Source organism: Crocodylus siamensis, chromosome 6 (genome assembly GCF_052110815.1).
Source record: "Crocodylus siamensis isolate JL-2025a chromosome 6, ASM5211081v1, whole genome shotgun sequence".
In the NCBI taxonomy this organism is placed as follows: Eukaryota; Metazoa; Chordata; order Crocodylia; family Crocodylidae; genus Crocodylus; species Crocodylus siamensis.
In genome coordinates, this window is record NC_143400.1 from 30,762,666 (window position 1) to 31,051,023 (window position 288,358).

The following is a 288,358-nucleotide window of genomic DNA, read 5'->3' on the forward strand; positions in this document are numbered from 1 at the left end:
TCCACATTCTTTCTGTAGTGAGGGGCCCAAAACTGGACGCAGTACTCCAGATATGACCTCACCAGTGCCAAATAGAGGGAAATAATGATTTCCCTCAATATTCTGGCAACGCTCCTACTAATGCAGCCCAGGATGCTGTTAGCCTTCTTTGCAACAAGGGCACACTGCTGGCTCATATTCAGCTTCTTGTCCATTGTAAGCCTCTGTGTAAGTGTCTCTGGGATCCAGTTACCTGAGAGATGAAAGTAGCTACCCTTTATATAGTACCTTGTATCTTGAAGGAAGCCAAAATGCTTCTCAACACAGTAACCAGTTTACCATGCAACAAAACACAGGACCTGTTTAAGAGAGGACAGCAACACAGTTATTAAAGACGTAAAATGAAAATGAGTGATACATCTTATTGGGGAATTTAAGCAGGTTGAACTCATGTGGATTATTCAGCAGAACGCTTGGACTAATCTCATCTGGGCAACTTTGCAAAAATACTGTAATAAAAATAGGTGATAGCCCAAACCCATGCTATTGTGGGAGCTTGGCTCATCATAGCCAGGAAGGCTATCCTGTGATGCCCTCCTAAAAGCAGAGCTCCACAGTGCTCCGGAGATGCAGAAGCCTCATGGAAAGGTCTCTCGCTCTCTCTTACACCCCCCCCCCATATTTCCAGGAGTGATATTATATTCAAATCATACTGGTTCCATTGCATCATGATCCCTTCACAGTGGTGGAAAAGGGGAGGGGGTAGATTTGACACTTAGCAGTAAATTAGGAGAACAAGTTAAATTAAAGGTGAGCTTTTTATAGCTATACTATCAGCGAGTGTTGTGCATATAAGGAAAGAGCATTCACAACACCCTTTTGTGGGACAGGATGGGAGCTACAAGGAAACTTTCTTTGCAACATGGATCCTTTCTCTTGTAAGAAGCTCGGGACAACAACAAAGAGCAAATTCTGTTAATGGCAGTTGTGTTTTCCACCAGTGGAATCTGCACAGACACACCCAATAGCAAAACAAACAAGTCAACTTTATTTTGTAAAAAGGAAACATTGACAAATATTTGAGGGTGCTGAGGCAGAGTGTGTAAGCCAGGAAGGGTCTGCCCAATGCAACACTTTTTTCCCATCTATCAACATGAAGTTACTGTCCAGTCCCCACTCAGTTCTTCCCTGATTCTGAGCACACAGCAACTCTTTTGTGAGGAGTGAGGCTATTTCCTCGTCCTAAGTCCATCATCTTCAAGTATTCTGTGCTCTGATCCACCCGTCTAAGACCAGCTTTGGCACCCAAGGGTTTCACACTTTACTTTGGCAGATAGTATCTCCATCATCCTCGTCATCCACAACATTGATGGGAACATAGCCACCTTCTCTGGGCAAGCACCAACACCAGCCAGCACCTGTCAGGTCCACTGCGTTGAAGCTGAAGTCTCTCACCTCAAGCCTCCTGAAGTCCACCGTGTCTTCCTTGGAGTAAATCTCATTAAGCTTTTGCCAATACAACCAAGCCATAACCAGGCCAATGACCTGCAAGACACATGTATTGAAAGTGATTAGGCTGAGTTATGCTAACTCCTTATACAGCCCCTTAAGCTTAAGGTACTTTCATGGCAACCGCTGACCCATCTTTTTGACCTGGCTGCAGGTTTCCTGGACACAGCAGTGCTCTAAACTAAATCAAGGTCTTAAGTTAGGCAGGCAAACCAGAACTTGGATAAGTGACCGTTAGAGAAAAGTCAAGGTGCTGCAGGAAGAGAGGTAACAGCACACTTCATTTTGGTGCTAGAGGTTTAGTCTTTGTTAGATGAGTCCTGAAACAGAAATTCAGGGCCCTTGGGGCCAGTAAAATCATCTCCCCAGCAATTTTCTGCTCAAGTTGTCGGTCTCAAGCACCAGGGTCGTTCCGTCTGGTCTCTCTAGACTTCCCATGGAGCTTCAGGTGAAAGAACTGATTTTAGAGCTCGGCCTGTGAAGTGGCTTGTGCTCAGTGGCTGCTGTGTGCGGTGCTATGTTCAACGTCCCCTCTCTTGTGGGTAGGTAGATCTATCCAAGCCTAATAACCCACCCATGAGGACAAAGGGTCAAGGCACACCACGTTCTATAGCCAGTGACACACAAGAGAGTGAGGTGTCCCATACCACATCCAGATGCTTTTGGCTCCTCATGCAGGTGCCCATTTACAGATAATTGGGGACAACCTTTGGCTGAAGCCTAAAGCAAGGCCTGAACTCCCACCTCTGGAGCCATAACAAGGTACATTGTCCTTTTACATGTATAGCATCTAAGGGCACCTATATATGTGCAGCGATGCACTCCAGCAGAAGCCAGTGTCATGTGCATCAGTGTTCCTACACTAAAAAATGGTGGTGGAGCTATTTAACTAAAGCTCATTCAACAAGCCTTAGTTAAAGTGCCCTCGCTGCCATTTTTCAGCGTGGGGGCACTGATAAACGTGACATTATGGGTGCTTTAATCAGAGTGGCTCTTGGAGCCACTCTAATAAAAGCATGCACAACCCGCCCCCCCCAATTCCCAGACCATGTGTATAAATGCCCGAAGAGCACTTTGGGGTCCTTCCGGAGAAAAAATTATGTCTGTGCCTGACGATGCACCCACAGGCAAGAATTTCACTTGAAGTGTGATAAATATCTTTTTTTGACCATTTCCAGTTTCTCCTTCAATTGGTCCAAGAGCAAATTCTCCTTATCTACTGCTTGGCTTATATGACATGCATGTGCTCTAAAGCCGAGAACTGCAGTAACTCCATGGCAAGGGAGGGAGTTATTTACAGAGGTCAGCCGTGTTTGCATAGGTCCAAGGGAGAAAATGTAACATGGCCAAGGTATCTGTGGCACTCTGAATATAAGACTCTAAGCTGGTTCCAGTGACCTGCAGCTTGTTCTGCTGTCGATAATGAGGTGCACTGGGTTTTTAGTTTTTAGGCACAATTTATCCATCTGAACAAAACCATCAGGGCAACAAAAACCTATGAAGCATTATTTGGGCAGATGTACTGCTATTGTCCACTTGATTGAATAAATTCATCCCGTGTGCTCAGGGTCTGAGCTCCTGCCTTCAGCAAAGGTCAAAACGGATGCTGCTTTGGAAAGGTGAAAGGCCAGCATTAGTGCATCTAGCCAGTCACCTAGCACAACGTACAGGAAAGCAAGTCTCTCCTGTACCCGAGGTGTATCGTCATATGATCTGAAGAATGAGGGGTGACTTATTGGGCTATCACCCATCTATGAATGTACATGGGAAAGAGAAACTCTCAAGTGTTGACATGATCCCACAGTATAACCTGGGCAAAGGCATTTCTCTGTTTTCTGCCTTAGTTTGCCCATCTGTACAGTGGGGGCTGACAGGAGTGTTGGCAAATATGTATGGTCACTGCTTGAACAGAGCTGTCAGATCCCTAGGTGAGCGCACACCTTTGAATCGGGAGCACTGAGGAGCGATGCTTTCCACTGACTGATTACACAGCACCAGTGGTAGAAGCAGACGCTTCCTTTGTTGCACCCCGTCACTTTTTATCAGGTCTGCCTCTAGAAGCCAGGTAGTTTTGGATGATCCAGGTAGTTTTTGGACGATTGGGTGATTTTGGTCTCCTGGCTGCAGATGCCAGCAGGGAAACTGGAACTTAACACACCGATATCACTCAAAGCAACAAGAATCGTCAGATAGGGCTGTGGCTCCTAGAATGAACATGCCTCATGGAGGATTTCAAGTCTTTGAATTTAGCCAGCACACCAGCTTTGCTCTGCAGCTCTTACAACTTCAGTGGGAACTCAGTACATCAGAGCAACCAACTTCTCCATTCTAGCCATTTCAAGCACTGGGTGTGCAACTGGTCTCTCAGCCTTGATACTGCATTGAGAGATGAGGCAATTCAGGTCCCTACCAGGCTCACACGACTGTATAACCTTTAATGCAGTTAGTTCTCCTCTTTACACTGCCACAAGGGAGGGAAGAGTTCTTATCCTCATTTGACAAATGAGAAACTGAATTGCTTCTCAGACTAAATCACTCACACAAAGTCATACGACGAGTCTGGGGTGGGTCAGGGGCTTGACCTCTGGTTTTCCAAGGCACAGGTTGTCTTAGGACAATCCTTCCCCTGTCAAGCTTCAGCTCGGCTTCTCTAATAACAGCATCCCACAATGAAGAACGAATGGAAAACCACACAAAAAAGCTCCCACTAAATCCTCAGCTAAAGTAATGACTTCTTGTCTATCAAACCCATACATGCTTAGCATTGCCTCACTCATTCCAGCTGATCATTCAGGCCATTCACACCACAGGGGAGGCCTGGCATCACCTCATATGAGAGCCGCAGAGCACATTATGATGAGAAGAGTAGCATGTTGCTGGGGCTTTTTGCTATAAATTTGATCATGCCCAAGGGTAAGAGGTGTTGTGCATGCTACTGGCATGCTGCCAGGCCAACTGGAAAAATAAAGATGCTGATCTAAAAAAAGTGTTTCCATAAGCATAGGTTTAAACAGTTTGATTTGCCCTGACATTTCTTGGAAACAACCATTGCCGTTACAGGCAAAAATTGTGTGAGGGGTAATTTCTGAGAGAAAGCAGTTGCAAGGCACTATTTGCAGAGCAGACACTGATGATGATAATAGGAATAATCACTGCCTTCCTGTACATGGTTGGAGCAGCAGGCATTCTCGCTGAATCGGGAAGTCGCTTGTTTGGTTTTAACCCCTCTGTCACTCTGATTTCGGAGTGCTGCAGGGTGCTTTGCATAGAGTTTGCCTCTGCACACGCTCCTTGGTTCCCTGGTGCAGCTGTGCCAGAGTGGGACCTGCTTATGTGAGAGCTACACATAGCTACCAACCCGGGTAGGGCCCTCAGTGTTTCTTCAGGAAGGGCAAACTCCAAGAAACAGGAATGATGGCAGATGGGCAAGACTCAAGCCCATGGGTATGGCTTGGATAAGCATTCTGAAGTTGATGCCCTGTCCTAAACACTCTCCTAACCCTTTGTTGTGAAACTGGAAATCCAACCACAGCAGATGCACCTATCTTTGGCTATGGAGCCTACTACTACTCTGAGATCATCCAGATCCGCACATCTGGTTAGAAGCACTTCTGCTTGAAATATCTGCCTGTGAAACAAGAGGGATGAGGAAACAAAGGTCCTTTACAGAAGGCTAGACAGGCTTCGCCTTTGGTGTATCATTTTCAGCCAGAAGGTGGGTTCGTTTTGTAAACCGGATTGTCACGAAGGTCTCAAGATCCATAGTTAGATGCACACAAAACCAACATAATTAAGCAACAAGTTGAGACTCCTAATTTGAACACCCTCTTGGGGCACTTCTGTCTAAAGCCTGGACTTGCAGGATACTTGATACCAGGCTTGGTGAGGGTCTGTAAAAATTAGCCCTTGTATTTCAGGCCATACGTCCAATGCCGCATTTCTAATGCTAGGAAGAACATCTCCCAATAGCCTGGTTATTCCATACTTGTCACAGGTCTTCTGCAACTCTCTGCACAGGATAATAGGTACTGGGAGAGGTCAGCTGCTGGACAGGAAGGCAAATGGCATGGCAATTTCTATATACCTTCCATAGCACAATGACCAGGTGGACTGAACTTTCCAGATCAACCATATCTTCCTAATTCCATATACCTCCAGTGCTGGCAGCCTAACTTGCAAAAGACTGAAGGCCAGTTCTTCAGGTCCTCTGGCTGCTAACACAGCGCTAGCATCCAAGAGCACGTTATCACTAATGACATATTACAGTGAAGCTATCAGAGTCATCGAATGGGGTGGAACATAAATTACGATGGGCTGGGGGATGGGACAGGAACGCTGAGTTTGGATTCACAACTGCATGTTTCTAAACTTTTTTCTGACTGGGTTACTGCCGCATGCTGTGCAGCAGTGACCTGCTTTCTAAATTCTGCCTAACCGATGACTGGAAAGCTGTAAGCTGTTACCAAGTTACATGGGACTGATTCTTTAAGCAATTAGCTTCAGACCACGGTGTTGCAGTTTGCCTTAAGATCAATGCTACACAATCCTACAGTTTAGGAGAACTTAATCTGAATTCCACAGGGCTTTCCCTCCTGTTTGGCAAATGCTGCTAAAAAATGGGTTTTCTACTTAGCACCGCTTAAAGGACACTGAAGTATAAGTAAGTAAGTAACTAACTGCATTGCATCCATAACATTTATTAACTCAAATCTAACCCATTACTGTGGCATACCGTTTTTTTCTGGAGTTGAAAAATGATGTGAGCGACTTATTTTGGTCCTAATCAGTCCATTAAATAAGGCTGTAAACTGAGACCATCATGAGAGAGACAAATGAGGATAAACACAAATGGCTCTAACGTACTTTAAATTAGATGCCGTTTTTGCCATTAAGCGGAAGGGAAAATGCGTTTCCCAACATGAGCCTGCTTATTTTGCAGACAACAGATTTAAAAGCAAATGCACTGTGGGGAAATAACTGATCAAGTAAATGGCCTCCAGTGAACCAAGGAACATTAGCACCACTGGGTTTATTAATTTGTCCTAGGACGCTGAAGAACCACTCTGCCATTCATGCACGTGGTTTGTGACTTTCATGGAGGTGACCTTGTTCCTGAGACTGACCAAGGCACTTCCTGCAGGGCACAAATACCAGCAGAGTCAGCTAGTTTTATATGACATGTCTGTTCACTGACTCTCAGAAATTAGAACAGGATAAGACCAGACAGTCACCTGGTGTATTCCTGCAATCCAACACTACCTTTGGTCCAGGTAGAGCCACAACCACTGCAGTTGTGTCCTACCCATGGAACTTGCATTGACAGTCAGCATGAGGGGGGCTGCTGTGTGGTAGATTTTGTTTTTGGCATGCCCTGCACAGATGAGAGTATTTTTTATCCACTATCTGTTACCTATTCTTCTTGTTAGCATCAGATGCGCATCTACCCTCTATAAGCTCCATGCTAGCCTTTGTGGTGGAAAGCCACCTTGTTTCTCCCCAAAATCTCTGCCCTGTGACACTGTGACTAAAATCTCTGAGCAGAAACCATTTGATTAGGGTGGGTCAGCACGGAGGGGACCACACCCTGGCCGGTCTCTTTAGGTGACTTGAACTGGCTGCATTCCTGAGGGAGGGGGGAACCTGCTCCCTCTGCCTACGTGACTTGCATCAATGACCTGGGTGGGGGGTTTCTACCTGGGGAGCTGGAATCTGCCTGGTAACAGGTGATGTATTTCAAATTGGTTGGCTGACAGCCAGCTGGGGCTGACCTCCACTGGCCCAGGTGAATGAGGTCACAGGGGCTATATAGGTTGGGAGGGGGAGGAGGCTCACTCTTCTCTCTTCGGCCATGAGGTGAAGCAGCAGCAAAGCAGGGGAGACAGAGGAGCCTTGCCATCGGGACCCAGCTCTCTCTCTCACCCCCAGACTCCAGAGGGGAAACGGAAGAACTCTGGAAGATGCTTGTGAGTAAGCTGGTCAATCTGATTAGATATCTAGCTGGCAGTAACATAGATGCGTGATCAAAAGGCTACCTCAGCCAGACTGTTTGCTCTTTAGGATTTCTAAGATATTACTCAACCCTGTACCCTAGTTTCCCCTACCCCCTGTAATCAATAAAGTTCTCCTTTTTGACCGGTGTGGGAGACTTATTGAGGGGTGGGTCTAAATTATGCCAGAGAGACCCCTTAGGTCTGCGGACTAAGGGAGACTTTACCTTTTGCCGCCCCCTTGACTTGGGGAAGTGCCCCAAGTGCCTGTACTGGGTCGAGTACCCGTCGGACATTTAGGCCTGTGTTTCCCCGAGGACACAGGGCCGAGGCAGTCCCTTCTCGGGGTGGTGGCGGCACGTTACCCCCAGACTAGCGAGTGTGCTCCGGGAGAGGGGTCGGCCAAGCATAAGGCGCCCCTAGGGAGGCATCCGGAGTCTGGAAGGTGGTCGGGCGCAGGGAGGCAGGCGGCTCAATGCAGGAGCGCCCCCTACTGGCCCGCCACATGTGGTGGTAGTGGTGGGATACGAGTACCCAGCTGTTTTACCTAGGTGGGATCCCTGGGCTCGCCACACGTGGTGTGAGTGGTGGGATACGAATACCTAGCTGTTTTACTACGGTGGGATCCCTGCACCCGCTACACGTGGTGATAGCGGTGGGATCTGAAAACCCTGCTGTTTTACAGGCATAATTTGGGAAGAGTAATAGAGACACTGAAATCCCTTGAGCAAACAATTTCTAATTTGGCATTGGGTCGACTGGATGGTGTAGATAGCCAGGATGGTGGAGCAGTACACTGAAAAGACCGTGCCTGAACTGAAAGAGCTGGCAAAAGAGAGAGACCTTCATGTGAAGAAAGGGCTAAAGCAAGAGGAACTGATTGAACTCCTGTGTGATAATGATTCAGCCATAGAGTAACCTCCACACATGCCAACTCCTGAGTCCTCCTCAGAATCACAGCGCCGCACGCCAAGTTCACAGTCCTCAGGGAAATCAACCCCTCCGGAGGAGCGAAAGGGCAAGCTCAGGTATGAGCTGGAGCTGAAAAAGATGGAGATGGAGGCCCAGTGTGAAAAGGCACAGCTGGAGAAGGCAAAGATGGAGATGGAGGCCCAGCGTGAGCACGTGAAGGCTCAGGTGGAGCTGAAAAGGATGGAGCAGGAGGAGAAAAGGATGGAGCAGAAAGTGAAAAGGATGGAGCGGAAGGCCCAGCATGAAGAGGCCCAGCAGAAGCACGCTTGTCTCCATACCCCTGTGAAGCTACGGATCCAAGCTTTTAAAGGGGGGGGGGGAAGTGTGGCAGAAAGCCACCTTGTTTCTCCCCAAAATCTCTGCCCTGTGACACTGTGACTAAAATCTCTGAGCAGAAACCATTTGATTAGGGTGGGTCAGCACGGAGGGGACCACACCCTGGCCGGTCTCTAGGTGACTTGAGCTGGCTGCATTCCTGAGGGAGGGGGGAACCTGCTCCCTCTGCCTACGTGACTTGCATCAATGACCTGGGTGGGGGGTTTCTACCTGGGGAGCTGGAATCTGCCCGGTAACAGGTGATGTATTTCAAATTGGTTGGCTGATTGCCAACTGGGGCTGACCTCCACTGGCCCAGGTGAATGAGGTCACAGGGGCTATATAGGTTGGGAGGGGGAGGAGGCTCACTCTTCTCTCTTCGGCCATGAGGTGAAGCAGCAGCAAAGCAGGGGAGATAGAGGAGCCTTGCCATCGGGACCTAGCTCTCTCTCTCTCTCACCCCAAGACTCCAGAGGGGAAAATGGAGAACTCTGGAAGATGCTTGTGAGTAAGCTGGTCAATCGGATTAGATATTTAGCTGGCAGTAACACAGATGTGTTATCAAAAGGCTACCTCAGCCACACTGTTTGATCTTTAGGATTTCTAAGATATTGCTCAACCCTGTACCCTAGTTTCCCCTACCCCTCGTAATCAATAAAGTTCTCCTTTTTGACTGGTGTGGGAGACTTATTGAGGGGTGGGTCTAAATTACGCCAGAGAGACCCCTTAGGTCTGCGGACTAAGGGAGACTTTACTTTTTGCCCCCTTGACTTGGGGAAGCACCCCAAGTGCCTGTACTGGGTCGAGTACCCGTCAGACTATTAGGCCTGTGTTTCCCTGAAGACACAGGGCCAAGGCAGTCCCTTCTCGGGGTGGTGGCGGCACGTTACCCCCAGACTAGCGAGTGTGCTCTGGGAGAGGGGTCGGCTAAGCATAAGGCGCCCCTAGGGAGGCATTCGGAGTCTGGGAGGTGGTCAGGCGCAGGGAGGTGGGCGGCTCAACGCAGGAGTGCCCCCTACTGGCCTGCCACAGCCTTCATCCTATGCAATGGCTCCATCAGACCCTGCCAGCACTGCCCTAACATCTGTAAGACTGGCCGTGGCATACCTCTTACCTTTGGCTGCACCAGCACTTGCAAATCAGTGCTGAAAAGATTCATAATTCCTATTTGGTGGGAAACACTGCAATTTACTTCAGAGTACATGACTTGACAAAGTACAAGATTTTATACATTGCCGTTATTGGCATATCACAAAATGATCCAATATAGAGACAAATATATAGGTTGACATTAAAATGTCATTTTAAACCAAAATCGTCATGTTCCCCAAACAATAGCCTCAGAACCATAACATTTCATTAAACTGGACATGATTTTAAACAAAAAGTGATCAGTTTTGTGATAAGGGCGTTTTTGACGGACATCAGTTTCAACGACATTTTTCCAACCAGCTGTTTCAAAAGCTTTGCACTGGGGCAGCATTTCCCTTTGGCTGCCTCCCAAGTCCAAATCCAAACAGGCAGAGATATTTATTGGGGACTGGGGAACCAGGGACTAAGCATCTGGTCTGGTTTCAAAGGCTGAAAGGCAGACACAATTCAACAGCAGAAACCAGCAAAGGGCTGATCAGCGGCCGGCTCAGAATGATTGACTGGAAAGCTGTAAGACTGCATCGCACCTAAGATTTAATTCTTCCCTGGTCCATAAACCTGCTCTGTACCCAAGACAGGTTTTCTTCAGGAGCATAAAAGATCTAGTGTATCCATAAATATTCAGTACGGGAAGCCACATCACTGTGCCAGAGACAATGAATTGCTCCTTTTCTATCCAGCCATATACCATCCTCAGCATGTCACCAGCACTGTCACGAAGGAGGGCCATGACAAACATAATAAACGCTAGAAAGAACAACGCTCCATATACTGAAAAAAAATAATGGCATTGAAATAACACGCAATTACTATTTGAATCTGACAAGGGCATGTTTTTGCCTCATAGAATATTTTATGCTTTTTAAGTAGCAGTAGGAAGTCCTATCCCAAGTATCAGAACCTGCTTTCACTAGTGATGGGTGCAGAATAAGATCTCACTTGCCCTCCTAATCTCTTACAGATGGTTTCTGTTACCTCTACACAGACTGAACAGGGCCTTGCTCCACCAAAGGTCCCTTTACCTTCAGTCAGGTGACAAGGGGTGCAAGGTACCTGAATCAGGGGTATAGGTTGTAGCCATGTGGTCTAAGGCCATGGGCAGACAAGATTCTTTGGGTAAATCTGATACCTTTTATTAGACCAACTCAAATATTTGGAAAAATTCTTCTTTGAAAGCTTTCAGGTATAAACACCCTTCATCAGGCTGAAGAAGCATCTGCAGTTGGTATATGCTCTTCCTGGATATCCAGGAAGAATTTTTCCAACTTTTTGAGTTGGTCGAATAAAAGATATCAGATTTACTCAAAGAACCTTGTCTGCCTAGGTACCTGAATCAGCACTCCAGTATATACAGGTTTCTCAGGAAAGCACTTTGGGACATCCTTATCCTTATGCAGGCATTTCAATACTTCGTTGACTCAAGACCCCATTGAAGTGGGGTGGGGGTATCATGATTAAACCCTTGGACTATGGTGTTGGACTTGAGAGCAGTTCCCTCCTTGCCATATTAGACCCATTCAGACAAATAGCCTCCCATCACAACTCAGGCTGGATGCACACTGAAAACTCCTGCTTTGGCTTTGAGTTTTAACCACAGATTCCTTTAGCAGGGTAAAGCTACCTGAACTTTAACAATAACAGTGTGTAGTCCACTGCCTTCCCTCACCTCTGAGTGATAGCCACCTTCTGAACATCTGGCCATAAATATGTTTTTTCACTTGAAGGAAAATATATCAAAAAAGCTCTCAGGAATATGATTGTATCCAGTGACATAGTCACGGAAGTGGTCATATGGGAAGTGAAAAGACTTCTAACTGAAGTGCTGCTTTTATTGCTTCTCCATATTGAGGAAAGTTTTATGACACAAAAGAACATTTCTTATGTGCTACAGAAGTGCAACAAATGTTCATGCCCCTCCACCCTCCCAAACCACTCTTCCTCTACCTTTGTCCCTTTGATTCCTGGGCGTTCTGCTGAGTGACTGGCAATCTAGTTGAGGGTTACTCCTTGCCAGGGACTGCAAATGCTCTGACAATGCTGCAGGCTTTTGGGATGACGCTCAGTCCCTGACAAAGGACTGGCACAGAACCTGAGACAGTCTACATGGGGTTTGAATGGTGGGTGTCTGCACAGGGATGAATGTCTACATAGGCTGTATAATCCTGCACTGACTATAAATAAAGGTCAATTCCCAATATAACACATCCATAGATATTTTTCTACCTGGGGAACCATTTGGTAATACAGGAGAATCCCACATCCACTCATCTTCCTACAATGAAAAGACCAAAAAGACCATATACTAACAAACATTGCCTTAAGTCCTGCTTCAGCTGCAAAAACCACCTTGCCATGTACAGGGTTGAGCATGGTGCTGGCACGTCATGAAAGCTAATGGCTTATTACGCAGAATAGTGATAATAAGGCTCGTGGGGCTGATAGGCTCATGGCATTTTACGTGAAATGCACCAATCCAGTGAAGCTCAGATGACTTAACAGACTTTAATATGCACTGGATCAGTTTTTGCTCAAAGGCTGTGAGGCTGCATAATGAAAGTGTGATGAAAGAATGTCAGCGTAGTGTGTTTATACACAGTTGGCAATTGCAGTGAAGGATGCAATTGATCCTGGCAATTAATTCTGGGCTGAAGAATTGATCTGCCATCACTAAAATTTTACTCAAGGCTCCCTTACACATTGCTGCCTGTTAAATGGAACAGATAACTGAAGCTGCTACTTTACACAACAGAAAGTGGAACACTGTGGGCTAGAGGCAGAAGGGTCAAAAATGTGTGGATAAAAGTCATAACCAAGGTACATCTATAGTTTGCATATAAAATGCAAGGGAGAAAATGGGCATTTATCCCCTACAGATCCTAACAGGCCATATTCTATGCTGGTACATGTGGGTACAGCTTCAACTAGTTGCACCCATTGGACATCGGCACAGATTTTGAACTAACATAACTGGCAGGTATGCAGTTATTTGGATTACAGTGTCATCTAGATGACTCAGTCACAGGCCCCCACTGAGCTAGACATTGAACCAAACACAGACTAAAAACAGAAGGTTCCTGCCCTAAATGGCCACATTCCTTTGCAAAACACTCTGGAAACCAATGGAGCTATCAGCTGTCTATAAGACTCAGCCCTTACACGCTGCTACTCCCAGTGCAATGCATCACTGCCTCTGTGCCCTGCAACCTCAGTTAAGTGTACAGAATGGGAAGTGAAGCAGTAAATTGTTTCCCACTGGAAGCACACTGGAAAATATGCAATTACTTGCAGAAGCCTTCATTTGCTTCCACTCTGCTCCTTTGCACACACTCTTTTGCATCTGTTTCCTTGCGGTCTGTTTTCCGTCATCACAAATGCCACCCAGCCACTGGGTCACCCCGGCCCCTGGGTTCACTGGGTCACTGCATGGCTGCCTGGCTCCTCACTGCCCAGGCAACTTCTCTTTCAGTGGAGTCACAGGCTAACAAATACAACACTATTTCCTCTCTTCTTCTGCTTGCTCGACCAGGATGTTGGACCAGATCTTGCTACTTGCTCTTTTAATGGTTCTCCAGGCTCTCTTTGCCAGGAAAAGCATTGAGGCTCATGGAAGCAGCTGCAAACAAGCAGTTACAGCTGGTTCTCCACAGCCCATGGGCTAAAGCCCATCAGTTCTATGCCTCATAACCATTAGCCTAGAAAGGTCACAGGGAGATTTACATGTTCCTATGATGAATTTGGCAAGATAGAAACCAAGATGCTCTGGTCTACCAGTGCCAGTGTGAACTCCATTAAAGCACTGTGAATAACTAGCTCCTTGGATCACCTACTATCTCCAAAATAACTGTTTCCAAGTGACCTAAGACAAAAGATTTTCACAATAATCAGAAAACCCAGAAATAAGAAGGGAAAAAAATGTTTCTGCACAATCGGAATGCTGCATGTGACCTGACTGGAAGCATGAATTTTGTTGTCAAGCTTTTGCAAATGACAACCAATTTCTAAAAGCAAAGTGGTGTGGAAATGAAACATCATTTCAAATCAGGAAGTAGAAATGCTTTCCTTAAACTGCTTCTGAGTTATTTTAATAGTTTTCACCTTGAGAAAATACAGCAAAATCACCATGGATTCGCAAACAATCTTGGTGAAGAAGATGTTTCAATGGAACGATTTTGCCTGCCTGTAGTCACAGCCTTCATTTTTGGCAAACTGACTCTGGGCTGCAAAGCTCTGGTATGTTCTGCGCAAGATAGAGAGACTCAGTTTCCACCTGTGAAATTGAGAAGACATCTCCCCGTCCCCCAGGAGTAGCTTAATTGGAAGGTTTGTGATGACTAGTGAATTATAGCACATGCAGTCTCCCGCCAGCAGAAAAAGAGGGCAATATGAACTGTATCAGGGCTCTGTAGTTGTATGAGAGACACAGTGACAGTATGTGCAAAAAAACTAGCAGTTTCCCCCCTATTATACTTCCATAGGCTGCAAAGCTATTATAGCCCCTTGGAGAGTCAAAACACCATAAGAAAATGAAGCAGACACCCCATTTGTCCTCAAGTTTCTTTGCTCATCGAACTATGAAACATCCCCACCACTGTCACACTCTCCTTTTAGAAATTTACTTTCCACTTGTAATAAAAATGGCTTGCTTCCCAAAGGAAAAGGCGGCTTTGCAGAAGGAGACCAAGGCTTGCTGTGCTCGCTCTGGCTTGCTGCACTTCATCAAATGGCCCATTCATATTTTCCCATTCACACCAAGAGCCTGGGAATGGGGTCTCCTGGCTGCTTTGAGGTCTAAAGTCACAGAAGCTGTAAAAGGAACTCAAGCAGCAGCAGGACAGAAGAGACCTCATGCATTTCACTGAGCACCAGGGAGGTCTGGAAGCAGGAGGGGGGAAACATAGGTTGTGAAAGGCTCAGTATAAAATAACAGGACAGGCCACGCGTGACAGGTGATGAGGCCAGCGAGACTCGGTTGTGCCTGACGGCACAATGACAATTCTGCAGGCCACTCTCACAGGGAGATTTGAGGCAGCAAAGCCAATGGTTAGTGGTGGAGACTGAACATAGGTGCTGTGACAATGCCATACGGTCACATTTGCAGAAGCACTGGAAATCAGCCCCAGAGGGACCCACATCTTCCCATGACTTGTGCTCCCTAATGGGCAGGAATCTATACCCACTAGAAAACAGGCTTCTGTTTAAATAAAGCCTCAGAAGTTTCCCTCTCCCCACTGCATTTTTCAAACAGGATGTATCGCGTTGGGAGTCTCAAATTCTTGGGTGTAGGGTTTGAGCTAGTAATGACCTGGGCTGAGGCTGAAGTCCGTAGGAGCTCAGCATCACCACTGAGATATCATGCTGGACATCCAGTAACAGGCACCCCAAAAATAAGAGGCCACTTTAGAGAAGTTGAAGAAGACCTTTGTCTTTATGCATGAGTGAAACATGGACATGGAGGAGGATGCTGTCATTCGTGAATCCATTGTTACTTATACAGAATTTGGGAGTTTCTTGTTAAAAAGATACTAAATAACTGAATGTGGCAAACAGAAGACAGTTCCAGCACTCTTTGGACATACGTGCGTGATGCTAAAACAGCGTGCAGGCTCCATCTAATCAGCATTTAGGGTTTGATTCTGTGATGCCCATAGGACTCAGGGCTGATCAAGGTCCATACTGAGGAATAAAAGCTTTGCTATAGTCACTGATCAGAGGCACTTTATTTCAACTGATTGAAAAGCCACAAATACATTTTAATTTCTCTGCCACACAGTGTCAATTGGTAGCCTCCTGGTTTTGGTGGAACCAGGGTACCAGCCTTTCCTTCCCCCACATCCCTGCTTATGTTCACAGATGGCCACCTGGTGGGAGAAGTTAAATAATTATTGCATCTGACATGATGAATTCAATTTAATCAAAGGAGGTACGGATTACAGGATGAGATAGATGCATGAGGAGTGCTATTGGGGAAAACCAGTATTTATTCCCTTAGAGTTTAAAAGGAAGCTGCAGTTACTATACAGTGTTTGATTTTGCATTTGCGAAAGGAGCCCTGGACAGGCACAAAATTGTTTCCTTCCTACCTGCTCTGCCCCATGGAAATACTCTCATCACATCAAAATATCTTTGCTACTGCCAAGTTTCCTGTAGGCATCAGATATTCACTCTCACCTGCAAACAAACTACCAAGACTGGTAGGATGCCTGTGCTGCATCCCTGTCTTACACACTCAATGGCATCAGCCATTTCCACGTACTATTTTTTTGTAAAAAAAAAGTATATTGCTGCTGTAGACAACTGACCGTTTTCCTTCCAGAACTAAGTAAGACTGGAAATGTACACTGAAGGCTGTCCTGTGTTTAATCAAGCTTCTTTATCTAATCCCCCCCTCCCCGCAACACACACATTTCCCTGTAATCAACCATCAAGTCTTGCTCCTAATTAAGTGATTTGTAAAGATCAAGAGGCTGCAGATTGGTTTCTGAAAGCTTTGGATGTTTATCTTAATGTAACTGAAGCTATTATTGTCTCTTCCTGTAATCAAGAAAACAACACATTAAAAAAATTCCAAGAAGGAGAGATCGGGTTTTCTTATCATGGCAGAACATGTGTCTGTGCACTGGATATGGAAAATGCATTCGCATGCTAGGCGGGCAGCACAAGATTTATGATGCCCTTGACTTCTCGTTTCCTTCCTGGTAAATTCCTGGATTGTGCAAATAATGTGTTTGGTAAATCCCTCTGCTGTCACTTAGCAACTCCGTTTAGTTGGTGAAACAATGTATTTTTACCTAGAAATGGGTTTCAAAATGTAAGAGGCTCATGGGGCTGTGATTCTACAGCAGTAAAGTGTCTTTTAAGATCCCACTGTAGGTGTCTATGTTCTTTGTCCTCTGAACATGAGTAAGAAACATGCTGCGTTTACAAGCAAAAAGTACCTTTCCCCACTGCCTATTCCGTCCTTAGCAGTAACCCAAGGTGCTGGGTTTTTTGACCCTGACCAGAAACAAAGCCTTCCAACACAAAGGAAGAATGAAAATTGAACTGTTTGGGAAATTTTCTTTGGGATAGGATTTTTTAATTGGAAAATGAGACATTGTCAAAATCAAATATTTTCTCAGGGATCTGCCAGCTGGGAGCCAAGTCCTGTCAGGAAAGGTTTCCCGGGTTCACATGAAAGCCAGAGTGAGGTAAGAAGAGAGGGGACTTGAACCCAATTTCCCATGTGGCCCCTAATCATTGGACCACCAACATTTTTTCTCTTGTTTAAAAGCTTTAGGAAGTCTTGGGTTCTTCGCAATATGGAATGGGAAAAACATGTTTCCCATTCAGCTCAAGCTGTCAATTAAGTTTCTTGCCCAGAGGGTACCGAGTCTGGAGGAAAATGGAAAAAGACTGCCAAGTTTCAGAGCAGATACATTAAAGAGACAAGAGACAACAGTGTTATCATCACATTTACAAAAGTGGGGAGAAAATGTCCAACTTCTAGGAAGAAAGTCCCTTTGCTAAAACATAGTATTGGTTGAAAATGGATGGTCTACACCTTGGGCAATCTGTTCCACTTGTTGCAGAAGCTGGATGGGAACGATTATTCCAGATTTGCAGACTTTTTGGAAGCAACGCAGGAATGAGACTAAATAATATGCTGGATATTATTAACTAACAATTACAAGATCTCAAAAACAGATGTTCCCCCCCCAGCAACTGCAGAGTGAAAATGCAGGACAGCATTGATGTGATTAACTGCTCTGTTAGGGGAGGAAAAGGTAGTGAAAGATTGGCCTCTGGGGTCCTCTGGCCCACTTGAAAGGTTCTCAGTGCTTCTCACTGACATGCACGGAAACCACCTGTGAGCCTCGAAGCCTGCACAGGTGGTACCGACCAGAGGCTGTGTTTAATACACTGTGACTGAAGTCAGCATTCATATGGAACATGCAGCTCCTTTCCAGCGAGGTCTTAAACCGAACAACCCTGCATACTATGAAATGCAGCAATCGAGAAAGCATTTTTGGGGCAATCTATTATGCAAGACTCAATTTGCCTCCTGTTCACCTTGGGCAAGCATGGGAGCTGGATAGTTAAGCCTAGCCCCAAAGGTCATTCCATTCCTGGTCATTTCATTTCACTGCTGTTTTGTACCTCATGCACATGTAACTGTGGGCTTCAGTGCAGTCCTTGGCAGATATTTAGGACCTATGTCAGACCTGGCTGGCAGCTCAGCTGAGAAGCAAAATATAGATTAACCTACTTAAACTACTTCAGCAGGACCTGATGAACAACACCCGAAAGTGCTAAAATAATTGGTTGAACTATGGCAAAGTTATTTGAAAACTTGTGCTCAGGAGAGATCCCAGAAGACTGGAAGAAGGCCAATGTGGTATCTATCTTTGAGAAAGGAGGACTCAGGGTATTATAGGCCAATCAGTCTGACCTCAATCCCTGATAAAATCCTGGAGAAAATTATCAAAGAATCAATTACCGATCGGCTAACAGAGGGTAGTATTATGAAGGAGAGCCAACATGGCTTTGTTATGGGCAGATCAGGCCTCACCAACCTCATTTCCTTCTGTGATCAGGTAACTCACCACCTGGATAGGGGAAACGAGGTTGATGTCATACACTTGGACTTCAAGCAGGCCTTCGACTTAGTCTCCCATGATGTCCTTGTGGTAAAATTGGAAAATCGTGGCCTTGGCTACTTTACAGTCTGGTGGCTAGGAACTGGCTCCATGGTAGGAACCATGGCTAAGGATGTCATCCCCCCACTCTACTTGGCCTTGATGAGACCACAGCTGGAGTACTATGTTCAGTTCTGCATTTAGCTTTTCAGGAAGGATGCAGAGAAGCTTGAGAGAGTCTAAAGAAGGGCCACGTGCAGAATTAAAGATCTGGAGAGCAGGCCATATGAGGAGAGGCTGAAAGACTTGGGACTGTTCAGCCCCGAGAAGAGAAGGTTCAGGGGGGACTTGGTGGCAGCCTATAGGTATATTAGGGACATACATCAGGGCCTGGGGGAGCATCTGTTCACCAAGGCCCCCCAGGAGAGGACAAGAAACAATGGGCACAAGCTGATTGAAGATTGCTTCAGGCTAGACATAAGGAAAAACTTATTTACAAGTCAAGTGCCAAGGGTTTGGAACAGGCTCTCCCTAGAGGTGGTACAGTCACTCACCCTGGTTTTCTTCAAAAAGCATCTTGATGCCTATCTTGTTGGGGTCATCTGACCCCAGCAGTCTTTCCTGCCCAAGTGCAGGGGGGCTGGACCCAATGATCGGTAAGTTCCCTTCCAGCCCCTAACATCTATGAAACTACTTTCACAGACTTCTAATAGCCAGGGTCTGGCTAGTCAGATTGCCAGACATAACCATCAGCTTCCATTTTGTGGACAGTATTTCTTCACTGGCAGGTATTAAACTCCCAGAACCGAAAGACAGTTATGGAGATAATCCATCAGCTAATGAAATGCTTTGTAACAGGTTTTAGAAATTCTAAAATGCAAGTCCTCTGGAAGGAAGCACAGGAACGGCGCAGACTGGCTTGTGGTACTGTACCTTCACCCTCTATGGAGGCCCCATACAAGGGAAGCCAGGCCAGAAGCAGGGCTCTAAGCTTCAACCCTGATTCACCTAAATAAACGGCATATCAGATACTTATAGCTTTGTTGCTAGGGCAGGAAGTTCACCTCCGGATGAGGCAGCAAGCAGATTGCATAGGGATACAGCCCAGATCTACCCAGGAAGTTCCTACAGCCAAATGCCTTGGCTAACAACCACATTCGTATGACTCTGTCATCAACCAAAGCATATGCTTTTCTCTCTTGCTGGCTATTGCTTGATTTTATGTCTATATTATGGGCAGGGCTTTTTCAAGGAAGTCACATAACGCTGCTTAAATAAGTTGGTCCCTTCCCACAAAGCTTCTCTGAGTATGTTAAGCATTGCTTTTGCTAATGGCTAGTTATAGAGACCCAAACGGCAGAATCTAGGGGTTATGATTAAGCTTGCGACATGCCTAAAGCTTGAATGCTGTGAAATCCAAGTGAGAAAGCTGGGCTACTTTGACCAAGCAAAGACGACATTTTAGTACCTGCTGAGTAGTAAGAGAGTGCAGCACAAAACCATCTCTACCATCTGTCACTAGTACATGCCTAATGATTTTTCACTGCATTGACCTTTGCTCTTTTCATGTAAGCATAGCCTCAGTGCCAAATGTTGTAGGTTCCTAACATTTGTTATTTCTGGAGAGGCAGTAATGCACTGAAAATCTCTGCTTCTTTGAGAAACAGCAACAGGCTCTGTTGCTCAAGAGCTTGCTTACTACTAATAGTGTCTGAGATGGATGAAAAACCAAAGCAAAATTCCGGTTTTCAATCAGTAGCAGCCTTTTGCCATGACTGGTAGAAAGTGAATAGATATTACCCCTCAGAGGTGGCCTACAAGAGATTTCCTCCTTATTTTTTTCATTGGACACTCACTCTCTTTTGATGCTTTGTGATGGATAAAGGTGACTTCTAAACTCATCCTTCCCCTTTGTTTTTAACTTATAAGTCAGGACTACCGCCTCTGCTGCTTTGTTTTGCTGAAAGACAGTTGGGCAGTGTCAGCCCCTGCACTTTAGCTGAAAGGGTGGTGCTGACACTTCAAGGGAAGGACAACTCTGCAGCAAATGCAATGGACTAGGGCAAGTCACTGAACTCCTCTGTGCCTCCATCTCTCCTTCTGTGAAAGGGGGGTAATTCCTACCTTCGCCTGTGCCTTTGAAAGGCTTTGTCTGCCAATGCCTGTAAAAGGCCTATGAATCAAAGCAGAAAATGTAAGGAGAAAGCACAGCCAAAGACTTAAGTGCAGTCTATATATGAAAGGAGACAACTCATCAGCCCTAGCACTTTGATCCTGTGTAGTTATTTCCACGGAGAAATCTCACTGCTGGGCAGCTCCCCAACCCCAGATGCTTCTGACATTAGAAACTTCTATGCATGCCCTCTCTCCCACAGATTAGCCCCAGAACACTGGTATCTGAGGCAGCAGAGCCATCATGCCCCTGGCATATAGCTTCCCAACAGAAAACCCCTCTGGCATTCAATTAAATTATTGCATATTATTGCATCAACTTGGGGCTGGAAGGCATAGGAGATGCCCAAGGGGGTCACAGCAGTGATCCATCAGTCCAGTGCCCTGCCTTGAACTTTGACAGCACTGGATGCTTTAGAAGAAAGTATAAGAAGCCACATAGCAGCTGGGTGTGAGATGGTCCGTCCCCTGTAAATACCTCACTGTGATCTCTGACGGACACAGACTGGCTTAAGCCTTGAAGCCTGGGGTTGTCTGCACGTTTCCTGTTGTCTTGTCACCCCAGTTATCCTTCCTCCATTAGAGGTGCAATATCCACGGTGTCTATGACACACGCTAAGTTCTTGGCTCCAGTGCCGTCCCATAGCAATCTATGAAGCTTTTTGGTATCCCAGATGCTGTGTGACCTGCTCTGGGCTCTTAACACTCACCTCCTACCTCCACAATCCTGATGACACCATGTTTCAGGCACTGTCCTTCAATGAGACAACAGCACTGGATTCCCTTTAGAGATGCTAAATTGTTGCTACTGACCACAAGCCCCTTCCCTGAAAAGGTTCAAAGGACTTGGTTGGCACGGGGGTATTGCTCAGGTTAAGGTCATTGGTGGCCTCACTAATGATGCCAAGGAGTGGTAAGGTACAAGGATACAATCTTTAGCTACACTCAGTTTTGTTCATCTGTGCTAGGGGTAAGCCCTGGGGCAAGTCCACACAGGTGCCTGGGCAAGAATGGCTGAAATTCCCAGCCTGAGAAGGATATCAATGGACAAGGGCTCAGAGCTGAAAACAAATACACCCCTACATGCTGAAAACAAACACACCCCTACAGTGAGCCAGCACTGGGTTGAATGTGAGCATCAGCAAAAGGCAGCAGGATGAACCTTCGCTGAACCCAGAGGAGCAAAGGACTCATACACAGTGTGGCAGGGACCTAGTGAGCACAAGGGTTGCGCTCACACTAGAGAAGCCTAGGTCTCTCCATCTTCCAACATCTTTCATTTTTTCTTTTGGTTGTGACCCCAAAGCCGTTCAGGCTGAATTCCAATATATTCGTCTCCTGCACAACATGGATGTTTTCTTAATTAAAACCAACAGACCAATGAGGATGTTGATTCCACCCTACCCTGGAAAACACAGAAAAAGCAAGGGGATCTGATAGCACTCCAGAAGAATAATCTGGGGTGGGGTGTAGGGGGGCGTGATAGTCCTTGCCCCATGGTATCTGGCTGTATTTCTCCTCCCACTGGAGTCAGTGTGAAAGCAGCTCTGAAGGTTGCGAGCACCAGTGGGTGATGTCCAAAGGGGAATAAGTGTGAGAATTCTTGGTTTAACTTTAATTTTAAAAAAACCAAACATTTTATGTGTGCTGCTAACTCCTGAGATAACCTTGCTCTGGGCAGGAGCTGCTACCTCATTGGGCCAAGATGGTAATATAGCAAAAGTATAAAACAAAGTGCATATGCTTCACTGCAACTCAGGAGAGATACGGGCTTACTCCATAATTAAAACACAACCAGTACAAGGCAACAATACAAGTTCTCCACTGACTGCCAGTGGCTAAATTAAAATGTCCTTTTGAGAGCGATGAGATGCGTCACTGTTTGGCCTCAGACTTAAGCTTGGCTAAGATTAATGGCAAAGAGACACAATCATTTCAAGAGAAGAGAGCCCAAGAAGAAAAAAACAACTTAAAAGATATCTTGCTAAGCTGGAAAAATAATTAGGTTGGTGCAGTTCTTCTTCTTTACTGAGAATGAAGAAAGCCTGAAATAAAAGTTCTCTCTTCTCATCATTCCCTTTTCAAGATTAATTTTAATAGGGAAGCATTATACTTTTAGTCTAACCCCCTGTAGAGATGTAGTCATTCTCTTCCTACACCATCCTAGATGCCTGCCCAGCCTCTGCTTGAAAGCGTCCTATGAAGGATATCCCAAAATTTCTCTCAGCAGTCTGTTCTACTCTCCTACTGTTCTCACAGTTTGTAATTTTTTCCCTGAGATTTACTATAAATCTTTACTACTACAGTGTAAGCCAACTGTCCTCTTGTCCTCTGCGGCAAGGAAGAACAACATTTTTTTCTTCTTCTTTATGGCAGCCTTCCAAATATTGGCAAAATGATATCATGTCATTCCCCCTCTTGAGCTCCTCTTCTTCAAACAAGCCTACTTCCTTCAATCTGCCTCATGCTGCTTGCTTTCCAACCTCTTTATCCTCTTTGTGGTTTATCTCTAGATGCTCTCCAGTTTTTCTAAAATGCAGAACACAGAATTGGACACAGGAATTCAGCTGAGGCCAAATTAATTTGAACTGAAACAGGTGTGTACTAAGATGAACAGGGGACCGGAGTGCCTATAGGCTTGCTCAGCCCACCAAAATGAAATCTGAGTAAGAAGGGCTGGGACTGCTGTCTATAAAGACATCATTAGGAGGTAAACCCCGGGGAGGGAGAAAAGCTATTTCAGCTAAATTACAAAGTTGGCTGAAGAACAAGTGGCTGTAAATTGCTATGAATAAACTTTAGTTGGAAATTAGGAGCTCTGCAACCATCCAAGAAGGGAGGTCCTGGAACGCAACCTCCAATCAGAGGCACAGGGAGAAAGAAATACAGACCCTTTGACGCTGAAGCTTGTTTAGTTTATGAAAGTGTTTATATGAGAGGTGCCTGTCTGATGTTCCTGAATACTTATTTTTTTCACCCCCCAACTTTCTGGCTGGACTCAGTGGACAGGAAGCTCATGGATGATATCCTGGATATTAAACAACCGAAGCCTGATTGCAGGCTCTCATGATGGCAGTCTGAATATCAGAATACTGTACTCGGAATAGCTCAGTGCTATAGTGTCTCGACTCGCTTCAAATAAAAAAGATCCTATGGTTGAAGGCGTAAGTGTAAAACACAAAAACATCAAAGAAGACAGTGCAAATAACAAAAAATGGCGGTGTGTTTGACAATGAAAGGGTCCAACTCACTGTCTTTACATGCCTGAGGCTGGTGATACTGGGGATTTCTATTCAAGGTGTTTCACCACTGCTCTTGCTAACAGATATGGAGCTGGCAGCATGCATAAAATCTGTTTTAAGTTACTAAAGCATGAATTCTCAACACCTCATTTGTTCCCCTGTGAATCTTCCAGGTGTTCTGGTCCTTTGCCTTCAGGTGCAGCCTCCAGAGCTGCCTTTGGGTGGACTCCAGAAGGACAGAAAACATACCCCGAGGGTGTGGGCAAACACTACCTATCACATTACAGGTCATGCCTTCTGCGATGCTCTACCTGCCTCCACTTCTGAACATCTGAAGGGGAAATAGACACTCACCAGAGCAATCTAAGATTCTTCGCTGGTCAGTTCCTTTAGGTAAAAAATACCTAGATGGTGCAGGAGGTACATTTATAAGAAAACAACATGGACTGCTGTGGGTTTACAACCAAAAAGATAAAACCAGGTTGAAGGCCACAGAGAGAGAGAGAGAGAGAGAAAGAGAGAGAGAGAGAGACTGATTGATTCACTAACCGATTGACTAATTTTTGGGCTCTGTTGGTCACTGAGGTTAAGTTGCCCTAGTTCTGCTTTTATTTACAGGTTGTCAGAGCAGGCACACAGGGCATTTGTAAATGCCATGTTTTTTGCCCTTTCTTGCACTGCAATAGCATGACTGTTTGCATGAGCAGGATTTCTGGATGCTTTAAAGGTCTTCCTGGTGCATTAAACTAAAACTCCATGGATGCAGTTTAGTTTGGCTCACTGGGAATTAAAGCATTGCATCCATGGATTAGTTGTGTGCAAACACAAATTTTAAACTTCACTGCAGAACAACAAGAAAGATTTTTTTACCTCCCTGCCTGCCATCTGACACCTCCAGGGAAGGAAATGTACCTGATCTACACATCAAAGAGCTACTCAGCACAGCTCAAAAAGACACTCTCATGGACCTGGAGGGACAGTCTTCCATCTTCAGCTTCTTCTGTGCAAAAATGAAGTTTATTTCCTACCTATGGGGACTTTTTACCATCTTGTACCATCTATACTTTTCTCAGAGCCTGACGAAGGGAATTTGATCCTGAAAGCTTGCAGAAAAGGACAAGTTTCTTGCGATTTTCCAGTTGGTCTAGTGAAAGGTATCATTTTGGAACCAAGAGTTCTAGTTTTTTGTATGTGCAAACACAATGGCACTCAAAGACATGTAATGAGCCTCTTTGTCCACCAGGTGGAGCTGCAACTTTTTTGTGTTCACCCCTTCAAATTGCTGTCACTTTCAAATTGCTGCTGGTTTTTTTCTTCTTTTTTTTCTTGTGCTGTGTACCGGCTCCCTGCTCCCACAGCTGTGTGGCTGGACACAGGGTGGGGGGCCCTGGGCCAGGGAGGCAGTGCAGGACTGTCTTTCTCTCCTGCAGCACTGGCTGGGGGCCAGGCTTAATTCATTTGAAAACCTAGTACGTGCAAACACTGATGCGATGCTCCAAAGCTTAATTAGTTAAAAAACCTAGTATGTGCAAACATTGATATGATGCTCCAAAATAAACAAGTTTAAATTTTATAAACCTTTTTAATTTAAGGATAAAACCCTATGATGTGTATAGGTGCCCACAAACACTCATTACAGAGCATCTGATTGCAGCAAGCCACTGTTTCCTTTCAACTTGTTCGTACACCCTCAGAGACTGACTGAAGCCAGCATATGGGCACTTTTTGCCTTACTCTGTGTATCAGTGATAGAAACAGACACTAGCATGTGCCCCAGTCTTTAAAGAGCTGCCGTGACATGCAGATCTTGTCAGTTTGCCTTCAGTGCTCTCCAGCAAAACACATGGATCCGGGGTAGGTAGGGGTTAGAGTTGTCAAAAAGCAAGAGCAAGAGGTTACAGACAAGGAGGAATGAAACTCTGAACCTTGGATGCCTGGCTACACTGCACTCTCTGACATAGGAGTGAGGAGAAAGAGAACAGAGAGAAGCCAAACTTACAGATGTATTCGGGTGAAAACAGCCATGCCTTATTAGGTGTTTTTAGTTTTTAAGCACTGTTTTGTCCTTCAATTATTTTTTTTGCCTGGCAACCCTAGAAAACACACTGAGCCTAACATTTATATGTGCCTGCATATATAGCAGACATCATGGGGCAACATAATTGGGAAATTTCATTCTGCAAAGGAAACAGTAATATATCAGCTTCTGTTACTATTATTTACTAGCAAGCTCCACTGGTAATAATTTTTTAATGAGCATCAAAGAAACAAATGACCTCTCTGAATGAGCTGCCATGCTGCTGATTTACTTCCAAGTGTCTAGGATGTGTAACCTGGGTGCACCCAGTAAGTGCTTCCCCACCTTCAATTGCAGGGGATAGCTGGTTGGGCAGAAGTGCTGCGAGAGGGGTCTGATGTGCAGGTCAGTCCCCCTCTAACCCTCTATAGAGTCAGGCCAGGACAGCTCAACTATTTACAGGTTTATTAATATGCAGGTAACAATATTTACAGGTTTATAGGAGAGCATTGATAAAGATATACAATATCCAGATCACCAAAAACCCATTATGCTCTATAATCAAAGGCCCAAGGGACCACCACCTCGAAAGGGCATGGGTCCCCATGCAGGTAAGCAGCTGTCTGCAACAGATCAGTACAACAAAGGCAGGTAAACAACAGGTATCAACAGGTAAGTTCAGATGAGAACAACAACAAGTACAGGTAACCCTCAGATAGATGACATAACCCAGGTCACATTAATGGATAAGAAAATATAAATACCTATTTACAAAATATGAGGTGCAAGTCCCTGCTTCTAGGTACCCATGTGGCTGAGACCACTGGGCATTCCCCTAGGGTGCCAAACCCTGGCACCGTTCCTAGGGGGAGTAAGGGGAGGGTCCTAGTACCTCCTCTGCCCCTGCTGGACACCACCCCCTGGTCCCTGATCCCTTGGGACCCCCCCCTCAGGGCTTCCTCCTCTGTGGGGACCCATTCCCCAGGTACTCATGGATCTGGGGGGCAGGCTGGGAGGGGCTCCCAGAGCCGAGGGTGCCTTGTTCTATCCTCTGTTGGGATTCGGGCCACCTTGTGCAGGTCCTGACACCCAGGCTTCGCCTTCTGCCCTCTGGTGGGGCTCGGGCTGCCTTGTGTGGGTCCCAAAACCCAGGTTCCACCGGACCTCTGCCGCACTGCGCTGGTGCTTCCCGGGTGCCTGGCCTCATGTCGGAGAGGGGTTGCAAACCCGAGGGGCCTGGCACTGCTCCCAGGGTTGGGCAGCCGCGCATTGCTGGATGCACCAAGTCCTTGGCCTCACACTGAGGGTAGCAGACCTGAGCTGCCACGTGTGGCTCCATGCACCCCTACGTGCACCGGGGTCCTCGGCCACATGCTGAAGGTAGCAGACCTGAGTCATTACATGCAGCTTCTAGGGTCTGGTGACCCTGTGCACCACTATGTGCACTGAGTGTCCAGAGACCCAAGCTGCCTTCTGCAGCTCCCAGGGTCTGCCCCATGCACCGGCTGGGGCTGACACCGCTTGCCGCTCACCGCTCTGCTCCTGCCAAAGGAGTCTTCTGGGGGTCTTCTGGATTACAGCTTCTGGGCAGCTCTTCTCAGCCCCTGTTGGCTTCTCTGTCCCTCAACGCGCCTGCTGCGTGCTGGGCATGCAGCTCCTTTTATTCACTCCACAAGCTCTGTCTCTAAAATCTTGCTGGACCTGCAGGATGCAGGCTTCAATCAGGTCCAGGAGGCTCTTTGCCTCCACCCTACTCCGTGCAAGGGGTGGGGCCAGCCACACCCCACCCTTACCTGATTGGTGGATAGGCTCCACCAATCAAAATGAAGATTTTTCCAAGCCCGTTTGAGCCAAGCTGAATTGGTAGGTCTGCCACAGCTGCTTACAATATCTAATCGAAAGCTCCCACCATCTTTGTGTTTTTCTCATTGCCAGAACTAGCACAGCATGCAGAAGCATGAAATGTAAAGGAGATCCTACCCTCCTCAGCCCCTGAAATTCAGTGGCAGGAAAGGCTTGACGTTCCACGAATCATTTGGCTTGATATGCTGCTCTTTATGACCCAACCACAGCATCAGCTCTTGTTTCTTACCTTTTTTGGCTGGATCAGTGTAGTATTAGTTTAACTCAGAAGCATCCTTTACTAGAGGAACTGGAGAATTAGCCTTATTTGCAGGACAGATTTTAATCGTTGGCTCTTTTCCACTGTCAACTACCATATACCTAAATATGGTGAAAGATTATGTATTTCCAAGCTCGCTGTATTGCTGGGTGGTTTGCTTAGAAATCCCAAGTCATTTCAGGCCTTGCTGCTAAAGTCTGAGGATCCTCTTCTTTAAACTGAGCTTAAGTTTAAGGAGTTGGCTAAAAAGGGAAGTGTATTGCTTCTGACACTGGATTCTCTCTCTTTCGCCCCTTATATACATGCACATTTAAACAACTAAATACATTAAATCTAATTCGCTGAGTACACACATACATGATCAAAAATATGACATTGTTTCATAGATTTCATAGACATCAGGGCTGGAAGGGACCTCGGGAGATCATCAAGCCCAGCCCCCTGCCCAAAGGGCAGGAAGTCAGCTGGGGTCATAGGATCCCAGCAAGATAAGCATCCAATCTACTCTTGAAGGTGTTCAATGTAGGTGCCTGAACCACCTCTGCTGGGAGACTGTTCCAGACCTTGGGGGCTCGGACAGTAAAGAAATTCTTCCTTATGTCCAGCCTGAAACGGTCTTGCAGGAGTTTGTGACCGTTCGACCTCGTCATCCCTTGGGGCGCTCTGGTGAACAAACGTTCCCCCAGATCCTGGTGGTCACCCTTGATAAACTTATAGGTGGCCATCAGATCACCCCTGAGCCTGTGCTTTTCCAGGCTAAAGAGTCCCATGGCTCTCAGCCTGTCATCGTAAGATCTGTTTTCCTGACACATGGCTTTATAAAAATGTCAACTACAAAACCAGAGAACAGGAAAAATTCAAACATCCCTTGTCTAAGATGAACTGTCTAAAGGAAGGCAACTAAAAAGAGACCTCCTATAAAATACCTGCCAATAAATGTCTGATAGCTACCAGGCAGGAATGATTTTCTCTGGTAATTGTGGGTGGGTGGATATTCACCCCTATGCTTAAGAAGTGTAGGCAGCACTTACACTGTGATTTGAACACAACAGTTTTGTACTGCATCTCCACAGAAGGGTGCATTTCACTTTCTGAATGACCACCACAAAACCTTGAGTAAGCAAGTGAGGCCAGTGTCCTGATTAGCTGTTCCAGGGCTACTAGCCATGACCAGTCTCAGAAGAAATAAAAGCTTGACCCAGGTTTGAGAAGGAGTCACAAGAAGACTTTTACGAGAGATGGTTTTGTAGCTAACTCACAACTTGGCCTCTGGAGATAGCTTCTGTTTCCAGCTTTGTCAAAGACAATGCATGATTTGGCTGGACCAGTTGACCTCTCCCTGTCTCACTTTGCTCAGAGCAGAGTAAAGATTATTGCATCTATTTGGGTACTTTTGACTGCAGGTGCCATTTACGGTATCCCCCATTTCGCAGATTAACAAACTCCAATGAGAGAAGTTGCGATTTGCTTGCAGTCACTAAGACTCTGTGAAGTTAAGAACTGAACCCAAGAGTCCTGGATCCCAGTCCCATAGTCTTAACAACTTGAGCACACTTTCACGAAGATTTCATGGTGCAACCGTACAATTCTTACACTAAATATGGGTATTTCTGTAAGGCTCTGCTAAATTATATGCAAAAGAAAAGGTGACTCAGGAATTTGTCTTAGAAAAAACTCAACTTCTAACATTTTATAATTATTAATAATTCTTTTTTTATTTGATAGTCTAAGTTTTCAGCCTTCAGGTGTCAACCTTGACACACCTTTGTGAGAGCTGGCTTTTAAGGGAAAGAAGGTGCTTGTCTTTCCAATATTTTTCTCTCAAAAAAGGCAGCTCAGTCATGTGTAATTTGGGCACATCAACCACAATTAGCAGGCAAGTTAAGAGATTTAATATTGCTTCAGGGCTATTAAAAAACTCCAGTAAAAGAAAATAAGAAGGGTGATGATAGAGGTTCCTTTTGTCATTTGTCTATATCAAGAGGGAACTCTCATAACATCGGTGATCCAGGGGGGTGTTTAAAACATGTTTAAAGGGGGCAGAAAAAGTCATAAATACAGGCAATCTGGCAGGCCTCATTTCTTCACCTGTCTAGTGGTAAATTCTCTGTAGACACCGACTTTTCAGAGATAAATTTGCAAGCAATTAAACTGTCGACCCTAAAAGGGATGGCAGAATTCTGTTAAGCAAAATGTGGGAGGCATCCGGGCTGTGGGAAACCAAGATCCCTTGAGATCATCTGAAGGTAAAAGATGTAAGAAATGGCATGGCATGAGGGCTCCTGACTAGCTGCAATGTGTTCGACAAGAGGAAATTCAACATTATCAAACTGAGAACACCTGGTACTTGGGATGCAATTATTTGCAGTGAGTGTGCAGCTAATGCACCAGAAAAGAACACTGCCTAGGTTCACGGTCCATAGGCAGGGCTTTGAGTGCACTGATTCACATAGAACAAAAGTCAACTTAAGCCTTCAGCTAAAATTCAAGCCAAACCTTTCAGCCAGTTTCTAATTTCACAGACATTAGGGCTGGAAGGGACCTCGGAAGATCATCGAGTCCAGCCCCCAATCTCTTCCCTTTGGCTTCTGAACTTCCACTTCCCATCAGGTCAGGAACCACCATATAGTATGAGAAAGCTTGTTCTAGCAGCATTTGCAAAAGTACAGCACCAGAAGTATGACTGGGGATTGACTTGCTCCAAGCTGTACAGTGTATCAAGGATAAAATATGAAGCCCTTCCAATCGTCAGCCAAGTAGGACCCAGGCAGCTTTGAGCCAAATAAAGGTGTGCTCTGACATGAAGAAACATCTGTCCTCTCTTTCATAAGACCTAGGTATTACCCTTCACATCTTAACAGCACCCTCTCTCCGCCCTCAGGTTTCTGCCTCAAGAACTTTGCTGCATCTTTCCGGGCTTCTGCCATAGCATCAGAGAGGCTGGGGATAAAGAAATTCCTAGCCTGACAGATCTTGGTGGTGCATGTGGCCTAGCTTAATTTAATTGAAAAACTGGTAGGCACCAAGTATGATTTATAGAGATCGAGAGCCCTGCAATTAAAAGTTGAAAATCCTCCACAAATGGGGAGAATTTTCCCTTTGGGTTAAGTGAATTGTCCGGTGCATCAGAAGATGCTACCCTGCTCCAGAGACTGTCAGGAAGCATTTGAATTTCATCAGGCTCTGCTCTACTTGCTGTCATCTTTGCTCATTTTTTCTTGTTCTCCTCAGTTAAGACCATCAAGGCAGAGAGTTAATGGCAACATGACAGGTGGCTTGTGTGGCATGCTCCCACTGGGCAGACCACCAGGAGTACCTTTATTAAGCTAAATTTGCATATTTGCTCAACTCCTCTTTATTTCCTCATGGTCATTATGCAGAAAAAATACTTTGTAGCACTAGTCATGCCAAGCAGGTGGGGAAACAGTTTTCCCATCTTGTGATCATTCCCGATTCAAAACCAAAAAGCCCTGTCCAAAGAGAAACCACATTTTCCCCTTCCATTTCAAAACTGTCAGATTTGGACATTTGACAATTTTGAATTTTTTCCAGAAATTTGATGCAAGAATTCACCAAGATTACCTTCTTCCTGTGAAAAGCTTCAATTTTGCTTCAGCAAGAAAGCCCTGCCTGGCACCCATCACAACACTACCAGCAGGCAAGTCAGAGCTAATGGATGGAGCTTCTACTCTTGGGTGAAACATGGAAGCTGTTTAACAATGCTCAGCAACACGCTGCAAAAGCAGAGGCCAAAAAAATGCATAAAAATTCCTTGTTATTTCGAATGTCTATAATGCAGAAGGTAATGAGCTAAGCTGGAATGTGGCCTAGACACTGAAGGATTTTTAATGGCAAGTGGTCTGCACATCAATTTTAGCAGTCACCCAAGAGACTGTTAATTTATGGATACCTTTTTGTGAGCTGTTCAATGATTATGTTCCCTTGGGAAAGTGATGCAGTAACCAATACAAAAGGGCTTTGCTGCAGTAATAAATACATGCAGCACTAAAAGCTTTGGCTTTATTTACTTTTCATGGGATCATAGGCAAGTCGGGCTGGAAGGGACCCCCTGAGGTCACACAGTCCAGCTGCCTGCTCAAGGCATAAGCGTCCCTGACTAAACTGTCCGACCATCTTTTAAAAAGTGATATTTCTGCAGCGCATTGAAATAATATGTATACAGGAACTCTAAGTAAACCAGACTTCTGCTGTGAATAGTTTTCCACAGCTGTTGTTTTGAGGAACAGCATACTAGACCCCTTTTCCTATATAAGCTGCATCCTTTTCTTGTATCACTGCTGAGGTGAGATAAACCCACAGTCACACATGCTGAAATCTGTCAGACCGCCCTGCATTCTAGCTTTGTAATATTTCTCTATTTTTACAATAGCTCTTCTGACCAACTTGTCATGTCAGAAGCCCGAGTCGATTAAAAATGCAGTGAGCAGAGGAAGCAAACACAAGGCAACCAACTGAGAAAGAAAGCCACAGACCATGGCCAAATTTGCTTCAGTTTCCTCAGGGTCGCTGGAATCCAGATTTCTTTCATCATGAAAGAGGCTGAACAGACCATAGTTTTGCACAATTCAAGAATGTCTTGTATCACATGTGAACAAGCACCCTTTTTTCTGTGGGAGTAAATAAATACAAATGCAAGCACCTACTCTGGATACCTTTAAGAAATCCTTGGGTGCTTATCTTGCTGGGGTGATCTGACCCCAGCTGACTTCCTGCCCCTGGGGCAGGGGGTTGGACCCAATGATCTTGCGAGGTCCCTTCCAGCCCTAATGTCTCTGAAATCTATAAAATAGAAAAGCATAATCATTTTGCAATCCTTTAAACTATCCCAGGCTACTCAGTGCCAGATGTGACTGGTGATAAAAGTCTTCCCCCTCAAAAGCATTACAGCAACAGGCTGATATGCTTAGAACATTTTATCTCATCGCACCTTAACTCTCCCTGGATAAGAGATTTCCCTTCCCTATCACTGTATAGACTGAGTATTTACTTTCAAACAGTGCAGGATAAACAAAATGAGAGTAGGATCAGAAACAGATTTGTGGCATTTTACAAGAGATAGAAACTGAATACAAATCACTTCTGGTATCACAAAACATGATGTCCGACTGATAGGGATTTGCAAAGCCAGAGCTACACCAGATCTTGTCCATTTTGGGGATTATTGGAACAATAAGTATGTGCCAGGAAAATACAGCCCGAGGTCACAGGTTTTCTCTAGAACAGTGGTCTCCAAAGTGGGGTGCGCAAGACGATCCATTGGGGTACAGGAAGAAAATAATAATTTTTTTTTAGTGAGAGCAAAAAGTTTTTTTGTACCGTTATATAATTTATAAACATTAAATATACATATATTGGGGTTAGTGCTCAAAATTTTTTTTTTACAGATAGGGGTGTGTGCTCAAAAATTTTTTACTGATAGGGGTGCACGATCAAAAAAGCTTGAAGACCACTACTCTAGAAGAAAGAACACCTTTGCTCTCTCTCAGCCTTTATTCCTGGAAACCCACAGATGCAGCAGCCTGCTTTCAAGTCAAGAGAATTGAATTTGCTTCCAACAGTTGGATTCAGCAGCATCCATTCCTGCTCAGGAGTGAATGCAATATAATCGCTCTGAAACACTCACTCATTCCCCCCAGTGTTGAATTTTTAACTGGGTTACAACAAGATATGTATTGCAATACTTTCTTGCAAAGTAAAGCAGGCTCAGTTTGCCCATGTCTTTTCATACATTGTATGGCACTCATCTGAAGAAGCTCCGAAAGCCAAACTGATTCTAAACCCATTTCCAAAGTAGGTGGCAACTGTCCTTACTCTTCTGCTTTATTCAGAGAAAGTGGGTGACAAAGCAGTGACAATATTTTGAAACGTAAGTAAAACAGGTTCCCTTTGCTTCACGTACCTCAGCAAACATGACTGGACGAGCCACCCACAGGTGGCAAGTCCTGAAGAACAATGACCGTGCCCAAGAGTTCTCACGTACCTGTGGAACCAGCAAGGAAAGTACTATCCCAAAAGTGGCTTCAAAGTTGTCCTTAAACCAGAGGCCAATTGCATGGATGCAGCCCCGCACATGGATGATATCCACCAACTCCAGTCGCTGCAAGCAGAACAAAATCAAACATAAGATACGGCAATCCCAACATACACCACCCAAACCCACAGACCATCTCCCAGAGTGTTTTTCTGCCTGTTGTACTGCCAAGAGTCAAGAGGAAGAAGAACTAGGAAAGCTGTGAATCAGACACTAATGGTCCAGTGTAAAATTACAGCTGGGAAACAGGACTCACAGGATACAGCAGCTTTAATTTGGCTTCTCAGGTCCAAGTTTCAGCCTGAAAGTCATTCTTGGATGCCAGTCTGGTTTGCCATGTAGGAGGAAGGGATACTAGCTCCTGAATATTCCTCCAGAAGGAATATAAAAGCAACAGATCACTTCAAAGCAAGAATTCACTCAGTCTCTCCCTGAGCTCTTTGCCCACCTTCGACAGGAAGGGATTTCTCTAGCTGCCATATTGGGCGCCGATGGTGAAACCTACTGGTCCAGGTCTAACGCGAACTACTGACAAGCATGCAGAGGAAACCTGTTTTTTTCCTCCTGGGCAGGCAGCTTTTAAAGGGAATAGTTAATCTGTGCTCTTTGTATTTCAAGCTGATGCAGATTTACAAGTAAAGGGAGGGGTGGGAAACAGAAGGGCCTATTTTGTGCAGAGAAATGCAAGCAATCCATAAGGAGAGCAGAGCTTGGGAGTCTGTTGGAGCTTCTCGTACGACTGCTGGGCTTCGAGTGCAGTTACTGAAGTATAAAGCTTCACAAACCACCCACAAAAACAACCACAACAAAGCAAACTCTGCTTACTGCTGTCAGGCTCTAATAAGCACAAGACTTGACACCCCCATTCATCCAGCTAGGAAAGAAATACCAAAAATACTGAGATCCACTCAGGCACTCTTGAGTCTGCCAGGTTGCACTGCAGTAACATGCAGCAGCCACAGCTGATGTTGGACCCAGAGCTGGCCCCAGGCACTTAAATTCCCAATTCACGCAGATTCACACCTTATAGACTAACTAAATCAGAGAGAGAGAGAGAGAGAAAGAGAGAGAGAGAAGCTTTCATGGACAGCCCAACATTAAATCTAACTTGGAAAGGAAAAGGAAATTTTAAAGTTTCTCATGGAAATTCTGAAATGTCTTTTAGGACAGACCCAAACCACATTTTAGCTTGTTTCTTTGGAAGCAGGGAGTCTGGATTTGCGAAGGACCAGGGATTCTGGCTAGACAGCAGTAGCACCAATGTTGCCAAATGGTCATTTTTGTCCCTGAAGACCTTAACTGGTCAATCCCGCTCCTTCGGAGACTAAGGTGGAATTTTTCTGGTGTGAAGGCAGCTTGCTGACAGTACTGCAGCACTCCCACTTCCTTGACAGAGAAACAAACCTGGGCCAGAACAGCTGAGGCAGGCTGGAGGGTGAAGAATCAGCTGGTGTTTGTTTCTGGTTCTTCATCCACCCATCCTTAATGCTCAAAACTCCTCAACAGAAACGTGGGCACTAACAGTACTGATTTCTTGGTGGGAGAAGAGGAAAATCAAGCTGATTCTGCTGCTGAAGGTCCATGCAATGGCACTATTTAATATTAAATGATAATGTATTGCCATTCTATAGCACCTTTCATTAGCTGACCAACCATCAAAGCCATTACCTCGTGGATCATTTCAGAATGCAAGAAGAGGCAGGAAGCCAGAAAGAGAGTTGACGTTCGTAAAAAGGGGGTAGGTAGCAGTATGTAGCTTATCACTGCCTACACCCAAAGTCTTTTACTCTCAGTTTTCCTCTAAATTCTCTAACCTCCCAGTCAAGTCCAAAGTCTCCTTGGGAGCTAGGACCCAGCCTGGGCCCAATTTTCTACAAACTTTGGGGTCTCTTTCCTTCCTGATACTCTTTAACATCTGCCCCTGCTCCTGTCTTTCCCTGGATCTGTTTCCCCTCTTAGCACTCCTTCAGCATCCCAGCTTTCCTCTCCCCTTCTCTCCTCCCGCTCCCAGCAGACTCTGAGAAGATTGTTTGAATGGAGCTAGAGACTTGGATCTGTGGGAGGTCGAAGTGTGACAGCTTACATTTTACCTATTCTGGGACTTTTTTATTGTCAGTCCAAGGGCCAGCAAGTCAACTGGCAAACACATCTGGCAACTCTTTCCTTTGCACCTACATTGCATAAAGTGCTAAAATGATGGCACATCCTGAAGTGCCACAGAGAAATCCTGCTCCCTTCTTTGGGAACCTAAAATATTACAGCATTAGAAGCATTAGTGTTATCGCTGGGGTTTTTTTTGGCTGTGGTTAACAGAAGGGTTTTCTGTGAGCTCTCTGTAAGTGTGTCACTGTGTACAGAACTCCTTCTCCCTTAAATGGGCTCATTCATCTAGTAAAACCTGGGAAGGAAATAAAGAGACAATGGACTTAATAAATGCTAAAATGGAATAGCTTGGCTGTAATTTAACTGGCCTTGATAGAATTTGTGTGGTGCTGTAGCAGCGGAATGCATCAAAGTAAATTATAGCTATTGACCTTTTATGAAGACAAGGGAGGCCTATTAAAATGACCTATGATAGCAAAGACGACTCTTGAGTCAGCAGCTGTATTTTACCTTGCCTACCTGCAATGGGCTTGTGGCGCTGCTGTTCCTTTTCTTTAGTCCCACTGAGAGAACACACAAGCTGTATTTTGATGTCTCTGGATTTTAAGACTGCACTACATGGAAAGCATCCAGGATGGGGGGATCCATAAAGAGTATGGGGATGAGCCTGGGATCTCTGGATCTAGAACCGGGAGCCAACCCAATCAGAGTTAACACACAGGTTTTGGAGCACAGAGCCTATACAGAACAAGCCGCTAGGGGAGGGGAGATAGTTATACCGTGCAAGAATGTAAAATCCCTTGCTGAAGTCAGAGAAAGAAACACCTTGAGCCCCTAAATTCTACTGCGCTCTAACTTAGTAGTGGGAATCATTCTAGCTGCTGTTACTTGGAGACAATGCTCACATACGTTGCTATACATTGATATACACTGCTATGCAAACACTACTATACGTTGCTATACAATGCTATTAACCTCTCTCCAGAAGAAGCAGGTGTGAGGATTGCTTGTCATACTGATACCCCATTCTAAGAAAACACCCGTTTCCAACAACAGGCCTATTTCACGCTCAGCAAGTTGTTTCCTTGAAATGCCTTCATATTTCATCACTCCACTACCTTCATACAGCAGGAAAACCCAGGGCAGCCGACAGCTTGATGCCAGACAGAGTGGAGGCCTTTTTTGTCACCTTCAGTTTGTCACGCTCTGGATTAGGAGTCCCAGGAACAGCCGTGCTTTTGGTCTACTTGTGAGAGCGGGTGACTAGGAAACAACTCATTGTTTTTCTTCCTAGTTCAAAAGTACACTGGGAGTGCCATGGTGCTGAACATTCCTGTTGTTCCCCATCAGATTTGGGGGTGCTTATTTCATATTAGACCTGTGCCTGCCTCTCATTACTTGTGAACTGGATAGAATAATGTTTACCTGCTTCACTGGGGAGCTGTAAGGCTTCCTGCTCCATAATAAGATACTGTGCTTCTGGTGCCTTTCATCAGACTCTCCAGCCATTTTGCCATTGGTAAGAGGGCCACAGATACCTGACCCCTGCGAGGTAGGGAAGTATTATCCTCATTCTCCAGATGCATATATCAGGCACAGAACAGGGAAGACACTTGCCCAGGGGTCACACAGCCTTGGCTCTGCTGTTCAGTGCTGGGATCTGACCATAAGGGATCTCTCTTTCGCTTCCAGCTCTGTGATACTTACAGGAGAGGTGCTAGTGGACTGCCAAGGCATGTTTTTGATTAGCATCTTCCTAAAAGATGTCCCTCTGATGCATTTAAGCATGTCTGATACCCAGGCCGCAAATGCTTTGGAGTTGGGCTTGTCTAATCTTTGGGACAATGGAGCCCTGACTGGGGCAACTCCATGCTACTTCAGTAAAATAAGTAAAGTAAAATAAAGTAAACATACAATAAACACACTAGAAGTGGGCACGACTACTGTTGTTTCCCCAACAGCGTCAGCAACAGGAGAAGATTCCTGTGGGCAGAACAATTTAGATCTGAACTGGTGGGAGCCATCTGAGATGCTCTCAGCTACAAAGTACAATATTCGTAGACTTATTACCAAGGTTAAAAGCAGCCTCTCATCACCATATTGCAGGCCAGCTGCAAAGGGAAAAGCTATTTCCCTCACTTTATGAGGGTTCTGTGTGTGTGAATTCACTCTTACGCAATGACCCCTTTTATACCAAAAAATCATTATATGCAAGGTAAATTCACTCTTGTGTGATTGGTGTGGTGGAAGCCACTTTGTGCGGCGCATTGTGGGAGTGACACGCACAAAATATGGTCCCCTGTGTGGATCTGTGCTCCTCGCTCGTCTGCGACACGTGTTTCTGTGGTTGCCATCCCCACGATGGTAACATTCACCACCACGCTGTGCTCGTGTGTACTGTCTGCCGTGGGCGAGTACCAAAACTGCCCTGTGAAAGTGGCAGACACGGGTCTGGGGGTCAGCACAGTCGCAGTCCTGGAACGTATCACTATTTGTGACATTGTAAAGTGAGTTCCCTTTATGTGAATTTGAGTTATGTGTCATTTTCCCGGAACGCACGCGCAGCATAAAGTGAGGGAAACCTGTACTAGGGACAGCTATGTAGTCAGGTCGCAGCAGGTGATGTTCCCTTGGCAATCCTTGCTGGGAGGCCAGAAAGGAAACGTGTGTCAGATGAAACAGGGTTACAGGAAAACACCACACCACAAAGGAGGTATGTATGGAGTGATGGGACGCCACCCACACGACCACCACAGAGAAGACAACATGACTTCCAAGCCTCTGCAGTGAAAGCCATTCAGAGACCAGATGCAACCGCACTCCCCAGCATGCAGGATCCATGCTCTTTCCTTCAGCCGCTTGCCACGGCTGTTTGGCAGGATGCAATGCACCGTCCTCATTTCTTTAATTATCATATTTGTCATGAATGTGATCAGCGGGTGACAACAAGTTGACAGGTTTAATGATGTTCCTAAGCTGTGTACATAAGATCCCATTTGCTGTGGACATGTTTATTTTTAGAGGCATTTTGCTTCCAGGCCCGCGGATCTGCCCAGCCAGCCAGCCAGCTGCAATTGATACATCAAGCAGCCTTTGTAAAGGAGTGCTCTGCATTCCAGCCGTCTAATTCTTGCTATTTGCCTACCAGCTTTTTAACTTTATTATCCCCAAATGAGTAATGTGTGGGCGGAAAAGGTTCTGGGTGAACTCCTTTAGTACAAAGCTGCTAAGGAGCACTGAACAGCATCTGCATTTGTATTTATAGCACCAGCTTTGGCATGAGCCTCCATTGTTTGTTTTAAGAAGTCGTGAAAATTTTCCATTCCCCTGAGTTAAACAAACACTGTCACCGTGCCAAGAGCTTGTTGTTACGCACAGAAATGCGTGTCCACGCTGGGCAAGGCATGAATGGGTTTGTCCTGCTGCGGCAGAGATGGTGTAGGGGTGTAGAGAGCCCGGTCTAGCTGCAGGGGTTCTAATTTCAGCAGGTTGGAAACACATCTCCGGCTTTACTACATTTGTTCTGCACTTTCCTCACTGAAGGCAAGACCTTAACAATGTCAAAGGCCGACCACAAGATCTGACAACACTTTCTGTTAGTGCAGAGCTGGGGTCTGGCACTGGCAGTGACAATGTTCTACGTCTTTTGCATTGGGAGCTGGGATATTTTTGACCCTTTGTACAGCCCCTTGTACAAGAAACTCCTGCTGTTAGGAAAGCTGCTGGGCGCTACCAGCATTGTCTATGAGCCCCTGTCCAGACTAGCACTCCATTAGCTGCACAGGTCTCCCAAAAGTTCACACCACTAGGAGTTTGGCAGTCACTCAGGCTGCTGCGAAGGGATTTATTCTCTGATGAAACTTTTCTTCGTGGGAAAAAAAAAAACATTTACAGATCAGCTTATTCATAAAAGTACTGAAAAAAAATTGCTCCAATTAAGCCTTCCTCAGCTAATCAGCCGTTTAAAAAAAAAGAAGCTATTTTTATTAGATTGCTTTTTTTTTGCATGCAAGGCATGACTGCAAGCATAAGGACAATGACAGAAACAGCTCTTCTGCAGCAGGTGCCCCAATAGTTGAATAAATGAATAAGGACAGAGGGCAACCCATAAAATAGGACATTAACCAATGAATCTGCTGAACAAAAGAGAGAGACTTCATCCTTGAATAGCATCCCCTCAGGTGATATTCCCTTCCCAACTGATCCTGGAGAGAGAGGAGCTTTGTAGCATGCCCTGGTAAACCTATCTGGCAGACAGATCCTCAGGCAGCAGTTGCCTTTAACAGGTGAAGAAGGAGCCTATAAGCAAGGAGTTGGCAGATGAAAGAAAAGGAGAGCGTTACCTCTTTTTCAAGGGTCTTGTATCCACACAGAGTGTTAACAACTTCTCCGGGGACCTGTTAACAGAAGAACAGTTTTAGACTGGGAGCACTGTTTTGGTTTTAGACTAGAAGCACTCTTTTGAGGAAAGGCAAAAGAAATCACAAGGGGTATGAAACTCTGCCCCCCTGGTTGGTGACACAGACCTTTCAGCATAGTGCAAGGCAAACAGTTCAACAGCCTTTGGCTCGCACATCAGTGGGAACTTCTGCCAAATGCCACCAAAGTCACCACCAGCACACTGCACCCCAGAGCCCTTTGAGAGTCAGAACTGGGACACCTTTGGTTCCACTGCTGGCAAATACCAAATGCTTCGCTCAGTCCAGGCCCCGATGGCTTGGGGCTCCTCCCACCCTTACATCTGAGAGCTGATCCCAGTCCTCCTTAGGACAGTCCCCTTCCCTTTCAAGACATTGCCACTAGATACACTTATCCTTGTGTCCCCCTCAACCACGTCTCTGCCCTCTTTGGGATTTTCCCCCTTTGGGTATTTAGCCTGACCAAAACCAGTCAGTAAGAGGTCACCCGCATTGCTTGACGTATCTTTCTTTGTTCACAGGTGTATATCCGGCAGAGAAATGGATAAATGACTTCCCAGTGGCAGGGGGCTCACGACTCCACTTGGATGACAGAGGAGGGAGACTGGCTTTCCTAGGGAAGCGAGGATGAAGAGCGGAGGCTGATCAGAATGGGGAAGGGGGACTTTGAGACAGCCAGGTCGAGGAAGCAGGGTGACCTGTGCTTTGTGCTGCTATTGCTAGTTTTGTGTCAGGAAACAGAAAGGGGGTAGGGGGTGAATTTTTAACTTTATGCAGCATGTGAAATGGGTTTATGGAAGAGATGAAAGAAAGCCAACACTTCCATTTCATTCCTTTTACCCCCTTAATTATTGTTCTTACTAGAGTTAAGAAAAGATTCAGGAAAATGAAACGTTATACTTTTAAGGCAGGGTAAAAAAACTTCCAAGAAATTGTCCTATAGTTCTTCCTGCACGAATGCCATTAGTTGCATTAATGAAGTGCCAAAGCCTCCGACAGAGATCAAAGCCCAGTTGAACTCAGTGCTTTATATACACGAAGTATCAAAGTTCCTACACGGAAGAATTCATGATCTAAACTGACCAAGAAAAGGAGAGGGGGAATTCACTTACTTAAGGTAACACAGAAGGTTATAAAAAAACCTTTGACCATTTAGTAAGGAATCTTTCCTATAGGAACAAATTTTATTTTAAACATTCCTGGAAGTATTTTGGCCCTGAAACAGCAATACGTGGGATTTAGAGACTGATCCTACGCTCCCTGAAGTCAGCAGCAAACCTCCAATCAGCGTTAATGGTTTAAGAGCTAGGCACAAATGTGCTAGAGAATGAGGGTAGGTGCCCTCATTACACAATTTTACTAGGCTGATTGAAAGAAATCAAACCATCTTTTCCCAGTTAGTTACTAGAGGACTTTTGCACTGGGGGCTTAGCAACTGGCCTAGGAATTATGAAGGCAGGGGTTCCTCATGAGTTGCAACCATTTCTTCCCTGCTCCTGTCAGAAAACAGACTTTCTTGTAGTGTTTTGGGGTTTTCTCTGGTAATTTTTATTCCTACAAAAACCAAAGAGGCATCAAAATAGCTAGGGGCAGTATTCAGGGAGTCAGCAGGAGGATTCATGAGCATGCTGACTGGCATGTAATTTAGCACCTCTCAGGATCCAGCCTGTGATGCATTTTGTTTGCTTATTTCATGGATCAAACTGAAGCTTCCTCAACCTGGCACATTTCAGAAGGTACTCTGTCCCCAAAATGGACACCTTGAAAGCATGATAATTTTAGATGTAAGAAGATGCTGGCAACCCATAAAAGCCCCTGGATAACAAAACCAACTTTCCATGCTTTAGATGCACAGACATGAAAAGAAGTGTGTTCCTTTGCAGTGCAAATTGTCTTCTCTGCACAACACAGCATAAAAAGAACTGCACCACTGAAGAGATTTTAGCCATTAAGCATCAGCCCATTTCTTTTCTAATTGGTGGGTCAATTACACCTATGCTACTTTCCCACAACTCATTATTCCTACAATATGTTACAGCACGGCGTTCTTGTAAAACATGACTATTGCAGTTTCCAGTTACGTACTGCTAAGCTGCCTTTGTGCAACAGACTGAACAGAGTTAAAAGAGGCTATGATCAAGGAGGTGTTTGTGCATGTTAACAATTGGGTGAAACCCGGGGTCTCCTTAAGTATGGGGCAAAACTCCTATCCGTCTCTGTGGAACTCCTGATTGCACATTTTGGCTCGGGTCTTATAATCATTTTGATAGTGTAAGGAGTGCAAATATAATGAGCGTCTATGTTAAGGCTCTATTATGCTGCCTGACAGGTATCTGGGAGTCTTTGTGCAACTGAGAACTGAGCCCTCTAATTCCCTCTTCAATTACAATTTTGTAACCTTGGTGTCCCACCCACCTCACATGAAAGGATTCTTTCCCCCGGCACGCTGTCAAGCCGAGTGTTGTTCTCTAGAATGTATTCTGCGCAGCCATGAAATTATGGCAGGGCACATGGGTTTGCCCAGGTACTCAAAAGCCTGAAAAGACTCCCCTGCCGCACACGCACCCTGCTACTGATCCAAGGACATCTGTCTCCTTGAGGTGCTGATGGGCACAGACAAGAAATGCGGCTCTTGGGTCTAAGTCATGGTGAGCCACAGAAAGGGCCATGAGTTAGTTTGATCCTCCAAACCCAACAGATGTTAGCTGTTGGATTGGGAGGCTGGAGGATCAGCTCCAATTTGGAGTGGATCCAGGGAGACAGGCTGCCTCTGTGCAGCTTCTCCCCCTAGCTCAACCCCACCCCAACCCTTGCAGCTCTGCTGCTGTCTCTGGATGGGATGGGGGGAGAGGGCAGGCAAGAGAGGTCCATTCTCCAGTTTTCTCAGCCCTACTGAAGTAGGGGCAGGTAGACCAGAGTCCCCCACCAAGGTGAGAGGCTCCAATCCACTTTCCCCCACCCCGCTCCAACAGGGCTGAGAAGACCCCAGAAGAGACCTCCCTCCCCTGCCTTTTCCCCCTCCCATCCTGGGACAGCAGCTGGGGCCAGGCTGTGCTGCAGGCAGAGCAAACAGAAATGAATGAAGGCACTCCGCTTTGGAGCATATTTGTTTGAATCCTCAACTTCTACAGTGAGGGTTAATTTGCCATGTGATTGGAGGGCTCTGTAGTTGTGCTTTTCTGTCTGGGCACAGCTTTAGAGCATTTCCAAGAAGCCGATTGCATGACAAATATCATTTCTGTCTGTGCTTGATGTGTCCTAGCAGAATACTCCCAAGAACATACCCATGGATCTGGTGCCCACCATCCCCCAGAGAATGTATGGCAGAGAACTGCAATAGCGAAACAATTAAAATCGGCTGAAACAGGAACTCACTGCACAATGCACTTGTACAGTTCCCCCACCATTTGGGGCATGGAGGCAATATATTAATACCGTTGTTTCTGTAGAGTTCATTAGAATGGGCTAAAATGCTATGTCTGAAGCAAGGTTTGCTGGTTCTTAAAATAGCATTGGTTTTTAGAAGAATGTCTAAGCACGTTTCTGTCCAATAATCTTTTTTTTTTTTTAAGAAATCACATAGGCATAACTCTATTAAAGCTCCTAGGGCTTGTTCAGAGGGTTCATTTTTTGGCTGTATAAATAGGTCACCAACTGATCATTTAAGAGAAGCAAGAATTCTGATGGGCGATATCTTTTACTAGACCAACTACATGGTTGGGATAGATACAGACAAGCTTTTGGGTATCACAGTGCCCTGCTTCATTTCATATTTATTTACCACTTCATTTTCTGGCTACTTCCAGCTTTGAATCAAATGACTCAGCTCATCTCTCTTTCCTGGTGCTATGAGGCCATTAGCTCAGCAATGACTTCATGACACCAGTTCCTGCTGGCATCAAATTTTTCTGGTACATTGATCCCAACCCAGCCTGCTTCATTTTTAAATGCATCTGTTACCATTGCTTGATTTCATCTCTGTCAATCTCTTCTCTCATTCTGTTAAGCAGCTATTTTAATTTCCTCAAACAGAATGACCTTGATAGATAAGGTATGGGAGAGACAGATATTTTCAAAAGGTGTTTTCTGCCCTGTGTTATTACCCCATTATCAGAGATTGCAAATAATATGTGAGCTGGCCAACAATGGCCTGAAAGTAATTGGCTGGTCTCTCTCAGTGAAAGGAAAAGTAGAATTTACACTCACAAGCACAACAGATGGTAGAAAAGGAGAGATCGCTTTCATGAAAAAAGTTTGAATTCCACATTAAAATACCCTCCAGCCTCTGCCAGCATTTAGACAACAATATTTTGCAGCTTTTACTAAGAAATGTGTTCTTGTTTATAACTGTGCATATTAAAAAGGAAGTACAAGACTCAGAGATGTGGGATCTACCCTCTGCTTTGTTCTGTGTGACTGCTCACTTCCCTGCTGTGGGTGTGTTTCACCATCTGCAGTAGGAGGACAGACAACATGACCTAACTTAATGTGAGAGCTCGATTTTCTACTGCAAGAAGCATACCTATGTACACATGACCTCTGCATCATTAATGCCACAATTACAGGCCTTAGTCATGTAAGTACATCACCACCATTCTAGCCTGCCAGACTGAATTAATTCTACCTTAATGTGTTTAAAGCACTGAATCATTATCAGATGAATCCATCAGATGTCCAGGTGATAGGCATCTATCTCCTTGCTTTTCAGAGGGACTGTCCATGTCTACACAAGACGTTTACTGCAGAGTTAACTAATTAGCTCCACAGTAAAACATCAGAGAATCTGCACCCCAAGGTCTTGAGAGCAAAACTCATGTCACTTGTATGTGTTAAGCCACAGTGGGGTCAAAACTGCAGGCATGCTAGCCCCTGTGGAGGCAACAAATCCTGCTAAGTTTCAAGGAGATAGGTGCAGGGGGTTCGGGGAAACTGCACCCCAAAATCTTGAAAGCAAAACTCATGTCACATGCATGTGTTAAGCCATAGTGGGGTCAAAACTGCAGGCATGGTAGCCCGTGCTGAGGCCACAAAGCCTGCCAGCTTTCAAGGAGATAGGTGCAGGGGGTTCAGGGAAACTGCACCTCAAGCTGCGGACAAGCAAAACTTGTGACATGAGTGACACTAGTTGTGTTAAGGCGCAGCAGGGTGAAAGCTGCAGGCCTGCTAGCCCCTGCTAGCCACGACTATTCACCAGGGCACCCTTGGGGAAAACTAGGAGTAACAGGAGTTACTCCTAGAAGGTTGTTTCAGGATCCTTTCAGGCTCATTTCAGACTCAACATTAGGAAAAACTACTCCACAACTAGGGAGCCCAGACTGTGCCATTACTCCTAGTTTTCCCCAAAAGTGTGCTCGTGAACCCGAGAGGTACACTTCTGAAGTAGTGGTAAGCTGCTAGCAACTCCCCTCTTTTTCAGGCTGAAGAGTCCCAGGTCCCTCAGCCTTTCCTCATATGGCTTGTTGTGCAAGTCCTGATCATATGGGTAGCCCTTCTCTGGACTCTCTCAAGCTTTACCACGTCCTTGTTAAAGTGCGGAGCCCAGAACTGGGCACAGTACTCCAGCTGAGAAGAGCCGAGTAGAGGAGAATCACTTCTTTGCAACGGTTTTGCTGGAGATGCATCAATTGATGCATCATATTGTTGGACCCGCCAGCATATTGTTACACCTGCTGGTTACACCATCACACTGCCAGCAAATGTTCATACTGTAGTCAATTACCCCCAGGCAAGTGATGAGAGGCACAAGCACCTGTGTCATGAGTTTTGCCTGTTAGCAGTGAGAGGTGCAGGCCCCAGAACCCCCTTGCACCTACCTCCTCGACAGCTGGCAGGCTTCATGGCATCAGCCAGGGCTAGCAGGCCTGCAGCTTTCACCCTGCTGCCTTTTAACACACGCAGTGTCACCCATGTCACAAGTTTTGCTTGTCCACAGCTTGAGGTGTAGTTTTCCCCAAACCCCTGCACCTATATCCTTGAAACTTGGAAGGTTTTGTGGCCTCCATAGGAGCTAGCATGCCTGTAGTTTTGACCCTGCTGTAGCTTAACATATACACGTGATATAAGGTTGCTTTCAAGACTTTAGGGTGTAGTTTCTCTGAACCCCCTGTACCTATCTTCTTGAAACTTGGCAGGCTTTGTTGCTGTAGCAGGGGCTACCATGCCTGAAAGTTTCATCTATATCAGGCCAGAAATGACAAAGTTATAGACTGTTTCAACCTTCCCCATTATAGCCTATGGATGAAATGTCGAAACAGCATTGAAACGTGAAAATATTTCGATTTGCCTCATTTTGTTTTGAGGCTGTTTTGACCATAGCTGTTCTGTTTCGATTTTGCTGTTTCAACCTTAAAACAGGTCAAAACTAAACTGGTGGCAAAATTTCGCACAGCCCTACTAATTAGCTCTGGTGTAGGGCAGTGCTGCCAGGCACAAGTACTGTCCTACGGAGGAGTTATTTACTGTGCTGCAATGCACATGTAGACTCTAACAGGGCTGTCTAGGGGATACGGGAACTTTAGTGTGAGGGTTGCCTGCAAACTAGCCCTGCACTGAAGCACCCCGCCCTTGTGCCCCAGCCAGCCCCTCCACAGCACGTTGGGCTGGGTTGGAGCAGCCTTGGGCTGGCAGGCTGGCCCCTGGGCCCCCTGCCAGCTGGGGCTGCTCTGCCCCAGCTCAAAGTGCTGAGGTCCTGGGATCATGTGCAAACACAATGCTCAGGAGCAATAAACTCCAGCACAAGCTGTGCCACATTAATTGCACCTGTAGATGCACTCACGGTCTCTACACAATTTTTCTCCAACAAAATAATATTCTCTGGGCATGTAGTAAAAACTCTTGATTTAATTCCTGAGTGAAAGAGAGACGATTACTAGGTGAAGTCCAGCAGTCATTATTTGCATGAAGCTCTTACATGAAAGGCTCTGAGAAATTGGAACAAACTTTCTGTCAACACCCGCAGCCAAAATATGGGCCGACAGCCCTTTTCTATTAATTATAACACAGATAATTCATTTGAAAGGAGCCATCTATTCTTTTTGACAGCAAAAGTGGGGGCTTCTGAGGCTTGTAGAGGGAAAAGGTTGATTAACTCAGGGGGATAAAGTGCCTCCAGATAGTCTAAAAAAGGGGCAAACGAGGCTGGAAGTAAAGTTGTCTGCTTCTACACCCTGTCAAATTGAGGTGGGAATGCCCACAATTTAAGTAAGAACAGGAATGATTAGTTTTTGGAGGGGACATCACCGTGATCTGAGAACAGGGTCAGAAGTGAAGTCACTCCATAGCACAGTGCTGAAGAATCTTGTATTTCAGAGGAGACCTGCCAGGACCCGACCATTTGTTGTAAAATCCATCTGTGTGTTCATATGAATTCTGGCTCTTAACTAAAGCTTTATGAACACTAGCACATGCTGGACTCTTACCTTCATGGACCTACTGCTGAGGTCTAAGCTCACATTTGACTAATGCCTTTATTCACACAAGGAGCAAGAGCAAAAATGGAAAGAAAACTGAATGAGGGGCTGAGTTCAATTCTGTGAAGTTAAATATAATATTTGGGGGCATAACCAATGGATCCGCAAAAGGCTTTTTGTGGAGCACTGAATACAGGGAAAGGAAAAATGAGAAACACGGCGGCCTCTCCCATGTTGTGAATTTTAATCAAAGCCTTAAGTATCCTTCTGGGAAGGTGAAACTCAATAGGACTTTCCAGGTGCACATTAATTAGCAAAAGGTTTGTGGAATATCTTTTACTAAATAGGATTATCAATGCCTTTGAATCTATCTGAGCCGCAGGCTACTTGGTATCTGAGGGTAATTTTAGTGTCCTATATGGCTTGGAGGAGTACATAGACTCACTTGTTATTCTTTTACCTGAACTTTTTAAATGAATTGCATCTGGTGAAAGGCGCAAGACAGATGAAAGCATATCCCAAGACAGGTTGTGTGCAGGCTGTGCTATGGCCCAACACATCTTCCCCATGCTGATGTTTCCATAAGCAGGAGGAACAAGATGCAAAAGGACAGAGTTTAGCCTCCCTGATCAACTCTGTATGGCTTTGCTGTGATGCCTGCTGGGGGAAACAAGGCCTAGAGGGCAGAGCAACAGCCTGGGAATCAGGGGACCTATTTTTGCCTTCCAGTTCTGCTATGGAGCTGTTGGGTGATATTGCAAGTCTCTACGCTCTGGACCTCTGTTTCCGCAGTCCCCTACCTGTCTCATCTATTTCCATGATGAGGCACAGAAAGAAACAATTTCCAGGCAAATCCAATGCTTCATTTGGTAGGGCTTCATTTACACTGGGGCTTCTAGTTATGTAAGTGGAGGCCATTTGGGTAACTGTCCATGTAACAGGGTCACCTGTTGATGAGGAGCAGGCCAAGGTCCCCAACACATTTCACACGAATACTGAATCAGTCATGAAGCCAGAGGGCAGCTGGCTCATGTCAGGATTGTTCGTATCACCAATGCCGTATTCCCCAACTTAACCACTGCCACCAAGCAGCCCAGAAATGCAGATTCCACTCTTTATTCCTTTCGACTCATCCCCTTACAGAAGTGGCTCTTCCTCAAGAGCCAAGTCCGACTTTTGCTTTCTAATTTAGGGTGCAGGAGAGAAAAGGCAGAAACACTATGTAGCCCTGGGCTGCAGTCTGATATAAGTCCCAGAAAGAGTTTTGTTGAGGTATTCTGCTGAAGAGAAAGGAAAAGATCCAGAACTTCCAAAGTAAAAACAAGCTGAAAACTTAATTCTTTTGGAAGAAATGAAGTGCCTTTATACATCATAAAGGAGCAATAAACAGAGAAATCTTTGTCCTCTCTCCCCCCTTTTGGTTTGCTGTTCACCTTCCATGTTAGTCAAGCTGTCAGGCATGGCCAGAACCTGCTGCATCCGGCAATGCAATTATGCTAACACAATTCCACATAAAAGCACAGAGTGACAATTGTTTTATTTGCCTTTCATCTAACAAATTTGCTTCTTCCAATAAAGGCAAACCCAATGCTGAATGTCAGGCAGGCGATTTTATAGGGGAGACAATGCCCTGCCCTGCATACTGCACAGCCCAGCCCAGCCCAAGGTCAGCTGCCTGGAGATTTTTAATGGAGCAGGCACAAATAGTCATTGGGAAAGCGCTTTCTAGATAATGATCCAATCTCAAAGATCCTTATTGTTAGTCAGAAAATACATTCCCTTACGTGACAGCTAATTTGTAATATTGACTGAGAGAATTTCAGGGCCACAGTTAATTATACATGCAGAATTTGATACTCATGAAGGATGCTGCATAGACTGCCTGGAAGAAGTTCTCTATCCAACAAAACCAATGCAACACGTTCGGACAGTAATGCAAGCTCCCCTCCTCTTAGCTTCCTAATACAGCCCAGAGCAGGAGGGTCACCAAGGGTGGGTGGGCTCCCACTATCAGGCACACTGAGACTCTGACCTCTTAGCCTTAATTGACAGAGTGGCTAGCAAGTGATAACTGTAATAGTGGGATTTGTCACGGGAGGGGGATGTATTCACTAGTAGCTAAACTGGGATCATCAATTTGTTTCTTGTGCAGAGAGTTCTTATCAACCTGGATTACCTTTGAAACAATGGCTTACAGTCCAAACCTTTCAGCATCCTCCAGGTATTCAGCCAGTCTGCCCAGAGCATTATTTAAAGAGCTTATGAGCTTTGAAACATCTGCAGTTCAAAAGACCCTAAAGCTATTCAAGAACTAGCTCTTCAAAGCCACTCCAGAAATGTATCTGGCTTCAGCTAAATTAGGCAAGACTGAACTAGCAGTATGGATTACAACTCAAATCAAGTTTATTTTTATGGAAAGACATAGAAGGGGATAGCAAGTATTGCAAAATCAATTGGCATGAATAGTCACATACATTTTAAATATACTACTTTTGGCTAAGTCCCCATCTGTTTAAGTTCACTTTCTGCTCATGTTTCACACAACCGTTTTATTTGCATGTTTATGAAAAATTCATTTCCAAGTTATTCATGGGAATATATCTGGGAAATCTGTTTACATATGGAAGAACTTCTGCCCACACGTGCATCCAATCAGGAAGCAGAAACACCATTATGCAATTCATCTGATGGATCACAACATAACTCACATTCAAATCAAATCTAGAGAGTATACACATTAGACATTTGCACATAATAAATGCTGCTGAATTAATAAACACAAGGAACTCACCAGAAACTAATTCCTTGGAGTAACTTATTAGATGCAAAATTATACATCCACTGATACAATGGACTGGTGACTAGTAGGCCTGTGTGAATAGGGAACTATTTTATTTGGGTTCGGATTCAGCCAATTTGGATGCTGGCGATTTGATTCGGAGCTCTGAATCGGTTTCCTGCTTTGATTCGGAGATTCGGCCATAGGGTATAAAGTGGAATCAATGAAATATCTGTAACTTTGTGGGGTTTTTTGTCTGATTTGGATGAAACTTGCAGAGTGGTAGCCTCTGCTGAGAGCGTGAAGTCTGCCAAGTTTCAAGGAGATGGGTATAGGGGTTCTGGGCAAACTGCGCCCCAAAATCTTGAAAGCAAAACTCAGATTGTGTGTGTATTAAGCCACAGCAGGATCAAAACTGCAGGGATGTTAGCCCCTGCTGAAGTGAAGTCTGCCAAGTTTCAAGGAGATTGATGCAGGGGCTTGGGGGCAACTGCACCTCAAGCTGCGGAAAAGCAAAACTTGTGACATGGGTAACACTATGTGTTAAGGCACGGCAGGGTGAAAGCTGCAGGCCTGCTAGCCTGTGCTGAGGCCATTAAGCCTGCCAGCTGTCAAGGAAATTTGAGCAGGGGTTCTGGGTTCAGGGGCCCTGCACCTCTACCTGCTGACAGGTAAAACTCATGTCACGGGTGCTTGTGCAACTGTGTCTGTCTTGGGGCATGGAGGGGTAGGGGGATGGGAGGAATACTGCAGACCTGGCTGCTAAGCCCTGCTGTGGCCATGACGCCTGCCAGCTGTTGAGGAGATCAGTGCAGGGAGTTCTGGGGCCCTGCACCCCTAGCTGGTGACAGACACAACTCATGACGCGGGTGCTTGTGCAACTGACTGTCTCTGTCTTGGGGCAGTTGATTGTCTGTATTATTTCCTCTCAGTCTGTTGTTTTGTAGGTGTTAATCCTTGCTAATTAACTCATTATCAAGCAACTGTGTATGGAGCTGGTCCCTGGTCCATGATTGATTGGTAACACAGTAGCTTAGCAGCCAGGCCTGCAGCAGTCCTCCCCATCCTGCCCCTGTGCCCCAAGACAGACATAGTTGCACAAGCACCCATGTCGCGAGTTCTGTCTGTCAGAAGCTAGGGGTGCAGGGCCCCAGAACCCCTGCACCCATCTCCTTGACAGCTGGCAGGCTTCATGGCCGCAGCAGGAGCTAACAGGCCTGCAGCTTTCATCCTGCTGCACCTTAACACACAGTGTCACCCATGTCATGAGTTTTGATTGTTCACAGCTTGAGATGCAGTTGCCCCCAAACCCCTGCACCTATCTCCTTGAAACTTGGTAGGCTTTGTGGCCACAGCAGGGGCTCCCACCCCTACAGTTTTGACCCTGCTGTGGCTTAACACACACATGCAACCTGAGTTTTGCTTTCAGAACGTTGGGGTGCAGTTTCCCAGAATCCCTTGCACCTAGCCCCTTGAAACCTGGCAGGCAACATGCTCTCAGCAGAGGCTACTACCTCTGCAGGTTTTGTCTGAATCATCCAAAAGACAACAAAGTTATAGATATTTCATTGATTCCCCATTATACCCTATGGCCGAATCTCCAAATCTTTTCCGAATTGGTTTGGAAGCTCCAAATAGATTTGGAAAGCTTAAAGCTTCCCGCAATTCAATTCAGATTAGTAGATTTGGCCTCTGAATCATCTCCGAATATGAATCATCATCTGAAGCTTTGCACAGCCCTAGTGACTAGCCCCGCTTCAAAGCTGGCAAACTATCGTAAAGTACAAGTGGCTAAGCAGACAATGACAAGCTGCCTCAAGCAAATGCACCTAGCTCTTTTTTTCTCAGCCTCTTAACAAGGGAAGGAAACTCCTAAACACATTGTGATCAAAACCAATATCTTTAGAAAAGCAGAAGCCTGCTTTTGGTTGTCAACAGGCTGAGAGGCTCAAGAGACTCGACACGAGTCTTATTTCCCAACCCAATCAAAACTTGCTGCACAGCAAGTACCACTGGAAAAGCGGATGCCTTCAGAGCTCACTATCATCAACAGATGTCTGGGTCCCCAGTGTCAAACCCCTTTGAAGAAGGCGAGGAAGAGCACTCTAGCAGTGCGCGCCATGTAGTCCAATGAAAAAGACAGGTGACAGGAAGTCTCAGAAGGGTTCGGGAGGAATATTTTAATGTTACTTTAAAACAGATTTAGCATTAGGGTTGTTTGCTGATTGACAGCCATGAAGCTGTGGGAAAGGTAACGATGGGTAGTGGAGGGTAAAGCTTTCACACAGTAAACCATCCCTGTGCTCCAAGCTCTGCTTAGAGACTGCACGTCTAGAAGCAAGCATCCAGATACGCATTTCCTTTTCAGCACTGACACTGAGGGAAGTCCTTTATCTCAATGCCAGTGTAAGAAACAGTTCTTGAATCTTCTAGGGCTCCAAGTATGTTGCAAAGAGGAAGAAAGTGCATTAAAAAGTCCATTTTGCAGATGGGGGATAACTTGCCCAGAGTGGCACAGGCACAAGGGAAGCCCAAGGGTTCCAGGTAGTTCAGAGAGATCAAAACTCCTGCTGAGCTATCTAACCTGGGTCCCAAGAGCACTGTAGCCATGATAGCCTGGAGCTCAGTGCAGATTAATTGCCCTGCTTTTGGGCAAGGTTTGCATCATTCACTGAGATCGGTGTAGCTGCAACGACATTGTTATTGGTACCCAGCCCAGCAGATACGGAGCTAGCCCAGGTACCTCTGTAGTGCACCACATTGCAGCCTCCCAACATACTTTGTGCCTTGCCTCCAGTCACATGCTGCCAAAGGATCCATTTTGTCAAAGGTGGAGAATGAACCAGAGTGTGTGGGCAAGCGGTGAAATCCTCAAAGGTTATCACACCATGGACTTGTATTAGTATGTGGGCTTCTCTCCAATTCACACTTCCTCCCTAAACTCACCTCTTTCTGCATCATGTCCCCCTGCCAGCTACAGAACTTGGTTAAACAGACAAGTGATCTCAGGGCAATATTTAACTGTCTTTGATGTGATAAGAGATCAAGAGCAAAAGCAGGTGGCAAGATTGAACTCATCTCTCTTTCTCATCTGCTCGGTTTCACCCCTCCCAGAGCATAACATCTTGATCTGGCCAGACAGATGGATTCCAATCTTGCTAGTTCTTTTCCCTCTCTAATTACTGTGATCTTATGAACAACTCCTGGTTTATCCATCAGTGCTAGCTGAAATGCAGTATTCTTCAACCTGGCTACACCCTTGTCCTGCCTGGGCCATGGTAATGAGGATAGCCCCCACTCCTGCCCCTCCACTGCCAAAACAGCACTCTCCACTGTAGCCTCACATACTGGCTACTTTCCATTTGAACTGGCAGTGCTCTGCCAGGGTGCCAGCACTTCTCACAAGGTTTGTTGCTACCCGCTACAGCCTTTTGGGCAAGGATGGCATCATGGTTCATGTGGCACGTGCAGAGCAGGAGGGAGCAAGGAGCGCTAGAAGCATTGCTGCTTTGATGGTTGCACCTCTGCGTGGTGAGAGATGCTCTTGCTCATGGAAAGATGCCCGAGCCAAAAACAACTCTTCCCTCTCATCCTTTTTATCACCTCCTGCCAGCAAAAGACTTGTCAAAAGACTTGGAGAAGTGTGGGTTTCTTTTTGCTCATTAAATGACCAGACTATTTCTATGCCATTATACCTTTTTAATAGTTCCTTTCAAGATTTAAACCAGTAATTCACCTGCCAACCAAAGGATACATTGACCACAACTTAAGCTAAATGCATGCGACTAAATGCATCCTCTTCCAGGCACCAACCATACTGCCAAACAAGTAACCAGACAAACAAGTGATTAATCTGAAGCACTCCAGGCACAACTGGCTGTATAGGCTAGCGATCTACCAGTCACTGCACCGTAACTCAGACAAGCTCTTGCACATGGGGAAATACGTGGTATCATTTTTCTAAAGCAAAACAACTTTTGGTGTCTCTACGTGGCACAGGGCAAAATGCCAGCTCACAAAGAGGGAGACATAATACCAGAGTAAGGTGTGCTCAGGCAGACCCATGAGGTACTTACATTGCACAACTAATTCAAAGCCAGACAGATGGTCTTGCTAGCAGCAGTGATAAGGAAATTAAAAACAGGATTCCCTCCAGGAGATGTAAAAAATTAAACACAATGCATCTCCAAAACTGGACGTGTAGAAATAGGCTGCCCTGGGAGCCCTTTCAGGGTACGGGAACACAAACAAGTTACCATGTAATAGATGAGGAGACAGATTTATAACACAACTCTAATATGCCTCTGTGATAACTGCTCACGTATATATTCTTACTCTGCAGTAAGCAAGAAATAGTTCAGCCCTCAACAAAATGGAGGTAAGGTCCCTTGCATTCAACATGGGAGAGAACATGCGCACAAGACAGCGATTATAAACCTTAGCTTACTATATGTGTATGTAATAATTCATGTAACATGTTTATATGCCTATTTACTGAGTGGCACTCACAGTGTCCTGAATTTCAGAAGCTGCCAGAAACCAAACAGAAGATCAGCGTACATGTTGCTAAGCCTGGCACATTGGTACATAGTTAGTGAACACAGTGAGCTGGAAACAATTATGGGCACATGGTTTCTTCTTACTATTTGCATTGTGTACAGAGTGAAAGACAATGCTGTTTATTCCAATGACCTGAGGTGCTTTCAGGATACAGTGCATTTTAAAACCAGAAGCTACAGCCTAATAGCAATTGTAGTCTGAGAGCGACCCCTTCCCCAACTTCACTCCAACAACGTCGTCTTTGAACCAAAGGCAGGCTCTACCATGCTAGGATAGTTCCATTCACCATATAGTGGTGAGAAAGAGATTTTCAGATGTTGACCCAAAGGCAGTAAATTGCAAAGCAGAGCTGCATTTGATTTCCTCCCCCGCCCCCTAAACAGAGCAGGAGTCCTCCACAATAAAGATAGGTGAGCTTTGGTGAGCAAAGAATGCACATTAATTCTGGATTACATAGGGTCATTTCCTTAGGTTATTTAGAAGCATGAAGCCACTGCTTTCTGTACAGATTTTGGAGTAATTTGGTGAGTGAGTGACATGGGGATTTCATTATTCTAGCTCTAATTTCGCTAGCAGGATCTGTTTCCCTTGCCCCCATCTCCACTCCATCAGTGAATAGTCACATACAGCTGGCTGTTTCTAACTATATCAAGGAAGGCATTTCAGGTTCACATAATCCATTTCATCTTATTGTCTTTCCCTTTCTCCTCCAACCCACTGATTGAGCAAAATCCTTATGAAACCCTAAGAATCTGCTTCCACCTTTGAAGACTCCCTTCCTGTGGTCTCATTAGCATTTTGAATACAAGACAGAAGGATGAACCCTGTTAAGTTCCATTTCTTGCTCTAGGAGAGAGCGTGTGCAGCAACTAAATTAAATCAAGAGATTAATTTCTCTTCTCTATATAAATCCATACAATTTGGGGGGATCATGAACTTCATGGCAAATGCAAAACACACATGGGCAGATATAGCATATACATGCATGTTCTTCACACATCTATACTTTCTCTCTCTTCACCCATACCTCTTTATGTTTAACGCAAATTGCTTGACATGACTAAGTTTTGCAGGTCCCATACTACATTTGTTTTGCCTTTGACAGCCCAAGGCTGACATTCCAGGATTTTTACACGTGTGCTTACCCCCACCCCATCTACACAAAAACCTCTTAGCTACATGTCTGTGGATTTGGGATTTTGGTTAATTCTTGTATTTTGCTTTGACTTGAGTTCCTACTTGCTCACTTTGTCAGGTGGAAGCAACCAAATGGTGTGCAACTGAATACATTTATACAGTGCTCTTCTGCTGGTACACAATGCCTGATGTCCACCGTCCAGCCTTTCTATGGATCTTTTCCCCCAAGGCTAAGTACAGACAGTCAAAAAACCCAAAGATGAATTGATTCAGTCTTTGCAGGTTAGTCTGTGCTGCACAGATTGAAATAATAAGCAAATGAACACACATTTGGTTTTGATTCAGGAAATGCAGCCATATGCCTGCTGTGGCCCAAGCCAGAAGCTGGGGGGGCACGAGAGTATGCCTGCCAACCACTGCCAAAGGGGAGGGAAGAAAGAAAGCCATGCTGGAGTGGAGGGGTGTGGCCAGGCCCCAGCCCATGGTCTCCCTGGAGGTGGGGGGGAGGTAGTGGCATTGAATAAATAAAAAGTTGAACGAGAATAGTTCTTTCTCTGAAAAACTATAAACTGAAGAAGTGTAAACATAGCATGGGCTATGTGTTTGCTTGCTTGTCCTGCTGCCTCCTGAGGTCTCTGGGATTTTCAGTCCAGAATCAGAACAGCAGGGCTCTGCAGGGTGGCTCATTGCTTCCTTTTCCTGCTTCAAGGTGCCTCTGGGATTTGTAGTCCACAGCTGCAGCCGGCAGTAAGCCAGCCAGCAGGGCAGGGCAACTCTGTACTTGGGGAAAGGTGAGTTTAACACCCCCCTCTTGGCCCCAGCCGGGGTTTGCTGGGGGTGGGGGGCAGTAAGCCAGCCAGTGAGGCCAGTGAGCCAGCCCTCCCTCCTCTAGCTCAGGACCAGAGGGGCAGGGGCTGAAAAGCATGCTGGGATGCTGGGGGACTCTGATTCAATTTAAACCTGGAAGGGGTCTGCGACAGAAGTTTCATAAACTGGTTTGACCTAAATCAGTTAAGTCTGATATTTCATTCAACCAAGTTTATCTTAGACGAGTTTCAGCCATTTTGAAACTAGCGTATGTGCACTGAAGTTCTGTTCTGTCACAGGTTTAAACCATTTTCTAGTCACTTAAATAATTTTATGTGCAACTTCTGTCCCTAGCCCAAGAGACAGACAGTCAAGGGAGGAGATGCTGGTATACCCACAGAAAGGAGTAACATGGAGGTTTTATCATTATTAGCTCATTTTTCTATATAATGATGAAATGACTCAAGATGCACTTGAGATAGATGGCTCTGGTGTAACATTGCAGCTGCCATATCTCTGTTCAAATATGTGAAAAATCTATTGTGGATTATTAGAACATTTTTCACTCTGGCACACAAATAATGTACTTCAGAAAGGCAGGTTGTAAATGTTACTCAACAGACAGGCCACTTCCTTCCATCACTGCGCTCTTTTAAAAGTAAACAGGGGCAAGCACACCCAACATATTGTTCACAAAAGCACCATCATCAATCTGATTTACAGTGATGCTTTTCCCACTTTCTGTAAGGGTGTGGAAAATGAGGAACATCACTGCAGCTGCTTTTTTTACATTCCACCCGAAGATTTTTCTTATGCTGGAAGGTGGCAGTGAAGTCTAATAACTATTGACAGAGCTCACATTAGATTTAATTATGTTCTTTGGCTCTGCTGTTTGACATGGGCCTGAGCAACTGTTATTAGGCCTGCTTCATGTCAGAGAGAAAGTGAAGTAACAACCCCAATGAATTCATTATGAGCCAGTTGCACATGGAAGCATAAGACGTTTGCTCTATGCAGAAAGGTTAGTGTACTGCTAGCTACAGCTACTGCAATGGCAAAATGGATGTTACACAGGTTTGTTTACTTCCTATCCTCCATTTCCTATTTGGTAAAATGGGGAAAAGATGTTCCTAATTCACTAGCACGAAGAACAATTTGGGGTGTTTGGCTATTTAAGCAATGACTTCATTGTTTTCATATGCAAGTGACAACATAAGAACAGCTGCCCCATAGTGTGAGCAAAGTAAGTGGACATACGCATGTCTCGATTTGCATGTTGAAATAATTTTACCTGATAGAAAAAGAAGCAGGCAGATCTCAGCCCAGGTGGCTTATTCCCACTCCAAACCTGCAATCCATTACCACATAAAGCTTCCATGGGCTTTAATGCTGATGTGGGGTTTACAAGTACTTCAGGATTTTGTATGCTGCAAAGGCCATACACATAATTTACCCCAGGTTCTCTCTCAAGCAAGCAGGCTGTGTGCAGCACATTATATTTGCCAAGACAAAGATCCCCTGACTGAGTGCTAAAAACGATATATATCAGCAGCACCTCATTAAAATGAGACACAAGTTTTGTTCAAGCTATGCATCTTATTTTATGACTAACCACCAAGCATGCATTTTATAATATTAAAGAGTCTAGCTCCCTACTCACAAACCTATACAATACAAACTGCAGATGTCTGATGAAATTTTTGGGAATAAAAATATTCCAGATTCCATCCTCAGCTAAAGCACCCACTTCCCACTAACACATTTCAATGTGTTCGGATGATCTTCTGAAGTTCTTGTCTTATAAAATTCATTGCCACAGGAGGTGGGGGAGGCAGATGGCATAGCCAGGTTCCAAAAGAGACTGGATAAATTCATGGATGATAGATCTGTCAATGGCTATTGAACAGAATGGTTGGAGAAACATCTCCAACCCAATAATGGTGGATGCCAGGGGTGGCACTGAATAGGGAACAGACCACTGTAGAGATATCTGGTTCAATGCTCTTCCTCTATAGCATCCACTTCTGCCACTGCTGGAGACAGAATACTGGGCTAGATGGACTACTGGTCTGACCCAGTATGGCACTTCTTATGTTCACTTTCTTGTGAATACACAAGGGTAGGGCAAAACCAATTAGCCTATTACCATCATTTTTATGGTAGTCCCATTTTGGAGGCCCCAGTCATGGGCCACAGTTTTACTGTGCTGGCCACTGGAAAAACTGAACAAAAAATAGGAGCTCTAGTATTACAAGTACTTCAGTTACTTTTCTCTGCATGGATGCTACTACCTCTTATCTTTTAAGCAGAAAGGTTTTCCCTCACACTCTCTCTACCACACTTCTTTTTAGATTCACCAGGTAGTGCTAGCTCAGTGCTTCTCAACCTTTTTAGACTCAAGGAACTACTTCCACCAAAACCAGCAGCTCCAGCTTTCACTCTTTTTTAGGCCCACAGAAAAAATATAGAGCATTTGTTCTGTTACAAAGAACTCAACAAAGTCCAGAACAGCTCAGCATCTTTTTGACCCTATGGATTCCCATTTGAAATGTCTGGGTTTATCTTGTGACTCATGCATGGGCATTTGCACACATAACAATTCAAATATTTAACGGCACCCTTAAAAGAATCCCACCCTGGTAGAGAATTACTCTGCTAGTAAGTGGATCTTTTCATTGTCTCTCTCTAACTCCCCAGGCAACAGCCCAAGTTGAATATCTTAATGTTACAAAAAGCAACCATTAAAAAGCACGCTTCAGCTCCTGGTGGGATCTTTTAGTTTCTTCTTCACTTCCATTGCTTGAACAACATTTTGGTATGAGGGATTCTCAAGAGGTTTTCCTTTCTCTGCTTGCATAGTTTGGGCTTCTCAGCAGGGTAAATAAGCTTAAACTGAGCTCCATGCTGCCACAGCTATACTGCTACTGGTATGCTAGCAAGCCTCACATCTCTCTCTGTTGGTACTGCAGGGTGCAGAGTAGACATACCCTGATAAGAAGAAGGACTGAATCTCTCAAATGGCAATCTCAGACTGCAGGAAGTATCAATCTGTTTATCAATGTTACTCGACTCTTTTCAACTCTCACTCTATTGGCAATTAGAAAAGAAAACATGAATTTCTAATGCTGGTTTCAGTTGCAGGCAGAGGACATTAATCAACGAACTGATTGAAGACTGGCATTGTTTTTACCGCTTCTTCACATACCAGATTTTCATTCATAATTAATCAAGCACAAACCTGACTTTTGTTAAAAAAACATGAGGATCTATTTCAGGTCTGTTTTTCCTACGTGAATATCTTTTTGTGGGAATCACATATTGAAATGAATATTCAAGAAAATGTCCCAGGACAAAATATTGGGCTAATACTGTGGCTTGGCATAATATAAGACCAGACAACGTTATTTATGAACACGGAGCCTGGGGAGGGGTGTACCTTCATCTGAGACATTCAGCATTGGCCAGTGCAGCAATGAAATACCTAAACAGGTGAACCAACTGTCTGATCCAGCATAGCAATTCCCCAGTCTACTTTATTGCTGGTTGCCAGCACAGATATACCACATCAGTATTCAGAGCAGAGCAGAAGCTTTTGCAGTAAAGCAAAATTGGTTTGGAGTATGATTCAATTATGACATTTCTAGACCAGCAAAAGCTCTAGTTTGCATGTAGAAGAGCTGTGTTTACTGGTATGAGTGGCCTCTGTATCAATGCTGTGATCAAGAGGCACAATTTTAGCCCTGGTATACCAGCACTAACTTCACTCTAGCCAGCTTGGGTACACCTGGCATGGAAGTCAGCGTGGGCTAGCAGCCCCAATACGCATCAGGGTTTCTTTTGGATATATCTGGTGTGTCCCACCACACGTGCAGTACTGTTGGTACCAGCGCTAGCTAGATAAGGGCCAAGAGTGTCTGCAAGAATAGTTAGCGGCCCCAACCTAAGTATTTTCTTTTTATCCCCTGGGAATCCAGTTCCTCAGCATACATAGGCTGGTTTCACCTTCCAGCCCATACTGCTTGATTATCAGGGATGTCATCCACACAAAAGTACAGGCATTTTAATAGCACTGCACATCAAGCCACTGACATCTTATCTTCTCACCTCCCTGGATTTTTATTCCAAATAGCCCCCTCGGCCACAACTTATCAGGTTTCAGGAAGATTTTCAAAGCTCCCTATAGGAACCAGGCATCCAAATCCCCTTAAAACTGATAGGAACTGGGAGCTTACAGTCTTTAGTTGGCTCCGAGGAAATAAACCTCAACCTAAAACCCAGCTGCTGCTTGGTAGCAGAGGTTAACACTCTAGTATTGGCAATGGCTTTCATTCTTGTCTCAGTTCACCATGCAATCCAAGAGTCTATTCAAAATGAAATCCCAATGTAAGGGTTGGGGTGTACCACGTGCCGTGGGACCCCGAACCCTGGATGTCCCCTGGAGAGGAGGGGTACTCAGTGGACCGTCCCGCTTCGCCGCTCTCGCCTGCCATGACTTGATGGAAAATATGGGGTTCACCCGTGCCGGGAAGCTGGTGTTCCACGTGGGGTACGGTACCTCCAAAGTCCAGGGGTCCTGAGGGCTCCTCCTCCCCTACACCCTCGCCCGGTCCTCCGGGTTGAGCCTCCGTGAGGGGCTCCCTTGGTAGAGTCCCAGTCCGGTGGGGAAGGGGGGGGGGCCTTCCCCGGCCGGGCCCTCACCGGTGTTCCCGCGGCACCTAGTCCCCCTGGCGCCGCTGGCTCCTAAGGTCTGGGGTTATCCCAACCCCCGTACGTATGTGTCCCGCCAAGCGGGGTTTCCACGGCCGGCCTTCCCCGCCCACGGGTCGTCCTGCGCGACCACGTGTCCCGAAGTCTCTGCAGAAGGGTTCCCCCGTCGGTGGCCCCCTTCCCGGTTGCCCCCGGGGTCCGCGTTACCTTCCGGTCCTCGCGGCCTCCTGCCGTTGCTGTCTCCGCAGTTTCCTGCGCCACTGGTCCCTCTAGGGTCGTGTGGGGCTTCGCCGCCCTCCGGGACGCCGCCGCTGCCTCTTGTCGCGCGGCTCTCGGCTCCGTCTCCGCCGGCTGCTCTGCGGTCGGCCTCTGCTGCGGGGCTCCCGACTCCGCCTCCGCCGGCTGCTCCGCTGCCGGCCCCCGCCGCGATGCTCCCGGCTCCGCCGCTCCCTGACTCACCGTCCGCGGGTCCGCGGCTCCTGGCTCCGCTGCCGCCGGCTCCCGCCGCGTGTCTCCCGGCCTCGCCGCACGTGGCTCCGCCGCTCCTGGAGTGGGCTCCGGGTGGAGCCTCCGTCCTTCTCTGCGGGTAAGCGTCTCCTTTTTATCTTCCCGCGCTGGTCCCGCGCCGGCGCGGTTCAGGTTCCGGCACACATTAAGTTCCCCGCCGGGTTTCCGGGTCCTGGCCCGGAAACGGGGCGGATTTCCAGGGTTCTTCCCTCGGGCCGGGCCCCGCGGGGTCCTGGCCCCCTCACACACCCCACCCCTCGAGACGCCGCTGGGCGATCCCTTTTCTGTGGGAAATTCGCCCCCCGAGGGATCTTCTCCGCCCGCCCGGGGCGGTATCGGGGGCTCGTGTGGGTTCTCTCTCTCTCCCCACCGGGACAAAAAATCTGCCACGGTGTTACTACGGCCGGGTTTATACCCGATTTTAAACTGATATGGCTGGAGTGCCAGGGCCCACCGCATTATCCGGGCATTCTCGGTTTTAGCCGAGTTGAGCCACCGTAGCGGGGCATGATCAGTTATTAACCGGAATTCGCGGCCTAATAGGTAATACCGGAAATAGTCTATTCCCCAGCGAATGGCGAGGCACTCCCGTTCAATTGTAGAGTACCTCTGTTCGTGCTCGTTCAAAGGGCGGCTGGCGAATGCCACCGGGCGTTCGATTCCATCCACTTCCTGGGCGAGGACTGCTCCCAGGGCGTACGCCGAGGCATCCGTCTGTAGGATAAAGGGGGCATTAAAGTCAGGGGTATGGAGTACCGCGCCTCGGCACAAAGCTTGCCGGAGCGCGTGGAACGCCTTGTATCTCTCTGGGGTCCAACTGATGCGTGGTGGTTCCTTCCCTTTGGTGGTGTCTACTAGCGGGTTCGCCAGTTCCGCAAACCAGGGAATGAACCGCCGGTAATAGCTGGCGAGTCCCAGAAAGGCTCGCATCTGCCGCTTGGTTGCCGGGGCTTCGTAGTCCCGCAGTGCCGCCACCTTATCTCGTAGGGGTTTTACCAGCCCTTTTCCTACTTGGAAGCCGAGATATTTGGTCTCGGACTTTCCAAGGGCACATTTCTTTGGATTGGCTGTCAGGCCCTTACCTCGTAGCTCTTGCAAGACCTGTCGCAGGGCCTGGAGATGTTGCTCCCATGTCTTGGTGAAGATCACGATGTCATCGAGGTAGGCCGCGGCATATTCCTGGTGGGGTGCTAGAATCCAATCAATTAACCTTTGAAAGGTTGCGGCGGCCCCATTCAGGCCGAACGGCATCCGTTTGAACTCATAGAGGCCCCAGGGGGTCCCAAAGGCTGTCTTAGGTTGATCCTCCCTTCGAAGGGGGATCTGCCAATACCCCTTGGCTAAATCCAGCGTGGAGATGTGATTGGCTTGCCCGATACGCTCTACCAGCTCACTTATCTGAGGCATGGGGAATGCGTCAAACTGGGTGATGGCGTTCACTTTTCGGAAGTCAATGCACAGCCTTAAGCTGCCGTCCAGCTTCGTCACTGCCACCAAGGGGCTTCGCCAGGGGCTGCGAGAGGGCGTGATGATGCCTTGGGCCAGCATCCCATTAAGCTCCTCTCTAATTGGTTGGCGCCGGTAAAAAGGAATGCGCCGCCACTTCTCCCTGGCAATCTGGCCCGGGGGCGTCAGAATCCTATGCTCCACGCCTCTAGCCCTCCCTGGGGTCTCTGAGAACACATCCCCAAACTCCACGATCAGCTGTTGTAACTCTTTCTGTTGGGAAGGGGACAGGGACGTCTCTTCCCCAAGTGGTCCCTCGTCCCGGGTCTTCGGCCCAGTCTCCCCCTCTTGACACTCCCCATCTACCGGCTCTCGGTCCATTTCTACCAGAAGCCCGTGCGGCTCCTGCCACTCCTTTAGTAGGTTGATATGTAGGACCTGGGACGCCCTCGGATGGCCTTCCCTTCGGACCTCATAATTGACCGGGCCAGTTCGCCTAACGACCCGGGCCGGCCCCTGCCATCGCGTCTCGAACTTACTATGAGAGCTGGGCAGCATCACCAACACCTTCTGTCCGGGCTGTAACTCTCTCTGCCGGGTTCCCTGGTCGTATCGGTCCTTTTGCTGTCTCTGGGCCTGTTCGAGGTTACCGTGAGCCGCCCTCTGGGCCTGGTGGAGTCGGTCTTGCAGCTCTTGCGCGTATTCCGCCACCTGGCGCCCCCCTCGTGCGCCGCTTTCCCAGCTCTCCCTTAGGACGTCCAGCAAGCTTCGGGGCTGGTGCCCAAAGACCAAGCTGAAAGGGGAGTAGCCTGTGGAGGCCTGCGGGGCATCCCGCACTGCAAACAGCAAGGGCGGTACCAGCAGATCCCACCTGGCTGGATTTTCCTGTGTGCAGCGCCGGAGCATCCCCTTTAGTGTCGCGTTGAAACGTTCGACCAAGCCATTCGTTTGGGGGTGATAAATTGACGTTTTTAGGTGCGTAACGTGGAGCACCTCGCACATGGCCGCCATTACGGCCGACATAAAGTTCTTCCCCTGGTCAGTCACAATTTCTCGCGGGATCCCGAAGCCGGCAACCCACTTCATAAGCTCCTCGGCCACCTTAGAGCCCGTCACTGTCCGTAAGGGAATCGCCTCCGGGTACCAGGTGGCGTAATCAATGAGCACCAGTAAGAATCGGTGCCCAGCGGTGCTCCGTGGTAGAGGCCCCACCACGTCGAGTGCCACCCTAGTGAATGGCTCCCGTATAACGGGCATCACTTGAAGGGGGGCACGCGGGGGTTTGTGAGTGCTTACTAACTGGCAAGAACGACATTCTTTACAGAACCTCTCCACGTCCTCGTATAGGTGGGGCCAGAAGCACCAGCGGGTCAGCTTGGCCTCTGTTTTCCTTTTCCCCAAATGGCCTCCCATGGGGTTCCCATGGGCTAGTTGTAACAAGGGCGTGCGGTAGCCGCAGGGGATTAAAAGTTGGCGTCCCTCCCGCCCTGTCCGGGGGTCGGGCTTCATCCGATAAAGGAGGCCCTGTCTTAACTCGACCCGGGGGCCCTGCCCGCGACCTGCCGTGGGGCTTACCGATTGCCGTTCCCGTTGAAGCGCCTCCTCATGGAAGGGTCTCAGCTCCGCGTCCTCCTCCTGCGCCTCCCGGAACTGGTCACTGCTCGCCAGGCCCTCCAGCTCGCCCGGCCAAGGTGGCTCAGGTTCCTCCCGGGCTAGGCCCTGCGGGGGTTCCTTTCGAGGTTGGAGAGCGGCCAGCACCTCGTATATTTCTGGCCAGTCCCGTCCCACGATCATGGGGTGCAAAATATCTTCTTTCAACCCCATGGGCAGGCGTCTCGAAACTCCATGCAGCCGGACCTCTAATATCCGTCGCTCGAAGTGTGTCCTCTGATTGTGCAGGCAGACTAGGTGGATTCCTGCGCAACGCGGGGCGCGTCTCCATTCCACCAGTGATGGCCTGACTAGGGTCTGCGCGCATCCGGTATCGATCACGGCCATGAGCGGTCGCTGCCCCACCCAGGCCTTTATTCGCGGCAGGGGCCTGGGATAATGGTCTTCCCTGCCGCCGACCCCACAGTCCATGGGTTCCCCCCGAGTATCCTCCCCTGCTCCACTGTTGCCTCTGGGGCGCGGGGCTCCTTTTTCGGGGGGGTACTCAACTTCGGTCGGGCAGGACCGGGCAAAGTGCCCCCTGCCGCCGCAGCGGAAACAACTAACCCCGGAGTTCCCTGGGGCCTTCTCCGCCTTACCTCCCCGGGCCTTTCGGGGAACGTCTTCAGCCCGCGGCTTTCCCCGTCCCGAGCGCCGACCCACCTGGGCTGATGTATACTGCTCCGCCAGCTGGAGTGCTTGCAGGGAGGTCGTGGGGCCGTGACACCTCACCCACTGTTGGGTGTCATCTTCCAGATCCGTCAGGAACTGCTCCAGCAGAACTTGATCACATATTTCCTCTTTCGTGGATTCCGCCGGCCGCAGCCACTTCATCATTTCGTCCTTAAGGCTGTGCCACAACACCTTGGGGCTCTTTTGGTCCTTAATCTTGTTTCCTCGGAACGCCTGCCGGTGCTTTTCCGGGGTGATGTCAAGGCGTTGTAGGATCTCCGCCTTTACCCGCTCGTAGTCGCTGGCTTCGGCGCGGGTCAGGGCTCGGTAGGCTGCCTGGGCTGGACCGGTTAGCAGGACCCCGAGCCTACTGGCCCATTTTGTCCGATCTATGCCTGCGGCGAGAGCCGCTCTCTCGAAGGTTTCGATGAATGCTTCGGCATCGTCCTCCCGATTCATGCGGGGCATGTTCATATCCCCGCTATACGGGCCAGCCCGCGCCTGCTGCTGTTGGAGCCAATGCTCCTGCACACTCACTTGTCTTAAAGCCGTCTGCTGATGCTGCTGCAGCAGCTGGGCCACCAGATGCAGCGTCTGCTGCGTCACGTCCGTGCTCGTAGGGAGCTCCATGATATGGTAGTGCTTTCCGAGCTAGGCCGGGTTCGGTTCCCAGCCAATGCACCAGTTGTAAGGGTTGGGGTGTACCACGTGCTGTGGGACCCCGAACCCCGGATGTCCCCTGGAGAGGAGGGGTACTCAGTGGACCGTCCCGCTTCGCCGCTCTCGCCTGCCACGACTTGATGGAAAATATGGGGTTCACCCGTGCCGGGAAGCTGGTGTTCCACGTGGGGTACGGTACCTCCAAAGTCCAGGGGTCCTGAGGGCTCCTCCTCCCCTACACCCTTGCCCGGTCCTCCGGGTTGAGCCTCCGTGAGGGGCTCCCTTGGTAGAGTCCCAGTCCGGTGGGAAAGGGGGGGGGGGCCTTCCCCGGCCGGGCCCTCACCGGTGTTCCCGCGGCACCTAGTCCCCCTGGCGCCGCTGGCTCCTAAGGTCTGGGGTTATCCCAACCCCCGTACGTATGTGTCCCGCCAAGCGGGGTTTCCACGGCCGGCCTTCCCCGCCCACGGGTCGTCCTGCGCGACCACGTGTCCCGAAGTCTCTGCAGAAGGGTTCCCCCGTCGGTGGCCCCCTTCCCGGTTGCCCCCGGGGTCCGCGTTACCTTCCGGTCCTCGCGGCCTCCTGCCGTTGCTGTCTCCGCAGTTTCCTGCGCCACTGGTCCCTCTAGGGTCGTGTGGGGCTTCGCCGCCCTCCGGGACGCCGCCGCTGCCTCTTGTCGCGCGGCTCTCGGCTCCGTCTCCGCCGGCTGCTCTGCGGTCGGCCTCTGCTGCGGGGCTCCCGACTCCGCCTCCGCCGGCTGCTCCGCTGCCGGCCCCCGCCGCGATGCTCCCGGCTCCGCCGGTATCGGCCGCGCTGCCGCCGGCCCCCGCCGCGAGGCTCCCGGCTCCGCCGCTCCCTGACTCACCGTCCGCGGGTCCGCGGCTCCTGGCTCCGCTGCCGCCGGCTCCCGCCGCGTGTCTCCCGGCCTCGCCGCACGTGACTCCGCCGCTCCTGGAGTGGGCTCCGGGTGGAGCCTCCGTCCTTCTCTGCGGGTAAGCGTCTCCTTTTTATCTTCCCGCGCCGGTCCCGCACCGGCGCGGTTCAGGTTCCGGCACACATTAAGTTCCCCGCCGGGTTTCCGGGTCCTGGACCGGAAACGGGGCGGATTTCCAGGGTTCTTCCCTCGGGCCGGGCCCCGCGGGGTCCTGGCCCCCTCACACCCAACATGCCAGCATATTCACTTAAAAAGCAACGAGACTCTCCCACAAGACCATCTTCCACACCTTTTTTTCTTTTAAGTGCTGCTGGTAGCGAAGCATGAGGCCAAATCCCAATTATGACTAGCAGCAGTGGTGCCATATGCCGTCTTATCTGGAGAAGGTGTGAAGCAGCAAGCACTCTGGTTCACTGATTATTCAAATTATTTCTGAAACATTTGGCAAGTCCCTCCACTGAAATGAATTTCCTCATCCTCACAGCACTGGCTCAACTACAGTAGAAGCTACTTTCCCCATCCCACTTAGAGTCAATCCATGCCCAGGCTTGTTGAGTCAAAAAGTCAGCAGACTAGAGCATCTCGTGTTTGATCAACACTTGCTCAAATTGGATTCCGTGCTGGAAATACTTTTATTTTTCTGAAAATATGATGGGCAGAACCAAGTGCTCTGGGCTGATTATATAGTGCAAGCTGCTGCCGGAGAGAATTTATAATCAGGTTCATCGCATTGGTTTTATTTTGGTTTGGGAATGGCCCAGTTCTTACGTGACCCATCATGAATACTAACTTGAGCAAGGAAACAGTCTCAGCCAAATGTAGCATCTTGTGACACTGGCAAGATAGTAGTGATAAGGTAAAGGCTGGCCTTGATGTTTCTCTCATGCAGATCAAACAGCTACCCAGAGTCCTGCCTGGATTCAGACCAATCACTTACAAATGAGAGGATCAACCTGCTATATATAGACAGCAAACTGAAAAACGAAGAATTTTCAGCTGAAGAAAATACAGAAAATCCTACCATTTTTCTAAATTCCCCATTGAAGAATATATATATTTAAAGCCACCATTTTATAAAAAACTCCAGATCTGTAAGATGTTACAGTTTGTTGAGAAGGATTTTTTCCTGCAAGCACTTCTGATCAGTCAAACACCACTTTTAATCAAAGTTAATATGAGGGAAAAGGCTTCAGGCAGTCTATTTCTATATATCACAGTAATCTAATGCTCTTGTCCTGCCCTACCACATAGCATGTGGAGTCTTACTAAGATTTGTCTGGGCGACGAGAATACTTCAGTTATTACCTGGTAACTCAAACCACTAAAAATAATTTATCCCCATTTCTCTTTCACTTACAAGGTTCTGGCCATGAAAGAAAGTGGCTGGTGTATACACTCCATCATCACTTGTATAGGAATTGCTAGGTAAGCCACTCAGACAACAAGATTTTGCAGTTCTGGAAACGCAGCTCAATATTTCAGGCCTGATTTTCAAAACCATTGTGTACCCCTAACTTCATAATGAAGTGAGTAAGAACTGCTGGTATTGAGTAACTATAAAAAAAGACAGGCTTAGGTGTCTAGCTGGAGACCCAGAATTAGAGCTCACCTTTGACATGACTTCTCGTACTCACATGCCAACCCAGGGAGGGCAGCAGCAATTTCAAGTGGGTCACTTTTGGACAAGAATAAACAAGGAAGGGAGAGAGCTATCAATGTTAGGGCTGTTGCAAAAACTCACTCTCAGAACTCCTTTAATTTCAGAGAACAAATATGTCAGGCATGGGATGGAAGGGGAAAGGGTGGAAATCTAAGAAGCAGAACAAAGACAATCTTTATGAATTAACAAGCATAGGAAGCCTCCTGGGTAAAGAAACATGCACAACAAGAGAAGCCGTTAAGCCCTTCTAACAATTGAACCATGCATGCACAATATTTAGGGGTTGTTTAGAAAATGGAGAAAGCATTCCTTTAAAATAAAGATCTTAATTATGAATGATGCCACCGCTTGTGAAAAGAGGTGACTAAGCAGCTCACACAGGAGCTACAGGTGGTAGAGAGAAATAATGTAAATCCCTCACTTGCCTACCTCTACCAGCTCACCATAGTGCTAATATGAAGCCCTGTAAACTTTTGGACTCTGGGGTTCCCACATACCGCTCAACTCTGCATCTCAACTCTGACTCATGTCACTCCCTGCTGTACCAGTCCTGCCTTCCTTCATCACACTGCAGCAGGCGAAATATAGGCTGGAGATTAGGAAGGACTTTCTATGAGGGCAGTTAAGCACTGCAAATGATGACTTAGAGAAAATGCAAAATCTTCATCCCTGGAAGTTTTCAAGAGCAGGTTAGACAGACACTTGCTGGGATGGTTCAATCAGGGATGAGCCTGCCTTGAGCAGGGTGCCAGACTAGATGCCTGGCATGGGTCTCTTCCAGCCCTACTTTCCTCTCTGATCCTCTCTTTGCTAATTACTTCCATTCCAAGCTCTGGAACCTCCCAGTCCTTGGCTTGCCTTGAGCAAGGCTGCTTTAAATTAAACATATGAGCCATCTTGTTATCAAAAGCTGCTTAAGTTCCCGTATAACCACAGCCTAAGAGGGAACTAAATTCATGTTTCTATTTTTTTTCATCATACGGTCATCGAATATTATGCATCTTGACTCTCACAGTCTTCCTCAACCCCCACGTTTTGCACCTACCATTACCTATTTTAGAAATGATAAAAGTGATTAAAGGGCCTACCAAAAATACCCCTGACTTTTGGAAACTTGTATCCCTGGGGTACTTACCACTTTCTGAAAATCCCTCCCTACATGCTCCAGGTCACACACTGACTTTTGGAAGTGCTAAGCATCCCTAAGGGGACCGTAGATACTTTTCATAGGAATTCATAGGAAAATGAGGGTTGGAAAGAGGTCATCTAGTCCAACCCCCTGCTCAAAGCAGGACCATCCCCAACTAGATCATCCCAGCCAAGTCTTTGTCCAGCCAGGTCTTAAAAACCTCCAAGTATGGAGATTCCACCACCTCTCTGGGCAATTTGTGCCAGTAAGAAAAGTTTACTACTCTCTTAGTAAGAAAAGTTTTCCTTATATATAACTTTTAGTACATTGGAAGGCAGAGAACAATGTGAAGAGAATCCAGATGATACAACTTCTAGCTGGTAGCATTTAGATCCTTCTTCTTCTAGTATTCCCTTTCTCCTTTCATGTTTCCTATCAGATGAACCTACTAGGAGGCTAACTGATATTACTAATCTCATTATACAGGCTGTAGTCTATTTCTGTCTCTAAGTGCATTTTAGCACAGTCCCTGGTATTCATGTGTTAGTATTTTAGTCACTAGAAAGGCTATTTTGCTAAAAAAGATTGACACTCAAGCAATTTCATAGCACTTAGCATATTCTCAGTGAAAAGGGACTTCATTAGAGTTAGCTGTTCCTTTCAATTTACAATTCCTTTATGCATACATGCGGTAGTTTACGAAGGGCTGAGGTATAATCACTGTAACGCTATGTATTTAAACAGAACTACATATGTATCCTCAATAGTAGTTATATTTTGAGTAACTCTCATGTTCATACCAGTTTATCACCAAGTTAAAGTCATGCGCCATGCAAGTACCACACAGGAAATGCTTCACTCACTACAGAAATGCAGCCCCCTCTGGGGTGGCCTGCGGCAGCTGTTCAGCTGCACATGGCAACACTGCACAACAGGTTAACACAGTAAGTTCCCTGCTATAATGTGCAACTCAAAGGAGCTGTTACCAAATGGATTTGGGAATAAAACTGTATGGAGGAAGTGTGAATTGTTTCAGAATGACAACCTCACTGGGATACACCAGTCTGGTAGGATTTACACAAAGAGAAGAGTGGACTTAATGAGAGCTCCAACCTGGTCCTTCGCAAATGGAGAGTAAACTCCCAAGGATAAGGGACTGCAGACCTCCAATTAATATAGGCTTCACTGATTTTCAAGTAAAGACTAATGACATTACTGAGTGCCTCTTTTAAGGACTCTTAGCATGGTCAGTGCTCTCTTGGATATTATAGAAGACTTCCTCACTAGCCTGATGTGGTGTCTCCTTAAATGCATAAGACTCCTTGTGCCTTATTCTATATGTAACGTATGTGCCTATGCTCCTAGAACTTCAGTAGATGCTACAGTAAACAACGCAGCCAAAAAAGGCCTGGGAACATTAACTGCTTAGGAGCAATGTGTGAGCTCATCCCAGGTACAAGCTTTCCTTGGTCAAGCTTGAATTGTAATACCCGAGGCACTAGATGTCTAGCGTTTCATTGATTTGTTAGGGAAGTTTGAATATTTAAACACACCAGTATTTTTAGCGCATCATTCCCTACCTCCGTTTCTTTCTTGGCTTAATCAGTCCCTCCAGGTGGCACTTGGGCCTTGTAGAGATCCTGAGTTGGGTAGTGGCTGGCACATACATGGCAAGCTTACACTGTACAAAGATGACACAAAGTCATGGCACGTTCAGGCCATCTGTACCACTTGTGTGGGGCAACCCTGAGTGTGGAGGAGACCAGGAGAGAACTCCCAGGAGAGAGATGGAGCAGACAACGGTGGTCAGAGAGATGCTTGGCAGTCAAAATTCAGACTAATTGCCACTCAAGCAATAGCACATCCATTTCCCCTTCTACTCAATGGAGACAAGTCTCATTACCAGTGTAGGGTTGATTTTTGTACAGCACTTAAGGGATCCTTGCAAAAGAGGCACTAGAGAGAATGGCAAGAGCTTCCTAGCCAGCTGCAGCCTGGGCAGGGTTACATCAGGCTGTTTGAGAGAAGCTCAGCAGACGTGTAATACTAAGTGACACAAAACACTTGCACATGCAGCTCCACATACACACATCATCTCAGCAGCTGATGCACAACATTAGGTTGTGTTCACCAGGACATATTGGGCCTGGAATCAAGATCAACATAAGGGAACGGCGGAGACGCATCAGCCTCCTGGGGGTATAGTCACTGCCATAGCACTGATTGCAGCATTGCAGTTGAAAGTTTCCTGCTCTTATTGCTGCCTAGAATAGCTCCTTGGGACTTCAATTTAGGCAGCTCTGATAGCTACCTTTAAAAATTACTACCACTACAACTCCTCCAGCCACCATGACCCACCTATTATTGTCAGTACCACAGAAATCCTCCCCCTACCGCCCTGCCATCCCAGTCTTCTCTTTGACACGATGCCTTAGCCTGTGAAAGGGCAAACAGGCATGGCCTACCATGTTTAATCTGTTATAAAAGGGTCTGAAAGGTTCTCTTTTTTCAGCCTTTTTTTCACATCCTAGAAACATTCAGTCTGCTATCCCCAGATTTTGGCTCAGGTCTAGAGTAATTTTCCCTGTTTTAACCTTCTGCTGAAATAGCAGGAGGGGTCCAATGCTGAACAAAAACTAGTTTTCAGCAGTCTGAGCTAAAAATTACTTCTCTTCTTATTTAAGTAGGTTCTGCTGGTGTTGTAATGCTACCCATTCTCCAGTCTTACCCATAAACCCACAAGAATGAAGAGAAACAATACCAACATGGACAGCAAACTGACACCATTTTGAGAGGGCAGGTAGCAGCTTAGGTCACATGCGTGCTTCATAAAACAGAAAAGGGGACATAAACCCCGTCTGATTCCCTCTCCCCACCCTAGCTATCATATGGCAAACTGATCTGCTTGGAACACAGAAAAATGCCTTTGTTGAGGTGTTGGGAAGCGAGCATTATAGCATGTATGCAGGCAACACTCGATAACCTGGGGTTAAAATATTACTTTGGGATATGGAAGAGCCAGGTTCAAGTGTTTGTTCTGCTTCACTTGGAGTGATCTGGGATAAAAGACTCTGCTTTGAATCATGCAGAGTAGGTACTTGAAACTGTGTATGTGTGCACATCTCCCTCGCACACTCTTTTGTTTCATAAATCCATTCCAGAAGTCACTTAAAGTTACAATGTGGAACAAAAAGCTTCCAAATCTCAAAGGTTTTCTTGCAAAACATGACAGATGAATAGATATCAGCAGGGTCCTTCAGAGGGTAGGAGATGCAGTGCAGAAGGTTGTTCTGTAGTATCAACCAGACTGTGAGAAGGGACAGAGGAAGCAGGTGCTACATGCTCCTAGCAAGTTATGTGACTGTTTTGTACAATACTCTAATTTCTCATATTAATCATTTTGCCTTTCGCACCTTTACCTTTCTGATGCAGCAAGTGTATGGAACCCCACACGCCAGAGGCCCACTGTTGTTGCACGAATGGTACTGATTGACGTTCCAGTCTCTGTATTCATCGCCTCCACAGCAGGAGAACTGTAGAAGCAAAGAGAGAATTATCAAGTGACAAACACGTGTATTTATGGTATACGCAGGAATTTTGCAAAATGAACCCAAAAAAGGGCTAAGGCTCCCGGACACAAATAAACACTGTGGTTCTCCTTAGCTCTCAGACCAAGTAGCACAGCCTTGCTTAACATCATTGTACATGGATCTCCCCAAGTCATGGCTTGAACAAAGCAACTGTGGACTGCTGACAACACTGTAGGAATCAGGTGCAGCTTTTTTTTTTCTTGGTTTGGGCAGCACAAAATTTCAAAGGATGGCAGGTTGTTAGTTGTTCATTTGGTCTGAAAATTAAATGTAGCATTTGCTTTTGTAAACCAAAGCAACTTTCTGGATGGCCTGCCCTGGGGATGTGGTAGTATGTGGTAGATTCAAGGCAGTGTTGACATGCCTGGAGAACTAACACAGAACAATAGGGCGGTGAGTAACTTCTCTAATGATACACATTTTCAACCCCTGCGCGCGCGCGCGCGCGCACACACACACACACGCGCACACACACACACATCTAATCCTGATGGGTAGGTCCTGGATTTCAACAGCTCATTTATGGAATAGACGTAAGAGCCATAAAACACAAATCAACAGGAGGAGTCGTCACTTTGTTATGAACAATCAGAAACTTGCAGCTTGTTCAGGGCAGAACAGAGACTTTAAAAGTACCTGCACTTGTGGGTTTTCCTACCTGTTTCTGCACGCTACAGGAGCAAATGTGCTTTTTGGTAAACCTCAGCACACAACTGTCAAAAACTAGCTGGCGGTACCCTAGCTCCTATTTAGAGATTACTTGCAACAGGCTCCCAGGCACTGCACAGGCACTGAGATTTGCCAAATAAGTCCTGCTCACTTCTTTTTTTCTTTTCTTTTTGTAAACAAAAGGGCAATCCTATCTTTGACCATTTGAAACTGAAAGGGTCAGGGGCCATCCCCCCAATAATCAGAATTGCTATCCTGGTAAATCCCATAGGCCATAGAAAAGAACCCTTTGAGAGTAGATCCACACCGCAGAATGGAGGTATGATTATAGCATGTGCTACTGTAATCCAGCTGCCATGGGTAACAAGACCAGTTCTAGCATTTAGAGGGTCTACCACAGGCCAGCAACTAGTGTTTACACTACCATTTTCTCACTGCTACTTTTGAGAGGCCTGTGGCCAGGCACAGGAGTATGCCAATGCAGATATAATTTTCTGCACAGATCCACGCAACCTGTCATATCGCAAGTGAAGATGAGCATGCATGGTAGAAGGGAGACCTTTCCTCCAATAAAGGAAATCAAGTGCTAGTGACCCATTGTCCCTGCCTGGGGCTTGGAAGTGAGATTGTGCAGGATAATTAAGTGAAACAAAGCTCGCAATATGATTATGAGCCATTTTGTTCACATTGCTTTTAAAAAATAAATTAATTCTAAAAACAAATTATTGTGACACAGGCAATGAGAAGGAATTTAGTGCTGGTTAAAGGGACACATCTGAGAATCCCAAGAGCAGCACCAGAGCAGGTTCGCCACACATTCATCAATGTGCTTCCTTTCTAAATTACAAAGACCTTCTCTTTCCCGCAACAACTGATCAGCTTCCATGAGCCATGCAAAGCTTGCCTTGTAGGGACTAGGACCAGTTTTAGAAATGGGTTTCGTCCTATGGACTCCTGTTTTCCCAGATCCTGCTGGCAACAAAAACTGAACAGCGTTGTCCAAAAGAAAAGAGTGCAGAAATGAGCACCAAGGTATGTGCAGTGCTATTTAGGCTGGTAATCAACTTCTGGCCAATTTAGCCCATAAGCCGCAGACAGCAGCAGATCAGGCAGCTGGAGGCCGACATAGCAAAGAACAAATATTGGAGCATTGTTTGAAGCACATCTGGGATACAAACAGCAGCATTGATGCCCCTTTTGCGAACAGCACAGGAGATGTGCACAGCAAGCCAAGTTTCTGTGCTATGGACCCAGTCCTTCAGCCAGTCATTTATTCTTAATTGGAGTGGACAAATCATAAGGAATGAATGAGACCAGGAGACACGGCTTATCCTCAACCACCCAGTTCCTGGATACGCTGTGAATGACTGTGGCCTGCTTAATCCAGATATCTTGCCTTCTTGGCTGCTCCCTGAGAACATTGCCTCCAGGGCCTCTGCATTAGTTGGTGTTAGATCTGCCTCTGAGATCAGTACACTCTACACATTTTGCAATCCACAAGGCAGCATGGTACCAAGCTCTTCTACTACCGAGACTGCACAATTGTTACTAATTCACACAGAACATTAGAAAGAACCGTACACAGCACCTGACTGCTGTTTTCCCTATAAAAGTCTTTGTCCATTTACATTCATTTGTTAATTCACCTGCTGTTTCCCAGAGTGGAGTCTTTTTCAGCAGGTCGTTCACTCATTTTCTAGTGTTAATGAGGCTTTCTTGGAGTGCAGAGTTGTAAGAGAAGCTTATTATTAAACTGCCTTAGGTCTCATTTCAGCTCAGCTGAACTCTGTGCAGGGACTGGGAAATGGGGGGAGAGCTTGTAACACCTGCACACTCCCTGGATACTAGACCTTGAAGCTTTTCAGGTGAAAGTGCAGCCCCCCTTCAAGGTACATCACAACAGCTCAAAGTAGTGGCTCCTCACAGTGTGTTCCCACCAACTTTCCAGCAAGCTGCAAAGGGACAAGGCAAAGGCTGTTTCACAGACCCTGTATCACAGGGATTCCCAAGGGACCGGTGCTCTGAACTTTACTACACCAGGACAGAATGGCTACAGAAGAGGCCAGAACAGCGCTAACATGTCCCCAATATGCACCTCCATTCACCTCATCCCCACCCTCTTCCCAGGAGAACTCCCCCCCAGCCCCCCCACCTCATTTCCTCATACAAACAGAACAATCATGGCCCTGGAAAGATCAGACTCATTTATCTCTCACTCAGGTTGATTTAATTATAGGTGACAGATCTGTCCTTTTCCTTAAGATCGCACAGAAGATGTTCGCTTTATTGTCTTTAATGAATGCATTTCTCTGCTCTATCTGACACTCCGGCTGGCTAATGCCATTCCACAAAATGCTAATCGGACTCTGCTCTCTAATGGGAATTTCTCTTCCCCTGTCAAACTCATTTAGAGATCAAATGTTACCGTTACAAAAGAAGAGGCTTCATTTTTTAAAACCCACACAATAAAGAAGTTTCACGAACTTCATTTTCTGTTCTCTGCCAAACAAAGCTGCGCTTATTATGCACCAAACCAAAAGATTATGAAACAAACCCATTTCTTTATCTTTTTACCTTTAAAGATGTTTCTGTTTGCTGCTGAGGACAGGGGTCAGAGCAGCAGTCCTGAACTATCCTTAAAAACATAGCTCAAAACAGCAAGACATTATCCCTTTCCCCTCCTGCCTAACCAACATTTTCCTAAAAGACTGTTCAAACAAACAATGGCTGTGTACAGAAGTTGCTTTTTTTCTGCCATTTAAAGTGCTTTATTGCCATGACTTAACAGAAGTGCATGGCTTTACAGCACTTTAACAATGGGTGCAACACTTCAAATTAACACTTGTTAAATGAGGTATTAAATTTGAAGTGCTGTATTTTACAGCACTTTGGGCACAGACAGAAATGACATTTGTTTTGTGACTGACCCCTTGAAATCACTCTAAAGCACCGCTCAAACAGAAGAGCACAGATGCAGAGCCCTCTGATCCTGTGAAAAATTAACCCTCATTGCATGAGGGTTCAAATGAAGCTGCTGTTAAGTGGAGTGACTTAATTAATATCTGTCTGATCCGGCTGCAGCACAGCGTGCTGTAACTGCTATCTCTGGATGGGCAGGGGAGAAGGCAGGGGGGGAGGTCCCTTCTGGACTTTTCTCAGCCCCGCTGGAGCAAGGGGAAGGCCAGTGGATTGGAGCTCCTCACTTTGCAGGGGGCTTCAATCTACCCCCCTGCCCCTGTAGTGGTGTTGAGAAAACCCCAGAAGACCTCCCTCCCCTGCCTTCTGCCATTCCCATCCAGAGACAGCAGTGGAGTTGGGAGGGCAGGGGTGGAGCCGGGGGAAGACACAGCCTCTCTCTCTGGATTGTCTCCAAATTGGAGCCAATCCTCCACCCTCCCAATCCAACAGCTAATGTCTGTTGGATTGGGAAGGATCAGTCTAACTCGTGACACTTTCTATGAGTTGCCATGAGTTAGACCCAGGAGTTGCATTTCTGTCTGCACCCTTCAGCTAGCTACAGTGCATTAAATAACTTCTGCACACTGGTCCAATTTCTGGTGATTTTGTAGTAACCCATGGGCTTTGTGAGCTTGGTTAGTGCTCTCTGACACCACCAGGAGTAGCCCAGGAGCAGTAGCCAAACCTGCAAAAGCCAGAAACCCACCGTGCTCCCACCAGCCAACTCAGAAATCCTACAGCAGTTCAGAATGTCTGTGACAGTACGGGTGCCTGTTCGAAATCTCTGGGTTTACCTTGCAAAAGTATTTCCACACCTAACATTATTATGTTGTGCAGCACCCTTAAAAGGATATTGCATCACTCTAGTCGAGAATCTGCTCTGGTAGCTTACCATAAAGCACAACCATTCATAGCTCTACATAATTTAAGTGGGACCCAGTCTCTCACCCCAATAACGCCAGTGAGAGGAGGAAATCAAGCCCTCTGCCTTCCTTCATGTTTACTATTTCACACATCTGAAATGCTCATAAAAGTTGCACTGTGAATACAGACTCAATTCACACTAACATCTATTTGAATCAAAAAGATTATACATGGGGCCCAAGTCACATCCTCAGTTCCAAATGTTGCCACACTTAGGAACAATGCGTCAACCCAGAAGGTCAGGCTTCTCTCATTTACTTTTATAAAAACCTCACATTCTGCAATTTCACTGGACAGGATGCATTAGCTATTTAAGTAGCCCGTGCCATCTGAAACATCAATTTGCTGTTCTGTTTGCCTCACATTTTTCACCTCCATGACAAGAGAGAAAACGAAAACCCAAACTACGCCTTACAACTAATTAACTGTGAAATTTTAAGGCACATGTAAGAACATGGTCTGCCACACAACCGGTGTGCGCACTGGAGACTCCCATCCATAATACGTGACACAGAGGCACATGTTGATGACAGAAGAAATGGCTAAAAGTGCATGTCTTGTGGTGCCACAGACAATATTACGTAACAACAAGCAGGAGGTCTGGATTCAAGTTCTCACCAGATCCCTCATTCTCCAAAGCAAAAGGAGTTGTTTCAGGCTCAGTCATTTTTCCAGCGTGCCTCAACCCCGAACACCTCAACTTGTAGCTCAGGTCCCTCAACAACTGTAATAAGGTGGCAGCAGATCTACAATCCTGGTGGAAAACTAGTGTTAAATCCCTCACTGAAACTGTTCTCTTTTAGCTAATTTGAGAGTCCCCACCAAGCCGCCTCTGACAAAACAACACACCTCTCTGGTTTCATAGTCCTAGGGCCAAAAACTGGCCCAGATTTCCAGGGCTGCTGAGCCAGAGAGGTCGTGTAACCTGGTCTTACATACTCATAATGATCAGGCTGCCTGGACTCAAAGAGAAGCTTGTGACAATTCAGGCTGGAATTCTCAGAGGAATTTTTAAGAATCAGATGCCCAAATGGAGAAATGAAATGAAACAGCACTGGAGTTTTGATTAGAATTAAGTTCTCTGCTTCAAACACAAACCGAGCAAGTTATTGTGCGTCAAACCCAGCATTGTTTACAAGCAGCTTACTGTGAGAGATGCAAGCATTTATGTTTATTTAGGAAAAAAAATCAGAAATAAGACATGATGGGCAAGCAGATTTTTGCACCAATCCCCAGTATATTTCCCAGGAGAACAGGCTGAGGGAACTGCAGCCGCATCTTTAAGATGCTTAGCACGTGGGAACATTCGACAAGCAGCAGCCTCCCCAGAGGGGTTTCAGCAGGTCAGCGACAATGATCAACTGCGGCTCAGACCTGGGGACACGTACCCTCTGCAAGCAACAACACTCCTCTTTGCGGGCAAAGAAACCTCAGCTCTTAAAAGCAAGTGACAGCATCTTGCTCTTGCTCCCACTCCACAGCTTCTGCCTATTCCTAATGTGTTTGCAGGCTGCTAACACATTCTCTTACCCTGCAAATTTGTGCTTTGTTTTCCTTTTGCACAAAAAAGTAATTATTTAAGTTGGATTCACATTAATCCCACTTCCCTTTCAAGAGCTACTCGCTCCTTCCTTTCCTGAAGCACACGTAGGTTGTGATTACAGGTGCAATGCTCTCACTGGAATCCAAGCATTCCCCGCCTTCAGGGAGCTGCAATGCAAGCACACATCTACCTGCTAACAGAGGCAGCCGCGTACATTTTAGAACTCGGATTTAATTTTAGCTTGGGTTTAAAACAACTTCTTGAGAAAGTCTGCAAACCAAACTAATCCAGCATTCTCCTGCTGCTCAGTTCCCTGTAATTAGCCATGTGGAGATTTCCTATTGCTGCTACAGCTGGATCCAGAAAGGTACAAACCGATACCTACCCAATCCCACCCTTGCAGGTAAGTGACTGTGGTGGCCACAAGAAGCCAGTCAATACTAAATAATGCTTCAAGCTCTCCAGTGTTTACTCCTCTGGGCCTTTCAGGGCATCCTGTGTGCTCTACAGGCATCCCATAAAATCCTGCGGGCAGGGTCAGGGGTGTAGGTTGTAGCCGTGTTGGTCTAAGGACATAGGCAGACAAGGTTCTTCGGGCAAATCCAATATCTTTTATTAGACCAACCCAAAGAGTTGGAAAAATTCTGGTTTGCAAGCTTTCTGGTACAAATACCCTTCCTCGGGTTTATTGGAGGGGCCTGCATTTTGGAGCACAGGCAGCACCAAGGATGTTGAACTGGACTAGGACGAGATTTTGGACCATGCTTCTTAGCTTTCTTTGCCCTCTCCCAAACTTTCTGCCTCTGAACCACTCCCCTCCTTCCTGTCCTGCTGCTGGAGAGAATCCTGCACACCAAACAACTACTGGCCATCTCCTCTCTATCATGCTCAGCACTTCCTAATGCAAATAAATCATGGAAGGGGCTGAAAGTGAGGCAGTTCAGTGTTTCCCTGTTCAAGTGAGTTTGAAAACAAGGGATGGAGAAGACCAAAGTTCCAATGATCAGCCACATAAAATAGAGGTGATAGGATCAAGGATTTGGCAAAATCTCAAAAAAAGCTTTGTGGAATCAAGCCTCTCTGCCTGATGTTTGCCTAACATGGTGGCTCCAAGAACCTTTATGCAAGGTATATTTTCCTTTCTGTACCATTTGGCATGGATTCCTTAATCAAGGCACTCACGGTCTTATCCAAAATCCTGATCGTGTCCTTGGAGGATGACGTTTCCTTTGGAAGTTACAGGTACATTCACAGTTACTTTTATGCCTGCACTTACTTTTCACACAACACCACAGACTTGAATTTGGGTTTTTAGATGTGAGAAAAGGCTAAACGATGGTTTTCATGTCCTCTTCCCCACTGCAATTTGAAGGAAACGAGCAGAAGTCTGGCTTGAAGGTCTTATTATCAAAAGCAATACCTGCTGAAGGCACATGAGGTACTGTACATAGACATCAGAGGGTGACATTACAATCCCCTGTTCCAGATGTGCTATTAATGTGTGTTCATTAAGCCAGAAACACATGCTCAAAAGAAACATGGACTAATGAGCAAGGTGGGTGAAAGAAACCTTTCATCTTTTGTGAAGAAAGTATGTGTTTACAAGCAAAATGATTCAGCAAGCAGTAGACTTCAGTCCTGATTTTCCTTGGTTTAGCAAAGGAATGGAAGAGGAACATTGTGCAAGTGAAACATAATATTCTGAGGTAGTGGTTTATTGGCTTGAATGGTCCTATTTCGTTTAATGAATTGTTTTCTCAGAAAAAATGCATTCTTAATTGAGAGGAGGAAATGGCTTTGGGGTGGGGGGCTTAAGACTTTCAATCCAATCTGGGCTTCAGAATTACTGAAACACTTCTGAAAACTCCTGCCCTAAAGGAGTAATCAAAGGTTTGATTCCAGTTCGTGTCCCTGAGAGATGTACTACATGACCATATGGGAAGAGAGAGCATTCTCTCAGCCTCTGTTTGCCCTCTGAAAACAACAAGTATATTAATATCTACTTCTCAGGGGAACTAGAAGGTGCAGGATGATTCAACAGCCATAAGATGCACTGTTAACTTAAACATTTTATTTCACACCAGTTTAGATAAACCAGTGCAAATGTGTGTACACGTTTTGATTTGGCTTAGTTGATTTCTGTTAGAAGCATATTTAAGTGTATACACATATATTACAATTTCTCATTTGGTTTAATAAAAGGTATCATTTCTGAACCAACAGTTCTAGATTTTTGCATTTCTTTTTTGTCTCAGACCAATGCAGCTACCAAATACACCCCTACACACATTAGACACATTTGATTCAAATGCAATTAAACTGCCCTAACTGATGCAAGTATGCACAGAAAATATTTTAATAGATGACTGTAAATTGCTTTAAGATAACTCACTAGAAGTGTGTTGGATTGAACAGTATTTTTGCTCCAAAAATGCAATGTCAGAAAATGAATAACATATGAGTTTCAAGGCAAAAATTACACATGCTGACTCTTAACTTTGAGGCATTAGCAGAGAGTTTTCACCCTTCAAAAATGAATCAGGCTGTTGATTCATGGGATGAAATCCATTTGAAGAGTTGTATACAAGTCATTATGAGGCCCATACTATCACAGTTCCAGCCATTATTTTATATAGTTGTCAGGGAAACTAATCAGGATGATTCACTGACACCTAACCAATCGCCTTGGATTATAACTTGTGTTATTTATTGCCTTTAAAATGTATAAAGAGCAATTTTATTATTTCCTCCATTAAAGAAAACAAGAAAGTTCAAAATAGAAGAATGACTTACAATACACACCACCCTTCGACAACATCATTAAAAGTTGGTATTATTCCAAGCTGCATAATACATAATTTACTGCAAAAAGGAACTGATTCTTTGCACTTTTTCCTCCCAGTGATGCCCACCTGATTTTCCACTAAGGCAGAACAATTTTGGTTCAAGTAATGGAATCAGGTTTCATCATTTAGCAATATTCTGATCTCCATGGCATGGTTACTCTATTTTCTGTGCCTTTATTTCTGCACTGTGAATGGAACAAGCATAACAATACTGACCTTGAACACAAGCTAACCACATTATTTGTAAAGCACTATAAGGTGAAAGGGGCTGGATAAACACGGAGTGATATACTACAGTTGACTTTTAATAAAATTAAAAGTAAAATTGCAAGCCTTTAGTGTTTTAAAAGCTTGTCAAGAATGTTTTGCTATGTCCACTGAATGCTGTGGCATAGTCTGACATTAAAGATATAGCAAATTCCTTCTCCTTCCCTAACTGTTCCACTTTTAAGCTTAGAATGAACAAGTCTTGGATCAGGTACTCCTATTCCATTGAAGATGCAGGTAATGGGACTGTCTGATCCCACAGAGAGTCTCTCAGGTAATCCTCCAGCTGTGGTGATGTCCTAAGAGTTTACACATGCAATGAATGTATCCCTCCATAGATTTGTTCTGCATCAGTTGCTAGCTTGCACAGCATGCCCAGGTAGTTGCAAGAGATGAACTATCACTATCATAAAGAAGGAAGCAGCTTTTTTGGAAAAAAAGAAACAAAAACATTTCTTGAGAATTCAACATGTCAGGAGGCAGCCAAGTTCTTCATGGTGATCTACAGGAATGGGGTAGCCAATTCCCTTCAAACTTTCAAGGGATGCAGGTCTCCATTTGCTTCTAGATCCCTTTTGAACATGCTAGCCAAACCGAGCAGAAGTCTACAGAAATAGATTAGGGTTTTAAAAAAAACCTTTTCAAACTCTTAAAGAACAAACTCCAAAATCCAAGGATTTTTAAGCATCACAGAATATTCATAGCACCCCTACACCACTCTTGCATTTTATCAGAGAATCTGACTATCCTGCAGAGAGACTGTAATGGCGTATTACATTCCATGAGAGAAAACCTTTATAAGAATGTAAGGAGGCCAACTCTCCCAAATTCTGATTGGCGAATGCAGTCAAAATACACAAGAATGGGTGCATTCTTCACAGCCAAGACAGAACTGCCTTGTGATACAAGAGTCTGGTATTCTCTGAATACTCTGTGTGGCAGGGCACTACTTGTGCCTGCCACTTTAAGGGCCTGAGCCAAGCAGCCAGCAGGTGCCTGATTAAGGCAGCCATTTTAGATTCTGGGCTGCCTATATAAGCAGAACATTTTGCTGCTGGTAGGTCAGGCAACAACACTGCCTGGCTGTGAGGCTTCAAGGAACCCCCTGGAGGTAAGGGAGAAGCTGTAGAGTATGGTTTAGGAGGCTCCTGGGCATGACCTAAAACTGCACCCTGCTGGGAGTGGGTGACTTGGTGGGGCTCCCCACCTAGCTACAGTGCTAGGTTCCTCACTTGCCTTTGGGCATGCCCCCCACCCGACTCACCTGCCACACCTTGTTATTAATTACCTAATGATTTTAATTAGGTGGGAGGCTGCCCATTTACTGCCCTGATGCCAGGGGGTGCTATCTGCAGCTCTGTACCTACCTACACTGCAGCCTATGCCTCACAGATGGCATTCAGATGTTACAGTGCTGCCAGCCTACAGCTGGAGCAAGCTTAGGCCATGCTGTCAGGCCTCAGTCACATGCAGATTCATACCACCCGCCTCACTCCAGCCTCACACACCCCACCCTCTCTCACAGGGTCTCTTTCATTCATCACCAACTTATGCTGCCTTGCTCCCTCTTGGAGCGGGCCCCCTTTGGCCATAGGCTTAGCTAGTCCATTCCTTGAGTGGCAGATGTACCATCTGTTAGGCTTCTCCTGCGACCCTCACCAGGGTAGTGGCCAGCCAATTACCCGACCTGGTCTAAGCTTACTCTGGCCCCTTCCAGGGGCAACACTATGTGTATATAAACATACCGGGCCTTCGGCCCTCTGGTTCTTCTCCCCCTTCTCTTGGGGCTACTCATCTCTGCCCCCTCACATGGGGCCATGGGGCTTTTATCCCCATGAGCTCAGGTGGCCGTAGCCATACCTGCCTTACTCGGGTGTTACCAACTCACCCAAAGGTGAGGGCTGGGGTTAATGCACCCCTACTTGTCTTGCACTGGGGTGGTAACTAGCCTGGCATTTCCTGGGGGCTCCTGCACCACTGAGAGCCCCACCAGGCCACCCACTCCTGGCAGGGTGCAGTTTTAGGTCATGCACAGGACCAGGAGCCTCTTGAGCACCCCCTACAGCTCCTCCCTTACCTCCAGAGGGTTCCATGAAGCGTCACAGCCAGGCAATGTTGCCTGGTCTACCAGCAGCAAAATGCCCTGCTTATATAGGCAGCCCTGGATCTAAAATGGCTGCCATAATCAGGCACCTGCTGGCTGCTTGGCTCAGGCCCTTAAAGTGGCAGGCACAAACAGTGCCCTGCCATGCTCTGGTTTCTCTTCATTGCGTATAAATTTTTCTCCTTTGATACAGGAGTCCAAAAATGCAAGGATTACTGTGCCTGGAGTTCAGACCAGGGACAGCTCCTGAGCTGCTATCTGCATCTTGAATTTCTTACGCAACCATCTTTCTGTTTGATGACACCAGATATACAGTAATGGTTCAATAGGGGGCCTTTCAGAGACGTATACAGATGCATATAAACTGGTCTTAGATGTCAAGACTAATGCAGATGCTATAGGCCTTCCAAGCAGTGTCTGGAAATCTAAGCTGCCTAAAATGCTCCTGGAGTGGAGTCTTAAAAAGAAGACACCAGGGAAGCAGGCAGGTTGCTGAGGAGAGAAAGAGAAAGGCAGAGTAGCCAGGAATGCAGGGAACTCTTATGGGTACACCTTAAAAGGTCCAGTTTTGTATACAGATTTTAAAATGCTCCTTCAAACTATGCAGCAATAGTGTTCTGGAATTTGAGCACATGCTATTATGCTACCTGAAATTTTCTATCTCCTATCAAGGCAGAAATGTTAATATCATGAAACCAGTCTCTCTCTGAACCATGGCATCTATAGACTAAAGTTTGAGGTGCTACTGGCAGGCAAGATATATATTTGCATTGCATTAATACACAGTTACTGTATGTATTTCATGTAGGCAGGTCACCAGTTCTAACTGACCTAAAATGATCTCTCCCATCTAAAAAAGCAACAGTAGAGGGAAGTGAAAGATATCCATTGGATGGCTCTCTGCTGCATTGCAAGAAAACAGTTTTTAGGAAATGATTAAAGAAAATCTTAAAGGCCTTTTCTTCTTTCAGCTTTAACTATACATGGGCTCATCAACAGGAAAAAAAATCCTAACGGAATAGCAGAAAGCATACTTTACTGAGTATAAGAAAGTGGCCTAATTCATATACTACAGTTTCAGCTACAGACAGCAATTTAAGGTAGCTAGAATGACACACTAACCCAACCTAGTACATGGCACTGCTGTAAAGTAGTAAAATCATAAAAGGAGATCAAGCTCAAGGTAGAGGAGAAGAGAATAAAGAATAGAACTGGAAGTTTCATAAGTGAAGATTTTGAGAGATGGAGTTGTCACGCTCTCCTAGATGCAACAGAATGAACCCAAAAAACAAGAGCACATGGTCAGCAGGCATGATGAAGAATGGGGAGAAAAGACCCAAGAGCCCCAGAAAAATGCCGGAGCAGTGTTGACACCTTGGTTTACTGGGGCTTGCTTTGTTCTTGGAGTGGTGGAATGAAGAAAACCAAGTCAAACCTGGTCAAGAAAGGCAGCTAATCAAGTCAGATTAAGGTACTAGTTTCCTGCATCCCCTGACTGGAACAATGAAGATGTGTCTTAGATTCAGGGCTTGATCTTCAGAATGAGCACAGACCTCTGCTAAGGCTCGGCTATGCTACAGCAACAGCCTTTTATTAGCACTGGACTGTCCAAGGCTGGACTCCAATTCAAGTGGAGGAAATAAAACATTAGACAAAGGGTTCTATTCCTAAGTCTGACAAAGGCATGGAAAGTGCATTGCACTTGGCGCATAAGAATCCCTTTCATCCATGGGCCAGAACACGTATTTCAAATATTAATCTTCATATCCACATCCTTCAACTGCCATCGAGCACTCCATAGGATACAAAAAAGACCCCGCTTTTCCTGGATAATTCTTTGCTTGTCCTGTAAATTGTTAAGGCCCATACGATTTCCATCTCCACATATTGTTTGATGGACAAAATCTTTTTGTTGAACCTCCGTACATACCATCCAGTTGCCCAGTGGCATACATGCTGTGCAGATGCTTTGGTTTCATTCTTAATGAACTCAAGTGGAGGTTCAGGCTTAAACTCTCAACACAGCTCCAAGTTGTATAGGAAAGAAGATTGGAAAAAAGGTCTGCTGGCCAATCTCAGTTGTCCTTTAAATTAAAGTTATTTCATACCTACCATTTCCCCAAGGCAAATCCTTAAAAGACCTTCAGACATTTATCCCTCTGGCAGTTTTGCAGATCTCACCTACATATTTTCAAGGGAAAACAATGCTGGCGTTGAGGATTTCTGGGCAGGCTTTAAAAAAACAGATTTATTGATCAGATCTTATTTGAACTCATGAATGCAGCTGCCACCTTGATGCTGTCAAGGACATGAATGAATTATCCCACAACAGCTGAGTGATGAGTTAGGGCAGGAGTCATTTTTCAGACGGGAAATTTATACAAGGATGGGGTAGTGGCCTGATTTTCCAGAGCTGCTCAAAACCTGCTCAAATGAGGCAAGCTTTTGACTGTTAAGCTCTAGATACCTTTAAAAGGAAAGCATCAAAAAGGAAAAGAAGATATGAAAAGCAACAGGAGAAACACAGGAAGATGGGAATTATTAATTACATCTCATCTGACTTGCTATGGGAAAGAAAAATCTGAAGACAGTATTATTATTATTTCTGATACTACTCCAGAATGGAGATCCCACAGCCTATCACCAGGAATACTAGCTTCATGCAATAAGGGAGACAAAATCTAACAGAAATAAACTTACTTGGGAAGATGCTGTTCAAAAGCAACACCCACCCAAAATTATACAAATAAGTTGCTGTATTAGAAAGGCACAGAGGTAACTGTAGGAATCTGAGCTGTCTGAAGTCTGCCCTACCCTTCTGCCTGTATAGGAAAGGCAATACAATGTCTTAATAATGTCTTAAATTAGATTTGCAGAGGGATGGAGAACAAAGCCCTGAGGTACATGGGGAAGAGGGGGACCTGGAGGAAGCAGAAGCAGGAGAGGGCAACAGGGGAGGCCTCATTTTTCCTGAGAAAGTAGGGCAATAGGCTAGTCACCTCAGGTACATGAATGCATGGAGCCTGGGAAAAAAGCAGGCTTGTTTGCAATTGGAAGTTGTCGCACAGTCCTGGCACTATTACGTGACTGGAATAACAGAGACGTGGTGGGAGCTCGCATGACTGGAGCACAGTCATGGATGGGTACAAACTGCTCAGGAAGGACAGGAAGGGGAGAAGAGGAGGAGGAATGGTGCTGGATGTAAAAGAGCTCTATGATTGCTCAGAGCTCCAGTATGAAACTGGAGATACCCCTGTTAAAAGTCTCTGGGTTCAGGTCAGAGGTGACAGCAACAAGAGTGATGCCATGGCACATGTCTGCTATCGACCACCAGACCAGGAGGATGAGGTATATGAGGCCGCCTTCAGAGAAGTAGCAGAAGTTTCCTGGTCACAAGCCCTGGTTCTCATGGGGGACTTCAATCACCCTGACATCTGCTGGGAGGGAAATTAATATCAAGGGTCTCAACCAATAAAATGCATCAAAATAAAAGTTAGATGGGATAATATAATTTACAACATGTAAATTTACATACTGTTAAAAACAATCAAGTGATTCCCTAATGGTAGGTGTTGAGCTTACATTGTATGTTTGTTTCTCTCCCAGACACCTATGGAAGGGTACTGTGATGCCCAAAAACTTGCCCATATCTATCCCAACCATGCAGTTGGTCCAATAAAAGATATCAACGACAAGAATTCTTGCCCCTCACGTGATTCCTTAATGCAGTTCTTTAACGGAAAATGAACCTTTTATTTAGTCTTATAAATGCCAAGGACAAAAGTAATGATCAAAATTCAGGGTTCTACAATATTAATATACATAAGCCTAACTGAAAACTAACAAAGTACCTTAGGCTACAACCACTGCCTACAATGCAATGGAAAAAATGCACATGGAGCGAGGAAGGCCTTGATTTTGTGAAGAAGAAAATACTGTTTAAAATGGGGGAAAGGAAGACAGCTGTTCAATCAAGCAACATCCAAGCTGAAATTGGGTAACTCAAGCAGCGTTCAGAAAGGTATTTATGCAGTGCAAATTAGTTTGCACAGGAGAGAGCTCTCACTGGGATGATCAAAGCCACACCTATCAATAAGTTCTAAATGCTAGCAAATTTAGAAACAGAAAAACAAAGCCTGGAGTTTCTCAATAATTGTGATGAAGGCAAACCAGTAACAATTTACATTAGCGACAGTGGGAAAATGAATTAAAATGTGTATATTCTCTCTCCTGCCCACAGTGAGTGTGACTGCTGCTTTTGGAAACACAGAAAATACAGAATATAAATTCAGTGCAGGAAAGTATTTTAGTGTTTGTGACACACAGGAAGATCAAGGGCTAGAAGTTAAGGGCCCTGCCTCAGGTTCAAATTCAAGCTGGACAGAAACCAGCTGTAGAGTTGTTACACATTTTCAAGCACTAAGCTTGTAGCTGACTGGCTTTTTTTCTAGTTGGATAGGCATTTTTATGGTGTGATAAATTACACTGCACATGTGACCAGTCTAAGTTTATTACACAATTAACCAGTGAATTACCTGATAATTACTGTGCACATGTGCCCTAAATGCATTGCTCAATTATTGTTGATGGTGTAATATATGTAATGTGTGGTTTTTTTTACCTAAGGCTATTTATCTTTCACTCACACCCACAGTGCAGCTGTTATAAGAAGGCAACATTTAGATCAATCCTTTTATTCCACTCAACACCACCCTTACATTTAAGCAGGCTGAAGAAAGTCCCAGTTTTCCCCAGCATCACTGTTCTGTTCCCATTCCCAGCCCCTCTTCTGCAACTGTGCTTTCCCTGTCCTGTTACCATATGCATGCTCACATTTGTGTTGCAAGTGCATAGGACTGATGGAGGAAGCTGTTGAGCTGCTCTAGAAAGTGGTAGGCAGAATATGATCTCTTTCTCCAACTTGTTTCCTGGGTTGATTCAGATCTAGGAGATGTACTAACACGTTGGCTGATCAATATGATCCTGGGTTTCTAGTCCTGTCACCTGTTTTTGGGACCATGCCCTTTCTCCTGGCATAACCCCAAGGCCTAGTCATGCCCAGTCTAGTCATTAAGCCCCATCTCCTTTGGGCGGGGGGCTGGACTCAATGATCTCCCAAGGTCCCTTCCAGCCCTGATGTCTATGAAATCTGTGAAAGTAGGTGAAGCATAACTCTGGGCTTTGGAACTGACATGGTAGCAAGAAGCCACTTAAACTTCTTGCAGTAGGGGCAGGTAGCTGGGAAGTTGTTATCCTTCACTTTTGCAGCGGCCTACATTTTGTACACTAGCCTGGTGGATCCCCAACCTCTTCGACTTTGTCTCATGTATGTGCAGATTGTATGTGCTTCCCCCATAATGATGCCCGTGGCAATACTCAGAGCCCTGCAGCCTAGAAACATGCTGGGTGGTGAGTATTTGTACAGCTGTTTGAAAGAGTGAGCTGAGTAATGCAGGATGGGCTACAGGCCACATGGAAGCAAAAGCATATGTATAAAATAAGAGAGGAACAGTGGATATACAGTGGACAAGTTGGATGCAAGATCATTCAGGTCCCAGCATTTGTGTTATTGTATTGGAGGACTCTCTTTAGCACTTTCCTTCCTGAAGTGGACATGTAAGAGCACAGCTCAAAATGTAACATAAGTTTTATACTTTATTCACAGTTGCACATGCAAGCCTGAGTTCAACAGGCTCACATGCATTTGGACAAGCATTTTCCCACCATCCATGTTCACATATGGTAACACATGACAAGCCTGCCTTCCAGCTAAACCTTGACAATGTATTTGCTGGGTACTGGTTCTTACACAGCGTGCTGGTCTCAGCTGAAAAAGCTTCCCTGCTTATGGCTTAAAAGAACTCTTAAGTAAAATAGGTGATATGCCTTTACAGACAAGACACAAACAGTATCTCCTCATTACAGTTGCCTCTGCTTGGAAACAAGCAGAAGAATCAGGAACGAAAGAAATTGGGTGCCAATGCATTAGGTATAAACCTTATAGTGCAATTTTTGCTCCTAGGAGAAAAAAAAAATTAAACTGCTCAAGTGCAGTCTTTTCTCTCTCTCCTCCTGAGCAGGGTCTTCCCTGATATTAGCTGAAATCAGGATTGTAAAATACACACAAAAATTTAAGTGACTGCTTGTGTATAACCCCCAAAGCTCTATGAACACGGGACTCAGGATTTATGGAACAAAGATGTGGATTGTAATTTGTCTGTTATTTCAGGGAAAGCAATATTTCTGCTCTCCAAGGAGAGATTCTGATTTTCTTCCAAACACAGAAATTCTCAGTGGAATCTTTCAGCAATATTTATTTCCCAAGAGTAGTTTGGAATGGTCTCTCTCCTAATTCAGCTGTCCCTGGTGTCATTCTGCATGATAGCACTCGTTACCTCCCAGTGTCTGATCTCCAGCAAAGCTTTCTCTTTTGCAAGACAGACAAGGTTCTTTGGGTAAATCTGATATCTTTTATTAGACCAACTCAAATAGTTGGAAAAAAACTTCTTTGCAAGATTTTGGATATAAATACCCTTCATCAAGCTGAGGAAGCATCTGTAGTTAGTGTGTGCTCTTCTCAAGGCATTTTTCAGTAGGATTTTGGGCCCAGCATCTAAACCATGGGTGGCCAACCCACGGTACGCATTCCACAAATGGCACAAGCAGTCGCTGCAGGAACCACACAGCAGAGTGGAGAGGGAGAGAGAAGGGCACTCTGTCCAAATTTGCAGATGATACTAAATTATGGGGTTAAGTTAACACACCAGAGGGTAGGGAATGAATCCAGAAAGCAGAAAGCAGTGTAGCAGATTGGGCAGGGGGAAGGGGATCAGAGTGGCACTTTGTGGGGTGGGGCAGGACACAGGGATTATCTTGTGGCATACCTGCCAAAGAAGGTTGGCCCTCACTGGTGTAAGCCCAGGCAGATCTGAACAGGTTGGAAATTGGGAAGAACAGAATAGGATGCAGTTCAACAAAGACAAGTACAAAATGCTGCACCTAGGGAGAAGGAATCACCAACACACTTACAGACCTTCTCAGCAGCACAGCAGTGGAAAGGGATCTCGGAGTCATAGCTGGCTCCAAGATGAACATTAATTACGAATGTGATGAAGTGATCAGTAAAGCTAACCGCACCTTATCATGCATTAGCAGGTGCATGACAAACAGGTCCAGGGAGATGATGCTTCCCCTCTAAGCAACATTGGTCAGGCCACAGTTGGAGTATTGTGTCCAGTTTTGGGCACCGCACTTCAAGAGGGATTTGGACAACCTTGAGGGGGTTCAGAGGAGGGCCACTCATATGGTTAGGGGCCTGAATGCAAAGTCCTACAAGGAGAGACTGAGGGGCCTGGATCTCTTCAGCCTCTGCAAGACTAGGCTGAGAAGTGATCTTGTGGCCACTTACAAATTCATCAGGGGTGGGAGTGAGGAGGGGCAGCAAGGAATAGGAGATGCTCTGTTTACTAGGGCACCTCTTGGCATAACTAGGAAGAATGGCCACAAACTGATGGAGAGCAGATTTAGGTTAGACACTACAAATAACTTCTTTATGGTAAGGGTTGCCAAAATCTGGAATGGGCTTCCAAAGGAGGTGGTGCTCTCCCCTACCTTGGGGGTCTTCAAGAGGAAGTTAGACATGCACCCAGCTGGGCTACTCTAACCCCAGCACTCTTTCCTGCCCAGGGCAGGGGGTCAGACTCGATGATCTACTGCAGCCCCTTCCATCCCAAACATTTATGAATCTAGGGAATAGAGCAAGGAGCAGAAAGCAGTGTAGCAGATTGGGCAGGGGGAAGGGGATCAGAGTGGCACTTTGCGGGGTGGGGCAGGACACAGGGATTATCTTGTGGCATACCTGCCAAAGAAGGTTGGCCCTCACTGGTCTAAGCCCTGAAGTTTGTTGTCTGTAGAGGACATAGTGTTAAAGAAAAATTACTCTCTCAGGAGAGACATATCAAACAATTGTTTGTGTCTTGCTTGAAGTGGGTGGGCATTTACATGGTTCCAATCAGGGCTACTCAAAGGTTGGGAACTTAATGGACTTGAAAAGAAATGACTGACACTTATCCGGGTGCTGGTATCCCTTTTTATACCTCATTTTATACACCATTCACTTGCTTTGATCTAACCCCAGAAGACATTGATACCATTCTATGACACTTTCCTGCATAAAATCAAGTGTTTGGGGGCTGACATATTTGGTTTCTGATGCTGAACTTCTCAGTTGGAGAGGCCAGATGCCATTTCATGAGCCATTCCTCCCAGTCTATTCAAGCTTCAAAGTTCATCTTTCCACCTGTTCAAGTTTTTTTACTGGACTCCAACTCATTTACCTCTGTCAGCTAAAATGTATAATACCAACAGAACTATTTAACTCAGTTTCTGGATAGGGGTTTCAAGTAGTACTAATGGTATCATATTTAGCTGCAACTTCGTGAAACTTCATATAAGTAACCACCAGTTCGAAAGTTTATACATTCTTTTTCTTCCATTTTGCTTTAAGTTACCCCATCTTGCCTTTAAATATAAGTAAGTCCCATTCAATCTGATTCTAATTTCCAACAGCTTCCAGTTTTATTACAGCACTATGATGTGGTACAGACATTCGATAACGCGTTCTAACATAAAGTGCTTTAGTCTAATACCACAACAGTTGGGGGTAAACCTAGGGCACCTACACACATGCCAGCTGTCTGCTTTGGTGTATGCTAATGAGCATGTTTGGAGGAGACTCAATTAATCGAGTGTGCTGGAGCATATTAATTAGTGCACTCCAGGAGCCTCTGCGTCATGCATATTCAGCATCCCTGCACTTCAAAATGGTGGCGGGGACACTTTAACTAAAGCTGAATACACACGATGCTGTGGGCATTTTAATTAGAGCAGCTCTTGGAGCCATTCTAACTAAAGTGCACCCCCCCACCACCCCAGAGAATGTATAAAGATGCTCTTAGAGCAGGATCTGTGATTTTTAAAGTGCTTTAAATGTTATAACAACTGTTCTCTTCTGTTACAGCTTTAAAGAGCTTTCTGCACCCTTAACGCATGTTAAGTGTAACATCTGTAGCTAGCCTAAGATCCTAACTCCAAGTAGACTATTCTAGACATTACCCCAGACAACTGCAAAAACACAGTAGCGACAAAAAGAAGAACGGTTTCTGATTAATCCTAGCTCTTTGATATTACATTCACTATTACTATTCATTCATGTATAAAATAGCAACTATTGTAAGTACTGTAATTGCATATTATTCCTTAACTAGTAAGAACAGGTCACTAAAAATATGTGTAAAAATAAGTATAATAAATGTGTGTAAAAATAAGTGTAACAACATTTAGCAATGCTTTCTTGCGCAGTTACATGCCTTGTTACAAGAAAAGAATTTGTAGCTATTGTCTTTATTCTTAACAGGAACTTTGTAGAAATTGATGATTCTTTATTTCTAAGAAGGAAGAGACATTTAGGTGAGTATTTTACTCAAGTAGTTTTGAAAGGAAAACTGTTGTGTCATTTGCATTCTTGCACATGTGTCTCCAAGTGGTTAGATTACAGGAATGGTACAGGATACTCTTGTTTATTTAGGATCTGGAAACTTCCCCCCAAACAAATCTGTTTAGTTTCAAGGCTAGAAGTTTGTGCTAACCTTTGTTAAGCATTATTTGTGACCTCTCCAAGTGTATTTTTAACTACCCGAAACAGGATGTCTCATTTGTATTGGAAAAAAGAGCAGCCAGGATTATTGCATCCTCCTAGTGAATTTTGGTGCAACCTTTTCAAAGATTAAAATCCATTTCGAGTCTCTACCCTATTGTGAGACCTTTGGTAGATTACATCTCTTTCCCCAGTTTGATTAATTCCTTTGGTCAAGAACACAACAACCCCATGTATCAAAATAAAATTTAAGTGAAGAAAGGGGAAGGAAAGACAAATATGTTGTCCTTTCAGTCTTCACTTTGAAGTAACTGGAATGTAATTTGCCTGTTCTCCCTTATAATATTATATCTCTTCTGCTGAAAGCAACAGACCAAATTCGCATAATTATAAAACTCAAACTCATGATCAAAGAAGAAGAAAAGGACCACCCCCACCGAGGTCATAACGTTAAAAGTTCACCTGAAAGGGACAAATCTTTCTTTTTGGTTTAGTAGCAGCATAAGCATTTAAATCTAGCCGTTATTTAATGAAATTAAAATTAGGTTTTTTGTGTGTTTGTTTTTATTAAAAGAACCCCAAAATTGAACACTCAAGGAGCAAAACTGATCCCTGCAGGTACTACACAGTGGTTGGTATCTACAATTAGCACCATTGTCTAAACAGACCTGAAAGGCTTTTTATAAGTTTGCCCAGTCTGAAGCAGAACCAGATGCCATCTCCAAGCTTTTTGCCTTAATCACAAGATCCAATGAGCTTTAGACTATTTTGAATTTAGAACTTGGGAAAAGGTGTCTGACAGTCATTTATCCAACAAGCAAGTACAGCACTGACACAGATGTCCTAAGTCTAGACAGATATTACTTTTAGAAACTACCAGATAGCAGAGCCTTCGGACTTGCAGTTCTGCTCCACAAAGCCATGGCATTTGTGGCCATGCTGGCCATACTCTTTCCTGTGCTGAAATACAATATTGCCAGTCTGCTTCTGACTCCAATGTCCACATCATTAATGAAGATATTGAACAATATGGATCCAAGGACAGTGCCTTGGGGGACCTCACTAGTCACAGGGCACCATGGCGATTGACTTTTATCAACCGCCACCTTCTGGGTCCGACCACGGAGCCAGTTTCCCAGCCAGCGGATCATGGTGGACCCAAGGCCACAGTTGGCCAGTTTCACCAAGAAGTGATCATGGGATACCAGATTGAAGGTTTTTTTGAAATAAATATATATGACATCAATCTCTTCTCCCTTGCACAGGTGATAGGTCACCTGGTTGTAAAAGAAAATGAGATTGGTCAAGCAAGACCTACCTGCAACAAACCCATGCTGGCTATCCCTCAGGATGTTGGTGTTGGCCAGTCCATTAAGGATGGCCTCTTTAATAAACTTTTTTAAGATCTTCCCCGGGATAGAAGTCAGTCTGATGGACCTGTAGTTTGCTGGATCCACTTTCCTCCCTTTCTTAAAGATGGGCACCACATTGGCCTTCTTCAGTCTTTGGGCAGTACACCAGAGCACTAGGAGTTCTTGAAGATCCATCCCAGAGGCTGGGCTTTGATGCTCGCCAGCTCCTTGAGTACTCTGGGGTGTAGACTGTCAAAGCCGGCTGACTTCAAGGTATCCAGCCTCTCAAACTTTTCCTTCACAAGGTCAGCACTGATGGAGGGCAGGGGATCTCCCTCATTTGGACATCCCAGTCCTATAGTGGGCATGGGCGTCCCATGGGACTGATGAAAGACCGACGCAAAGTACCCGTTTAATAGGTTAGCTTTTTCCTGGGCATCAGTTGTCAGATGTCCCATCTGGTTTAGCAGGGGTCCAATGTTGCCCTTGCTCTTCCTCTGGCTCCCCATGTATCTGAAAAAGGACTTTTTATTGTCCTTGATACTTGAAGCTAGTTGGAGTTCGGTCGCAGCCTCGGCTTTCCTGGTTTGCTCCCTGCAGGACTGGACCAGTGCAGAATATTCCTCCTTGGAGGTGAATCCCATCCTCCATCCACTTGTCCCTGTTGAACCTCATAACATCTTTTTTGGCCTAATCCTCCAATTATTCTAGGTCACTTTGAATCCTAGCCCTACCCTCCAGTGTATCTACTACACCCCCCAGCTTAGTGTCACCTGTGAACTTGCTGAGGGTGCATTCCATCCCATCTTCCAAATCATTGACGAAAATAGCAAACAAAACTGGCCTCAAGGCTGACCCCTGGGGTACTCCACTTGATGCCAGCTGCCGGCTAGATCTTAAGCCATTGATCACTACCCACTGAACCTGACAATCCAGCCAGCTTTCTATCCACCTTACAGTCATTCATCCAACTCATACATCCTCAGCTTGCTTGCAAGAATGCTGTGGGAGACCAAAACAAAAGCCATGCTAAAGTCAAAGTATATCATGTCCGTTGCTTTCCCCACATCTGCAGAGCCAGTTATCTCATCATGAAAGGCAGTCAGGTTGGTCAGGCATGACTTGCCCTTGGTGAATCCATGCTGACCATTCCTGATCACTTTCTTCTCCTCCAAGTGCTTAGAAATGGATTCCTTGAGGATCTGCTCCATGATTCTTCCAGGGACTGAGGTGAGGCTGACTGGCCTGTAGTTCCCTGGAGTCTCCTTTTTCCCTTTTCTAAAGATCAGCTCTATATTTTCCCTTTTTCAGTTGTCTGGGACCTCCACAATTGCCACAGTTTTTCAATGATAATGATCAGCAGCTCTGCAATCGTATCAGTCAACCTTGTCAGCACACTCAGATGCACTGCATCCAGCCCCAAGGACTTGTACATATCCAGCTTTTCTAAATAGTCCCTAACTTGTTCTTTCACCACTGAGGGCTGCTTACCCCCTCCACCAATTGTGCTGCCCAGTGCAGTAGTCTGGGAGCTGGCCTTGCCTGTGAAGACGGAGGTAAAAAAGGCATTGAGCACTTCAGCCTTTTCCTCATTATCTGTCACTAGGTTGTCTCCCCATTCAATAAGGGACCCACACTATCCCTAACATACTTGTAGAAACCCTTCTTGTTACCCTTCATATGTCTTGCTAGCTGCAATTCCAGTTGCACTTTGGCCTTCCTGAATTCATCTCTGCATGCCTGAGCAATGTTCTTATACTCTTCCCTAGTCATCCAACCTTCCACTTCTTGTAACCTTCTTTTTTTGTGTTTAATCTCACTGAAGAGCTCTCTGCTAAGCCAAGCCTGCCATATTTGTTATTCTTCCTATGCATTGGGATGGTTTGTTTGTGAACCCTCAGGGAGGTTTCTTTAAAATACAACCAGCTGTCCTGGACACCTTTCTCCACTCAGACTGGCCTCCCAGGGGTTCCTTCCCATCAGTTCCCTGAGGGAGTCCATACTCTGTTGCTCTCCTTCTTTTCGTAAGGATCCTGAACTCAATCATCTCATGGTCAATGCTGCCCAACTTGCCATCCACTTCCACATCCCCCACCAATTCTTTCCTGTTTGCGAGCAACAAAAGACCATGGTCTCTAGTTGGCACCTCCAACACTTGCACAACAAAGTTGTCTCCAACACTCTCCAAAAACTTCCTGCATTGTCTGTGCACTGTATTGCCCTCCCAGCAGATGTCAGGGTGATTGAAATCCCCCATGAGAACCAGGGTCTGTTATCAGGAAACTTTTGCTAGTTGTCTGAAGAAAGCTTCATCTACTTTAGGTTGCAAGGTGGTGCATCCCCCAGCCTGTTTAGTAGTCTTACTCCATTACTTAACTTCTATGTAAAAGTTTTGGAGTTTTACGCAGAAGTTAATTGGAGTAGAAATCAACATAGTGCCACACTTGCTCTCTAAGTTAAAAGGATTACAAGGTTCCAGAGAAGATGAACTCCTCACCTATGATGAGGCAATGACCTAGTTTTGACACCTGAGCATGCACAGTTTAGTCTATGTCCATGACTAAGTGTTCAGGCCAAAAACCTAGTGTACATGTACTATATATTCGATGCCTGAGCCAAGGTGATCAAAGGTTTGACTGGGACAACTGACGACTGATAAGAGATTGGCAGCACCTCAGATAAAATGATTGGCCAAGAGAGTGATTGGCTGAGGTGGCATGATTAGGACCTATAAGAAGGGCTTGCACCTGAGGCTGGGTGTGTGCCTGCTGCACAAGTGAGTTTGGAGCGAGTGGAAGCATCTTTGAGGTATGTGTTGGGATGCCTGATATTGGTGTTGTGTATGTATCATGGTAATGTCTATTAAAAAAAACTTGGGCCATTGTAAGATATGCATGAAACTCTGAGGAGAGTTTGATTTTGTGTGTGTGTCCATCTGCGTGGAGCGAGGCTTCCCAGTGACACAAATATAGGACCTAAAGCAGCAGATGACTGATGCCAAAGTGACCATTGCCTTTTGGTTGGTAAAGTATCACCCTCCCCTGAAGAAGGAGACTGAGTACCCAAGGAAGGGAAAAAGCTCCTGCGGAGTGGGAGTCTTGGGATAGTTCACGGTAGGTAACTATTAAGGCTGTGTGAATGGAACACCATTCTGTTTCGACTTCCATTTCACTGTTTCAATGGGAACAGTGTTTTGTTTCGAGTTTCATTTAATTTTGAAACTGCTGTTCCATTTCGTTTTGTCGAAACTGGGGAAGTACAAAACTGCCTATAACTTTTACATTTCTTGCCTTATTCGGATGAAACTTGCAGAGATGGTTGCCCCTTCTGAGGCCATGAAGTCTGTCAGCTTTCAAGGAGATAGGCACAGGGGTTTCTGGGAAACTGCATCTCAGGCTGTTGACAGGTAAAACTTGTGACATGGGTGACCGTGTCTGTGTTAAGGCGCACCCTCCTCACCGGCACTGGGGCATCTACATAACACAATAATGTTCCCCAACGAGGTCTCCTCCTCCCCTACAGCCTCATTCCGGTCCACCATTTTAACTGACAAGAGGTTTAAAATAAGTTAGTGAGTGAACAATAGGCTTGTGCAAAGTGGCTAGTATTCACTTCAGATTCAGCCAATTCGGGGGACAGTAATTACATTTGGTGATTTGAGTCATTGTCCTGCTGCAGCCACCGGAGACTGCCCAAATCATCACCCGAAGCTTCGCCCAGTCCTAGTTAGCAGCACTAGCACAGTAGTACCAGCACCATCTCAGGCAGCCAAACTGTGGCAGAGCCCTTGTCTCTTCTCCTGCAGGAGCTTCTTCTCCAGCATGCATGTTAAGGCATGCCCTCACTGTGTGAGCGTGAGTGTGTGTTTTCTCCACAAGGTTCTTCTCTAGGAACTGCCAGAGAGCTCTCCCTGCCAGCCTCAGCCCTGGGGTTAGATGTGCCCAGGGCCCTGCCTCCTTCTGGTCAGGTGCTAGGCGTGCTGGGCTAAGGACAAGGCACTGGCAGACAAGGTTCTTTGGGTCAATCTAATCTGGTATCTTTTAGCAGAACAACTGAATAGTTAGAGAAAGCTGGGACAGTGAAGGTTTGTGTTCTGATTTTATGGAGAGGGGTTTTCCTTGATTGTCTGAAGGAGCTAAGCGGCTTATGGTTAATGACATGACAATTTTTATAAAAGAATTGAATGGAAGAAACAGAGATGTTGTTTTAGATATATAAATGATGTGTTATTTGTGGTGTGTGATGGGTTATGTTGTGTTTTTATGTCTATATATTTATTATTAAAAAATCCCTGAATAGTTAGAGAAATATATCTTAACAAGCTTTCGGGTTGAAAAACCCTTTGTCAGGCTGAGGAAGCACCTGCATTTGGTCTGTGTGTGTGCTGGTCCTGGATGGAAGGAATACTGAAGAAGCCAGAGGCTGGCCTGGCACGCAATGCAGGCAAGAAAGCCAGTCAATGAAAGTGGAAATGGAGGCGTCAGGGGGTGAGGGACAGGCTGGGGTGGGGGAGGAAGGGGGATGTAGCAGCACAGGTAGAAGTGGAGAGGTACCTGGGGAGTCAGTGTGTGAGAGCTCCACTGTCTAGACTGAGTCCATGAGTTTCTGTAGCTACTCCCTAGGAGGCTGATGAAGTGCAGCTCATAGGTCCGATCCTGAAAATGGTTTATAAATTCAAATAAGCACCGAACCTTGCTAACCTAACCTCATCACCAGAAGACACCTTCCTACAGCTCAAAACACAAAATCTGCCAACTATCTCCAGTACCGCCACAAACTGCACACCAGAATCGATCAAAGACAACAAAACCCAACTCCCTGTGGGGGCCCATTCCTCACCAAAAAACCACTCTGTCTCCAGTCTCTCAGGCCTGATCCTGAAAGGGAATTTCCAAACCACTTTTCACAGCCGGGCCTAAGAACTTCATTTCATCAGCCTCCTAAGTACACAAATAATATATTTCTTGCTTCATACACATGGTTTTTATCTTTCAAACCATGGTAATTAGCTATATTTTCTGTTAAACTGGAAACACAGTGACACAAATTCTGCATAGTATCTAAACTCATGCTAGGGTGCTCATGCTACAGACTCTACAACATTTGCAAATGACAGCTACGTGACAAGTCTGCCTATGACAGAGGCCACCCTTTTAGAATTTAATATTTATTCCTGGAGTTAATGTTAAAGCAATTCATCCTGTTCCGGGTACATTAAGTTGCTCTTTGGTAGAGAAACAGCAAGCAGATAGATGCTTTTTAAGTAGCAGCCACTGTATCTAGACTCAGAAAATATTCTAACAACAGGCCACTCATTTATCCGCTCCTACCCAAAGCAATCCCAGACATTTAACTTTCCTATTAATGAAATGCATCCACATCAAAGGAGACATACACAGCAATGCTTTACAAAAATTCACAATGTTAGCCAAAAGAAATGGCAGAAGACAACAAAACCGGACAAGAATGATCCAACTACAAATTCAGACAGGAGAAATCTCCATTCCAGTTGCAGTCTTTTTTTTCCCCCCTTCCCCTGTAGAATTAAATAAAAAATTGTCTTAAGCAATCTGGCACTCAACAGCTAGGAGATTAATTGAGTATAGAGAGGATGTTGGCAGTCAAACTAGACCATAAAAGATGCACATTCTGCCAAGATCCAAAGTTTGTGCCTGCAATGTTTCATCACTGTGCATTTAAAACACACTTCTTCAGCAGAACATCACCTGAAACACCAGGTGAGAAAAGTACAGTTTACACCATAACTTACTGCAAACAGCATAAAACAGCCTCTCTTCAGACTCAAGGTTTTAACTTGCACATAAATGAAACTTTGTGTTTATGACAAAGCATATCATTTTATGGCTTATTCAGTTCATTTGGCTTATTACTGTACCTGAAGAGAGAGGCTTTGATTAAGATTAGGAGCCTGGGGAGTTACGTGTGGGTAGAACAGTTAAAAGACAAAGGCTGCTTGACAGGGAATATGAAGGCATATTTTAATTCAATTTAAAGCTTGAATAGCAGGTGTAAAACACACAGCACAAACTATATTGCATGTAACATGAAGTCTTTCTTTTTCGTGAGGTAGATACCACCTTGCAAGTTTGGTTCTGTGAGACTAGCGATGTAGGCAGAATTATTTATGTCCCTGTATGCCACCAAAAACTATATCCCTCTTATTGTGGACAGTGACCTAAAATATTTAGTTTCTGAGCACTGTATGGGCTATTTAACTCATACACAAGTCAGACATCTGGAGGTCTGACTCCAGACTCCTGGAGCAAGTTTTATTCTTCCAGCTCAGTCAAGGCATACGCTCAAGAGGAGGGCAAAGGAAGCACTTCAAGGACAACTTAAAGGCCAACTTGAAAAAATGCAACATCAACATCCACTCATGGGAGACTATCACCTAGGATTGCCCCAAAGGGAGGAAGAGTCTGCTGCAAGGATCTCCATACTTTGAAACCTTACAACAACCAGAGAAAATGGAAACACAGGAGCAGCAGAAACAGCATGCCGTGGACCAAATCCTGACTCCAGAGCCACGCCCTCCACAGGGAAACGTGCCGGAGTTGCAACAAAGTCTGTCAATCCTGGATCGGCCTCATCAGTCATCTTCGGACCCACAGATAAAGCAATCATCTGTGGCGGACTCACCCGCTTGAGCCCCCACTGCGTCTTGGGCCAAGAATACTTAATTCCAATTGGTGGAGCCCAAACACCAATCGGGGAAAAGTTGAGAGGAGCTGGCGCTGCCCCTTCCCCAAAGGTCGGGGGTGAGGAGAGCCCGGACCTAATTGGGACCTGTAAACTGCAGGTCCACTGGACTTCAGGGGGTGGAGCCCCCTGAGGGAATAAAAGTAGTGACGTGAGCTGCACAGGGGTCACACGACAAGGGGCGGCAAGTAGAGAGGAGCTCCAGAGAGACCACCATCGGGACCCTGCCTGAGCCTCAACGGTGCGCAGATCAGCACACAGCGCCCAGGCTCTGGGTGCCGCTTGAGGTAGCTCAAGCCTGCGAACCCGGCAAGTGGCTGGGTGGAGCAGTGTGTGGATCAGTGCACGGGGGGCCGGCCCTGGGGGCGGCTTGAGGCTGCTCGGGCCCCACACCATGCACAGGTGCAAAGAGAGTCGACACTAACAGCAGCTCGGAGCTGCTCAAGTTAGCCCCCCCAGCTTTAGACCAGATAGCTGGAGCCCCACAGTGTGGTGCAGCATTGAACTAAAAGAGCCCCGGTGCCCAGAGCAGTTCCTGGGAAGGGGAAAGACCCCTGGCGTGAGGCCGGGGAACCAGAGTCAGTGGAGGCTCGGCTCTCATAGGAGCTCCCAGGGTGCCCAGTGCAGGGCACAGTGTCCAGAGGGAAGGGCCCCCAGCTCGAGGCTGACAGCTCCAGAAGCTCTGAGATGGTGTAGGGACCCAGAGGCCAGATCGATAGCTCGAGTGGAAGGACTGTGAGTTACTGGGAAACCAGGTCCCACAGGCGAGGTGTCCCCAGGCGAGGGACCCTAGAAGGAGTGGGCAGGGGAGAAGGCCCCACAAACCCTCCACTCCCCAGGGTAGGAGGGGAGGAGACCCCAAATACACACTGGGGAGGGTTCTGCGGACCCTTGGAGGGACCAAGTGGTTGGAACCCAGATAGGATGCGTCTAATATCTGGTACAGTTATGCTTCATAGTTGGTATCTATTGCTATTGTTGGTCTTATATTAATTCTGTATAATGGGCTCTGTAAGGATGTCTCTATTAGCTAACCCACTTGTGGTACAGACTTGCTGGATTGACTGTCCCAGGATCCACCCCTCTTCTGGGTCTGGGGCACAGGTACATACCTGAGTGCCCTCCCTGGGACAGACTTCGTCTTGCTAACAGACTGTTATATGTATATTTGTATACCTGTACCTGTATCTATTTTAAATAGTTTTATATATATATAAATGTTTGCAACTAAATACATTGTATATAGTTAAGAACTTTGGGCCTGGGGTAACTCTCGAGAGGAAAAACAGATCCACCCTAAATTCCGGCATCCCTCTCACAGCACCCCCTCCTGCCTACCCATCCCATCCGATTGAGGATAGGGCACACCCTTGCGCGTACCCAAGTTACACATGGAAGACAATCATGCTTGACTGCAAGGGCTTGCCAATGACACAAATAGACTACAAAGGCTTAGATTCTATTCAAAGTGGGATTCAAACCAAGAAATACAGGGCAATTAAGCTATTCTAACTGAAGTCCACTGAGAAGGAAAGTGTAATATTGCACTTGCAAAGTCTGTTACTACACCACATATACACAGGACCCTTTCATCAGTAGATCTGGAAGGGCTTTACAAAGGAACTCAGTACCAACCTCTCCATTTCACAGAGGGGAAAATGGAGATACAGAAAGAAATGATTTGCCCAAAGTTGTCAGGTAGGGCTAGTGGAACAGCAAAGAACAGAATCGGGGTCTCTTAGTCCCTGGCCTGTACTCTGTTCCAAGTGTCCTAATATGTCCACATGGTTGCTGTCACTTCAATTTGGTCATTACTAAAAAGGCAGGCTGGAATGTTTAAATGAGGTAAAAGGTTTGGGTTATTAAGTCACTACAGTTTTACCTGTGGTACCCACCACCTTTGGAAACCTCAGCTTTTAAGTAGGTTTCTCATGTACGGCTTTGTTTCTGAACATTATCTTCCACAGTCACAAAGCTGAGTGAAAAGAACAGATCCCTTTTTTTTTTAGAAAAGCTATTTTAGCTGATAAAAATGAAACAGCACTGAGGAGTTAGCAGAGCGTATCCACTTGGAAACAAAACACACCTTCAAAACCAGGCAATCTCTCAGAGCATACACACACAGGCACACATGCATGCAAACCCTCCCTATAAAAACCCTTGATCAAGTAAATTAGGTGCAACATATTTCACAAGAAAATAAGGGCTGTTTAGACTCAAAAGTGGTGTTTGAACAGAATAACTCCCAGCTTTAAAAGGTTGTGTGGGAGTGGTCTGACGTACCAAAAAACAGTAAAATGGATTGAAAGCAGTACAAGAAATGACCAAAGGAGACATCCCTGGACACAGAAAAGAAATCCAGAAGACAGGAAATTTTCTTATATCCTAACTAACCACTGCAGCTTGAATGCGGCACAGAGGTTAACCACATCTTAATTCTCTCTTGTTCACAGAAATTGCAGTTTCATAGTCTTGAGAGACAATTCTTAGGAGAAGGGGTAGGGGGAGAGTGGGAAATCAGTAACTTCTTCTTCAATTAATATCCCTTCCCCTTATTATTTTGTGGCTTTTTAATGAAACCCAGGTAGCTCTTCTTGAACTATCACTGAGACCAAATTACTGTGCTAAATCCAAATACAGCGTTCTAAGACTTTGGTCTTTTTTAAAAAAGTAAACCCAAATCACAATGAATCTAACCTTCTCTTGTACAAAATCCAAAATGTTCTTGAAGTCCAGGTCATCATAATAGTGTCTAATTCCCTCTTGGATGTTGGAATGGAAGACAGTATTCATCTGGGAAAATAAGGAAGAGAAACTGTTACGCTGTGAGAAGATGCTTGAAAAAAGACAGCAAGATAAAAAAAGAGATGTATTAAGTTATACAGATGATTTTTATTACAGCAAATGACCTCTGTCTTACTGTATCACTGTCTAAGGGGTTGACCTTATATATTCTGCAGCATTGTCACTTGGCAATTTTATCTGGAGTCTCAATATATGGTGTGTGTCTCAATGTTCTGACTACCAAGGACTGGAGATTACTTGAGACTCTCATCTTTCACTTAAGAAGATTAAAGCTTCTCATCATTGTTGGGAAGAAAAGGTTGAAAACAAAGTCAAAGCCTCAAAAACTAGAAGGCAAATGAGAATTCGCTTCTCGGCACACTGACTCCCGCTCCTAGTCCACCCCTACATCTGCACAGGCAAGGGTGCCTAGGTCAATAGCTACCCTAGCCCTGGGGTGTTTTACCCAACAGGACATTCCAACCCTTTTATAACCCCAAGCCACGTCTGCTCTAGAAGACAGTGTTCTTGCTCTTATGTTGGTCTCTTAATCCTGATCTTTCAAACAAGCTGAACTTTACAAGGCAGCAGCTCACTTCGGTAACTTGAGCAGATATCATTTTGAATTCACCCACAATACATGCTATCAACTCAGATGCTAGAAGGTTAGGACACAGTCCTCTAGCACAGACATCTAGATGGGCCTCAAAACTTGCATGTCCCTCTCTAATCGGTGTATCTTAAATACTGCATACTCATTCTGTTTTGCAGGGTTACAGAAGAGGAGAAGTAAGACTTTCAACCCTCCCTAAGGCAATGGGACTTTTAGGGTGCTTATACAAGAGCAGGAAGGCTGCTCCGATGTGATGTAATTCCAATTACCATGTTCCAGCAGCCTCCTGCACCTTATTCAGTGAGCTTTGGATAAAGTGGCCCTGCCATCATTTTAAAGTGTAGGGATGCTGATACATGAGATGCTCCATGGTGCTTTAGTTAGAGTGGCTCTAGGAGCTTCTCTATTTAAAGCGCTACCTCGCCCCCACCCTGGAGAACATTTATGAATACCCTTGAGCCCCATTCTCCAAAAATGACTTCTGACAATCTTATCCTGGGGCTGGCATTTCAATTCGCCCGAATAAACCAAGGTCCAAATTCCACTGACTCGCAATGGCCTTGGGGCATGTGCTCCTTTTTCCTTTACTCTTTTTTTTCTCCTTCAAAAGGTATGAAACTACCAGAACTTGCTGTGAGGAATGGGATTTCTGAGACCTGTAGAAGTGCTCAACTCCAGGCAGCATTACCTGGTTCTTCAAAAAAGCCACAAAGCCTTCATTTTCTATATAAGCACAGATTCTAGTAAATCAAAAAACTATTTATCCACCTGCCTCATATTCTATTAGCAAGATGCATGTAGGTATTGATTGAGGAATCCAAAAGCATTGTAGCTGGTGTCAGTCAAGAAACCCATCCACAGAACAGATTATTTTAGCATTCGCTAAAATACAGTGGGATTTCAGCCCTTTGTACAGGCAGGGGACCTGAGAATTGTCCTTTTGCTTATGCTTAGTTGTACCAAATCAGATTCCCCCAACCCTGAAAGCCCCTTTCTCATCTTCTTAGATTGATTTTATTGTTCACCTTTTCCCATTTGTGTTTCAAAGTGATGCTGCTGATAGGAGTTTGTATTGGAGTGTACTGGAACCTTAAGGACTTTCTTTAAATCAAGCAGTAAGGACCTGTATGGTACAACGTGTAGGGCGAGAGGTAGCATCCCACTTCTGAGAAAGGAACAGTTGTCAAATAACTGCTTCCGAGTGCTGTAAGTGAATTGGTTCAACTGCTCACAGAGCTTCTCTTCGGAAACATATACCCGAGAAGAGGTTCTGTTTGTTAGGGATGGTGGTTTTTTGGGGGCTCCATACACCAAGCAGACAGGTGGCCATCTGCACTGCAGACCCCAGATTATCTACTCAGAACAAACAGCCCAGAATCTAATTATTTCTATGTCCTTAATTTTCAAACTAAATGGATTCCTGAAATGTGAACAGGGCTGGGCTTGTGGCAGAGACCCCCAACTTTTCTTCCTATGCTTCGTGTTAGCAACAAATCTTTAGTGGGCAGAGTGTAACAGACAAAAACTCCTCTCTTCCTACATCTTTTTGGTATTAGGCATGCAATTCTATACTGAGTTAGATGAGCAGCAGTCTCCCATCAGGATCGGACCTGTTCAGTAATGCCCCGCAGTCTCCAGGGATGCATCCTCCCTGAACTGCAGCTTTTCATGGGACGTAAAACGCAAGTACTCAACTGGCTTGAACTGGCATCTATACCTCCCTGCCTGCCCTTTGCTTTGTCTGCCAAGGCTGCCAGGCCTGGATGGACCAAAGTCCCCATACAAGAGACAAAGGAGAGGACGAAGTCCTGATAATGACTAACAACGTGGTGTGACAGCTGTTTCACAGATACACAGAGTGGCACCTGCTAGGGCTAGCAACCTGGCACTTTGACATGACTGAAGTAATTGGGGAACGGAGTGAAAGGGATGCAAACAAACAAGCAAAGGGGCTAAAGAATAGAGGAGAGTGAGGAAGCCTTCCCAGGGAATAAAACAATTTACTAAAAAGTCCTGAAAGCAAAGAGTTGTGAGTTTGCAAGAGTTCATAAGAGAAAGGTATGTGAGAGAGAGCCAGTCTCCTTTCTAACTCACAGCACTGTCTGAGGAGATTACAGACTTGTTTAAAAAATGCGTTAGTTTTTTTTTTTCCAGGTAGGACATGATAATATTATGTAACATCCCAACACCTCACCAGCAAATAATGTTAACAAAAAAGACTGCATCTAATATAATCTCCTCTGGTGGTCAGCAGAGCTGAATCAGAACTTAAGATATCTTGGAAAGTTTGTACCCACTCGTCCTCCAGGATTTTTTCCCCAACAACATCTCTGTCGGAGCAGCAGAGCTATAGCCCTTCCAGAGGAGGGTCAGAAAAGGAAGAGCAGCTGAAGAAAAGCTAATCTCTGGTTAATTTTTGGTCTCTGCCAAAATTTTTCATGTAAGCTTGCCATTCTTGAACAGCACCCATGGAAGAGGAGACTGGACTCTCCTAGCTATCCTGGGGAAAGTCCCGTCCTGGTCCACCTGCACCATTTGCCTGAGGAAAGATGCCAAAACTAAGTTTAACTGTAGGTCTTTTATATTCCACGTCTACTGTAGACTGGGGCACTGAAATGATTTACCTGCCTAGTCTCTCTTCATTAAAACAGAAGTGGCTAAGTCCTGCGGGTGAAGCCCACACGGAAAAAAAAGGTGGACAGTTCTTTAGGCTTTCCCTCATACATTTAGTATTAAGGGGTACATGTACGTGCCACGATATTTGCCCTTTCAGGCACTGCAGTCTGTTTGCATGAGTGGGATTTCCTGGCATTTTAAAAGTCTTTTTGGTGCATTAAAGTAAAACTGCTTGGACATATAATTTATGACTAGGTATTAGGGGTGTGCAAAGTGGGCCCTGTTAGATTCAGATTTGGCCTGAATTGGGGACAGTGATTCGATTCGTTGATTCAGATTACTGTCTCTGATTTGATTTGGCCGAATCTGAACCTGAAGATTCAGTGCTGATTCGGGCTTTAAATGTTTTTTCTACATACCTCGAGGTACCAGGCGTGGCTCGTGACCACTGCGATGCTGGGGCAGATGGAACGTCCCACAGAAGCGTGGCCCCCACTGCCCCATGTGCCAGAAGTACTTTTGGTCCACTTCTGGATCCGCCAGGGAGCACACTGGGGGCCCCCCCCATCTTCCCTTGGCTCTGCAATCAGCTGTGGGGGGGCCCCGGGTACCCCCAGACCCAGAAGGCACCAGTCACTGAGCCGGGGGGGCATGGGGAGGCCCCACTGTGCACTCCCTGGTGGATCCAGAAGTGCATCAGAAGTGCTTTGAGGCCCCAATGCTTCTGCAGGACGCTCCATCCACCCCACCATTGCAGCATTCACGAGCCGCCTGCTATCTTGAGGTATACAGAAAAAACATTTAAAGCTATGTCTATGTCCAAATAGCCAAATCTTTCCGAATCTCTCCAAATTGATTTGGAGAGCTCCGATTCAATTCAGAGAGATTAAAGGGTCTCATGATTCAATCTGGTTTTGCAGATTCTGCCATCAAAAAAGGTCGAATTGAATCAGGGACCAAAGCTTTGCACAGCCCTACTGGGTATCATGTCACTAACCTCCCCACACACCCTCAGGCAGGCTGCATCTGTAGAGGTAGAAAAGAACTGTTACATCAGGGGAAGAAAAAAGATAAGCCTGAGGTGAAAACTCATGAAAATGCTGAGCTTTGTCCGCAGCCTGTACCTTCTCCCCAACCCCTTTTTTCCCCCCAGTCTCTGGCCCTGCACAGAGCCATACTGCACAAATCCTACCGGCATCAGGCCTAGCATCTGGTAAAATACTGCCAGAGCTACAAAGAGGTAGGAGGCCCCTTTGGAGCATTAGCGCTATGTTTCACTCTTTAACCAGCACTTTCAGTAATTTAATTGTGCCCAAAGCTATGTTAAGGGAGAAAGTAGTAGCCAGTTGAGGACTCTTCCAGCAATTCCTAGAGCGGGTATCATTGAGGTTACTCTGACATGTTGGACACTTCAAATTAAGCAGTAATCGAATATAAAATGCATCTTACAGATGCTTGGAAAGCTTATTAGCTTGCTCAAAGCACACTCTCTAATGCCAGACAAGAGGCACTACTCCCCGAGTCATTTTGTGGTTTGGCTTCTGACAAGAAACTGGCAAGCACAAACACTCAGAAATATTAATTATGAGAAGAGGATTTGGGCTGTTTTTGGGGGGGTTGGGGCGGGGATCGTTCTTGCAGGATTGATTCTGACATGCAAATTACAAAGGATGGGTGAGCTGGGGAATAGGGAAGAAGGATGCCAGAGAAATTTGAAAAGGAAGATGTGAGAGAAGTGAACGAAGATATGTCACCATAGGAAACAGAGCCTACTGAGAAGGGAAAAAGAAAGCAAGACTGGTGGAGAGGGTCTTAAGAAACTATTCATGCAGAAGTTTATTAAAATGTTAATTCTGATCTTTTCCACACCTTTGAACAACATGCCGAGCTATCTCATTTGCTGCCCCTCTCTGACGACCATCATTAGTTTGAAGACAAACAAGAATAACCTGTAGGTTTGCCGTAGCTGACAGCTTTGCCCCTACTGTTTTAATGAGTTGCTTCCAGCATGCTTGTGCTGTGTAACCAAGGCTCCCCTGGATGGTTTCCTGGGATGATCAAGACCATTTTTAGAACAGCTCCATGTGCATAGGCTGTGCCCTCACTAGCTACACAGATATAAGGGGATTTACATCTTTGGCACTTGTCTTCTCAGGGGGGTGGAAAAACTGTGAAGTACATCCTGAGGATGCCTGTGAAGTAACTGCTCAGAGTGCAGAGGGTTACTGGGTCTCGCAAAGTATCAACAAAGGGAACAGAAATGTGGGTACCAAGAGTGTTAATACAGAACCTAGGACACTCATGCAGGTAAATCAAAGCAGTTGGCATTGCCACGCTGATGTTTTCTATATCCTGGTCCAGCCCAGACGGCTGTGAGATGGCCCATGATCACGTGTGTCAATTCCTGGATTCAGTTTCGGGCAGTTTGAACTGAGCACGTGGTTTCTGGTAGGGAAAACAGAATTTGATTCTCTATTTCTATGGCTTAGTCTGGCCTATAAATTTCAGGTCCGGATTCATCCTTATCCTAAAGCTGACCAGGGGCTTGTTTAGGCCCATAAGTTTGAAGTTTTGGTTTGAGCTCATTTTTTTTTTTCAAAACTGAAAGATTTTGGTCTTTATCAGCCTCAGAACTCAAGAACGCTTTTTTTTCACCCCTGAGTTCATGTCTGTCCTGGTGCTGCAGTATTCAGATAAGGAGTTTAAAGTTATCAAAAAAAGATATCACCTGCAAAAACCTTCAGAAGTCTAAAGCCGATCAAGATTGCCATAGCAAGCACACATCAGTTCAGGCTGCGACTATAAGTGCCTTTGGCAACCATACACTACATATAATAAACCTAGTGGCCTACCCTCTCTCTCATTTGTCCCAACACACCGACATGTCCACAGCATGGAGCATGGTCTGGTGTTATTGCTTGTGCCTGCACTATAACTCATATGCAGGTGACAAGATTTCATACAGGTAGCACACCAACAACCTTCAAGAGCTCTTATAAACATACTGTACCAACAGATTAGACAATTGCTCCTTTAATGTGATAAAGCAATCCCAGCTGATATGCATTCTCCTGACTAATGCCATCTGTGACCTTTACCAAGCATACCAGCATCAGAAAATTTTATAGTGTGGGTACTCTAGAAAGAACATATTCCCCAGATGAAAGATTCTTACTCCCCAGAAAGCAAAATAATCTATTTACAAGTGCTTGTAATTAAATCTAGACTTTAAGACAGTGGTTAAATAGCTAACAGCTACATAATTCAATTCCAGCAGCACAAACTCTCCATGTCGCTTGATACAAAACAACAGAGGCAGCTACCTAACTTATATCATCTGCAATTCCATGAGCACATTTACATGTCAACTGGCATAATTAAGTGCCTAGTGCTTTTTTTTCCACTGGATAATTTATTTCTGATTTTCTCTTCTTAGCTTGTTAATAGTAAATCCAATTAAAAACCCTGTTCTTTACAAGTCTAATAAACAACCAAATACAGATTTGTGTAGTGTGGCAATTTTCGGTCAAGTAGATTCATTGCTTGTCAAATCCCTGTTCTGTCTTACCAATGGCTTGATTTTAATTAAATGTTAGTATCCCCCATTAAATTTAAATTAAGGCATCACTTACACACGAACGGTTGCATCCAATCTGCATGCTTAACTGAAAGGTTGCAATTCCATTCCAAAAGAATTTTGCAACTTTTTCTGTTCATTCCCTTCCATTGCTCATGAGGCAAGAGCAACAATGGTCCACAAATTGAGACACAGAGCGCATAGGAGATAGTAGTCTTTATCTCGGTAAGAATTCATAGGTCAGGGCAATGCAGCTGTTCATGAAACTATAGCAGTAGACACACAATGTTAACACACAAGCAGCTTGGTACCATATATAGTAATAGAACAGATGGTAACAAAAGGGTCCTATCTCTGCAGAAAGGTATTGCCAATACTTGGTATATGGCAAGTCAAAAACAAATAAATAAAAGGAACCTCCATATTAGCCTATCTTAGATATTAATAGCATGACATAAAGCTGCCAGAGAAACAAGGAACCTCGGTGATGCCTTGCAGATAGAAGTCTGTCTCTCTCTCCGTCTCCCCACTCTCTTCAAAATGAAGTTAGCGCTGGTGAACAATATTAGCTAGGCAGCCCTGGAGACTGAGGTCTGTGGTATTTATTTATAGCACAGATAAACACGGCACAGCTGAGAAGGGAGCTCATTCCCTGTGACACATGCTGTCCTTCGCCTTTTAACAGAATCTGATGCCAAAGGGGCTACATGAGGCAGAGGATGATCTCTGCTAAGGAATGGGCTAGGAACCATCACCAACAACTAACTTTTGGAGTCAAGGTGAAGGCCCTGCTTCCTTGCTGCCTTGTACCTTGCACAGCCCCACAAAGCCAGACACCACTAAGCGCAAAAGCTAACAAGTCAGAGTTCTCTCTACTGCACTGTAACCAGCAGAAACATATTATGACCGCTCCCAAAGATGTAAAAGGGTTGCATTGCAATAAGGAGCCCTGTCCTCCTTCTCCAGCTTCCTGGAACTCAGCAAGCATGTCTACAACATCACGGCCAAATCCATCCCTCATGATGGTTCAGAAGAATTAGCTCTTGAAATTCCTATAATGCAACAAGTAGTCACATGGACTTGTCTCTACAGGGAGCTTGTGCAAAACTTCTTTGACCACTGTTGGCTCCTATAAGCCAAGAGTGTGCTCATTGCCAAAAAGCCAACAGCATCCTGGGTTCTATTAAAAGAAGTGCCACTTGCAAATCAAGAAAAGTGATTCTTTCACTCTACTCAACACTGGTGATGCCTCACCTGGAGTGCTGTGTCCAGTTTTGGGCCCCATACTTCAAGAAGGATGTGGACACATTGGCAAGAGCCCAGTGCAGAGTAACAAAAATGATTATGGAGCTGGAAAACATGACTTATGAGGAAAGGCTGAAAAAAACTTGAGCTTTTTTAGCCTGGAAAATACCTGAAAGGCAATTAGCAAGAAGGAAATGTTTTTTTGTCTGTGGCCACAGGGACCTGGATTAGGAGAAATTGTCTCAGGCTGCAGCTAACAAAATTTAGGCTGGAAATTAGGAGGCATTTTCTGACTCTCAGGGTGCTCAAGCATTGGAACAAACTGCCTAGGAAAACTGGAGTCTCCATCAGTGGAAATTTCAAGACCATGTTGGACAGACACGTGGCTGGGATGGTTTCGTCAGAGACAGTCCTGTCTTGAGCAAGGGACTGGCCTAAATGACCTTGTGAGGTCCCTTCCAACCCTACTTTGCTATTATTCCTATAACTCATCATGATGAGACACTCAGCCCCATGAGTTTTTGATTTGGCTTTAGGCTTTGAGGTCACCAAGCAGGTAGTGTAATCTTTAAAATCATCCTCCCCAAGACAAGCATTTACAGGACTGGAAGAGCTATAAATTGTTTGTACAAAGAGAATCGATTTTAATAAAGCCCTTAAGTATGCATCTTAGAGATCGTTCTTCTGTACCATGCATTGTCTGCGCCAGCACAGACTGAGGCTAGGCCTTGAAGTAATTTGGCAGACTGCAAAGTCAAGATAATATGGAAAATAACAAATCTGGTTTCAGCTTAGTCTGGGGAGAGGCAGAAGGGAACTTCTATCGTAAGCATTTTTAAAGTGTTTCCCCAATGCTTATTATAGCAATATTGAAGCACCTCATACACAAATTTAAAAAAAGCATTTAACATAATGGAGGCAACGAGTTTAGCAAATGCCAAAGAAAGTGGGAAAAACCTACTTCTTTAAGGAGCCTGCCAAAGGACTTTGAGTGGGTGTAATTCATCCTACAGCACATAAATAAGTACAGTATCTAGCAAGGGTAAAAATGACAAAAAAACCCCAAAACAAAACCATTAATCCTCATGCTTCAGGGGCATGTGCTGATCCTTTAGTGGAATCAGGAAGAAATTTTCTCCCCACAACAGCAGAAAACTGCAGCGTTAACTAGGTGCACGCCATGGCATGGGTTTCACAACCAGTGCAGAACCTTGTACTGATGAATGAAGGGTGTGGTGGGCCAGTAGGGGGCGCTCCTGCGTTGAGTCGCCCACCTCCCTGCGTCTGACCACCTTCCAGGCTCTGAGTGCCTCCCTGGGGCGCCTCACATCCCGCTGACCCCCTTCCTGGAGCACACTCGCTAGCCTGGGGGTAACGTAAGCTGCCACCACCCCGAGAAGGGGCTCTCTTGGTCCTGTGTCCTCAGGGAAACACAGGCCTAATAGTTCTACGGGTACTCAACCCATTAAAGGCACTTGGGGCGCTTCCCCAAGTCGGGGGTCAAAAAGGAAAGTCTCCCTTAGTTTGCAGACCTAAGGGGCCTCTTAGGCATAAATTTAGACCCACCCCTCAATTAGTCTCCTACACCCGACACAAAGGAAAACTTTATTGATTACAGGGGTAGGGTGAAAATAGGGTACAAGATTGAGCAGTCTCACAGAAATCCCATAGAGCAAAACAGTCTGGCTGAGGTAGCCTTTTGATCACACATCTGAGTTACTGCCAGCTAGATATCCAGCCAGATCTCGAGTAGCTTACTCACAAGCATCATCCCGAGGCTGTTGGAGATCCCCTCTGGAGCCAGGCCGTTCCTCGCTCACGAGTTTTGGGGGAGAGAGCCAGTTTCAGATGGTAAAGTTCCTCTCTAAGTCTGAGTCCCCCGCATGGCTGCTGCCCCCTCCTCCTGGGCAGTCATAATTTATATAGCCCCTGTGACCTCATTCGCCTGGCCCAGTGGAGGCCAGCTCCGGTGAGCTGCCGGCCAACCAATCTGAAATACATCACTAGTTGCCGGGCAGACACTAGCCCACCAGGTAGATGCCCCTCACCCAGGTAGCTGATACCAGTCCCGTAGGCAGAGGGAGCAGGTTTCCCCCTCCCTCAGGAGTGTAGCCAGCTCAGGTTACCTAAAGAGATAGGGTACGGGTGTGTCTCCTCTGCTGGGCCCATCCTAATCAAATAGTCACAGCACAGAGATTTTGGGGAGAAACAAAGGTGGCTTCCTGCCACAAAGGGTAGGACACTGGATATGATGGAACAACTGTTTGTCTCTGTCTTTCATATTTTATGTCTCTTTAAGAGAAAGCTAAAGAAAGACAGATTTGCCAGTGGTCTTTATTAGGACTGTGCGAAGCTTCGGTCTTTGATTCGATTCAGCAGAGATTTGGTCCAATCTCTGAATCGAATCAAGAGACCCTTTAATCTCTCCAAATTGAATTGATCCAGAGAGATTTGGAAAGATCTGATGATTCGGATACAGACACAGCACTCCTGTGGGATGCTCCATCTGCCCCACCATCCCAGCGTTCACGAGCCACACCTGGTACCTCGAGGTATGTAGAAAAAACATTTAAAGCTGTGTTAATGGCCGAATTGCTGATTCTCTGAATCTGCATCAAATCTTCAGATTCAGATTTGGCCAAGTCGAACTGGGGACAATGATCTGAATCAATGAATTGAATCACTGGCTCCAGTATGGGCCGAATCCAAATCTGAATCAAATACGGCCCGTTTCGCACACCCCTAGTCTTTATTTTATTTTGACTCTGGAAAATTAGGAAACTAGGAGTGAATTTCAATCCCGCTCTTGTGATAAGTGAGTGCAGCTGTAAACTTGGAAAAGCTTGCACGTTTTATTTTGTAACACCAAGCTCCCGAACTTAACCCTCTTGCTTGTTTTAAAGTCACCCCTTAGAGGGACATGTTTGCTGTCCCTGGGCCCAAAGCAGCAGGGAAAGTCAGAGAGCTCTGTACAAGGGAGGGAGAAGGGAACGTGTTTCCCCAGTGCTTATTTAATTCATATTAAAAACATGTAATTAGGCTCCAATGTGAAATTTATTAACATAAAATCTTCTATCGAAGCTAGTTACAAAAGACAACATCTAAAACAACATGTTAAGTAGTTCATATTTATGCAGGAAATCCCCAAGCCAGGGCACTTCACAATACAAAAAAATACAGATAACATTGTGGCACTGGCGTAGCTAGACTTTCACTAGTTGACAAAGAGCTGTAGTGCAAAAGCTGCTATGTTCACAGAAAGTTCCCTTGAATTTTTAGAAGAACATTTACAAAGCTGCATAAGGTATTTGCATGTTCAGTTTCTATTAAAACTAATGAGCACTGGGCATCCAAACCCCAAAGTATCTTTTTGAAAATCTCAGCATTAATGTTCAGGACATTGGTTCCCAAGATGAGACATAGAGATGTATAAATAATGGATTTTTCAGGTCATGGGCATTTCTTGAAACAACTGCAAGAGCAGCAAACCTGTCCTCCGAAACTTTTTAATACGGGGTCAAGATGAAATTATTTCTGTTTTAGATAATATCAAAATGGGCAGGCATCTCAACAGGGAAAATGTTCGATGTTTGGAAAATGACAAGACAAAATGTTTTGATATTTTCAGCACCGTAAGTGAGCCGCAAAAATCACTAGTTAATGGAACAGGCATTTGCTTTGGAAAACAGGACAAGTATGATTTGCACTCCCAAGGAAAGGAGTTCAGTTGACTCACCTTGTTTTCGAAGATTATTTCAATAAATATCAACAGAATTTCAGTGATGAAGATCACCAGGAGGACCCAGAAGAACTGTGCAGAGAAAGAGAAAGCAGGCCATTAGCACTGTTCTGAGCTATATTGCTCTATTAAATTTAAATGGTCACAAGTCATGAAAAAAGGCTGCGTTACTTGTATCACATTGTCATTTTAGTACAATAGCAGTAACAACTATGTTGCATTACAATTCCCAGGCAGCTCACCTTTCAACGAACCAGGAATCTGAAGGCTTTAGGTGCACAGCATGTGAATGAGGGTGAGAAATAAAGGAAGATTTGGAAACACAGATGAAAATTTGCATAAAAGCTCTGCTCCCATTCTGGCACCTAAATTGAGCATTTGGATTTAAATTGAGAGTTCCTGAGCTCTTTATAATCTGGTCATTTCATTTAGCTGTAATGAAGACAAAATTTCTTTTCCTTTGAGAAGGGAAGTGAGGGAATAGCACAGATATGCTTCTGTAGCCAAAAAAACCTAACACTACTGGGTGTGTACATACATACTAACTTTCTGACAGTTAAGCTGACTTAACTTTTTTAAGTTGACTTAACTGTCAGAGTGTACACAAGTATGTGGAACAGAGTCAATTTAAATGTGGCACAAGATAATACACCTCTGAGATGGATTATCTTTAGTTGCATTTGTTAAGTTGACTCAGCTCACAAGATGGTTGCCACTAGAGCTGTGTGAAGCTTCAGGTGCCGTTTCGATGCAGAGGAGATTCAGCTCGATTCAGCGGCTGAATCTCCAAATCTGAATCAGATCAGGAGACCAGTTAAAAGGTCTGAATCTATTTGAAGCTCTCCGAATTGATTTGGAAAAGATTTGGACAGCTTCAGAAATTTGGGCAATCCCTGCTTGCTGCTGCAGGGAGCTAGACCCGGACTCCATGCTCGTAAGTAGGGAGCAGAGGAGTGGGGGCTGAAGGAGGGACCAAGGGGGTCCCCTGCCAGGCCCCATCCCCTGCCCACTCTCCCAGCCCCCCTGAGTGCTCTGCAACTCCTGCCCGCTTCCCCAGCTCCCCCCATGGCTGCCCCACCTGGCCCCAGCTTGTGGGTCTTTAAAAAAAGCCCCCACCCACTGGCTGCTGCCAGGCAGGGGGCAATCCCCACTGCCCCATGCTGCGTGGGGGGCTCTGCTACGAGCCTCCCAACCCCTACCTGCTCTCCCAGCACCCCTCTCCTGGCTGCCTCGCTCGCTGCAGCTCCTGGCTCTTAAAAAAAAAAAAAAAAAAAATAGAAAAAAGCCTCACACTCACCCACTGCTGCAGCAGCCTTGGGGCTTCTGGGAGCAGTGCAGGGAGAGGTAAGGTGCAGTGGAGGGCAGCGGGGATCACCCCACCACCTGGCAGCAACCAGTGAGTGGGGACTTTTTTTTTTTTTTTTTTTTTAAGAGCCAGGAGCTGGGACCAGGAGAGTGGGCGGGGATGGGGGCTTGTGACAGATTCAGCTGAATCAATTCAGGACAGTGATTTGAATCACATAATCAAATCACTGTCCCCCGAATCGGCTGAATTTGAATCCAAGTGAATACTAGCCACTTTGCACAGGCCTAGCTGCCACCATGTCAAGGAGCTGTATGTGTGTATGCTCTGATGTGGCTTAACTTAAGTCACCTTAATTAAGTTGACTTAGTTAAGTCACCTTATTTTAAGTTCACTTACTACATGTGCATACACCCAGTCCTCCTAGCAAAATTCTCCACATGGGAATGAGAAAATCAGTGCAGAAAAAGTGAACATGATCTCTCAGGGAAGAGAGAGGTTTGCAACCTTACTAAATGACCTCTGTTAGTAAAGACTGATAAATTATACTTAGCACTTTTACAGCATCTTTCACCAGTGGATCCCTGGGTACCACATTAAATGTTCAGGCTGACGTTGCCAAATGCCTATGCCCAGTTAGGTTCCCATGTGTAGATTTAAATTCCTGATAGAAACTGTGGGTAGTTAGCCATTATGTGAGACTTTGTGAATTGTTTCTGTTAGGAGGAGAAAATGGCAAGGAAACCGACACTGACCCTTATGAAAATTCCCAAACAAGGAAACATGAAAAACCAATTAAGCATCAAATAAAGCACAGCACCAAACCAACCCATAAAAACCAAACCAACCCATAAAATGGGTGGTTGACGTGAATAGATCTAATGCCAGGACTCTGATTTTGCCTGTGTCTTAGTAAACTTTCCCTGACTGATGTGATGGGCTAGCTGGCAGTGACTTAGCCCAGGGGTTTTGAAAAGGAAAAAGATGATTGGAGGACTTGGAATTCCCTTTCCTCACCAATCAGGCCCCAGAGACTCACCCTCCATGTCCCCTGATTGGCCCCTTGGGTCACCTGGAGGGGGATAAAAGGGGCAGCGTGGCTGACTCAGGGAAGACCAGCAAGGGACCACAAAGAAGAAGCTACAAAGAGCTGGCAAGAGCTGAGCCAGTGGGGCAGGAGCAGTGCCCCAGAAGAGCCTGAAGGAGCAGGACCTGCAGGCAGCAGTTGGACCCTCAGCAGTGCAGCGTGCGGCCGGCAGGAGGGGCTCTGTGCTGGGCTCCACGATCCTCTACGAGAGGCTGCAGCCTGCAGGAGAGGCTCCCCAGCAAGGATCTGGGCAGTGACGTGAGAGGTTCCCAGCTCTGCTTCCAGCTCCTCCAATCAGAGGCCAGGCAGCTCAACGTGGGGCCGGGGCTCCAGGAAGGTCAAGACCCCTAGCAGGCTGGAGCACCAGTGGTGCCACCAGTGGTGGTTGGGTGGCAGCGTTCCTGCCTACCACATGGGAGATCTGAGTCCAACTCCCAGCTGGAGTGACTTGGGGTGAGTGAGCTAACAAGAAGCAAATCTTCTTGCCGTGGAAAGGGGCCACTGTGTTTCCTGCCTCTCCAGGTACCTAGGCCCTATATTTCCTTGTCATTTGACATTTTGTGCCTTTTTATATTTCACCAACCAGTATTGTTTGCTTCATTGTTTGCATTTTATATTTTGTTAACCCTGTCTTTTGTCAATGACTGTAAGTGTCTAACCTTTGTTGAATCCTGCCCCCTTGGAGCATTGTAGTGTCCACTATACCATCTGATTTATGCCTGTTATGTTCCCAGTATTGTTCCCTCATTAAAAGGTATATGGTTAAGTCCCCATTGGTGGTCTGGCTCTGCTGTATAGGAGGAGGAGAGATCTTATACCTCCCACAGTGCTTGTGCACCTACTTTGATCCCTTCAACTGGAGAGGGGGTACCTCTTGGGAGTACTGCCCGGGTTACACTTATACCCTACTGTAGTTGGCTAGAAACAACTGATTTGGAGAACAGGCTTGCTACTGAAGATCTAGGGCTTCCACAGTGTTGATTTAGAAAATGGTATTTAAAGATTTGGTTTTAGGGAATTGGCTTATATGCATCCGAATGGTTTAAGATGGGCAGCAGGAGTTAATTGATTTTTAAGAAGCCAGGGTCTCACACAAACAGAGTTTCTCCAGCTTCCAAGGAAGACAGGCTGGTTAACACAACAAGGCCAACGGATACAAAACAGTGTGGGAACTGAGAGAGTATGCACCATACTGCTCATAATAAGAGATAAAATGGTAGCAGCTAACAATGCCCCAGAGCAGGGGGCCTGAGTCCCAGTTTTGGGGGAGCAGACCACATTATGAGAAGACCCAGAAGGACCAAATTAATATATCTGCATGGTGGGACTGTGTGAAATTTCACCCAGTGTTTTGTTTAGAAGCTGTTTTGATGCATTTTGAGCTTGAAACAGTTAAATCGAAATGAAACAAAAGCCTTTGGAAAAGCTTCGAAACAAAACAAGGGAACTTGAAACATTTCAAAAGTTTTGAAATGTGCAGGCTTACTAGATTTAGGTCCCATCCTGGCCGGCAGGACCCTCCTCCTGTTATCCAGCAAGCAGATCAGGGGCTCGCCTGCACCCCTGGGAGGGCTGCAGGAGCTGTGCCAGAGTCCTCCTGGGGATGCAGGCCCCCAATCTGCCTGCCAGATGACAAACCGGTGCTGGGCACAACCCGCACCCAGCGCTGGGAAGATTGGTGCTGCCACTGACCCCACGCAGCACCACCTGGCAGGCAGATCAGGAGCATTCACCCCCGGGAGGACTCTGGCACAGCCCCCGCAGGCCTCCTGGGGGTGCTGACAGGCCCCTGATCTGCCTGCCGGCTGACAGGAGCCGGGTACTGCTGCCTGGGGTCAGCAGCAGCCAGGGCCATCCCGGGGGGGGGGGGGTTGAATCGAGGCAGCCATCCTTGGCCCCGTACTTTGGGGGACCCTGCAGAGCCAGATGGAGTGGCCACGGTGACTCTGAGCCACCGGTGGCTTCGCATCTGGCCACTCACTACCCCTACCCTGCCACCGCCACTGATGGTGGCAGAGGCGGGTTCTTTGCATCCAGGGCACACAGAATCAGGGTAGGGGAAGGTCCCTGTACAAACTGATTTGCCCTGGGTCCTGCACCCTCTTTGGGTCAGGGGTGCGGGACCCAGGGCAAATCAGTTAGTGCTGGAACCTGCCCCTGCCCCGATCCTGTGCACCCCAGCAGGCAGATCAGGGACCTGCTGGCACCGCAGGAAGGGCTGCAGGGGCTGTGCCGGAGTCCTCCCAGGGGTGCATCGCCTGCCAGATGACAGGAGCTGGGTGCTGTTGCCTGGGGCCAGCAGCAGTACTGATCTTCCCGGTGCCGGGTGCAGGCTGTGCCCAGTGCTGGTCTGTCATGTGGCAGGCAGATCAGGGGCCTGCACCCCCAGAATGACTCCAGCACAGCCCCTGCAGCCCTCCCCAGGGTGCGGGAGAGCCCCCGATCTGCCTGCCAGATGAGAGGAGCTGGTGCTGCCACCTGGGACTGGCAGCAGCAGTGATTTTCCTGGTGATGGTCCCAGGTGGCAGCACCCGGCTTCTCTCATCTGGCAGGCAGATTGGGGGCCCGCACCTCCGGGAAGACTCTGGCACAGCCCCCGCAGCCCTCCCGGGGGTGCAGGCGAGCCCCCCCCCGATCTGCCTGCCTGCTGCATTTTATGTTTCTCCACAATAACCTATGGGCAAAACATCGAAACAGCAAAACAGTTTCGACGAAACAAAACAGAACAGTGCTTTTGAAACAAAACAAAACAAAACTCAAAACAAAACACTGTCCTGTCGAATTCTCGAAATGGAAGTTGGATTGGAACGGTGCTGTTTCACACAGCCCTAGTGCATGGGGCACAACACCAGCCCATCTCATTTACCCCACTGGAGGTGGGGAGTGGGCCTTGGCATCCCACCTCCAGACTGCTGGCATGCTGATATCTGACACCTAAGAGAGTGCCTCAGAGTCACTCACATCCTGACCAGATGTATTTTGACTCTGATGACAGCCCTGGGATTTGGTTGATATATAGAATTGCTTGATTGTTTGCATTGCTCCGGAACAAGGCCTCTGGGTCCTAAATCCAGAGCCAACACACAGGATCACCAGATAAAAGATCTCTGGACAAAAACCCAGTAAGTGGTAGTGATGGTCTAACCAGAGTGGTCAGAGAGAATCATAGATTCATAGTCATAGAGAAGTAGGGCTAAAAGGGACTTCCAGAGGTCATCCAGTCCCACCCCCACCTGAGGCAGGATCATCCCTACCCACATCAGCCCATACAACCATAATCTAAACTCTACATAAGACTACCATCAACCCTTATGTAACACAGACCTAACACCCTAACCTGCCACAGGTAAAGCAGGGGAACCATGGCAGACAATGAGAAGAGATAGCTCATATGAGATGTAAGCTATGCATTCACTTTTTCTCTGTAATTAAGCTTAAAATGCCATATCTAATTTGTCTTAAGAGAAAGGTAACTCTAGATGTGTTCAGTAAATTGTTTTTCTGAAGTCTATTTTCTCTGGTTAATAGACATGGATGTGTTATGATGAGTCCTGCATAAGTTATTTCATGCAGTTTGCCTTCACTGGGGGGAAAAAAACAAAAAACCCTGAGATTCCTATAGGGGTTGAGGCAGAGAGAGGTTCTGGAACCAGCACCCTACTGTCATCATGAGTCAAAAGCGCCTGGACAAAGGTGCCCTCTCCTCCAGAAGAGAAAATGCCAGAGAAAGCAAAAGGCAAATGCAGAGGAGAGAAGCCCAAAGACCCAGTAGGAGAGGAGAATGGTGAAAGCACAGCTCATGATATCTAGCCCGCGCATTCATGACACATCTGAGTAACCACAATGCCATGGCATTATAAGACCTCATCCTCAATTAGCTTTTAATATGTTTATTATGCCTTTTGCTTTTCTGATGCATTTGATTCAATGTAACAACCTATTTTCCTAATGGAGACAGTTTAATGAGAGACTGGTAAAAGCAGGTAACTCTTGTAGGATGTCAGCTCTTCCAACCTGGCTGATCAGGTTTTCTTTGTTGGAATGGAGGCATCTAAATGTGTCATGCTTGGGGGTTCCATCCTCAGCTACACCCCTTTGCTTTCCCTATTTCTTTTGTGAAGAAAGATGGTCTGACATCACCAGAATGAACAAGAATTTTGCTGTTAAACCCAATCCCAGTGGGGCCAGTAACTAATTGCAGTGCTGTCTGCGCTAAACTGCAGTGTCTAATGGCCAGTTACAGTACTTAGATGATATATTGCAAGAATTTATGCTCCTCTGTCCTAACTCGGTGTTTTTCAACACTTTGGGGCTGGCAGCCCCCTTTATCTGAAAACATTGCTCTCCCTCCCCTATATTTCTTAGAGTTAGAAATGTTCTACTGATAATAATGCAGCGCAGGGGAGGAGTGAGATTTGCATTGCTCTAAAATGTATTAAACTATGCAACAACTAGGCACTCACAGCAGTGTTTTCCTGACCTGGCTTGGGATCCTGACCTACCAGGTGGGACCTACCCATCCCACTAGGCAGCTGTTTCTTTGCTAGGTTTGGATAAAGGGAACTGCAGAGTTTGTGTGTTTGGATCTAGAACGATATGCTGCAATGAGGAGCAAGAAGTAGAAGCTCACTGTGGAAGGTGGAGCTAAGAAAAGCAGGATCTTAACTCACATAAGCTGGGAGAGAGCAGTGAACCACCAAATGACATTTCACAGTGCACTGCCCTTCCATTGGACCTCTGCAAGACAAACTCCCCACTTGACTGCAAGTTGTACTCCAGCTGTAAGTTTAAGTGCAACTCCCTAGTGAAGGATGAAACCAGAAGGCCCCAAGTCATTCCTGCCATGCCAATCCAGAGAAGCTACTTTGCTGACAACTTTGGTTGAAGATGGATGTCCCACCATGATGGTGAGGGACATTATAGCTAGTTGGTCTGCTCTGCTGAAACAGAAGCCATCTAGTCCTGCAGTTAGTCAATGCCAGGACTGTCTACAGCTCATGCTTCTGGCACTTAACCACAATAAGCCGTACTAGTAATATGTGACACTCCTACAGTGCTTTTTGTCCATAGAGCTCACAGCTCTTTGATCCCAGCTTCATGTAGCTCAGGCCTATTCTTATCAAATCCCACTGACTGATCAAGCCCAACTCCTTGATGAGACTGGAAGGCTGTTCTCTGCACATTTTACAGTGTAGAAGCATACCTGGAGGCTACATCTCTTAATAGTCTCTGATAGAATCCACTGGAAATAAAAATCGCCATAGTAACTAACAACCCCATCAGATGCCTTTGAAATACAAAGCAAGTTTATGAAGGCAATTTACTTACCAAGACCTTAAATTTGCTTCGGGTTTCATTTCAATGTGCATTTACAAAGCTTCTTTCAAGGCAAGTATCCCAGGGACTTTTATGTAAAGAAACCATTTACCAGACTCAATGAGACTGGTCAAAGCACTTCAAGGAGTATAAAGGCGGTTTCAATAGCACAGTTAGTACAAAAGAACATGCAAGCCTATAGTAACTCCACTGGAAACAGTGGTGATTACTTGGTACCCCAATAGCTTTGCTTCATTATCTTGTTAACAATTAATTGTTATAGTTACCACTGTGGAAATATCATCACCTGCATTATACTCTAAATCACGCCATAGTGAGTCTCCTGTAATTCAATCTGGATTTTTGAAATAAAGGAGTACAGTTAAGCAAGACTAATGATTGCTACCTTGTCTGCAGGCAGCAGCGATTAGGGCCATACCGAATACACAACGGAAATGAGCTGCTCAGTAGCTCCTTTAATCTTGCAGGTTTCCTTATGTGTGGACACCGCCCCCCCCCCCGAGCCCCTGCTAATTGGTGGGGGGCCCGCTTCTTCTCCTAATCATCAGAGAGATGCAAACCATGGTTTTAAATATAGCACTGTTTTTGCCTCTTGCCTCCTAGCCACTGGGGCCCCTCAGCTAATCAGCAATGGGGGTGCACAGGAGAACCTGCAAGATTAAAGTTGCTGCTGAACATCCCACTTCTGCCATGAATTCAGCAGAGCCCTAGCAATGACATACAGAGAAATAACCAGATGTGACTATAGACAGGGAAAGCATTGCTGAAATCACCTGCAAGGTGACAAAACTAAGTCTTGGGGCAGGAACCTTGAGGCTGCAGAGTTTGCTCAGCAGTGTGTAGAGAAAAGGAGATGATGTACAGGACCAGAACTGGACTTGTGTTCCCAATACTTCCCTAGTCCTATTGCATGATGATGTACCTCAGGTCTCCCATCTGTAAAATGGAGATAAAAGGGCCCAGACAACTTCGTAAAGCCCTATAAGACCTCTGGACAAAAAATATTTTACTGGAAAAAGGTAACTTGTGGGAAACGTTGCCAACTTCCTTCTACCATTGTCTCAAATGATCAACATAAAGTATTTTGGCAGCATTTGCCACAAAGGAAAGGTATGAATATATTTTATCTGTGAGTTGAACCATGTATCACACAGCTCTTAGAAACTGTTCCTTATTTCTGATCCAGCTCAGGTCAAGACTCCAGAATATGATATACCTGCATCCAGATGAATTGAACACAGATTTTTCTGAGCTTTCTTTGATTAAATCATTGGGTTCAGTTTCCATTTCATGCAGAGCCAAAGGAAAGCAGCTTTTGTGTGCACTCCACTACATACCAATAGCCAGTATTCACTCTCCTTGTAGTCGCATTCAAAGACAGAGCTCACTTTAAAACAATTTAAAAGAGAGAGGCCCACCAACTTGGTTAGGCCTAAGCTGAAGTCTTTCTCCTGCTTATGGGAAGGGAGAAATATGAGGATAATGTGGCTGCAGGGAAAATTGAAATGAGACCTCTTAGAAAGTAGTGCATCTGTGAGGAAAGGCACTTAATTAACTCTGTAAATTGGAAGTATTAAATCTGTGAGAATGAAACCCCAAGCAGATAATTAGATGTATAATTTCTTTTTTCTTTCCAATGACTTTGCCCTTCATGGAGCAAAGACTGCATCCTTTGTCAATTCTAGGGATTGGTTAATCCTCTCTATGCATGTCCTTTGTTGATACACCTAAATCTCCAAGTGTTTACTAGTTACTTTTTCTTAAATCATTATTTCAATCATTAAGCTTCTATTAGAAAATCCAGACTCCTCCATACTTAAGAACAACCTGTGGATGGTAAAATGGAGAAGTCCTTTTTGGTTTCTAAACATATTTGGTTGCTACTTGCTTAAATCTAGGGGATGTGAGCTGCTCTGCGTCTTGCTGTGTTCTGTTAGAAAAACTATAAAGGAATTTTTGTCTTCCAAGTACTTCCTACGCGTTTCCTTTGGCTGCTACGTAACCAATTCCTACCCAATATCAACACGGTTACACCAGAGAAGAATTTGGCCTGTTATCTTAATGCCCCTTTGCATTTCTGCGGGGCTTTCTGTTCCTTCTATTCTGCCCTCCGTCTGACACCGAGGGCTCCATTTTTGCTTTCCAGTGGGATCAGTAAGGTTCTGCTACTGATGGCCAGAAATTTTGGGACCATTCAGATGTGGCATTCAAAAGTCATAACATTTACACACAAACTGTAAGCATAGGCATCCTTTTTACCACCTTTGATTGCAACCACCTTGAAAACAGAACCCAGGAAGACATATAGCACCAGCAAGTCCAGGAAGTGCAGAATACCATGAAGAATGTTTGTGGCACATATCATACAGCAGAGTAACTGAGCAACAATTTTCTAATGCAGTTAAGATAGCAGCAGTTGCAATGTCTGAGTTAGTTCAGAAAGGCTGCAGTTAGTATGAGCTACATACACTGTGCTTTTCTTTGTGCAGGCTTGAGTCTAACAGAGTGGAGATGGAAAGGCATGCACACAGTGACACTACTCAACTGTTCTGAACCTATCTGGAAACAGGACAAAAGGTAACTAATCATGATGCTACGATGGAGAAGATCAAGAATGACATAAGGCAGAGAAAAAGGAGTGGCCAGGACACCAATTTAATGCTCCTCTCTGTCAAGCGTTGATGTAGTTCAGATGTGAGCAAAGGCTGCTTGTACTTTTGTGGGCAAAATATATCAATCCTGACTGAAGTTTAGAGACTGACAAAATCACCGATTTTGCTCGTTAAACTGATTCGCAATCCTAAAGCAGCACAATCACTCACCTCTCTCTACTCATCCTCTTCCTGGCTGCTTTTATTGGGCTGACTAAAAGCTAACAGCAAAAACTGGAACACTTGAGCTTTTCATCCACACGATGTGAATTACCTCAAGTACCACGAAGTACACGCACAGCACCAGCAGATACCTTGTTCTGTGCAATTGGGTAAGGGGTTGAATATTGCTGTGATAGAAAAGGCATGATGCAGTGCCCAGGACAGGTGTTGGGAGCTACCCAAGTTCTCGGTCATGATCTATCTAGAAAGCTCATCATAAAACTACCACTGAAAGACAGTGCATCTCCTTACTGCAGTCCTATGGGCACCAGTGAGACACCCTTCATCCACTGGTTCTGGGGAGAAGGAGAAAAAGGATCTGTCTCCCTAACTTGTCCCATGTTTTCTCTGCCCCTTGCTGCATCTTGCTTTTTTCTTAGCTGTCCTATTACTGAAATTATTACTTTTCATTAGTGAGGCAGTTGGCTACTATTATATCACTAGGGCAAAAAGCAATACCCCATACACTACAGGTTCTTTGGTGTTTACAAGATTGCATTGCTACGGTTAGCCAAAAGGAGCCAAATTCATTGCTTTGTCATCAAGAAAAATACCCCAGACACACAGTGGACTCAATACATCCAGTTCCTTTGAGGACTGGGCCACCTTAAAAAAAAGCACTGTAATTCACACAACTCTACAGAAGAAAAATAGCCAATAAAAGTTTTAGTGACCAATTTATCCTGCTCAGAAGAGGACAGATGAAGTGGAAACAAGTCCTTCATTTCTTATTAAATTAACACTTACCTGAGCCAGCTGCCTTGAAAAAGTTCATCAATCCCAACATCAGCAATAAATTATACTGTTTAATTTTATTATATGCTTTGACAAGAGATTAATCACTTCCATTCCTGAAATCAACGTAACTTGAAAATGGTCTATTACCTGCTTCGTACTTCATTTAACAACTCCCCGGCACTATTTTGTTTCATATTATTAATCTTGCCCATGGCAGGAGTGAGTATGGAAACATAGTTCTCAGGGAGACAGAAACAATACATGATCATAGCTTCTGTCCCAAACAGGGGTGCTCCCAACAAGAACCACCTCCTTGCCATTTGGCTTTGATGAGTAAGTAGAAATCTGGATCCAACTCTGCCCTGGTTAGGTTTCCTGAGCCCAGAATTCCTCCCAGTTCAGCACAGCTGGGAGCAATGCCATGTGACACTGACGGAGCCACCTCCATCTTTATCTCCAACCATTTTGCAAGCATCATTTGAACTTCACAACCCGCCTTTGGTGTCTATCTTCTACATCACAGATGTGGAAACTGAGGCTTGGGTGAATTGAATGACATGTCCAAAATCATGCAGTCCTGAGTACTAACCATAAGATCACAGAGCCCTGAGCCACACATTTTCCATAGTCTCCACCTTTTAAAACCCAGGCTTTTGGTGCTTCGATTTTGCATCCATGATTTACCACTGATCTAAAGTTTTGAGCCCCAGTCTCCCATGAGTCAGTCCAGCACCTCCTCAGAACATCATCCTTTCTCCCAATAGTAGCTTAGGAGCAGCTATAATGCCTGACTTGTACCATAATTAATTCTTGGATTCTGCATGAAGGCAGAGACAGGGAACGGGTGGAAAATGCAAGCCTTATAGCAACATTTTTAATAACACACTTGCGTAACATTTTTCCAGGAGGGCTTTGCCTCAGTGCTCACAGTTCATAACAAATTAACTCTTCAGACATGGGATTTTGCACTAAGCCAGTACCAGAAGCTATTGTTTTGTGCTGGTAGAAGGGGTAAAACAGAGGTTTTGCCTTACTGGTAACATAAATGCAGCCCCTATTGTAACACGTGGATCCTGTGATCGGGATCCACTGATATGTAAGGTGCAAACCACTTGGTATGATCAACTGGAAGCCACAGTAGTGCTATACCACCTCCAAAAACTCAGCACAACGTGGATTCCACTTGTGCTGAATAGAGGGCATTAATCCCACAAGCACCACTTGCTACATTTCTGTGGACCAGACCAAGGCTATCAGGACTTATTTAGATATCACTATGCACAGAGGTGAAAACTAGATTCACTTTTTCTTGCTAGAAGATCAACTATTTGTGGGTTGGGCTCAGGAAAGTGAGGAGGAGAGACAAGCCAGACACAGTGGATTGGATAGAAAAGATCTCCCAGAGTAACATTAAAAAAGTGTGTCAGGCACAGATAATCTCTGTGATGTTTATTTAATAAAAGCAGCCTCCATTCTTGATACGTTTCTGTAATCTTAGGCTTTCCAAAAAGGAAAAGCAGGCTCGTCACAGCTGCAGGGATTCTCTGGGACATTAAATATTCAAAATACATTTTTTTTTCTCCCCATGGCAGCCTCTCAAACTTCCTCCTGTGAAATACAGTCTATGTGCACAGAATCCTCAAAAGCAAAGGCAAAATGCCAGTGCCTTTGAGGCAACAAGAAGAGAACACGAACCCATTTGGTGGGGGCTGGGGAGAGATCAAGAGAAATGGACCTAAATGTCACCAGTTACTGGGACTGGAGGTTTTCTGGTTTCAGAAACATTCTGAAACTTTCCAGTGTCGTCAAGATTTCCATCCACCTAAACAGATCTGAAATATACCACATTATGGGTTAAAGAAAAGTTTCTCCCCTCCGTATTCCAGCATTTTAATGTTTTACAGAGAAAAAAAATCAGGAGAAGCACCAGTAATTAAGACAGCCAGTGTGCCTTTTACTTTGAACTGCAGAGGCCCAAATTATAGTATGACTCCTGGTTCTCCTGAAGCAACTGTCCTTTTATCCACCTGTAAATGTGACTTTCAAAGGTACTGGATGCGAAAAGGGGGCTACAGTCTGCTCTAACAAGGCTTTTGGCACAGTACCTGAATTCACAGCCTTTCAGTGCTGTCTTTGCAGATGCAATTGATTCAGCACACAAGCATCCTTCTTACCTACTCAAAGAGCCCTGATCAATCTAGGAAATGGTAAAGAGATTTTTTTTTCTGTTCTTGATTATCCATTTCCTACTTCAGCTCAACAGTCACAGGAAAAAAGGAACGTGAGAGAGATAATGAGGTTGCTGATTTTTTAAGTGCCCATCAGGCAGCCTACATGTGTCAATAGAATGGTGTGTCAGTCACAGGGGCTAAGTACATCAAGTCAAAAAGCCCAAGGCTGAATCGATTCAGTCTTTGCAGGTTAGTTTAAGCTGTGTAGATTGAACCGATAAGCAAGTGAACAGATCTTTACTTTTGAACCTGGGAATGCAGCCACATGCCTGCAGTGGCCCAGGCCTTAAGCTAGGGCGGGGTGGGCGAAATGCGGCCCGTGGGCCAGATACAGCCTGCCAGGCCTTTCTATCTGGCCCACGGAGCACCTACAAAATTTAGAAAAAATATATCTATCTTCCCCTGGCTGCTTGTCATGTGGCCCTCGATGGTTTGCCAAAACTCAGTAAGTGGCCCTCCACCCGAAATAATTGCCCGTCCCTGAGCTAAGGGATAGCACTAGAGCATACCTCCCTGCTTGGCTGGAGCAGACAGCTTGGGCCAAGGCTAACCCGCCCACCTTCTGAGGGCAGGGGTTTGTGGGGAAGGTGCAAAGCATCCTGGGATGCTGGGGGACTGTGAGTTAACTTGAACCTGAAGGGCACATGGGACAGAAGTTCAATAAATCAATTTAATCTAAATCAGTTAAGTCTGATACTACATCCACCCACATTTATCTTAAACTGGCTTGGCCATTTTGAAAACCAGTTTATGTCCACTGAACTTCTCTTGTTACAGATTTGAACTGGTTTCCAATCACTTATACATGTCTGTGTGTCATTTCTGTCCCTAGCCAGGAGAGCACAAGGATTCTGAAAGGTGACAACTCAAAATGCAAGCATTCCTAGTCAAGGTTTTTTCCCTGTGAAATGCATCTGTCCTTTTTATTTTCAGTTAGTTGTTAGTGGAGATAGGCCAAACCTAGATCCTTTTTATTCAGAATACTTGGTACCCTATTCCTTTAAATGGTGCTGGTTGGAATAATATGGGAGACAGCTCTGAATAACTCCTGGCAGGGTTTTGCCCAGGGCACAAAACTTGTTAGTTATGCCATTGCTTCTCCAAGTCCTTTATAGCTGTATTTTGGAACATGCATTTTCCTCACTGTTCAACTATTCACTTACAGTTTCCTATAAGCCAATGCAAAAAAATACTGCAGTGTGAACTGACATCAACACAACACTGTTACATCCTACAAGAGCTGCTCCTCAAATCTTATTTCTTAAAAGGGACACTTTAAAGACAGAGGTTAGGATTCGTTGCTGATCTGATTTGATTGCAGGTTCCAGAGCAAAATCTACACTTATGCTTTATGCGGGCACAGCTCCTTCATTAATGTTACTAGGAATTTTCGTGTCTGTAAACAGCCATGCAAATATATCGTGTGATTCTGAATGAAAGCTCTATTATCTTGCAATTAAGGAACTTGTCTAAGACAGGCTGAATTAAAGAGCGTTTGTCTAAAATCTGGCACTCAATTTAAGATACTCTATTACCCCTCTCATGCTCATAGGAGAAGATTGTGACAAAAGATGACATACCACACAGCTCTCCCTAGCTGTCTGGAAATATCACTTTGTCTGCAGCATGTGTCACTGAAACTATCTTAAGAAATCTAGTCCTTGTCGAAACATTCAAAGGAGAAAATAAATAGATACCCAGAGTATATTAAAAAGCGGTTCACAACTTCCGCAGAGCAGTTCAGCTCATTAGATGGGCTCGTTCGGCAAAGCAAGTGAATAGACATATATGGTATCTTTATTATAAGAACTGCAGGGGGGAATAATTGCACCATTAGCAAATCCATCATTTATCATTTATTTTGCAAAAAGCAACTTGTTTCATAGGTTTCTTTTGCCTGTCTGCCAGATACAACAAACAACTGGCAAATGCTATATATGAAGTCCATTCATTTTACTATTACAAGTGATTTTTCTAACTCAAAGTCTATAACCTTCTGGGCTTGATTTTATGAGCCTCTTATAGAAAAGCCTGAAATAGGTTAATAGGAAACCATAAACTTCCTATAGAATTTAAAGATAATTTTATTGCCGTGATAAATGTCTATAGGATGGTTCGAAAACCTATTAGAAGAACTGCATTCTTTATTCAAGTCAGTACAGTTTAAGGGTAATTTATGTAGAACCCTATTAGTTTCATCTTCATTAAATTCTGTAGTGCTTTCTTGTGCAAAGTGACTCACATAACTAAATCCCATTGAAATAAATAGGACTACATCCAGAAGCAAGGTTTACAGGATAAAGGTATCAGTTTCTACATATGAAAGCTGACAGTTTCAAGCTTAACATAATAAGCAAGAGCCTCATTCCTCCTTTAAAAACTCCCATGAAAATTACATTGCAATGCTGGAACCTTTTTCACAGAAGGCCACAACGTATCTTCCTACCACATATCATTTAACACAATCAAAATGAGCAAAGCAGAGGGCAACTATATACCATGAAGGATTGCTACCTCTGTATCTGAGATAAGAATTGCTTGTTCTGTACTGACAATTGAGGGTAAGCCCAACAATAAGTCATGTCAAGTCCACCAAATGCTATGGCAAGAGGGTTTATATGTGTGATCATTGCGTGTATGATAATAGATGGGGGGGGGACTGTGTTACGTTAATGTCTACCTTTGACTGCCTTAGTTGATTCAGCAGCTCTCAGATAGTCTACATGAGGAAGGAAACATGAATCCAGGCATCAGGCTTTTGTCTTTCAGACAATTTAAAAATGATACATTAAAGGAAATGTTTTTTCCTTAAGTCAGCTTTAAAGTTAAGAAAAAATCAGCCGCAAGGTTAGCACTCTAACAAGTCAGATTTTCCATTGCTTAAAAAGAGATGCATTTAAAAAAAGAAATACAATATACTTTTGAAAGAAAGCTCTTCCTCTGAAAATCCAAATTATTGTTTATTCCGACACAGAAAGGAAATTTTCAAAGCTGCTTTGAAGGAAAAAAATATCTGCCAGGAATATCTCCTTTATACTGAGCAAATGAGGACTATAAAGACCAGAGGAACATGCTACTAAGGCTTTGCAGAGTAACTCCTGTTTAATCAGTACATTAATTAGCTTGTTTGCCTGGTATGAAGTGGAGAACCATATTTTATTTATACAAATGAGGCCAGTTTATTTATGTGGAGTTGCAACTTTTACTAGTTTTATTATTCACATCGTCATCTTCATCCTGGGGGGAAAAAGGTGGCAGCTGCAATGCCCTGGCTGACAGAGGGTCAACCACAGAACTGACTTTGAACAAGTAATGATGGGCTAAAGATCCCTCTGAAGTGACCATCCCTGATGAGTTATTCTCTCTCAAAAAAACCAGTTTTCTTGTGTGCTTCCCCTGGCATTGGCTTCTACATATCAGGTGAGGGGAAATTCTCTTGACAGCTTAGTCTGTAGAATTTATGGAAAACCTGTCAAACTGGACCTCAATCCCCCAAACCCGACAGCAAAGCGCCATGAATTACAGCAAGATGCTGCATGTCTGTCAGTGCCCTTTATTATAATACTGGTTTAAGAAATCAGAGACAGAAATGTACAGAGGTGAAATACCAAATGGGAAAAAGTAATACATATTTGAGGTTTCCTGGTTACTCTCCGTACAAAGCAAGGAGAAAATAATGAATTTTCCAACATAATGATAAATAAGGGGAGACAGGAGTAAACTGAATTTGAAAGTTCAAATTGTTTTAATGTCAAGAGAATCAGCAATTCCCCTAGATATTGCCAGGAAAACAAAACCACAAGAAACAACGAAACTGAGCTGAAGGAGCCATCAACCTGAGTAAAGTAAAGTGATTTTAAAATCTGAGAGCAAAGGGATGAATAATTTTGATCTAATACTTGATTTTCTAAGAAATCACATAGTGCTTCTTTCACAAAACCAAGCTTACGACAACACAGCAACTATTCTACCAGTCCGTGTGATGTTCAAAACAGAAGGTCTTCCAAACACACACAGCTGTGCTACAGTTATCAGCCTACAATTATCACAAGTGAAAATTGAGATGTTTGGCCAGATAACAGCATTGGACTTTGAAAAGAGCTAAAATGCCTGATTTGTGCTTCTTGACATGCTTGGATTTCAAAGCAGCCAACTCAGGTCACTTCTACATAGACAAGCAGAGTAGCCGACTTTTACGCGTCTGATCCCCCTACTCTGATTTTCCCTCTTTGCAGACAAGTGACAATCAGTAGTACTTAGTCACAATCAGTAGAGTGACACTTGTATAAAAATGGTGCAAGTGAGAGAAGGCAACTGATCACCTTTGCTTTGCTCTTTGAACGTGACCTGTGCGTCACAACATCCATATGTGGCACGTGTCTCACATCAGTCTCCTCTTGTAGATCCACAGTTGTCTCCATGATGTACCCCATGGCCCCTTGGAACTTCCTGAAGTCAGCACCTGGGTTCTCCTGCTCCGAAAGCAGTCACCAGATCGCCTGGGCCAAACCAGTCTCCATTACCTGCTAACACAACCAAATCAGCCAACAGCTGAGCAGCTGCAACTCCAATCCCTGCCACTAACCAGCAACGCTGCATGTTATTACAAGGGCTGTGAGACGCTTCGGTCCCTGATTCAATTTGGTGGAGATTCGGCCGAATCTCCAAATCTGAATCAAATCAGAGGAACCTTTAATCCCTCTGAATGGAATTGGAACCCGCCAAATTGATTTGGAGAGATTCGGACATAGACACAACTTTAAATGATTTTTCTACATACCTCAAGGTAGCAGGGGCTCGTGAGTGCAGCGATGCTGGGGCGCATGGAGTGTCCCATAGAAGCATGGGGGCTCCCCAGCACGTTTGGGAGCAAACCCGGAAGTGGACCCAGAAGTGGACATCTGGGTCCACTAGGGAGCACACTGGGGCCCCCCTGCGCCCCACAGCTCAGTGACTGGTGCCTCCTGGATCTGGGGGGGCACCTGGGGTCCCCCTGTGGCCAGTCACTGAGCCAGGGGGCCCCCCCACTTCCCAGCAAATCTGCAAGTAGACCAGAAGTAGTTCTAGTCCACTTCCAGGTTTGTCATGGAGCACTCCTGGGCACGAACGTGGCATGCTCCTGGCAGCTGGGGGGGCACGGCGGTGGTAAATGGAGAGCTCCCACAGGAGGGAGGGTGGCAAGCACCGACCAAGGGTTGGCGACCACCTGCAGACACTGCCAGCAGTGCCAGTGGCTGCCAGCAGCGCTGGCTGACTGCCCGCAGACATCACCGATGGTGTTGGCAGCAGGGGAGAGGAGGAGGGGGTGGCAAGCAGCAACTGCCCGCAGGTGCCACTGACAGTGTCAATGGGGGTGCACCACCAGGCTCAGGGAGTGCAGGTACACCCGCATGCACCCCCTCCACATCGCCAGCGCTCCTGTGGGATGCTCCATGTGCCCTAACATTGCAGCAATCATGAGCTGCACTTGTTACTGCGAAGTATGTAGAAAAAACTTTTAAAGCTGTGTCTATGTCTGAATCGCTGATTCTCGGAATCAGCATTGAATCTTCAGATTCAAATTCAGCTGAATCAAATCAGGGACAGTGATGCAAATCAATGAATTATATCACTGTCCCTGATTTGGGCTGAATCTGAATCAAATAGGGCCTGCTTCGCACACCCCTAGTTATTACTAAACGTCTCAGGGCCGTTAATTCTATCTTACGAAAATACTAATTACACTGAGGCTAAAGTGACTTGCCTATTGTTGGGGAGGGACTACAAACATCAGAACCTGTCTTAAAATTCAGGAAGTCTAAGCTCCTTGTGGTGTTTTCAGTTTCCTTTCAGAGCACATTTCCTTTCCCTGTTTCTTCACCCTTCTTTAAAAATACATCCAAAAGATCAGCAACCACAGTAAGAATCATTGGACAAAGTGATTTCCCAAAACAGGCCTTCTTGTGTCCATGGACAACACTGATTAGCTAAGAGTCATTTACAAATCAGATGTAGTCACTTGAATGCACCAATCAAAAACTTGTGCAAAATCCCTCCCCCTCCAAAAAAACCCCAAAAACAAAAACACCCCCTTACTATTTCATTAGCTGTCATTGCAATGTTTTTGCTTTTACATCTGTCATTTGGGCTGTTGCTCTGACAACTGGGTTGATTTGCATATATGCATATAAACATAAACACCGTTTAAGCAGCACAAAGTATTCTCTAAAGGAACACAGTGAATTGGGATTATTAAAACCTTCACACTGTCAGTATCTATGAATGTCATTAGCTTGTCTAATTCTTTTTTAAAAGTACTTGAGCTATTCTTTTCTAACGTACATAGAAAAAAAATCCCTTGATAGCCAAGAATTAGAGAAGGATCTTCTGAGAGAGAAGGAAGGAAGAAAAATAGAACTTGTAGGACAAATTTGCAAGAAAATGCTCTTTTGCTAAACCTGTATTTGTTGTAAATCCCAGTCACAGATGCATTATCTTAGTATAATAGACAAATTACGCTCAATATTTAGCTGCACTCCCACTAAGCATTAAAAAATATTCCTCTGCTAACTTAGTAATTGCTAATTTTCTTCTTCTAGGCATCTTGTGCTTGAAGACAGATTGTTTATTCTGAAAAGAAATAACTTAGCCCTCAAGCATAAGCGTCAGGCTACAAGGCCACAATGGATGCACACGTTATGTTCCCAACAGCATACACACTTCATTTGTATTGATGTTTAGCATTTGCAAGTAACAAAGGTAAGACGTACACTTAAGGCTAAATCTTGGACCACATTCGGTAGCCTGGGAACCCAAGTTGTAGAATAACAATCTTATTGTGGCGTGAAGTAATGAGAGCCCTGCCAGTCTGCAGAACAGCTGCAAAGCCATTAGGAGACTGCAGTGTAGTCTCAGGGATTTTGTATCTGGCACAATTTAGATGCTGTAGCTAGGAGGGAGGAAGAGGGAAGGAGTTAGTGGCTATGCATCAGTTAATGATCAACTAGCCCAATCCTGTCACTAAAGACTACAGTGCAAAACTATTTCCCCGAGAGCCCAGTGACATCACTTTGCTGGACTCAGCTTCAGAAAAAGCTCTGAGCCTGCTCTCCCATGTACAAAACACCCACTGGCTACAGTGGGACCCACGCATTTATAACTTACAGGAGATGCCTTAACAGGTAGAAATGGCATGGTGGCATCTGCCAGCAGGCTGATGTGGAACTGGGACAGGAAATCCCCTTCCCGGACAAGGGGATAGATGGATGACTCTACATCCCCTAAAGATCAGGGTTTGAGAGCCAGGGTTTCAAATCTGAGCCCCTATCTCTTCCTTAGTCACTCGATTCTGTCAGATGCATTGTATTTCCCTTCTCTTCTTACTGTATAGCATTTTTTTCTTTTGCTGGTCCCCTGTAACTGAGCATGGCACCCAGCAAGTTCCAGGAGTTATTCAGCAAGGAGTAAGAAGGGGCACCTTTGTTCCTAGATAGAGGGGCACCTTGCTTCCAGTAAAGTGTGGTGCCATCTTCCTCAGCAGGAAAAGCCTCTGTTGCCATCAGATACAGGCCAGAAAAACCTCCCCTCCCACTGATGCTGCTTACCTGGGAAAGTAAAACTAGTTAACTGATAACCAAAAAAATACCTCAAATGCTATACATGGAGTATAAAGCTGTCAGTTCTCTCCCAGGGATCGGCACAACAGAAGCAATATGCTCAGCTGAGTCTGACATCTCCGTAGGTAAGAAGTGGTTTACCTAACTCTGCCCTGGATATTCTTCCCTCCTCTGGGATTTCTCCTTCACAGCCCATACTTTCTCTTCCCCTGTCTTCCTTTCCATACTTCCCCAGCCACCATGAGCATATTCTGGGCCAAACTGTCAGCAAGGGTAAATCACAATAGCTCCACAGAGGTCTGCAGAGCTATATGCCTACTTTCTGCAGCTGAGAACCTCGCTTTTCAATTCTATTCTTCTCCCATGGTTGCTTATTGCATTGGTTTGACAGAGCTGCTCTAAAGCTCCCAACGCACTCAGCCCCCTGCCATTAAGACTGGGCTCCCTGAGTGCTCCAAAATATTCTCTGTTGTGAAAATGTTAGGCTCTGCCCACTATCACCCTCTTTCACGGATGTGGGACATTTCTTAAGCTGGCTGACTGACTTAAGCAGAACATTAGGAAAGTGGTGCAACAGCTCAAAAATCCTTTAATTATGGAGCATTATATAATTATTAGAGACATGAAAACAAAAGCAAATCCTTGAGGGAAAGACAGCTAGAAAGGCTTTAAAATTCCACTTTTTAAAACCCTGTTTTAGTATTCTAATTACCAGGGCCGCAATGTTCAGAAATCCAACTTCTCCCTCTATGCTACTTCTGGAGTATCCAGGGGAAATTTGGGGCAAAATTGGCAATATAATGTGCACAAATAAGCTACAGCGTGATTCTCCCATATGTTAGTCCTTTTCATATCTGCACATGCATGGGGCAGACAGACATAACCTGAAGCACTTTACAACATGTCAGAGTTGTCCTCATTTCATTCAGAAACATGAGACGTAACAGTTAGGTAGTGTTTATGAACAGGCCTCATAGGTCTCTTTGGCATCGAGGTCACCTACTGCAATCTGGGCTAGATGCCAAGCAATGCGGTGCTATCTATGGTCAGAAGTCTCATGAAATCATGGAAGCATTTTAAGCTAATCTACTTTGTAGAAACCTCTCCCACAGTAGACTTGGAGCTGGAGCTGCAGAGCTGACTGCTGGGGCATTCCCTCATGCCAGTTGGTTTGGCCTTCTGTATACCTGGCAAGAGAAGAAGGTGGCAAGTTTCGGGCATGTCTAAGACCATAATAGTAGGGCTGTGTGAAGCTTTGCTCCCTGATTCAATTCGGTGGAATCTGAATCAAATCAGAGGAGCCTTTAATCTCTCGGAATCAAACTGGGACCCTCCGAATCAATTCAGAGAGATTTTGCAATTCGGACACAGACATGGCTTTAACTGTTTTTTCTACATACCTCTAGATAGCAGGTGGCTTGCGAATGCTGCAATGCTGGGGCGCTCTCAGCAGCAGACCTGGAAGCGGACCAGAAGCACTTCGGGTCCCGTTCCCGCTCTGCTGCTGAACACACGGGGGGCCCTGCACGCCCCCCGGCTCAGCGACTGGTGCCTCCTGCATCTGGGGGGGCACCCAGGCTCCCCCTGTGGCCGATCACCGAGCTGGAAGTGGACTGGAAGTACTTCCGGTCCACTTCTGGGTTCCCGTGGAGGGCTGCCCCATGCTCCAGTGGGAAGCTCCACGTGTCCCACCACCACAGCACTCATAAGCCACGCCTGGTACCTCGAAGTACATAGAAAAAACATTTAAAGCTATGTCTCTGTCTGAATCGCTGATTCTCTGAATCAGTGTCAAATCTTCAGATTCAGATTTGGCCAAATCGAATCAGGGACAGTGATCCGAATCAACGAATTAAATCACTGTCCCGGATTCAGGCCAAATCCGAATCGAATAGAGCCCACTTCACACACCACTCAGTAATAGCTGCAATGGAGTGCAGGCATACCCTAGCTGGCTTTGCACTAGCTACTGTAGGCATCAGTGGCAACCCAGCTGCAGTAGCACCCAGCTCGGCGTAGGCTACCCACTTCAGTATTTACCTAGCTTCTCGCAGGGAGGGGGCTGCAGCATGCACAGAGACCATGCTGTGGTGGCTCCCCTGCTACTGGTACTTGGGCTTGCCAGGAAGATGCAACTATCTCCCAGGAAAGCCTAATCTCAGCTGATATCCAAACCAAAGATTCACACAAACTTCTAGCGCGGCCGGGTCCCACGAAGCGAGGAGCTCTCATTCAGTTGAGGATACCAGACTTTGAGGGAGCTGCTGAGAAGGTCTGAACCCCATAGTCTTTATGTTAGGACACCCCATGAGGGTATGTGTTCCTAGCCAAATACAAGGCACGCTCTGTGCTCTCGCACATCCCTTACCCTACAGACGGGGAAGTGACTGTTTAAGCTCACTAGATTCAAACACTCCAGCTAGCTAGCTGGGTATATGTCCACTTGGGTATGTCTGCACAGGAGCGCACACACTACACAGAAATGGCCTAAGATCTTAGGATCATCATGTCCCACCAAACTAGAGCCAGACCCTGTTTGAGAGGCCTATATATACTGTAACACAGACATGCTGTTTTCAAAACCCCATGAAGATGGTGATATCCAAGGAAGAAAGTCTAAGCACCACCCTCTGCTGCTCATGATCCAACTCACTTCTTTTTAGGAAAGGGAAGAAACCCAATGACAGGAAAATCAGTTTCTGAGGGAAGACATCACCTTTTCCTGTAGATAAAGATCACTTTCAAGAGGAGACTGATAGCAATTGGGAAAATGGAGTTCACCAAGAGACGATAAAGGACAAGCCAAGAGAGGGCAAGCATCTCACATGGCCTGAAGTCTGACAACTGTAACAGATGAGATGCCCTGACAGATATGTTTGGGGAAGTTTGCACAATACCTCAGTTTTGATGAGAAGTAACCTCATATCCATAGTTTCATAGTTTCTTGGGTCGGAAGGGACCTGAGCAGATCATCGAGTCCGACCCTGAAAGAGTACTGGGGTCAAATGACCCCAGCAAGATGTTCATCTAAGGGACAGAAAGGAGTTTTGTGCAGCTAAAATCCTCCTACTTCTATCCAATTCTGTATTACTGCCATCAGTGGTATCACTTCCTAGTTTAGCGTTACCTACCCGTCAATACTAGGGAGGGGTGAATTGGATCAGACAAAATGAAGACCAGCACAATGGAATATATGCATTGTGATTTCTCTGAGGTACCTGGTGTTGGAAATGTGATAATCCATGAGAACCATGTTTTCAAAAAGTTGAAAAGTTCAAGTATCTGGGGTCAACCATTCAGCAGAATGCAGAGACAGACGAACAGCTGAACCATCAAGTGGATAAACTGGAAATTGGTGACAGGAATATTGTGTGACAGGAGAGTATCAGTGAAGCTGAAGGGGAAAGTCTACAAGATGTGTGCATCCAGTGCTACTGTACAGAGCAGAGACATGGCCCCTGAAGAAAAGTCAAGGAAGGAGATTGAACTTGACAGAGATGAGACTTCTCCGATGGACGTGTGGAGTGGCGAAGATGGATAAAGTGAGGAATACTTACATCAGAGGATCAGTGAAGGTAGTGGAGGCCTGTAAGAACGTATGAGAGAGAAGACTGGCATGCTACAGGCAAGTTCAAAGGAGTCCAGAAGAATACACGAGAAAAGAAGTTACCAGAATGGCACTACCAGGGAGAAAGGGAAGAGGAAAACCGAAGATGAGATGGAGAGATATAGTGGAGAGGGACATGAGAGAGAAGGAGTTGGAAGAAGAAGATACGTATGACCAAAGCCGCAAAAGAAGATGCGTATGACCGAAGCCAGGATCTGCAACAGCAGCCCTGTTTGGAGGAGACAAGTGAGGGAAGAGGGAGAAGAAAGTGAAGGACAACATGAATTCAGTACTGGTCAAAAGTTTAACACAGAGCATGGCCTCTGACAAACAAAGTGGGAGGGAAACTGCCCCATTGAAGCTTTTAGGTTTGAAAATTCCTCCCACGAGTTCAAACACAACTGTATTTAGGGTTTTTTGGTATAGTTTTCATCAGAATATGAAATGTTTCCTGACCTGCTCTAACAAACTTTTCCTTTGTTCTGAAAAGCAACTGATTTTTTGATCCTACAACCTTGCATTCCCTGTTTCACTGTGAACCAGGCAGAGTGGTCAAAATGTCACAAAGTTATTTTGTTTGAGATTTTTTCTTTGTTAGACACCAAGAAGCAAGGACCATCTCAGCAGGAAACCTGAAGCCCTCTAATACCCACAATAGCATTTATTGTAGTCCAATCCTGTGAAGCTCCTTCTTTCACAGCAATTTATCCAAGGGCTAAAGGGCACCATGAATTAGGAAACTGCTGAGCAGGATATGTACCCTTTAACCTTTACGTTAGTATATGCCAAGAGGGCATGCTTTCTGAGATGAATATAAGGTGCGCTCTTTACTTTCCTTCTCTTTTTACCCTCCAGACACTAGAAAAGTGACTCTCAGCCAGGATGCCGCAGCACGCTGGGATGCATTTAGATCCTTCCAAGGGTGCCATGGGGTTCCATACAATGCTAACACTGTTAGGTATGCAAACACGTTTCACAGACTTCAAACAGGAATCAACAGGGTTCAAAACATTTTAACCTGTCGTTGTGGTCTGTCTGAGTTCTTTGCAATGGAGGAGTTGCTCGATTATTTTTTTTAGTCAAAAAAAAAAAGAGTGAAAACTAAGCTGGAAGTTTCCAAAGGGTGAAAAGATTGTCTGAAAAGGTTGAGAACCACTGCCCTAGAGTGTCTACTGAAGTTTGCTGACCTGGAGTCATGCACTCCTGAGTAAACTGTTCACCCGCTAAATTTGTTTCAGGTGAAAATGAACAAGGGTGTCAGGTTTTGAATGAGAAACAGACCGCTTGAGAGCACCAGGCCAGTACAGAAATTCTCAGAATTGGGTTTTAACTGCATGGTTTGAAGATCTGTTTAAAACAGTGAAGCCAACCCAGAACATGAGACATGTAATTTGTAAGAGCTGGAGTAAATATCACAACTGAGGATATTCCAATATAGGCAATTTGTCAGGTATCTATACACATACAATTTTAAAAAGCTTCTAATATAGCTGACTTACTTGACTAGTATTTTGGATCCAAAAGAAAAAAAAAAAGACCTGGAAGCCTAAGCTTTGGCTGGTTTTCCTACTGCCTTACTTAGACCGCATTTGAAGCAGTTGCTACAGGAATTTAGGTGGACTTTAACAACCTGAGAGAAACAATCTGTGTCCAGTGCTGCTGTAACGGAGGGTCTCATCAAAGAGGAATACTGTTTTCTGTGCAACTGAAAAGCTGGCCGCTTGGACTGGCTCAAAAAAAGCACCTAAGCTGCTTTAAACATTTTGTTGCTGTCATTGCTATTACTGAGAAACATCATGAGGTCAAGCTTCAAATCACTGGAGCAACTGGCTCTTCTCCAAAAAGGGATCTGTCTGCCCACGTGAACACCAATTTCTCATTCATACCACAACTCTGAGGTTGTGGTCAATTTTACTTCAGCTTTATCCTCCTTTCACTCTGAGTTTAAGGTAACTGAGATTTTTCAGTGTTTGAGCTTATTATCTGTGTGTGTGTGAAGCTAAGGCCTCAGAGCAGTAGGAAGCAGACTTAAAGACCAGTGGGTAAAGGCACAACATGTGTTCGACCTTTACATGAGAAGGGAAACTGCAGATGGCCCCCCAAACTTTCTTTCATGTGTTTTTACCATTGCTGGCATATGGACTATATCTGGATTGATGCAGCAGCTGAGAATTTGCCTGTGAGGCAAATCCCACCATAGGTAGTAACCCATGCTGAAGAAGTAAAGTCCACGAGAGTAGATCAGGCATCCTGAAAAGCCAATGACCAAACCCCAAAGAGCACTCAAGCATAGTGAGGAAACTGAGGCAGGGAAGAGAGTACAGGCATCTTTCATTTTGATTGGATCTCTATTTCCCTTGCACCATCTAAAAGTCAAGAAGAACCAATTTCAACATCCATCTGCAAGGTCTGTTGCTGATTAGCATGCTCTCAAAGAGGTAAACTCTGCTATGGAGTACCTCCTCATATGGAGGTTGTACCTTACCTATTGGAAAATATTAGGGAATTTGACCCTGGTCTTAGGGCCTCAGACAACCAGATCCTAAGGTCCGAATTCTTAGAGGGGTGCAGATACTGCCTATTGTTGAAGAAATGAATCTAGATGCCAAAGAAAGAGAGTGACTGGTATCTATCTCAGCTGGATGAAGTCTTTGCAGAAACTTGCTCTGAATACATCCTGACTCCATGAAGAACAATAGCAGACCCCCAGTTGACTGCAGTAAGAAGAGGATTTGGCTATGGAAACATGCAGTGGTGTGGTGAGTGTAAGTATTAACAAAATGGGTTCAGTGTTTAGCTACACCAATTAGTTCATATGCAGCCAAAGAAATAAGGATTTTACAATATATTGACTCAACCCACTCGACACGGTAAATTTTCAGCAAGGAAATGAAGAACTCAGTGAACTTAATGACATTTTTAAGGATTTTATATTCCAGATACATTTTGCATGGCCATTTGAGCCTTCCCGTTTTCAAACTCTGGCAGAAGAAATAACTTTTAAAATTGACTCAAGTCACAATGTCTATTCCACCTATTAAATATACCTATTCATAAAGCTGATTAAATATACCGGGAACCAAAATCCCAGGGTCTTCTCAGTAATTTTCCTAATAAACTTGTGTCATGAATTGGAAGTAGGTTGAGGGTTTCATTGAACAGTCTTTGCCTTGGATATTACAGAGGTAATTAAAGGATTGATAGCTTCACACAGGTAAGAACTACATTCATTTTCTCATGACAAATGGGGTGGGAATTAGGGATAATGACTTTGGAGACTAAGATGGATAAGGAAAATATTAAAAAAGCTAAATGTAATTTCAATAAAAAAAGCTTGCAGGAGTGATATTGGAACCATATATCAAATTCACAACTTAATAGATTTGCAAAATAGTGATGAAAGTTACCAGATGTAAAATGTTATTAGATTTCTGTCAGGAGAACTGCGAAAGAAGATTCAAACAATCAGCACTAAATTATCCAGACTAATATAAAGTTAACAGAAGCCATTGAAAAAACACACACTGACCTCTTTGCAAAAAGAGGACTACAAAGGTGTGGAGCTTGTCCTAAGTTTTCAAAGTATTGCAATGTTTTTGTGTATGCATACTATTTTGTTGGAAACTCTTAAAATGGCAAAATTTCAATTTTCAGATGACTTGGTATTAGATTCAAATTGCATTTGCCAGTGATTTGAAGTTCAGAGGGCCATGCTTTACCACTGGCATATGATTAATGTTTACTGGAGGTCTGTGCATGCCCACAAGAGGGAAAATACATACACACTTTCAATTTACTTGCATCCCGTAGAAAGGAGTTAATAAATTGGCCCTAAGCAATTATTAAGACGTGTTTTTATACAACCCACGTCACAGTAGAAATTCCGCGAGCAGTCATCATCCCTCTTTTTGGTCCTACCTACACGAAATTCAATCAGCCATGTTTAAGTTTGCTTTCCACTCTGGCAGTCGTTGAACTGCATTGTTATTCTGCTCTGTCAAAGCTCAACAGATTGCAATACCCTCAACAGATTGCAATACCTGTTTTAATACTTCTTGTCCAGGCTTTTCCCTTCCAACTTCCAAATAAGAGGTGAGTGAATTAACTACCAGCTACCAGATAAACACAGCTCCACAAATGACAATGAATATTCATTGCCCAAACACTTAGACTACTTGTTCAAGCAAACCAATGTATGCAGCTTGTATCAGCCTCCCTACAGCAGGAGAGCGATACCCAGTCCGGTACCTGGCAAGACTCAGTAGCAGCACTTGGCAATGACATTGGAAGAGCTCTAAAATGTTCCAACAGAAGGTATGTTCAATACTAGAAAATAGGACAGAAACCGCAACAAGGACGTAGATGACTTTCATGTGAGAATTCATAGATTCATAGATGTTAGGGCCTGGAGGGGACCTGACAAGATCATCAGGTCCAGCCCCCCACTGCACTTGGGCAGGAAAGACTGCCGGGGTCATCTTAAAGTGCTCTGCAATGTAGTAATACAAGGCCTCAAACTTTGATGTGGAAGAACTATTCTAATTTTAAAAAGAAGAGCAATTGCATCAGAGAGATGTAGGCTTGATGTACACTTTCAAGTGATATCAGTTAAGAGTTTTTAAAAAATTCCCCTAATAGCTCTGCCAGCAAAACTGCTAGAGTACAGCAGTTAAGCCAGCAGAAAAGGTCCATTTGCTGGTGACATTTACTCTGCTGGGGAGGCTACTTGAAGAAAAGTACCAAGCTGCGTCTCCACGAGGAAGACTGCTTGTATGCTTCTGCTGGTATGGCTATATTGACCCTGCTAAGTACAGACAAGTGCAAAGTGACTCTAAAGGTCACACAGTTAGTCAGCTTCACAGGTAGAAATAGAAACTAAAGTTTCCCTAAGATCCATTTCCCATAGGGGTCACAGAATCCCAGAGAACTCCTTGGACATGTACACTGAAGGAAGCACTGAGTGCTGTATCACTACATTTCTAAACACCCAGATATCAGCATACAGGCATCCCTTTCAGGGCCAGTTTAGTGTGGTCCAACACAAAAGAGTCCCTGCATGTCCTCTTCAGCTGACATTACATTTGTTTTAGTCAAAGTAAAGGTCACTCTTATTATTGGCATGCACATGGGTAAGCACTGTGTCCTCCATACAGGGCAATTAACAGTATGGCTATGCCCTTACTAATCTAGTCCTTCTCTATAGACCAGGACTGAATGCTATGGAGCCCTTCATTGTTTTCATACAGAAACTACTAAGAAAAGACATTTCTTAATGGTTTACCTGCAGTGAACAAGAACACTCCTGGAGTTTTTCCTAGCAATGCAGTCTGACAGCCTGCTAGAGCTTTTCAGCTTGCTCTGTTTTGCTCTCTTCTGGCAGGCCTATGTTTTGTGCTGACAGCTGTCAAGCTGCAGACACAGAAGGCAGGAATGGGTGCTCCAGTGGGAGAGGTGGGTCCTGCTCAGAGGAGTGACAGGAAAGTTTGGAGCAACTGAAAGAAAATGAGGCTGTTTACAACTGAAAGGATAGGAAACATGCCTTAAAAAACCCAACCAAGTGCAAAGTCAAGTGACTGCTGAAGATGGGCAAAATACAACTAAGTAATCCAAATATATCACTAAAAGAATATTTTCTCATATTTGCACTGGGGAAGAATCCTACACATTTTGATAAAGAAGAACCAATTTCCTCTAAAACATACAAGCCACTAGAACCCAGACTGGAACAGATGTGCCTACAACAGGTGTAATGCAATCTGCAAATCTGCAGGCTGGTTTAAAAGCTACCTATTGAAAAACATCTCCTTCAAATCTAATGGTTCTGAGGGAGACTTTCAAAGATAGAAATGAGAGTGGAGTATCTGGCTGTTCTACCGTTCTGGGATAAATTGCTTTTGGACCTTTATACATTTCAGAAAACTATGGGTTTGATTATGTTCTGCCTGTAAGACTTCCCTGATATGAACTGCACACAGTATAGCATATTTGATTACAGTGTTTATGAAGGCTTAGAAGACACCAATTCTGGAAATGTTGTGCATGCATTTAACATTACTCAGGTAAGTAGTCCATTAGTGCCACTTCACTGAAGCGAGTAAAGTTACCAGGCCTGAGTGTTTGTGAGACTGTGACTTTAGGAAGTAAGTTTGAAATATTATGAGCTGACATAATTCATACTCAGTTGGCAGAGCATGAAAAACTTTTAAAATGTGTTCATTCTACTTTAAAGGCTTTTAGAAAATCTCACATCTTGTTCAGATGTGAGTGAGCACTCAAGAGTGCTCTTCTGACATTAATAGCTTCATGGAAATAAACACGATAGACATTTTATAGAGAGGGAAACTGAGGCAGAAAGGGAAATGATTTCACCAAGGCCATCATGGGAGCCCATTTCAGAGCCAGCACTATAATAGAGAGCTCCCACTCCCAATTCTGTTGCATCTCTTCCACTTCTCCTGGTATTGCATTGATACAGTAGTGACTGTGAAAAGGTTTTACTTCTGCAGACACAATTGCATGTGTGACAAAAGAGCAGAAAGGAGTCCATCATGGAGTGAGCTGCAAGAGTCCAGGCATGCTATATCTCTTTTGCAAATGGGAAGAGAAGGAAAACATCTTAGACCATAGGTAAAGTCCAATTCTAACAGAGTGATTTTATCATCTAAGTGAACTTTGCCAAAGAAAAGGTATATTTCATGTCTGTGTAAGAGGCAATCTCAATGGAGAAGGATGAATCCTTCTCCTTACAGCTATTATCAGGATATGATTTCAGTGCTCAAAGCAAGGGATTAAGAGCAGCAGGTAATGGCAGGAGCAGGGTAGGCACAGTGCAGGATTCCAGTGAATGCTCTGCCAAGCCCCTATTACACACTGCTTGAATTTTGCATGGCAAGAAACTGATATCCCTCCTGCTGAATCTTCAGAGCAAAAGAAATTATTTCAACTCACCTGGACTCAGAGGCTTACCAGCTTTTCCATGGCTTCACCCTCCCCCATCCCAAGCCCAACTCCCCACCACTCTGGCAAGACACTAGAAACAACACTTGCAGCAATTCCTAGCATTATGATCCTCAGATGGGACACACCTCTGGCATACCTTCATCTGCAAATGAGTGCACCCCTCTTAAGCTCCCTGTGTCTCAGGACAGGCACACTGGACACAGGGAATCCTGGCTGTTCTGGGACAGCTTGCTCTACCTGTTTCATGTGTTGTTTGCAAAAAATGCTGCAAGTTCTGGTTGACATTCTGATACAGCATCAGTAGACCAGCTTGGGTATTTCTTTCAACGGCGTTCTTATTTTGCAACCACACATACTTTCTAAGACAGTGATTTTCAACTTGTGGTCCACAGACCCCATGTGGGTCTGCAGACTGTGTCTAAGGGGTCTGCAAAACATGACTATGATCAATCAAAAGTATGTGAATACCTACACTTACAATTCAAAGGGGTCCTCACCTCCATTCAAATTTTTTTAGTGATCCGCATATGAAAAAAGGTTGACAACCACTGGTTTAAGACATGCTGTTTTCATAGATTCATAGATTCCATAGACGTTAGGGCTAGAAGGGACCTTAAAGATCATCGAGTCCAGCCCCCTGCCTCAGGGGCAGGAAGTCAGCTGGGGTCAAAGGATCCCAGCAAGATAAGCATCCAAACGTTTTTTGAATAAGTCCAGAGTAGGTGCCTGCACCACTTCTGAAGGGAGTCTATTTCAGTCCTTGGGAGCTTGGACAGTAAAGAAAATTTTTCTTGTGTCCAGCCTAAAATGGTCTTGAAGGAGTTTGTGACTGTTGCTCCTTCTTTTCCCTTGAGGTGCTCTGTTGAACAGACATTCTCCCAGATCCTGATGCACACCCCTTATGTACTTATCGGCTGCCAGCAGGTCCCCGCTGAGCCCGTGCTTTTCCAGGCTGAAGAGTCCCATGGCTCTCAGTCTGTCTTCATAAGGCCTTCCCTCTGATCATGCGTGTGGCTCTCCTCTGGACTCTCTCAAGCTTCTCAACATCCTTCTTGAATTGTGAAGCCCAGAACTGGATGCAATACTCCAGCTGCAGCCTCACCAAGGCCGAGTACAGCGGGAGGACGACATCCTGGGATTTGCTAGAGAAGCATCTGTAGATGCAAGCTAGAGTTTTGTTTGCTTTACCAGCCGCGACATCGCATTGGTGGCTCATGTTCATTTTGTGGTCAATCATGATCCCCAAGTGTCTTTCAGCCATGGTGCTAGCAAGCTTAGCAGTGCTGAGCCTATAAGCATGCTGCAGGTTTCCCCCCCCTGCCCCCCCTGGGGTAGAGTACCTTGCATTTTTCAGTATTGAATGTCATTGGGGTTATATCTGCTTGCTTACTAAACTTATTCAAGTCAGCCTGGATCATTAGCCTATCCTCAGGTGTGGACGCTACGCCCCAAAGTTTAGTGTTATCAGTGAACTTAGCCAGTGTGCTTCTGACAGCAATGTCCACATCATTGATAAAGATGCTAAAAAGAACCAGTCCAAGGACAGAGCCTTGGGGGACACCACTGGTCACGGACTGCCATAATGATTCACTTCCAACGACTGCCACTCTCTGGGTCTGACCAATTTCCCAGCCGTTGGACTGTGACATAGCCCAGGCCACAGTTGGCCAATTTTTCCACGAAGAGGTCATGGAACACTAGATCAAAGGCTTTTTTAAAGTCCAGATATATGATGTCAATCTCTTCTCCCTCATCCAGGTGATATGTCACCTGGTCGTAGAAGGAAATGAGATTGGTCAGACAAGACTCACCTGTGACAAATCCGTGCTGCCTGTCCCTCAGGACGTTGCCTTATCAAGAAGGGTCTCTTTGATAATTTTATCCAGAATCTTACCAGGGACTGAGGTCAAGCTGGTCAGCCTGTATTTCCCAGGATCTACTTTCCACCCTTTCTTGCAGATGGGTACCGCATTGACCTTCTTCCAATCTTCAGGCATTTCACCTGAGCACCAGAAGTTTTCAAATATTTTTGCCAATGGTTGGGCTATGACACCTGCCATCTATGAAACTATGAAACTATCTCCTTGAGTAGTCTAGGGTGTAATCTGGCAGGACCAGCTGACTTGAAGATGTCCAGCCTCTCAAGGTGTTCCTTTACTAGATCTACTCCAATGATGGGTATAAATACTCACCCAAACTGGGCGTCCCATGTCATGCTAGGCAGGGCAGTCCCTTTGGGCTGATGAAAGACCAACACAAAGTACCCATTAAGCAGGTTGGCTTTTTATTGCGTGTCTGTTATCAGTTGTCCCATTTGGTTCAGTCGGGGTCCAATGTTACCCTTGCTTTTTTCCGACTCTACATATCTGAAAAAGGACTTTTTATTATCCTTGGTATGTGCAGCCAGATGGAGCTCGGTTGCAGCCTTGGCTTTCCTGGTGTACTCCCTGCAGGTACGGACCAGTGCCGAGTACTCCTCCTGGGGGTACCTCCACCCTTCCATCCTGCATAAAGTCTCTTTTTAGGCATAGGAGGTCCTTAAGTTCCCTGCTGAGGCAAGGGAGTTGCTGTGTCCTTTTGCTACCCTTCCTCCGAGATGGGACGGCCATCCCTTGTGCTGTCACGATCGCCCACTTGAGGAGCAACCACTCCTCTTGGACTCCTCTTTCTGTTGAGTCATGGTCCCTTAGGGCCTCGACAATGAGCCTCCTGAGCTTGTCAAAGTCAGCCTTCCTGAAGTCGAGGACTTCTGTATTGCTGACTGACTTGCCAGCTTTGCAATGGATAGTAAAGGTGATCAGCTCGTGGTCACTATCGCTCAGCTTTCCATCGATTCTTAGGTCACTGACTAGATCATCCCCTTTGGCCAGTACCAGGTCCAGCAACACTTTACCTCTGGTTGTCCCATAGACTTCTTGAGTCAGGTAGAGCTGGGCCATGCATGTGAGGAAGCTTTACACAATTCTCTAAAATTACTGCTTGTGCTTGTACTGAACTTTTACATGTACAGACCTGCTGTTAGAATAACAACTGAAACTATTCCTGAGTCAGCTCCGTTCCAGAGATAAGTACGTTCGTCTTCAGAAATAAAATTTTTGATGGTGGTGCCATGGTTATAAAGAAACTTACAGTTTTAGGAAGTTTTACACAGCCAGATAAAATTAAATTGAAGATGATGTACATTATCATAGCTGCATGGGCCAGGTCATTTTTTAAATACAAACTAGGGTCTTGATTCTGCCGTGTTTCATAGTTTCTAGGGTCGGAAGGGACCTGATCAGATCATAGAGTCTGACCCCCTGCCATGGCAGGAAAGAGTACTGGGGTCAAACGATCCCAGCAAGGTGTTCATCTAACCTCCTCTTAAACACCCCCAGGGTAGGAGCCTGCACCACTCCTCTTGGAAGTTGGTTCCAGATCCTAGCCGCCCTGACCGTGAAGTCGCGCCTCCTGATGTGATCCAAGAGAATGCGACTCATCCTGATCTCTGTCTCATACACATCAGGAGTTCCTCAGGGTATTGCTGATAACACTGATTGCTAATCCAAGAACAGATCAACCCCCTCATGGCCTGTGCTGTTGTGCTCTGTCCCCATGCCACTGCTGCACGGTTCTCGCTGAAAGGCAATGTTCCCTGTTGCACTGGCTGAAGTTTGATTCAGCTGCCTCCTCTCATTCACACATTCTCCTCCATTCATTGTTCCATTATGCAAAACAGAGAGAAGGAGGTGGTGATGACACCTAAGGGAGATGACAGATGTTTGGAAATACGTACGCTTTTTTTAATACCCAGCAGACACAAATATCACAGTGCCTTGGTACGGCGCTTTCTCATTTCTACATTCAACTGGCACCAGAAGGCAGAATCTGTGCATGCTCCTGACCATCCTGACTTATTCACTGAAACACACGCCTCATATATAGGGCGACCATACTAATTTGAGGAAGGGAAGTGGGTGTGTGCTGGGGGGTGCCAGCACACATACACAAACACCCCCCCAACCCAGTGATTCCCAGGAGCGGGGACAGGAAGGATGGCACGGGACACATGCACACACACACGCACAGCCCAAACCCCACAGCTCCTAGGTCTGGGGCTCGGCAGGACAGTATGGTGGGTACCACGCCCCTGCCCTAAACATTGCCCCCCACCCACCCACACATGCACAGCTCCAACCCCACAGCTCCCAGGAGGAGGGCTAGGCAGGACAGTGGGGTGTGTGCACACACATACCCTTGACCCCACAGCTCCTAGAAGTGGGGCTGGGCAGGACAGCATGGTGCGCGCACACACACACACACACACACACACACACACACAGAGCCCCGACCCCACAGCTTCCTGCATGCACCCCTCCCCTGACTCTATTGCACAAGTGACTCCGTTCACAGCATGGCAGTGTCTGGACCAGGAAGCAGCCCACTGACTGGGCTCCCTGGAGAAAACTGAATCAAAAGCTCTGGATTGGAACAAAGCTGCTCACACGTGCCCAGCTCCCAAGTCAGGAGCCAGCCATGCAGGCAGGTTCCCACCGATCTGGGACTTCTGCTTCAATCTTCTCCAGTGGCCAAGACACTGAGACAGCCTCTGAAATCCAGAACTGTCCCGGCAAAACTGGGACATATATGGTGCCTATACTCGAGCAGGGATGCTGCTCCAATAAGCTTCTTCCCCTCTGCTGGTCCTGAATGGTTTGAAATCTAAGCAAACAAGCAGGAGTGATTGTTGCCTCCTGAGTTGGGGTGGAGGTGCAAAATTTGTGGGCAGGCCCGAGGGCAGGCCAAAAGCCCCATATCCACTCCTATACTTCTGTGCCACAGCTTAGTGCCCAACACACCGCCAGCCCACGCGGCAAAAAAACTGCCCCGTCCCAAGGGGTGCCAAGGTGGGGACCAATCTCAGGGGGAGCACATACCTGCACCCCCCACACCCTACCCACCCCTACCAGTTGTCTGTGCAAACAAGATAAAATGCTGGAAGAGGAGTGGCTGGTCATTACTCTATCTTTGTACAGCACCAGGTACACAGAGTACTCAATCTCCACTGGGACCTCTGGATGCAACTGTAACACAATTAAGCTGTTGTTTCTGTGACTAAATGACAAATCAGCATTGCAGCTCCATTGTGTTCAGTGATGTGCAGATGAAGCACCTTTCCTTAAGGAGTTTGTAAGACCAAAAAAAAGACAAAGGGCAGATGAAAAGAACAGAATAGGCAAATCAAGTGACAATGTTAGCATCTCTTTAAGCAGAATGATTTTTGTACACTATTCTCAGCCATGTCTTTTATAAAATATTGCTTGCTTAGTGACCTGACTTAGACCTATCTTATATTTTCGATGCACTCATTTTTCCAGTTAATAGGTTATCTGCCCATTGACTAGTGTTTTAAGGAAAACGCAAGGTTAAAATATGCAGAATTCCCCTCCTGCATCAAAATACCCCTGAAAGAATCCACTCTCAGCACCCACTGGGATAGTAACTCCCTATCCATCTTTGTATGTGCTCTCCACATCTTCTAGGTTCACTTGGTTCAATTCCATTTACAAAACTCCCAACACACAGGAGTTTGTGCATGGGGACTTCTACACAACAACAGTCCTGGACATAAAACTTTGAACACTGCCTCAAAAAGGATGTGTTCTTTGCCCTGCTTGTTGAAACTCTTCCATAAGAATTACAACAGAGGAACTGAGTTGTAGGTCGGGGTAGGCAGACTGGCTGTAGCAAGCAGACTTCCCACATCGTTGCAAATACAACCAACTGGACAGGAGTTTCATCTTGTACAAAAACCCTCTGATCTCTTCTAATAGGGTGTCAAAACCACATTCACCAATACATGTCTGTGAGATGCACGAGAAAGTCTGGCCCCGGGATCCAATGAAACAGCTAGGTTGCTACATTTCTGGTCCTACTTATTAAGGAAAGAGCTTTCCTGCTCCTTCCAACTAAGAATCTAGGCTGGATATATTTCAAGAAAATTGTTTTACCTATCTACTCCCACAGAAAATACATAGCTATTATGGCACTGAGTGACTTTGTTTGTGGTTCTGCCTTCTATTACGCTGCATTTTATAATGCCAACTGGCCTTGAGATGAGTAACATTGGAAACACGTTACGTAGCACTAAAATTTACTTCAGTGGATGAGCAATGGCTCACGAGGTGTAAGGAAAATCATCCTCTGCCGAGTAAACCAATCGACCCTTTCCATACATACTTGCAAAAGGCAGCTCAGCTCTAACAGTTGCTCTCCAAGACTACTGCCAATCAGCACGATAACTTATACATACAATGCTCCAACAGAAACCGCATTTCACTTAACAGAGGTGAGAAATCCTTTGAGTTATTTCTACCTCTAGGATAGCAGTGACCTCCTACCTTCCTATATATGTCTATCTTCTAGACTGGCAGCTCTTCAGGGCACTGGCTGTCTTTATTTCTGCATTTTGTGGGCCACTGAGCACAGTGTCAGCGGTGAGTAATAAAATAATTGAACTGCTTGATCTTAAGCCAATGCTGCACTTTGCATTTCCACAGAATCTTCACTCAGGGCACAGCAAGAGCTTTAGAGACTAAGTGATTAATCCTCACAGTATCCCTGGGAGGCTGGCAGTGTCGCTAGCCACGTGTCATTGATGGAAGAATGAATGCACAGCGGAAAGGGGAAGTGCTCCAGCCCAAACTTACATGGCAAGTCAATGGCAGAGAAGAGAGCAGAACCATGTGCCCTTCTATACTCTCCTGCTCTACCTAGACCATAGACCCTGTATAATAAGGTGGCACATGACCTACCTTCAGAGTTACCTCTAGCAAGTAATAACAGGGAAGCCACTGAACGAATCACTGATTTGGTTCAAGGTGAACAAGCACCTAAACAATTATGTGGCCGCCTACCTTGGTTGGCCATGTTTCGAGAATCGACTGTCTTGCAAGACTTTTGCACATACTGGCAACTGGAACCCTGAAATGCTTCTGTGTGCCAGAGAAGCAGCTTTCAAAAAAGCAGTATGTGTTTTAAAAATTCACCCGCAATTTGGTCACCCATAAAAGCCAGTCGAGAAAAGCTTTTTTTAAGGAATAGCATGGAGAAGAAAAAGATTATATGACACTGGAGGCCCTTTTCGATGTTCTTACCTTGGCTAGTGTAAAGGATGGACATTGGATACAGACCACAGCAAAATGAACTTCCTGCTTGTACAATAAGCTGGTGCAAGCTTCACAAGCACTTACAGCCTAGTCACTTCTACTTTGAGAGATCATAGATTTCACAGAAAATGAAGGTCAGAAAGGACCTCAGGAGGACAGGAAGGACCGACCCTAACTGGATCATCCCAGCCAAGGTTTTGTCTTGCCAGGTCTTAAAAACCTCCAAGAATGGAGAGTCCACCACCTTTCTGGGTAACCTGTCCCAGTGTTTTACTACCCTCCTTGTGAGAAAGATTTTCCTAATATCTTACCTTAACTTCCCTTGCTGCAATTGAGACCATTGCTCCTTGTTCTGTCATCTTCCACCACTGAGAACAGTCCAGCTCCATCCTCCTTCAGACCCCCATTCAGGTAGTTAAAGGCTGCTCTTAAATCCCCCCATAGTCTTCTCTTCTCCAGACTAAATAAGCCCAGTTCCCTCAGCCTCTCCTCAGAAGGCATGTGCCGCAGCCCCCTCACCATTTTCATTGCCCTCCACTGGATTCTAATTTGTCCACATCCTTTCTATAGCAGGGGGCCCCAACTGGACGCAGTACTCCAGATATGGCCTCACCAGTGCCAAATAGATGGAAAGAATCACTTCCCTCCATCTGCTGCCTATGCTCCTACCAGTGCAGCCCAGTATGCTGTTAGCCTTCTTGGTAACAAGGACACACTGTTGGCTCATCCAGCTTACTGTCCACTGTAACCCTTAGGTTCTTTTCTGCAGAGCTACTGCTTAGCCAGTTGGTCCCCAGCCTACACCCATGCATGGGATAGTTCTGGCCACTTGCCGCCATCCCCTCATCGCACCGACACTGCCGGCAGTGTCTGTAGACAGTCGCCGACCATCGGTCAGAGCTTGCCACCCCACCCCCCTGCCGCTGACACCACTGTGGTCACCTGCGAGAGCTCCCTACTTGCCACCACACCCCCACTGTGCCCCCACCATGCCCCCATCAGTCATGCCCCCAGCTTTGTGTCACGGGCAAGATGATGAGAAACAAAGCAATGAGCAGTCCTTGTACATGGTCTGGTAGAATCACAAAGTCACAGGGTTTAAAAGAACCACAGAGATCATCTACTCCAAACCCCTGATATTCCTAAAGCAGAGCAGACAAATCCTTACTCAGATGCTACAATGTTCCCGGGCAGCTTGTTCCATTGTCCTTCTGTTCTTTTAGTTAGAAAGTTTGTGCCTGGAGTATTCAACCCCACTGGTTGCTTACTATATGAAAAAGAAACTCCAGGAGGTCTCCTCTGACCTGCTCTACCCCTAGAAGAATAATGCAAAAGTTATCTTGAACCAGTCCAAGCCATGTGAACCACAAGGTCTACAATCCACATCACACTCTGGACTCCACCACAAAGGCATCTACCCTGTGCTTCTTATTTCTCAAGTGTGGTACTAAGATGCCAAGGTGCAGGGTACAGGGGAATCTGGGTAGAGAGGGGCCTTATTCTGCAAGATGCTGCTGCTATTCTTGATTTTGCAGTGTGTGTAGGGATCTTTTCTAGCAGAGCAAGCCGCTTATTCACACTAAAATAGTACTTATCACCATAACAGTGCCCCTGGAGCCAAAAGGGTTACTGGTGACACTAAGGTAGGCCTTCCTTTGAACAGGAGTGTCATAAGGCAGCTCTTCATCAGCTTGCAAAAATTAATGTAAAGGGGTTGGTTCCTCCTTATGTAACAGTAAGCCTCAAATTTCATGTCATGTCTGCACACACAGATAAATCACACCTAGCTCTGCAATAAAAAATTTGATTTTTCATATGTTTATTCATGGCCCTGACAGTGGGGGAGGGTGGGGGGGGGGGCAGAGAGAAACAACCAGTGGGATTCAGTACAGTTATTTTGAGGAGGATCTGCTAGCACCACAGATGCTCAAGTATCTTTGGAAAACTTCCTTACCAGGGAGCTGAACCAAATGTGCCTATAAAAAAACAACCCCAAATGGTTTCACACCTGCTGACTCAGAACAGAGGCCTTATCCTCTCACCAGTTGCCCCAGCACAGTGACATGGCCTAAATATTAATCCAGGCCCAGAGCACCATGGTCATCTTGACAAGCTCTAAAACTTTCCTCTAGGAGTAAACGTAAAAATCTCATGTTCATAATGAATCCTCTTAGACTTTTCCATGGGGTAGACAGATTGCATGCAGAATTTATAAAAGTCTGGGTTTATTTTTGATCCTTCGCACAGTGGGTTCGAAAGCACTTGTGCTAAAGGCCTTAATTAACAGGAAGTCTCCCAGCTGAACAACCCCTACCAGCACATTTGTTTTAGGAGCTGAGGATAGCAGCATGATACAAAAAGCATTAGCAGTGGTGGTTGTTTTATTGTGCTAAATTCAAAAACTTCACAAAATACTTTTCTACCACTCTTTTCTCTATCAGGCATATAGCGTTTGATAACCACAGTAAAATATTTTTAGATTTTTTTTTCTTTTGGCTATGATTAACTGCAAAGTTGATCTAGTCTACAGCTTGCTACATGGAATTTATGAGATTTTGCATCTGCTGCCCTCCAAATTGCTATAAATCTGAAATTACCATTATGTAATGTGTCATTTTTATTTCACTTCCTAACTTGGACGAGAACAGTGGAAACACAGTGTCAGCCATAAACAGCACTTAGCAGCCTAAAGAATAACAATACAAGATGTTTGATGAATCTTCTCAGAAGTTTAGGACTCCAAATGATTCCTCTTGGAAAAAATTAAAGTCAGGGAGAAGGCAACACAGTAAATTTCTTAAAGATGACAAAGGAATGATAAACGTTGTAGCAGCATGGAAGAAAATAAAATGCGTATTGCAATTAAAAGTTTTGTTTAAAGGTGACAAGATGGAAGACAATGTGCTTATTATACCAGTTGACATCTCTGTGTCAGACTGCTGAGGAAACCAAGATGTAAAGGGACACAGCACCTGCACGGGCAACCAAAATATCCAGGAAAAAAAAAAAATCAAGGCAGGAAATAAAAGCTGCTGGTTGAAGGATTCACCTGATTTACGACTACTGGGAGTCAGTCAATGCGGGTCTTACCCTTTTGCACTCAGGAGTGCCCAGCAGAAGTGAGCGGTATGAAGCAATTCCCCTGCTGAAGCTACGTGACTAAATATTTAGGCACTATTATGTTATCAAATTTAAAGCAAAATATGCTGAAAACATGCCCTTTTCAGTAAAATCAACACAAAGCAACTAAAAAAGTGAGATGTTTTGTAAATATGGCCTAAAGCATGCCTCTGTGCAATAAAGCAATTAATTTGGATATTCCTTCAGATTTAGCTGCTTTCATAAAACAGTTTAACAAAATACTGAGAGTTCAGAAATACACATATGGAATTTCCTATGAGTAAATGCAGTGAAATGAAGATCCTCAATTGGCAATTTGCATCATTCACTGCAGTATGTGAATAACATATATATAATGGGTAATATTAGAAATACCTGTTCTTCCTGCTTGCCCATTCATTAGAGTTCCTTGAGATTATCCATTCACTTGTAACATGACCAAACAGTCACATGTTACAGATGATATAAAAGTATTTGCATAATGCCTGCAAAGCATGCTGGGAAGATACCAGCTACTGGAATATTATGCTAAGTATATATATCATAGGCAATTATTGCTATGGAAGCAAAGATAATATTGGTTCTCTTACTTAAGCAAATATCTATATTCATTCAAGAGCAAGGACTGTGCAATTTTTAGAAGCAACAAGCCATCAAAACACCTTTGTGAATAAGTTATCAGGAGTGTTTAATTAAGAAAAAAAAAATCAAACAAGACTGGCAGCTGATAAAGACTGAGGAATGGTATTAACTTCTCCATCCAGACTATTAGTATTCCATACATGTGTGCTGCAGCAAGATTGCTCTACAGAGCATCCCAGGTCATTCATCTGAAAGTGAGTTACTTACTGAGAGAGAATTGAATGAGGTTGAACAGCCAGTGATGTGTAAACTGAGCTGTTGCAAAGCCACAGACTGACGTCATACCCAGCAAAGTGGAACAAAGAAAGCTTGATCTGTGCATTCGCAACATCCCAGGCAGAATTCAAAACAGCCGGCACATATTAATTTGCAATATTGATGGGTTGGGTTTTTACCTGTAGCACTACTGAAGGCTACAGGCAGAGAGCTATCTAACTTGCTCCCATTTCTGCAGTATTTGAGCAGATTCCTGAAAGAGCCCTTGGCAGCTTAGAGTTTACTAGTGAAACTCAGCAAATAGCAAGAGGTGACTACCATCACCCTTGCCTGAGGACTGGCTTCAACAGACATAGCCCTGGCTGGGGAAGGGGATATAATGAGAGAAGTTGGCAGTGACGCCGTTCTGCATCTCCCACAAGCAGCCTAGGTTCAGCTTAGGATCAACCTGATCCAGAAGTCCTAGGTTCAGCCCTCACTAACAAGCTGTCTAGGCTCATCATTACAAGTGGTGACCTGCAGGAGGAATCTGAACTGCTGAAGGCCTCTGAAAATCAGGAATGATTTCCACAGCCCTTGTGAGTGCTGCCCATACTAACCCTGTGTGCCTCTTCCCCCTCTCTAGCAGAGAGTCTATGCGTTTGGGTAGGTGGACTACTACTACCAACAAGCCAATGGCCCCCATTCTTTATTGTAGACAGTTGAGGCTCGTGCTTTGACACCTTGAGGTCCCTGGCTCAGTTCTGATCAACAGCCTGATGAAGGGCCTCCTTGCATGTCTGCATGGCTACAAAACAAACAACACAAATGCCACATGTGATTTTAAAGAGCTGGGAACTTCCCAGGACACAGCGTCAGCTAGGGCAGTTCCCAGCTATGGGCTAGGTGCTTTGCCAACACTGGTGCTTATCTAATCAGTTCCTAGCTCATAAAGTACAACTCCCCACAACCTCTGACACAGAGGTTGGCAATGGTCTTGGGCAGAGCGCCAAAAATACCTACAACTTGGACTTGTAAGATGTTGACGTGCCGGGGCAGATGGCAGGGAAGCTGCAAGGAGCCCGATCTTTGTTGTGGTAGCACAGCCCTGTCTCCTTCCCTGCTGTCTGCCCCGCAGCGCACATGCCAAGCAAAGTGCCTTTGCATGTGTGCTGGGGGTTGCCTACCTCTCCTCTAACCTCTCTTTTAAGGCCTGTTGCTGTGAGCAGAGCCAGACAGCCCAAATTTCTTTACTATTCCTTCCATCCAGGAAGAGCACACATCAACTGCAGCTGCTTCCTCAGCCTGATGAAGGGTTTTTAAACCTGAAGTCTTGCTAAGATATATTTCTCCAACTACTCAGTTGGTCTAATAAAAGATAACAGGTTCACTTAAAGAACCTTGTCTGCCTATGTCCTCAGACCAACACGGCTACAACCTACACACCCCACTTAACACACACGTGTCATGAGTTTTGCTTTGAACAGTTTGAGGTGAAGTTTCACAGAAACCCCTGCACCTATCTCGTTGAAACTTGGCAGGCTTCATGGCCTTAGAAGAGACTACCATCCTGGGCACATTTCACCCCAACAGTAAAGGCACACGATAAACTGCAGCGAGCCACAGCTGCCCAACAACATCAGCACTACAAAGTTTCAACTCACCCTTCGGGAAAAAGTTAAGAACTAAGCCCAGTGCTTGGTCCCCTGTGTCTTATATCTCTTGGAGTTTTTAGTAAAAAGGGAAATTTTCCCTCCCATTAAAACTGCTCTACAAAAGGAAGTGAAGCTAGTTGCTCTTTGAACTGTCAGAGCTGAAATAAACTTAACAGCAGAGAGTTTGCTAAGCCAGAGCTGGAATTACATCCCTAAAATAACTTAGTGTTTGAACCCAGAAGGAACCCCACAGCACATCCTGCAGATACTGTCAGGCATTCAACCACAGATAATGAGAAGAGGCTTAGGCACCAGCTCTGAAATTAAAATATATCAGGCAGGCTGTTCCTGCCACACTGGCTTCTCTTCTGATCTGCACATATCAGAGTCCTTCCATGCAAACACATTATGTAGGACTGCAATGCCCAAGAGCATCATATTCCACCACGGGGAACACCAATGGCTTGTCTTAAACTTATGGGGCAGAGGTGGGAGGAAGCCATGTGAAGGTGTGGCTGAAGCAGAGGATGGCAAATACAGAGGAGGAGGAGGATGGGACAAACAAACCTCGAGGCTAGCCTAGCATTTGGACCAAGGGAAAAGGCAACTGGGGAGGAATATGTTTGGCCACCCTTGGCCTCTCCATTTGTTATTGATGAAAGTTTCCTTTAATTAACACCTGGCACTGACTAACACAAACGTTTGCTTCCTTGAATTGCTGTTCGTCAGCATGGTGAACTTAAATGAGCAGGCGTCACACATTCGCTCAGGTGTTCAGCTCCCACTTCTACCCAGCCCACCATATACTGGGGAAGAAATGGTCCATAAACACCTCTAATGCAGCATGAGGGCTCAGTTTTACACCCTGGTTCTTCAAGCATACTGTGGATCAGGGTTTACACATCAAGCATACTGTGGATCAGCTCAAAGCCACTGTGGATCAGGGTTTCCACAGTGACCTGGATATATTTTTGCAGAAAATGGATTCAGCTGCATACTAACAGCTGGCAGTGAAAAGAAAACCGCATTCAATGTATTTAGATCAATGGTCATGAAGGCAAACATTACCTATTCAGCAACAGCAGGTCATCACTTCAGTGCCACCCATAAACATGTAATCATAATGCTTCACTTACCAGAGTCCTTCCATGTCAAACAGGTTTCCTAAAAGATGTTGGTATGAAGGAAATACTACAGACCAGGCCACCCTTTCTTTCCCTTGATCACATTGTCGTAAGACGACTCTGCGCCAATATATAAAAAGCCACAAGTGATATGGAAGGAAGCTCATTCAGTTTCTGGTTTGGATAGATCCTGGGATGCTGACTGACCCACAGCCCATAAGACACCATGTAGGATGAAAGAGGGAGGAAGGCCTTACCATCTTCAGCAGTGTCCGGTTGTCTCTGAGGGATCCAACCGTTCCGATGAAGGAAACGACAAACATGGTGATGCCCAGGAGGAGCAGGATCACAGCTGGAGCCAGGAAGATCCCTTCCAAGGTTTTGTGCTTCTGCCTCTCCACTTCTGCATATATGCCAATGCACAGAATCACCAGACCTATGATCTGCAATGGAAACACAGGGGTCAGGCCAGGGGGCAGCTGGGTTACAATACAGCAGCAATGACACATAAATGGAAAAACAAAGAGAGTAAGGTAATGAATCAGAGACTAACCCTCAGCAGAGTCCAGTTCTGGTTGCCCTCTCGCCATCCTACTACTACAGATGGTTGGAAAAGCGGATTTGCTATTGTAACTACAAAGAACAGGGGTCTAAAATCCCTATTTGCAGCACTTTGGCTCTGATGCGAGTACCAGAGCGAGGGGAATGCATCCAAGTATCTTTGATGATGTATCAAGGCTGAATCCACTGGAAATGAAGTTGATGAAGTTCTCCTGGGCATACCAGCCAGGAAAACAAAAGTACTAGGCTTCCGAACTCAAGTTAAGAATGTTGCATTTCTACAGATCCCTACTTCTCCAGAAAGATGCAAGTTTGAAATCCAAATTTGAATCTGTTTTTTTTGCAAGTGGGGGTGGAGTTAAGGGAATGGATTCAAACATTCGAAGGTTTGAAATCTGAACCCAAAAGTTGCTACTGATGCCCCTTGATAGCTGACACTTACAAAAAAAGAAGCATTTCATGTGTGCAAATGACTTAGGATGTTGGGGGTGAAAACAGGTATGGAAACGCAGCACAGGAGCCTGTGCTATGTTCTACTGTTCCCTCAAGGAGCTGATGCTGTCAGGGCTGGGCTTCTGTTCCCTGGTCTGGGAAAGGTACTTGGAGCAGCAATTCTGCCTTAAAAAGGTATCTTATTGTTTCACAGAAGTGACAAAATATTGTATTTCTCTCTCTCACACACACACACACTTACACACACGCATACAAACACACAGAAAGTGAAAGATGAGCTGGAGGCCTAATGGCAAGGAAATGTAGGGAACCCCAAAGGAGCTCGTCCGTGATCAGGAGTTTTGAAGGCACTTGCTCTACAGCATGCACATTTCAATAACGTACTGCACCTCTCTGAGCACCAAGGCAAATGCATGCAATCTGGCTTTTAAAGTTGCTGCGCACCCCCAACTCCTCCTGGGTTCAATGAGGACAGAACGTGCCCAGTAGCTGCCAGTGCTTCACACTGGGGCTGCCGTGCCCCCTGGGACCACCTGAGCTGGGTGCCTGTGCAAGCACCACTGCCACAGAGGGAAGCACTGCCCCCCGCCCCAGAGCCCAGGGACTGCAGCACGCCCTCCCCTCCCCTTCCCACTGCCGGAGAGGCAGGTAAGTGGACGTGTGCCTGTCACAGGGGTTTAATCGGCTCTAAATTGAAGCAGTATTTTTAAGAACCCACCACTTCAATTTAGGGCCCCTGTTTCATCTCTGCATGCCCTGGAGCAGGGGTTTTCTTACCATGCATGTTTTTAACATAGACCTAGCCCAAAGGGACCTGTTCTTGGTTGGGTTCTCCCAATACGGGCAAACAGCCAGAACTACCACTGCTGCTACTGTGCTGCCATCTTACAGACAGATTTAAGGGTCCACTCAGTTTTTACAGACCCTATATGGCACTTTTCAGTCAGGCAGGACAGTTATCCTTGGCTAAATTCCAAAGTAGGTAAACCTGAATGCCTCAAAGATATTAAGGGTCCTTAACTTATATGCTGAAAAGCCAGAGGGAGCTTTGACTAATCAGCATTTCTGTAATAATTAAGCCCAAAATGTTTTGAGCCAGGAACAAAAGGCTGATGTGATCTCAGGACCAAATGCCTGATGTGAAAGGGCTCGTAACTAAAAATGCAGAATCTTATCCTGACAAAGCAGAGTGAAACAGTTTGTGCTCTCTCAGTCTGGATCCAGCTTTTGCTTTTCAGGGAGCTGTTTGTGCAACTCACTCTGCATGATTCTCTTAAAGGAGACTCAACTAGACTCACTTAGATTTTATCAAAGGTGCTTACTCTAACCTCCTCTGCAGTTATGCCAATCAGTGATAGTTTCATAGATGTTAGGGGCTGGAGGGGACCTTTTAAGATAATTGGGTCCAGCCCCCCTGCACTTGGGCAGGAAAGACTCCTGGGATCAGATGACCCCAGCAAGATGGGCGTCAAGATGCCAGGGAGGATGACTGTACCACCTCTGGGGGGAACCTGTTCCAGACCCTTGGCACTCAGCTTGTAAAGAAGCTTGTACCCTAACCCTAATTCTGTTGGTGACATTGAGCTCACACCAGGGTGAAACCAGTTGACTGACTGCCTTTTCTTTCTCCTACTCCAGATGGGTCACTTCCTTCGTCTGGCCCTGGAATCCAAGTAATAAAATGGAGAAGCAGCAAGGTCTGGGACTCAGGGGACCCAAGTACTCAGTCACTGGCTTGGGAAAGTCATTTCTTCTTGTCTCGTTATCTGTAGGCAGGGGTAACAATATTTGGCTGCTACTGTCAAGTGCTTTCAGATCCAAGGACAAAAAGCATTAGGCAAAACGAGGCACTTTCGAATTAGCACAGCCTTCTCTCCTCACTTTTTCATTGAAACAGCTCTAATTTACAGAAAGAAACAAAAAAGTTCATACAAAACAAGTGTCCTAATAAGGGAAGGTTTAAATCGCCACAGCTAAGAACTGACTCCGGCACTCACCCGGATACAGATTAAGTTGATGGGTGACAATTTTATCTTATCCACTTGCCGACTTCAGATTGAAACTGGCAATTAGCTCTCAAGTGCTTCGCGTTGTCAAAAGCTGGTTTGCTTTACACCTGTCATCTGTGCGGCATTGTCGTTATACAGAAACTGGGCGGAAGGGGGAAATTGATTACTTCTCAGCTAGTTTCAAGCCGACATCTGAAAAGGTTAGCAAGTAAACCAAGGCGTGCACAGCCTCAGCAACTCTTCATGCTTTCACAGGCACTGCTGCAAACACCCCCAGAGCAATTTCTAGACCCTTTACTTTCCTGCTTCAAATACAAAAGGAGAAGGGGAAGGGGGCTGTATTTAAAAAAACCTAGTCATGCAGGGATTATCCCAGTGAGAACTGGCAAGAATGGGTGATGGAAGGGTGGGAGAAAACCCCACACCACCAGACCGGGATTCAATCTGGCTCATGTGGTGCTGAGTGGGAGAGTGTGCCATGCTGATGCCTGGAAAAATCTCCAGGGAAAATGTAGGAGGCAAGAGAGATGAGTTCACAACGATCAGCTTTTCAGAATTTGTCACTGATTTATTAATCAGTTCCTGTCTTTTCGATGCTTCGAGGGCTAAGAAACCGCAGGGATTACCAAACCCGAGAGAGCTCAAAAAAGGCTTGGGCAATGTACAGCATGCTTTCCAACACGCAATCCTCATCAAATACTTCAGTCCTGAACTGGGCAGCAGAACAAGTGCCATATGGCCATTTCTGCTGTTATTCAGGAATATGACACTATATTTTGTTTCAACTGAGGCATTTGCATAAAACTTATACTGACCGCCAACAAAGCGTAAGGTCTGTGCATAAGTGATAAAATCCCTGGCAGCAGTACCATAATCCTATAAGCACTGGACGTCCTTTTTGATAGGCATAACCAAGACAAAGCAGCTAAGTTTCTTTTGCTAAAAGTTCTTTCAGTGATTCTCAGCCTTTGAATAAGAGCAACTCACTTCTGACTGACCGGACTGCTTCTCAGCACCTTTTCAGCTCCTCCCTTGACTTGGTTGAAGAGAACCATAGGTCCCAAAGCCTGTAAACATGGACAACCAGGAGTTAGGCCCCTCTAGGCTCCAAACTCTTGATTTCAGGTACATGCGAGGTCACTGCTCCTATACTGATGTGCAAAGTGCATACTGTGTGCAGCTACCTGCTGGCTTTTTCTTTTTGTTGGTTATATCAAGCTTTCCTGGTTCTGGCAGGAATTCACCAAGTGCCTTACAGTGGTGATCTATCCTGTGCCCTGGGCGCATCAAATCCCAAACCTACTGCTTCGGACTTTGCTACTGCTGTGACTTTTGTTTTGTGCCCTGCACCTTTCTGTCTCTCTGGACCCTGTTTGCTACAGAGAGAGGCAATTATTTTGAGAGGCAGAGCAGAAGCAGAGGCATGCTGTGCTTTCTTCATGTTAATAAAATAGTAGGTTTAAGAGACTCCAGGGAAGCGTTCCACTCCACACTGATTTTTTTCCCACTAAGATTTTAATAAGGGCCCTTATCAGAGGCAAGTAAAAATAATGGTTAAGAGGCTAGGTGTTATCACAGATCAGAACCACCCTCCAGGATAAGAAATAAGGAAACAAAGCTCCCTTGTATGGGGAAATCTGAGGACTAGTGTTCATTATTTGAATCACAGCAGCATCAATGGGGTTGGGGCGCTCATTTTGCCAGCTGTGGAGCAAACATAGCAGTGTAGGTTGGTGAAGCTGAGGAAGCTGGCAATGGTGTGAGTAGTGTGTGGCATTTGTGCTGGTGAGATGCTTAAGCAGCATACTGAGTCACATTCATCGTCCATCTAGCCTTGTATCTCCTCTCCAACAGCAGCAGTAGTAGGCACTTTGGAGAGAGAGTGTGCATGCATATGAACAGGGCATATCTAATCCCCCCCACATCATAACCCTTTGTGGCATCCACCCTTACTGGTTTAGGAATATCCCTGACCAGTCTGTTCGTAAGATGTGAATTCCTCTCCTTAAAAGGCTGTGTGCCAAGACAACTAGCCCATTTCAGTCCAAATACACTTTGTGACTCCAGAGGCTGCTAGTGAGTCTGCCCTGAAATAGGATTACTTCCCAGAGATAAGTAACAGTGGCGTCAGGCCTTCAGAGACCTTCACTAACCAAACCTTCTGACCCACAGGATTTTCTCACCTGCACTCTCAGCTACACCAGATCTTCTATAGAAAACCCCCAGCCCAGTACCTAGACTCCCTATGGGACGCATGAGAACTAAGCAATTCAGATTCTGTTAAACCCAAATGCTCCAGGAAGAGAAATGGACATTTTCCCTCTCTGCCAGAGAATACGTCTGCCTTGTGCCCCCTTGCAACTAGGTGTAGTTCTAGTGGACGTGGTTTGCATGTCAACTCTGCTGACAAGAGGAGGAGGTCCTGTGGTTCAGGCAAAGGAGCTGGTACTCAGGACATTCAGTTATTGGTTCTGTGATTCCCATGTGATTTCAGGCAAATTACTTAATCTCTAGGTCTTGGTTCCCCTTTGCCTTACAATCAGGATGATCTCTCTGTCCTGAGCTGTCTATATAGACCACGGACTCTCTGAGGCAAGGTCTCATACATACATTGTTAAGTACTTTAGGTCTTTGATCCCATTTCTGGTCTGTAGGTGCTACTATAGAAAGACTACTACTTCATTGGGTGCTTTTGTAACCCTTGGGAAAATGAGAGAGGGATTTCTTTATTTTATTCAGAGAAAGCTGCCTGATACCAATCACCATAGCATCAATTATGTAATATGGAAGGGCAAGTTCTTACAGCAGAAGTGAAAAATATTGGGGGCTGGCTCTGGATAGCAAGTATTACTGTGATATGATTTCACTTTCCTGACCTATTTACATGGTTTCACTGTTTCTGTGTCCTAACTATTTTGCCCAAGTACTCCAGGTTTCTCATACTAATTTATGGTGACATTTCAATCCTTAACTTTCATGTTCAATCCTTGCTCTTTTTTGGAGATATTATTTTTTGCTTGTAGTCTGAAACTATTTCTGGAGCATAATAAATGGCTGGCTGTGTCCATCAATCATTCTACTTTCAGACTCTGCTTTTTCATTTAGAATGGAAATTAAATCCACTGAAAAGTAAGGCTTGTACTTGCAGTATTTTATAGGCACTGTAACTATTTAAAATGAAGTAGGCAGAAACATTTCTGATAAGTTCTTCTTAATGATCCTTTTATCTTTGGGTTCTAATTTTAGGCATCAAAACTGGGCATTGGGACCTTTGTTGGTTTAATGTTTATATCTTCCCTTGTGTCTGAGAAAAATGTATCTGGACCTGCACAGGCTAAGTGGGGGAAAAATAATCAGGGAATATTGACCATAATCAGCTTCTCTATTGTTTTTGTGTCACTGAAGCTGGCTAGCCCTGAACAGTTATTGGTTTTAATTAATGAATATGTGACACGAGTTAAAAACAGCTCAATAGCAACTGTGTGGGGAACTGGTTCAATTTAAAACCCCCAAGGGCTAGGGACAGAAGTTATATATAAACCAGTTGAAGTGATCAGAAACTGGTGTAAACCTGTAACAGAACAAAAGTTCAGTGCACACAAACCAGTTTTAAAATGGCTGAAACTGGTTTAAGATAAACCTTGTTGAATGCAGTACCAGACTTAACCCACTGAGGTCAAACTGGTTTATGGAACTTCTGCCCCAGACCCCTTCTGGGTTTAAGTTAAATCAGAGTCCCCCAGCAGCCCTGGGCTGGACTGTGCTCTCTGCTCCAGACAGCAGAGCTGGCCCCACCCCTCTGCTCTCTCACCTGAGCAGGAGTGGGGGGGTGGCTAGACACCAGCCCAGCATGGCCCCCTGAGGTGAAGGGGGCAGAGAGGGACTGTATTCCTTCATCCCTCCCCTCCGCCCCGGGGGCCCCAGTTGGGGTCTGCCTGGCTATGTGCAAATGGCAGAGGTGGGCTGGCAGACCCCCAGGTGCGAGTGGCAGAAGACGGGAAGACCCTTGCTGAAGTCCCCAAGTGGAAGAAGGGAATACCCTCCCTCCCTGCCCCCTTTGCCTCAGGGGGCCATGCTGACTGGTGTCTGGCCATGCCCCTGCCCCTGGAGCAGTGAGGGCCGAGCGACCCTGGCAGAGGCTGTTGTGCTTCAGCCAGGCAGACTGTGGCTCAGGTCCCCTGAGGGGAGGGGGGAATAAACCCCCCCCCCCGGCCCTTTCACCTCAGGGGACCATGTCAGGCTGGCATCCGGCTGCGGGCCAGGGTCTGGCCACGCTCATTCCCCGTCCCCCCAGAAAAGCCTGGCAAGAGCTGCTTCCCCACTCCCCCTCCAGGCACACCACAGCTGGGGTCCCTGCTCACCTACCCCTCACCCAACCACTGCCGAAGGGGAGGGAGGGCTCACTCTAGCGCCCTCCAGCTTCTGGCCTGAGCCACTGCAAGCATGCGGCTGCATTTCCAAAATCAAAAGTGAATGTCTCTTCACTTGCTTGCTGGTTCAGTCTATGCAGGTTAGACTAACCTGCAAAGGTTCAATCGATTCACACTCAGGCTTTTTGAATGTCTGTACTAAAGCGTGCAGCATCTGTGGGCCCTCCTATAGCATGGTATGTTAAGAATGACCTTTCTTAGACTGAAATCACTTAGTCCTGCTGGAAGCAGGGTTTGCTCAAGGTATGGTACCACATGCCTGATGGCTGAGGAGCCCCCAGCCTTTCTTCTTATAGGACTGTTGCTTTACAAGCAGCCCTTGTCCATACGTAGCCAGAACCTCTTACTAATCTTGAGAGCTTGACTGCAGGAGCCCCCAGCTGCTTTCTGCTGCCACTTCTCGCTTATTCAAAATAGGCTTCTTCACTCCAGCAAAACTAAGAAACTCAGTCCCTTCCCACTAGTTGCTGAAGCCCTATATAAATGAATTTACCTTTTGCAGATGTCATCCCCTCCCAGGTATGTTCTGACGGGATTGGTGTTGCTAGGAAGAAACACTGGAGAAAACACTTACCTTGCTACCGTTCAGGGAGGCAAGGGAAATCAGTCAAAAATAGACTTAGGGCAGCAAGGGGTGTCAGAAAGAGACATCAGAGGCCATTTGTTAGGGTCTGCTGGTTCTGACTGTAGCAGGATGATATTAATAAGTGTTTAATAATGGTCTACACAACCTCTGCCTGCTCTGTGGATAGGAATCCCATAAAGCCAACTGCTTTAGAGAATGATGATTTAAAATGCCGTAGCATAAATTACTCACCTGCTTTGGTGGAGGAACCATTTACTGCTCAAGTGCCTTACAGTCCTATGCAAGTGAAGCATATTGCAGTCCTGTGCAGGTGTGAAAGGTTATTACTGTGACTGATTCATTACATTCAAACCATCAGATAACATTTTCTTGAGATTTCACAAATTAAAGTGAGACCTTCATCTCTCGCATGGATGGGAAGATATTGCAACCTTTCCTCCCAAGCACAACAGGCCAGCAGGGGAAATCCAAGATGGCAAATATAGAACCGAGACACTGCAGAAAATCCACAAGGGCTTCTTTCTTCTCAGCCACAATTAAAAAAAAAAAAAAAAATCAATTTTTTTTAAAAGGTCAGCAGTCATGGGAACCAGGCAGCAGCAGATGCTGTTTGAGTCAAGCCCAGCAGGGTCACCTCAGCACATCTTAAATCCTAAACTCTTTACTCACTACTGTAGCATTTGCCTTTATGTTCCATTTGGATTTTGCCAGTACAATAGGCCCAGATGGTTCATTTCAGGCTGATTTTACTTTCTGCAGCATTATGATGGCACATACAACATCCTTGGCATTTGTTTTATAGTCTGTTTGGAAGTTATTACAGCTATAAGAGAGAAAGGGTAGGGCTTGTTCTTCATGGACAGGTTGGTTTCAGTTCCCTTCTTATTTAAGCTTTCCGTGTCTCAGATCTACAAGACAGAGACATCCACATAGGAGTATTGAACTTGCATGCACTTGAAATCAAGTTTGGAGCCTAAAGGGGCCTAATTCCGGCATGTTCGTATTTGCAGCATCTATGATTCAAATAATGAAGATTAATCAAACAGCATGTCCAATGATTATAGAATTATGGTGCTTTGCTGGGGATTTTATCATTTCCACACAAGCCTAACTCTTTGTTGAGGTCAATATAAGTTCTATGAAAATACTTCAACTAAAAAACAAAGACTAAGTAACTTCATATTCCTCAATAATAGCAGAGGCTGTCACATGGCACTTCTTCTGCCTGCTTCCCTATTGCACCAGCATTTCTGGCTATTTTTCTAACAACGTGGATATTTTGCCTGCATGCAATAGCATGGTCTGACTCTTCGTGGGTATGGGACCAGCGGTGTACGACTATCACACCCAGCTGGGAGGTGGTTAGTTCACAGGACTGAGAGCAAGCAGCAGGCTCCCTCCAAGCAGATCTTAAAGCTGAAGAATGAAAGGGAGAGGACCTGGAGCAACAGCAGTCAAAAGTGGGTAGAAGAAATACTTTGTTTAACAATGTGCTTAAAGGTTTTATGTTGCAGAATAAAACAATGCGTGTAAGGGGACCTGGACACATCAACAGGCCCTTGGGAAACAAGATAGTTCCCTTACAGGCAGGCAAAACAGCTGCTTACACCAGAAAAAAAACAGATAAATTAACCTCTACCTTTGCTGCACCCCCCCCCCCCCCACTTCCCTACAGTTACAATATGAAAGAAATATATTTTTTGTTAAAGACTTGTGAGGAATATAAGGTCACTGCTGTATCAAGTAATCAGAGGCTAGTCTGTATTAAGGATAAATGTTTTTTAGGTGAGTTGTAAACTTTTCATTTAATCTAAGCTACACATGCAGGAAACTCAATAATTAGAGAAAAAGGAGTAAAATTGGTGAACATCTGGTAGTTTTTTTTGATGGGGAGTTATTTCCAGGCAAACATGGAAAATTAGGGGGAAAAAAACCCTTCCATTTTGCTGAAAAATTAAGTTTATTTTGAAAAAAACAAGTTAGTTGTTGGCAGTTTCTATAGGCCTATATAGAAAAAAACAAAACTACAAAGCACGTTTTACAAAAGCAAAATTTTTACATCAAACTAACAGGGAAAAAATACATCTCAGCCAGCTCTTCTAGTCAGGTCTTTAAACCATGGATTCCAAGAAGCCAACAGCTGGGTATATCATGAAACTGCAGAGCTACTATCAGATATCAGTGGGTTTTGGAAAGGAAGTGTTATGGACAGCTAAATTCAAAACCACTCTACCCTCAGCTGGTTCAGGGTCTGCTAGCAAACCTCAGATCTGTTTCCTCAAAAAGTTTTCAAAGTTTCAGAAACCTCTGAACAACGATAGACAAAGCCACAACATTCATTCCTCTGTTTAAGGCCCAACTTTTAATTGCTTGTTTCCCCCAAAGTACAGTGAAGATTAGATTCAGGTTTCTGGTGTGTATAGCGATGTACAGTATTGAGAAATAAGAAAGGAAAGAAAATGCTCAGCCACTGAAAGACAGAGCCAGGCTATTCGCTAGTTAACAAATATAAAAATCTGTTTTAGAACAGCTATTGCTTGGGTTGGCGATATTCAATCCCAGAAACACAAGTTGGAGAAAAAGTACTTATAAAGGAGGGCAACTCTGCCTTGAAGACAGGGGAAAATTACAAGGTCACTGCAGAAGGTCTGACTTGGATCCTGTGCCCTTTAATCATGGTATTATGGTCCTATATTTGCGTGACCCTACAACCAGCAAGCATGCTGTTTTTATGCTACTGTTCTGTGAAATTCACTGTTCCATGTGGTTTCACTGTGAAACAAAATGATAGTGTGGATGGGAACTTGGCTGTTCAATTCCCATTCCATTCCAAAAATTATTTCTTACTATATTCTTTGGTTTGGGAGTAAACCTGCCTGTAGCAGGTACTGGAGATAGACCAAGAAGACTTTGTGACGGAGGGTATCACTGGACTCCCAGGGCACACCCACACATGCAGGCATGTGCCCTTGCAGCAGCTCAAATAGCAGTGGCACAAATACATGCTGGAGATTTGTGTCTCAGTACATGAGCCTGAACATGCACTTTGGTGTGCCACTTGGGACAAACTGACCCTGCCCAGCTCCTCCTGGATCTTCAGCCAGGGGGACCTAGAGGCTGGGGCAGTACAAAAAGCTGCTGTGGTGAGCAGCTCAAGGCTACTTGCCCTCAGGAGCTTCTGAGGCCCAGCCAGTTGGTATCTGGGGACACTAGCCCTTTGCGCCAGCTGGACTGTTGAAGCAGCCCTAACCTAGGGTGGCCCCTGCAGCAGTCTGGGGGCTGCTGCCTGGCTGTGATCTGCTGCTACCTGCGATAGCATCCACCCCCTTGGACCCGTGTCCCCATGGCTGTGCACCTGCCAGACCCAGATGGGGACCATACGGCTGCCTGGGCTATGGCACAAGCACTGTAGCAGAGCCTTCTGCACTTCTGGGATAGCTGCTAGTGGGCCTTGTCTGCACAGCTGGCCTTCGGACGGCACTGCTGTCATGTCTTCTGGTGTCCCGCTCTCCCATCTGGGCAGTCGCCCAGAAGATGTACTCCTTGCAGTGGCCTGCTTTGAACTGTCAGATCATGTCCTCCTGTTTACAAATTGCGCATTCTCTGATAAAACCCCCAAATTCTCTCATTAAAATACCCCAAATCCGTGTTCTACTGTGATTAAAATGAAACACTGCTATATAAAGAGAGATCAGTTGGGCAATGTTTTATTGATATATTTACAATCTTAAAGCAATTTGGAAGCCTGCCAGTGCCTCTGTCATCAACATAAAATGATTTCTAAATATCCATACACTTTGGCATTTGCTTTTTTTTTTTATCATAGAAAAATCAGAGCTGCCCCTGCCCCCTTTGCTCACCAGGAGATGTGGGGCACCGAGCAGCACTGGTATGCTAGTGCCCTGCCCTGCCCTTGCCCCTCACTCCCAACCCACAAGCCCTGCCTGCCACCACTAGCTCCCTCCCAGCAGCAGCTCCATCCAAGCACCAGGACATGACACCAGCTGCACCGGCTGCTTTGTGGGTCTGAGCAGTGCCAGCCCTGGCTGTTATGCTCCCTGTGCCTGTGCCCAGGCCCCAGCGATACTCATCAGGGAAGCCCTCGACTGGGGCTCAAGAATTGGGCTGGGCAAGCCCCTTCCCTTCCATGCCAGCCTCCCCCTGCACAGGCTGCTCTACAGGGACAGGGGGGCTCTAAGCCTGGCTCTCACAAACTCTGCTATCCAGAGCGCTCCCCCATCCCCAACCCCCATTTCTCTTTCTCTCTCACACATACACGCACACACCTCTGCTGCCAGCTCCACCCCTTCCCCCAGCCCATCACACACCCAAGTGGTGCCTGGGACCAGGAGCCCCCCAGACTGGGGCCACATGTCCCAGCACCAGTGTGAGCATGGGGCAGGGCTGCAGCGTGGCAGTTGTTTCTGCAGCTGTGGCTCCTGCCACCAGATCCCATCACGTCCTGTCTGGCAGCTGGGAACGCAAGGTATGAGATTTGTGAAGTGGATGTGGGGGGGGTGTATGTGAGTGGGGCGGGTCATGAGCGGGGTTTATGGGGTTTGTGGGTGGATGTAGGGGTGGTTGGAGGGTTTGTGGGTGGGTATGGGGCTTGTGCGGGGGCTTGGGGGTGTGGGGTTTGTGGGGGGTGTGGGCATGAGGGGGGACTGCTTGGGAGGGGTGGAGCCCCTGCCTGCCCCCCCAAGTGGTGCTCACCCCCCCCAGCAGCTGCAGTGGCCATCGGGGTGCTCATGGCCCGCTACTGGCAAAGCCCCTAGCGGGACAGTGTGGCACAGCCTCAGCCACTTGAGATGCAGCACCACATGTGCCACATGGAGACAACCCAACCCAGCCATGCACACCTTCAGCCAGGACTGGGCTTCTCCTGCTGTCACCTGGGCTCCCAGCACCACATGCAAGAGCCATGTGCTTTTGGGCCAGGCCAGACGTGCCTCTGTAGAGCTAGCACGGCCCAACGGCATGTGGGACACATGGATGCAGGACCTGGCCCAGCCCGAGGGCATGTGGCTCTTGTGTGTGGTGCTGGGAGCCTGGATGGCAGCAAGAGCTGCCTGATCCTGGCCAAAGGCAGACACTGCTGGGTCAGGCCGGCTAGCTCCATGTGGCACAGGCTGTGCCAGGTCTCAGGTTGCTGGGGCTGCGTCGCACCACCGTGGGGAACTGCCAGTAGTGGGCCATGAGTACCCCTATGGTCAGTGCCCCCCCCCCCACAATCTCACAGCTACCTCCACATCCCTGCTTACCTGCTGTAACCTTGCTCTGCTTCTATTAGCTGGAGTAGCAGGGACACACAGTAGCCAGAGAAATGCTCTAGAGCATCTCTTTGGAGGACCCAGTTTCTGGCTGTTTCAGAGTACACTCCAGGAGTATGCCCTGCACCACTTCTTCCCAATGTGTTTTTTTGTTGTTTTTTTTTTTTTATACTTGGATTTCCTGGTATCAAAGTTAAGTCCACACTGCAAATATGTAGTGCACGGAACATTTTTTCGTTCCTAGTGTGCCTCTTGTGGCATCTCAAACTGCTTTGAGACACCGCGACAGGCACACACTCACTTGTCTGAACATGGCCCCAGAGGATTTCACCTTTCATGCTGTTATTTTATTCTCTCAGTGGGCCGATTCTCTGTTCCCTCTTTAAGGAGTCACTTACACTTACCTAAGAGACTCTTTAGCCTAATTCTGCTCTCCTGAAAAATGGGAGCAAACCCACTGTGACTCTTGTTCTACCAGAGATGAGAATGGCCTAGCCAAATAAGTTGCGCTTTACCCTCACAGCAGAAAAACAAGTCCCTGGTCACATTTTCAGGATCACGTGTGAACACCTGCAGCAAACACATCGTAATAGGAGTAGTTTGCCAAATGGTCCTGCCTTCTTCCTTGTGAGAAGCGCCATTGTTTACGTGGAAAATCAAAATGGGGCAAGTGCCACAAGGGAACACGTTGTTGAAATCAGCAACTCTCCCTGATGACAAACAAGGTGAAATCTGCCTGCAGTAACCTGACTACTATGTTGAGATCTTCAGTTCCTTTGAAGCAAAGCAGCTGGCAACATTTGAACAATCCCTTGCAAACAAATTTGCCAACTGCCTCCCTGACTGGTTTCCATCACTGAATTGTTGTTGTTGAATGCACTCAGTTAGTGCCATGCTTTTCATTTACAGGGACACAAATATTCTCTGCCACCCACTCTTAATTACATGGCAACCCACGCTATAGAGTTTGCTGGTAAATCCTCTGTAATTACATAGTAATTGCCTTGTGGTCTCCTTAATATAATGCAAACAATAATCTGCCGCAGCCTGTAATGACTGTGTGCCCTGCACTGCATCTGAGAGAACAAACCAGCCTGCATTTACCCTGTAATGAAATATAGCTACTCAGTTACTGTATGACAATACCCATACAATTAAAAGATCAGCATTCATGATGGTACATGAGAGAGAAGGAGGCTTCAGCCCCTGCAATGCAGAAGGGAAGAAGAACAGCCTCCTGGTTAAGGTCCAAGAATGGGATTTATGACCATGCTTTGCTCTGCTGGAGTTTCTAAGTAAACTGGGAGGAGATGGGAGGTAGGGGTGTGGACAGTTGCTGCATATAAAAACTGTGAAAGCTTAGACAGTGTCTCTTGCACAAAAATGCAAGACAATGGCTGGGGCAAGACTGGATTGTGGTAACAAAACTGGCACAAGAAAGTCAAACTCCCCTAATGGCCTGCAACCCATTAGCTGTCGAGCCAGTGGAGTACTTGTACCTACTAATAGACCCATGTCATAAAATAATAAACATGGTTAAAATTGTGGGCAGAGGCCTGATGCACTCCTCCCATGTGCATTTCCAAGCTAAGAAAGCCAAAGAAAAGGCTGAGCCAGAGAAGGCAAGGAAACTATATATGCATTTCAATTGACCTAGCAGCTAAAGAAAACAAAAGACTAAATATGCATCTCAAGAGAAACCTGTAAAAGGTATAGGAAGGATGCCCTATATGTGACAAATGCACCCTCCTCACATTTCTCATAATAGGTATCCAGTGTCTAAGGCAGGTGTAAGCAACGTTTTTTGGCCAGAGTGCTGAAAAAATCACGATGTGGAAGGTGCCGGAGTGCCAGCATGCCAGAAAAACAACGCGCGCGTGCGCGTGTGTGTGTGTTACATGGCAGGACACACTGCATATTAGTATATTTAATAAACATAAATGTTGCCTTTGCTCGTGTGTATTCCTTTTTTGTTGAGCATGTTGCAATGAGAGAGAGAAAAAAAGACAAATAAGAGAAAGAGGAGAGAAAAAAAACAAGAGCAGAGAACCAGGCACACACACACAGAGAACCAGAACACACCCAGAACAGACACATGCACATACACATCCAGAACCAGACACGGGTGCGCACACCGACACACAGAACCAGACAGAGGCAGACAAACGCACAAAACCAGCTGCGCAGGAGCACGGAGCTATATAATTAAACAGTATAAAGCAAGACAGAACTACCAGCAAAGTATGTGCAGTTCAGGGAAGAAGAAGAAGAAGCCATCCTGCTACCCAGCCAACAAGTGAAGGATCCACGCTTTGAGGCTGGATCCACACCTCGAGGCTGAACTGCTTCCTGCCTGCACTTGGTAAAAATCTCTTTGCAGCTAAGATGATACAAGGACTAAGAGTTTGTTTTATATTGGGAAAGAGTCTTTTTCTGTCATTTAGTTTTGTAACTTGTTGGGTGTTATTAAAACAAGCCTTTCTACTAGTCATCAACTGAGCATTGTGTCAATTCTCAGAGCACTAGGTTTAAAAACCTGCTTTCTAAGTGCAACAACAGTAATATAGCCTTTCCTCACTGTGATGAGCTGAAGTCACCACTACACCATGATGCTTTAGCTATAGCTGTTCCTAAACAGTGGGTGTAAAAACATTCATGTACACATGAGTTTAAGAGCTTACAGTCAGTTGTTTAAAGGGAGCCAAATGCCCATGGCCCTATAAACATCTGGCTCATATAATCTAGAGAGACAGAACAAACCAAAGGGTAAAGAGAAAGGAATACCACACCCAGAGCAAAGAGAAAGGAGGTCAGGGACATGTGAACACATGAAAGAGGGCAGAGATTTTTATAGCACATCACCTGCTCTGGGCCAGCTGCCTTGTGTGTAAAGTCTTGTGCAGTAAGTGAAGGCTGACCTGTGGTAGCTTCACCCTCAGTGAAAGAGGGTTAAGCTGCCAGGGGTTGGCTTTCATCTGACCTGGGGTAAGAAGGTAATTGCAGCAGAGAAGCTGATGCCTAGTAAAAGCCCTTGCCCTCTTTCACCTACCAGTACCTTGTCTGAGTGCCCACACTGGGGGATAGTGGTCAGCCGATGTTTTGCTAGTTCCATGTCTGTGTTTGATGTGGGGTCCAATGAGATAAAGGATGTGGGAGGAAGACAAGAAGGATAAAGAGGGGAACATGGAGGATAGGTGGCAAGTGGGAAAGACAAGGTCAAGCTACACCAAAATAAGTTGAGCTGTAGTGACAACATTGCCAGACTCTGGGTGTGCCCTTCCAGAAGTTTTATTCCCTGAGTTCACATAAACGACACTATCCTCATCACATCTGCAGTGTTGTTGACTGGACCTGCCACTGAACATGTGAGGAACATCTGCAAGCCAGCATGCAAGCACAGCTTGTACTGCTGTTACATCATTGCTGATGGTTAATGTATTTCACCTTCTGTTCCATCACCATCTGCCACTTCTTCCCCATCAATATCTCTATTGTGCAAGGAGCAAGTACCTCCTACCTCTAGTTTCATTCCCTGAGATATTCTACAGGACTGACAAAACCTACTGAATTCAGCAGAATGATTTGTAAGGCATATCTACACGGCACAATGCCACACCGCACAGAGAAACCACGAGCTGCTGTGAATGCCTTAGTTCATGAGGCAGTCTATGCGACACTCAGCAGATAATTCCTGAGCTAGCTTTATACCTGCAACATGCAGAACCAGAAGCAGGACTGTCACATGAATCATACCATGTCGTCCAAGGTAACATGACTTTGCTTCTTAGCAGAGCTCATTAGCCCATGTGCAGTGCCAGAGTCATACTGCTCTCAATTTGAGAACAAGCCCATGTCTTTGGCATCTCTTCAACATACTACCTTGCAGCATATAAAAGATCACCCTCATGATTCCAGTGCCCTGTAGACCAGGCCTATATAGCTCCTTATAGCATGACGGATGGACAAAGAGCACTCAGTACATTGCAGGCTGGACTTGAATCCCCTCTCAGACATGTGTATCGCTCTGCTCCCCATCTATTGTTACTTCAGATGATGGCATCCTTTTAAAGTGCTCGCTTTTTGCAAGTCATGGGTAACAAAATCCAACAGGCTTGACACTAACTAAACAAGACTTAAATTGCTCGCTATCCTTGTAGGATTTCAGGATTGTAATTAAATCTCAGAGGTGGGATATGGCAATGAATGGACGTTCTGACACATTGCGCCGCGTTGTGACAGTTTTTGCATATCACCCTAGAATTTGCTGTAACGGGAAGAACCAAAACAACCTGATGGAGCATGAGCCATGAGAAATTAAACTCTTTAGATTTTATGAACACTGACGGTTAAAAGAATGCTTTTCTCCAGATTATAATGAGCTGCATACATTGGAACTCTGTTCATATCTTTGTTATCTGCTACTGAAGCCACTTCTCTCTAAACTTCTGACTTAGGAATATTAGGATAAAAGAGTTTATCCTTGCAATCCCTTGTCAATTAGCCTTTCCTTACTATTATGTTCAGAAGAAAACAGCCAATGCTCAGAAAAAAACCAAATGGATTTTTTCCCCCTTGTGGTGGGCCTGTGGAAACAGGAGATATTACCTGTCACTCTGATAGCTGAAGTAGAAAACTTTGTGACACTGGTCATGGGCCAATGAGTCCTCCCAACACAGACCAGCAGCCTATTTTGTCTGGTATACTGTTCTGAATGTCCACCAATATCAGGTGCTCCAGGGAAAAATGGAAACTAGCCTGGGAAAGAAATTTCTTCACAACTTCAAAGAGTTTGTGTGGCTTGCTTATGTGCAGAAGCTAAGGCAATGCCCTTTGCATGTAGAAGATGGCCTTATTTAATACAGAACTATCTACTCCCCTCTTGAAGCACTGTGAGCTCTTTGCATCAATCTCTCAAGGCAGTGAGGTCTACAAGTGAATTCACACATACCCCTATGGATGCAGGGCCAGATGTAAGTCCTGAAGCATAAGATTTCATGGCTTTCTATTCCTCTGTGCAAACCCTTTGTTTTCTGATGGGGCTGCCAATTTGAAACTTCTAAATGTCTTCTACCTTTTCTTTTATCTACTCATTAAACACTTCAGAACCTCTTTTCTTCAACTTAAATTTATGAGGCAGCAATTAACACTAAGGTTATGCTCACTGGGGACCCAGCTCTCTAAACCACTGGAGAGATGATTTTAACCTGTCAGTTTGACTGACTATTGTTTCCAGGGGGCTACAGTCTCTCAGGAATACAGCCATATGCAACTATCTACAGGAGTTGTAGATTTGCATACCTCACAGACTGAATCTTATGTTATTAGCAGAGAAAAATGCTGTCATTTGAAATGTATTCTCCCAGCAAAGTAAGCTGTGATCAGCAGGGCATTGACTATGCACAGTGATTCATGACAAACATGTTAATTCAACTTACTTATGGTAGCACCTTTTTGTGCAAAGCATATTCCAAACTGGTAAGAACGGACCCTGCTCTGCGAAGAGCATGGTCTAATGGCAGGCATTAGGAGAAATAAAAGAGGAACAAAAGTCAATTTATAGAAGACATTACAAGGTTGGTTCTTCTAAGTGTCACTAATATTCCTGATGCACTAGCAGATGAAAGTCCCTTTCCCCCTTGAATTTCCATTGTGGTATCAACTGTGGGCACCCTAAGATAGCTGGGGCACAAAGAGCTATCCGTGTTTTACTGCTACATATCATCCGGCTTTCCTCAGAACATGGTTACCTGGCTCAGTGATTAAAATAGTGGCACATTCAGTTTGTAAATATTCCCATTATTTTTACCAGCAGTGGAATTATATGAATGCAGCAGCACTGGTGAGATATTTTAAGCATAAAAAGCCAGCTAGCATAGACCAAGCCAGGGCATTCAAGCTCAGCTAAGATTTGCTTGCATTTATTAGGCACAGGCACCCACTGTCTTGGTAACAGGAGTAGCAGATGGGGCATTTCTCACCGTGAAGTTAAATTATTTCCTGGCTCTACTAAACTTAATTCACTCAGTGATCTTCTACTTTGTTAGCTCTGCCATCCATGTTCAACATACATGATAAATGAGTTCGTAGCACACAGATTCCTAGCTATCTTATATGGAATATCCAGTGTAGGCATTCACACCGATATCTCTTTAACTTCTGTTGGATAGACTTGCTGCTTCTCCATGATTGTGATCCCAACAGGAGGAGACTTAGTACATTTCTGCTAAAGAGCCTTGAGATCTTGGAGCTGGCACTGCTACCCACAGTTATGCAACAACAATAGATGCGAGGGTAAATTTAGGATGGATGTATTCTGACCGCACCAGACAACTGGCTACTAGGGCTGTGTGAAATTTCGCCGGATGTTTCATTTTGACCCTGTTTTGACTCGTTTTGTGCTCGAAACAGCGAAATCTAAATGAAACCAACGGCTTTGGAACAGCCTCCAAATGAAACGAGCGCTCAGAGTGTTTTGAAAGTTTTTAACTGATTCAAGTTTCAAAGTTGGGCTTGCTTGCAGGGAAACAGAAACTAAGGAGAGGGAGGGGAAAGGGGGGGGAAAGGACTGCTCTCAACTGACATGTGTAGCTGGCCAGTGACTGTCATACTTCCCAGCGGTCCCTTCCAATCCCAGTGCTCTGGGGGAGGGATGGAAAAACTGCATAAAAAGCAGCATTGTTAGAACTGAGTTTTTTTTGTGCCATGGGGTCAAGCGTCTCCCAACAGCTCAGCAGCGTCAGAGAAAGGCTAGCACTTCCTACTTGCTAGCCTGTTACTAGCAAGTGGGACTCAATACCTTTTGCTTTCTATACCCTTTTATTATTATATTCATTCATTCCTTTCTATTTATTCCTCCCTCAAAATCCTCTTTTTGTTTTAATTAATCTATTTTGATTCTTTTCCCCAAGAAAAGCAATCTGTGCTTTCTCTCACAGTGTGCATTCCATTCACTGTCCAGGGAAGCACAGCGTTTATTGCATATTATAACACAGAATTTATTCAAGAGCACATAAAATATATAAATGTATGTAGCAATACATACATATGATTATCTACATATGTTACATAAATCTGGTTACATTACAAAAGAACACACAGATTTTCCAGCACACCAAGCACATTATGAAACACACTATGAGGCGTGGTGGACAGGCAGCTGGCAAGCCTTCAGGGAGGGGTGGAAGAGGGGGGCTAGAGGGAGAGCTGTAAATCCTCTCTCTCCTCCCCAAAACAAAGACACAGCCTCTTTCCTAGCAGGAATGAGGCTTCTGGTTCTACTGGCAGCAAGAAGGGAGCAGTGGGACTGCCTGAGCCTGCATCGCCTCCAAGACACCAGCTGTAATGACCCCCCCCACCACCATAACAACAAGCAGCACCAGCATGACAGTCTCCTCTACCCCCATTTCACTTCTTATCCTGAGCCTTCCAGTGCCAGAGGAAGAGCTGGATCTGGATCTGAGTACCATCGCAAGGGAAATTCTCGGGGGGAATCATCTGAGTTTGTGCTCCACACCCCTCTAGTTTCCCCTAGAGCCAGGTCTCCTTGCCCAGAAAGCATTTGGAGGAGGATGAGGTAGAGGTCTTGGAGGCAAGTGGCTCAGCTGAGTCCGCTCATCCTGTTGCTGTGCCTCTGCCTGCTGAGGAGAGGGAAAAGGCAGCATCCACACATTCAACTGCACCCCAGAAGCAAGCAGGTAGTGGGATCATTTTGAGCTGGCAGATGATCCCACATATGCCATCTGCCTGCACTGCTGAGCCAAAACCAGCCGGGGCAAGGGAACAAAATACACAAGCACCACAGGAATGTTGATGCATCTCTGCAGGCACCAACCCCGTGCCCTTACTTCTCCTCAGCCTGGCACCAGTGGGAGCATGCCCAAAAGAAGTCCTCCGCTCACTCCAGAGCCCCTGTCCCTACATAGCAGAGGCAGGCCACCCTGGAAGAAGAGGGCAAAGGTGGGTAGAAAGGGGGGCATGTTGCAAGGGCAAGCGAGATCACCCAAACTATTTGAGACATGCTTGCTGTGGATGGCCAGCCCTTCTCCTTAGTTGAGTGGCCAGGGTTCAGGCAGCTCATGGCGCTCATGAACCCAACACCTCTAGCACCTGTCCCCAGTCAGCTGATCGGAAAGAGGCAGGGCCCCATGGCACATCTAACCCCAGGGCTGGGACTAGCAGGGAGAGTTTTCTGGCAGCTGCTGGAAAAGAAGCTTCTGCAGGAAAAGAAAGAAAGGCTCTAGTCTATGACAGCTTGGATGCCTGAGATATTAGTACTACTGTGCTGCAGTGCTTACCTGTTGTTATTTAAAGTGGTGGACTGGACTGAGGCTGTAGAGGAGGATGAGACCTCATTAGAGCACACTACTATGTCGTGTAGAGGCCCTAGCATCAGTGAAGGTGTCCCTTAACACACACACACACACACACGCACACATACACACCGAGTTTTGCTTGTCAGCAGTTTCAGGTGCAATTTTCAAAAAAACCCTGCACCTATCTCCTTGAAACCTGGCAGGCTTCATGGCCTCAGCAAGAGCTACCATGCCTGCTGTTTTCACCCCCCTGGGCCTTCACTTACAAGTGACATGAGTTTTCCTCTGAACAGTCTGAGATGCAGTGTAGCAGGGCACTGTAGGTGTCTGCCACTTTAAGGGCCAAGCCAAGCAGCCAGCAGGTGCTTAATTGTGGCAGCCATTTTAGATTCATGACTGCCAGGCAGTTCGCTGCTGGCAGGGCAGGCAGTAACACTGCCTGGCTGCAAGGCTGCTTGGAGCATCCTGCAGGTAAAGGCAGGAGCTGTAGGGGATGGTTTGGAGGCCCCTGGTCCTGGGCATGACCTAAAACTGCACCCTGCCAGGAGTGGGTGGCCTGGTGGGGCTCTCAGTGGCACGGGAGCCCCCAGGAAATGCCAGACCAGTGACCACCCTGGTGCAAGGCAAGTAGGGGCGCATTGACCCCAGCCCTCACCTTTGGGTGGGTCATATTACATCAGAGCAGGGTAGGCCAGGTAAGCTTCTGAAGGCACCTAAGCCTACTGGGGGAGCGACCCCGCAGGGCCAGGCACACTTCCAGGAGCACCTGAGCCAGGAATGGGGGACCTTAAGTGCAGGCAAGAGGCAAAAACCCCACTGAGGTACTTGACTGGTCAATGCTGGGGCCAGGACCAAAGGGTCAAAAGGGCCAGGGGCCCACTGCAAGGGACGCCCACAAAAAGCTAAGGAGCTCGGGGTCCTGACTGGGCCTGAGATGGGGCTAGGGCTTACAGAAGCTGACGGTCTCCAGGGTTGGGGGCCACAGCTAATGGGCTAAGGCGGTGATTGAGCTAACTGCCTGAGATGCCATCTGCGAAGCTTGGGCCACAGTATAGGGGTGGAACAGAGCTGCGGATAACCCCCCCCCAATATTGGGGTGCAACAATGGACAGTCTCCTGCCTTACTTAATAACTTAATTACCAACAAGGCATGGCAGGCGAGACAGGCGAGCGGCGTGCCCAGAGACAGGTGGGAGGCTAGCTGTGGCTAGCTGGGGACTCCCACTTCGCCACATGCAGTTGCCCAGAAACCCCTGCACCTATCTCCTTGAAACTTGACTTTGTGGCCTCAGCAGGGGCCACCCTCCCTGCTGTTTTCATTCAAATCAGGCAAGACATGACAAAAGTTATAGGCATTTTTGTGATTCCCCATTACAGCATATGGGTGAAACGTCGAAACAGCAAAATAGTTTTGACGAAACAAAACGGAACAGTGCTTCAAAATGAAATGAAACAACAAAATGAAACACTGTCCCTTTGAAACAGTGAAACAGAAGTCAAAACATAGCAGGGCTGTGCAAAACAGCACTGTCGGCTACTGAGACAAGCTCTGGTTTGATGACATTCAAAGCCAAAAGAAAGAGAGGTCAACTTACAAGCCTATAAAGTCTGGTCAGGGCACCAACTGTCCCCCAACGTTTCAAGGATACTTGCCTTGCGTATTCTGGTTCAGTTGAAATATGCAGAAAAGTCAGGCTCGTGGAGTGAAGACCCAGTACTACGGCTCAACTCATTCCATTTGAAATGCTAAGACCCACACCTAGAACCACACTCTCTGAACAAGCAGCCCAGGCCAGGGCATGGACTTAGTGCCTGCTTTTATATGAGCAGTCCATGGGTAACTGTGGTGCAGTGAACCTCATTTGCAAGTGGTTTCTGAGGACATTACTCTCCCCAGCCAAGAAAAATGCATTCAGGTGAGCCAGCCTGAAGGTCACAATGGCATGTTCTGCACAGCAAGGAGCTTTACACTAAAGAGCCGATATTGAACCAAGTGACAATGGTTCCAAAGAGGATGGAGCTAGACTGTTCTCGGTGGTAGCAAATGACAGAACAAGGAGCAATAGTCTCAAGTTACAGGAAGGGAGGTTTAAGTTGGATACTAGGAAAAACTCTCTCCTTAGGAGGGTGGTGAAGCACTGGAACAAGTTACTTAGAGAGGTGGTGGAGATTTTTAAGACCCAGCTCAACAAAGCCCTGGCTGGGATGATCTAGTTGCAGATGGTCCTACTTTGAACAGAGGGTTGGACTAGATGACCTCCTGAGGTCCCTTCTAATCCTCATTTTCTATGATTCTGTGACAGCGGTAGCAACCTCCCTTTGACCAAACATAACCCAAAGAGGGGAGAGAGAACGGAATGGAAGTAAGTGCAAGGCTAGAGGGGTTCACCCCCCAACTTTGAATGTCTTGCAGAGACAGCAGGCAGCTCTGATTACCTGTGACAACTTAGTAACAAAATGCAAGGAAAAGAAAGGCATTATGAGAGTAAACTGGGACATGAACAGGGGAGCACAGGACAGGTCTTCGTTCAGAACATCCCTGAAGAGCATGAGTGACTCAGTTGTGGGACAGACTGCACTCATCAGATGAGCAAATGAGATGCTGATGGGAAGCCAGTAATTTCATTGCCTTTCAGAAGCATCAATAGGCTATGATGACATCAAGGACCCATGGCTCTTCATCAAAATAAAAATCAGATCCTTCAGAGAGGTTAAGCCCACAGCAGGAGAGGGGGTTAGTGTACATGCTCTGATTTTTGTGACTGACATCAGGGGAGATAAAGAAAAAAAGATGTCCCAGCTTTTATTCCACAGGACTTTTAACCATGGTGGCTGAACCTCAGAAACGCTGAGGGTTGGAGAGGCATTCACAAGCTTAGATTTTTTTTTATTGAAGCGTGAGAATCTCTCGAGTCTGTGGATTCTACAGCTCAAGCCTGGATTTCAGTCCATTTGCACAATGTTTGGGGTTGTCTGAGAACTATAAAAATCTAGACCCAGCTTCTAGAAAGGCAGAAGACCAGGACAACAGCAAAAGAATGGGAAGTGTACTTATGTCGGCGTTTGTCTCGAGTTGGTACATATTGAGCATACCAAAGATAGATAAACATTTCAGACCTAGAATTGCTCATTTTCTATTCCAGGAAGGGCCGAGATGAGGAATGAAAAAGAATTCTTAGTTTTCTCCCATATCCTAACAAACTTGTATTTTACCATGTTACAAAGCCAAGACCTAGAATCCTTCCCGCTTCTGACTCCTGGCATATCCCAAAGTAAAGAATAGCAATGCAAAAATGAATCAATTCTGAATCAAAAGTTCTAATTCAAAATGACATTCCACATTCTTTTTTTTCCGCTATCTATCTATCTATACATACGTACGTCTGTGTGTGTGTGTGTGCGTACGCACAGAGGCAAGCATACTTATATACACACACACACACACACACAGAGGTTTTTTTATGGGGAAATTTAGATAAAATCCACACTATTTTAAAAATATCTGTCAAGAAAACTTTTGGTGAGGGACAACTGTTTTGACCAAAATCAACTTTGGCACAACAAAAGGGAGAAAAATTCTTCTTCCCGGCCGCCAAAGCTAGGACAAGAGGGAGCGGGCTTATATCAGAGCAGGTTTAAACCTTAGGCAACAGTTCCTAACAGTAAATACTGTAGTGCAGTGGAACAGACTGTCTTGTTTCTCCCTTACTGGAAGTTTTCAGGAAGGGGCTGGAGATGGGCAGCTGCCTGGGATGGCTTAGAAAGAGTGAACCCTGCACCTGTGTAGGGGGCTGGACTAGGTGATGCTTGAGGTTCCTTCCATCTCTCTGATTCTGTAAGGACAGAGATGAAGAAAAGGAGCTGTTGGCACCTGACTCAGTTTTGGCTTGAGAACAGAAGCTATAATTGGCAGCTGTGATATTTTCCACTGATAAAGAGCAAACAGTAAGTCTAGACTTTTATTTTAGAGAAAGGAGAACTAACAGTGTAATGCTGCATGGGTCACACTCTCTGGCTTCAAGGCCTGCTGTTTCCAATGCCCTCACACCCTACTCCCTAGACAACAAGAAGGGCCTTACGTTTGGAGATGCAGTGCAGAGAAAATTAAAAACCGAACAGTACAGCAGCTCTTTGAGGCTGACACAAAGAACATGCAGTTCAGACTCAATAAGCAGAGCAACCAGAACAGCTCTGACAATGCTAAAGGGCACAGTGTTCAACAAAACTGCCCTGGGCAATGATGTCTAATTGACAATGCAGAATTGCCTGGGTCACCCATCAAACAGTAGATCGTTGCAGGATGCTGTAAAACTAACCTGCTTCCAACTTGCACGCTGAACAAGATGAGGTCTGGCCTTTTCACAGACATTTCTCCAAGCAATACATCCCCCTAGGACACTTCCTGTACTATTCAGCTTGACTTGAAAGCACAGGTCAGGCTGTCATGGGCTTGAGAAGAAAGATTGTCTGTTCCCTTATGAGTTAACTTCGTATGTATACTTCCATGAAAGAAAATTGCAGTCAGCGTTGAAAAAAAAACAAACTTTATGCTGTCCTTCGAACCTCCTGAAGCAGTAAATTGTTAATGGTGGTGATCTCCTTTTTAGAACCACATGCCCAAGGAATATCTATCCACTGCAGGAGGGAATTCTTGCTCTGGATTTCAGAAGGGCATTTTTTCAGACATCCTGAGACTGAATTCAAGAGGGGTAGTTTCACTAACCACTTCATAAAACTTGCAACAGTGACAATAAAGCTGGAGTCAGTCTATCATACCCCTAGCAAGAAACAGTGATCAGATCCAAAAAACGGAGCAACTCTGCAGAGATATGACTCTCTTAAATCACAGCATTTGAATGAAGTGAAGTGAACTTAGGCTCACAAAAGCTTGCACTTATATATTTATATCTTATTTAGTCTATAAAGCTGCATATCTACCCTGCCTGCTGATTGACTTCACACCAACACAACTAATTACCTCTCTCTCTCTCAAATAAATGCTGGTTGTATTCTGTTTACTATATAACACACAAAAAATGCCATGGATCTAGATCAAGGCCAGAATGTGCTCTGACATGCATGCTATGTATCCTGAGTGATTTTGCTGACATCTGAACAACTTAACAAAAGTCAAGGACTGCTTGGGGGAACAAGATGGCAGTAGTTTCTTACACCTCTTTAATGAGTAGATCTCAAAACACTGAATTATAATTAAGGCATGCCCCCCCATGCAAGGTAGGGAAGGGTTATCCTGCCTTCACAGTTAAGAAAACTTCAAAGGAGGCTCAGATTCATTTATTGCAGGTAACAGAATAAATCAGAAACAAAACTAGGAGAAGAAAGATGCCAGGTATCCTAACACGATGCCTGGCTGTAAGACCCTGTTCTGTGATGAAATTCTATTTCAGCTGTTTAGGCTTTAACAAGCTCGCATTTTATCCAGATCCTAGTGTACTCATCTTTCTATGGTAACAGGCAATTTTTCCTTGACCTTTTAATGCACTGCTTAAGCTCTGCAATGATTAAGGTAATACTGTTAACAAAGGCCCTTGCGGAAATCCCTTACCACTTAGCTTGAGACGCAAAAACACAGCAGAAAAGAATCCTCCACTGCTACTGCAATTCAGTCAGGCTGAACAAATATTTCCAGCTACTGAGGCAAAAATGGGAGAAGTAGAAATATACTGAAAAAGCCGAGGGCAGTTAGCATAGCTGATGCTTCAACCTTGCATCAGAGCTGCTCTGTACAGGATGCTCAGGGCACCTTGAGGAACAGAATGTGGTATCCTACTGGTGGGATCCTACTCAAGTGCTTAGTGAAGAGCTGGGTGAGAAATGGTTTTCCCCTCTTGCAAAGCTTCCCAAGATTTAAAACATTCTTGCATTCTGTATCGGAAGAAAAACAACCCCTTCCCAATTTTTCCCTAAAAGCTAGAGAGCAGGACAGTGGAACAACTGATGGGGCCGTGCTTAGGATGTAAGAGATTCACAACAGGAACTTGAGCCTGGGTCTTCTGCATGAAAAGTGGAATGACTAAACAGATCCCACACCTACTACACCTGAAGTCGGGATATTCTTGTATCAATACGAAGTGTGCTTGCAACGCCCCCCGCTCCCAATTCTCCGAGCAATGGTTCTCTCACACTCCCCCCCCGAGACTAGTCCCAATTATGTATTTCCGGATGTTTTCCATCAACTTCCCATTGCACATTCTTGGCACTATGCATGCTGAGAAAACTCTTCAAACAGACAACAGTCATAGCAAAAACTCAGTTGGAAGCAAACTGGCCCAGATTTACCAAACCAGTCTCGAAAGTATCTTAGCCAAAAGAGAGACCAGGTTTCCTGAAGCCATTAAAATGCTGGGCCCTCTAAATGAGCTTTTCCCTTACCCCCAGCCTCCTCCTGTTATCAGGAAGCTGCTCTAAAGAGAAATCTGGGCAGTAGGGAAAACTAAGATAAATAAGAAACTTCTTCTTAACTTTGGCATTGGCAGGCGACTCCAAAATTGTAGCGGTTTAAAAACAACAACAACAACAAAAAATCAATTAAAAATGTTTTAGAAGTGCTTGGCCAGGGGGAAGATAGACAAGATTTAAACTTGTCTTGACCTCATTAATTTCATGCTGACCTGTAATTAATTGCTCTCATCATAGGAATGTGCTGTATGGGACCCTGATGCATTATTGCCTTCCATTTACATTCTATCAATTAATTGTATTCATTACTATCTAGTGCAGAACAGTGAGAGGAAACTGAAGGTAACCAGCTACTGTCAGTAAAACTTTTGCAATCACAGCTGAAATCCAACCATTTAATCAAAGGGAACCATGGAAACTACTGCTGCATTCCTGTTAACGGGCCACAGCCCTGCAAGTGCCTTAGGTGGCTTTGAAAAGGCCTTTCCCAGAAAGGAATTTTTTTTTTTACATGGCAGAAGTACTCATGAGGCCCCATTCAGCGCCATTGCTTTATTGCTGACAGTGGCTTTCTGCGATTTAGAATGGTTTAATATTAATAGACTCTAATGCATCTTTAATGTAGAAACCTTTGGCATTTTGAGAATTCACATCTGGAGAAATAATCCAGTATTTCCTACTGAATTCTTCTCTAACAGGGTGGCTGGAAACAGGACTGCAACTGGATAGTTTGAGAGCTTAAGTAAAAAAGATCCTGGCAAATAACTGTTTTGTTAAGTTCATTTAAGAACCAGCAAGACATTGAGCAATATAGTTACTTTTAGTAGGACTTTACTGTCCTCTTCACTGCTGAGAGCCACAGGGTTTATAGCATGACAGATTTGCAAATGAGAAACTGTAGTTCAAGCAGCTGAAAAGGTCAATTAGGATATTCAATTTGCAGGCCAGGATGAGACCTAAAAACCTACCTCTTGAGTAGCTCAGTGAGTATTGATCAGTCTGAAGGCATTTGACAGTTAATCCCTACTGCAGATGTTTTGTGGCCTTGTGTGAAATCACAAGTCCCCCGTATCTTTTTTGTGGACAGTGACTTACTAATAGGCTCATAAATAACAGCTTGTTTACAGCTTACCATTCTTAGCAAAGATGCCTGGGCCTGAGTACAATGTTGATAGTTTCAGAGTTGGTAGAGTCAGAAGGGACCTGAGCAGATCATCAAGTCCAACCCCCTGCCATGGCAGGAAAGAGTACTGGGGTCAAACGACCCCAGCAAGGTGTTCATCCAGCCTCCTCTTAAAGACCCCCAGGGTAGGAGCCTGCACCACTTCTCTTGGAAGTTGGTTCCAGACGCTAGCCGCCCTGACTGTGAAGTAGCGCCTCCTGATATCTAGCCTGAATCTCCCCTCTGCCAGCTTGTGACCGTTATTCCTGGTCACTCCTGGCGGTGCTCGGGGGAACAGTGTCTCCCCTAGTGCCTGCTGATCCCCCCTGACTAGTTTATAACAGGCCACAAGATCCCCCCTCAGCCTCCTCTTGTGGAGGCTGAACAGGTCCAGGTCCCGTAGCCTCTCCTCGCAGGACCTGCCCTGCTGCCCCCGGATCATGCGAGTGGCCTCCTCTGGACCCTCTCCATGCTGTCGACATCCCTCTTGAAGTGCGGCGCCCAGAACTGGATGCAGTACTCCAGCTGCGGCCTGACCAGTGCCGTATAGTTAAACAGTATTTGACTCAGATCATGCTTTACCAGCTTATAATTCAGTGACTTTTGTACTGTGTAAAACAGGACCTTGACTTACCTTAGTGGGAGGTAAAAATACCCCCACCCTATGACCAGGGGTGTTCAAAACTTGTCAACAAACTCAACAGTCAGGCAACACTCAGCTGTTTTCATATTTCATAAAAGCTGAAAACTTAGCCAGGCTCATCAACACTGTTTTATGAATACAAAAGCCACGTGATTTCAGCAGAAAGAAGACCAACACAAAATTCAGGTTAAAACCTAGCTATATCCATCAACATATTGCAAAAGAGCCCTGCACACTCACTCTGGAAGCAGTGCACCCCAACAGGATGCAATGTCCTGGGAACTCGGCAAAAAACAAAGAGTTTTGAGTGATATATTACATCTGTCTAAAGGTAATGCCTGTGGAGCAGGCAGCCCATGCTTCAGTGGGGAGCTCTGTAAACATGCAAGTCCCTCTTCAGTGTGGACAGGTCCAGAGAACAATTAGCCCTACAGGAATGGATTCCCCTGGCATTGAAGCTTCAGGACGTGAACCACCTCCTTGAGTTGTCTCAGATAAACCCAGCTGGCTTATTGGGAGAGCAGGTAGCTAATGTGCCCAGTCCTGGTGAGATGAAAAAACTCCATTCTAACGAATGGAAAATGCACTGATGTACTGTACTAATGGGCATTTTCAGTGCTAAACTCAACAGCTTAGGTTCTCTGATGTTTCTGCAAGCCATGTATTCATCATGACACTTCCTTTGGTTCTTCACTAAGTTTTAATAATTTTTAAATTAAAAATAAGTAGCTGAAACTGCTGGCTACTGCCTCAATTTTGTGACAAGCTGCTTGAAAACACACAGTTGTAAAACAGCCCAGTCTTGCTCTGGCTCTGGACTATATTCATCTATAGGCATGAGTGACTGGTGCCTCCTAAATCAGGGGGGGGAACCCGCGGAAGCTGCCTATGGCAGCAGCCCTGTCAGGAGGGCACGTGAACCCCCATGCACCCCCTACCAGTCACCTATGTCTATAGGCTTGTGCATTTGGTTGCATTACACTAGGGTTTCAGGTTTGTTGGTAAAAACCTCCAATAGTGCAATCTGCACTTGACTTTTCTAAAACCTTAACACTGTAAGATCCTGACTACCGCTCCCTTCAGATTTCTTTTTCTCTTTCCTGACCAACTGTAGGTATGCTACTTACATACCATCCAGGGAGTGCTGGTCGTTCTGAGCATTTGGCTTGAACGAAACAATCAACAAAACAACAAAAAAGGTAACACAGCCTAGGACCAGCCATGTCCGCAGACGTGCCGGTTCCTTCTTCAGGATTTATCTTCTCATACCCTGAGCCCTTTTTTCTTAACTCTGACTTTCCTGCATCCAGGTAAGTGAAGAGACAATCAGTGAAGATCAAACGTCTGTCAAAACAGTGGTTCTCAATCTTTTCAGACTGAGGCACCCCTTGGAAAATGCCAGCTGTTAAATTTCCACTTGTTTCTTGACTATAAAAAAATAACAGAGCAATTCTTCTGTTGCGAAGAACTCAGACCAAACAGGTCAGATGTTTTAAACGCTACTGATTTTTATTTGGAATCTCTGGATTTATCCTGTGAATCATGTTTTCACACCTAATAATGCTAACCTTGTGTGGCACCCCTGAAAACATTTCAAGGCCCCCTGGGGTGCAGTGGCACCCTAGCTGAGAATCACTGTGTTAAGCATGTGCTGCCAGCCTATGAGTTAATTGCTCCCAAATATCGAAACAAATTTTCTGTATTCTTGTTCAAGAATCACCCAATCAGAGAGCAGAAATAGTACCGCGTGATTTATGTGACCAGTGACACTAATAATACTATCAAATATGTTTAGCAAATATTTCATACATTGAAATGACTCATAAAACTAACCAGCATTTATTTAAAAATCATCAGCAGGTTTGGTTTGGGGATGATTAACCAAAGAAAGGGAATGAAATCTTAAGAAATATTCTAAGCTCAGTTGGTTATAACGAAAATACACAAAACAGTACCACAAAGCCTCTAGCGAGAGAAACACTCTCCAACGCTTTCTTCCACAATGTACAGGTATTGCACAGACAAAAAAATAAGCCATCCCTGCTTCTCTTCATTTACAATGAGTTCACACTTCCTGAGTTTCGTGCAGTCTCAAGTTTACTGTGCTAGTGTCACAGGTAGGCATCTTGTAGTAAGGACTAAACTTCCTTCAAAACTCTATTAATTAAACAGAACTTCAAAAGCAAGCAAGGAACCAGCCTGGCCAAAGCCACAACCACTAAGGACTCAAAGAGATAAGTGATCACAGCTGGCAGGTGCCACACCAAACTTCTTTCTGATCTCCATCGAATGAGACAAGTCTTGGAAGAGCATGAAACTGATGTCAGGTACAAATGGGCGAGCTGGGAATATTGCAAAAGAGATGTTTGTCCCATGGAAACGTTACATTTCTTCAGTGATTTATATTTTTAAATAAAGCCTTGTCTGAAACACAAGCCATGGTCCTGACTGATGTTTAAAGCAGCTACGCATTAAGTGGGACATTGGGGAGAAATAGTATTAAATGCATCACAGTGGAGAGCACCATGCCCCGCCAGTAATAAACAAAACCCCCTGAATTCGAGCTGTGTAAGCGGGCACTTCAACAATGCAGCCCAAGCCCACACATCATTACTGACCAATAGATTTTATAGAGCTGAGGGTGACTGTAAGAAACTGAAAGTAAAACAAACCACAAGGCAGGTATTGTGTTCCCCTAGACAACGCAAAAGTGGGAAATGGACTGAAACACCTACCGAGAATAGAGTGGCATAGGCAGAGAGAGCAAATTTGATGCAGTAGTAATAGAAGAGGGAATCTTTCCATTTTGTTTCTTTAGTCATCTTCCCAGCATGCGCTTTCAGCTTTGCTTTGTGTACGTGTTGGACTCTCCCTGCTTTGACACAGTCTCCAAATCTCAGTGCCTAGAATAAAAAAAACCAAAAAAACGAACAAACCACCAAGCAAGAACCAGCCTTAAACTTCAGCTGCTCTGCACAACTTCCGCCTGGGAGAAACAGAAAGCAATTAAAGGGGAGGCAGCAGCACAGCAGTGTTAACCCTTTCCTATGTTGCCTGTGTAGCCTGATGCAACTAATATGCATTCCATTCTCAAACGAACGGAGTGAGAGTTGCTGTATGGTTTTCCGCCCCCGGGAATATTGATGCTCAGCAAATGGCTCCATCAGCAGACACAGGCAGCTCTCTAACCCCTGCAGTACTTTCTTTTTTTAAAGCAAACAGCAGATCTGCTCGAGTAGACAAACTGCAATAGAAAATGCTTCCCTTGTCCCTTACTGCATAAATAAATAAAATTAAACGTCATGATCATGCCACCATCTCAGGGGTGATATGCACTCTAGATTACAGGTGGTGGCAGATACTGAAGCATCAGGAAGTTAAGCAACTACTCTGAGACAAAGAGGGAGTCAGTTGGTGGCAGAGCTGGGTACACCATCCAAATCACCCACCTTCTTTCCAGTCCTGCGGTTAGTCCTGTCAGTTCTTGGTTTATAATACCAGGTGAAGGACTCGGTGATCTATGAATCAGTATGCTCCAACAAGGAAGGCACAGCACAGGGAAGTCTAGACTGAATGAACATATTCCGGCTTTGGCAACAACTTGCTGAGTGTTAAGTTGTAGTTTATTTTGAGGCCAATTGTTCCTGGTTGTGAAGGTAGGATGGCCAACTGGAACAAGAACCTGGAATGAAACAGATACTGCCATACCCAAGGGGGAAATGAAGATCGAAGACCATAATGCACTCAAATTGGCGGCAGGTGGGCGGAGAACAAAAGAACCTTCATCCCAGTATTGTGAAATCACTTGTTTGTTAAGCAAGCATTTTAATAAATCAATCAAGCTAGGCATGGTGCCATGTAACTGGAGAATAGCAGCCTGTAGCTACATAAAAGAAAGGGAAGGGAAAAAAAAGTGATCTAAGTAATTACAGGCTTGTTAGCAAGACCTTAATCGTATGTAAGGTTCTACCAAAAGATCTTGAAGGAAAGGATAATTAAAGGCATAGAAGGAAATGGGAAATGGTACAAAAGCCGATGTGTATTTTTGCCAATGGCAAATTCTGCCAGATTGTCTAGACAAGACAAATGTGGTAGATGTAATCTATCTGGACTTCATTTGATGCCATGCCATATAGGGAATAACTAGTTACAATGAAGATTGGGATGAGGATAAGAATTTCAAAGTTGATGGAAAAAAATGGTGAAAAAGTGTGACAACAGGTTTTGCTAATAGGTAAAGCATCAGGTTGAAGGGAGGGTCCTAACAGTTCCGCAAAGATCGATATTGGGACTGCTCTTATTTCATGTTTCCATTCGTGATCTGGGCCCAAAGAAGTAGAAGTGTGCTGATGAAAGTTAGCTATGACAGAAACTGCTGATACAAGAGACAACTGGAGTATCACACAGGAAAATAGGGTTTGGATAGGGATGATCCTGCCTCAAGCAGGGGGTTGGACTAGATGACCTCTGAAGGTCCCTTCCAGCCCTACTTCTCTATGACTCTAAGACCTGGACAACCCTGAAGACTCGAGTAATAGAAATGGACTGAATTTTAATAGTGCAAAGTCTAAGGGGACTAACAATAAGATTTTCTGTTATAAGCTCAGAAGTTGGAAATGGCAGAAGAGAAAAATATGTAGGAATATTAGCTTCTCACAGGACAACTAGGAGAAGGTCAAGAAAATTCCTTGACCTTTAATCAGCCAAAGTATTTCCAGCAGATGTAAGAACCCATAGCGCCCCAGTATAAGGCATAGTTGACACTTCATCTGGAATACGGTATACACATCTGATTACCCTTGTTCAAGAAAAAGGAATTCAAAAGATGAACATGTGCAGAGTTGAGCTGTCAGGGCATGGAAAGCCCATTTTAGCAAAAGGAAACTAAATAAACCTGGTTGGTTTAGCCTAAAGCTAAGAGGGAGCATGACTGTTTCCTGCCCAGCCATCACTCAGGCTGCATGGAAAGGGAAGCTGTCTGAATCAAGTGTAAAGGGGACAAGAGTCAGGCCAATGGGATGGAAAGGAACAGATTGAGACAGAGTCTGGAGGAGCTGGGATTAGACAAAGAGGGAAGTAAGGGAGATAAGTGGGGCTAGGAGAGAGGGGAAGCAGGAACTGATTGCACACGAATATGGGAAGGAGTTACTGTACCAGTACTGAACCATGACTGGAGGGGAAGAGAGACTGAGACACTGAACCAGTCATGGGTTGAAGAGGAGACAGATTAGCTGAGGAGCTCAAGTGATGGGATAGAGAAGTTTTGGGAAGAGAAGCTGGAGGAGCACATGGGAACCAGAGACCATGGATGGGCTGGACAAGGAGACTCAGGAGGTGACGAGAGAGAGTTCGAACCAGAGACCGCACACTCTTTTTCTACGCAGGACCCCTTTCCCTTCCCTGCCATGAGCTGGTCCTGTTCTAGGAATTAAGTAGGGTTGACTGTAAGACTCCTGGTTCATTTGTTGCAGAAGCCAGGTGATGTGAGATAAACAAGGCTGGGGACTGAAGGGGAAAAATAAAATGGTCTTACGGTTAAGACAATTCTGTGCTGCCCTGGAGAACTGGATACTATCCTGTCTTTGGGCAGAGGGTCCCCATGCTTCTGAGTCACTTAAACCAAATTTTTCAAAGGTGAGTAGTGAACAGGTGTTCCTTAATTTCGGGGTGCCTAAATTGGGACTGATTTGTAGAAGTGCTGAATACCCACAAGAGCAACAGAAAAGCAATGGGAGCTGGGTGTGACTCTATAGAGAGTTATATTAATTCTAAGTACTCATAGACATCTCAAACTGGAGGCTCAAAATTAGTAGACAGTTTAGACTGTACCTGGGCACCTATCTGTAAAGCAGAGGTAAGGCTGCCCTCCTAATCGCCAAGGAGTTTTGAATATTAGTAAATGAGTGCTTCATAAATATTAATGATAGTGATGAATGCCATTGGGAAAAGAAAAACGAGGAAATTAAGAATCCTGTCTTCCTAGCAGAGAATAATATGCAGTAAATGAAGGCTAGGGCCACACACTGTACAAAATATTGTATAGCTGTTTGTTAATTGGGCACAGTCTATTCTGTGCATTGAATAAGGCAAGAATCCTGTGGAAGAAATAGTATCTTATCCTGTATTTAAGAATTTGTTATAATGCATATTCACCAGACAGAGGAATTAAGGCATATTCACCAGACAGAAAATACTAATAATGATATTTTCTGAATTTTGGGTCTGTAACATTGTTTTTTTCCCCTTGTAATATAGAGCATTACCATGGGTGGAGAAACTTCCTTGTTCTCATCTATTGTCTCTTCTGTATGTGTTAGGAATGAAGATGAGAAGCCCAAATGTCACTTTATCTCAGTATCTTTTACTGGCTGCTCAATAACTCACTGTAGCAGAATGGCATTTTGGGCACCTGCTCGTCTTTATTAGATGAGCTTTGCAGATGTGTGTAATAATTTCATTTTCACCGGGAGCTAAGACACCAAAGACCATTGCCTACACCCCATCAGATAATGCTACTGCAAGCTACCACAAAAATATGCCAGGTTGGATGCTAAAAATAGATCAAAGTGCAAATATGCCTCTGATATCTTTGTTCATAACACCAAGGATCTAATAGCTGTGGAAAAACATAGCTCCAGTGATTGGTATAGATGCCAGTCTCCTAGTTATGGTTTGCTGGAAAAATAGGTTGGGTTTGAACAAGCTGAAGAAATTAGCAGACCTTTTCTCCTTAATTTTAATTACACCATCTTAGTGGACTTTGCTCAGTTTTAAGTTACATTTGCAGTATGTTACCCCAGCCCTTTATTATATTTTATCTTGATTATATTTTATTATTGACATTCACTCAACTCTTTCCTTTGTAAAGCTTCCTTTCTATCAACACTTTTCTCAGTTGCCTCCATTATCCTACTTAACACATGGCTCTATTCTAAGTCATCTGGTATCAATTTTGGTAGGACCGCACAGAGCCGGTATGCCATTGAAGTCCACACTAAGGAGAAGAATGGCAGGAAGCATGTTAACAAATACTTAAAGAGGCACCAAGTTGTGAGCCAAATTCTCTAGCCAAGTCTGGTTCCTGCTTTTCAGGCCACATACAATGGCCGTGACTGGTCACTGGAGGATTTCTTAGCATGGGGGGAATCTATACATGCACTAGTTCCACAGAACCTGATCCTATGCCAGTCATTCTGGCCCTCCAGTATGCCAGATGCTGACTGGGGGAAAGCAGAGCTCATCTATGCCGGCATCTCCATTGGTATAAGGTTCCTGTGGGACTTTACAGTTGTGCTATTACACAGAGCCAGTTGTGCCCTTGTGATCCCACAGCGTCTCACATGACACTGCATGTTGGATAAAAAGGGCACAACTGGCTCCTCTTCCCCTTCCCCTTTCTAGGAAGAGCACAGATGATATAGGTGAGAATTTATTCTTCTCTGTTCACTTCCTTAGATTCATCCAAGGAGCAGTGCTTATTCCATATAGTCTAGGTGCCCGCCATGTCTATCTGTGTGTGCATGTGCTTACATGTATCAGCATCCCCTCCATTGTAACTCCATTGAAAAGCACAGGAGACATCTTGATCTTCATACATGCATCTACACATGTACTTTACTGCAGAGTAGACTAATTAGCTCTGCAGTAAAGCATCACCATCTAAATGTGCACCGGTAGTAGTGTGTAGTAAACTAATCAACTTTACCATAAGATAGTACTGTCAGAAACAGCCCTATCTTACAGCAGAGTAATTTCCTGTGCTGAAACTTATGTGTAGACACTGACTGTGGGTGTGAATTGCTCCCGGTAAGCTCAGCTAGTCAGGGGTCTGCTTGGCCTTGGTTCAAATTGCTGCTGTCCCAGGCACACATGTAGATGCTGTGCCTGGGAGTAGTTTACTCTGACTCAAACAGCTCTGGAGTTTATTGCTTTGCATTAATAGCACATGTAGATGCACTGCACAAGTATGTGGGATGCACCTCACCTCTATTAGAGAGTGATGCTGTGGGGTTCTGCCAAGTTGCGTTTAGGAGATAATCACACTTCCCTAATAGAGAATCACCATGACTTAAGGTAACCCACCAGCTACACCACTTCCATCTAGTTAATCCATCCTAGAGAACAGTCAGTTCAGCAAGGGATTGGAGAGGGGAAAAAGGAGGGACCAAAGAGGGAACCAAGAGATCTCTGATCATTAGGAATAACACAGGAACAAGGGAGACTGTACAGACATTGCCTGAGACTCAGATCACCATGTGTCGCAGAGCACTCAGGTGCCCTGCGCCTAAGAGCAGAAACAGCTTGGGAGAGACCCCTAGTGGCACAAAGGGAAGGCCCAGCTGCCAGTTACCAGGGCAGCAAGAGTCACAGCTGACGGTTTAGCTTTTTATGTTATAGCCCAAGGGCTTTGTGTTTTTGTGTTTGCTGTTTTAACCGAAGGACCGGGTGAGACTACTGGGGGTTGGAGGAGGCCTCATAGGGGCTCCACGGTAGCGTGGGAACCCTAGCACCAGAGAGGGCACAGCATTTGGGATGCATTGACCTCAGCCCCAGAGCAAGGGGGCAGTGAGAAGCCCCAGAGCAAAGGGGGCAGTGAGGAGCCTGGAGAGAGGGCCGTGAGGAGTGGGAGGCCCCAGAGCAAAGGGGGACAGTGGGAGGCCCCTGAGAGAAGGCAAGGAGAGGGCCAAATCACAGCAAGACCCAGGTTGAAACCACATCAGTACCACCTGTGAGGCTTGGGCTGTGGTGTAGGGGAGGAAAAAGAGCCGCAGGTAGCACCCCCTGGCACCGGGGCGCATAAAGAGGGCAGCCTCCCGCTAATTACATCAATCAATCAAGATCAAGGCATGGCAGGTGAGTAAGCAGGTGCTTGCCCCATAACAGGAGGGCGGAGTCACTAATAGAAAGGCTCCAGTAGTGATATTCCTGTCACACAGTGGCAAATACACTTGGGATAAGTTGGGCCTACCTCTTTTTAAAAGGAAAAGGTGAGTTTTCAGGAAGATATATGTGGAGGCCTTTTGCTGTTCAGGGCAAAAAAGGGGTGGAGGGTGCTTGAACACCATGTTCCGACAGGAAGTACATATTATTGTGCTTTCAAGAAGCTGTTCTGCATCACACGTGGGGCAAGGCTCACCAAAGTAAGCCTCTTCCAGCAGTTAAAAGCAGATGGATTGATGAGAAAACACAAATCCTAACCTGGGATATTTGGAGTCCTGTGGCTGAGCCTAAAACTGGGGTGAACTGTGAGCTACCTCTTTGAGAGAAGTAAGGATGCAAAGCCTGTCCCCTGAAAGGGTGCCCAAAGAGAGAGGTTAGCGGGATGGCAAACTCCATAACTACCGTGTTTCCCCGAAAATAAGACACTGTCTTATATTTATTTTTCCTCAAGAAGACACACTATGGCTTATTTTCAGGGGATGTCTTATTTTCGGGGAAACACGGAGGTGCCGCCTGTGGCAAGGGAGCGCGGGCGGGGCCGGGGGCGGGCCGGGGCCGGGGCCGGGCGGTCCAGCTCCGCGGACAGGCTCCGCACGCGCTCCCACAGCATGGCCGCGCGGGGGCAGGGGCGGTCTTATTTACCGCTTTGCGCCGGTACGCTTAGCCACGCCCATCACTATGACTTATTTTCGGGGTATGGCTTATATTGCGCAAAACTGTAGAAATCCTGCTACGGCTTATTTTATGGGTATGTCTTATTTTCGGGGAAACACGGTATAACAAGGATTAAACTACTATCCAGTTCCTCCTAACCAGGCAAATTGAAGGTTGCAACAATTCACCATTTATCATCCTCATAACGCTTCCTCCCTTTCTCAGAAACTCAGGAGGATAAAGAAGGGCTATTTTACTGCGTTTTTCCTTGCAGTCCAACACTGAACTAAATAAACATATTCATACTTACTTTTATAAACATGCCATTAACCAGGTCAATGTGCAGTCCTCATGAATTATTACAGAGCAGTTCTATTTCCAGCACACCAAACTGTATTTCTGCCTTCATAAGAATCCCTTCATTAATCTTTATTTTATAAGCTTGCTGATTTGAGTGGAATACATTTGAAAAATATTCAGTTGGTGACAATTTTCCATGTATAATACATAACCCTCCTGTATCCATCTGCCTTCTCACTTTATCACTGACATCTGCATAAACATGGCATTTATACGTCTGATCTACTTATTCTTCACCACACTGCATGAGATGCACGGTGGTGGTAAGGATGCAAAAGAAGAATGTCAGAGTTATGGCCTCCCTCTAATGATATGTAGTCTGATGGAAAGGTAAGAACACAAGTAGTTCTCTAAACACATGTTGGAAGGTGCAATCAACTAAGCATTGGCAATAGTCTAAAGCCAAAACTGCTTTAATTTTAAGGAACTGGCTGGACATCCTGAAGATGGCTTTTTAAATGTCTTCCTAACAAAGCAGGTGGCCTCCTTTCTGTTAAAAGTATACTACTGACAACACACATCATACCAACACTACCTTAAAGAGTGGAACTGCCAAGAGTGCAATGGAAGCTGCTAATTATTTTTTCTCTCTAAAGTATACAGAACTGCATTGGACAATTTGGTCCAAACAGTTCAAACCTATCCAGGCTGACAGTCCCCTGACTCTTCCTAACAGAGAACACTTAGCAGTACTTCTTATTTGAACTACAGTAGGAACTAGAAATTTCTATAAGGCAGAAACATAACTGTACCAGGCACTATCTAAAAGTAGTAAGAGAGAGTCCCACTCCAAGAGTTGCAATATATTAAGGAGGACAGATATGGTGCTATCTTCATTTTTTCAGACAGCAAAACTCAGGCACGCTAAGATTAGGGGCCTTGATCAAGCCAACACATAAAGATTGGGGCAGAACTAGGAACTAAATACAGATCTTCTGATTTCTAGCCAAGCACTAAACTATAACCACTCCCTTTCATCTCAACTACACTGGGATTTTAGCGGGCTGTGGGAATTGGGTGCTGCTTCCATCTCTCCAGTGGGAGTTGAACTCAGTTGCTCCTGATGGTAGAGAGAGGCTCCTTAAATTTTAATGCCTGTTTCTGAGGGCTTTGTTAACTGACCCCTTTCAAACCAGTGGGATAATACATTCAGAGCCAGATGTAGGGGCCGGGCTATGACTGACAGCTATATATTCTGGTCTGAATGCAGTTGGAAGTACTGATAATTAAGCACTGCATTTCCAATTGCAGGAAGAATCCCAGTTTTGTTTTTTCCACCAGAATAAACTGAACTGGCTGCCATACAGTGGCAAAACATTCCTGGACGTTCAGCCAATAAGTGGGCAAAGGTAATAGGTGTAGCTGTGATAGTAGGTTATCCATTCAACTGCATTTCCCTCGTTTTGAATTTACTTCTGATCACCTCTCTTTGCTGCTGCTCCATAGCCATTCTCCATTCCTTAATTGACTGTTTTCATCCACATGGAATTAAACACAAACTCCAGAATTTTACCATTATTTAGCTTAGCCTTTGTTTGCTTCTATCCTAGACCTCATTAAGGGCACTTTGTACCCCAAAATTAGTTTAACTTCTCTCCAATTTATACAGCTGGTCCAATAAAAGATATGATAAAAACAACTCTTACCTCTATTTTGCAAAGACAGGACAAATAGTATACTGCACATAGCAGAAAGGGGGGAAAACATGGCACTGACAAGCAGTTAAGAGATGCCTCCAACAATACAGATAAAATCAATATGAACTGCTGGAAACAGAAAGCGAGGAAGTCTTGATTCACAGGTTCTTGAGTCAGGACAGCACTTCATTAACTTGTTGGACGTGAACCCTATCAACTTCACTGCTATGATGCTTCTTTGAACCAGGATGGATCCCAGTCACTAAGCCTGAGGGTCATGTATTTCCTTAAGCCTGTGATGAGGGCTTAGCAGCCATAATTTGGTGATGGCGGACAGATGTGCAAAGCCTAGTTCTGGTATGGTCCACTGATTTGACCAGACTAGGCCTCAGACCCCAGAGCAGAAGACAACGTACCTGCTGAATGGTCCATTCACAGAGACTGTCAACGCACCCTTCCCGTGCAGCGACAAGTGATTCTGAATGCTGCCCACATCTCTCCAAGAGAAGAATACGGCATTGCAGAGGGAAGGGGAAAGGACAAAGCGTTCTGCTGTGGGGACTGGAAACAAGTGTTCGCAAGGTGCAGGCAGCATGTCTAATTAAGATCTAAAGCCGAACTTATTAGGAGAATAGTTTCAACTGTGTTGTTTCACAGTCAGCTGCGGCATATGGAAAATGTGAGCTATGTCCTCATTACGCGGCATTTCATTTGCAGGCGGGTGCTGAGAATGTCTGAATGTTAAAGCGTCCTGAGGGAAATGGGCAATATTTAATTCTGTGAAGAAGCCAAGCTCCCTTTGAGTGGTTTTTTTTTTTTTATCTTCTTCCCCTGTTCTCCACCCTTCTCTAATTTTTAAAAACTCATTTTAGACCCATTAAATATTACCGCAGTAAAGCATTCTCCACGTGATGCCCCCCAGCACCTTGTCTTGAATAGACCCATGTGTTTTCCTTTTAAAAAGTTACCAACAGTCAGCTCTGCAAGGTGATCTTAAAAAGAGTATTTTCTTCAGGCTGGTAAAATGTTTGGGGTCCTGATGAATCTCCTTCCTGTGCTTGGTGCTCACAAGTCACCACAGAATGGGAGTTTGCAAGCACCCAGTTGCTCAATCGGTTCAAAGCCACTGGTGTAAGCAGAGGATCACTGGACTGTTGTAACCATGTGCAGTTCACGTGTCCCCTGCCGCAGCTTCCCACTACTGTTGCTAACTAAGCCTCTATGGTACATGCTCAGGTGCAGAACTCCAGTCTGCTCCCCTTGCTTGAGACGTGGGACTCATCAGTCTAACTCCTGAGTCTATAATGTGGGCCCTCCAAATTACAGATGACCTTTTTAGGGATACAGGGCGAGTTGAGCAAAGAGGATGGTCTCAAACCTTAGTAGCTCTTACCCTCAAACCTTTCAGAAAACAGAAGGTGACAAACCTCCTACAAGCTGGAATCTGGGCTCACCCTGTCTGGAGAGCACTTGCCATCCAGTCTGTGTTTTACAGGAGGGCAGGCTTGGTGGCACCCTGTCCCTTGCAGTCCTCTGGTTGTTGGGCAATATTCAAATGGGTAAGACTAAGAGATCTTGCCTTTAAATATGGTTTCAGTCCTATCTCTTGTGTGATCCTCCGACTACCACAGAGTCGCAGTCCAGCCCCAGAAGTAAATCTGGCAGCACCAGTTTGCTTTAGCTCAGCCAAGTCCTTTAGCAAACATGTTGTTCTGACAGCAACTCTTGTGTGTCGCTTCATGGAAGCATTTGGTGTTACAATGCTGCTGTGGTCCGGCTTTACCCTCTCCAGGCACTAACAGCTTCACACTCGCAATGCAAGATACGTGCTTAAAGAGGAATGGTTGCAATGTTAAGGGAAGGTCATAGCTGTATACAGGCTTGTACAGACATAGGTCAATCTGTCATAAGGACGTTTTCTCATTCCTGCCTCTGTGGGATTTCCTGAATTGCCCAGAAGTAGCATGATTCTTAGTGGAAATCCCCAGAGTTAGTTCAGAGGATGCACACTGCACAGGAGGACAGAAGGGATATTTTTCTTCTTTTCCCTTGAGTGGTCAGCAACCCTAATGAAAAGAGCTCTGACCCATGACCAGATCAATCCCCTCTAAGTCACTGGTTCACACTTGGCCCTATTTAGATGTTATTGAACACTGTAAGTCATTGGATCACCCCACATGAAAGTAAGCTGGTGGGTCGCAACCCATTCCCTAGTAGACATCTCCAGATCACAAAAAGGCTGATGCACTTTGGCACTGGTCAGGCTGGCACCCTAGGGTCATCAAGGAGCAGGAGCCTAGTTCTGAGAGGTACTCTAATTCCCACACCCTTCAGTGGGAATTGTGAGTGCTTACCTAAATTTCCACACCCACAGCAAGAGGGACAAACAAACATAATTCCAGGTCAAGGCCCTTTATTTTACATTAAGAAAAACAAGTACAACGGTAGCAAAACCTCTGCATGTGAGTGCATCTCCTTTGGAAGAGGCATCAGCCACTAAGAATAAAATGCTTGTTCACAGCCACTTGGTGGAAATGTAAAAATATGGTACATAGGAGAGGCATCACCAATTGATAGCTCGCACAACTCGCACATCACCTCTCCGGGTCAGGTCCTGACTGAGCATGAATACTGAATTCCCTTCTCCCACAGAGGACTGGCCTGAGGTAGAAGATGGCAAATCCTGCAGCAATAAAACTAAGCTGTATCTACATGACATTATGCTGGCCACCTTCAACACACCACTGCTGGTTGCAGCACTGGCACTGACACCTGGGTGTTGTTACATTTGTGCCATCTAACCTGTTTAGAGCAAGTCTAGGTGGGATGGTAAATACCATCTATGCACCAAGTCAATTTTGCAAAAACACAAGTCATCATTCTCAGTAGTTTATTCCCAACCCTGGAGCTCTCTTTCTACTGCAGTCCATCAGGGCCTGGACATGTGGAAGTGTGAGACCTTTTTATTAAAGCAGGTTTTGGGGGTATTACCTGGGGAGTTTCTTTTATTACATATTTTTTTAACATGTGTATCTGTCTTTATAATTTATTTGGATTTTGTTGTAGACACCCTAAGCCTCTTTTGGGGAGTAGCAAATAAATCTAATAAATATATTAACCCACACAAGTTTGCTTCAAGATTGCATTGCTATTTCCACTGGGAGAAGATTACCCCGAAATGTTAGTGTAAATAAGGATTTAAAGTTCAGAAGAGAGGACAAAAAGTCTTGGTAATGAGTTGCTGCAATATAATCAACTGTAGAAAAGTAATAAAACCATCTGTTCTCAAGTGTTTTTCAACAAAACAAGGCGAGCTTTGGCTGTGCTGTTCACTTGGTTTGCTCTGTTATTCCAGGCTTACAGAACAGAACCAGTGTCCCTCTGAGACCTGACAGGCCGGCATAATGTCACAGCAGAGTAAATAATGGTATTTGGTGGTTCTTTAATTTTATGCCTTTGAACGCAGAACAATATTCAGAAGATACTCTCTGCATACCCACAGAAATTCCTACGGCATGCACTGCTCGGTGCATTAAGTATAGATTAGGACTGTCCGGAGATCTTTATTTTTAATTTTGCTACAGCACTTGGATTGATTTCGGGAAGGAGGCCAAGCGGCAAGTTCCATGGTGGGAACAACCAAGCCAGTAGAGATCACTGAGTGGTTGGACCACAAAGCACAGTCCAGAGCAAAGTGTGTTGTTACTTAAGGACACTTTGCTGCATTCTGACCTAGTGACTTAAAGGAAGAAATGGAACCAAAATGGGGGGTGACCATTAAATGAGCATGATCCTTCACTGGACTTACTGCAAAAGACTTATTTGTGCTTCTGTTTCCACCCATTTTGAGATGTTCTCTGTCAGCTTAAGTGGTGGACTTGCATGCTCCTAGACCAGAAGGCCAAGTTTTCTAGCCTTGCTGCTTTAGATATGTGGTTTGGCAGATGACTGTTCTGTCTCTGTTAATGCAGTGCATGAGTCTACAAAATACACCCTGGAGGGGAGTTCAGTGCTAGCAGACAGTTTGACACAATGAATTAAATAAGACTTTTTTGTGAGCCTTTTCTTTGCAACACGCACCATGACCTGTGCAATTTCATCAAGAGCTGTGTTTAAATCAATGGGACTGTGTGCTAGCACATCTGATGGAAGAATGTGGCTAATGGCCCACATTACTTGCAACTAAGCTGAAACAAAGCCCATCAAGTCTCTCAGAGATTTTAAATCAGGGCAGTGCTGGATATTTTTAAATCGTTTCCAAAAGTTCAGATAAGCCTGTCAGGGCAGGCAGTCGCTGTAAATGTCACTTATTGAAAAGAGCAATAATGATACATCAGCAACAAGCGTCACATCACACGCTCTACTTGCCATGAATTAAAAGCTGCTGCCAACAGGAAACGGTGTCCTGGAAGTCAACAAACGCTGCTGCTCATTGTGCATCTTCACCGCACCATAACATGCTTGTTTCTGCTTTGCTTTCTTGCCTTCATTTTAGTAAGTGATGTCAAAAAGACTCACAGCTGGATGATTTGGCTGAGTTAATTCTGGGGCGGCTGTTGCTGCTACTACATCATGGTGGCGTTCAAATGACACAGTACAGCATGGCTGGGGCTGTGTTTCTGGGACCACCCTCCTAATGCTTTTGAAAACATAAGGCCGCAACGGTTATGTTTATGCAGCTGTGCTCCTAACAAATTATCCTAGTTTCTTCATCATTACATCATCACATAATTGTAAGAACATGCAACAGAGGCCATGAAAAATCATCTTCAGCTTGGTGTTAAGTAGACTGAGCCACTGTGAATTTATTATCTATGACCAGGTTTTCTCATCTGCCCCTGTAAGCAGGAGGGACTCAAAAGCCTGTATGAACCACAGCAAGGTGGGAAAGGGGTAGCATTAACTATCTCCCATGGCAGCTGTGAGACATCCGAGTTTGGCTTCCCACAAAAGTACCTTCACTGATACTCTAAGACCAAGCTGCTGCAGGATCTTGGTGAGGGTCTGTGAAACAGCTGCTTTCTCCAACAGGATCCCTTTCTAATTAAGTGGATATCCAAATAGGAAACAACACTGTCTCTTCAAGCCACAAGCATGCTAAATATCAGAGTAGGCAACCGTATCCTTCCCCATGAATATACCCCAACCTACCTACGAGTCACATTAGACCATGCCCTTACCTCTAAACTTCACATTCAGAAGGTTGGCAGTAAAGTTTCTGCACAGGTAGCTGCCTTAAGATGTTTAGCCAATATGACATGGGTTGCCAACTTCAGGGTGGTCAAAACCATCATACTTGCAATGGTCTATGCACCAGCAGAATATTGTGCTCCTGTATGGTCCAGAAGTTGTCACACAATAAAGCCCAACACTGTACTTAACAGTGCACTGAGACTTATAACAGCTGCACAACTTACTCATCGATATTCCCAGATACACAGATACTCCCTGTACTCTCAGCCATTAGACCAAGTGATATAAAAAGACAGAGCTTAACGTCATTACTGGCAACACAGGCAAAGGATAACAAAAATCACCTGCTCCATCCACTGTTAACTGAAGACCTGAAGAAACGGAGGCTTAAAAGTCGTAAACTGTTTGTACATGAAGTCCACAGATGGAATCTGCACACCAAGTGATAAAACCAGACAGTGCCTCGTAGATTTGAATGTTTGATATCTGATGCCATATGACAAAAGGAAGAACAGTTTCTGAACTCTGCAGGCCCCCCTCCACAGAGTTACTGTACAGAAACTGAACAAAGTCATCCTTTTTGATATTAGAGATTGGACTTACAAATAAACAAGCTTTAACATGCAACATCCCAGAGAAGAAGGGTTTGTACTGGAGACTCAGATTTTCAACTTCAACCTTCACTTCATGGGGGCAAAGTACTTGGGCTGCTGAATCAGAAAACAGATCTGACCTACAGTCAGAAGCAAGGCTTAGACACCGAAACAAATCGGACACCTTCTCATGTCATCTCCCCCAACGTTTCCCCACTTGACATGTACGCGGCTATTCTGTAAACCACAGAATAGTTTTAATTTTATTAAGTTGCTAATAGAAACATATTAATTGGCTTTGAATGATCATTAAAAGAAAAGTGGTCTGGGGCTCAATTAGTCTTGACTGAGATAAGCATACTAAAGGAAATAATTCTTAGCTGAAAGCATTCATAGATTCATAAGATTGTAAGGCTGGAAGGGACCTTGGAAGATCATTGGGTCCAGCCCCCTGCACTTAATTAAAAAGAATTTGTGCCCACTCTGATCATTTACCTATACAGGCCGTAACAGGGAAATCCCAAGCAATAACCAAATGCCATTGTGGGCTGGCGTACAAGTGATGCTAGAACCAAATTGGGCCCCGTCTAGAAATTTTGGCCTCGCTTCCTTTAATCAAAACTTAATCACGGCTTTAAACGCTGACTTGTTGACTGCAGACTGCACAAAGCTGACACATTTATGCACAGTCAGATCCAGGCAGAAATAAAGAAAAAAATAAGGCCATAAAGAAAATAAGGAAAAGAAAGGCTTAGTACAATTCAGAAATATGCAGAATTACAGGTAGTTTTCATTTAAAAAGTAGGGGTGCACCAATAAAGATTTTTTTGGCTGATACCAATGACCACTTATTAAGTAGCCACACCAGCCAATAATGATCCAACAGCTGATATGCAGTCCAGCAGCTTGGAGAGCAATGTCCAGCCAGTAAGTCTGTGCCCCCCCAGATTTGTGCATGGGGTGAAGGCAGGCTGCCCACTGTGGGCTCAGGGCTGGGGCTACACTTGGGGCAGGCAGGGGCAGCACTGGGAGGGGGGCTACAACCACTCCAAAATTCCCCATAACCACCTCCCTCCCCCATAGCTACCCCTCCCAGCACTGCTGCAACCCATGCCAAGCACAGCCCCAGGCCAACCCCCTCTCTGGGCCCAAGCCCACAGTGGGCAGCCTTGCCCTCACCCCGCACACAAATCCAATGTGCACAAGCTCCCCATGCCCACCCCCCGAGAGGTGTGCACAGTGGTGGGGGGCCATCCCCACACCCCTCAGCCAAGGTACCTGCAGCTCTGCCCCGGGGTCATGTTCACTGCCCTGGCTGGGCAGCACCTGCCCCTGCCCCACACCCTCTCTCACTGTGGGAGCCATGATCTTTGCCCCCTTCCCATTCCCCTCCACAGACTTACCAACCAGACACTGCTCTCCAAGCTTCCCGGCTGCATGCGTGTATGCAGCATTGATCAGTGATGTTATGGGCTACACGGTTCAAAAAAAGGCGACTGCCAATAATGTTAATTTTCCTCTTATCGGTGCCAATCCAATATGTGACTGATGTACTGGTGCACCTCTATTACAAAGATATTTAATCAAGGCAAATTTAGCTTCATAAATTGTTGGTTTGTGTTGCTAATATTGTGAATGAGGGAAAAAAGCAGGTTGTAGAAATTAAATTTAGTTATCACCATTAGCATGATGCAGTTCACTGACTTCTCACTTAGTTTGGACTGAAACAAAGAGCCTGTTTCCACCACTGGAAACAAGGGCAAGTTACCTACTGATGTCAAAGCAACCAGCTTCAGCCTCTTAGGGCTTATTCGTTCTCCCAACCCTGACTCATGGGAGTTGTTCTTTTGAGTTCAACAATGAGTTTGTACAAGATGAGCAAGAATTAATCATGTGAAAAAGAGTTACAGGACGGGCTACTGGAACCTGATCCAAACATCAATAAAATCAATATAAATGATTTCAGTGAGTTCTGGACCTGGTCCAAAAGAGCACTTACATGCATAAGTAGTCCCAGAGACTTCAGTGGAATTCGATTTTTGGCAAGATTGAAAATCTCCAACTCCCATTCCAGTTAAGACCAGCTTGTCTAGCTCATGTTTACAGATAATCAAGCCACTTACGTGCCTAAATTATTCCCTGTAAGACAGTATGCTAGAAAACTCAGGCCCAAATGCAAGGCAGATCTAAAGATGCGAAATTTATGCCAGGATTTCAAACACCCCAAAATCTGAGAACACTAAGTATCACTGGCATATCTGACCTCCTGAGGACGAAGGGCAGACAACTGAAAAATGAAAAACCAGTTCGGATTATTACCCTCCACTCCCAAATTATAGACTGCTTGTACTTTGGGGTATGCTTTGACCCCAACTCTAGTACAAGTATTCCTGGAAAAATCTGAAATAATGAAAATTGAAATAGTAGCTGGCTACAGCCAAGGCAAATTATTCCCATCTGCCCAGCCACCCGGGGCATCATTTTAGGCAAACAAAATTGCACTACACTGGAACAGAAAGTAAAGAAATTCCCAGACCAGGAAAAGGTCCTTTGATTCTGGTTTAAATGCAATAGTTTGATTTATGCTTAAGAATTTGTTTGATTTCATTTAATGGCTAGAAGAATGAAAGTAATCTGAATATACTATAAAAATGCATTAAACTGAGTAACACAAATTGGATTCTTTTTCTCTCTTTGAACTCCCCTAAACCCCACAACATGAAAGGAATTAAACCCTAGGATCCTTTTAAGCAGGTGTCCAACCAGGAGAGGGAAGGAGTCAGGAGAGTCTATGAGCAGTTAAATAAGTTTACTAGTGAGTCAAACCTAGATCACAATCTCTCTTAAAATAAAACAAAACCAAGTCTGGCTGACAGACTGCTGACAGCAAGCCAAGTTGAAGGAGAATGCCTGGACAAATAGCAAAGTTCATAAATTATAATAGATAATATTATTAATTCAGTGCAGAAAACTCTCCCCATCCACCACCCACAACTGAAGGAAAGTGAGTTGGGGGGAGGTCAAGGAAAGCCAGAGAAGAAAGAAATTACAGAGAGTAGGTAATAGCAGAGATAAATATTAACGTCATGTGCAGCAAACCCAGAAAACACAAGCCTATTGTGTTCATTACAGAAAAGTTACCCGGGCTTTTAATCATAGATGCCCTGGGGCCAATTTATTCTCTTTTTTTGTGCTCATCCAGCTGAGTTACCAAGTCAGTCTCCCTTTAGCCCAAAGAATTTTTATGCAAAGCAGAACAGCTCCAACAGAACAGCTTAAAAATGATGGACTCTGACTCTATAACCAAATTATTAAACCTCTCTCATAGTTTCGTAGTTTCACAGTTTGTAGGGTGGGAAGGGACCTGAGCAGATCATTGAGTCCGACCCCCTGCCATGGCAGGAAGGAGTAGTGGGGTCAAACGACCCTGGCAAGGCGATTGTCTAGCCTTTTCTTAAAGACCCCCAGGGTAGGAGCCTGCACCACTTCTCTTGGAAGCTGGTTCCAGATTCTAGCCGCCCTGACAGTGAAGTAGCGCCTCCTCATGTCTAACCTGAATCTACCCTCTGCCAGCTTGTGACCGTTGTTCCTGGTCACTCCTGGCGGTGCTCGGGGGAACAGGGACTTCCCCAGTGTCTGCTGGTCCCCTCCGACTGGTTTGTAACAGGCCACTAGATCGCCCCTCAGCCTTCTCTTGTGAAGGCTGAACAGGTTCAGGTCCCGTAGCCTCTCCTCGTAGGGCCTGCCCTGCTGCCCCCCGACCATGTGAGTGGCCTCCTCTGGACCCTCTCCACATTATCCACATCCCTCCTGAAGTCCAGCACCCAGAACTGGATGCAGTACTCCAGCTGCAGCCTGACCAGTGCCGCATAGAGGGGGAGGATCACCTCCCTGGACGTGCTCGAGATACACCTGTTGATGCCAAGGTGCGGTCGGCCTTCCTGACCACATCCCCACACTGCCGGCCCATGTTCATCTTGGCACAGCTCTCATCTGGGAGCTGGAGAAGCATGACTATCTTGGTCCTTGGTATGGCCATTAGCAAAGACATAACCAAAAATCTTCACCACAGGTAGGTCTCCATCACTTGAGCTAAGGAAGATGTTTCATTGACTGGTAAGAGTACCCTTACTCTCTCTGTAGGGCCTGGGTGCTGGAGGGTCTCATTTAGTCTTCAAGTAACATAAGAAATGTAGGCATGGATTTCATATATGTAACTAATATGCTTAAGAAACTGAGCTTGTCTTCACCTTCAACTCAGCTGAAGGGGTTTCAGTTCCTTCTCCATCTGTCGTAATGAAGCAGAATGACATTCTCTTTAGAAAGTAAGTGCCATAGTGGCCAGACCTACAGCCCCCCTAGACCAGTATCTTGTCCCTGATAGAGGCAAAGAGTAGGTGCATTAGAGGGGGTGCATGTGAAAAGGGCATGTCTCAGCTCATCCATATCCTATCAAGATAAACAGGGAGTGCTTTTCCTGTGTTCATTCAGTACCCAGCATGAATGGTCCCTGATCTTTTTTGAGGTTTCAAGGTGTTACTCTTATACAAGAAATAAATACAATATATCAGAGTTGTTTACTTCACTGGAGGTTAAATCAGGAGGCTACTTGAGGATACAGCGTGTAAATCACGTTGGCAATTCCCTTGTGTGCTTACAGTTCAGCAGCATACAGGGCTCGACTCTGATTGCCTATTCTAGTTTCACACTAGTGACATCTATGAAGTTATTTCTAATCTGTACTGGTGCTACTGAGAGGGCAAAAATATTCAAGGCAAATAAAAAAATTCTACCATCCCTTCCAATTATAATGTTATTATTATGGTCCTTAGACAGTGAGATTAATTTAGCCCCTTTCGGGGTAAGTGGATTTAGTGAAACAAATTGGTCTGGTCTTAAGAAGACTCTCTGACAGGCTTTGATTAGGTACAAGACGCAAGTTCTTGAGTTATTACTGAAGAGTTACTCTATTTCACTAGCTAGCAACATTTGGATGAATTAACACAATGCTTCTTTATAAAAACCAAAATCTAACCCTATTGATTCATTTAAACATCACTGATTGTATTAAAATGTGAAGATGAGCTAGTTCATTCAGAACAGCTTATAATTCCTTTTTCTCTCCCCTGTATCAGAATTCAGCCAAATCAAGCAGTTACATGGGATAATTAATACCAAGGAAAAGCGGCAGCAGTGGTGGAAATATGCTTTTTTTTCCCCCTTCCTGCCCTATGGAGAAGGGGGAAAAAAGAAATGATAACCAACTCTGCAACAGTGAATTTGCCTATTATCAAGAGAACTCGGTTAAAACCATTTCATTGCACTGCAGCCACCGTAAAATCTGAAGAACTATAACGAGTTTTCTTGAACCTTGGACTTATTAAAATCTAACAACATTTGCTGGAAGAGCAAACCCATCCGTTTGACCACTTATGTTGCAGCTGAGTTGCCTCTTTTCACTCCTCAAAGGGAAACGTAATATGTTTGGGTAGCATCTTTCACCCGAGTCTCTTAGAGCACTTTTCAAATGTTAAGGGCAGAATTCTCTTTCACCTAGTGGATGACCAAAAAGCAACTTGCAATCAACTCAAAGTTACAGAACTCAAGTGTAGGACTGACTCCATTACCCTCTGGGCATGTACGTACCCCGCTACAGGATCAGGATATATGTACCCCACTATAGGATCCAGAGACATGCAGACATCTCCCTATTCCCTTTCAAGAGGGAAAAAATAATCACGTAGGCAAGCAGAGTGTGGAAAAAAAAACTCAGCCCTACCAACTAAAGTCTAGCAAAATTTTAAGAAGATGAAAATAGGATCTTATAATAGAGATGGCATTTTTGCCAGGTCGGCCCATAATTCCCTCTCTGTCTGTCTCTTATTCAGGGAACTTGTGCGTCAGTGCTAAGTCAAGGTAATGCTGGAAATCATCCCTCAGTAGCAGAAGAAATTCGGGATGCATCTGCAGCCAGCAATGCACAAGTGTTTTCCTTGCGATATTCTGCTCAGGTGTCACTGTTACACTTCGTTAATAATTAAAAAGGCATGCGAAGGCTCAATGTACAATGTATTAAGGATAAGCTTTGGGCACTCAGAGTGCATGTTGCTAAGAAGCTCCTGCCTATGTTAATCTAGAGAAGACCTAGATATGCTGTAACGTTGTTTAATTTATAATGCCTGAAAACAATTGCCATACTAGCTATTAACTCAGCTCACGCAATGGTCTTTCTGAAGCAGAGATGGGCTATTTGTGCTTCACATCAAATTATATTTCTTTTGATATGGCAGATTTCCATTTCATGTTGCAGAGAAATTTTAAGTGAAGGCAAAAATACAGTCTGCGCTTTGAATCTTTAAGCTCTCACCCTGAGAGAAGGAGAGAGATTCCTGCTAGATACCAAGCCCTTTCAGCCTTAATCAAGTGCTGAGAAATTGAATCTATGAGTTCAAAGAGGGCATTACACACTCTAGCCATATGTAGGTCGAGTAGGAAGTAGGCTATCTCGCTCCTTCGTGAAATTCCAGTCACAGAGCTACTCCGAGTTTTCACTTTAGACAATGCTGCAGTAATGGACATATTTGTGCTTATTGTATAGTCGATAGTATTGTATAGTGACTTCAATTTACACACCCCATTTGCTAGCTAAATCTCATGCATTACAATCAAAGGCTGTGTTCTAAAATGCTACTCTCATGAAAAGTTGAACATACCAAGAGACATACCAAGACAGCTTGTGTTTATCCATGTCCATGACACATTGCTGTGGCACGAGGGTGGTTTAGCAACACAGATACCAGAATTATTAGAGTTGTGAATCACGTTAAAAAATAGCTCCCTTTCACCACCCCCAGAAGTGCCTGAGTAGGCCTACACTAGACACACAGTCCAGTTACACATCTGGTTTCACAGGAAGGATGTTTATTAGGCTGACAGACCAAATTAAAAAAGAAAAACAAAGGGTCCTTTCTGCATAAGGAACTTGCTTTACCTTTGGACTACTGTAACCAGTTTGTCTTGAGCTTGGACTTGGCTTGACTGACTCCGGCTCAAACCGGATTTGGTTTTGGACTCCACTTCTTGGTTCAGAACTGATATATGAGTTTCAGGGCAGTATACACGTGAGAAAATGCTGGCCATTCTCCTGCTTTAAGGAGACCACAGCATGAAGAACATGCAGGATTAAAAACAACTTCTGCTACATTAACAGCTTTCCAAACACCTTTCAGTTTCATAAGATTTTACTGCGTGTGAATACAGAAACTATAGGATGTATTTACAACACGGTGTACAGAGAAATACTTGAGTTGGGTGACTAACTGCCCAAATACATAGCTAAATACAGGTTTGCTCCATCTTAATTAGCCTGTGAAGTTGGTGCTTAAAAAGGCAAAGGAGAAATAGCATCTTGTTGAACTAGAAGTAACATAAGCAAGTGTTGTTCAAGGGACCCTGTGCACTATTACAGTATTTATGGACTTCAACCTGACCTCAGAACCATCAGATGACCATTTGTAGTAGGTCAAGTCTGCCAAGGCTTCTCAAGGTTTGCAGTTTCCTCCTGCATTTTTCAACCTGAGTTCCCATACATTAATAATTATGCCCATCTGCCTTACCCTCTGTATTGCAATATTGGCAAGCAGGCCTGGCAGTTTGAGGACTTTGACCCAACATTCACTTCTGTGCGAGTCATTGATGGCTCTTTCCAACTGTGCTTAAAACAATACAGGCAGCTTGAATGTTGCGCTAAGACAACATATGCCAGGGACCATGTACAGGGACCAAGGTGAGTCCTTCCCAGATTAGGCAATGCCAGGGTCCAGTTTGAACCCCAGTGCACATTAAAACAGCCCTGAGAGGCACAATACTAACTTGTAAGAGCAATTACACTACCATGAGATAGCCAGGAGTCAGAAGAACACTAACCCCCTCCTCACCCGACAACTCCTCCTCCTGCCATCAAAGCTTGGGACTCGAGGGGAAGCCAAAAGCCAGCTAGATTCACTTTTCTACTGCTGACTACACCACTATTCTTAGTATAGTCTCAGGGAGCTGTGTAACAGTTGTGTGAACAATTTATGCCTGAAGAACCAGCATAAAGTGTCCACATGCCAGCACAGGGCCACTACCACTGTCATCTTGCCTGTTGGTAAAACATGTGCTAAACTACTGATAAATAAGTACAACCATGAGCACAGTAATGCCTAGCGAAAGGGTGGATTAAAGTGTCTGGTAAAGTGATGAACAAATCAGTGGATCTATTATTCAGCTTCATGAAGTGTCCAAAAACACAGGGGGAGGGGGAGCTGAATTCAGTCTTGATATAAATGAGTGCAATGCAATGCAGAAAGGACATACCAGCCTTGAGAAACCCGAGCTAAACTGAGCAATAGGTATGCATGATAACCTGGGATAGCAGGAGTGGATTACCTAAAGGTTCGGAGGTCAAGGTGGAGGTTTTTAAGGCCTGCGGAGACAAAACCTTGGCTGGGATGATCTAGTTGGGGATGGTTCTGCTTTGACAGGCAGCTGGACTAGATTACTTCCTGAGGTCTCTTCCAACCCTCATTTTCTATGAATCTATGATTTTAAGTCCACACTGCAAAATTACTATGCAGGGAACTATGAAAAAAACATCTATGTTACTCCTGATTCAACACAATGCTCTTTCTTCTTTGCTTTCCAGAACACTATAACTTGGCTTGCTAATTCAGGTGATGAACATTTGTGGTATATTTAGCTGTGTATATGGGAAGCTGATCACACAACTCAAATGTTTTCCTGTGCAATGAAACTGAAAATGTGTCCTATAATCTCAATCACTTACCCACCAGTTGATAAGCCATGGAAAGATTTGGGTTATATTCACCAAGCAGCTTCAGGCACTAGTCTGTGCTGATTCGAAGAAAAGTCACGCTGCAAGGGACCTTGAGAGGTCATCTAGTCGAACCCCCTGCCTGAGACAGTATCACGCCAATCCAAACCACCCCATACAAATCCACTGTCTAACCTCTTACCTAAACTACAAAGTCCACCCTAACCCAACATAAGACATAACACCCTAATCTGCCACAGGTAGAGCGGGGGGACTGTGGTGGCCAACATACTGCTTCTGCAATTTGGCTTAAAAATACACCCAAGAGATACCAGGAAGAGAGCCACACTTCCCACTAGAGAGGAAGATCATGGGGTAAAACTCCTTCCTGACCCCAGATATAGCAATTGGTCTGACCTTGAGCAGAGAGAAAGACCATCTAGCCAGGAACCTCTGGGTTTGAGTCCCAGTAGGCATATTGACATACCTCAGTCAAAACCCCAGCCTTGGCTGCAGGCAACACTCAATGCCTCTGAGGAAGGCTTTAAAAGAACCCCATCCTCACCTCCCCCAACATATATAGAAGCAGGAGAAAAAAGTCCCTTCTTGGTGCCATGAGGAAACCAGCGAAGTCCAGGAACATGGGGAATGGCTTAAAATTCACCTATGGCTCTGAAGTGACATTTCAGTGTGCATCTCCTAGATATTAATGGTGGAAAAAGTTTAGCCTGGGCTTAAGTCAGAAAAAGCTCTGCATCAGAGCATTCACAATTCATGCTAGGTGTCTACTGCAGAATCTAAAGGTACTACCCAGCCATGCTTTTGCAGTGGAAAGAGATTACAAGGCCAGGAGATCAATTGGGTCCCAGCATTTATTCAGAATCTGTTTTAACCCTGAACCATTTTTTGCGAAGCCTGGCATGAGATCATGAAATTATCCTTTAGAAGAATATTAAATCACATACGGGCAAATTTGTTAAAAGCCAAAGCAGATCCATTTTTCCAGGCACTTGGCCAATGGTACAGAAAGCCAGATGCTGACAGTTTGAGCATCCAAGTACACTGCAAATGTGCAGAGTCTACAAAAGGAACATATTCACTAGATACCTCCTAATGCTGATTCCAACCTCATAATGACCAAGTGGTTCTTTTGAGGGCCATTAACATTTAAAGAATGGGCAGAGATAACAGCCTTCAAAAAGTCTGGCTGAGTTGGATTAGTAGGATTTAGAGTACAGAGGTAAATGAGGTGCATTGCTCAGACACGTCCATCTTCAGGGCCCTTTTTAAGTAGGGGTTTTAAAAGGGGAGTTCTAGATTCTTAGTTCTGTATTGAGAACATCAGTGCTCCTCCTCCTTGCATCTCTTTTATCTCAGTCAGCAGAGACATCTGCTCCTCAGAGCACAGTCAGGGATCTGTCCTGTTCTGCTGTGAAGTTGAATGGCTACAAGAGACACAGGAATGACAGCCATTGCAATTCTTAAAGGAATATCCCCACGCTACAACATAAGTGATAAGGAAAACATGCTGAGCAGCTCATTCTACACTGCCATGCAGTCAGTATACTTCATTATTATAGCTGTCTGTATTAGGAGCGACTTCATCGCAAAAGGGAGGACCGGAGACTATCTGAAACGTCCTTTAGGTTAGTTACGATCTTTCCTCTCTCCTCCTTCACAACACACATTTTGAGACCCATGAATCTGGGGTTGAGTCAATGGAAAGGGAACTCAGCAAGTGCTTTGCTCTTCAGCCTCTCGTTCTGGTGGCTATAATGACAGCAGCTGCACTGAGTGCATTTGAGGGCAGCAACCGAGTACCTGTTGTTCATTGAGATGCAATGAAGAGGGGTTTTTTGCAGTGCTCTTAGAGAAAGAGCTGCTGGCAGATGGCCAGCTGGAAGGCAGAGGTACAAAGCTACCAGCAGCTAAAGAATGGCTGGAGGGACAAGACAGCAAAGGGAGAGGAGAACTGATTTAAAAAAAAAAAAAAGAAAGAAAGAATCCCCTAAAACAGCACCACTGTGCTGCCTGCCCCCTCCCTGATCAAGCCACACACAGAGGCTGCCACTGGAGACTATGCCACTTGTGGCATGCATGCCATGAGTTGGCCACCCCTGCCCTAGAGCTTTTGTTCCTTCCTAACACAGAGCCTGAAGACAGCCTTGCCAAAAATTTGGCTATGTTCAGCTTTGTTTCAACATTTTTACATGTGTCCCAACAAAGCAAAGACTGAAATGCCATGTTGTAGCATTACAGGTCCATTCAGAAGCAGGAATCTCAAGGATACCTTTCCTTTCCAGGAAACGCACTGAATTTAGTATGCCCCTATGAAACCAAGTCCTGCCCTTTACTTACCTCAATAGTTTCCCCTGCATTAAAGAAAGGTCCACTGGGATTTGCTTTGGGACTGCTTAGAAGTAAGAGCAGAATCTGTCCCATTACATTTCAGTAACAAACTGAGTTTTGGGAAAGCAAGAGGCTTTGGCTCAGAGAAGCACCCCAGCAGAGGATGTGTGGGACAGGGGACAGGATCTGTTGAATGGAAAATCTGGAAGCTGGAATGAAAAAGGACGGTGCTAACTCCACTAGGGGACAGCAGAAACCAAAGGGTGTGATGAGAGGAAGTACACACCACTGTTATTTTTACTTATGTGCCCTTTTGAGCCATGGCAAAGCACAGGACTTAAGTATTTATTATTGCCTACATAGATACAGTTGTTCTACACCTTATTTTAAAGTGTACCTACTTGCAATTCAAGGCATCCTCACCTTTCCATGAAACATCAGCAAACAGTCAAGCTAAAAAGCCTGATTTAATATAAATAACCCAAGATTATTACATTTGTATTCCAATCTGTTTAACACTGTCAGGCAAATGGATGCAGGACCTGTAATCTGCCAACAGCTAATGCCCTGTGTATTAACTGCAATTTCATTACTTTAGAAAACCACTTTGAATTTTGAAGGGTTGGGAGGACAAAGAGGTGCTGAAACCATATCGCTTTTTATACCTGGTAATATTTCCCAGGTCTTTTTCATCCAGTGGTTTCAAGAAATTCCAGGCTCAATTTTGCACTGCTGTGCTCCTTATCTTCCTTCATACCTGTACAAAGTTGAGGCCAACTGCTACTCTATCAGACCCACATGAAGTGGGTTACACCTATATTGCCCAAGTATAAAGGTCAGGCAAGGGCAGATCCTGGAGCCCCTTTGTGCTAGATAGGATAGGACAAGCAGGTCAACAAACTGCAGTCACCCTTCAGACTCAGAATCATGCCTAGGACATAGGGGTGGCATATCAGGCCTTGGGTATATTATAGGGCAAAGGAGGATCAGGAACGTTACAGCTGAGATGGACTTCCTCCACAAGCCCTGTTTACACCTGCTTGTGAGCTGCCCAAGCCTATCTGAGTTGTTAATCCGAACAGGCCCACATAAGAGGCATACGTTGCTTCCACTGTCTGTGCATGTGGGGCAACACAGGTGTGAATCTGCCCCACACAGAGAATCACCTGGTCCAATAAGCCACACAACAATCCTATAAGTGCGGAGAAAATATGGCTTTGCAAACATAGGGACAGAAAAGGGAAACTGCTTGCTAAACTGAACAGAGAATTTCAGTAACCAGCTAGAACAACTAGAACGAAAACTTTGGACATATTTTTAAGTCAGAAAACAATCTAAATGTTGTTTTCTGTCCCCATTGAGAACTTACATCTTCGTGTTATCAGAAATGGATCTGCTTGGAAAGTATGCATAGTTTGAGCTAACAACGCACTATGACCACACTACTGAGTCCATTTTCTATCTCGAATATCTCTTGAGACTGTCAGATAGAGTAAACAGAGATGAATCTTATCTGTGACTCACTTAACGTAGAGGGGCTTTGTCAAGTCAAGTCACACAGAACAGACTAGATTTCTTATACAGTGTTCTTCCTGGGAATTTCAGACCTCTCACTGGCTGTCCAAATATGGCAGATATGGTTTTGGTTTTTAAAATTCAGATGGTTGGTACTGCAAAAGATTTTATGACAAAGGCTTTCTTTAGGGAACCAGGGGAAAGTTGTTGATGTGCACACTCTCCAAAATCCAGGAATGCTTAAGGGAAGATCCTCCATCTGACACAGATGCATTAAACAAAAAGGTTCTCTCAAACTTGCAGTGACCTTTTAAAATGTATTATGGAACGGAAGTCAATACAGACTTATTTATGCTCAGCATGAACAGGGAGATAATATGCAACTCCCAATTTACTGCTGAAGAAATCTAGGATTACATTTTATAAAAAGAGCCACTCGAATTTAAAGCTGCACTTGACCTTCTCTTCTATTTAATTATAGGGACATAAATGAGCCCCAGGCTAAGATTCAAGACAATGAGTTACCCCAGGTTAGAAAGGAAATCAATGAAGAACAAACTGGAATAGGAACAACTCTCTAGATGCCCTGCCCTCCTTAACCACCAGACTATTCTCACTCTCCATCTGCACGCTGACCAGACCTTCACTCCCTTCACCAAAGCACACACCAATTCTGTTTCCACATCACAAGATGCTATTGGACTTTGTACAGAAGTTCCAGGAATGGACAACTCTGAACAGCACATTGAGACAGATAGCCCAGGTAGCTCTTACAATGCATTGTCTTTCCTGACTAAGTTTTGTTTGACACTGTGAGTGGGTGCTCCTAAAAACTGATTATACTTCTACTCTGAGTTTCCCACCTGTGTTGTTTCTCGCCTGCCATGACTTGATGGGAACTAATTCAAAGATAACGTGGGTAACTCTGTGTTCTTAATTACAGCTGAAGTTGGTGTTCTTAAGCTTTTATTCTCTTAGTGCCTCTGTGCCCAAAGATTTGCTTACTCTCCAGCAGGAAACCCAGTTCTGGTCATTAGGTAACACAACTCCTTAAAATACAGGGTCCTTAATGGAACCCCCCCCCCCAAAAAAAAACAAAACCAAAAAACAAACCATGACGCTAATTACTGATCAGCCTCTTTGCTTCTGCACCCTCCTCTGCGCTCCATGGAAAACAAACTTAACACAGTCTCTTTATAATTCAGACATCTGGCCAGCAATCCTGTCAAAAAACCTCTAATTAAAGTCCGTCTACCTGGTCCAGAGGATATGCTAAACAGTCTTCAGTCATGATCTCCCCTAGTCACTCCTCGGTACTTGCCTCCCAAGGGACGCTGCTCTCTGGCTTTTCTTATACCCCTGCACAAAAACTATTCTGTCATTCTCCATCTCTTGGCTACGGACTTCTGTTCCCCTTCTGGGGAGCTTCTCGTTTCAAAACTTGATTCTTTTAACTGGGCCAGTTCCAACTAGCAATTTGCAAGTCTCTCAGTTCCTCAGGTCCGGCGGATACTTCTCATGCCGGCTGATGACATCATTTTCCTGGGTGTCCCGCCGCCAATCAGGTAAGTTTCTTTCTTTTAGCTACTCTCAGTAATGGGGCCACAGGCTCCCTGTTACAGACACAAAGCTCAACGAGGCCAATGCACTGCTAAGGGCACTAACAGGAGACCACATACTCTGTTGTATTTAACATCAGAGTACATGATAGCCTGCATGTTTAAGCTGGATGAAGACACGTGAAACCTAAACCAGCGTCACTTATACCAGCAGAACTTTTCCTCTGGTTTCTTTCTGCATTGGATTGGCCAAAGTTACATCACTGACTGTCTGCTATGTTTTTGCACTGGAGGAAGGTTGATGACAGTGACACCTTGTCTGCTTATGTCCTTAGACCAACATGGCTACAACCTACACCCCTGATGACAGCAACATAAATGTTTCCTTTTCCCATACCCTAAGAGCCCTTGATGGAGGCTTTTCAACATCTGATTTCATCTATGAAACTAGACCTCAACATAGCCAACACCATTAGCCAAGACAGACAGAGAAAGGCAGGATATTTTTTTTCCTCTCCCTAAAGTGCTCATTTCCCCCTCATTATCCTGGGTGCTTGATTTGTTTTTTCAGTAACATAAGAGGGGTGCAGGTTGTTGTAAGCACAACAGTATTGTCCCTCTGAAAGCCTGCCATAGCCTCTTTAAAAAGGAGAATCATCCCTATTTTATTTACTTTAATAATTAACAAGATTCTGCTTCTGGCAGTAGTTTTGAAGTAAACAGGGCTAACACAAGCTCTTCTGAGGTTAAGTGAATCATTACCTGGAGGAAAAAATGACTAAGCTTGGTGTTACAGACAAATTAGGTGTCTTGAGCTTCTTCCTTCTAGATTTGAAAACCTAGCTGTGATCTTTATTTGTCCACTTTCCTTCCATGCCTTGATGGGAGAATGTGTCAATAATCAAACAAAAGAAGACTGCAGATCCTATAGCCAAGTTTATATTTTGTTTCCTCATTGTTTCTTGAGGAAAATACCCGATGTGGTCACATGCCCAGAACTATAGTCAGCCTGCTCATTTGTAATATGGCATGGTCCTTACAGTCAGTCAACCGGTATCAGCCTAGTTCATCCTCACAGTTCATTCGTCTTTGTTCCCTCTGCCCACTTCTTGGGGTTTCACTGACAATTTATGAGGTCCACATCTCCCCGTCTCCTGGAGGGATCTCACCCCTCTCTTCCTCGGGTAATTTACCTCTGCTTTTCTGGGAAACCGCTTAGCAGCAGCAGCTCATGAGGTGAGGAGATCCCGCGTCTCCGCGCAGGTTACTGCAACCTCACTCAGTTGCTTTCTCTCATACTCTGTCCCCTTCTGGGGTTAAAGTTTTGTGGCAGCTGCCTTTTAACTGATTTATCCTGGTTCCCTTTCCGGTCGGTTATCAGAGTCTCTTTTCAGGTGTGAAAAGAAACGGGAAAAACTCCCTCGAGCTTGATGACACCACCGCACCCGGGCGCCACATCTCCACCTCCTGGTAAGTGTCCATGGAACGTGCTTTGTAACAGGTCAGTGCTCGTCTCCCTGTTCCTCTCAGCCTTAAAACAATGAATAATGCCATTGCCCCTTTCTGACCCAAGGAACTTGCCAAAATCAGAGCTTAGTGGATTGCTTTGGTGTGAAGGAGTAAAACTCACGCTGGAGTCACGGGGTCCTTCGATGCCATATGTACGCAGAATATAGCAGGCCCTGCTTCTGTGAACACAGCTCAAACTTCCAAGCCCCTGTCCAAAACCTCTCCCCCCAGCTTGTCCCCCAGGGCCATGCTCCTCACGTTTCTGTGGCTGTATCTGGTGCTTGTTTCTCCTGCTCTCTGGTCTTTCCCTTCTTGTATCACATGCAAACCTTCAAAACCTACACCCGGTGCAATCCTCCCATCAACATGTCCTTTGTTTTTGGCAAGATGCGCTTGTGGTTTGGATGGAGGCTACTGTTGTTTCAGCTGTCTGACTCAGGTTATTGCATGCCCTGCATATCGAACCGTCCCATTTAACTTATTAATAACATTACTTCCTCATTCACTATTGATTACAAAGACAGGGCTTGCTGAGGAAGCTGTCTGTAGGCAAATACACAGCCAAAATGCCACAAGAATATTTATGTGTATAGAGAGCAAAGATGGCATGTTTGTTTGTTTGTTTAGCTGTAATGAGTTTGTCTGAATGATTTTCATTTTAAAAAATGAGGCCTGGGGAAAAAGTCAGTTTTGCCTAGTCTACAGACCCAGCTGCTGTGCATGTGCAGCACCACCCTCCACTAGGAAAAACAGGAATTGCACCATCATGTGTCAGATCCTATACTGACCACAGCTACCAGTTCTTACCTCCACCAGGAAAGAAAGCAGCACATGAGCTTTTGGAGCAGTGGGATCTACAGTCCCCGCTGTGTTGCACATTCACAGTGGTCAGACTCTGCAGCCCCATGACAACCAGGAAGTTTGGGGATATTTACAGCTTTGGCACGGCAGAAACCCCTGAACCTCTGCTTTTCTCTCTCTCGCTGGCTACACAAAAGCCTAGAGGGTGTGATGTAGCATTTGCACAAGGTAGATAACAGCCAGAAGCAGCAGGGAGGATGGGGCAGCTCTGGAAAGTCTGCCTGGGAGAAGGATAGTGGAGGAGCCCAGTCACCAAAATGAAAAGGCTCCCTTGTAGGGGACTGAGAAGTGCCTGGACCAGACAACTACAGAGCTGGCAAAGAAGTGAGCCAGGACAAGAGGAGAAGCTCGCACAGTCCTGCAGCCCTTTGTGTAACCCCGTTGCAGGGAGCCGTTCAGTCCATCCACCTCTCCACAGCCCCAGACGCCTTTGCTCGTAGTCAGTAATGCTAGCTCCCCTGTTTAGAAGGATTAAGAAAATGACTGGTGCAAGAGATGCTTCTTTCTTTCCACCAGCTTCTTTCAATGCATTTCCATGCTCTGCTTTGTTCCTGCTGGGAGACTTCAGGGCATACTCACTGAGACTGACTTGATGAGGCTTCTTCCTGTGCCTCAAGTGGCTCTGACAACATTTTTGCTCAGGTTGGCTGTAGAAGTCAGCCCTCATTTCACCACCAGCCTCTAATGTAAGCACGGCCCCTGCCACACCAGCTCCTCTCATAAAGGTGCCAGAACAAAGGAAATAGGAGAGCCACAGGTTGCGACTCACAGAGATGTTTGTCAGGAGTGTTTAATGGCGCTGCAGTCTGTCATCCGTACATCGTTGCCACCCAGTATAGATACACAATTTAATTCAGCTGCTCAGTAAAAAAAATTTATATTTTAAAATTTCCTGAGTTTCTCTGGAATTCACAGTAGAAAAAAAAAAAGGCCTCAAACTAAATAAGCTGGGTAAACTTTCATGAGTAGCGATGGCTCCAAATCCTGCAGGTCTTACTCAGCTAATATGGTTAAGATGAACTGAGCAAGCCTGCAAATCTGGACTAAGAGATATGATTCACCAGCAATTCCAAGTCCCGTGACAAAATGCAGGCTTATACATCTTTTCCTACAAAGACGGGCAGAAGGCAAGGCAGGGTGGCTGGCATCTTGCAGGTGAACACATCAGGACAATCTGAGTGTTCCCCAGCTCTAGTGTTACATAGCAGCTGAAGGATTTACAGCAGACAGTACTATTACAGGTACCTTAACAGAGCTGCTGCTATGGAATATGTTGTTATGAAAAATGTGATGCCTTCATTTCTTTCTGACCTACACCTTTCAGCTTCCAGGAGCAGATACAGCAACTTGTCTATTCAGAGCCAACAGCAGCCCATGCAGGGGAAAATATACAGTGGCTTTGTCATATGCCTTCAATGCAAGGCCAGCCTGAGCTCTTATTCAGTGCTTTGTCTGTCCATAATATTTCAATTCCCTGTTCTACCCATATGATGGAGAGGATTCCTGGCTGTTGTCTCACTGCTACTCTACTGATTCTAGGGAAAAAGAGGAAAACATATTTCCTCTCTTGCCCTCCCCAGTAAAACCCTGGTGTTATTTCACATTAGACAGTAATCACAGTCTTACATTGGGTTTAGGGTCAAGATTCACATTTGGTACTGTGAACGGTAGAGTGGTAGATACATTAAAGCATAGGGCTAGGACTCAGAGTGACCTAGACAAATTGAAGGATTGGGCCAAAAGAAATCTCATAAAGTTCAACAAGGACAAGTGCAAAGTCCTGCACTTAGGATGAAACAATCTCATGCACCAGGACAGGCATGGGATCAACTGGCTAAGCAGCAGTTCTGCAGAAAAGGGCCTGGGGGTTACAGTGGACAATAAGCTAGATATGAGTCAATAGTTTGCCCTTGCTGCCAAGAAGGCTAACAGCATCCTGGGCTGCTGAGGCAAGTGAACAGTATATCAGAGTAAGTGGTAGGAGCATTGCCAGCAGATCAAGGGAAGCAATTCTTTCCCTCTGTTCAGCACTGGTGAGGCCACATCTGGAGTACTGTGTCCAAATTTGGGCTTCCCACTACAGAAAGGATGTGGACAAGTTGAAAAAAGGCTAGTGGAGGGCAGCAAAAATGGTTGGGGGCTGGGGTAAATGAGTTTATGAGGAGAGGCTGAGGGAACTGGGCTTTAGTCTAGAGAAGAGAAGACTGAGTGGGGATTAAATAGCAGCCTTCAACTTCCTGAAGGAAATTCCAAAGAGGACGGAGCTGGACTGTGCTCAGTGGTGGCAGATGACAGAACAAGGAGCAATGGGCTCAATTTGCATTTGGGAGGTTTAGGTTGGATATTAGGAAAAACTTTTGCACTAGGAGGGAGGTGAAGCACTGGAATGGGTTACCCAGAGAGATGGTGGAATCTCCACCTTGGAAGTTTTTAAGGCTCAGCTAGACAAAGCCCTGGCTGGGATGATCTAGTCCTGCTTTGAGCAGGAGGTTGGACTAGATGACCCTCTGAGGTCTCTTCCAACCCTCATTTTCTATGATTCTATGACTTGAAATCCTTTCTTTTTTTGCCAGATTGTAACTCTCCATGGCAGAAGTCTTATGCAATCAACCATCTTAGCTGCAGCCAGGAAGCTGGTTCCATATCAACTGGGATCCAAAATGAAACCCAAACCGCAAAGAGGGGCTTAGAAGCAAGGGTGTGAACCTGACAGGCCCTGGATGGCACAAGCACTGCAGCAACTCAGTTCTGCCAGACCTTCTCAGTATATCCCTACAATGTCTGTGGATCAAAGGTGCCCTTAACCCTCAGAGGGACAGGTGATTCAAACCAGCTATTTCTGTGCCCCTGCACGTTTTGTCACCCTGTGGGGAGCTTTGGCAGACTATCCTCACACAGATAATGTGCAGCATGTTCAGTGAGGTTGCTAATTGTCTACCCTATCTCACTTAGCAGATCAATTATAGAACACCGACGCTGCAAGCCTGTAGAGCCAAGTCTGCAGCAGAAGCAGTGTCCCAGCTGGCATGGCTGAGTGTCGCTGCTTCTTGCTATGCCAAGTTTCATCTTCACTGATGAAAAAGATGGAAGTCAGCCCTAAAGCAACAAGAAGGGGTTTCGAAGAATGGACGAGGGGCCAGTTTTGCAGGAGATGTAAATCAGAGGCACTCCGAGGAGCGTGACAGAGATGAGTTTGTGTTCAGAGCCTGAGTTATTCATAGCAAATGGCTTGGGATGTGCTGAGAGGCAGTTAGCTGTGTTAGTTTGAAGTCAAGGAGAAGGCACAGTAGAGATGAACCCGACAGACTAACTAAATCAGAGAGGTCTAGGCTTTCATGAGCTCAAACTCACTTAATCAGCTGCTGCGATGTGCCAAACATGGGCAGGATAAAAAAGAAAAACCTTGAGGAAGGGGCATTTGAACAGCTGGAGGTCTGGCCCATAAGCTTCCCTAATTCAGTTTGGCAAGTCAGGGGTTGTTAATGAGCCCTTGTCAGAGCCTTCAGTGAGAAACCATCAATGCATAACGTGCAGTATAAGCACAACAAGAAAAGTGGAGCTCACCAAAAGGGATGGGAAAACTGGCTTGACTATCAAAAAATATTTGGTCATTTTAACTTCTCCAAAGCCATCCATCCTTGGGTCTCGATGTAGTTTATGAATGCTGTTTGGTCTCACAAAGAAGTCCCTTCGGCACTGTTCTTCTACAGCAAGCTGGCATTACTTTATCATAACTCAGGCTCTGAACCCAACTACGAAAGATGTAAAGACATAGAAAAAAAATCCTGTACCCCAGCGTGTAAAATTCACCTTGCTTTTTCATAATGGCTTTTTGTCTTGGCTTGTCAAGTACAAGTAAGTTTTCAGAGTCACAATGTAAAGCATAGGCAAGCAGATTTAGTGTTCTGGCTAGTAAAAGTCATGACCATTTTACAAGACTAGCTAGGCATCTATCCGTCTCATAAGCCAACACCTTTGCACTGAGTGAGGTATCAGCTCATTGAGCATCTGCGAGTGTGGCTGTAGAGCCCATTTCGTGAATGACAGTCCCTTCTGTACTTATCACATGAAAGGTTTGTATCCGAAGGTTTCTGCTTTCCAAATGAAACAGCAGAGGGAAAATAAAGAGGGCCGAATGGAATCTGCTCAACACAACACGGTCACCTGAACTGACTTAGAAACTGCAAGACAAGTGGCCAGGACCTTATCCACCTCATCTGAAGGGACAGTTTCTCCAGCCACCTCAAGTCCCTCGGCATCATGCAGGGAATGGCTGCCATTAGCAATATGGAGGGAAGAATACACTGGGTGCATCTCGAACGCTGCTTCCTGCACCTCCTTGGGGAGATACTCAGAGGTCCCTTGTCCCAATACTGACCCAAGGCAAAGCCACAGTTAGGCTCATGAAGTCTGAAAAGGGGTTAGCATAAAGTAGTGAACGATTCACATTCCTGGCCCCGAGTCTCAGGATCTTGCATCTACATTTGTTGCATACATAATTTCAGTTCTTCACCCTACTCAGTACTATGTCCTGCTCTCAGATGGAAGGGCAATGTAGGTGCTGAACACTGAGATACAGACAGAGATGCATTGTTTTCAACTGCACCTCACAAGGAATCGAAATGACAAAAAGGAATCTGTTCTCACAAGCTCTGCATCTGCTTGAAGCAGATCTGCTCCCCCGGCCAGCACGCACTTCAACACCATGCACTTTCTGCTTAGAAATAAAACAACAAAGCATGGAAGAACAGGAGTAGAGTCTCCTTGAGACAGCACAATGTGTGTGTGTGTGTGCGTGTCCCGTTGACACAAAAATTGGCAAAGGCCACTAGCAGAGTGCAAATTTCAAGGCACACACAGGAAAAAATAAGTTACTCAGCTACCTTCTTATTCCCACCAACAGATTTTGCTTTTTGTCTTGATTTGGGTATTGATGTGAAGTATTTCTGCCTTCAGACTATTTCCAAACTCCTGGAAGGCCTACCTATCCAGCTCAGCTTCTTACAGTCCCTTCTCAGCCAAAACAGGCACAAGACTCACTTATTTTTTCTTTAAGAAATAAAATCTATTGTAAAAATATTTGAACCCGAGTCTTTAACCTAAATGCCTCCTTCAGAATTATTAAAACAATGAATGTACTCTATATAATAGACAGCTCTGCAACTTTTAAGTCATTGTGTGTTAGAATAAATGGTTCATTATGTGAAAAGGGTTTTTTATGGCTTGCTGCTGTATATTCATGAGGCAATAAACTTAAGCAGGATTTTCAGGCCTAGAACAGCAGCACTGAAAAACCCTTTCATAAATGGACTTACTCTGATATAACGTTCACTTGCCTCAGTTAACAGCACAGGCAATAAATGTAGATGACTGATCAATGCCCACCATCAAAATGGATCACAAAAAAAAAAAGAAAAAGAAAAAAGGGACAAATATAGATACTGTGGCACAAAAAAAAAAAAAAAGGGACAAATATAGATACTGTGGTTGTCTATTCCACATCAGATTGTCTAATGTCTAGTCTACATCAGGAGCTGGAGTCAACTGAAAGCAAGCTGGCAATGCTTCTGTGTAAGCATTCAGGCTTCAGGCCAGCTTACAGCAGCGAACAGAGATCATTTGGTGGAAGATTCAATAAAGATCAGCCCCAGCTTCTGCCTGTCCTGAGGAATCACCACAGCAGAATCTCATTAGCTTCTATTGCATTATTTACTGATCCACACATTTCAGCATTGTTTGCAAACTTATTATCCAGTTCCTGGATTTTCATAAATGATAAAGACACCCTATACCAGCTGGGTTATCAGTCCTTACATTTCTGGGATCTTGGCACCTGCACAAACAGGCTGGATTAGACAAGCAGCACCCACTGCTATGGGCCTTCCTAGTTACATGCTGACGTAAGTATGTGAGGACGTGCATCTCCTGATCACCGAGTTGCTCACTATTAGACTTGGACACACTGAAGTGAATAAGCCCAACATTAGAGTGCTATTACTGCTCATAACCTATTATATCCCACTTTTAAATCTGGCTTTGGTATTTAGGGTTAGTTCTGACAATGGTGCAACTAAGAATGACTCACCATGTGCCCTTTGAATCTGTCATCTCATGACTTCTACAGGGTTTTCTATTCCAAATACAGGTGTGGAATAGAAAGAAATGGTCCCTTGCCTTCATATTGAACAACAGCATAGCAAGAAGACATTCATTTAATGTTGAACACTTCATAAAACTATTACATTCTGCTCAGACCTTTATTTCACTGGCCTGCCTTGAAATTTTTCAATCGCAATCTTGTGGGGGGGGGGGGAAGGGGGGTTAAGAGGAAGAGATCAGAAGGACACAATACTCAAAGCTGCAATATTGTTGCATTGCATAGCCTATATTATTTTCCAATCCTTAAAAAAAAATGCAGCCATCAGCCCACTGGTATTTGCTATCTTGTGGGACACAGCCACAAAGATTTCCAAGACCCTGTCCTCAGAGAACCCTGCAAGGTTACAGACAATGAGAACCTGCAGGACAACAACCGATGCAATGAAGAATTGGTCAGGCAATATCTCCCAGCGGGCAGTATTTTACAGTGACTTGAGATCAATTTTATCTGTCATGATGAAGCATCCAGTCTCCCAATGCACTTGGTGGGGGGGGGAGTTTCAAAACACACAGACAAAGGTTAGGTATACAGCTCTTGATTTTCAGTCAGATCTGAGAGCTGTAACTAAACCCCTTTTGCTTTTATAAAATCTCCCCCTTAATGTCCATCTGGATTCTTCACAATCCTCAATCATCTTTACTGATGGAGAAAAAACCATCTCTATGTCATCAGCAGAGCTCTCCAATTTGCTCTTTGCTTCTTCCTCCATGTCATTAACAACCTGATTGCTTCCTTCTTAATAGAGTACACTGAAATCTTTGCATCACTTTAATGATCACCACGATAAAATGATTAGCAAAGGTAGGTCAACAATCTCATTAGTGGATTCTGATGATCATTTAAAAATTATAAATATGGACAGAGTAATAGTTAATGGGGAAGAACAAGGGATTTGTAGAGCAATGAATAGCTCTGTCTATTGGCTACAATGCCTGTGAAAAGCACCAGATGGACAGCCCTAAAGCCACATGCCCTGATTACCAAAAGCACAGGTAAAGCAACACTGAAGGCATCCTTGCATTGCCCTGGAATCGGTCCCTCATCACCAAACAACCAGTCATGCACTGCTTTACTCATATAGATCATTTGACTACTGATACTCTTATCAAATACACTGAATGTTAGGAGGGCTGTTTCTATGGATTTCCACAGTGGATACTATTGTAACCAACTACGGATTATTACTGCAGATCTCTAATTTAGCTCTAGGACTTCAGCATGGCTGACAACTAAGTCCTGGTCCAAAATCCCTAAGTCGCTCACATATACACAGCCCTTGCCCTTTTCTTCCTCCTTGCTGAAATATCAAGAGTACTGCATGGGAATGACAGGAAATAACCTTATCCAGAAGGCAGCTGATCAGCTATTCATCATTTGTCAGAATGGCACAATAGACCCCAAATTGTGGCGACTGCCATTTAACTTTGCATTTAATCTAATGAAATGAGGTGCTGCTAGTGATCTCATCCATGAGAGATCCAGACAGTGAAAGACAGATGATGCATTCATTTCATACTATTGAACAAACTTCAAATGGCACAGGTGTGTTTTCAATAGGTATTCCATGTATCACAATACAATCTGATTGAGGAGAAAGAGCTGCTAAATTGCTGTAACACTGGTGACCATAATATGCAAGAGTATCAGTGCCTTTTGCAGAACTGAACCCTCCCAAGCTATTCCATCAACTGCAGTGAAGTACAAAAAGGTTTCTGGTACCCCTGAAATATGTAATATCATAGTTTCATAGTAGCTAGGGTCAGGAGGGACCTGAACAGACCATCTAGCCTGACCCCTTGCCACAGGCAGGAATGAATGCTGGGTTCACAAGACCCCGGACAGGTGATCATCCAATCTCCTCTTGAATTTGCCCAAGGTAGGGGCAAGGACAACTTCCCTGGGAAGCTGGGTCCAGATTTTGGCAACCCTAACTAAAATATTGCCTTCTGGTCTCTAATCTAAACCTGTTCTCCATCAGCTTATTACCATTGTTCCTTGTCACTCCAGGTGGTGCTGGGGAGAGAAGGGCTCTACTTGCCGTTGATCTTCCCTGATGAGTTTGTAGGCAGCCCCCAGGTCCCCCCTCAGCCTCCTTTTGCTGAGGCTGAACAGGTTCAGGTCCCTCAGTCTCTCCTTGTACGGCCTGTCCTGCTGCCCTCTCACCAAGCGGGTGGCCCTCCTCTGAACCCTCTCCAGGCTGGCCACATTCCTCTTGAAGTTCACAGCCCAGAACTGGATGCAGTACTCCAACTGTGGCCTGACCAAAGTTGCACAGAGGGGGAGGATCACCTCTCTGGACCGGCTTGAGATGCATCTCTGGATGCATGTCAAGGTATGGCTGGTCTTGCTGGCTGCGGTGTGGCATTGGCGGCTCATGTTCATCTTGGAGTCAGTAATGACTCCAAGATCCTGTTACGCCTCTGTGCTTGCAAGAGGGGAACTCCCTAGCCTGTGTGCGCTGTGGATTCCTTCTCCCAAGGTGCAGCACCCTGCATTTGTCTATGTTGAACCCCAAATCCAATTCTCATCTGCCCACTTTTGTAGTCCGTCTAAATCTAGTTGCAGCCTCTCTCTCCCTTCAAGTGTGTCCACCTCGCTCCACATCTTAGTGTCATCAGTAAACTTGGGCAGCGAGCTTTCCACCCGCTCATCCTAGTCACCAATGAAGATGTTAAACAGTGCAGACCTGAGGACTGAGCCCTGCGGTACCCCACTGCTCACATCTTGCCAGGTTGAGTACAACCCGTCCACCACTACTCTCTGGGTGTGCCCCATCAACCAATTTTTTACCCATCCAACTGTGCAGCCATCAATGCCACAGTTGCTCAATTTATTGATGAGGGTAGGGTGAGAGACCGTGTCAAAGGCCTTCTTAAAGTCTAGAAAGACTACATCTACGGCAGCTAGATTTGATTCAGCCCCGTGACATGGCCCTACCTCCGCAGGCTAGCTAGCAACACTAGCTGCATGTGAAGGGAGGGTAGATATGCACAAACAAGATTTATATAGAGAAAGCACAAGCTTTTGACCCAAGTTCACTTAATCAGATATTGTGAAAGGACAGCATAGAGCAGAGTATAAAGTGGAGTGAGGGGCCATAAACTGTAGACACTCTCCTCAACAAACAGAAGAGGGGAACCTGCATAGAAATTCTGTCTGGGGACATCCCAAACTCCTCTTTGGGTTGCAAAGTTACCCCTAGATCCATATTCAGGGCCGAGCCTAAATACTTGCTTCAACCTTTAAACTATCTGTAGAATTTAGCTCAGCCTGGTTATGAAAATGAGCAGAGCTAAGTCACCCTTTTCCCTGCTTTATTCTAATCTTCCCAAGGTGAGGGTCACCTACTGCTGCACAGTCCAGATAATAAGGTGCAAACAGTCAATGAATTAAAAAAGCAGGGTTTGGAGACACAAACAACTGTACCCTCGTGCTTCAGAGTGCACAAAATCCTTGGCAGGGGTTAGGAAGAAGGATCTCCTGAGGGTACTGTATTGCATAAAGAGAATTTTTCTCTTCCTGTAAACCACCTGCCATTGGCAAAGATGTTTCCAAATGAACAAGGAACATTGGGCTCTAAAGACCTGGAGTCAAGCGAGTTAGAACAAGGCTTGCCTACGTCACCTTGGATATTTTTCATTCTCTCGCATTTTCTGAATCTATAAAAAACAAGATTTTAATACTTCGCTACCTCACAAAGATGTTTAGAGGAAAATTTTTGCCAAATTTGCAGAGACATCTAAAGTTGTAAGCACCTAACCAGATAGTTAAACCACTACCAGTAAGACAAGTCTTGTTCTTTTGTTTGATAGCTTCAGAAGGTGTCTTTCAAATCTCATTTCATGCTGTTTACAGATCCCAGCCTCTTTTTTATTCTGTGTCTCACTAATGCCACTAGAAGTCGAAGCAAAGCTTTCTAGTATCCGTGGCTTCATTAGCTAATATTTATGCTAATCTTGACCTTGTTAGTGAGCTTTGATGTGGGATTTCTTTTAAATATTAACATCACGCTAGCTAATGCAATGATTGAGCATGTGTCTTTCTTTCAACGCTGTCTTTGTGGAAGTGAATTCTAATGCTGTGTGATAGTAACAGTTCCCTGGCCTATCAGCACAACATCCTAATGTGCAGACAACCAGAGGCTTTTATTCTTAGAAACTAGCAACTGAGACCGGTGTTCTTTTTTTCTGGCTGTGGTTAAAAATAATTTGCAAAACTAGTTTCTAATCTGCATGGAGAACAAGTCATGATCTGTTTGCTTTGCTTCTCAGTTGAACAGAGCATTTGGAAACCACATCTGTCATACTGGCAAAACAGCATGACACTTTCAGAGTTTGTCCTTCTTCGTAACCAAATATTGGAAAGAGTAATTGTTCTTTACATGGGTGAGTAAACCAGGCTGTTGGCTTTTAAATGAAACATTCCATGTTGCCAATCTTCAAGTGGCAAGGTACATTTTTTACCACCAGACCCGTGTGCGTGCCTGCGTTTAAATTAAATTTTATATATATGCATACATACACACACACACACACACACACACACACACACACACACACACACACATATACATTCTGGTTCTTGTTCTCAGTTTTTCACCATACCCTCCTGTGTCAGCTGAGTGCTCCAACATGCTTATTAAATGCACAATTGAATAAAAGGAACTTCTATGGTACAATTACACTGCTATAATGACAGGTTGCCATATAGTTTTACCAGTAAGCGGTGATTAAATTGCAAATGTGAATCTATACCATTGCAAACCATGGCACAGCTAGCTTTTGACAACTGTGAACACAGTGGTCTTAAAGGACAAAAGTGCATGGTAGGTGGATGGATTGCTTGAAGGAGTTAAGATAATAAACTGGGAATGCTAGAAGATTATGAGCAGGAATAAAGTTGTAGCATAAACGTGCAATTTTCTGATTTGCAGAATGCTTAGATTAAATGCAGGCGGGACCAGCATACTAACAAGTAGTGTTCACTGGATACTGTGCTCAGTATTGTGTCATTTATGCACTGGCATGGGCTGGAGGACAGAAAACCCACCCCTGAGTTAAGAGCACTCCAAGAGGTTACCCCAGCACCTATCTATTCAGGGAGTATGCCTTCATGGTGAATCAGCCCCAGCCCTGAGAGGGAGTCCTTGCTATGATCAGCAAAGAAGTAAATCAATGCACTAGGAAAAGTATTTGCGTGATCAAATAAAAACCACAGCTAAGAAATCAGGGGTCCAAAATGAGCAGCACATCACTCAGACAAACAACATTGCAAGAGGAACAACAAATCATCTACAAGAGGCCCACAGGCTAAAAAGTAGTCCAATCAACAATTTCATCAAATAATTATGAATAAGCGTAAAAAACAAAGCTTCCTTGCAAACAGAAAAAGCAGAATTCATACAATATGTTGATTGTTATTAATGTAGTTCAAGAACACTTCTTTGTATTGTTTCCTAAGAGGCTCTCATCACTTTATATACATTAATGAAGCCTCTTCTCTTCTAGGAGGTAGCACTGACTCTCCTTTACAGACTGATACCCAAAAGCTCATAAAATAGGTGACTTATCCAAGGTCACTCTGCACATCAGTGGCAAAGAGAGAAGAGAAAGAACCCAGGAGACCCTTAGCTTTAACCTCTCATCAGCACAGTGCCACTCCCACTCCCCCAAATTCACCTAATAGAGAGGGAAATGCTTCCTTGAAACGCTTCATCAAGGAGCCACAGCATCCCAGACCACATCATTGCTCTTGGAACAGAACCATGGTGCTGGCCTAGTAAAGCCAAAGATGGGCATGGGACAACGTGTGGGACAGAAACTGGACTGTTTCTGGTTTCCTGCACAGGGAAACTGGGCAGGAGAGTAGGGACAATGGCAGACCTTCAGCTACTACAGCAATGTCCCCAGACACCACAGGTCACAGTAATTTTACTACAGGTGTGCTGAGCTTTAGGAGCAGGACACATTCCAATATTCCAAAAAGAAGCCTAGGACTAAGGCAGAAATGAAAGCAGGAGAAGGAAAAGGAAAAGGCTGGTTACAGTGGCTATAGAAATACAACGCAGAGTGACTGAGGAAGTTGGGAAGGTGATGGAAGAAACAACATGCCAAACAGAGGTTGGGAAAAGCATAAAGAGCGCTTGTTCACGTGCACAATCCAAGCCCCTACGTCTCAGACCCCAGTCCTCCCCCGCATCTAGTACATGGGAACTTATAATACATATTGTCTAGGCTGGAATCTAGATACTGCAAAGCCCTGTCGACTTATATGTTGCATTGCTGCACCTGTTGCACACCTTTAAGACCTCTCTTTAACACCTAGTAAGGTAGAAGCTTGGCTACTGAGGAGGCAGCTGCTGCCACACTCTTCAAGGATGCACTGAAAACTCAGGCCAGTTAAGAACACCAAGAAAGCCTCCTGATCACGGATACCCAGGTACATGTGACACCTATGTTGCTGGATGCTTCCAGGACACCTACATTAGAGAGATCAGACAGATTTGCTGCCCTTATATACTAGGATTTTGAGTGCTGGACGTTCAATTGATCACTGTAAAGTACTTTGAACTCAGATGAAAGGTGGCATTAGATACGGAAGTGCCAGAAGTTTTGCGTCTTCCATTCTGGTTCTTTGAGAACAACTCTCTTTTAAATAAGCTTTATGAAAATACCTCCAGGCATGTGATCTACATGCCAGTCACAGACAAGATCTTGGTCCGTGCTTCACTTGAAAAGCCTGCAGCCCTTCTTTTTAGTTCAACTCACTGCAGCTTAGCACTGAGAGAACAAGCAAACATAGATGTATGCCTGGGGCTGTTCCACCTGACAGCTACAGGTGAGAGTCCCCCAGGGAGCATTGTAGCAACCCAGAAAAAACCAAAACACGCATGCCTCTGGCCTGCTTCTCTGCAGGGTGGCTGTGAAGGAAGGGAGCACAGGATCCATTTGCTGATCATTGGATGCTCGGGGAATGGTCTGCCAGCCAGTGGCTCCGGGGCCTCTCTGCCACAGCAGTGCTTTAAGGGGGCACAGGCCTGAAAAAAGGAGTTTCTATAAAGCAAGCCAAGTCACGGAGGGGCACACAGCGGAAGTCACTTTCTGATCGGCTGCCTGCCCCACTTGTCCACCTCCCAGGGTCGAGGAGCCCATCCCAACAGCTCTGGGAAGCTGGTGGAGGTCTCTCTCCCTGCTCTTCTGTACAGAAAGGAAAAAGGAGGGTGAAACAAAGACGGCTCAAGACAGTTCCACTCCCTTCCTATGAGTAATGGGGCAGTTCCTCTGCTTTCCCGTCCCCTTCAGCACCCAGGTTGGGGGAGGAGAGAGGGGACCTCCTTGAAACTCCTTTCCTGCTACATGTGAGAGAAGTGTACAAAAGGACCCAGAGAGTCACGAGAGGAGCTGGGGAGAGACTGGGGGGGACAGAACATAGGTAGGGGCAGAGTTAATATGGACCAGAAGCTCATAATGAACGTGGGGTGGAGCCTTGGACACAGAAATAATTGCTGGCTGGAACAGGCTGATTAGGAGGTGATACTAGATCTCAGTTCTTCTATTTGCAGACCATTTAAGCATCATGCCATAGTGGAACTGAGAAATAGTCTCAATGTTTTTCTCCAGCAGAGGAACACAAATGCTAGTGCTTTCCCCCCCATACCCAAGGCTTCCATTCTCCGTCTCCCAGGGAAGGTAAGGTCTCCAGCTTAAGTGTCTTGAGCTCACTGAAACTCTGGGTGTGTGTTTTAGCACCAACTCAGAGAACCTCCCTGATGACAACACCCTGAGTTTTGCTTGCAGGACCGCCTAGCTTGCTTAGTGGTAGCAGCTCCAACAAGATCAGAGTCCAAGCTTATTAGCTCCTTGATTTTGGTGCTGTCAGAAAAGAAAACAAATGAGCCTGGGCTGTTTTTTTCCCCCAGCACGGCTCTCTAAATCTAATTAAAAGACAGCATCACATCTTGCTGCTTTAGCCAGAGAGCTGCTTGCGCAATGCCCCTGGAATGAGATTATTTACTGAGGGAGGCACTGGCATGCAGATTTAGTTCCAGCATGAAATATAATTGCTGTGTGCACATGAAATCATATTATGATGTATTGTGTTATGGTTAAATTGAGCAACTCACTTTGCAATGAGTAGGATAAATCACTGATGTGGCCTTCTTCATTTCTTTCTTTGCGGACTTCAGCTGCTTGGCTTGTCTGTACCTAGACAGTTACTTCTATACCAGCCCTCCCATTGCAGCCAAGAGTCACAATGTAGGAATTGCCTGCACCAGAACCGAGCAAATCATCTGCAATAAATTTACTGTTGAGTGGTTTAGGGTGTGTTAGCAGCACCATGAGATATGAGGTTATATTGCAATAGCCTGCCACAGCTAGTCACCTATTTTTTGACCGTATGTGGGAAATGAAATTAAAAGTTGTTTTCTCCTGTGAATAATGAAGATGCATTTGAGGAAGAGAGATTCAAAAGTACTTAAGGGACTTGCCTGGATAAGTCTTACCAGCCTATGACAATCTGATGTGTGCTCCAAAATGCCTTCAGCACATTTGAAAACACTGTTGTATTTTTTTCCATGTCTCACAGATTTTTACAGTGCCCATCAAAACAATATATAAAGCTTTTCTTTAGGAAAGCACTGTTACTTTTGGAAGGGCCTTAAGCACGTGTTTCATTTTAAAGTAATGCAACAGTGAGAATTAAACCACCCGCAACTACTTTCCTGATCTAGGGCCCAAAGTCTTTATTTTATATTCCTCCTGTTGTTCAGAGTCTAAGAGCTGGTACTTTTTCCAAATTCTCCTCTTAAAGTGGGACTAGAGAAACAGGCCCGTCTTTGGTGAAGATTACAGACCATGGAATCAGTCTAGTACAGCGGGACTGACCGACCGCATGCTTTAAATCCGCGCAGAGAGGCACAACCTTCCGCCTCTTTGCAAAGGTTCAGTAGAGGCAGTGCTGTAGCAAAGTCTCCTATTCCTAAGCTTCTTAGTCTTACAAATTATATCCCAGTACGTGTCATCAAAATGAAACAAAAACTGAGGCAGTCAAGATAAAATATACATTTTGCTCTGGTTTTTTTGTTCTGTTTTTTTTGCTTTGGATCATGTAATATTCAAGAATGTAAAACAGCCTCTTAAATTGCTCGTAGGAATTCGATTCTGTTGTTGATAGCAATTTACATTTGTTGTAGGTTTGGATAAAGTCCACAAGGTGGCATAAAAGTGAGCAGGAGATGCCTTATTCAACATATTGAACCGTTGTCTGTCTTTCAATGTCTTACCAGTAAAGAGCCTCACTAACTGATGTGCTGTGGGTTTTGTGCTTTCATTAGGGTCATTCCTGCCCCTGCAGGACAAACGCACCTGTTACAGAAATCCATTTAGCAATGTTCTTTCTACTTTATGACGATGAAAGGGGGTTGAGAGAAGAGTGGGAGGAAAGCGCCAAGGAATGTTTGCTTGAACCCACGAGTCCTAAATCAAATTTAATACAGCTCACTCTAACTGCAGAAATGGAACAGGATCTTAAAGTGTGGACACAGAAATTTAGCAGTGTTTAACAACGAAAGGTTCTTGGACCAGATACTGCCTGTTAGCACTGCAATAGCAAGAAAGCAAAATTAGAGCATCCTAGTCACTGAGTAGGTAGTTGTATTATTTGCAGTAAAATAATAATAATGACCCCTCCTAACTATGCAGAGGGAATGAAAGGCTGAGACAAGCAAGGTGAAGTAAATGCTGCTGTTAAGAGTATTGAGAGAAAGCCAGGCAAGTGGCCTGGTTCAAGTCTAATGAGAACCAAGTGAAACTAGGCTGGGAGAGACTAGGAAGCCTGAGAAAGGGGCAGAAAAAAAAGTATTTTCTATTGGAGACAACAAAGGACAGAGTGGCTGCAACAAATGGCTCTGCTGAAATTCAGAGAAGGTACAGACATGAGGTGCAATTATTGCAACAGGAAAAAATGTGAAGCAACAAGAAGGATCGCAGCACTAGCAGAGGCACAGCAAGTCCTAGCAGAGAAGACAAGAGCTATACCTGCAAAGCAGTCATGCTGGGACTGCAGCTCAGGTAGAGGCACGCAACCCAAGCAAGTCTTACAGCACCTAGCCTGGGAACTGCTAGCAGCAGAGGTCTGGCTGCAGGGAGCGAGCAGACCTCTGCGATGGAGGAGTTGGGTGAATTCTCAGGCTGAGAATCCATGCTAGCAATACTGAGCCAGCCCGTTTACAGCTGCACCAGTTACGTGTTAGGTACGCTCCCATCCTGCAAACTCAGGCAGGTAAATAATTCACGCATATGAATATAGCCATTGAACTCACTGTGCTTAAACAGCTCAAGGATTAGGACCTCAGATGTGTCGGCGCCAGTACATCAAGGCTGCTGACTGGAAATACTTTTGCAACAGGAGGACAATGCTGCAGTACGATGCCTGGATTCATTCTGCAAGCTGCAGTTAAAGTTTATTTTCTTATAATAATGGAACATATTGAAATAGGCTATTTTAAATGTGCCTTATCTCTCCTTCCCCAGCTCTGGTGAAGGGTTATTTTTTCTTATATTTATTTGTCATCTACATGCTGATGTTTATTCAGTGAAATAAATATTTAATCGTTTATTTCCAGAGTACCATGAGAGTCCTGGCTCCCTTACGCTGAATAAGTGATAAGACTACAGAATTTGTTCAACAGCCAGGGTCTTTGTTCAGAAGAGACCTTCTCCCACTGTGTATGGAAGGAATCTGAGGGGTTTACTGATCTACAAATAACTTTGGGTATATATGGTCTTTATGGCTCTTCCCCCCACTGCCCGGCAAGAAAACCTCCTTATAAAGCCCTTCACTTGTTAACATTTTGACAGAATAACTGCAGTCAGAAATTTGCAGTGTCCTTCCTCACTATCACTGTTTTGCGTGATTTGACCCAAGGTTTTCTTAAGAGAACTGATCTCTGGGGTTGGATGCATGATAAGAAATCTCAGTGAGGTTGCCACTTCTTTCCTGGAACCAAGGCAAATGACTGAAAGCCCCGCTTATCATCTGAACTTGACATTAGTCTCAACTCTGGAGAGAGTGGTACTTTCCCAAACCTCCAGGCAAGGTATGCAATTATATTTTGGTTTATACATGGTGGCTGACATGCAGACTAATAGAGGAGATGCACATTCATCCTGCTGACCTCTACTGGATGAAATTGTGGGCCTGATTAAAAATCACACGACTATTTATCTCTAGTGGCTGAATCCTACAGTGGCAATAATACTGCAACCTAAAGGGTTTATCTTTTAGTTCAAAAAAAGAGGGTAACCTGTGGTCTTTAGGGTGAAGACCCTTAAATTCTAACCCCACTGCAGTTTTTTTGCCACAGGATTACAATACTCCTTTCATAACAAAGTGTCTTCCAGAGTAAAACAAAGGGGCTCTGTAGAGATTACTCTAAAACCCCAGAGCAGTATATTTCTCAACATTTTTAGACTCACAGCACCCCAAAGAAAATGCCAGATCTTAGATTTCACTTCTCTTTTGGCTATAGACAGGGTAATTCTTTTGTTGCAAAGAACTCAGAAAGCCCACAAGGTGAGAATAGTTTTAACACTATGAATTCCTATTTGAAATCTCTGGGCTTATCTTGTGAATCAGGTTTGTACACCTAACAGTGGTAACGTTGTACAGCACCAAGAAAGGATCTCCAGGCACCCCAAGGCCCCAGTTGAGAACCACTGCCCTAGGGATCTATGACCTGGGGACTAGAAACTACAGCATGAGCAACAGTAAAGTGAAAGCAGCAACAGGATGAACATGATATGCAGTATTGTCCGTCTTACACTGATGCCTTGCGCTGGAAGAGAAGTGTCACCTGCAGCTGAAATGCAGCCACTGCTCAGATGGGGTTCAGCTAGGACTGAAAATGACACCGCAACACCAACACACCCCATACTGCAACTAACTGAATCTCCCAAAGGGTGCTCAGGCAGAGGTAGATGTACTCAAAGCTACTGCTACCCAACTGCCAGTGTCTTCCTTCTCTTTTAAAAACCCTTTCCATGAGTTCTTTGCTTGCATAACTCTCGCTGCCCTGCCCCTTCCTCCTGCTTTTCCACCCATTGTATTCTAGACATTCACTCCGCTTTATACTCTGCTCTATGCCATCCTCTCACAGCATCGAAGTAATGAAAGCTTGTGCGCTCTCGCTCTTAGTTAGTCTATAAAGGTGCATTTCTACCCTGCCTTCTTTACTCTGTGGAACACAGCATTAATTACAGTGCTCATTTCTCAAGTGTAATTGCCTTGTGGGCACATTTGTGATCTGCCCAATTATTTCTCTACATTTCTCACTTTAATGACAGGGAAACACCATTTGTTCCTTGCAGACTTGGTGATGTTTGCACTGCTGGGCCCATTCATACTATAGTCTCAGGGCTCTGTTTTCCTTTACGTTTGGAAAGACAAAGTATGCAATTTCATGGAAATTATATGAGATCCCATCGGTATTATTATAGCTCAAGTAGATGCATTCCTTTATATTTCAACAAGAATGCAATTTTGCACTTTCATCGTTCCTTCTTTCTAGGGTCTCAAAACCTTTTACAAACAGTAATGGAGGGGAAGAGGGAGGGGAGGAAAGTAATGCTCCACAAGGAAGCACCAGAAAGTGAGGCGAAGGGCTGTGACCACTTTGTATTCGTATGTGTAGGCTGGAAGTCTACAAAACACAGGAGGGACACATGTTTGGGGCTTCATGCCTCAGATCTCCATGGGAATTCTGTATGCTGCACACTGCACAGGATAAAAAGGAGAGAAAGCTAGGTAGTGGCCAAAGGTACAAATTATAATGGCATCAGTCACGTGTTGGGAGGAAAGACCAAGCCACAAATACCCTTACCATGGAAAGTAAATCTGTTTTAGCCCCACTTTGTTCCAGCCCTCCTGGCTTCCTTGCCCAACAGGCTAGTTGCAAATAATTCTACATACACACAAAAACTTTGTCAGGGCTGCTAAAGAAAATCTGCTGTCCCACAGCAAAAGTGTGTGTATTCCCCATGGTTAGCCAACCTGCTGAGGGCAGAATGACAGAAGGATTCCAGACCTGATGATGAAGAAAGTTTTGTATTGTCCAAATCTATCCCAACCACGCAGTTGGTCCAATAAAAAGGTATCACCCATAAAAATCCTTGCCTTTTTCATAATTCCTGGACCTGCGTGGTTTCAAAAAAACACTCCAACACTACCAAGACATCTCCATAATCCTTTGGTTGAAACATTGGCAATAGACAGGTTATATTAGATGTGCAATGTTGGCTGTGTTTGTGCTATGTACTGCAGATCTGGTTTGCAGCAACAAAGCTGACAACAGGCAGGTGTGCTGTTTGACGATTTTGTTGAGGGATCCACTGCGCAGCAGGCAAAATATACATGCATACATATAGGAGGAACACCCATACTAAAGCGTATTGCAATGGCTCTTGCCTATCTGCAAATCCCATTTTGGCTACTAGTTGAACCATAGGTTTAAGCCTCCGACTTGCTCCGATGGTGCTGACAGCAGAGCCACTCGATAAAAGACTGAAATCTGCCTTCAGTTGACTAGATGCCTGCAGATGACAACTCAGAGAGGAATTCTCAGGTCAAATTAAAAGCACTCGCTCCTCAAACTATCACAGGAGACTACTTGCACGACAAAATGCAATAACACCTCCTCGCACGCACACACACTTATAAGTGTTGAAAGTTTCAGGTCCCCTTTACGTCTGAGAGTGGATCCTCTTATGTTCCCCAAAGGGATAGCTCAAAGCAACTCAATCACATATGACTAAAGGGAAACTGTTACCAGGCCAGGCTGCCCTGCAGAGCAAGCAGCTGAATTCTATAGTAAAAGCAGTATGGAAAGCAAAAGTGTTCTCTTTATTATGACACTTTGGGTAGATTGCATTTGCCACAAGCTGAGGAAGAGAGAAGGCAGAATCATCATGGAAGAAAGTATTTCTGTGCATCAGCATGCCAAACCTCCCAGTCTTTAACAGTGTTAAATCTGAGAAGCCTGCTTGCATGGTGACCCAAAACACCTAACATTTACCTCCAAGTTTTCTTCCCCGTCAACATGCCCCAAGCCCTGCACCGCTGCCAAGCCTTGCCGTGGTGCAGCCTAAGAGTCGGAGCCTGCCGGCATTATTCTTATCATCGTTTTTAAAAACAAGGTATGAGGCAAGGTGATACTAGCTCCCAGCAGCCTTTTTTTCCATGCTGAATAGTAACACAAAGGGCGTTTTAATCAGAATTGGAACAAAAACATCATCAACAAATACTATTTCTCATTAGCGTCTTAAGGTATGCTAATTATACCACTCCATGTTAATTTACCCACCCAAAGATCCTTTGTGCGACCTCACTTGGATGCAGAGAGCTGGGAGAACAAGAGGCTTGTTGACTAAATGCTTCTCTGCAGGTATGGGGAGAATAACCGAGAGGAAAGCGAAGATAACTTATGTGAGATGGACTACATTTTGTCCTAGGGTTGTGACTGCAGTCTCATTAGTTTTGTGCACCTACAGCTTCCAGCAAGGAGTAGCTGAATTTTATCAACTGAAAGGAAATTTTAGGGAAAATTCTTCACTCGGCTACATTACTGCAGCTCCAGTGAGGTCTGTGTGCTGTCAGGGAAGTTATGACTTGTATAAACGAAAGAGGAATTTGACCCCGAGTTCATTTCCTCCACCTTCACCAATTTCTGGTCTGGCTTGGCTGTGGGACACTGCATACTTATGCACTGAATGAGAATTGTAGTAAAACTTCTCTTATAAACCACCAAGCTGATTTTAAAAAAATCACATCTAGTTTGAGTTCGATTACAAACCCAAAAACACAGCTCTGTTGCTTCAAGAACCTTTCATGCAAATGTAAGCCCAATTTAAATCAAACCAAAGAAAACAGATTTCAGATAAGCTTTACTTTGGAAACTTCAGGCTGGCATGAATACGTATCATTTTTCACTGGATAGCTGAAGCCTACCAGCCTAAGCAGTGTATACCTGCTGGCTGGCATCGCTCCGCTTGACATCAGAAGAGCAGAGGCCAGCAGGATAAAAGAACTGAGACAAACTGAAGATGCGAGACACCCACTGTACGACCATTCTGCGGTGCACAAACATCTGAAGTCATGCAGGAGCCTCCTCACCAGCACCCAACCTCTCGATGCCACATCCAAGGTGACGTGACTATAGATGTGGAATGAGAGGCTGGAGAAAACAGCCAACAGCAGAAAAATGGACGATTCAACAGCCGTGTCCTTAGCGCCAGGTGCTGATGAACCGTGGCAAAGGTGGTGATGTCTCAACTGCCACCATACCAGAATCAGACACTCGAAAGAACTAATAAAGAAGCGGGGCTATAGCACTGGTTCAACCACCTGTGACTGCAGCACACAGTCTCACACTATGCAACACCTGCCGCCATGCCCACTGCTTGAAGGCACACGTACAATGAAAGATCTCGCAAAGTACAATAAACAAGTACAAGCACATGGAACAAAATGGTCAAGTGTGGTGTAAAGATAAGAGAAGAAGATTTCTCACCCAGTCTTAATTCTTGAAATTCCCCCCAAAAAAATCAATGATCCCTGGGGAAAGTTCCCTCTTGTCTCCACGCTCTGGAGATGGGCTTATCTTTGGCTTGTATGAGGAAGCATCACTGCATTTATAAAGCAGTCTCTCTAGAAAGTCGAAGTACAAACCCCATCAAGAGTTTCTGTACATTCCCCTCACCAACTCCAGATCAACGCTTCAGCTATAAGATTATTTTTCTTAACACCGAACATGTACGCAAGCATGGACGTTGGACAAGTTTTCCTTTTTAATGGGTTCATGCACCACCCTTGTAATAAAGTTCAGTAAACCAAATATACCCCACATTTACACTGGACAACCACAATGTTCAGCATAAAACGGAGGGTAGAATGGGAGCTGGAGCTGACTCGTGACCGTCATTAATGCGCATGCCAGAACGCAGCTCGGTCTCCCAACAGGATCCAGGTGGCTACAGCAGCTCTGCCATGCTCACTTTAGCACCAGAAGAATTTACCACCGTTACTAGCTGCAACATTGCTTACACAGGGTAGATGTGAGCATTTCCAGAAGGGACTTGAACTTGAAGCACTGTGCTTTTTTATCCACCAAGCAACTCCATGCTTCCTCACTGGTTTCTCAAGTTTTACTCTTACCACAGCGTCTGGTTCACTTATGCTTGGCTGTTTTTGAGGCAAGCAGAAAATTAGCTGGTATATGCTTGCTTTCTCTGGCATCATTTTTTTTTTATTTGCTTTCATCAGTGGCTCCAGGGTGAGCGTCTCATCTGAGGTGGAATCATTTTCAGATTCTGCTGTTAGGTGGGATTTAGCTGCTCCTTGGCTGCATCTGGCGATATCAAATTTTTATTACAGCTTTCATCAGAGGTTTCAATTTCTCTGTCTGCCATTATCAGGGTATTTCCCCCCCCCCCACTTCTCTATAGTAGGGAAAGGAATAGCATTTATCTATGTAGATATCTGGCTGTCTAGTGTGAAGAGGGTGATGGGGAAGGAGAGACCTCATTTTTGCCTGAACTCCCACTATGCTCCTGACCTAGAGTCCAGCAAGGGAATTCCACTATGAGATGGCCAGCAATTCACCCCTTCCCTTCCACCAATACATGCTGCCCGAGGAACATTTAAGACATGCAAGATAAAGCCAGTGCAGGAATGGGGCAAGGGAAGAGCAGCCCCACATGGAGACCCTGGATACTAGACCTTGCCCTCTGACCTCACCCGAGCAGGTGCTGACACCAAATGAGATGAGCTTCTGCAGAGCAAAAGCCTCCTTTATAGCAGCATTCAAATGCCTCACTCCTAATAATGAAGCCAGCGTGACCACTCACATGAAGAGAAACACTGTTCTGTCCACAACTGCAGGCATGCTGGCTTGTGCCGTGGATTTACCTTTCAACATCACAGAGCTTAGTGCTGGCTGCAAAACTTGCCTAAGCAGCTGGGTAAGGGCTTGAATTGTTCCTGTGTCACTAGCCACAGCAGCACAAAGCTACGACAACTCCAGCAAGATAGCAGAAAGCTAGCATTGCTGTATCTACATGAGATGCAGTTGCCACTCCTGTCAACCTAGTTTGCATCTTGGCCCTAATTCTGTGGTCCTTACTCTAGTTGTGGGGTAGAGGGATATTATTTAACCCCATACTGAGGTACAGATCAACTGAGGTCTCAAAGCAGCCACTAGTTTTAGAAACTGAACTTGAGACATGTTGGCCCTGATATTCTGAGGCACTGAGCATCCAATCCAGTCTAACAGAAGAAAAGGCTTGAATGGGCTGAGCATCTCTGGAAGCATCCTCAGGTGGAAAGCAACATGTGTGAGGCCAAAAACCCTGGCCACTTATTCAAAAGTGGCCTGAAGTGACTTGCCCATGGTCTGCATCTCAGCCAGGAATTGGACTCTGATCTCAGGGATCTAAATGCTTTAACATTTTCTCTAGCTCCCTAAATTGATTCTTTGACATGGCCTCACTAATGAGCACTTTTCTCTTCCCAGATTGGCAAGGCAGGGAGGTTTAAGTACTGGTGTTGCACACAGTCTTGAAAAGTGCAAGATTTAGGGAGTCTGCATTATATTTTCTTCAAATCTTCTTCTGGAGATGTGCTGCTCCCCTCAGATGGCTGGAGGACAGCAAAGCAGGTGGAGATGGGGTGGGCACGGTTCTTTACTGAGGACATGAAGAAGCCCCTCTATCTTGATTTGCATGGCTCAGCTCTGGAGGACTAAAATGGCACGTGTACAAAGGGTTAATTCTAGTTGAGGAGAAAGTATTATAGCCCACAATCTTCTGTCATCAGTGTAATGAACTTGAGGCATATCAATAATCAGCTTTAAGTGCACTTGGCCATTTACAATGCAAATCTTTCTTTTTTTCATACCTAAGTTATGTTTCCCTTAAAAATATGTGCCAATCAAACCTATCCAAAAGGTATTTTAAGAGCAAGCAGGAGGGAATTTAGGCACAAATGCTGTGCTGAAAATAGCTGGACTGGTACTTTCTAATCCCTTTAAAATTAGACTTTTCTAACACTGGAGGTCCTTTGTGATGAGAGTCAGAGCCAGGCCCTTCTGTGATAAGCACCCTGCAGGACAGAGAGAGCAGAGATGACTCCAGCATTAAAGTCTTGGAAAGGACACAGATCTCTAGCAAACTGTGCTGAATGCTTATTCTGAAGTTGCTTTGTATACGTTTTCCAGAGATTTAAGGTGTGTTGTGTAAACTTCTGATCTCCAAACAGCAAAGACCTTCGAACAAGGAGAGGCTTTTCCATCTCAGCCTTTATTCAACCGTACTACTTAAACAAAAAAAGTATCTGGATAAAACGAATGAAGGGTGCGGAGAATTAATGCCAGAAGACGCAGCAAAAGCAAAATGCTCAGGAGAAAAAGCTAATAGGATTTCCCAATGCCATGTTTTTTAGCATAATGGATGCTACAAAGGTACTGAATATCTAGAACATAATTCAACCCAGTCAACTAGAGTATTTCGGCATCAACAGAAGTTCCTTTTTGACTTTCTGTGCCACTGTCCCCCTTTCAAGTCAAAAGCCCCTGAAAATAAAAATAAATAAATAAATAAAACTTTTATAAACCCACCATAGACTCCTCCTTGCATATATAGTAGCAAACGCCACATGATTAGACCCCTGCACCAACACCGAGCTTGTTGGAGGATCAGTGCCTTGAACACTGAGAAGTGAGCAGCGGGGTAATAGACACTTCTGGAGACTAATACATCCCTGTGCATTTCTCCCCAAAGGTGCTGAGAGATGCCACGGATAAACTGTCTGGTGTTTATTGGACTTACTAAAGTATTTGGTTTAGGTAAGTCAGACAAGATCTTATCCAATGAGAAATACATATATACATATACACGCGTTCTGGTCTAAGCCAACATTAAATAAACACTGAAGATCCAGTCATCCTTCCCATTATTTCTGCTCCCCTGCCTAAAGTCTGCCATACTGTTATTCAGCACCCCTAAGGCTTATCTTGCTCTTAGAACCTGTTGTGCTAGTTACCTTAGCAATAGCTTAGGCAGACACAATGCATTTGGTAATAAATGATGCTAATAAGAAAAAGATGCGTGCACAACCCCTATGACAGTGAGCTCAAAATAGCTAAGAAGCTATTGTCTGAAAAATATGTAGATAAGCTTCAGAAACATTTACACCACCACTGAGCCTGAGTTTCCAGCTTCATGTTATATGAACCATGATAGAAAATGAAGTGGTCTTGATACCAGCATTTCCCATTACAAGCTGTTCAAAATCAATATCACCTATGCTAAGAGCTGCTTCGTTTTTTGCTTTTAAATTTTAAAACCATTCCTCGTTTCAGAATCCGTATTTCTTAGATAAACGTAATGGACATCAGAAGCAGGTAACAACAGGCTGGATAAGTAAATTGAACACATATTTATCTACACTGTTGGAGATTAAATCCCAGAAAGACAAAAAATTGCTGCAGATGGGGCTGAAAAATGAACGAGCGTTGTTCAATTGAGGGCTATTCATAGCAGAGAGAGATCGAACATAAAATACCTGTGGTAAAGCATTTGCCTATTCTTAAGCAAATAATTTCACCACAACCCTGGAAGTAGCATGTGCAAGACAAGGCTGGATAACTCTCTATGCTTTGCTCAATCTGCGTTCCCTCTCCTGCGGCAGACAGCAGGCCGACTACACCCAGTTGGACTGACATGCATCATGTTGCTACTGATCTTCAGTACATCTAGAACTGGCATTGCTGTGGGCATTTAGTTGGCATCCAGCATATAGGTATCTGCAAGCCTTTTAAAGTCACATTAACACTTTCTACATTGCAGCATGGGTGATACCATATGCATCTGCTCCCTGCAGCTCTGAGAAACTAGAATTTTTTTCAGTTGGACCCAAAAGTGCCTGGGTTCTTGCTCAGTTGTATCCCCAGCAGGAACAACGTTCAGCCTATCAGCATGACCCACACCTTGTTTACTCAAGAAAGCTTTTGGAAATCAAGTTATGGCCTGGATAACACATTAAGGCTGGACGTAAGTGCCCAGCAGGGTGAGCCAGGAAGTTAGTGGCCAGCCCAGATTATCATCCCATATAACCCAGATTACTAAAACAGATGATCTGTTATTCTACTTTGCATCAGTGCTAATACCACTCCAATACAGATTCAATGATGCTGAAAACTCTGGTGCTGTTATGTGAACACCAAAGGACATCCCTGTGAATAGTTCTGTACATGAGCCTGTATCACTACAGATGCATAGCGATGGGTGCAATGTAAGAAGCTTTAGGTAGGGAAACATTACTGTGCCCGTTGTCTGGATAGGGAACAGAAGGAGAGAGAAATTAATTACCTGATTTTCAAAAGAGCTCTTCACCCACAAACACGGCAAGATTTAAAAAAGAAATTAAGTGCCTGGCTTTCTAATAGATCATAACATGCAGCAGCTCCCGTGGGAAGCAGACTGAGAGACCCAAGGAGGAGCTTTGGGATGCTGAACTTTGAAAAATATGATTCTGTATGACTTACCCAAGCCTGCAAAGGGAACTGGGCCCAGAGCCAGGAACTGAGCACAGGCCTCCTGACTTCCAGCACCTTCGTTACACCACCGTGAATCTAGGTTCAAAGGATCCAAAAAAATCTTTATTTTCTCTAATGGCAAAAAAGAGAAATCTGGATATCCTCCGGATAGCTGTTTTTTTAACCTAGGAACTGATACTTTAAATACCTGCATATCATTACATAACTTACTTTCCCCTCAGCTAGGCTGTGTATCCCAACTGAAAATGCCAGTACACAATTTTCCTACAAGCCCACAAAAGGCTGTAGCAGCATTTGGAATAGGGTACAAATGAAATGTGTGGATTAGGTGAAAATGTACATTCACAACTGAGATCGCATCTTTGAATGCTTAGAAGAGATTGATCCTGTTGGAAGTCCTGGTAGTAACTTGTATATCTGAGAAAGGAGTGGCAGTGCTTATTCCTTAGCAACTCTTCTCAGTTCCCTCTCCAAACCAGGCATCCATCTCCTGAAACCACCTGGGGTTCTGCCATCAAATTAGGACTTAATCCAAATTCCCCTTTCATGCAGGCATTCCCACTGACTTTACTGGACTCAAAATCTGATCCAGTTTTTTGCCCTAGATACAATATCAGGTAAGTATAGTAATACTGGCCCTGCTTGAATTCTATCTACTGAAAAGTTCCTACTCAATATGATCTGCACATAATCCAGTGCAAAGGCTGATAACAGGACTATTGGAAAGCCTTTGCATCTGCGTGTGGTTCAGCTCATCGTATTCCATCAGTCAATTTACACTGGGCGTATCTACATGTGCAAATGCTGTGGGGTGGGTTTTCTCTAGAGTAAATTACTGTAGAGTAAACACACCTTAGGCAGGTGTCTACATGTGTAGGGATACAGGAGAAGATCTGCTACTCCTGGCAGCAATGTGCTCCCGTCCCCTCCGGCCCTGCACCAGCCCCCTGCAACAGCAGCCAGGGGGAGCGCTAAGCTCCTGCTGGGTGCTTTTCTAGGGGCTGCCAGGGAGCCATTTCCTGGCCCCATGCTATCTCTTGGTGGGGGCTGGGAGATTGCTCCCTGCCCCTGGAGGGCTGCATGCTGTTGGGGTGGGCTCCGTCACCAGTCTTGGCATGGACATTGTCCCCCTGCCCCAGCAGCAGGGAGCCCTTGGCCCTGGCTCTCCAAATGGGGGCAGGAGACTTGGAAAGAGCTGCAGGGGAGGGGCAGGTCCCAGCCCCTGCCCCGATCCGCCACTGGGGCTGCTAGCAGGGAGCCTTTGTTCTGGGCGGGGATTTCAAGCAGCTCTTTCCAAGACCCGCGCCTCAGTTGCCTGATTGGGGCACAGGGCTGGGACCTTCCCCTGGCCGGGACAGTTCCCAGCCCCGCTTCATGATTTCAGGGCAGGGGCTGGGGAGCCTGTTCCCTGCCAAGCTCCATGACCATGGAGCTGGGAAAGGAGCAGGCTCTCCAGCCAGTTACCCACTCTGCGATCATGGAGCTATAGCTGGGAACAATCTCCCCAGTCCTTGCTCTATGATCATGATCAGGGAGCAGGGGCTGGACGCTCCCTGCTGCTGGGGCATGGGGACATTGTCTCCACCCAGACTGTGGTGCCCCAGCAGCAGGCAGCTTCTGGGTGCAGAGAGCAAATCTCCCAGAAGCTGACCAGGAGCAGGTTTGCTCCCAGTCAGCTGTCTACATGTGCCATGTGGTGCAGTAAGTAATGGTGGGTAAATTTGCTACTTTTCTATACAGGTAGCTAATTTCCTCGCAATTAAAGCAAATTACTGTGCAGTAAGTATCTGCTCATGTAGACGGTAATGCTTACTGAACAATAATTTGCCCTAGTCTTGAGTAAAGCATCTCATGTAGATGCTTCCACTGTGTTTTAACAACATGGTAGCTGTAATGAAATAAGCATGGGATGCCTTAATGCTAGAGACTTGGTTGTGCCTCTTTCCAGTGTGACCTCAGGCCAACTAGACCTCTTTCTGACTATTTCTTCCCCTTCAAAATGAGCTCTCAGTTGAGGTATTTGTTTAATCCGTAAAATGATTTAAATGCATTATATGTCCAGCATGTTTGTATGCAAGATGCAAAGAAGAGCAGCATCTATTCATTCACAGTGCTGATTCTATTTTTCTATACTCTATCTAGATCTACTGCAAGAGTTCCCAGGTGTGCGCATCTGAAGCATTACAGCCATCACTGCAACAGATAAAGATGCAAACATGGCCCTATTGCTTTTCCACATCTCTGCCAGAATTGAGATCTTAGCAGAAGTTTAGCCTGCCTGCTCTCATTTCAAGTTCTTCATTCAGCTCCCTGAAGCCCACAGCGATATTGAATGCCGCTGTCTTGCATGAAAAGCACTAGCCACTTATTACCACTGGTAACTGCATTAAAAGAGACTGTAAAGGAGAGAACAAGCGAGTTTCACAAAGGAGGAACATGAAAAGCAAGAACGTCTGTGACAGGCATTTTGGATCAATTGGCATTTGTAAAAGTAGAATGCAAAAACACAACAACCCCAAAACCAAAAAAAACCCCAAGAAATTCCCAAGCAATCCAGCTTCTTAAAATAGTCTCCAGTGAACAGCAAGCACAATGTGGGTACCCTGTATGAAATATATTCAGGGTGTTACTAATCACTTAGTATTACAGGGGTGTAGGTTGTAGCTGTGTTGGGCTCAGGACATAGGCAGACAAGGTGCTTTGGGTGACTCTGATACTAATCAGTATTAACATTTGTAGTCGAAAAAAAATCTAGAGGGATGTCAAAAGTGTCACTTGAGGATGAGCCACTCAGCTGAGTGTGAACAGACACAATGAATAAATTTTTTGAATGAAATGAATTCTACATTTTGTTAACACAACACCCTTCTGTAAATGGGCTAACAACTCATTAAAAAAAATCCGCAAGAGCTTGTACTACTGTGAGGGAGTGGGGCCTAGGAGCGGCCGTGAACTCCCTAGCGCCCCCTACCGTCACGTTAGGGTGGACTAGGCACCCTCGAATCCTCGCCCGCCACGACTTTGCTGTTTAATAGGTTAAATGGGAGGCTGCCTTTGTTCCCCTAGTGAACAGTATGTGTGTTCTGGCCCCTACTCCAGATGGGGCGCCTCTGTGCGCCCCTCCCTTAAGGGGTATGCATGCCTCCAAACCTCCCCTTTAGCACGCCCCAAGCCTTGCAGCTGTTTCGTGGGACGTTGTACAGTCCCCTGCCCCTCAGGTGCTCTCTGCCTGGCACCCTGGGCTCATCACCCGCCTGGCGCCCCCTGGGCCGGGCTCCTACCCACCGGCCTGTTACCGGCGCCCCGGGCCTGTCTCTCCGCTGTCCGGCTCCTACTGGCGCCCCTGGGCCTGGCGCGTCACCACCACCCTAGCTCCTACTATTCACTCCAATGTCCTGCTACTGGTAAATATCGAGTTGGGCTCAGGCGGCCGGAGCCTTACCTGGCCTCCCCGACCCTACTGGGTCTTTATCAAAGAAAGCTCGCCCCACTCTGGGGCCTGCGCCGCGCCTCTCGCGCCCGCCGCCCCACTCTGGGGCCTGCGCCGCGCCTCTCGCGCCCGCCGCCCCACTCTGGGGCCTGCGCCGCGCCTCTCGCGCCTGCCGCCCCACTCTGGGGCCTGCGCCGCGCCTCTCGCGGCTGGAGCTACAACCCCCACTCAGCAAGCGCCCTCCTGGCACTCCTTATGCTGTGCCCGCTGTGGCACTGTGCCCCTAATGGGCACTGGGAACCCCCAAGCTGCTGGGGAATCCCTGTGAGGCCTCCTCACTCCCCTACAGCCTCACCCTGTCCTCCGGTGCAAACTGTAACCAAACTTAAGCCACCTGGCCACAACGTAAACAACAGAGCCTCCTGCTCATAACACAAACACCAAGCCCCCACCAGGGCTCTCAATCCTACCTCCCTTCAGGGTGTTCTTGTTCCCAGCATCATCACAGCCAGTCAGCGTGGTGAGGCTGCAACCACCCACCCAGGCTGCTCAGCTCCACCACAGAGCCCCTACTCCTACAGCTGCCAGAAGGGAACTGCTTCTGGACCCAGGCCTCAGTTGTTATAAAGGGCCTGGCCCTGCCCCCTTCCAGTCACCTGACTGGCTGGTTGGCCTGGCAACCCACAGCTGCCCTGCCCTGATGATTGGCAGCTCTGACAACCCTCACCTGAGCTGTCCTGGTGACTGGCAGCTCACCTCTTCTTCATCTCAGGCACGGAGCACCCCAGTGCCTCTGTGACAACTACAAAAACAAACCACATTATTGGTACTTGTCTTCCCCATCTCTGCCATGTGATTCAGTCAGTGCAGATAACTTTCCCATTAACCACATCCAGTGAGTACATAGGCAGTTTGCACCCTTTGTTAGTAACCCCTTGGGCATTATTCGGACGCAGATTATCCCCTTCCCCTGGCAAATCTGCTCACAAAAGCTGGCAGCGAAGCATTGTGAGAGCAGTGGAGTAGGAGATGGATGTCGTTCTCCATTCTAATCATCAAGGTTTCCTACTTAGAAAAAGGCAGAACTCAAGGCTTAAGGTGGAGGAATGACCTAAAAATTCAAATACATTTATTTCATCATCATCATCATAAAAAAGAAGATATCAAAATAGTCTGATGAAGTTTATTTTCCATACTGGCATTAATTATATTACTCACTTTTTCATAGTTCGTAGGGTCGGAAGGGACCCGAGCAGATCTTCGAGTCTGACCCCCTGCCATGGCAGGAAAGAGTACTGGGGTCAAACAACCCCAGCAAGGTGCTCATCCAGCCTCTTCTTAAAGACCCCCAGGGTAGGAGCCTGCACCACTTCTCTTGGAAGTTGGTTCCAGACCCTAGCTGCCCTGACCGTGAAGTAGCGCTTCCTGATAGCTAACCTAAACCTACCCTCTGCCAGCTTGTGACCGTTGTTCCTGGTCACTCCTGGCGGTGCTTGGGGGAACAGTGACTCCCCCAATGTCTGCTGGTCCCCACTGACTAGTTTGTAACAGGCCACTAGATCCCCGCTCAGCCTTCTCTTGTGGAGGCTGAACAGGTTCAGGTCCCATAGCCTCTCCTCGCAGGGCCTGCCCTGCTGTCCCCGATCATGCGAGTGGCCTCCTCTGGACCCTCTCCATGTTGTCCACATCCCTCCTGAAGAACGGCGCCCAGAACTGGATGCAGTACTCCAGCTGCGGCCTGACCAGTGCCGCATAGAGGGCGGGGATCACCTCCTTGGACCTGCTTGTTTTTGTTCTTGGTCAATCAAATCCTGCATCAACTGTTCCAACATTTTGCCCAGGATCAATGCGAGCTGACAAACCCATCATTACCTGGGGCATTTTTCATTTTCTCATTTAAATATTAGCTTGCCTCCAATCATTTGTAGCTTCCTCATGGTTCTCAAAATGATTGAAAATCAATATTAGCTGCCTAGAGATTGCAGCCCTTTCCTCCTTTCTCCCAGTCTCTTCCCTGCCATCTCCTTGCCGACCAGCCTACAATGTTCTCCCCGATTCCACCCCCACTCAAACATGCTATGCAGCTTTCTCCCCCTCCACCCTCTTTTCCCTGACAATCCCTGTAACAAAGATTAAATCCCTTAAGTCTCAATGCAGTTAAAAGCATGGGCTGTTATTTAAGCAAAAATAAACCAAATGGCTGATGTGTGTAGGCTGTCCTCCCAGACACTCCCATACTCTTCTCATCCTACACTTCTCTCTTGCTAGTTCTGGGCACACAAAAGTTACTGTAAGGTAATCTAGGGCATGAATTTACAGAGCTCTCAGCTACTCTGCAGTAACTTCTGCAAATCTACACTTGCTAACTGCAAGGTAGCCTACTCCATTTGCACTTGAGGGGCAAGATGTCTCACATTTAAAGTGATGTAAGAGATTATACATGGCCACTTACTACAGTATAGCTGGTAGGCTGAAAATTCATGCTTCAACTTATTGCATGGCAAGTTGATTGTATGGCCATAACCTCTCTATCTTGCCTTGCTTGTGAAGTCCTCAAGGCAGAAACAGTAACCTGACCCTTTATCACCCCAGTATCCAAGAGCTCCATGCATATCCACGAATCATCCTTAGTGAAGCAGGGAAGTAAATTTCCATGTTTTACAGGATAGCAACTAAGATGCAGAGACCATCTACATTGCAATTCCTGGTACTGTACTGAAGCAACGGCGGGTGCATCTACACAAGACGTTTACCGTGGAGTTGCCCATTTAGTTCTGCAGTAAACATCTCAGCGTCTACCCACGTAGCCCTATCAGGCTGCAGCAAACTAATAAACTCCGTAGCAGGTTAGTACTTGTAAATACAAGTACTATCTTGCTGTGGAGTTTTTTTGTGCACAGCAGCTCACATGTAGATGCTGGCAGGGCTGGCTAGGGCATGAGGGTGCATCAGTGCAGGGGGAGCCTGCCAGCTAGCCCCACCCTGGAGCACTCCTGTGCCCCAACCAGCCCCTCCATAGTACATTGAGCTGAGGTAGAGCAGTCCTGGGCTGGCAGGCTGATCCCCTGGGTCCCTTGCCAGCTGGGGCTGGTCTCACACGAGCCAACATGCTGCAGTTGTGGGCATAGTTTACAGGTAAACATGACGCCCAGGAGCATGATAAGTGCCGGAGTTTATTGTATTGCATTAATATGCACATGGAGATGCACCCGCCGATACTTAACAGTGCAGCCACCTTAGCTTGGTGCTGAGGGACAGAGCACACTGTTACTGCCCTGGATTGATATAGACATACCAACAGATGTTAAATGACACGGAGGGAGGCCAGGAAGAGTATGTCAGGTTGGACAAGTTCTGACCATCTCTAAAACTGGAGGCACAGTTCTGAATAATGGTAAGCGGACAGCTGTGAAGGAGGCAGTATCCCTAGGCAAACTAAATATGAATTTTCAAGCTGCACTTTACTGGAAATGTTTAAATTTAGTTCTTGAAAAGCCTGCCAGGCCTTCCACACATTTAACTCTGTGTTTACGTGAATGAAAGAGGTGTACGTGTATGCACTGGAGTGTGAAAGCATGATAGGGGTGACCCGGGAGGAAATATTTTTAGAAATACTTGGCACTGGCTGCAATCCGAAGAAGCCTGGAGAAACGTAAGAAAAGATGCACTGAGAGCTTGAAGAATACTAGGAACAGGAGAGAGAAATGAAGGGGGAGAGAGATGCTTATTGCTTTATTATTATTTTATGAGGAGGTTTTTGGGCTTAGTAGCACCTGGCTTTTGTGATAAATTGGTGACTTCTCAAAATCCTACAACTTGCCCTACTAACTCCACTGTCGCCGTGGTCACTCTGCCTCCCTCTGAAAGAGCCCAAGCTTTTTCCTTGTATACTGTCTACTGTATTCCCCCATCTCTGAAGAAAAAAAAAAGGCAATTCTGCTCCTCTTTACAAAATACCCCCATGCCTATTTTTGTGGCCTGTCCCTTCAGCTAGGCTCATAAACCCACCTCCAGCAATGGAAAATTATTTTCTCCATGGTTGACTTCAGCCACAGCCAGCCAACAATCATAGAAATCAAGGGCTGGCAGAGACCTCAAAAGACTGAGTCCAACCCCCCCTGCTCTAGACAGAAATACTGCTGAGATCAAATGACCCCAGCAAGGTGTTTGTCCAGACTCCTCTTGAAGACTTCCAAGGTTGGGAAATATTCTATTTCCTTGGGAAGTCTATCCCAGATTCTTCCTTACATTCAACCTGAAATGATCTTCTGAACAGTTTAATCCCATAGCATCTTTTTATTCCCACTGTGCATTTGCTCTAAAAATCCAAAGGTGGTTTTTGGGGGAAACTTTTTCCTACTTCATCTGTCAACCCCCACTTCTGGGCAAGAATAAAGTGGCAATGTTCACCCAAGCAAAGAACTATCACCTCTTGATGACAACTGAAAAAAACTTTTGCAACACAGCATAGCTTTTGCAAACGTACTGAGTAATCTGACAAATGAACCCCTGGGTCAGTGCAAACTAGCATTAGCAAGGTAACCAAACACCATTTAATAAGTTATAATTTATTCTTGCCCAGTGTTGAGACTCTAATAACCAGTAACTTACTCTAAACAGAACTAGCCCATGTTTGAATTTGCTGTATAAACTCAGTCATCTCCTTCATGTTGGAAAAGAGTCAAGCAGGACACAGGAGTTAATTGACAGAGTAGTTTTCATGTAAAAGGAAATGGATACAAGAGAATGGGAACAGAGGTTGGCAGAAGTTAAATTGGCTTTGATTGGGCTGTAATTTAAATAAGCATTCACTTTACTGAAAGTATGTGAAGCCAACAAAAAGGAAAATTAACAGCTTAATAGGTTTTGATATCTGCCAATTATCCTTGATGCTGGATTTGCCAGCACTTGAAACATGAATTCATTTGTGAGAAATATGGGTCAGGATACTCCATGTGCATTCATGTGCTGCAGTGAGAGGCAGAGACGGGACATGGAACGTGGGACTGAAGGGAGAGGCAATACAACTGTTAGAAGGTTTGCTCTCGATGGGTATAAAAAATGTTGCCTGTCTCCATTAGGTAAAATGCTGCCCCCACACTCCTCCAAAAGCCAAGCACAACCATCTTCCAGGTGCTGACGGGCACAAATGTGATCCTACACATGAGAATCAATCAAACTTGCATTTACCATGATAGTTGAAGCTCTAACAAGGTTAAGAGCCATACTGAGGCTCATATACCTCTCCCTCTTTTCACCCTCTCTTGGACTTCAAATCCCTCTCAAAACTCACTTCTCCCAGGCAACCAGTGATTTCACACAGTAGGAGGGGCAATGTGTATGGGGTTCACATGGGTGAATGTGCACCCCTTGCAAAAAGGCGCTGCCAACACTGTCAGCGGTGCCTGTGGTGAGTCTGCGACTCCCGCGGGCTGCCACTGGCGGCTGCGAGTGGTCGCCAACCGTTGGTTGGCGCTTACCCCCCGCCGCCAACAGCGCCAGTGGCATCTGCAGGAGCTGCCCTGCTTACCGCTGCAGCCGTGCCCCCCCAGCTGCCAGGTGCACATGCCATTCATACATGCTCGTTACCAACTGAATCCCAAACCTTTGGAAAAAGCAGCATATAGTGGCCTAATAATTTACCTAAAACTCTTACCATCTTTGCCCTTGACCTCCTCTACTTCTCTGCCCCCTCCTGTGTTGCTACTGGTGGAAGGTCACAGCCTCTTTTACCTTTAAAAGCTGAAGAACTCTTCTGCCACTAGCTATCAGGTGCTTTATTCATCTTGGCTGCCTGAGCCAAGTATTATAAACGCAGTATCAGGTTGTTGGTTGTAGAACATCGTCTGCATAATGCATATATAAGAACAAATTTTTTATTTATTTATTTTTTCCTTCTTCTCCAAAAAGGTTATAAGATCCTCTCATAAATTGCTTCTTTAGGTTAGGTCAGAGCATTCATCACAATATTGATGAATCGGACAAAAGTCAATTACACACATCAGGTGAACATAATAAAAAAACTCCTCACTGGAAATAATGGATCTATGAAGAAATAATGAACCTTGTACTTCACCACTGCCCTGAAGCTCACTGAGTATTTACTGCAGAGGGAGTATGAAATGTTTCCATTCCTCTTGGTGTCCAAAGGCCCCAGCCCCATTCCCAAGAAGAGCCCTTTATCCAGAGAGGGCCATTCTCTTTTAATCAGATCCTGTGCTCTTTTGTCTTCCCTTCATCCATCCAACCATCCACTGTTCTTCCCTTCTAAGATGCCAGTGTCCCCTTTTGTGCTACATCCACTTTGCCCTTCCTTAAAACCCTGAAAATCCACCATCATGGGCCAACTTAGGGCTTTTTCCTTTAACTAACCTTGAAGACCCCTATGGCACTGGGCCTGTAACCTTCTCCGTGGCTCACAGCCTGCAAGCAGCCTCTTCCTACAGAGCAAAAGGCAGGTGCTACCTGGACCTCAGCACTGTGCTCTTATTCCAGCACTGATTCCTTTTTTCCTCAGTACTTACCAGTCACAACAAAATTGATTAATTTTTCTACCTAGAACATTCATAAACCCTCTCTGAATATATGGCCAGGTTTTCATCCTGTTTGTTTTGACACTGCTTGAATGAATGCTGCATGAATGATGTATGATGCTTGAATGATGGTTTGTTTGTTTGTTTTCACTGCAGGAAAAAATAAAGAGTATGGAGACTATATTTAACATACAAAACATATTTATTGATATAGTTTTGAACTAGGAAAGAATTTAACTAAGGGATAATAGTCATCACAAAGCACACTTATCCAGGAAAAAGAAATACCACCTTATTGCTATAAATTACCACGTGAAGGGCAGGTCTATACTAGATGCATTGATGCACATTAGCTTAATTTAAGGCACACTAAAAATGGTGAAATTAGGCTAATCACGCCTAAATTTGATACCCATCAAATTTAGTTAAAGTGCATTAACACACCTGTAGACTAACTTGTGTCAGGTCTGCCCAGCCACTAGTGGCTGCAGGGACTTGTCACTAACATTGGTGCCAAATCCCTGCATGTGTAGACCCCTGCCAAAAATTGCTTAATGCACATTCAATTAAGTCGCACTTAAATGCACATGTAGATACCCATAAAATACCTTTTTTTTTTTTTTTTAAGCTTTTAAATTCTAAAAGTCTTTTCAGAATAGCTTGGTCTTCTCTTCCTCCCATCCTCACCCACTCAAACATCTATTCAATAAGCACTTGTTTAACACCTGAAGTTGGGACTAGAATTCAACTGGTTTTTTCAGATCTGTTGTAGTTTCTCCTCTCGACTAGAAATCATAGAGAACACACAGCTTCCTGCAATTGTTTCGCTATAGGCTATATGTAAATTGAAGGAAGATGTGTTCAATCATTCTGGGCTTGCTTTACCTTCAAAAGGTGTCAGACTTTCATCCTTGGATACTTCTAAGTAACATGGGATGTTTTCCTCCCCGACTCCTTTCCCAGCATTTCTCCATCCTGGATGCTCAGAAGTCAGGAGGGTGGACTTCAGTTGAGACTTCCCTCTGCTTTCACTCACACAGACACACACATGCAAACCCACCAAATGGGAACTGACAACCTGGTCGCAAAACAAGATGGGAGACAAAATAATTTGTGTTCCTATTTACTGCTCAAGGCTAAATGAGAGCAGCTTGTTTTGCTCACCAGCCTATCTTATAACATGGTCTGGCAGATGTAGATGATTTGGTTTTCAAACAAGAATAATTAATACAATTATAGATATTAGCAACCATGAAATAGATTTTACATGGCTTCTTCATTCTTCACCATCTAAACTGGGTATGTTGATGACATTCAGAGCATAATCTCTGCCACTTCCAACTGTAGACTGTTGAACAGTTTTAACTGCTTGGAAAAGTCAAATTCAGGTCAGTGCTCTGTCTAGCCTTTTTCTGAAACTGACCCATCTCCTTACATCACTATTTATTTTATTTCCTTATTGGTTGTATTTCCATTCACATTATAGCCTCCTCTACAGAAGAATTATTTGCAAAGCTAAGCAAAAGCTTCATAAACCAAAGTTTCAAGTCACTGCTGTCAAGACAGGAGCCTCAATTTGCCAGTTGTGGAGGGAAAGGCTTTCTGATTATACAATCCAAGTTGGACTAGATGCTGTCAAAACTTAAATATAATTTAGTGAAACAAAGGGTTAGTTACCATGATCACTACTATCACACTGCTGGGTTATATGAACATTTCAGCACCAGAGTCTGGGACTAAATATCCCAATACTATTTCTTTATCTCCAATTCCTACTGCAAATCAAGCTACCATCACTGTGACTTCACTGTAATTGTGCTCGATTCTCCCACTAGTTGGTTCCCAAAGTAGGTTGCAGTATAACACTAACATGTTGGGGTGGTTTTTAAAAATGCTGAGGACTTGCCACTCCCACCAACTTCAGTAGCCTTAGGGGGTGTTTGAGATTTCTGAAAGTCAGGCCAATCAATCTTTCCCCAAATTATGGCGAGTTGTCCTCCTGCCGTTCCTGTAGATGTCAGTGCAGATTTGAAAGGTTCCAAGATACATTTTGGAAAACTTCATGTCTGCCCAATACTTTCATACTCAGAGAAGCAATCACCCTACTTTAATCTGTGCCTGAACTCTCAAATATGCAAAGGTTGATATCTTTGCCAAGGCAACCCGTGCAATATCATACAATCCATTGCTTTAAGGCAACCTTGAGCATAAAAAGGTACTATACACAATCAATCAAATTCAAGTCCATATCACATGACAGAAGGCCACAGTGTACTGAAGGTCCTTTTATGAAGCATTAGGAAAGTGAAGAACCAGAGAAAATAAATACCTCATTGTATTTTACAAACTAGTCAGTAAAATATTTGATTTTGTTCAGAGCAACACAGAACTAAGAGGAATTCCCTGGTCATGCATCCCATGCACTAGCTATCACAAGCAATCATGTCATATAATCCTGTTCATCAATTTATAAAACTCCACGTTAAAAATCAGCTAGTTTTCATTTTTTCCTTAATCTCCTATTGGGAGGCTGGTTTAGAACCTCACTCCTGTAATGATTCAACACCTCCTTCTAATTTTCAGCCTAGAGTTATATTCTATATATTATATATACTCCTTTACTTTTGTGCTAACATTGTCTTTTCGTGTAAATACTGTACTGGAGTTTTGGCTACCTGTCTACCTCAGAAAGGACGGGCTTCACAATGGAGTTTTAGACATGAACAGCAATCCTACACCTTACATATTTTAAACATGCCATGCAATTAAAATGTATACATAATGAATATTTAATACCGCTTGGCATTCACCGTTTTATCTTCAGATCTCATTACACAATTTCATGTGAATAAATTAAAGCCAAGATGAAATGACAGAGTTAGACCAAAGACCAGAATGCAAAATACCTGATGGCCTTGGGCTGTAGCCACTGGAAAAACAATTCTCCATCTTAGATTTTTCTTCTGGTTGCTTGTTCTCATCTTCAGGAGTCAAAAAACAATTTCACCAATTTGTGCTTTTTATTATTATCATCATCATCTGCAACAGACTGGGGAGAAAAAAAAAAAAAAATCAGCCGCCAGAAGTGAAGAGATTTGCATGATGTCAATAAGCAAACCAGCAGCAGTTCAGACCTGAATCAAGCCTCCCAAGCCCCTAATTAATGTTACATGCACTAGGATCAGGGCTTTAATTTCTTACCCCGAACTGTTGAGGACAACAATGCTCACAAAAAGTTGCTACAGTAAACTTTAAGAGAACCTGGAAGGTAGTAAAGCACTAGGCTAAATGGTATTAACAAGACAATCCAGCACAATTTATTGACTGCAATAAAATTTATTGGACGTAACATTGAGCAGCAGTTTGGATGCCAAAAGGATGCCCGATTTGATGACCACAGGTCCCCTCTCTCTCTCTGCAGGCTACGCCAGCCATCTCCGTCTATCTCCATTTGCTGCAAAAAGATAAAACTCACCTTTGGTTACACAGAGAGGCAACAATCTGCTTCATGCCAAGAAAGAACCAAGCACCATGTGGAGAATGCAACTGAGGGAAGAGTTCATCTGTTAAAATAAGTGGGTAATGGGAAATCAGCACACAGTTGGGCAGTGGATGAAAGGCCTTTGGTGTGTATCTAGCTATTGTTTATTAAGAAGTGTAACTAGCTGTTGGGGAGAGTGCAGCTAGACTGCTAACAATCCCTTGCACACTCCTGAATCAATGAGGAGCAAAAAAATCCACAGCTCTTGGAGGATGTTTAGCATCTGTGAATTATCTCCTCTGGTACTTGGAGTATGAACTCATTACCTAAAACCGTGTTTGTCTGTAAAATCAGTTGCTGGAAGTAGTGTCCGGCTGTATTTGTATTCAGCAATAATACCATGGAACCAAAAGGGAAAGAAACAGAACTGGAAAGAGAAGGAGCAGAGCCAATGGAGGAGAATGGAGATACAGCTACTGTGTTTTAGATGCTTTCTCTACTTGTACAAACTACATGTCACTGCATGAAGTTCAATCTTCACATCTAGACCAGGGGTTTCTCCCCAGAGCAAAAAAATTGTAATCCCACTGGTAGCTCTGATGCATAAAGCGGTTCGTTTCTCTGGAGGCCACAAAAATCACAGACACACGCTCATTAGATGGCACAAAAGGTGTATTTGCAAATAGGGTCAGAGCAGAGTCAAGAACTCAGATTACTCCAAACCAACAAAGGAATTTTGCAGGCTGTATTTATCTTTTTCCTCCTGGGCACGTATGCAGAAACAGGAACTCTTACAGCTCACTTCCGTTTCATACAAGCATACATGTGGTTACATCACTACATACATCACATGTATAGTATAATTAACTACTTAAGTATGCAGGGTGGAGAGGTAAATATGCATCAGCTAATTAAGCATGATCAGAAACTGCAGCAGGTCACCAAGAGTTCAAACCCGCCCCCCTTTTCAAGGACACAGTCAGTTGAATTCCAGCTTCTGTAATCTGTATGAGAAAGGCTAGGGAGAAGCTGGGGGAGAGTCTGCGATTTAGCATAAGAAAAGCTGTGGCAAGGCTGGGAAAGGAAAAAAAAGTCCTTGGCAGTGTTTCTTTCTTATCGGGTGCAAGATGCAAGCTGTGCATTTCTAATAATACTCCATTTCTAACAATATTCCATTTCTAACAGCTCTACAAAGCCAAATCTCCAAAATACAGCCGAGCACAAGCAAGGCAAACACACAAGCCCACGCTTCCATTATGCCAGCACTCCCACACCCATCTCTGTGCCCTTAAAGTAGATCCAGGCCAGTAACCTCTGCCTTCTCTCCAGGAATGCTTTCTCCAAGCTCTCTTCTTTCCTGCAGCTTACAGATTACAGCCAGGTGTGCAATACCAATCTACACTGCAGCACAATATCCCTCAAGGTACCACACTCCTTGTGCTCACATCCCCGCCCTCTTCTCCTGCCTTTCCCCATCCACTCCTGATTTTTATTTCACTGCATGGCATGAGACATTTTGGGGGCAGAGGCTGCATTCATATTTTTGCAGCTCCCCAAAGACCCAGTTCAAGCTGGAGCCACCAGGTGCTAGGGGCTGTACAAAACAGGAGGCGAGACCCTGGGCTGAAGGATTTACAGTCTAATAAAATTAGACACACATAGGACAGCGACAAGCAATCTCAGCTCTTCAGCCACGTGGCACATAGGTGGCTACTGACTATACTGCCCCCTCAAAACGGAGAAGCAAGCAAGGGCAGGGCATGGTGCGTGAACCGGTTGCGCCTCAGCCATGTGCTTGGAACCTGCCTGGGGCAGGAAGAGGTTGTGAGGGCATCAGCCTCCAGAAGATGCCACAAGTGCCACCTGCACCAGGTGCTTGCTGTTCCCACAAATGCCAAAGCCAGGCCTGGGCTCTGAAGTCTCTGGGTCACCACTCTTCCATCATCCTCCGGGACTTCTCTCCAGCAAGATACACATACTCGTACATGCATGCTCTCTCACTCTCCACCGGCAAGATGCACACTGTTCTTCTTTTCTCAAGCAAGATACTGGAAAAAAAAAAAGACATGTATAGACACACAATTTTTTCTAACAAGAGACGCACACACTCTTCTCCAGCCAGAGATACACACACTGACTCTTCTCCAGTAGAATCCACATATAGTGACTCTTGTCCAGTAAGTCACACACAAGCACACACAGACGCACACTGCTGCTCTGTAGGATGACCACTTTTTCAAAATGCAAAAGCAGGCCACTTGAGGCCAGCAGCCAGGCGGGGGGATTGTATATGTAGCCCAGATGCCCACCCCGAGCCTTCAAGGGGGAGTGCACCCACCCTCCTACTCTGACAGCACACTGCATTTTGTGCATGGATGATACAATAATTGCTCACAACACACAAACCCATTAAGAACAAATGACTACAACCAAGTTACAATACAGCCCCTTCTCTTTCGTTTTGGGTATTTTCTAACACAATAAATATGAGCTTAGTACATGGATTAAAAAAGCTGTAATGACACCATTTATACTAACTACCATCTAGAGCAGTGGTATCCAAACTTTTTCTATCATGCACCCCATCAGTAAAAAATTTGAGCACGCACCCCCAATATATGTATATTTATATAAATACAAATAGAAGTGCCAATATTTTCTTCCTGCACTCCAATGGATCGTCTTGCGAATCCCCTGGGGTGCACGCACCCCACTTTGGAGACCACTGGTCTAGAGAACGAGGGGGTCAAGTAGGAAAGAGCTTTTATTAAGGTGTGATGTTACCGTGAGAGTATGCAAGCCCTATTGTAACCCCAGGTCAGCCAGCCATTGTCCATCTCCCAATCCCTGCTTCGTTACGAACAAGGTAGAGACAATGCTCACTTACCTCTCAGTCATACTATAGATAATATTTAATAGTTTAGAGTCATTAAATGCTGGAAGTGCTAATATTAACAACTAAGTTGAGCTTTGACAGCAACCAAGATGTTTACCTTAGCAACATGTCAAGCAGCCCTGGGAAACTTTTAAACAAGGGTTCTCCATCTTTCTGTAACCTAAAAATCACACATTCAGCCCTTCAGTAACGGATACTGCCCAGATATGCCTGAGAATCCTGTCCAGTCCTCTCCTTAAGGCATTCACCGCGTTGCAGCACAGTGTCTTATAAAGCAGTAGCTTCTGGTTCTGGAAAGGATTTTTGCAAACAAAGCCAGTACATCTCAGTCTCAAAAACAAACCATGGCACCACAAAAATGCTAGTAACCCTCTTGTGACACACAAAAAGCCACCTTTATTATTGCAAAACGCTGCTCTGAACAACTACCCAGCACCCAGATTTTGCCCATGTGAACAAAAAGGTTCTCGCAAGAAGTACTTACTGAATGGATCCTGCTTGCACCATGTTTCTCAAATAGCATTAATGAAATACAAGGTGGGGCTGCTCGGACACATCTGCCCAGGTCCCAGGGAAATCTTTCAGAGGCCTTGTGTTTCTGGGCTGGGCCTGACCCTATCAATCTCTGCGAGGCTGAAGACAAAAGCAAAAGGTTGCCATTCCCCACCTGCACCCCCATACAGATATACACCCACTCATGCTGTTCCAATAGCAAAAGACACACACAAAGCCTGGATTGCATTCCGATTCAGAAGCAGGAAAATGCTTGGGCTGAGAAATGCAAAGACTTGAACAGGTTATGGGATGGCTGATGTCTGGCTCTCAGCCATCACTGAGAAACTGCTCAGCCCCAATCTAGAGTAAGACAACTGAAGGCTTCAAACCGTTCCACACACAAATGCTGTTTGCTCCTGCATCTGCTCCAAGCATCATAACAATGAATCAGGACAAGGGAAGAGCCGCTGATGTGTTTTTAATTACCCAGAGACAAAGGATGATATATCTGGGCTTTTGCTCAGTAATGTTTGAATCTGTGCCTAAAGCAATAAATTAACAAATAGCAGCAGCAGCAGCAGCAACACAGTCTTTGGCACAAACTGCTTAGAGTTCATCCAGTTTAATGAAAACCTCTGGAACAGGACTCTCCGTTTTATGGATAATATCCACTCTGTTATGATCGCTTTTGGCAGATAGTACCGGGTGACAGTCATTGGCTAGTTGCCATGTAATTAATAAGGAAGACCAGTATTTCAAAGGGAATTAAACTCTTCCTTTATGAAAGACTAATGACAGTAAAAAGACAACTGCAACAAAACTTGGGTTCTCCAAATACAGGTCTTACAATGCACCCTGCAAACCTGTGTTCCACATCTTGGTGACTGTAAAGCTAAGACGAGTCATTTATTTCAAGGGAGTGGAAGGAAGCAAAAGACTTCCATTAACTAACAACTATGAAACTTAAGTATTATGCAGAGGATGGGCCCACCAAGGGTTAGGCTTCTGCAGTATCAAGTTTTGGCAAACGTATTGCTTTGCTAAACCTGCCTACAAAATCATTGAAGTGAATAACGTGTGTAGAAATTCATGACACGTGCAAGAAGCAGCATTTATCTTTAAATGGATTGACAGTGCCAGGAGACAAGAGCCTTTTTGCATGAGCCAGAAGAAATCCTAAAGTGGCCTGGCAACCCTCCCACCCTTGAACCAGTTGCCGCCGAGAAGCTAAGCAGAGCCTGGTACTCAAGGTTTGCCAGGGAATCCAAGTGCCGAGGGATCTGGGGCTGGCGATACCATGTATGGAGCTCTTTTCTTCAAGTCAGCATTGAACCAATGCTCTATGAGGAAAGAGCAATTTCTAACAAGTTTGGCGCTCCTTCCTCACGTTGCATTTTGTTAGCTTAGCTTTGCCTGCTTGCAAAAGGAAACTTTTTCCAACTTACCCAAGTTGTTCAGACTTTGCTTTAGGCTCTGGTGGTGGTTTCGTCCTGTTGCCTGGCAACAGCAATTGGCCCTGCTCTCATCTGCTAGAGGAGTTCTTCCCAGATGTAGCAATATTTGAACTAATGAGTATAACATAGATTGCATTCACTGTTCTTCCACCTGACAAACAGCCATTCTGGTGGATCTTCTTCCCCAAGACCCATTTGTCTGATGTCTGCTGGGAAAAGAAAAGTACATTCGCTGGCTCCCTAAAAAGTTTATTAAATTAACTGCTATACTCATGCCTTTGGTAACCCTTTGTAGGACTGTCTCCTCTGTTAATTGCAGGGCCACTGGAGGAGAGTTGTTCTGCTTCCCCACTTGCCCTGCCACCGTGGAAGATGCAGAGGAGAACTGTATATGCTGGCTGACTGTACGCAGTTAGGGTTGTCAACTCTGTTTGAACCAATTCCGCAGTGCCAACGTGCCTATGTGCTTGCGTGTATCAGTTACGAGTTATGGTATGTGGATTTTGTCGGGAAGGCAAATGCACATCTCTATTACATAGAAAAAAACCCCACCGGACTACTGTATAAATCAGATTCAACATTTATTATTTATTTTAATGGATCCCTTAGGGTTTATTTTCCGAGCAACTCTCGGCAGTGTACTGGAGATTTAGATCCAATTCCTGGAGATGCCAAGGCAATCCTGGAAGGTTGGCAACTCTAACTCCAAAGGAGGTTTGAATGCCCTGGATTTCCCTGGGCAGAGATGAGGGAGATGAAGAAAGCCAGGAGAGGAATTAAAGAGTAAGATGGTCCAAGTAAGCAAGAAACCAAGCTGAGAGCCAACTACTTTCAACCAAGCAAAACTTCCTGCAGCTGGGCAGGAAGGCAAAATACTCTTCTTCAACAAAGGTTTTGAAGTACCCTCTGATTCCCAAGGCCAGGAGAAACTAAGTCAGTTCATAGCTGGACTGGGAGAGACCACATACTGTTGTGTGCCAGCATTTCAATAGGACATGCAGTTAAATTTGTGTCACACTGGAAATACGTTCTTTTGCCTGCATTCACCTGGTGCACTGGGCTCCACTAAAGTAGTAAATTTAAGCCATTACTCTGTTTTCCCAAATTGCTGAGACTATTGTAAGCAATGGGATGAAAAATTTAAGTTATTAAAAAATAGGACTTGATGATCATGGCCCTTAGGGTAAACAAGCTGAAAAAAGAGGGGAAGGACAAAAGGCAATTAGATCACAAACTGAGGATAAGAGGGGACCAGTGGTTCACTGCAGCACAAATAGATTGGGTAATAAATCAAACAATTGGACCAGGGTAACAAAAATAGTAGGAGCAGGGCAGCCTGAAGGCATGCATAAAATCAACAGTAATGAAACTATATATAAAAAAAAAAAACTGGAAGAGGAGCCTACAGAGAAAATTAAAATAGAAGTTCATGGGTAGGGTAAAAGTTAAACAGTGCAGATGAAGCACGTAACTCAGTAGCTGTGTTAGAGGTGAAGACATTGGCTTACAGGCAGAGCCTAATAGTTTCCCATATAAAACACATTCTTTTAGCAGCAAAAGCAAGCTAATGAGAGATAGAGGCAGCAAGATCAATGCTTCATTCCTCAGTTCTTATTCTAGGTTGCAGAGGACATGAGCAACAAGCACCTTTTAGAGACAGTAACTTAAAAAAGAAATGAGGGTTCCCACCCCCCACCCCCAACAGTCATGTCATCTCCATGATGCTCTCAGGATTCCCGGCATCTAAGCAATGGGGGCAGCATGGCACAGAAAACGTTGCTCCCCTGTACTACTGCTCCCAAGCACATGATTAATGCAGTTAAACCATCCAAGCTGTGTTTGTTATCAGCAGCCATCCATTTATTCTGAATCCAGAATCTGGCTATTTGAAGTACCCTTCGGTACCGCTATCCACAAAAAATATTTCTATGAGATTACCTGTCTTACATGTGTTTAGAAGTTTCATTTCTCAGGGTATGGGCAAATGAACCCATTATACAGAGTTAAGGGGAGGACAAAGACAAGTTACCCTGGGGCAGTTCAGCTTTCCCTTACTCTAGCATAGCAGAAGACATATGAAGTCATCACAGAAGAGCTGATGCATGGCAACTCCCTACCACCCTTTTTACCTTACTATATAATCAGTCCATCTGGCTGTATCCTCTGGTTGTAGTCATGTTGGTGCAATTGTGCTGGTTCAGGGAACATGCAGGAAATAGGATTTGTTTTTTGATATCTTTTTCCTAAAATAAAGTACATAGTTGAGAGAGATGGTAGATGAGATTTTGGGCACAAAAATGCCCTTCCTCTGGTCTTAAGCAGAAAGAGATACAGCCCAAGCTAAATATAAAAGTTAGGCCAATTACCTTTAAGTTCCCTATGTAAATGAAGCTGGCTACTTTGCAGAAGGATTTGCCACTGTCCAGATGTATCTGGGGATGGGAGAGACACTACAAAAACCCCAGACTGCAGGTAAATAAATTCTCATGTAGCCAGCCACAATTTTAGCATGTAAAAAGCACTTAGCAGTTTTTAAAAAGGACTGACAAATAACAGTGTTAAAAAAAAAAAAAAACACCAGCAAAAGGGACAATTTGATTTCTCTGCTGTAACTGCAATGATGGTTATTGAATTGCAAAGGCATGAATTAGACACAACTTCACTGAAAGAGTAACCCTGTATTTTTAAATAAATTCTGTGCTGTTTAAAAAGTTCCTGCCGGTCCTGCAAGCTGAAGTCATGTCTCCACAAAGCAGCTACAAGCCAAGACAATTTTCCCCTCAGTGCCCTTTCATCTTTGTTCATCACCTGTATTTCCAGACTTGAGTAATTTTTATCTGTAGCTGCACTTGGCTTTACAAGTCTAGGATACAGAGAGCAGTACAGCCTTTATGGCCCACCCTGAGACTGGCTTCTCTGATGTACTCCTGGAGATTGGGGCGTGTCAATAAAAGCTGCAAATAATTTGTTAAGTTGTGCAGAAGCAAGATAAATCCAGAACAGGAGTGGGAGCCCCCTAGGTTTTAAGCTGTTTTCACTGCAGCTTAGTTCTTGCTTCCTGGGTGATGAAGACATAGTTCATCAACCAGAAAGAAACAGCCATTCTGTTAATGCAAGAACTCAGACCTGTCAGCTATAGCCCTTGGGTCCTCATTATCTTTTACATCAATGCCAGTCAAAGCCCTCCTCAGCAAGGGACCTTTCTTCTAGGTCATATTTCATGCAAATCTGTTCTACCTCAAGAGCAGTGCTGACCATTTCCGTAATGATTTCACTTGCAGTCAATCGTCCTCTGACTAACTTCTGCCGCTTATTGACTTAGCAGTGACTTGTTACCTAAAGACGAGAAGTCCTGGCCGATTGATTCAAGAAGCTCATTTTTTGCCTTAAGCAAAGCTTGCACAAAACTGGAATACAACAGACTATGAACTAAATCTATGGCACATGTGCATTTTGGTGGATGAGGTTTATTTCCATATCCAGAAGTTCGTGAAGGCAGGAGACACGTGTGTGCAAACAGTGATAATGTTGCCAATCCTTTCTTCATTTATCATGGCACTGCACAAAAACAATTTCTCTCAGGCTCTTCACTTCTTGCTGACTGGACGATGGAAACACAAATAAGATTGTTTAAAATTCTGCTCTCCAAAAGCACAGCTGTTTGAATCCAGGCCACACCGTCTTAGCCAGAAGGAGATAGATTTTTTTCAGTGCTTGAAAAATACAGTTAACAATAATGTGTTCCCATATTACATAACATTTCCTGAACTGAAGTTTTTTGCATCACAACTTACTATAAACCTCCTCTATCCTTATTCCATTTTATGTTGGTGGCAAAGGGCAAGACAGCAAGTTTAAGCATCCCATCTCCATCCTTAAACAGTTTGTGTGGCTCAGCCTACTCTGAACCTCTGGCAGTTCACTTCCCTCAATCTCCCCGCATCTTTTCTACTTGTCTTACTGCCTCAATTCATCATGTCGTCTGCTTTATATCTGCCTCCCCAGCACGCATCTCCATCTAGGAAAAAGCCCCACATTTTTCAGCTGTCCCAGTGAACATGCTGAAGAACAAATTGAAAAAAAAAAAAATGTTTCTACAACAGTGCTCTCACTTTCTTGCTCAATAGTCTCATCAGTTTATTTAGATGGAAAACTTCCTCTGCATCAAACTCCATTCCCCCGCCCCCACAGTGCTGGGCTCACTGTTTGCACTTTATAGTTTGCTGGTTAGTTTGCCCGAGTGCCACTGTCCTCTACTGCAGTGGTCTCCAGAGTGGGGTGCACAAGACGATCCATTTGGGTGAGGGAGGAAAATATCAGAACTTCTATTTTAATTTTTATACACACACACACACACACACACACACACACAGAGAGGGGTGCATGCTCAAAAATTTTTTACTGATAGGGGGTGTGCGATCAAAAGAGTTTGGAGACCACTGCTCTACTGGATGGAATAACAACTTACTAATGTTTCATAGCCTCTAGACTGTCAAGAGCTAAAGACTTTCCTTTAACACATATGTAGTCACATAGGAAAACCACAGTTATCTTTATGCTATAAGTTGCTGTAGCTTGTCAGGCAGGCTCTGCCCGTGCTCTTGGAGCTGTTCTATTTCTGCTGCTATCACGAAAGTCCAAGGGACAGAAGCACACAGCATGGAAGCATCTAGACAGTGAAAGATTTAATTCAACTATTAGTACATCTCCTATGGGAGAAGAACAGATGCTTACTCCTTCAATGGTTGGCTCAAAACTGGGGTGGGATGGAAGAGAAGCTGGAGAAAAGGAACATTGGCACCAAACAAAGTAATGATTTTCAAATCCTGAGGTATTACTTCTGAAAACACTGCCTTCAGAAGAGAATCCGGGCAGGCAATAAAAGGTAATCCCTCTAAATACTGCGTGGGGACGGTGGTTTTTCCGTAAGTGCCCTCCCATGGTGGATTTGTTTGAAGACGTTCATTGTAATTGCTAACATTTATGCAGCACCTTTCACCAGAAGTATTCAGTGTGCTTTATGATCTTAGTACTTTGCTCTTAGACACTGCTTTTAAGCTGCAGCTGTCATAGCACTTCATAAAGCAATGCAAATATTTTTCCCGTTTTACAGTTTGGGTAACAGGCAGAAAGATTAAATAGTTTATCCAAAACAATACAGCAGATCAGTGCCAGAGCTGGAAACAAAAGCCAAATTCTTACAATCCCCAGTTCCCTGGACCTAGATTCTTGCCGTAAGAGAGGTAACACATTTCGTTTTGCAGGTGGGTAAGCTGAGGAACACTACCTTACCCAAGGCTGCAGAGAGGCATTACCCGATCCAGGAGCAGAACCAGAAAACTTCACTCCTAATCTCCTCTCATTACAAGCATCCTTCCATTCTGTAATCAAAACAGGAGAATTGAAAACCAATGTTGGCTGCAGCTCCTTTCCCTGATAGTTTCATTTATAGTACCTAAAATCTTCTCACCCTGAAACATGGTTTTCCCCATATAAGAATGACCTCAATTTACTATTCTTGCCTATCCAAAAGATCATTTTTCAAATGTTCATTCTCATCTATTGCAAGACTCCACTCAATTTTCTTCCTTCATAAAAACAGTTTTGCCCTAGAGTTGCTCCTCACCTTTCAGGCTGTCAAGTCAAATGTTAATCCCTTGCTCATGCTGCTTCCCATAAGCCATTATTAAAAATTCTTCTGCAGCCAATGTTACTTTTTACTGACTTTGGAGTGTTCATATGAATTTGCTGCTAATGAAACAAGCTCCCCAGTGAGGAATAATATAATAAAAAAAAAAAGGACGAGCCTTCACACTGATGGACACTTTCATGTGAATTCATCTGGATCATGTGAATTCATCATCTGGATTGATGAATGCACCAGTTAGTAGATGGCTATTCACCAGTTACGTTTTTCAAGAGATATAACAACAGACGGCATAGATGTGTACTCATATATTATGGGCAAAGAAGACGTTGAGGCTGGATAGTAGGAAAAACCTCTCACTAGTGGTGAAGCACTGGAACAGGTTACCCAGAGAGGTGGTGCCATCTCCATCCTTGGAGGGGGTTTAAGATCCAGCTAGACAAAGGCCTGGCTGGGATGATCTAGTTGGGGCTGGTCCTGCTTTGAGCAGGGGGTTGGACTAGATGTGGCCTCCTGAGGTCCCTCCCAACCCTCATTTTCTATTCTATGTGCCTCAGGGCTGAGAAAACCATCCAAATGGAGGAAGAATCTGCTGCAAGGAGCTCAATACTTTGAAATCTTATGAGAACGATGAGAGACAAAAACAAACAAACACAGGAGCAGCAGAAACAGCATGTTGTGGCCTGAACCAAGAACCTGGAGCCTGCCCCATGAAAATACATGCCCAAGCTGCAACAGTGCCTGTCGATCCCAGGTAGGCCTCGTCATCAGCCATCTTCAGACCCACAGATAAGACCATCATAAAAATCACCCTCAACTGAAAGGGATTGCTGCTGCTGAAAACCATCCATTCACGTTACCTAACACTTCCTATTTCAAGTCCCCATTTTTCATTTTCCGAACTAATCATTTGGGCTAAAACTACTTATGCAGGTTGGCCGCTTTTTTTTTTATTAAAACACAATTCCAACCAAAATAACTCAGCCATTTCTAAGAACAAATCTAGAGAATAAATGTTAAAACTCCTATTGGCCTTCCATGAGAAGCTGTACTATGCTGTTGTTGCAAAAAATTGCGGTCCGTTTCTTGGAGGCCACTAAAATCACAGACACACACTCATTTAGCAGCACAAAAGGTGTATTTGCAAATAGGGTCAGAGCAGAGTCAAAAACTCAGATTACTCTGAATCCCCCAAGGAATTTTTGCAGGCTGTATTTATCTTTTTCCTCCTGGGCACGTGTGCAGAAACAGGAACTCTTACAGCTCATTTCTGTTTCATACAAACATGCATGTGGTTACATCACTACATCCATCGCATGTACATTATAATTAACTACTTAAGTATGCAGGGCGGAGAGGTAAATATGCATCAGCTAATTGAGCATGCTCAGAGAGTACTATAGGTCACCAAGAGTTTAAACCCCCCCCTTTCAAGGACACAGTCAGTTGAATTCCAGCTTCTGTAATCTGCATGAGAAAGGCTAGGGTGAGGCTGGGGGAGAGTCTGGGATTTAAGAAAAACGGTGGCAAGGCTGGCCAAGAAAAAAAGTCCTTGGCAGTGTTTCTTTCTTATCAGGTGTGAGATGCAAACTGTGCATTTCTAACAATACTCCATTTCTAACACTGTGGAGCAGACCAGGCTTGACTTTTTATATAAAGGGCCTTTTGTTAGGAGGGCATCTTTGTTCTCCTTGTGAAAACTCACCCACTTTATCCAAAAAGCCATTGAGGGCCACATGACAGGCTGCCAGGGGCAGATAAGTATTAGTTTCCTAAATTTTTTAGCGGCCCCACAAGCCAGATAGAATGGCCTGGCAGGTCACATCCGGCCCACGGGCTGCTTTTTGACTACCCCTGTTTTAGCTTCTAACAGTCTTCAAAGAAATTTCTATGAGCATTGAATGTGCTCCAGATTACAACTGCAGCAGAGAAACTGGAGTTTCCTTGCAGCGGAAGCTGTAACCACCACATAGGATCATAGGAAAGTAGGGCTGGAAGGAACCTTACAAGGGCATCTAGTCCAGCCCCCTGCTCAAGGCAGGCTCATCCCCAACTAAACTATCCCAGCCAAGTGTCTACCTGCTTCTGAATGTGCCCAAGCACCGAGAATCCATGACATCTCTAGGTAGCTTGTTCCAATGCCTGACCACTCTTAAATGAAGAAAGTTGCTTCTGATCTCCAGCCTAGATTTCCCCTGCTTCAGCCTGGGCCATTGCTCTTAGTCCTGTCCTCTAGAGCCACAGAAAAAAAGCCCATCTCTATCCTCTCTACAATCACCCTTCAGGTATTGTTTATCAAACACACTTCCCTTTGCCTTCTCTTCTCCAGAAGAAATAACACTAGTTCTTTCAGCCATTTCATACAAGTCTTACCTCCCAGGCCCCTGATCAATTTTGATGCCCTGCACTGGACTCTTTCTAAACTGTCCACATGTTTCCTGAAGTGAGGGGTCCAAAACTGGACACAGCACTCCAGTTGAGGCCTCTCCAGTGCTGGATTGAGTGGAAGAGTCACTTCCCTGGATTTCCAAATGACACTCCTGTTAATACAACCCACATTGCTGTTGGCGTTTTTTGTTTTTTTTCATTTGCAACAAGAGCACGCTGCTGGCTCATATTCATCTTATGGTTCACAGTACCCGTGAGGTCCTTCTCTGCAGTACTGCAGCCAAGCCAGTCATTCCCCAGGCTGGATTTGTGTATGCAGTTATTCTGTCCCAAGTGCAGGACTTTGCTCTTGTCTTTGTTGCATCTTGTCTGGTTGATTGTGACCCATTTCTTTAGTCTATAGCCAGGTCATTTTAGACCCTAGCCCTGCCCTCCAGAGTGTCTGCAACCGCAACTCCACCCAACATAAGCAATTTTACTTCTATGCACAAATGAATGCAGGATTTTTTTAAAAAACCAAAATGCGTATATAAATGTGCACATGCACACAGACAAGAACACATCCACCCCAGGAAAGCAATTCAGTTTTATTGCAAGCCACTTATTGTCATTTGTGATTTAAATGAAACACTCTTTATCAATATTCATCGCCAAGTGTTCAAGCCTGCAAACTGAAAAAAACTCAGATGTAAGCACTGCAGCACTGAGCCCCACACCTAGGAAATAACTCTGCCACTACCACTTCTATATTAAAGAACAAAGTGATTCTCATTCTCTGAGGTCTCCAGCTGGTTGTTGGACAACAATGAGAAATGGGAACACAATCAGCATCTCTAAGGGAAAAAACCCCACCTGGGCTTCATGTATTTAGGCACCTTATTTTAAGTAAAGATACTTGAATGATTTCAGCCTAGTGAAAAATGCCAGGGTTTGCATGCATCCAAAGCAAATAAATACTACTTCTTTCTAATCAAAATATCTTATTCAGATTTGTTCCATCTTTTATCCCTGACAATTTCATTTGCGTTTCTTTTTCTTTCTCCTTTGTCGTTTTAAAACCTGCTCTTTGCTTTGTGTAATGGTCTCATTTTACTCAATACTGATCGTGAGTTTTTACACATTGCTTCATTTCTCCTCCTCATTTTGAGCCCTGTTTTTTTCCCTCTTTTGAGGTTACTGGTATTGGCATTGCAGCAAGGCACTGAGCTAATACCCCTGCTCTTGTGCAAAATGTCGTGGCATTTTTATTGACTACAGAGGATCTATGTCATAGGAAAGTCTATGTCAGAGGATCTATGTCATAGGACTACCTCATCTATGTCATAGGAAAGTCAGACTCCTTGGAGCAAAAACACCCAGCTAATGAAAGTCAGGGGGATTTGTGCAAGAGTGTGTCATGTATTGAGTCATAAAAATATCACCTTTGCTTTTTCCCTGAGATACCATGTATATCAGTGTGAGTAAATAGCAGTGTGTATATGTATTTCAGTTGCAGAAAAAAAGCACTTGACAAAGATAAATGGATCCAAACTGGTTTTACAGCCAACTCTAGGGATTTAGTCATCTCTCTTATGGACAAATAACCTCAGAAAGAGAACCTGAGGAAATGATGCGCTATCTGAATGCACCTGTGTGCGTCACTGCATTATGATGGCCTTGTCAGTGTGATTAAGACCAGATGCAGCTGCACAAAGCTCCACACACATATTGGAGCTACATCTTATGAGGCTCAGAGAGATTCACAGATTTTGCACTGGTCATGGCTAGTCACACCCTGGATAAGTAGCCATGGGTAAATATTCAAGCCCTGGCATGCTAATATTTGATAGATCTGACAGAATGAGGTACAATTGTACAGTTTAAAAATCCAATACTACATAAAGCAGCCAGAGCTCTCAGATAGCAGGGCTACCTCCTGGAAAAGCTGGCAAAAGGCAACCCAAGCTACCAGAAGAGCACCATTATGGTTCCCTTCCCTGCTCTCTGCAAGTGAACTCATAGCATCTGATGATGATGATGCAGGCTGCAGCTGATGAAAGCTCCTGCCTCCCTGAATAAGTCAGACTGCCCAGTTCCCTTCTTCGCGCACGCTCCTCCTCCCACACCTGTTATGCAGGAGAGGAAGTCTTTCATGCCACACTTTAATTCAGATTCCTACATCTCTTAGCAGAGCAGAGAAGGCAGCTCCCACATCTAATTGATTTTACATACCCTTTTCTCCAAGCAAGGACTAAACCTATTTCCTGGCCAAATGTTATTAGACTAGAAAAGGCAATGTCTTTCACAGAGCGCACAAGAACCTCTGGTCATCTGTGGTTATGAACGACCCACAGATTGCTTTTTGCAGTAATCTGTGTGTTAAGCATAGTCTCAGTCAAACTTCAAATTAATTACATCTACTGCTAATTATATTCCCCTTCGCTATTTCAGTCTAAAAGGACACCGTCTTTTTGGCTTCGGCACCAATTTTCCACGAGAGACGAAGTCTGCATCTGTCGATTACTTTGGAAGCTTGTACACTGAAAGGCACTATGCATGTGTCTAATAAGACTCGGCACTTACACAGCACTCTCCATCTTTCATTTACTCTCACAACACGCTAATGGTGAGGTGAGAGGGGCAAAAGCTGATTCCGAGTTGGAGCTGGTAGCTGTGCTTTCAACACACCCTCTGCCACACCCCCCCCATACATATAGTGCAATAGGGAACCCCACTTTGCTGAAGAGCTCAGGAGCAGTCCAAATTGGGCAGAGGACCCCAGCTCTTTTCCCAAGACATGGGCTTTGTTTCCGACTTGTTACAAGAATCAACAAGTGCCTGCAGATGTGGGGCTGCAGTGCAAACTTTCTATCCAGACTCAACCTTTTACTCCCTTTAAATGCTGCATTTAAGCCCTACCTTTCTTGGCAAGTGTTGGCCAACAGCAAGGAGGCTTGAAGTTTTGCTCACTTTAAGGGTATAATCCAATATTAAGATGAGTCTTCCTCCCCCCTCCGGCACCCTCACCAACCCCACCTCCATTCCCATCAGGCTGGGTCTAGACTTAAGCTGAGCTTCAAGGCTGAGCAAGGGCCCCAAACTCCTCCTGTTCCAGGACACCCTCTCTTAACTCAGACTGCTAGCCAAGGTTTCCCCACTGGTATCCAGCTTAAAAGTCCTGCCCCCCAGCTCTGAGCAGCTCACCCTGCACACACTGGTGTGGTAGGCCCTTTTGGCCTTTTCTGACTGCACCCAAGGCACTAATGAGCCTCCTCCTCCCCTACAGCCTTGTCCACAAGCCACCGGTATCAATCAACAAATATATATAAACAGTAAGTCCATGGGTTATAGCCACAAAAAAAAAACAGAAATGAAAGGCAACATGCCAGCTTACATTTCTTTGTGGCTTGGTGCTTCTACTTTCCTGCTGTCTGTGACACTCCTCTCTGTGGCATTGCCACCGCTTCTCTGGGAGTCATCAGGAGCTCCCTTCTCACAGCAGCTGGACTGGCAACTAAACCTCTCTATAGCACTCTTATGCACAACCTCCTTCCCCTCTAACTGCTGCCAAGCCAGGGTTTTTATAGTTCTGGCCTACCCCCTTCCGGTCACCTGACTAGCCGGCCAGGCTCTGCTTTTAACCCCTACCCTGCCAGCAGGCTGTGCCCAGAAAGTTCTGGTCTTAAAGGGACCGGCTGGCTTTCTGGTGACAGGGTTAGGGTGCCCTGGTACAGTCCTTTCCAGCCCCTAGCATTTATGAATCTATGAATCAGGGAAGCTCTGGGTTGACACAGTGGCCTCAGCCTCCATTTCCTATTAGATCCTGAGTTAGACCAATCTAAGTGCGGTGAGATAAGACCATTAGAGCCACTTTAATGATCCAAACACACAAGAATCCAATCAAAGGAAGCGGGGGGAAAATATTTCCTCTAGTAAAATGTACCCAACATCTTACGGAAGAACAAAAAACCACATGCACATGCTGGTAGGCTGAAATGCCGGCTTGACAATTAGACGCTCAAGTCACCACACTGCCTTCTTTGAGGTGGGTCTCTGAGGTCTCTCCAGCCCGTTGGCTGGCTGAGTGAAAACAGAAGCGGAATCATTTAATCATATACCTCTGGGCTGCAGAAGTGTTCTCCGGAGCCAGCCTGCTTTATGATCTCTCACAGCTCCTGTGCAGGGAAGGAGGCCAAGGAAATGCCCACTCAGGCCACCGATCCATCCAGACTTGTATCCTGCCTCTGCCAGGACTCAGGATACACCATTTCCTATGGTGTGCCTGGCCGATTAGGCCACCTTACACCTTGCAGTCTTCCTCATCTTAGCAGGAGATCAAGTGATGCTCTTACATATGATTTTACTCCCTTTATCCTGATTTTAACAACCCTTAGCTGATGGGAGTGAGGTTTAGAGACTGGGAGTCTCAAGGCCAGAACAGACCTAGTCTGACCTCTTGCCTAACACAGGGCAGCAGAGTCCACCAGGGTTTTGTGCAACATGCCTAGAAGTTTCTGCTTTTGCTAAAACAGCTCATTAAAAAAACAGTCCTGATTTACAGAAATCTATTTATGGTGAATCTTCCACATCCCTCCTGAAGCTATTTCAGTGGTTAATGATCTTCCCTGCTGAAAACAGGCTTCTCACTTCTTAGCAGATTATGTGAAGTTTCATGTTTTAGACACTGATCAGGTTCTTTCTTTTGTTTTTCCTTCTAGATTAAACAGCCTGGTGATTGGAGTAGGAGACTCTGGCTATATCCAGGACCCCGCCCAGTGCCTTTCAGAGAGACCTCAGGGCTTTTGACACAAAAGATAGCAATACGGGCCCTCTGAGCAATAAATCAACAATAAAAAACAATAACAGAAGTTGTAATTCAGGAACACTGAATTAACATTCATGCTATGCTTCTATGCTCATTCCTTCTTACCCTCTGATCTCACAGCAAAATATTGCTAATTAAACTGCAACTGATTTTTAGGGTGAGGTCTTCATACTTTTCTGAAAGGTAACAATCACATTCTTGGTATCTTGTAATGAAGTCTTGGGCTCTGACAACCAAAGTTCACATCTCTAAAGAGGTATAAACATTCTGCTACCTTACAGAAGGACTAGATTTTCCCCTAAAGTTTGTAAAATGCTTCAGACCCTGAAACAGGCATTTAAAATATGCAAATTACTACCATTTGTTAACAAGGCAAAGATTTTGGTGTGTGATACCTATTGGACTAACTGTGTGGTTGGGGTGAAGTTAGGCAACATTTTGAATGCACAAAAATCCTGGCATCTCATGTAATTCCAGGACTGTCATGGCTTGGCGACAACATTACTTCAGTACTAACAATACTATTTTTTGCTCATTTTGATGTACTCTACAAAACTTAACTATCAAAATGGCATTACGGGTTTTCACTGTGTTTGACTGAAGAGCAGCATGCTTGATTTTTAGAGAAATAATCTTTATACTTAACTGTTGTCATGGTGTACCCAAGCTGGGATCCGAAAGCCAAACTGGCGTATTTCCCACATTGCTTCTCAGAACTAATAAGGATTGTCTAGTTGCAACCCTGTAATTATTACATGTGTTCACACCTTCTGTGTGGTGATGAGCCATAAGCCAGGAAGGAATTCCACTTATACTCCCATAGCTGTACGGCCCCCACTAGGCTATCAGAAGTAAACACTTATTAGTGGGACTGATAGTGTGCAGGAAGCAAATCTGCTAAGTAACAAGAGCGCTGTTTGCCTTTATTTGCTGACCATCCACACGTCTTAACATGAGAGCTGGGAAATGCAAGGAAGAAATACGCTGCCAGCCTGTAGAACATTAAGCTGTAATACAGTCCCATAATGGAATCAAAGGCTCGCTGCACCAAATGACGCAGTATGCTGCAACTGGGCCTTCAAGATTAATTCAGTAAATACTGTAGACTTGCACGTGACCTCCAATGCATTTCCCCAGCACACAGGAAAAGCCAATAACTGTGTCAGATCAAGGCTGCTCTTACTTTACAATAGCTGCCGAAGGACTCTTTGTTCTCAGGTGGGGTCCAGGCTCTCACTGTTCACTCAGTTCCTGTCTTTCTTTTTCTGTTTTCCTTACTTCTACTTCTTTCTAGTACCATGCTCAAAAGACTGGCCAGGGGCAAAGCCCTGGAGGCTTCCTTTTTATGGATGAAAAGCTTTCAGTGTGCATACTTCTCTTCCTCCAAACTTTTTGCAAGCCACCACTAAAAGGAACACTCTCTCATGGCTAGTATGATACCTAATAGGGCCGCGCGAGGCTTTGGACAGAGCTTCAGATCCGGAGAAGCTTCAGGTTCTTCGGGGTCCGAAGCAGCATGTCTGGGTGGAAGTGCTGGCCTCATTCAGCTTCCCGAAGAGCTTTGGAGCCTCCTCGGAGATGCAGCCATAGGGTATAATGGGAAAACAATAAAATATCTATAACTGGTTTTTTTTGTGTCTGATTTGGATGAAACTTGCAGGGATGGTAGCTTCTGCTGAGAGCATGAAGCCTGCCAAGTTTCAAGAAGATCAGTGCAGGGGGTTGGAGGGAACTGCACCCCAAATTCTTGAAAGCAAAACTCCTGTCATGTCTATGTGTTACAACACAGGGGGGTCACAACTGCAGCAGTGGTAGCTCTTGCTGAGGCCACAAAGCCTTTTAAGTTTCAAGAAGATCGGTAAAGGGGTTTGGGGGAAACTGCCCCTCAAGCTGTGGACAAGTAAAACTGCCATGGGTGACACTGTGTGTGTTACAGTGCAGCAGGGTGACAGCTGCAGGGATGGTGGCCCCGGTTGTGGCCACAACATCTGCCAGCTGTTGAGGAGACTGGTGCGGGGGGGTCTGGGGCCCTGCACCCCTAGCTGCTGACAGGCAAATCTCATGCCATGGGTGTTTGTGGAACGGACTGTGTCTGTCTTGGGGTGGGGAGGGGAGACACTGCCCAGGCCTGGCTGCTAAGCTACTGTGTTACCAGTTACCAATCAGTCATGATTTACTCAGGGACCAGCTCAATACACAGGACCTAGCTAATGTTGCCAGTTAATTGCCATCAATTAGCACCTACAAAACCACCTCAGGAGAGGAAAGAATCAAGTGCCCCAGGACAGTCAGGGTCAGCCCCACAAGCACCCATGGCACGAGTTTTGCCTGTCAGCAGCTAGGGGTGCAGGGCCCCAGAACCCCTCTGCACCGATCTCCTTGACAGCTGGCAGGTGTTGTGGCCTCAGCAAGGGCCACCATCCCTGCAGCTTTCACCCTGCTGCACCTTAACACGCACAAGGTGACCCATGTCACGTGTTTTGCTTGTCTGCAGCTTGAGGTGCAGTTTTCCCCCAACCCCCTGCACCAATCTTCTTGAAACTTGGCAGGCTTTGTGACCTCACCAGGGGCTACCACTCCTGCAGTTTTGACCCCACTGTGGTGTAACACAGATGTGACAGGAGTTTTGTTTTCAAGAATTTGTGGTACAGTTCCCCCAAAACCCCTGCACCAATCTTCTTGAAACTTGGCAGACTCCATGGCCTCACCAGGAGCCACCATCCCTGCAGTTCTCACCCCCCCCCCCCATCCCCATGGTGTAACAGACAGCCGTGACATGAGTTTGGCTTTCAAGAATTTGGGGTACAGTTCCCCTCAAACCCCTGCACTCATCTTCTTGAAACTTAGCAGGCTTCATGCTCTCAGCAGAGGCTACCAGCCCTTTATGTTTCATCCAAAACAGACAAAAAACAACAAAACTATAGATATTTCATTGATTCATACCGTATGGCCAGATCTCTGAGGCAGCTTCAAAGCTTCGGAGCCACTTTGGCGGGATTGAGGCGACAACCCAGTCCGGCGCTCCGGATCAGATTGCTGCCATCTGAAGCGGCTGGATCCGAAGCCGGATCGGGTCACTGCCGATTCGCACAGGCCTAATACCTA

At 45.1% G+C, this 288,358-nt stretch overlaps 1 protein-coding gene across 1 annotated transcript; it reads right to left on the reverse strand.

The window, feature by feature from the left end:
- Positions 1 to 977: 977 nt before the first annotated feature.
- Positions 978 to 196,991, reverse strand: LOC149862152 (tetraspanin-15-like). The gene is made up of 9 exons (XM_090052857.1): positions 196,822 to 196,991; positions 196,108 to 196,275; positions 163,784 to 163,969; positions 117,909 to 117,983; positions 106,035 to 106,130; positions 74,129 to 74,242; positions 40,581 to 40,634; positions 34,084 to 34,200; positions 978 to 1,524 (listed from the first exon to the last, which is right to left on the reverse strand). Exons 2-9 carry the CDS (start codon positions 196,192 to 196,194, stop codon positions 1,294 to 1,296), a joined length of 960 nt encoding a protein of 319 aa, XP_089908983.1. The 5' UTR covers positions 196,195 to 196,275; positions 196,822 to 196,991; the 3' UTR covers positions 978 to 1,293.
- Positions 196,992 to 288,358: the final 91,367 nt, after the last annotated feature.

What these genes read in the sequence shown, in the direction of transcription:
- LOC149862152 (XM_090052857.1), bottom strand. Translation starts at nt 196,194, where the DNA reads ATGACTAAAGAAACAAAATGGAAAGATTCCCTCTTCTATTACTACTGC. An exon ending in AAATAATCTTCGAAAACAAG is followed by an intron (nt 106,131 to 117,908) that starts GTGAGTCAACTG and finishes TTATTTTCCCAG; the next exon opens with ATGAATACTGTCTTCCATTC. An exon ending in TTTCCTTGCTGGTTCCACAG is followed by an intron (nt 1,525 to 34,083) that starts GTACGTGAGAAC and finishes TGTGTCTTGCAG; the next exon opens with GTCATTGGCCTGGTTATGGC.